The 288,358-nt window shown below is 42.2% G+C and overlaps 1 protein-coding gene and 1 pseudogene across 1 annotated transcript; both read right to left on the bottom strand.

The window, feature by feature from the left end:
* Positions 1 to 144,982: 144,982 nt before the first annotated feature.
* On the bottom strand, positions 144,983 to 287,555 carry LOC126237117 (NADP-dependent malic enzyme-like). Its single transcript, XM_049946933.1, has 13 exons — positions 287,451 to 287,555; positions 248,131 to 248,386; positions 169,061 to 169,219; positions 168,149 to 168,330; positions 167,843 to 168,023; positions 167,621 to 167,749; positions 167,058 to 167,240; positions 166,039 to 166,264; positions 163,902 to 164,044; positions 152,787 to 152,957; positions 147,124 to 147,247; positions 146,917 to 147,036; positions 144,983 to 145,225 (listed from the first exon to the last, which is right to left on the bottom strand). Exons 1-12 carry the CDS (start codon positions 287,477 to 287,479, stop codon positions 146,921 to 146,923), a joined length of 1,899 nt encoding a protein of 632 aa, XP_049802890.1. The 5' UTR covers positions 287,480 to 287,555; the 3' UTR covers positions 144,983 to 145,225; positions 146,917 to 146,920.
* On the bottom strand, positions 211,902 to 212,056 carry LOC126237622 (5.8S ribosomal RNA; annotated as a pseudogene).
* Positions 287,556 to 288,358: the final 803 nt, after the last annotated feature.

The raw sequence follows: 288,358 nt of genomic DNA, 5'->3' as shown, positions 1-288,358 counted from the left end.
AATTGTTACCCCAGCAGTGACACCACTATTGGGTATCAACCAAACGAACCAAGGGAACGTATCAACGGCAACCAAGATGTAGCAGTACCCATCAGGAGTATGGGGCAAGAGGCCGACGTAGTCAATAAAAAGCCTGGCCATCGGGAAATCACCCCTATATGATTGCAAATGCCCACTGCGGACCCTGAAATTGGGCTCAGCCGCTTTACATTCATGGCACTCCTCATCAAACGTCTAATATCCTTATATAACGTAGGACAAGTGAGAAATTCTCTAACCTTACTTAGGGTATGCCCAATCCCAAGGTGTACCCAACAGCACTATTGTGAAAGTAATGAAAACAGCCGACCCCAAGTCTCCAGTCTCCAGGAACACGAATCTTGGCTTGATATCACGCTTCCCCTGATGACAAAATATGTCTTTTTTAAGAACCTTTCCCACTCAGAATGTCCTGCTTATACTGTCCTGGTCTTATCTCTGCTTCAATCCTTCAAATAATTCGGGGACCTCTTTTAAAACTCCAGCAACGAGACGTGGGTATTCAACTCTCTGTTCCTTGCCATAACTGGTACCTTCTTGTTCAAAACATTCGACTCAACGAATGTGCGAACGTATTTTCCGTCTCCCTGATATGCCTCACGATAAAACGGACTGCTGAAATGTGCCCAGCACATTAGGCAATCCAGCCAGTTTTCCTGGGCCTAGCCAGCACCCAGCTCAATGCCTGATGGTCTGTTTAGAGACAAAACTCACGGTGCCCGAGATAAAACTTAAACTTTTCAAGCTCAAACATTACCGCCAAGGCCTCACACTCATGTACAGAGCACTTGCGCTCCGTAGCCGAAAGAAATATCGAAGCATAAGCAATGGGTCGTTACTCCCCCTGGTCTTCCTGAAGAAGAGTAGCAGCAATCCCGGAATTTGAGGCATCTGTCTGGACAATAAAAGGTCGACTGAATTCAGGTACCCCAAGAACCGGAGGGTTAGTCAAAGCTACCTTAATGGCCTCAATGACAACAGCTGCGATTCTCCTCATTTAAATGCCTGATCCTTCCTATGTAGCTGATTCAAGGGCGCCGCTAACTGGACAAATTTGAGAACGAACGTTCTAAAGAAATTCGCTATCTCTATGAATCGGCTGCTCCCTTAGGGGGAGGGAACTTTTATAGAGCCTTAAGCCTTAGTACTGTCCTGATCTATATGGACGCTCCCCCCCCCCCCCCCCTCCCCAGCCAGTTGAGACATGATGTCAAAGGCAGGAAATCACTATCGACGATCACTTCATCTAAATAATGATAGACAGATTTAAACTTTAAATCACTCAAGACGTTATCCAAAAGTATAGAAAGTACTGCCGCTTCTGTTGATAGGCAGAACGGAACGCGGTTAAATTAAAATAAATTCCAATCTGTACAAAATGCTGTAATCTATTTTGAACCCTCGGTCAATGGGATTTGATGATAGGCATGATTAGGCTCCAACACAGAAAAGAAGCGACCTCCAGAAAACCACGTAAAAAAGTGGTGCAAGTCAGGTAAAGGGACTGACTCAAGAACAAGCTTTTTATTTAATACCCGATAAACGACTATAGGTCGACCGACCGCCCAGTCTCTGGCTCTTGGGGATCAAAACGATAGCCAGGGCACAGGGGCAGGTACAAGGCCTGATCAATGAGCTGCCGCACGATCATCGTTCTAGGGGGCAACATTCGACAAGGAAACTCATCTGGAATCTCATCAGTAAGATGAATCCTATAATTGATCCTATTAGTGACGCCCAGTCTATCGGTTAATACTCCAGGAAATTTTTCAGGAACCCGTAACAAGGCCTGAGCTTTAGCATCCTCAAGATGGTCCACTTGAAATTTACAATCTCGGCTCATGACCGCATTAATCCCTCTTACAAGCATGCACTGACACAAATTGTTGCTGACGGCAAAGGATATAGAAAAGCTCTCTCTTCAAATAATTGAAAATTAGACCAGCATGCTGGATCCAATCACATCCAAAAACAATTTCCGCACGTAATTGTCTAGTGACCACATAGCGGGAAAGACATGAAAATCCTGTATAGAAACACTCGCTTTGTAAAGACCAACAAGAGGCAACAGCAGTCCATTGGCAGTACGACATCCCTTCCGGGCCAGTTTCAAGGTGGGAAGTTTGCAAATATTACGATTCTGAAGGAACCAATCATAATCCGCCAATGAAAGACTGCTCCTAGAATCGATTAAGGCGCATACCGGTCCATGATTGAGTTCAGCACACGCAAAAAAAAAAAAAAAAAAAAAAAAAAAAAAAAAAAAAAAAAAAAAATGGATCCCCTGAAGCAGTTACAAGCTTTAATAGGCGGTTTAACCCTCGAAACACATGCCACTGGACATCGGTTCATAAAATGACCAGGAACCCCGCAACGGAAACAGCGCTTGATTTGAAAACTCCTATCGTTTCCGGAGGTGGGCACGTCAGCGGATTCAACACAAGTGCCCACCACACCCTCCCGTCTTTCATCGGCAAAACACACATAAGCGATGTTCGGTACCAGTCTATCCACTTCGGCAAAGGTGGCTGGCTTCTTACAGAACGTTAGACGTGACCTGTCGTCTGGTTTAGCGCCTTCTAAGATGTTCTCAATAGCATCTTGTTCACTCGCACGCACCTCTAAGACACTAATAGCATTCCATATTGCATCGATATATTCCTGAAGAGTTTCATTCTAGCGCTGAACACGATGAAAATATCTATAAACCAACTGTTTTTAAATCTGAGGAGAAACTTTATTCCTAATGATGTCATTTGTTAAATCTTGCAGCATTCCTTGCCTAACCAAGACTTTCGCAATATCAGGTGTTAACTGCCCCCTGGCCAGAGGATATAGTAATCACAAAATCACAAAGTGGTCGTTCCAAATGCTTCGACCTATTTCTCTGAACGTGTTAATGTTTGTGACTGTTCTACTTTTCGTGTTAAATCTTCAACATCTAGCACCACCAAACCCTGTAGCAGGCACATAATGGCATTAGGCAGTTTAGCAATAGGTTCGGACACAAGTTCCGCTTCACAGTGTCTAAAGGATGAAATATTAGAACCTAACAGAGGAATGGGCTCACATGGTTCAACCTTGATGGCTTCCCCCTGCACTGCTCGGTATTAAGATCTAATTGCAACTCCGCGGCCGGATTCAAGAGTTTTTTTTTTAAAAGGACGCCATCCTCTTTAGAAATCTGTAACTGTTTCAAACCGCGGAGCCTATTTAGCAGATGGCTTATCTGCGCTTGGACCCTATTATCCTGAGTTCGGGGCGGATGGCTATCTTCTAAAATTTCAGTTGTATCACTCACTCGCAAAAGAGCACCAGAACAATAAGACAAGGCCAATTCTCTGCAAGTCTGTCCAAAACATTCCGTAACTGTGCGGTAAGCACAGCCACCGTGACATCGGTTGGCTGCGCTCGTATTTTCAGGTGATAAATCAACTGCTCTTTTTTAAAATAATTCAACCCGAGGCATCCACGTGCTTGCGTGAGATCAAATCCACCGTCTGCACCTTCCTGCAACATAATGACTAGGCGGAATCGCAACCACTCTACAAACCAAAACATTTGGCACTAGCTCTACAGGACAACTACACTCCTGGAAATTGAAATAAGAACACCGTGAATTCATTGTCCCAGGAAGGGGAAACTTTATTGACACATTCCTGGGCTCAGATACATCACATGATCACACTGACAGAACCACAGGCACATAGACACAGGCAACAGAGCATGCACAATGTCGGCACTAGTACAGTGTATATCCACCTTTCGCAGCAATGCAGGCTGCTATTCTCCCATGGAGACGATCGTAGAGATGCTGGATTTAGTCCTGTGGAACGGCTTGCCATGCCATTTCCACCTGGCGCCTCAGTTGGACCAGCGTTCGTGCTGGACGTGCAGACCGCGTGAGACGACGCTTCATCCAGTCCCAAACATGCTCAATGTGGGACAGATCCGGAGATCTTGCTGGCCAGGGTAGTTGACTTACACCTTCTAGAGCACGTTGGGTGGCACGGGATACATATTTACATCAAACGGAGTAGCAGAGGCAGAGGCATGCGGCGCAGCCGTGCTGGCTCATCCCGGGCTGTTGGCCCACCAACGCCACCGCCAGCTCGCTCACTTCCGTCTCGCCTCGGCCAGCCTGGCTGGCCCGTAGCTCGCGAGCCGCGGCTAGTACAGACCCGGGCCACAAGGCCATGATCACCCCTTGAAGGATCAAAAGTTACACCTAACCTACCCAAGTCTGTAGTATAATCTAACGCAGCTACAGCTATTATACTATAACATGTGCAGGCACACCTACAGTTGACGATTCATTCAAATATTTGACGAACAATATGTTCAAAAATACATTCAATATGTTTAATAGCCACCATAAAATATTTCACCTAGCTAGCAATAGCATGACACAGGAAACTATTCTTTCTTGTAAGCGCTCTGCATTAGATGTAGCCTTAAGAAAACGTGTATTCAACCACGACAACTAAGCGGAATGTAAAAGTAAACAGGTTTGGCGGCAGCTTCTCCAAACAATAGTATACATGTAGTATATAATACACGTTTTGTGCACTTATAACATGTACTCAGTGTCTCTGAAACAATACGTGCTGCACGACGGAAATTACTTTCTGCTGAGGCACTTCATTTTCATCTCAATGATACACGACTACTAGAGAACCATTGCTCTTTACGGCAGTCAATCCACTTGTAAATTAACACCATGATATCGTAGATATTAGGCAACACGTTACTAGGGATGAGAAAAGCCTTAAGGTTTGCAACTAAACATGCTAGTCCTAGCTGCTACTGAATAAGAATTTGATTATTAACGTGTCTTCATAACAATGTGTGCGGCGTTCGACTCTCAGTCAGCATAGACGTTTTCGTCACCTTATTTCTAGTTAAACGTGCACACATCTCGCTAATGGTAGATCAACATTGGACATTTCTCGTCTGTTCCTGGTTAGACAACGACGGCGGTAGGCGCCGGTTTGAATCCTGGTCAGGCAATACAACTCCAGTCGTCTTTTAAGGTTCCAACCTCACTGCTGGTGACAAACTGTGATATCTGCATTCTGATTTTACGTAATTATTCAACAATCAGATTAGGTGCTGGGTTTGCATCCTTGTTACCAGCATTACATGATGGCATTCCAATTTTAAACATGTGCATCCTTTGTTCCTAGACAATGCAACAATATACAACGTCTTTCGAGGTTAATTACCAAGAAGGTAACTGTCATGTTAGGGTTCCTGGTTTCGTACAAACATTATCGTCATTTACGTTCAAGTTGAGAATTGATAACTGATAACTTATATATTTCTAACAGCCGTGCACCACAATTTTCTAGAGGAATGGAAGGTTCCAAATGATTGGAAAAGAGCACAGGTAGCTCCAGTTTTCAAGAAGGGTCGTTGAGCAGATGTGCAAAACTATAGGCCTATATTTCTGACATTGATCTGTTGTAGAATTTTAGAACATGTGTTTTGCTTGCGTATCATGTCATTTCTGGAAACTCAGAATCTACTCTGTAGGAATCAACATGGATTCCGGAAACAGTGATCGTGTGTGACCCAAATCGCTTTATTTGTTCATGACACCCAGAAAATATTAGATACAGGCTCCCAGGCAGATGCCATTTTCCCTGACTTCCGGAAGGCGTTCGATACAGTTTCGCACTGTCGCCTGATAAACAAAGTAAGAGCCTACTGAATATCAGACCAACTGTGTGGCTGGATTGAAGAGTTTTTAGCAAACAGAACACAGCATATTGTTCTCAATGGAGAGACGTCTACAGACATTAAAGTAACCTCTGGCACGCCACAAGGAAGTGTTATGGGACTGTTGCTTTTCATAATAAATATAAATGACCTAGTAGATAGTGTCGGAAGTTCCATGCGGCTTTTTGCAGATAATGTTGTAGTATACAGAGAAGTTGCAGCATTAGAAAATTGCAACGAAATGCTGGAAGATCTTCAGTGGATAGGCACCTGATGCAGGTAGTGGCAACTGACCCTTAACATAGACAAATGTAATGTATTGCGAATACATAGAAAGAAGGATCCTTTATTGTATGATTATCTAATAGCGGAACACTGGTAGCAGTTACTTCTGTAAAATATCTGGGAGTATGCGTACGGAACGATTTGAAGTGGAATGATCATATAAAATTAATTGTTGGTACGGCAGGTGGCAGGTTGAGATTCATTGGGAGAGTCCTTAGAAAATGTAGTCCATCAACAAAAACGGTGGCTTACAAAACACTCATTCTACCTCTACTTGAGTATTGCTCATCAGTGTGGGATCCGTACCAGGTCGAGTTGACAGAGGAGATAGAGAAGATCCAAAGAAGAGCGGCGCATTTCATCACAGGGTTATTTGGTAAGCGTGATAGCATTACGGAGATGTTTAGCAAACTCAAGTGGCAGACTCCGCAAGAGAGGTGCTCTGCATCGTGGTGTAGCTTGCTGCCCAGGTTTCGAGAGGGTGAGTTTTTGGATGAGGTATCTAATGTATTGCTTCCCGCTACTTATGTCATGAATGTAAAATCAGAGAGATTTGAGCACGCATAGAGGCTTTCTGACAGTCGTTCTTCCCACGAACCATATGCGACTGGAACAGAAAAGGGAGGTAATGACAGTGGCACGTAAAGTGCCCTCTGCCACACACCGTTGGGTGACTTGCGGAGTATAAATGTAGATGTAGATGTAAACGTCAATATTTGACGTCTCTTTCTGCGTAGTGATCGAGTCTCGATAAGGCACAAAGCTTTGCCTGGTAATAATGGCTTTACGTTCTGGGTTTGCATCCGGATCCAGAACAAAGACGTTGGTCATGTCATTTAAAGTACAACTTTGTGTACAAGTAACTGTTGATGAGTAATGTGAACAATGATATTACTTGTGATTCGCTGTTAATGTTGGGATTTCCATAGAGTGCTTGCCGCCGTTAATCACGTTTTCTTTTAACTGCTTAGTATTACATAAAGTTGATGCGAAACCACTCCCCGCTGAATGTTGAATGAGGTTCAGCACGTGTTGGGTAAACCTTTTAGACAGCAAAGAACTTGTTTCCAATTGCCACACAACTTTATAAATCCATATACTGTCTCAAATATTTAATTGTGCCTAAGGATTACTGAACGATTTATGTGACAAAATTAGTTGTCCCATAACATTTGAAATGTCACTTATTGTAATTACTTTTAGTTTATAAACATTAAGGACTGTCTGATCTCTTCTGTACTTTCATGGTGTTACTTTACATCTGGATGGACTGTCATAAAGACCAGTGTTCTCTAGTAGCCTCTAGCGGTTCCCGTTGTGTATCTTATAATGACTGTACTGTGAAGGGTTGCAATGATGTGCAACACAGATATGCTATGTTGGTTGCATATATTCAGGTGCAGCCTACACATTGGAATTCAGGCTTGACCCACTATTTTTGCTGTCGAGTGTACCTCTAAGGCAATTTAAACTACCCAGAATATTAAAACTGTGTGGTTATCATCCATATCTAAGATGCTAAAAGTATAATGTGAACTAGAGTGCATTGCTGTACATCACATTAGCACCACATTTTACTAACAGAATACTTCAAGGATGTGGAAAATCTACTAAATAGACTGCATACACTATGCATACTGCTGTATGCATACTGACACCCACTACCTCAGTAGTGGCAATATGGGTGTTATGTGTATTTCTTCACTGCTGTAGAACAATTAAGTTACAACAGCAGAGCTACATACATGCCTTGCACTCAAAACCATCAATGGGGACTTGTTTAAGTATGACTAATATATTGGTTAAGACCTATGGAATAATATTGCTTGTAGGAAGTAATGCTAATTCAGTAATGTCCATATTTGACCATATGTGGAGAACAATATTCTAGATTGTGAAAATTATATTTCTGCAGCTAACAATTGTGGATAGTACAAATTTTGCCTTTTTTGGAGTCTGTATTAACAACTTCCACATAGTTTACAAGCAAATTATAGACAGACAGGACATGATTTATAATCTCTACTCGGACTTGGTTGTGTATCAGGGCACTTTATAGAAATCATAAAAGGTTCACTCCTGGTCTTGTGATTTAATTTATAAATTTAATTACAATTTAATGTATAAATTTAATTAATGATTTAATGTGTAAATTAACTGTATACACTCTATCTACAACTGGAGCCACTCTGCTTCAAACAGTCTTATTGCTGTAGACAGTAATATTGTCATTTCTCTGGTAATCTTTGTCTTGCACACAGGAGTCATGGTTGGACACTTGGTAGTCACAGTTCTCAATTTTGTTAAAAATACTGACAAAATCATCCAGATCCATAATGTAATAGTTTACATGAAGCTGTGTAATTCTATTTTCTAATTGCATATATAAAATCAGTGTAACATTAAAAAAGTAATATGGCAAATGAGTGTATGCACTGAATTATAATTTGTATGTTATGGATAGTTTGTATGTTAATGGAATTGGATATTTTTAAATGCAATAAATCCCAATAGAGCATTGATTCACCACAAGGTTAGCTGAGTATACATGTTGCCCTGGAATGCTCAAAATATGGATGTAGGCAACAAATTATAAATGATATGTAATGGAGCTGGATATTTTCCATGGTATAATTTCCTCAGCAACCTCAGGTCATTATTAAAGTGTGTAAGTTGCCTCTCACGTGCTGTTCCCAGGTCACAAAGTAGTTGTTAACAGGTGGTATGGAACTGTGTAGTGCAAACCTAAATGTCTCAACAGTAGTACTCTACAGGGAATAATATGATGCTTTTAAACCTGCGGAAGGCAGTTTACTTTGATAAATGATGGTAATGTGCAGACATATGTAACAATTCTAGATTTTGAAACTAAAATCATGATTTGTCAATGCTGGTCACTTTTTTTTAATGAAGTGCTAAAATCACAGTGCAATAAGAGTCATCATATGAATATGTGACCTAACTAGATATTATATATTGCAATACAGAATTTTGATGTGCAGTACCTCATTTTAACAATAACAAAAAAAATCTGCATCCATGGGCAATGATAGTTGTGACTGTATACCTCTAATGGAATGTAAACTATCCTGAATATCCAAAATGCCTACTTATGTTTTGTATCCCTCCCATCCAAAGTATGATTAAACTAATGCAAGCCTACATTTAGTAAACAGCTTCAAATCCACCAGCATGTGACAACATTCCATTAGCATTTACTGCAATTACAGATACCTTGCATCCCCTTTCATATGCAGATTTTTTCCATATTCTGTATGTAGAAAACATGCATATTATAGAAAGATATGTTACTAGAATATTTGTGTTCTTATTGGTTACCCTACCAGGTCTCTCCAAAATCTGATAGCAGTTCAGATCCTCTCATGTACCCATTAAATGTCTGCAAAGTGTTTGCAAGATCACTGCCTCTTTGTCTAAATGTCTGCAAAGAAAAAACTTCTATAAACACACAATGCTAACTGCCAAAGCCATGCATTATATACACTAAAACACAAGGAGCCTTGTGGAGGAGTATGTGGCAATGTTAGTTAACACATCATATATGAGTGTGTTGACTTTAGCTATCTTAAAAACAATTTAGGCTTAAAGATTATCACAAAATTTCATTTCTTGAGCACCTAACAAAGGTGACTCTCATTCTCACTTTCTCATATGTCAATAACACAGAGTACTGATCATCTGCAGGTGAGAGAGCTTTGTATATATTCCAAAGATCCAAGATGTAGCTAAAAGACTGAAACAATGTTTGAGAAACAGTCTTTAGTGAATTATAAGAACTTTGCCCAATTGCCCTGTTCTCTGTATGTGTTGGATGGTCGTTGAAGCCTTTATGACCTCACCATACAGGTTAAGACCAGTGTAGGGTTCAGAGTTACATCCACCCACATTACATCACACAGTAGTTTCTTATTTTAATGGTTTATAGATACATTTAGAAAAATCAGTATATGTAGGAAGTAACCACAATTTGTAACAGAAGCAGAGGGACTTTAATATAAGCTGTAGATATAAGAAGGAGACGACGTGTATGTGCATTTTAGTAGAGGATATACGTTATACAACAAAATATGCAGTGCATCAGTCAAATAAACTATGCGAGCACATGTTCTCCTGTAACATTACAGAACAATAAAGGAACAAGATGAAATCACATATGGCAGTGCAATGATGGATTAGGCATGGGTATTCTTCTCTAAGGAGCCTTCAGAACACTGCACCACTGTCAATGATTCCTGTGCAGGATTACAATCACCAAAAATGGTACAGATAGAATGGTGTTTCCCAGTTTGTATTGCTTTATTATGAAAGGATGCAGTGTTGCCTGTCAAGCTATGAAATAAGCATCACTTCAATTCACTCACATACCATACACACCACTAAATTTCTCGACTAGGTAGGTGTTTTTAGATGGGAAGTAACAGTATTTGTGAGGGTGTGAGATTTTCCATGATTTTGTAAGCAATAATCTGATGAATGTAGTTGCCTGGTAGGGAAACGACATATTGTAGTAACATATAAATGAATAAGCATGACAAGAATTAAAACTATCCATAATTGGGATCATAGTGTCTGTAGATTAGGTTTTGCTGCTGCTGCTGCTGCTGTTGTTGTTGATATTGTTGCTGACTGTCTAAGGAACTCCAGTTTGGCTCTGTGTGACACCGAATTTGGTCAAGCTGTGCCTGACACCATACTCAAGTGCAGCTAAGAGATGTCTGCATCACATGCTACTCCAAGGAATACCAATTACATGAACATCCAACAGATAAGAATGTTAATGGTATTAAGATTTCCTCATATGTTCATGTGAAGAGCCTGTCTGTAAAATGTGATGAGAGTGAATGGTTGTATGAAGAATGAAGATTAAATAGTCTCTTCTCCACATGCTGTTTGAAAAGGGTTTCACCAGAGGGAAGGTAAAGGCCAGCACAAGGGCTGTGGTATGGAAGGGAAACCCAACACCATCCACAGTTAAGAATTTTTAACAGGAAATTTATTTAACAACTGAAGAGCTTAATTTGATATACCAACCTTAACTAATTGCATGTATTTATGATAATGAAATCTTAAGGAGACTTTTTTTATCTCACTCAACTTAAACAATCTCAGATATGGGTATTTAAACTAATCATCTCTTTAAAAAAGGTAAAAATAATGATCACCTTAAATAAATAAAAATTTTCTTATAACCACTGTATCGTGAATAGTTTTAACAAAGCCAAAGGAGATCAGAATAACGGTATTTCAAGTAAGAAGTCTGTTTTACATATTTAGCAATTATTAATGCAATCAGCATCTTGAACTATTAGCATCTCTCTAAATTCATGCTAAAACTTAAATACTAACAAATACTGACATTAATAATATGATTAATGTTATAACATCTAAAGTACCAACACAAATAAGGCTGCCAGTCATTTCATTTCAGAAATAATTATTTCTCAAGAAACACAATGGGCTAAAATCATAGAACCAACTGGCTAGTAATATTTACAGGGTTTAAAACATAATTAAGTGAATTTTGAGCACTCAAAACAAATGTAAGAAAAAACTGCTAGCCACACACTTAAATACAGATTAGTTGCCAAAAGGCAAGCAAATTAAGCAAGGCACTTTAAAAGAAACCTTTAAACATAATAACTTTGACACAACTGTTACCTATATAACTTAGTCCATAATCCTAGGCCAAGGTGCCAACCCATTTGAACCACCATTAACAACTTGAATTGTATTCCCACCAACATGGAGGGAAAGGCAACCAATTACAAGACCCCAGGAGTAATACTCTAAAACAGACTAAGTGTATAATATTACTAAGGAGCAATAGTTAGCCACATCAAAAACTTATTCTGCTTAAAGGGGTGCTTCGCATATAGGCATTGACACAAGGTTAAACTCCATCATCTGATAAGAGTGAAACCTGAAAGTACCAAGTTACTACCAGTCTGCACTAATAATGTTCAATGTACGCACGTCAGAAAAGATTTACATCACCTCGGTTCCGGGAGTTTCGGAACCTGTACAGAAAATTGAAAGAGAGCATCATAAACATCATTTCCGCCATTTTCATTGCTCATGAAAACCACACATTGCGTGTTGTACCACCTACAGAGATGGTGGTCTAGATTGCTGTACACACCGGTACCTCTAATACACAGTTGCACGTCCTCTTGCATTCATGCATGCCTGTATCCATGATGGCATACTATTCACAAGTTCATCAACGGTGATTCGGCATAGGTCCATCAGAGTTGTGGGTGGGCGACGTCGTCCATCAACAACCCTTTTCAATCTTTCTAGGGCATGTTCGATAGGGTTCATGTCTGGAGAACATGGTGGCACTCTAGTCAAGCGATGTCGTTATGCTGAAGGAAGACATTCACAAGATGTGCACGATGGGCGAGTGAATTGTCGTCCATGAAAACGAATGCGTCGCCAATACGCTGCCGGTATAGTTGCACTATCAGTTGGAGGATGGCATTCACGTATCGTACAGCCATTATGGCGCCTTCCATGACCACCAGCAGTCTACATCAGCCCCACATAATACCACCATGATGCAGCAGGAAATCTCCACCTTGCTGCACTCGCTGGGCAATGCATCTAAGGCGTTCAGCCTGACCGGGTTGCCTCCAAACACGTCTTCGACAATTGTCTGGTTGAAGGCATATGCGACACTCATTGGTGAAGAGAATATGGTACCAATCCTGAACGGTCAATTTGGCATGTTGTTGGGTCCATCTGTACTGTGCTGCATAGTGTCGTGGTTGCAAAGATGGACCTCACCATGGATGTCGTGAGTGAAGCTGCTGATCATGCAACCTATTGCGCACATTTTGAGTCGTAACACGACGTGCTGTGGCTGCACTAAAAGCATTATTCGACATGGTGGCGTTGCTGTCAGGGTTCCTCCGAGTCATAAACCGTAGGTAGCGGTCATCCACTGCAGTAGTAGCCCTTGGGCGGCCTGAGCGAGGCATCTCATCGACAGTTCCTGTCTCTCTTTATCTCCCCCATGTCCGAACAATATCGCTTTCGTTCACTCCGAGACGCATTGACACTTCCCTCGTTGAGAGCCCTTCCTGGCACAAAGTAACAACGCAGACGCGACCTCACTGCGTTATTGACTGTACAGGCATGGTCGAACTACAGGCAACACGAGCTGTGTACCTCTGTCCTGGTTGAATAACTGGAACTGGTCGGCTGTCGGACCCCCTCCGTCTAATATGCACTGCTCATGCGTAGTTGTTTACACGTTTGGGCGGGTTTAGTGACATCTCTGAACAGTCAAAGGGACTTTGTCTATGATACAGTATCCACAGTCAACGTCTGTCTTCAGGAGTTCTGGGAAATGGGGTGGCGCAAAACATTTTTTGACTTGTGTATGTAATTACAGCAAGCATAACACAACAAGGAAGCGTGTACAGCTGTGAATCTTAACAGACTAGCCCATGTAATTCGGCTGATCAATCTATACCACAAAGTCACATGCAAACATATGCTTGAGCCTACTGCACTTGGGATACCTTTAACCAGCGTACACAGTTCCAAGCATTAAGCTCACTTCATGAGAAACATTCACAGTCAGCGTACACAGTGGTATCATATAGACACGAGGCCACCTCTCCACAGCTCCACGGACAGCAATCATAATCAACCAAGGCAGCAGCAGCCGTCTCACTAAGGGCTGATCTCAAATATAATTAGTGCAGCCTTCAAATTTTGTTTAACCTTTTCGTCAAAGGACGGCTGGGTATAGTATGATATTGTGGTGGAGTGGGTTATCACATTGTCAAAACAGAATTTTTTAAACTGTCAAGAGAGGAAGGCAGGTGTGTTGTTACTAACAAGGACACGGGGAGGCCCAAATACAGCAAAAAATACCTAACCGGTAGTGAATTGTTACCCCAGCAGTGACACCACTATTGGGTATCAACCAAACGAACCAAGGGAACGTATCAACGGCAACCAAGATGTAGCAGTACCCATCAGGAGTATGGGGCAAGAGGCCGACGTAGTCAATAAAAAGCCTGGCCATCGGGAAATCACCCCTATATGATTGCAAATGCCCACTGCGGACCCTGAAATTGGGCTCAGCCGCTTTACATTCATGGCACTCCTCATCAAACGTCTAATATCCTTATATAACGTAGGACAAGTGAGAAATTCTCTAACCTTACTTAGGGTATGCCCAATCCCAAGGTGTACCCAACAGCACTATTGTGAAAGTAATGAAAACAGCCGACCCCAAGTCTCCAGTCTCCAGGAACACGAATCTTGGCTTGATATCACGCTTCCCCTGATGACAAAATATGTCTTTTTTAAGAACCTTTCCCACTCAGAATGTCCTGCTTATACTGTCCTGGTCTTATCTCTGCTTCAATCCTTCAAATAATTCGGGGACCTCTTTTAAAACTCCAGCAACGAGACGTGGGTATTCAACTCTCTGTTCCTTGCCATAACTGGTACCTTCTTGTTCAAAACATTCGACTCAACGAATGTGCGAACGTATTTTCCGTCTCCCTGATATGCCTCACGATAAAACGGACTGCTGAAATGTGCCCAGCACATTAGGCAATCCAGCCAGTTTTCCTGGGCCTAGCCAGCACCCAGCTCAATGCCTGATGGTCTGTTTAGAGACAAAACTCACGGTGCCCGAGATAAAACTTAAACTTTTCAAGCTCAAACATTACCGCCAAGGCCTCACACTCATGTACAGAGCACTTGCGCTCCGTAGCCGAAAGAAATATCGAAGCATAAGCAATGGGTCGTTACTCCCCCTGGTCTTCCTGAAGAAGAGTAGCAGCAATCCCGGAATTTGAGGCATCTGTCTGGACAATAAAAGGTCGACTGAATTCAGGTACCCCAAGAACCGGAGGGTTAGTCAAAGCTACCTTAATGGCCTCAATGACAACAGCTGCGATTCTCCTCATTTAAATGCCTGATCCTTCCTATGTAGCTGATTCAAGGGCGCCGCTAACTGGACAAATTTGAGAACGAACGTTCTAAAGAAATTCGCTATCTCTATGAATCGGCTGCTCCCTTAGGGGGAGGGAACTTTTATAGAGCCTTAAGCCTTAGTACTGTCCTGATCTATATGGACGCTCCCCCCCCCCCCCCCCTCCCCAGCCAGTTGAGACATGATGTCAAAGGCAGGAAATCACTATCGACGATCACTTCATCTAAATAATGATAGACAGATTTAAACTTTAAATCACTCAAGACGTTATCCAAAAGTATAGAAAGTACTGCCGCTTCTGTTGATAGGCAGAACGGAACGCGGTTAAATTAAAATAAATTCCAATCTGTACAAAATGCTGTAATCTATTTTGAACCCTCGGTCAATGGGATTTGATGATAGGCATGATTAGGCTCCAACACAGAAAAGAAGCGACCTCCAGAAAACCACGTAAAAAAGTGGTGCAAGTCAGGTAAAGGGACTGACTCAAGAACAAGCTTTTTATTTAATACCCGATAAACGACTATAGGTCGACCGACCGCCCAGTCTCTGGCTCTTGGGGATCAAAACGATAGCCAGGGCACAGGGGCAGGTACAAGGCCTGATCAATGAGCTGCCGCACGATCATCGTTCTAGGGGGCAACATTCGACAAGGAAACTCATCTGGAATCTCATCAGTAAGATGAATCCTATAATTGATCCTATTAGTGACGCCCAGTCTATCGGTTAATACTCCAGGAAATTTTTCAGGAACCCATAACAAGGCCTGAGCTTTAGCATCCTCAAGATGGTCCACTTGAAATTTACAATCTCGGCTCATGACCGCATTAATCCCTCTTACAAGCATGCACTGACACAAATTGTTGCTGACGGCAAAGGATATAGAAAAGCTCTCTCTTCAAATAATTGAAAATTAGACCAGCATGCTGGATCCAATCACATCCAAAAACAATTTCCGCACGTAATTGTCTAGTGACCACATAGCGGGAAAGACATGAAAATCCTGTATAGAAACACTCGCTTTGTAAAGACCAACAAGAGGCAACAGCAGTCCATTGGCAGTACGACATCCCTTCCGGGCCAGTTTCAAGGTGGGAAGTTTGCAAATATTACGATTCTGAAGGAACCAATCATAATCCGCCAATGAAAGACTGCTCCTAGAATCGATTAAGGCGCATACCGGTCCATGATTGAGTTCAGCACACGCAAAAAAAAAAAAAAAAAAAAAAAAAATGGATCCCCTGAAGCAGTTACAAGCTTTAATAGGCGGTTTAACCCTCGAAACACATGCCACTGGACATCGGTTCATAAAATGACCAGGAACCCCGCAACGGAAACAGCGCTTGATTTGAAAACTCCTATCGTTTCCGGAGGTGGGCACGTCAGCGGATTCAACACAAGTGCCCACCACACCCTCCCGTCTTTCATCGGCAAAACACACATAAGCGATGTTCGGTACCAGTCTATCCACTTCGGCAAAGGTGGCTGGCTTCTTACAGAACGTTAGACGTGACCTGTCGTCTGGTTTAGCGCCTTCTAAGATGTTCTCAATAGCATCTTGTTCACTCGCACGCACCTCTAAGACACTAATAGCATTCCATATTGCATCGATATATTCCTGAAGAGTTTCATTCTAGCGCTGAACACGATGAAAATATCTATAAACCAACTGTTTTTAAATCTGAGGAGAAACTTTATTCCTAATGATGTCATTTGTTAAATCTTGCAGCATTCCTTGCCTAACCAAGACTTTCGCAATATCAGGTGTTAACTGCCCCCTGGCCAGAGGATATAGTAATCACAAAATCACAAAGTGGTCGTTCCAAATGCTTCGACCTATTTCTCTGAACGTGTTAATGTTTGTGACTGTTCTACTTTTCGTGTTAAATCTTCAACATCTAGCACCACCAAACCCTGTAGCAGGCACATAATGGCATTAGGCAGTTTAGCAATAGGTTCGGACACAAGTTCCGCTTCACAGTGTCTAAAGGATGAAATATTAGAACCTAACAGAGGAATGGGCTCACATGGTTCAACCTTGATGGCTTCCCCCTGCACTGCTCGGTATTAAGATCTAATTGCAACTCCGCGGCCGGATTCAAGAGTTTTTTTTTAAAAGGACGCCATCCTCTTTAGAAATCTGTAACTGTTTCAAACCGCGGAGCCTATTTAGCAGATGGCTTATCTGCGCTTGGACCCTATTATCCTGAGTTCGGGGCGGATGGCTATCTTCTAAAATTTCAGTTGTATCACTCACTCGCAAAAGAGCACCAGAACAATAAGACAAGGCCAATTCTCTGCAAGTCTGTCCAAAACATTCCGTAACTGTGCGGTAAGCACAGCCACCGTGACATCGGTTGGCTGCGCTCGTATTTTCAGGTGATAAATCAACTGCTCTTTTTTAAAATAATTCAACCCGAGGCATCCACGTGCTTGCGTGAGATCAAATCCACCGTCTGCACCTTCCTGCAACATAATGACTAGGCGGAATCGCAACCACTCTACAAACCAAAACATTTGGCACTAGCTCTACAGGACAACTACACTCCTGGAAATTGAAATAAGAACACCGTGAATTCATTGTCCCAGGAAGGGGAAACTTTATTGACACATTCCTGGGCTCAGATACATCACATGATCACACTGACAGAACCACAGGCACATAGACACAGGCAACAGAGCATGCACAATGTCGGCACTAGTACAGTGTATATCCACCTTTCGCAGCAATGCAGGCTGCTATTCTCCCATGGAGACGATCGTAGAGATGCTGGATTTAGTCCTGTGGAACGGCTTGCCATGCCATTTCCACCTGGCGCCTCAGTTGGACCAGCGTTCGTGCTGGACGTGCAGACCGCGTGAGACGACGCTTCATCCAGTCCCAAACATGCTCAATGTGGGACAGATCCGGAGATCTTGCTGGCCAGGGTAGTTGACTTACACCTTCTAGAGCACGTTGGGTGGCACGGGATACATGCGGACGTGCATTGTCCTGTTGGAACAGCAAGTTCCCTTGCCGGTCTAGGAATGGTAGAACGATGGGTTCGATGACGGTTTGGATGTACCGTGCACTATTCAGTGTCCCCTCGAGGATCACCAGTGGTGTACGGCCAGTGTAGGAGATCGCTCCTCACACCATGATGCCGGGTGTTGGCCCTGTGTGCCTCGGTCGTATGCAGTCCTGATTGTGGCGCTCACCTGCACGGCGCCAAACACGCATACGACCATCATTGGCACCAAGGCAGAAGCGACTCTCATCGCTGAAGACGACACGTCTCCATTCGTCCCTCCATTCACGCCTGTCGCGACACCACTGGAGGCGGGCTGCACGATGTTGGGGCGTGAGCGGAAGACGGCCTAACGGTGTGCGGGACCGTAGCCCAGCTTCATGGAGACGGTTGCGAATGGTCCTCGCCGATACCCCAGGAGCAACAGTGTCCCTAATTTGCTGGGAAGTGGCGGTGCGGTCCCCTACGGCACTGCGTAGGATCCTACGGTCTTGGCGTGCATCCGTGCGTCGCTGCGGTCCGGTCCCAGGTCGACGGGCACGTGCACCTTCCGCCGAACACTGGCGACAACATCGATGTACTGTGGAGACCTCACGCCCCACGTGTTGAGCAATTCGGCGGTACGTCCACCCGGCCTCCCGCATGCCCACTATAGGCCCTCGCTCAAAGTCCGTCAACTGCACATACGGTTCACGTCCACGCTGTCGCGGCATGCTACCAGTGTTAAAGACGGCGATGGAGCTCCGTATGCCACGGCAAACTGGCTGACACTGACGGCGGCGGTGCACAAATGCTGCGCAGCTAGCGCCATTCGACGGCCAACACCGTGGTTCCTGGTGTGTCCGCTGTGCCGTGCGTGTGATCATTGCTTGTACAGCCCTCTCGCAGTGTCCGGAGCAAGTATGGTGGGTCTAACACACCGGTGTCAATGTGTTCTTTTTTCCATTTCCAGGAGTGTATATAATACCAAAAAATGCTAACACAAATAACACTGTTAGTCACTTCATTGCGGAAACAATTACTTCTCAAGACACACTACTGGTTGAAATCGCAAAATCAACATTCAGTAACTGGCTAGTAACAATTCATAGCGATTGAATGACTTTCGTGCACTCGCACAGAGCGTAAGAAAATACTACCAGCCACACACTTAAATACAGTGGTGCTAGCTACACACGTAAATACTATTCAGCTGCCAAGTGGCAAGCAATTTAAGCGAGGCACTTTAACAGAAATCTGTAAACATGATAACTTTAAAACAACTATTATTTATGTAACTTAGTCCATAATCCAAGGTGCCAACCCACTCTCCTTTGTCACAGCAGTATTACAAATACGGTTAATGCATTGGGCAGTTCCCTTTCTCCATCAGCTGATTGGCCCAAACCATTTGGACCGCCACAAACAACTTAAATTGCTTACTCAACGACATGGAGGGTGAGGAGACTAATTACAAGACCGGAGGGGTAGTACACTAAAACAAACTAAGTTTATAAAATTACAAAGGAGCAGTAGTTCACACCGAAAAGTTATATTGTTTCAAGTGGCGCTTGGCATATAGGCATTGACACAAGTTTAAACTCCGTTATCTGACAAGAGTGAAACCTGAAAGCACCAAGTTACTCTCAGTCTGCACTAACAATGATCAATGTATGTAATTAGAGCAAGCACGACACAGCAAGGGAGCGTGTACAGTTGTGAATCTTAACAGACTAGCCCATGTAATTCGGCTGACCAAGCGATACCACAAAGTCACATGCAAAGGTATTCTTAAGCCTACTACACTTGTGACACCCTTAACCAGAGTACACAAGTCCAAGCCTTAAGCTCGATTCATGAGAAACATTCACAACCAGCTTGTGATCCAACTCGCCACTTTACGAACATTCGTTACACACAGATTTGTACGAAACATAGTAAGGCTCACAGTTTTCAATTGCTGGTACGGTCCCTTCAGGCAGTATACATAGTGGAATCAAATAGACATGAGGCCACCACTTCACAGATCCACGGACCATAATCATAGCCAACCAAGGCAGCAGTAGCCTACTCACTAATGGGTGGGGGGGGGGGGGGGGGGGGGTCTTCGCACCCCGTCCGGGCCCACAGAACTCCTCCAAACTCCCTCTCGCGACCGCCGACCGCAAACGTCTCCCCGTTCAGCCCCAACCCCGACCTCTCGAAATTCTCACAGACATCCTCTTTCCGAATGAAAGCGTCCCCTCTAATGGCCCATTGCTGTACTGTTCCTTCAGTGAAGTCTGTGTTGTTTACCGTAATACTCAAAGGCTGGTCGCAGATGATGCGGTTGGCTACAAGCAAAAGATAGCAATGCCAGTAGGCTGTAGCGAATTACAGAGGAAGGCAGATTTGTACAGAGACTGAATGCGAAGAAATATACCATAGTGTGAATGCAAAGGAGAAAAAAGTCCTGTGCTTTACGATTACACTGCTGGTGAAAACGGTAAGTATCGTAAAATACCTAGGTGTGACGTACTAAAGGGTGGGACCCGGGGGAAGGCTTTATGGAGTGTGTGTACAGTTTTATCTATTGTAAACAGTATAGGAAGCACAAGCGTGGATTAGGTAGCGATGGCTAAGATACCGTCATAACACTTCAAACACTTCACCTGTCAATCAATTATGTGTTTGTAGAATTACATTCATAAAAGAAATATGTTGCAAATAGGGTGACGCTTTGCTATACCTTGATACAATATTCCTGCCAAGTTACAATTTAAGTGTCATTTCAATACACACACACACACCACTAAATTTTCACCCATATGTTGAAATTTTGGTGTGTGTGTGTGTGTGTGTGTGTGTGTGTGTGTGTGTGTGTGTGTGTGTGTGTGTAGGGAGGGGGTGGTGTAGATGAGCAGTGTGCATACAAAATAGATACATGTTCATTGCAGTAATACACTAAGTCTATAAGAAGAAGATAGCAGTGTCGGCAGAGATCGACGACTGGTACAGAGGTTGGATGTCAGGCCGGCCGGAGTGGCCGAGCGGTTCTAGGTGCTTCAGTCTGGAACCGCGCGACCGCTATTGTCGCAGGTTCGGATCCTGCCTCGGGCGTGGATGTGTGTGATGTCCTTCGGTTAGTTAGGTTTAAGTCGTTCTAAGTTCTAGGGGACTGATGACCTCAGATGTTAAGTCCCATAGTGCTCAGAGCCATTTTTGTTGGATGTCAATAAATACACTCCTGGAAATGGAAAAAAGAACACATTGACACCGGTGTGTCAGACCCACCATACTTGCTCCGGACACTGCGAGAGGGCTGTACAAGCAATGATCACACGCACGGCACAGCGGACACACCAGGAACCGCGGTGTTGGCCGTCGAATGGCGCTAGCTGCGCAGCATTTATGCACCGCCGCCGTCAGTGTCAGCCAGTTTGCCGTGGCATACGGAGCTCCATCGCCGTCTTTAACACTGGTAGCATGCCGCGACAGCGTGGACGTGAACCGTATGTGCAGTTGACGGACTTTGAGCGAGGGCCTATAGTGGGCATGCGGGAGGCCGGGTGGACGTACCGCCGAATTGCTCAACACGTGGGGCGTGAGGTCTCCACAGTACATCGATGTTGTCGCCAGTGTTCGGCGGAAGGTGCACGTGCCCGTCGACCTGGGACCGGACCGCAGCGACGCACGGATGCACGCCAAGACCGTAGGATCCTACGCAGTGCCGTAGGGGACCGCACCGCCACTTCCCAGCAAATTAGGGACACTGTTGCTCCTGGGGTATCGGCGAGGACCATTCGCAACCGTCTCCATGAAGCTGGGCTACGGTCCCGCACACCGTTAGGCCGTCTTCCGCTCACGCCCCAACATCGTGCAGCCCGCCTCCAGTGGTGTCGCGACAGGCGTGAATGGAGGGACGAATGGAGACGTGTCGTCTTCAGCGATGAGAGTCGCTTCTGCCTTGGTGCCAATGATGGTCGTATGCGTGTTTGGCGCCGTGCAGGTGAGCGCCACAATCAGGACTGCATACGACCGAGGCACACAGGGCCAACACCCGGCATCATGGTGTGGGGAGCGATCTCCTACACTGGCCGTACACCACTGGTGATCCTCGAGGGGACACTGAATAGTGCACGGTACATCCAAACCGTCATCGAACCCATCGTTCTACCATTCCTAGACCGGCAAGGGAACTTGCTGTTCCAACAGGACAATGCACGTCCGCATGTATCCCGTGCCACCCAACGTGCTCTAGAAGGTGTAAGTCAACTACCCTGGCCAGCAGGTTCTCCGGATCTGTCCCACATTGAGCATGTTTGGGACTGGATGAAGCGTCGTCTCACGCGGTCTGCACGTCCAGCACGAACGCTGGTCCAACTGAGGCGCCAGGTGGGAATGGCATGGCAAGCCGTTCCACAGGACTACATCCAGCATCTCTACGATCGTCTCCATGGGAGAATAGCAGCCTGCATTGCTGCGAAAGGTGGATATACACTGTACTAGTGCCGACATTGTGCATGCTCTGTTGCCTGTGTCTATGTGCCTGTGGTTCTGTCAGTGTGATCATGTGATGTATCTGAGCCCAGGAATGTGTCAATAAAGTTTCCCCTTCCTGGGACAATGAATTCACGGTGTTCTTATTTCAATTTCCAGGAGTGTATATCACACCGCACACATCTAGATGAAGAAATACAGTACTCTTCCATTATACAATTGCTGGAAACAGCAATTGATGTAGAAAATACCTAGGAGTAGAGTTGTAAAACCACCGTAGGCTGTCGTAAATTACGAGAAGTGTAGACTATAGTTGTTTTGCTAGTAGCTTTGGTCAGATAAGGTCGTAGCCCCATTACCTGTATGTTAATTGTGTTGCATATCTGGCGGTGTTACCTCACAACGATCGCTTTCTTTATGTATGCACCAGTGTGTTACTAGATTCCCCCTAAAAACAGCAATCTGTGAACCATCTAAAAACAGAAAGTGGTGAACCATCTGAAACTGCGTAGCTGGGTAACGTATGGAACGTGTTTGTTCTACATAGTTAAACTTCTGTCTGTTACTTAAGAATAAACAGTATTTATAGTAAACCTGAAGTTTCCAATGTTTAATTGAGGTTTTATTCAAAAATTGTTGATTTGTAACATAAAATATAGAGATGGTGTACTGAAAAAAGAAAACAATAACGATTTATCATATAGAGCTAGAAAAAACTAGTTTCCTCATAAAAGAGTAAAATTAAAAAATGCTAAACAATAACGTGTCAAGCAACACTTCAATGAAGAGCGTTCTACTAAGTATTATTATTATTATTATTATTATTATTATTATTATTATGTGGTATTCTGCCTAGTGGCAGGTCCATGTCTTCGTACGGAGAATTTCTGATTCCGTTGTTCCCTGTCTTCAGCTTCTTCCTTCAGTCTGTTGTATCTCCTTCCATCTTTCACGTCGTCCAGATGTTGAATTATTCTTCTTCCTCGTCCTGCGTTTCCCCTGAGTTTCCCTTCGAAGACATCATGTATGAGTCCCTTGTGTCTATGTACATGTCCAATCCAGTTGGTCTTTCTCTGAAGAATTGTACGCAGGATACTTCTCTTCTCTCCTACTCTTCGCAGTACATCGTCATTTGTTATGCGATCTGTCCACTTGATCTTTTCCATTCTCCTCCAGCACCACTACTGAGTATAAAAATACAGTAATAATTATATGTGCATGCAAACTGTAATTGCATCAAAAGTAACTGCTTTTGTTACATAAGAGCCCAGAATTTACACGATCACCTAATTTTATTGCTTATAAAATGTAGCTCATATTCTGTAAAGATATAAAATACACAATGGACTAACACTGATTGAAGTACAGTTGTAACTATGTGTAAAACAAACAACCATACAAACAAAAAAAGAAAATCCATCGACTCGCATTTTCTCTCTTCGACATTCATTTACGTTTCTTTCTCTACTGATTCTACCAGTACTACAGATAATTCTACTACTTACTACATCATTTATGTAGTGTGCCACAACTACCTAGTTTGGTAGATCTCAACTCTGCCTAGGAATAAGCTTAAGGAGTGACCTAAATGGGATGAATACATAAAGCGAAAGAATGTCCTGGGCTAAGAGATACCTTAAGGAAAAGTAATACATCCAAGAAAGAGGTGGTTTAAAAAGCACAACTGATGACAAAATGGCATTACGTTTTTATTGGCACATAAAGCAGCTCCGTCAATATAAATGATCCAGTAGATAATGTCGGAAGCTGCATGAGAAGGCTAGGAATTTATCAGGTCAGTTTATTCAGTTAGAAAAATGCGTCAGTCATGATTGAAAAAAAAAGCGGCGTATATCTCACGAAAAGCTAATGGGTAGACTTAGAGAAACTGCGTTCAACGACGACTATAGTGCCATTGTATGCCTGATTTAGCGATAATAAAAAAATAAGAAAAACATTATGACGTGTCATAGGTGTACAAGCAATTATTTTTTCGTCTGTCAGTACGTGAGAGACAATCAATAGTACTGCTACGATGCAATCACATGCACTGCACACTGGCTTATAGAGAATGTATGTGTGATTTCTTGGGTACATACACAGCAGAAGAAATCCAATACTGTTCTTTTATGGTACTGGAGGAAACAACAAGAGCCATATAATATCTAGCAGTAACCGTCCAGATTGGCTTTAAGTAGAATGGCTACGTAAAACAATGGCAGGTGCCTGGCTGAGAGAAACTTTAAGGAAATGTGACCCGTCCACGAAAGAAGGGGGATACAAAACGCATGTTAGAGCGAGTTTTGAAAATCGCTAGTCAGTCTGGAACCCATACCAAATTGGTTTAATAAAATACACACATCAAAAATGTTTTGCGTCACCTCGTTTCTGTGAGTTCCGGAACCTGTACAGAAAATTGAAATAGAGATCAACATAAACATCATTTCCGAATTTTTATTGCTCATGAAAACCACACATTGCATGTTGTACCACCTTCAGAGGTGTGGTCCAGATTGCTGTACACATCGGTACTTCCAATACCCAGTAGCACGTCCCCTTGCATTCATGCATGCCTGTATTCGTCGTGGCGTACTATCCACAAGTTCATCAAGGCCCTGTTGGTCCAGATTGTCACGCTCCTCAACGGTGACTCGGCGTAGATCCCACACATTTGTTGGTGGGTCACGTCGTCCATAAACAGCCCTTTTTAATTTATCTACAGCGTGTTCGATAGGGTTCATGTCTGGAGAACATGTTGGCACACTAGTCGAGCGATGTCGTTATCCTGAAGAAAGTCATTCACAAGATGTGCACGATGGGGGCGCGAATTGTCGTCCATGAAGACGAATGTCTCGCCAATATGCTGCTAATATGGTTGCACTATCGGTCGGACGATGGCATTCACGTATCGTACAGCCGTTACGGCGTCTTCCATGACTACCAGCGGCCTATGTCGGCCCCACATAATGCCACCCGAAAACATCAGCGAACCTCCACTATTGTGATGTGATTCAACAAGGCATGAGTAGTGAAAACAAAAGACGGATAGAACTAACCATGAATGCCTGTGTGCGTTACACCTGCAACATTCGCCGATATGATCATGTTAGTGCTTCATACTCCGAGCTAGGGTGGCTGCGGCCGGACAAATTGCGTGACTACCACACTCTATGTCTACTTCACCGACTCCTCGTCGCGCAAGCACCCCAGTACCTTGCTTCAGAGATTAAAAACCTATCATGCCATCATAATCGAAACACGAGGTCACTCTTATTTTGTATCCTAACTGTGCCCACTCACAAAACAAAAACTTTTGCAAACTCCTTCTCAGTTGCCGCTGTCCGCCTCTGGAACAAACTGCCCCTTACCTTGCGCAAAATTCAATCTCCTGCTGCTTTTAAGAAGAAGTTGAAGCATTTCCTACTATCATCCTCATAACGTTCTCCACAAAATAAATGTACAAGGACAATCCTCTCATCTGTCAAATAGCAAAGCTAGCGTATCCTATCTTGCTCCTGAGATGCCTTCCTCTTCATCTATCTCTATTAGCCACGCAATCTTCTTTTCCTTTATATTTCCTTAATTATGTTTCATCATGTCTGTCTATTCTTCTCCTCCCTTCACCATGAGTCTCCCTCATACTCCCTGCTGCTAGCACTCCTATCTAAAATCTGTCTCTTCAATAATGTCTAATTATAACAGTACTTATGATCTACGAATATAAACTCTATATGTATGTATTTTTCCAGGTGTACCTTTCTAATTGTTTATTTCACTTTTTGTACTAGATGTAGTTTAACATGCCTGCTAAAACATATGAATGTAAAATAAGTAGAATGCCTGGTTAGACGTAAGAGAGGGCCTGATGGCCCTAATCTTGCCAGGTTAAATAAATCAATAAATAAACCTTCACCTTGCTGCACTCGCTGGACAGTGTGTCTAAGGCGTTCAGTCTGACCGGTATGCCTCCAAACACGTCTTCGACGATTGTCTGGTTGCACTCATCGGTGCAGAGAATGTGATGCCAATCCTGAGCGGTCCACTCTGCATGTTGTTGGGCCCATCTGTACCGCGCTGCATGGGTGTTGTGGTTGCAAAGATGGACCTCGCCATGGACGTCGGGAGTGATGTTGCGCATCATACGACCTATGGCGCACAGTTTGAGTCGTAACACGACGTCCTGTGGCTGCAAGGAAAGCGTCATCCAAAATGGTGGCGTTGCTGTCAGGGTTCCTCCGAGCCATAATCCGTAGGTAGCGGTCACCCACTGCAGTAGTAGCCCTTGGGCGGCCTGAGAGAGGCATATCATCGAAAGTTCCTCTCTTTATCTCCGAACAACATCGCTTTGGTTCAATCCGGAACGCCTGAACACTTCCCTCGTTGAGAGCCCTTCTTGGCACAAAGTAACAATGCGGACGCGATCTAACCGCGGTATTGACCGTCTAGGCATGGTTGAACTACAGACAACACGAGTCGTGTACTTCCTTCCTGGTGGAATGACTGGAATTGATCGGCTGTCGGACCCTCCTCCGTCTAATAGACGCTGCTCATGCATAATTGTTTACACCTTTGGGCGGGTTTAGTGACATCTGTGAACAGTCAAAGGGACTGTGTCTGTGATACAATATCCACAGTGATGCAAAACGGGTGTGATGCAAAACTTTTTTGATGTGTGTAGATACATAATATCCAACAAAGAGTGGACTAATGCAGTCGTTTCATAGAAGCGAGATGATAAACAAACTCCTGTGGCCGGTTCCAGTTTGAAAACAATCATTTTTATTGCTTATTCGGGTTCTGTGCTAAAAATACGTATAGTTTACTGGGAATGTTTGTTTTCTGTGGCTGCCGTCGACCCCGCCAACAGGGTGACTGATTTCGGTGGGCGTTTCCGTCCAACCACCGTAACTACCGCGTTGTCCGCTACACGGCTACCAGCGCAATACAGTCACAACCATTGCAATAAGGAAAAATGTCCATGAAATGACAGCGACAAGCTCGCCTGCCATGGACACTCACCGAACTCAAGCACCACAATGGTGAGAGACAAGGGACCTCACCCAAACCAAGTACCTCTGTGGTCAGAGGCATTAGGGCTCATCGAAATCAAGCATACGGATTGAAACAGAAAACTATTACATCCATTTCGTTGTTCAAGGGTCTCGCTAAATGAAATGTGGAATCAGATATGTCGGTTCCTAACTGCAAAAACAGATACACTTGATATTTATCGATTACAGTGCCATCTACCACAAATGGAAAACAATAGTTTGCGTAAACTGTACGTGTTTCTTGGCGTAGAATCCAAATAAACAATGAAATGAGGGGGCGGGGGCGCAAAACTGCTACGGTCATTAGCGTCCGGTGTATGACTTGGGGAAAGACAAAAAAAGAAAAAAAACAGCAGTAATGGGAGCGAAACTCAAAAAGTGGGGAAACTAAAAAACAGAAGGAAAGCTTAGAAAAGCACTATAGAAAGTGGGGGTTGTTTTCCCCAAAAAGAGCTTCAAATGACTGGCGTCATCTCAATGACACTAATAAACTCGAGGACGCAATCGGCTGAGCGCGTGTCATCTGCTAAAATGGAAGATATATCACGCGACAGCTGTAGACGGGCGCGTAGCGCAGTAAAATAGTGGCACTGACCTGGCCAAATAACTGACACCGATAATAAGTTCCAGACTATGCCTTAATTTATTATCTGTCACACCTTAAAACATGCGTAGAAGAAATGAAGCAGAAGCCTTGTCCCGAACGTCCCATAGCGCATCCGAAAATGAGAGTTTCTCCAGACAAACTTGCCCAATAATCACTGTAACTTTCGGGACATCATCACAGGAAAGGTAAAAATTCAGGCAACAACATGAGCTTTCCTCAGCACATAATTTTTCAAGATCCGAACCTTATGAAGTAACGAGATGTAACGACGCTCGTGTTCAAGGATCACTTCTTGAATAATGTCCGTAACTGACTCCCAGTTTAACCTAGCCATCTTCATCGGACAACGATCAATAACAACATCCAAAGATCGATGGCGGGCGACCACCACAGCCCATTTAGTCTCGACCGCTCCAGATCCCCGCAAATTGAGTAACCGACACTTCCGATCGTTAATCTGTGCCTCCATAAGACGACAAAATGCGTCCAACACGTCCTTGAGCATCGGTAGGTCGTCATGGGTACGAAGTAGTACCATAACGTCATGTCATAAGCGCAAACGATGAACCTTCCAAGCTCCTCCTAATAAAGTCCAGCCACCAAATCGAGCAGCTATGGAACGCAATAAGGGTTCGAGAAACTGCACGAATAACGACATCGATAGGGATTCCCCCGCATGACACCTTGACAGACTTCTATGGGGGGAGTAAGATGACCATTCACGTCGATAGACGCCTGAATACATGTAATTAAAGGAGTGAATATCCGTCGTGCAGCATCAACACTAGCAACAGAAAATCATGACTAACTCTGTCAAACGCATAATTACAAACATTAAGCCTGATCACGGAGAGATGTCGCGTCCTTTTGGGGATTAAAAGCAATTTTGTGATCACAAAAGAGGGCAAGATGTGTACCCTTTGCTCCACTCCATTCACCATAGATGTTACCGCATCTCCTAGCAGAGGCCAAAACCGAACATACAACTCTTTAGGAAGCCCGACCAAACCCGGCAACTTGCGGGAAGCAGAGCTAACTACAATGTCAGTTTTTTTGTTGTTGTGGTTTTAGGGCGCAAAACTGCTGCGATCATTAGCTCCCGGTCTGTGACTTAGGAAAAGGTAAAAAAAAAAAAAAAAAAAAAAAATACTGGAAACCAGCAGTAATGGGAGATAAACTCAAAAAAGTGGGGAAACTAAAAACAGAAGGAAAGCTTAAAAAACCACTATAGAATGGGGGTTGTTTGTCTCCAAAAAGAGCTTCAAATGACTGACGTCATCTCACTGGCACTAATGAACTCGAGAACGCGATCGGCTGTGCGCGTGTCATCTGCTAAAATGGAAGATATATCAGCCGACAGCTGTAGACGGGCGCGTAACGGAGTAAAATAGAGGCACTCAAGTGAAAGGTGTCTCACCGTCCACAGTTGAGAGCAGTGGGGACAAAGTGGGGGAGAATCGCCACTTAAAAGATGTCGATGGCTAAAAAGACCGTGCCCTATCCGGGGTCTAGTTAAAATTATCTCCTCCCGCCGACGAGTTCGGAAGGAAGAGGTCCAAGCACAGCTTTCACGTCCCGCAATTTATTATTGCGAAGTGTCGACCAATGTGCGTGCCATAAAAGAGCAACACGACGACGTGAAACAATCCGTAGATCGGCGAAAGGAATCAAGCGAATAGCAGGCTGAAGAAGAGAGTCTGCAGCCTTGGCCGCTATATCGGCCGCCTCATTTCCACAGATACCAACATGTCCTGGGATCCAGAGGAACGCCACAGAGACGCCCCCCAAGTGGAGCAAGTGGAGGCAGTCGTGAATCCGGTGGACCAGAGGGTGGACAGGGTAGAGAGCTTGGAGACTGAGGAGAGAGCTGAGCGAATCTGAGCAGATAACATACTGTATCCGCTGATGGCGACGGATGTATTGGACAGCCTGGAGAACAGCGTAAAGCTCTGCAGTAAAAACCGAACACTGGTCGGGAAGCCGAAATCGATTAGAGGTATCGCCATCAATATAGGCACTCCCAACACCAAACGATGTTTTTGGGCCATCAGTGTAAATAAATGTGGCATCCTTCATTTGTGCGCATAGAGCAGCAAATGCCCGACGATAAACAAGAGAAGGGGTACCTGCCTTGGGAAACTGACAAAGGTCACGGAGCAGGCAGATACCTCACCACGATGAGAAGCTGCCAAAAGCTCCTCCTGGAGAGTTGGCGCAACAACACTTTCAAGGAGGGAAGTAAAATCAGCAGACGGTATACCATCTGATGCAAACATTAAAAAAAACAACGTAGAATGCCCAGGGAGACAAAACACATCAATTAACATTTCTTGCAAGTAGACAGCAACACATCAAATAACGTTTCTTGTAAACACACAACATCAGCTTTGGATTTATAAATAAACTGCCGGGACTCAGAAATCAGTAATGGAGAGCCTGTCCTTTTAACATATATGGCACGAAACGTTCACGCCTGCATTAGGTAACATATGTAAGGCATGAAGATAGAACTAGAAAAGAATCTACGCATCTTTTCCTGCTCTCCACAACACCGGCAGACGTCGGAGACGAAGGCACAGGATTTGATTCCTCTCCACTGGAAGGTGCAGATTCCATATCTTGTTGTTTGCGGCGCGACGCAGCATGCACATGTTGAAAAGTTGTTGCAGTAACATCGTATCAGATTGAGGAAGGAATGACATTGCACTAGAACACTGGGAAGGCAGAACAGTGGACGATGTCTCTGTTAGATCATCGAAATCCACCGGAACACACGTTACTATGTGTGGGGGAGAAGAAGCAGATGCAACATTCAACATCAGCAAAACCAGCCTCGTCATCCCTGGCGAAACAAGAACCGCAATTAACTTCAGTAGTCAAAGCACCACTACTATAAGGAGCATCTTACACCACCACCTTCGCGGAGGGGTGAGATTTTGGAGGGGTGACTTCAAAGTCCCCACCGTCCTGAGTGCGCCGGCGTTTAAATTGTGCGCCGTAATGGCAGCAGGGGCTGCATCTGAACGTGCCGGTAACGACGGAAAGCCGCGCGGAGTAGGGGGTAATGTCTCCCGAACGTCCTCTAAAGATGTGGAATTACTGGAAGCAGACTGCGAAGACACCACTCCAGCAAATGTCAACGGTCGATGTTTTTCATGGGACGACTTTAAAACTATAACAAGGCGCCGACAACTCGATCTAAGATGGCCATTTTCATTACAAAGGAAGCAGGTGCCTTCTTGCACTGCATACGCAACATGAATCAGATAACCACACACATTCAGATATGAAGGTATTTTCTTTTGAACAAACATTTCTACTGCCGGGATAGAACATTGAGCAGACCAGCATTCCCGCCGAATACGCTGAACGACTCCATCAGGAAGCAACGCCGCCATAAGAAATAAATCGTCCACTTCGGATGGAAGATTGTAAACTCTAAAAAGAATATACTCGATGGCCGCATTTGAAAGGACTGGACTAACGGAATCAGCACGATGATCAAACATCTGAGAACCAACCCGAGAGAAGAGCTGCTCTACTTGCAAGGGATCTTGAAACTTCACAAAAAATGCATACAAGTCAGAATCAAAAGAAGCAGTATCTAGTTGATCAGATGTAACCCGAATCGTATTAACCACCTAATCGTAAATTTCTAGGGAACTCAGTTGAACATGACGCGTACTCTTGTCAAAACTGGAACGAGCGGTACCCCGACGAGGAATGCTCTTGGGAGACTCGACGGGCATTATGTCGCGGGCAGAGAACGCAGCCGCCAGTGTACAAACCAACAAGAAACTCCGCTTGGCAAGAACGATGCGACACCGGCCGACCTACACGTACATAAGACTGAGTACACACAAGTTGAGACACGAGGCGCTGCTATATAGGCGGAAGTACGAACAACCTGTTCGGTCGACACGCAAGGCGGAACTACCCGACTCAGTGAGCTATGACAGCAGCAGGGTGATTTTTTTTTTTTTTTGTTGCGGTTTTAGGGCGCACAATTACTGTGGTCAATAGCGCCCAGACTAAGTTATGAATGCACTGCGAGGCACAAGGTTAAAACAGCAACTAAAAGGGATAACACTATAAAAGGCACATTAACAGGCAATGTCCTTAGACAGGTTTGTCAAGTGGATAAAACGAAGAACACGAGCAGCTGTTCCTGGGTCATCCGACAGGTTTGTCAAGTGGATAAAACGAAGAACACGAGCAGCTGTTCCTGGGTCATCCGCTAAAATGGCAGGGTGATACACGTACATTTTTACATCCCGATGCGCTACACGATGTGACAAGTGTAGTCAGCTCTTCGTTTTTACCCATATGTTTTCAAAATACACCCAATGCGATTTTGATAGATAAATTGGATGAGGACTCACGTGCCGATCTTGGATGAGGAATCGCATGCCGACCTCCAAGTGCTGCATTTTTTCTTCACCCTGTATACCATACTTGTCAAAAGACTTTATCCCTAACGTACATGCAAAAAAAACTTTCACCCCCACAAGATCAATTACATATTGTCATCAGTTGCGGACTAGTAACCTATAAAGAGGAGCTACTAATTAGTTAATACCTGACAGCCTAAAAATTTTTCTTGGTTCTTCAAAAAGCGAATCTTGGTTCTTCAAAAAGCGAATCATAAGTACTGTATTTCGGCTTTAGAAACTAACGTAGCCTAGTTGGAACAAAAACGATATAGTACTTTTCCCGGGACTTCAGTTTTGTTTTGTTTTACGGCGCAAGAACAACAAGGGTCATACGTGCCCATGTTAAAATTGTAGAACACGAAGACAAAGAGAGGCATTAAAATCGACTACACGTCAATCCCAATCGACGGAAGAGAAGACAGCTAAAAACAGATACGTGGAGAAAGGTCTATAAAATACGCCATAGAGAAACGGAGGTCCAGAACTAAAAATTAAATGGCCTTCGCTTTATTGCTACTACAAAGTAGAATGCGGTCGACAGCCCGCGTGTCGTTCGCTGTGAATAGGACGGCCACTCCTAGCTTTATGATACGGCCTATTGGCACAGCTTATTGGTCCATTCCGCAATGCACCGAGCTTGCTGCCCCCAGACACTCAAGAATCCTGTCTACTCATGACTCAGTAGAGTGTCTACATTCCCGAATGTCTCATGACGCATCGATAAGTTCTCGAGTGGTTCGATACACGCTCTCGTTTCCCATCCTTGCTGGTTTTAAAATACTGACGGCGGTAGACAGAAGCATTGGGATGCTGTGATAAAACGTCCATCCCTAGTTCAGCAACTAACGAAAGCGGTCGCTGGCAGGCGAATACAATGTGGTTAACGTCTTCTTGCACTCCATTCTTATATTACGCGGAATCTACCCTCGCCATTCGGTATAAATGTTTAACACCTGAGAAGCAGAGGAGCATCAACCGGTTTTAGTGGGTGAACAACAGACACTTGGTAGGGATGCATGTGCAGATCCAGGTGGAGTATTCGTCCGCATGGTCGACATGATATCCATGTCTCTTGCGACAGGCGTCGGGTTGATTTGGTAGGGCTCTGAAGGATTTTCTGTTGAACCGCACCCACATGTTTTTTGACTTGCTCAAAACAGATCCTGTCTGACGCCATTTCCGGAGTAAGCGTTGCATGGCACTCTTTGCTGGCACTCTGACACTATTAAACTGACCACACCGTTTCCACACAACGAACACCCGCTGCTCCACTGCGAGTACCATCGTCCTCTTCGCACTTCTCGACTCGCACTAACACAACTCGTACTACGCTCTAAATCTGTGTGGATCACGTTTCTTTTAGGGCGCACAACTACAATGGTCATTAGCGCCCAGACTAAGTTATTAATGCACTGCGAGGCACGATGTTAAAACAGCAACTAAAAAGGACAACACTATAAAAGGCACAGTAACAGGCAAGGGATTGAAAGAAAACAGCATAATCAAATGTCCTTAGACAGGTTTGTCAAGTGGATAAAACGAGGAACGCGAGCAGCTGCTCCTGGGTCATCCACTAAAATGTCATCCAGAGTACATGGCAGCCCAAGATCAATGCGCAGTGTATTAAAATTCGGACAGGACGTTAATATGTGGCGTACCGTCAGCAATTGCCCACATGGGGAGAACGGCGACGGCGCAGCCGTCAGCAGATGGCGGGATCACGTGGCGGGCGTAAGCATAGTGTGCGTATCAAGGGTTGTGGTTATATGCCTACGTTCACGTCGAATCCCAGCCATTCGTCCATGCCACTTTTATATGCCCTACCCTATAGATTTGTTACCAGCAGATTCGAATATCACGCGGGAATTACGAGATGTTTCAGGAGCTCAAATGGGGAATCCTTGTAGTGAAGGCGACCTTTTTTTTCTGGAGGAACGCTATTGAGAAAATTTAGAGGACCGGCATTTAAAGCTGACTGCAGAACTATTCTACTACGGCCAACATACATTTCACGTAAGGACCATGACCACAATGACACGATACGAAAAATTAGGGTTCATATGCAGACCCGTTTTACCCTCGCTCTATAGTAGTGGTACAAGTTACCCTCCGTCACGTACCTTACGTTGGCTCGAGGAGTATATATGTACATATCGATGGAGGTCATCAGTCCCCTAGAAATTAGAACTACTTAAACCTAACTAACCTACGGACATCACACACACATCCATGCCCGAGGCAGGATTCGAACTGCGACCGTAGCGGTCGCGCGGTTCCAGACTGTAGTGCCTAGAACCACGCGGCCACTCCGGCCGGCCACCATGATTCGAACCGGCTTATGCCAAGTGGAGCGCCACCGCAAGGGCGTGCGTTGGTGACCACGTCTACGGAGGCAGGTGAACAGATAAGTAGTGTACACCACATTCTGATACGACGCCAGTTCCATAAATGAGTAGCATTTCTACCTTATTTTCGTTGCACATTTTACTCACACAAACCTTCAGCTAAGGACTGTTCACTCAATGACCGGTGTGCATTTTCCTGGTGTTTCCATTTGTTTAACGTCTATTCTAGCAAGCGGGCGAGTTTCATTACCCCAGGTACCCCCTGACTGTGTGGTACATTTCTCCCTTCTTTCCGTAGGTGCACATTTTACTCACACAAACCTTCAGCTGAAGACGGTTCACTCAATGATCGATGTGCATTTTCCTTGTTTCAAATGGCTCTGAGCACTATGCGACTTAACTTCTGAGGTCATCAGTCGCCTAGAACTAAAACTCAGAACGAACTACTTAATCAGAACTACTTAATCAGAACTACTTAATCAGAACTACTTAATCAGAACTACTTAATCAGTACTACTTAATCAGTACTACTTAAACAGAACTAACCTAAGGACATCACACACATCCCCACCCTAGGCAGGATTCGAACCTGCGGCCGCTCGGCTCCAGACTGTAGCGCCTAGAACCGCAGGCCGCTCCGGCCGGCCTCCTTGTGTTTCCATTAACGTCTATTACAGCAAGTGAACGAGTTACATTACCCCAGGTACCCCCTGACTGTGTAGTACATTCTCCGTGGATGAGTAACATTTGTGCCTTCCTTCCGTTAGCGCACATTTTACTCACAAACCTTCAGCTAAAGACGGTTCACTCAATGATCGGTGTGCATTTTCCTAAGTGAGCGAGTTACATTACCCTGCACAGTGTGGCAGTACAGGCGACTCGAAGTTAGTAAGTTGTTTTTAGTAACGTCATGTTTTCATGTTTTAGTTATGTTCCCTAGCAGCTTGATACTTTTTTGCTTCTGGACTGAAGGATACTTAAGGTAAGTGGGACAGCCTGTATAGCAATGGAGAAGACGAAGTCCACACATACTATTTTATTCAGACAATTCAAATTTCGATACACATAAAATTTGCAGAGACTGCCAGCCACTTCGGGCAGGTCGCTTCGGTCCGACTAGTCCTGGCGCACGTGCTCCTCCAGCCCGCCAGCCACCAGGTTGTCGTTCTCGACGTCCATGGGTTCCACGTCGTTCAGCACGACCTTCCTGATGCCGCGTCGCACGGATCCGTTGTCGGACAGCCCGTCCACACTGCTGCAGCGACGCCGGCGCCTCCTGCACGAGCGCGAGCGGCGCCTTCTGCGACGGCAGCAGACACTGCGGCGGCGACGGCGTCTGCACGACCTGCAGCGACAGTCCACGGTGAGAATCGTGTGTGCGCAATGGTTTGGGGAGCGCATGCCCCAAGTGGCGCATGCCCCAAGTGGCGCATGCCCCAAGTGGCGCATGCCCCAAGTGGCGCACACTGAATGTACGAAGTAGTAGTTTAAAATCCAGCCAAGAGGTACCTTCGCCTCCGTCTGACACAGCGACGCCTTCGCCTACTGCAACGCCGCCTCCTGCGCCTGCAGGATCGCCGCCGCCGCCTCCTACAGCTGCGACGCCGCCTCCTGCAGCTGCGACGCCGCCTCCTGCAGCTGCGGCGTCGCCTTCTGCAGCTGCGGCGTCGCCTTCTGCAGCTGCGGCGTCGCCTTCTGCAGCTGCGGCGTCGCCTCCTGGAGCACAGCTCCTTGCCTCCCTGGACCTTCACCACCCGGTACCGCCCTCCGCGGTAACTCAGCAGCCCAGCCTCGACACCTTTCTTCAGGATGAGCACCAGGCGCGACTTGTCGACCTGCGCAAACGGATCACCCACCGTTGCTAAATTTCCTGACGCTCCTACGTAATTTGTACACAAGTGACATCGGAGCAGCACCTTACCTCGGTCCGCGCGTGGGGGTCTACATTGAGACGGCTGAGGATCTGCTTAGCAGAGCAGCCACGAGTTTCGTGCAGCTCTCTGACGGCCTGCACGACCCTGGTGAGCAGGCGGCGGCGGCGAGGCGTCCCCGAGTTGTGCGTGGCGGCTGGCATCTTGCTAGGGCGGCGGGATGTTCAACTGCGCGGACCAGCACCGCGACCGCAGCGCGTCTCTACTGCCTGGAGGTAAGAAGCCTAATTGTTACCCAGCGACCATCGTGCTTTTCTTTTATGCTTTTCTAACAATGGAGACCGGCGTTTCCACAGCAATGATATATGACGTCATGGATTTTTGTGCCCTTCTGGCCCTCCTGTATTGTTGCAGACAGCCGTACAGGGTGTTTCACAATTCATGTTACACATTTCTAGAGGTTGTAGAAGGGACTTCGCAGGTCAACTTTTAAACAGGAACTCATGTCCGGAAACGACATACAACGACGCTACAGAGCGTCAGAGTTACAGGCACGCCGGCGCTTCTAAATGTATGTGTGTACGGGGCGGTTCCGTGGGGATGTTATAAAGTTTCTAGAAGATTGGAGAAGGATAAATGTATCAATTTGAGGTTAAGGTCCCTGTGTCGGAAATGAACGGGCAGTAGAATCCATGTAATGGTGCTGTTGTTGCTAAAATTGTAGGGTAGGCAACTTTCGGAGTATGCACCAATACAAGAAAAAATGTCCACAAAACACTGACTCTAAAATAAGAGCTACGAGCACTTGATCAATAAAGGAAATGTGTTTCAGACTAGCGAAGATGAACAAGTGTTCACGGCTCTTCAGGTATGCATTTTAGAGGTGATGTTTATTGGACAGTTTTCTTGTCATGGTCCACACTAACGCCTCCGAAAGTTGTGTGTCCTACATTCTTAGAAACAACAGTATTCCACTGTCAGAGGTATCAGAATGATATTTCGACTCGTTTGCTTCCGAATCAGACGCCCTTACCTCAAACTGATACCTTTAGCGGTCTCCGTCGTCCTCGAAAGTTTGTAACATCATCACAGAATCACTCCGTATGTACTGGTACCGCTGCCTACATCTTTGACACTCTGACGTTTCCGGACGTGGGTTCCTATGTAAAACTTGAGCTACTAAGTCCCCTCTACAAGCTCTAGAAGTGTGTAACATGAAATGAGAAGTACTTGTATATCCATACGATGATACGACTGCATAAAACTACAATGCACCACCCATGTCATAGGATGTTCGACTTGGGTGATTGCCTGCCCATCTAACATAAAGCTGTTACAGGTCTTCACAAATAGATGTTTTAGACTAATACTGAGAGCACCAAGGTGCTCTCTAATCAGAGACATACACGCCGAACTAAACACAGAAACGATACCGGACATCAAAAGAAGAAATACCAGGAGCTTAATTCAGAAAGTGGACACAACCGGGCCAACTAAGCGAAACCTTGAATATACGGGTACAGTCAGTCCAGAGATATGACACAGGATACGAGTACCTAGATCAATATTTGAAGACCATGTGTAGAAAACATAGAATAATAAAAACGCTCAGCTATCAGGGCAATCGGACGTGAGTCCAAGTACTGCTAAAGTTGGACGCTTGTTAAAGCTATCAACCAACAAAATGCGTACAACGAAGTCCGGCCTTCAAAGGATGCAGCACTTCTGGAGAGAGAGAGGGGAGGGGGGTGACCATTTTATTTTATTTCCTGCGCTTAACAGTTCATGTCATAATCGACCAAATCAGCAGAAAAACGGATTGTGTGTTTCAGAGAAGGCAGTCAGCAAGTCCTGAGGTTAGTGAAGACACAGAAACCAAAACGGCATTACAGGATGGCTAAAATTACATCGCCTGACAGAAAAAAGTGTATTACCCAGAAGGGGAAGAGGTAACGAAATGAAGCATCACCGGTGAGAGGGGATGTGATGGTATATGAGTGAATACAAAATCGAGTCACGATTATAAAGAAGCTGGAGTATGATCCTACTTACCAGTATGATGTCGCACCCTCCCCCCCCCCCTCCCACCCAGGCTTGGATCCATGGACTGATTTGGTTGGGAAGGGTGCCGGCTGCCATAAGGCCGTTGTATGCCCTCTTGAGGCAGGCTAGCCTACAAGAGAGCTTCGTCACAGCTTCAAGATAAGTCAAAACTTAGTAGACAAGCAAAAGCTGAACGAAGCGAAAATGAGCGTAAGGAAAGCAATGAGGGAAGCGTTCAGTGACTGTGAAAGTAAAATTTTGTCAACCATTCTGACCGAAAACCCTAAGAGATCTTACATAAAATCAGTGAGCGGTTCGAATTCAGAGACCATACTGGCATCGAAACGGAAGGTAATACAGAGAAGGTCGAAATACTGAATTCGGTCTTCCAGAATTGTTTCGCCGCAGAAGATCCTAATACGGTGCCTTCTTTCAATCACCGTACGAAATTCGAAATGGCAGATATTGAGATAACTGATAGCGGAATAGAAAAGCGACTGCAATCGCTTAGCAGTGGAAAGGCATCAGGGTCAGATGAGAAACCTGTGTAAATCTACAAAGATTATGCGAAATAACTTATTCTCCTTCTAGTAGCAGTTTATCATAGCTATCAGGGGCAACTAACTAGGTCATCCCCGTTTTGAAGAAGGTCGTAGGACAGATGAACATAATTAAAGCCTATATCGTTGATGTCAATCAATTGTAGATTTGTGGAACATGTTTTATATTCAAGAATTATGACGTTTTTAGAGAACGAAAATCTCGTCTGTAAAATTCAACGTGGACCCCGCGAACAGACATCTTGCGAATCTCGACTCGCTCTGTTCCTCCATGAGAGCCATCTCTGTAAGCAGCGGCGTTCAGGCTGATGCTGTGTTCCTTGACTTCAGGAAGTCACGTGATACCGACCCGCACTGCCTTTTAGCGAAACAAATACGAGATCATCAAGTATCAGACCAGATTTGCGACTGGATTCAAGACATCCCTGCAGATAGAACTCAACACGTCCCTGTCAACAGAACAAAATCTACAGACGTAAAAGTAATTTCCGGAGTACCCAAGGAACTGTGATAGCACCGTTACTGTTTACAATGTATATAAGTGATCAAATAGAAAGCGTCGGAAGCTCATGAAGACTGTCCACAGATGACGCGGTTGTCTGTAAGAAAGTAGCAACCCCAGAAGACAGTATCGATTTGCTAAATGGCCTACAGAGAAATGATGGATGGTACAGGCTCTGATAGTTGACCCTAAAAGTAAATAAATGTAACGTACTGAGCATACAAAGGAAAAGAAATTCACTGCTGTACGACTCCACTATTGAAGAGAAATTGCTGAAAGCAGCATCTACTGTAAAATATCTAGGAGTAACTATCCAGAGAGATCTAAATTGGGATGACAAAATAAAACAAATAGTAGGAAATGCAGGTGACAGTTCTAGATTCTTAGGAAGAATCTTAAGGAAATGTAACGTATCCATGGAAGAAGTGACTAACAAGGCGCTTGTTCGATCGATTCTTGAGCATTTTTATCACCGTGGAACCATACCAGGTTTCACTGATAGAAGAGATAGAGAAAATTCAACGAAGAACGGAACTTTTCATCGCGTGATCGTTTGGTCGGCGCGAGGGAGTTTCAGAAAGGCTCAACAAACTCCAGTAACAGACGCTGCGAAAGAGACGTTGTGCATCACGGAGAGGTTTAATGTTGAAACTCCGAGAGAGTACTTTCTGGGAAGAGTCAGACAACGTATCACTTCCGCCCAAATGTTGGTGTTGTTGTTGTTTTTGTTGTTGTGGTCTTCAGTCCTGAGTCTGGTTTGATGCAGCTCTCCATGCTACTCTATCCTGTGCAAGCTTCTTCATCTCCCAATACCTACTGCAACCTACATCCTTCTGAATCTGCTTAGTGTATTCATCTCTTGGTCTCCCTTTACGCTGCCCTCCAGTACTAAATTGGTGATCCCTTGATGCCTCAGAACATGTCCTACCAACCGATCCCTTCTTCTAGTCAAGTTGTGCCACAAACTCCTCTCATCCCCAATTTTATTCAGTACCTCCTCATTAGTTATGTGATCTACCCATCTAATCTTCAGCATTCTTCTGTAGCACCAAATTTCGAAAGCTTCTATTCTCTTCTTGTCTAAACTATTTATCGTCCATGTTTCACTTCCATACACTGACACTTAAATCTATACTCGATGTTAACAATTTTCCCTTCTTCAGAAAAGCTTTCCTTGTCATTGCCAGTCTACATTTTATATCCTCTCTACTTCGACAATCATCAATTATTTTGCTCCCCAAATAGCAAAATTCCTTTACTACTTTAAGTGCCTCATTTCCTAATCTAATTCCCTCAGCATTACCCGATTTAACTCGACTACATTCCATTATTCTCGTTTTGCTTTTGTTGATGTTCATCTTATACCATTTTTCAAGACACTGTCCATTCCGTTCAACTGCTCTTCCAAGTCCTTTGCTGTCTCTGACAGAATTACAATGTCATCGGCGAACCTCAAAGTTTTTATTTCTTCTCCATGCATTTTAATTCCTACTCCGAATTTTTGTTTTGTTTCCTTTACTGCTTGCTCAATATACAGATTGAATAACATTGGGGAGAGGCTACAACTCTGTCTCACTCCCTTCCCGACCACTGCTTCCCTTTCGTGCCCCTCGACTCTTATAAGTGCCATCTGGTTTCTGTACAAATTGTAAATAGCCTTTCGCTCTCTGCATTTGACTCCTGCCACCTTCAGAATTTGAAAGAGAGTATTCCATTCAACATTGTCAAAAGCTTTCTCTAAGTCTACAAATGCTATAAACTTAGGTTTGCCTTTTCTTAATCTAGCTTTTCTTAATCCGCCCAAATACATCTCGCGAAATGACCACTATGAGAAAATTCGAGAAAGTAGAGCTAATACAGAGGCTTACCGACAATCGTTCTTCCCACGAGCCATTCGAGAGTGGAGCAGGGAAGAGGTCTTGAGTCAGTGGTACCAGAAGTACCTTCCACCGCACACCGTCAGGTGACTTGCGGAGTATTGATGTCGAAGTAGAACTGTTGTAGCTCGTCCTTAATATCCAGACTGGCACTGGGATGGAGTTGGCGTCACAGCTGGTCCCACACAAGTCCTATCGGGGACAGATCTGGGGATCTTGCTGGCCATCACGCGGACAGTTCATGGAGGCGCGTGCTGCCTGCGGACGAGTACTGAGCCGTTGGAAAATAGCACCAAGAGTCTATTGTATGGGAGTTAAAACATGAAGAGCAGGATGTGCGTTGTGCTGTCACTGTTCCCCCAATTACTACCAGACTTGTAGTAATACCCGATGTCCGTCCATACCATTGCGACAGGAGTAACGGCGCTGTGTCTCTCCAAACATTGGAAGAATCGGACCTCTCCCAAGGCCGGTACCACACTCGTCGACGATGGTTATCCGGAATACTGCAGAACCGCGACTTATCGCTGAACACAATGTGACACTATTCCTCAACAGTCCATGCTGTTTGTGTTGTGGTGCTAACGGCAGCCTAGTCATGGGACGGTTAATCCCGAGAGCGGCTACTGGTAATCTCCGATCGATGTATGAGATAACACAGAATTTTACAGGGAATCCATTACTTGTTTCCGGATGGCAGACGAAGATGTAAGGAGGTTACGATGCGCTTGGTGATCCACGCTTGTGGTGGCCAGATTAGGCCGTTCGGAACCTTGACGACATCTTCTCAAGCAGTCCAACATCGGACCACTGTGACATCCTAATGCTCCATAAATCTGAATATTGCGCGATTCGACCAACCGACCAAATGAAGACCCACAATGAGGTCCATTTCAACCTCTGTCAGGTGCTGATAACGCTGTCTCATACGAGCCGTGGCACTTCACAGTGGTCACTCATGCCCCTAACATACCTTACTAGACCTGGTAACAGCGCTAAAACGAATAATACTAATGCATTCTGTCGGCCGTTCTATCCGTCGCAGAGAACTGCAATCTAATCATTTACATATCCGCTGATGACGTGTACGCGTGCGAAGTTATATTGATATTCAACCGTATCTTTTGGGTGCTTCACTTCTTTTGTCATGTAGTGTATAATGATTAGTGAGAGTGAACCTGGAATGCTCGGTTAAAAGCAACAGGCATATTACATAACAAGGTAAAATAATCAATTACACGATCCCCGTTTTCTAAGAGGCCATTCGGTAAGAGTTTCTAGAGCAACTAGTGTCCGTGGTCGCATACTGAATCTCTTTCGTCACGTTGCTAAGGTGATTAAGGAGCAGAATGCGTTTTACAGCCTGTGCTGTATCTGCTAAAACCTCGGATAGCTCAGATGACAAACGCATATTAAAGCATAAGGACATAGAAGGTGCAGCGCCGTCAACGGTTCTTTAGAGTGAGGCCACAGACATGCTGTATTGAAAGTGCCTAGAAGATTAAACCTGTGTGCCGGGCTGGGATTCGAACACAGAAATCTTCATTCCTAAAAATAGCTTCGGGCGTATCTCAGTGGAGTCCTATGGGTCCATCACGTTTCACATTATATATAAAGAACATGTTGGATAACGTCGAAAGTCCATAAGGTTCTTCGTGGGCGATGTTGTTGTATACAGAAAAATTAAACCTCTAGAAATTTGTTCCAAAATGCAGGAAGACCTGCTGAGGATCGACGCTTTTCATAGGGATTAGCAGTTGACCTCTAAAGTAAGCAAATGTCGCATATTAAGCATCAATAGACCGAAATACCCATTATTGTATGATTACACGATTGTAGAACATTCACTGGAAGCAAACTCATCCATAAAATACCTAGAAGTATGCGTGCGAGACGATTAAAACGAATACAGGTCATCCAAATGTCAGTATTCATTGGAAGAATCCTTGAGAACATTTGAATATTGTCCATCAGCCTGGGATCAGTTCCATATACGATTGATAGAGTCGATCCAAAGAAGAGCAGCGAGTTTCGTTACAAGGTGATTTAGAAAGTGTAAATCTGTGACGGAGATGCTCAGCCAACTCCAGTGGTAAACGCTACAAGAGAGGCGTTCTGCACCACGGTGTGGTTTACTGTTAAAATTTTTAGGACGTACGTCCCTAGAAGAATCAATTTATGGCTTGCCGTTTCCTACTTATACCTCGGAAAAGGAACATGAACGTAAAATTAGAGAGATTCAGCTCAAACGAAGGCTTAGCAACAATCGCTCTTCCAGCGAACCTTTCGCGACTGGAAAAGGAAGGAGAGAAATCGACAGTAGTACATCAGTTTTTTTTGTTTTTTTTTTTTTTTATTTTCGTATAAGATGGGACACCTCCATGCCAACACTGACGTGTTGACCAAACCAAAAGTTCTACTGTCACCTCGTATAAAAAGTTAGTTTTCGAATCAGGAGTCACAGGATGCGGGCTGTGATGTTTTCCATGTGTCTGGGTAGGATTACTCATTGACATGGTCCATCAGGAGACAGAAAGTGGACGGAAGCGATCGAAAGGTAGCGGTTTGTAAGGGCAGAGGGAAAAAAGTGCCAAGGCAAGCGCCAAGGGAAAAGACCTCTGCGACAGTAGGACGGGTAGTAAGGGCAGTAGCGGCTTGCTAGCTGCGACAATGCATGCAAGGTGAGGTTATGTTAGTGCGAGGTATCGTGCATCGTTACCTTTGTCGCTGCGGATGCTCGTTGTAGATGGGTCAATCCGAGCGCTTCAGCTGGGCTCCTGTAAATTCTCCTGGGCCTGCTGCAGCGACTTCGTCCCTGTAAGAGTCCGAGGTCGTCATACATTAGTGGGCGATCGGCCATAGATCAGCTCACAGTGTAGGGGGTGTGTGTGTGGCTGGTTTGATTGTTGTGTACAGTACGGCTTCCCTGCGACTGCCTGTTTTTTCTGTGGGTCGAGCATCTGGGATTGCCAGTAGTAGCTGTGTTGAAGGGGCTCGCAAGTACTGTTGTGTTAGAGCGCTATGGACCATAAATGTTTAGTTTCTTGCTAATAGTGTCTTTGGTCTATTATGTTTCCATCTATGATTGTGATCGTAGTTCCTCAGAGAAAGAATAAACGGGTTATACGAGTGTCTCGTGTTTCTGTACAGTCGTGTGGAGAGTTTTTGGAATACCTGCAAGAGGGTATCTAGCTGATATTCCCGGTGAAGATCCGCGGTGTGTGTGTAACGCAGAGCATCGCCTATGATTCTGAGTACTTTGCTCGGTATGAGCTGCAGACGGCGCATGCGTGTGGGCGCAGCGTAACCCCAGACGGGAGCAGCATATGTCATCAGAGGTCTAGTAAGTGTGGTGTACATGGACCTGGACACCCTCCTATTCAGTGTGCTACGCCTGTTAAGTTGTTTGAGCCTCGCATTTGCTTTGTTGGTCATGTGTTGAATGTGGTCCCCACAGGGTAGTTTCCGGTCCAGATACGCCGAGGTATCTGACCTTCTCACGGAAACGTATTGGGAGTGCATGTAGTGTTATTGGGTTGCAGTCTTGATGTTTGCGCTGTAGTTTCGGTCTTCTAGTGAACAGAACGGCTTCGCAATTGTCGACGTTTACTCTAACACGCCATTTCACCAACCAAGGCTCTGCCGCTCTGAGTGCAGTCTGTAGTCGTGAGTTAATGTTAGACGATTTCCAATCTTGCGCGAGGATGGCAGTTTAGTGTAGCTGGAAAGTCATTAATGTAGAGGTTAAACAGTATGGACCCTAGGATGCTTCTTTGGGGTACTCTAGCCTGAATACCATGTGGTGTTCATTGTTTGCCCTGCACATCGGTGTTGAAACTCCTGTCCGTGAGATATGAATGTATGAGACGTACGAGACCGTCGGGGAACCCTTCGTCTCTGAGTCTGCGTATGAAGCCGTTGTGCCACAGACGGTCGAAGGCCTTTTCAATGTCCAGGAACACTACCCTAGTTGCTTTGTTTGTGTTACATCCGTGTGTTATGTATTAAACGACGCGGATGAGTTGTATTGTCGAGTGGTAATTCCTGAAGCCGAATTGCTCCGGCCTCAGGGTGTCGTTTGTAATGCAGTGCCTAGTGAGTCGTTTTACTATTACCTTCTCAAGGATCTTGCTGAGCGCGCTCAGCATACTGATGAGTCGGTAATTTTGTGGGAGGGAGTGGTGTTTCCCCGGCTTCCTGAACATCAGGACCTTGGCCGTCTTCCAAAAGGCGGGGATGTGTTGGTGTTTAAGTATGGCATTCGTGATGTGTGTAAGGTATTCTACTGCTTAATCCGTATCTCCGCCACACACCGTAAGATGGTTTGCGGAGTGTAGATGATTTTTCACTCTGCAGCGGTATGTAAACTGTTTCGAAAGTTCTTCATTGATCAGATAAAAACTGGGTGCTGGATCAAGAATCGAGCACGGAACCTTCCCTTTAGCGGATAACGTTCCTGCAGATTGCAGTACCTAGACGCGACTCACGACCTGCCTTCACGGCTTTACTTCCGATAGCATCGCGCTGTGTTCTTTATCGTCTGCTACTACATGTAACCATCCCTAACAAAAGGAGGGGGGGGGGGCGTATTTAGCGCAGAGCTACATACAGTCCTGAAGGCAGTGGAGCATATGAAGCATGTTCAAAGTGCAAAGTCTCTCGTCCGCTTCGATTCCCTTAGTGCTCTACTGGCACTGCAGCAAATCTACACAGCGGGAAAAAAATGACGCAAAAGATAATGCAAACTCTTCTCTTTCTTCAACAAGAGTTAAACGTGTATGCCTCTCTAATATTTTCTTTAAGTTGTCCTCCACAGCTTTTATAAAAGACAATATTTACACATGTTGTTGTTGTTGTTGTTGTGGTCTTCAGTCCAGAGACTGGTTTGATGCAGCTCTCCATGCTACTCTATCCTGTGCAAGCTTCTTCATCTCTCAGTACCTACTGCAACCTACATCCTTCTGAATCTGCTTGGTGTATTCATCTCTTGGTCTCCCTCTACGATTTTTACCCTCCACGCTGCACTCCAATATTAAACTGGTGATCCCTTGGTACCTGAGAACACGTCCTACCAACCGATCCCTTCTTCTAGTCAAGTTGTGCCACAAACTCCTCTTCTCCCCAATTCTATTCAATACCTCCTCATTAGTTATGTGATCTACCCATCTAATCTTCAGCATTATTCTGTAGCACCACATTTCCAAAGCTTCTATTCTCTTCTTGTCTAAACTATTTATCGTCCATGTTTCACTTCCGTACATGGCTACAAATACTTTCAGAAACGACTTCCTGAAACTTAAATCAATACTCGATGTTAACAAATTCCTCTTCTTCAGAAACGCTTTCCTCGCCATTGCCAGTCTACATTTTATATCCTTTCTACTTCGACCATCATCAGTTATTTTGCTCCCCAAATAGCAAAACTCCTTTACTACTTTTAGTGTCTCATTACCTAATCTAATTCCCTCAGCATCACCCGATTTAATTCGACTACATTCCATTATCCTCGTATTGCTTTTGTTGATGTTCATCTCATACCCTCCTTTCAAGACACTGTCCATTCCATTCAAATGCTCTTCCAAGTCCTTTGCTCTCTCTGACAGAATTACAATGTCATCGGCGAACCTCAAAGTTTTTATTTCTTCTCCATGGATTTTAATACCTGCTCCGAATTTTTCTTTCGTTTCCTTTACTGCTTGCTCAATATACAGATTGAATAACATCAGGGAGAGGCTACAACCCTGTCTTACTCCCTTCCCAACAACTGCTTCCCTTTCATGTCCCTCGACTCTTATAACTGCCATCTGGTTTCTGTATAAATTGTAAATAGCCTTTCGCTCCCTGTATTTTACCCCTGCCACCTTCAGAATTTGAAAGAGAGTATTCCAGTCAACATTGTCAAAAGCTTTCTCTAAGTCTACAAATGCTAGAAACGTAGGTTTGCCTTTCCTTAATCTTTCTTCTAAGATAAGTCGTAGGGTCAGTATTACCTCATGTGTTCCAACATTTCTACGGAATCCAAACTGATCTTCCCCGAGGTCAGCTTCTACCAGTTTTTCCATTCGTCTGTAAAGAATTCGCGTTAGTATTTTGCAGCTGTGACTTATTAAACTGATAGTTCGGTAATTTTCACATCTGTCAACACCTGCTTTCTTTGGGTTTGGAATTATTACATTCTTCTTGAAGTCTGAGGGTATTTCGCCTGTCTCATACATCTTGCTCACCAGATGGTAGAGTTTTGTTAGGCCTGGCTCTCCCAAGGCTGTCAGTAGTTCTAATGGAATGTTGTCTACTCCCGAGGCCTTGTTTCGACTTAGATCTTTCAGTGTTCTGTCAAACTCTTCACGCAGTATCATATCTCCCATTTCATCTTCATCTACATCCTCTTCCATTTCCATAATATTGTCCTCAAGGACATCGCCCTTGTATAGACCCTCTATATACTCCTTCTACCTTTCTCCTTTCCCTTCTTTGCTTAGAACTGGGTTTCCATCTGAGCTCTTGATATTCATGCAAATGGTTCTCTTTTCTCCAAAGGTCTCTTTAATTTTCCTGTAGGCAGTATCTATCTTACCCCTATTGAGATAAGCCTCTACAGCCTTACATTTGTCCTCTAGCCATCCCTGCTTAGCCATTTTGCACTTCCTGTCGATCTCATTTTTGAGACATTTGTATTCCTTTTTGCCTGCTTTACTTACTGCATTTTTGTATTTTCTCCTTTCATCAATTAAATTCAGTATCTCTTCTGTTACCCAAGGATTTCTACTAGCCCTCATCTTTTTACCTATTTGATCCTCTGCTGCCTTCACTATTTCATTCCTCAAAGCTAACCATTCTTCTTCTACTGTATTTCTTTCCCCCATTCCTGTCAATTGTTCCCTTATGCTCTCCCTGAAACTCTGTACAACCTCTGGTTTAGTCAGTTTATCCAGGTCCCATCTCCTTAAATTCCCACATTTTTGCAGTTTCTTCAGTTTTAATCTACAGTTCATAACCAATAGATTGTGGTCAAAGTCCACATCTGCCCCTGGAAATGTCTTACAATTTAAAATCTGGTTCCTAAATCTCTGTCTTACCATTATATAATCTATCTGAAACCTTTTAGTATCTCCAGGGTTCTTCCATGTATACAACCTTCTTTCATGATTCTTGAACCAAGTGTTAGGTATGATTAAGTTATGCTCTGTGCAAAATTCTACCAGGCGGCTTCCTCTTTCATTTCTTAGCCCCAATCCATATTCACCTACTACGTTTCCTTCTCTTCCTTTTCCTACAGTCGAATTTCAGTCACACATGACTATTAAATTTCTTTTATCTCATCATACATTTCATCAATTTCTTCATCATCTGCAGAGCTAGTTGGCATATAAACTTGTACTACTGTAGTAGGCGTGGGCTTCGTGTCTACCTTGGCCACAATAATGCGTTCACTATGCTGTTTGTATTAGCTTACCCGCTCTCCTATTTTTTTATTCGTTATTAAACCTACTCCTGCATTACCCCTATTTGATTTTGTATTTATAACCCTGTATTCACCTGACCAAAAGTCTTGTTCCTCCTGCCACCGAACTTCACTAATTCCCACTATATCTAACTTTAACCTATCCATTTCCCTTTTTAAATTTTCTAACCTACCTGCCCGATAAAGTGATCTGACATTCCACGCTCCGATCCGTCGAACGCCAGTTCTCTTTCTCTTGATAACAACGTTCTCTTGAGTAGTCCCCGCCCGGAGATTCCAATGGGGGACTATTTTACCTCCGGAATATTTTACCCAAGAGGACGCCATCATCATTTAATGATACAGTAAAGCTGCATGCCCTCGGGAAAAATTGGGGCTGTAGTTTCCCCTTGCTTTCAGCCGTTCGCAGTACCACAACAGCAAGGCCGTTTTGGTTAGTGTTACAGTCTATCATCCTGACTGTTGCCCCTGCAACTACTGGAAAGGCTGCTGCCCCTCTTCAGGAACCACACGTTTGTCTGGCCTCTCAACATATGCCCCTCCGTCGTGGTTGCACCTACGGTACAGCTATCCGTATCTTTGAGGCACGCAAGCCTCCCCATCAGCGGCAAGGTCCGTGGTTCATGGGGGGGTGTTTACGTATAACCACCATAAAGCTGTTAAAATCATTACTGTTGTGCTGTTACTTCCAACACGTATGTTATCATCTGCAGACTTCAGAAATTTTTATTACTGCCTCCTTTCTGTCCGTAATCTCGAAGTATATTATACATAATCTCAGAGTATGTTATACACTATCTGACCTAAAGTATCCGAACGCTCCTATGGAATGCATAATTAAGCGTTAAATGTCACGAGAAGCGAACCCCCAGTATAGAAAAAGGAGGAGATTATTGTGCTACCAGCAGAGAAGCCCTAACAACAGAATAGGTTGATCAAGAGAACTCAATCACTTCGAACTTGGAACAGTCGTTGGAAGTCACCTGAGTAACAAAGCCATCGTATCCACCACTCTACACCTGCCAGAGTCGACTGATGGTGACGTAACTGTCGTGGGTCAACCATATATAAACCAAGACCAGATAGACCTAATCTACTGATGGACAGGCAAAGTCGAACATTGCGGAAGGTGGTTGTAATAAATGGCATGAAATCAGCGGAGGGAATCACTAGTGAGCTCCAAAGTGTTAGCAGCAGTCCAGCTAACACAATGGCTGTGCGTATGAAGTTAAAAAGGATGGGGTGCAACGGTCGGGCAGCTCCTCTGTAAGCCACACAGTTCTCTAGTCATCCCTAAACGATGCTTGAGATGACGTACAGAGCGACGCCGTTGAACGATGAGTTGCTAGAAACCAGTTCGTTGTAGTAGTTAATCGCGCTACACGCTGTGGCAATCCGATGGAAGGCTTTGGGTTTGGTGAATTCCTAGAGAACTTTAGGTGCCATTATGCGCAATACCAACAGTGAAGTACAGAGAAGATGATATTACGATAAGGAGGTATTTATCAGTCTAAGACTGTGATCGCCTTATTGTGTTTAAGAAAACGCTAGATGTGAAACGGCATGAATAAATTTTACAAACATGTGTATTGCGTTCACAGAGGGACAGTGCGGAAAAGGTGATTGTTTGCATCAGCCTGACAATGCAAATACATATTTAGAAATAGCTGCTAATCAAATTTTCACTGACATTAATATGTGGTTTAAAGCTAATTCACTGTCATTAAACTTTGAGAAGACCCACTATATGCAGTTCAGAACCTGTAACAGATTTCCTTCCAGCATATGTATAACATACGAAGATATGCAGATCGAAGAGGTTGACAGTCGATAATAAATTCAGTCGGGAAGGGCATACCACAGAATTACTTAAGTGCCTAAACAAGTCTGTATTTGCCGTGAGAATTATGTCAGATGTAGGATATATAAATATAAAAAAACTTATACTTTGCTTACTTTCATTCTATTATGTCATATGGGATCATATTCTGGGACACCTCATCAAACCGAGCAAAAGTTTTTAGGGTGCAAAAGCGTGTGATAAGAATCATTTGTAGTGTAAATTCAAGAACATCATGTAGAAACCTGTTCAAGGAATTTTGTATTCTAACCACTGCTTCTCAGTAGGCCTATATTTATTCCTTAATGAAATTTGTTGCAAGTAATACAGCTCTATTTCCAACCAACAGCTCAAGACATAGTATCAACAATCTACAATCTACATAAAGACCTAAAATCACTTACCGTGGTCCAAACAGGGTTGCAACATTCAGGAACACAAATTTTCAATAAATTGCCAGGAACCATTAAAAACTTGGTTTCAGATAAAGCACGGTTTAAACAGAGTTCGAAAGACTTTTTGATAGGCAACTCCTTCGACTCCATAGATGAATATCTTAACAGAGACTGTTAAGCCATCTTAAGTAGAAATATCTGTTAGATTTCAGCTTTGACGGCACTTGGTCACAACAGTCAAGATTAGGTATTTTGCGTATCATAAATTTATTAATAGTGCGTAACAGTGTTTCATTACGACAGCATGTTAATTCTCTAAATATTAGCTGTTCCAGTTTACCGCATTGTATTCACCTATTCTGATAATCTCCTGACAAATGATCAGGGTAGAAAGTATTATATTCAAATGGTTTATGTTTTTACGTTTTACTTTCTGACATGTTCCGCACCCACGAGGATTATGTGATTTTTTGGGTCTAAGGAACGAAAACTGAATCTATCTAATCTAATCTGTCGTAAAGCAGCATCTGTGAGACAATACTTTGTGGACAATAACGTTCTCGAAATTGACATGCCTGCCCAGCGCCCCGACCTGAAACTGACTGAACACCTTCGGAAAGAGTTAGAATGTCAGCTACGTTCGAGATCTCAATGTCCATCATCATTACTTTCCCTGGTTTCGGCTCTTGAAGAAAAACAGACACAGACATTCAGAAACCTCTTTGGAAGTGCCTCCAGCACAATTCAAGACGATGTAAAGGTGTACGGTGGACATATTCCGTATTAATGTCCACAGCATGTGTCCAGATACCTTTGATCAGATAGTGTATATCCATTTAAAACTGTGAAAGTGAGTGGGCGTGGTTTACGGCACGGCACTGTTTGGTCCAGACCACACACAGTTGTTCATACCGACCAAGTTACTGGCAAAAACATAAATGAGCACATAATTTTGAACAATCAAGTTTATTTCAGTCAATGTGCATATAAATTCTTTAATTCCTAGGAGTCAACAATTCTATAAAGCTCCTACAAGAGTTCTTCCGATTGAATTTTCCAGCTACGACTTACAGCCGTCCCTCAGACCTTTACTTTCACCAATATGCCTACTTCTATTGGCTATTGTTTGTAACAACAGCTTCACCTGGCTCTTGGCATGGGACTGCAAACATCTACACGTAGTTGCATTCTGTGATGTGTTTACCTAATGTCAAGTTGTATCCGCTGAGGACAGAAACTTATCCAGGAGACAGCGTTTACGTAATACTGTAACTAGAATCCTACAGTCTGAGCAAGAGATTCCTGCTGTGGTGAGCGGTATGTCATACGTAAATGTCTGATCGTATCACACACAATCTGCATTCATGAAACCTTTTGAATGCGAACGACTTGATGACATCACCCTTCTAAATACTGCAACAAATAAGTGGGATTGGGCACGATCGTATTTGTCCGGTGGGCAACAGCATAGGCAACGGCAGCTAACGCAAAATCCTCTGCACAAATCGAACTCGCATTGTCCTCTAGTAGGAGCATCATGGAAATGTTGACTCCCAGCACGCTTTGGCTCAGCCATAGGCTACTGATAATGACTATTCAGTTGAAACCAGTAAAGCCATGTGAGCATTGATTAAAATAAACCTTCTATACAGAGTTGTGTTCCAATGTAGAAGATGTCGTGCATGCTACCGGCCCAGTAACTACAACGTCTTTAGACCCAGTATAACTTACAGGATATCCATAAAAACCTGCAATCGTATAAAAAAATAAAAATATCATAATTTGGAAACTGTTGGAGGCAGAGAATCATGGTTTGTCGTTCAACGCAGCATCCGGAAGTCAGTTCGTCATCCATCACTCGAATCGCAGGAAGCTAGTCCAACTGTCCATACATAAGCGGTTACGCCACTTTTGCGTACGAAGTGCAAATGGTCCAACCACTGCAGCCAAACGATCGCCCTCTGCGGTATGCACTCGCGTGTTCCATGCTGGCCTCTATAGATGCTAACAAAGGCTACCTGAAAAAAATGCCTGTTTTCAGATGAAGCAACGTTCCGTATTTCAGGACACATGAATCGCCACAGAATTGGCATTCGTGACTTCACAAATCAACAAACATGTGAACACATCTTTGATAACTGGAAGCCTAATGTTTGGTGTGGCCCAATTAACGTAAGGGTGATGGGCTCATTTTTCTTTGTGGAGGAGACTGTAATGGGATGTGTTATACCAAACTGGAATTTCAACGTGTGGGATGTGCTGAATGACACATTTCCTGAGAAGTGGATGGGTTGTGATGGTCCCATCACATGACTCCGCCTTCGCTCAATGTCTCGCTGTTTGACTTGTTTTTGTAGGATTACTTCAAGAATCGCGTGTACGCAACACCAGTGAATGACATTGTTACCTTTGTGCACGAATCAATGAAGAAATCAGAACTGTTGATGCTGCAATGCTGACCTGTACGTGGGCAGAATCTGAATATCGTCTTGATATTCTATGAGATATGTATGGGACACTCACTAAAATTCTGACATAAGAAAGTAAATAAAAATAAACCCTTTGAGAGCTGTTAACCTTTTTGTACAACGGAAAGCACTATGCTCCAGTATTTTCCACGTTACGATTTTTTGAAATGTTAAAGGGACGTTGTGGACATTCCGTATTTCAAAATTATATACATGCGATATACACCGCTTTAAAATTCTAAAGTTTGTCAGATGATGACATGCTGTAGAAACTATTTGCAGACACAAAAATATTTTAACAGTTTTTGGTGGCTATGTATCAGAAATGGGAACCTGGGGAAATGAGCAAGCAGACCAAGGATACCACGACGCCAGCAGTGCACGTGATGTGACACGATGTGCCATTCCGCTGCGGGCTGTCATTTCACTCTTGGGTCAGACAGCTTTGCAACTCTGGGAACAGGAGAAGCTCGCTATGAAGGGCAATAAACTGCGGTCGTTGAAGCAAACTATCCGCTCGTGGTGTCCCTCATGTCAGTCACGCCGACTGTATGAAGTAACTGTAACTCAACCCCGAAAGGGGCACTATCCCCTAACTCATGAGTTCATAGTCCGACGAAAGGAACACTCGTTCCCCCCTCCCCTCTGAAACACCCTCTCCCCTCCAGTCCGACTCGTCATTAATGAGAAGCACGAAGCAAATTTAAGCTGATATGCACTCTCCATTTTAATTAATAAAGAAACGATTGGGTAAACATTTCAAACTTTTGTGTAGTGTCTGTATTCTTGTTAAAACTTTTAATCTGGACGTTTTAGTGTGTTGCAGCGTGGCGAGTTCATATTTCTATTCCAGCTATCAGCTATCCACAGTTATTTGCTGCACTATTTTAATTCATTCCACAGACTGTTTTGCTTTTCACCGTGAGTTTTACTACTTACAAACTACACTGTCCAGCCACATTAATTTGACCACCGCCTATCTTCGACGTCAACGTCTTGTAACTACCCACAGGTGGCAGGTACGGTAATAGCAATGAAGGGTATTCCAAGTGTGTCGGGGAAGGGGGGGTGAGGGGAGGGGGGACGCTGAAAAGAGTGCAATCTTTGTCGTAATGCGGAAACGGAGTGATTTATGTGAGGTCCAAAAGGACATGATCATTGATATTCAGGCCAAAGATGGAAGCATTTCCAAAACGTCTAAGTTTGTAAACAGTTCCCGTCCCGCTGTGGTTAAAGTACATCGTGCATGGCAAAATGGTTCTATACGAAACTGGCGCCGAGACAACTATGTTGCAAAAATGGTTCAAATGGCTCTGAGCACTTGACCTCTGAGGTCATCAGTCCCCTAGAACTTAGAACTACTTAAACCTAACTAACCTAAGGACATCACACACATCCATGCCCGAGGCAGGATTCGAACCTGCGACCGTAGCGGTCGCCCGGTTCCAGACTGTAGCGCCTAGAACCGCTCGGCCACTTCGGCCGGCAACTATGTTGCACCACGGACAACAGATTACAGGGGACGACAGCTGTGGAGATGTGTACGGGCGAATAGACGTGCAACTGTTGAGCAACTGACCGCCCAACCAAGGGGCTACCAACAGTGTCTCCTCAACAACCGTTCAGCGAAGGTTGTTGGGTACGGGCTTCCGCAGCAAGGCCCGATTCACGCACCCATGCTGAGTGCTGTTCATCGGCGACAAAGGTCGGAAGGGTCCCAGGCCAGAGAACTGAGCGTTATGGTCTGCGGAATGTCGTGGCGTTCTCTGAGTGATCTCGTCACTCTGGAGGACACACTGTATCAATACAACTTTGCATCTATCTTTCTGGACCTTGTCCATAACAACATTTAGTTTCTTTTCCCTCGTCACGATGGCATCCACCAGCAGATTAATGTAAGGTGTCACACAGCTCACAATGTAGATGCGTGGCTCGAAGAGCGCCAGGGTGTATTTACACTACTCTCTTGACCCCGATTTAGAACCAATCGCGAATGTCTGAGCCCACCTCGACCGGGCTGTTCACGGCACGGATCCACTACCGAGAAACTTGGCTCAGCTGCCGGCGACACTTGAGTCGGCATGGCCCCAAATCCCTGTCGGTACCTTCCAGAACCTCACTGATTGTCTTCCTGCATGTCTCGCAGCGGTCTACGCTGAAAAAGGTGGTTATTTTGTCATATGGTCACATTAAAATAACTGGCCAGTGTACATCAGTTTCGCCTCTCTCTCTCTCTCTCTCTCTCTCTCTCTCTCTCTCTCTGTCGGTGTGTGTTTGTTTGTGTGTGTGTGTGTGTGTGTGTGTGTGTGTGTGTCTTAGTGTGTGTGTGTGTATACATTTTCAGAGAATTTTTATGTATTATTTCTGATTGAAGTTTTACCATTCAGCCACTTTTAATCGCACTGTTCTCATATTAATCTTAGTGCAGGCGGTAAAGACCTTGCTGTCATGTGCCAAAACCATCGCATTACCATCTGACGAAAGGTGTACCCAGCGAGAGGTGGGGGGTAGGGTGCAGCTGCCGCCCATCACTCTTCACAATCAGAACGCGCATAGATAGGTACACTTTTTGTTCCATAGTGAGGAAATCCTCAAGGATAAACAACGAGTTAAGGCACAGCACACATATGCTAACGAAATGATCCTCAAAGATGTGAAATATTTAAAAAATAAGAAACACTTTCATTTAAAAATTAATACTAAACTTCTCAAAGACGTGTACATGTACGTACACTGAAGTGCACAAGGTAATTCTTAAGCCATTGCTGCTACGTATCTAAATGACTGCTGTGCAATTCACACTTCAGTGCTTGACAGAGGATTCATAGAACCACTTTCAGACTGTTCCACTCCACTGTTCCACTCGCAGACACCGCGTGGAAAAACTGAACAGCTAAATGTTTCCCTTATTTAATTACGATAGTCATTTCTCCCTATGTAGGTGGGAGTCAACTAAATGTCTCTGCATTCCGAGGAGAAATTTGGTGATACGAAGTGGAATCCAAAATTTTCGGACTGGTGGTGCCATCTGGAAAGAAGGACTAGTAGATCTTTGCACCGCTACGTGGCGATAGCTGCATATCTGATGAGTCGGTGTGCAGAGCGGCATTCAGCTGGGAGGACGTGTTGCGTGTCCACAGCGATTTCCGTAATACTCTGTGTTTGGTATGTGGCGATTTTACGATGGATCCGTTAACAGAAGAGCGCGTGTGTATCAAATTTTGTGCGAATATCGGGAAAAGTGGTACCGAGACCCTTGCAATGAGTCAACAAGTGTTTGGGGGACAAAGCAACAATCATCCCAGTGGAAGAGCCCGGGCTCTCCAAGACCCAAAACAGCGAGACAGGTGAAGAGCAAAGTGAAGAGCATGATCAACGTTTTTTGTTGTACCAAGGGAATTGTGCACAAAGGATTCGTCCCACCCAACCAAACAGTGAATTCCGCGTACTACTGTGACGTATTGCGGCGGCTCCGTGAAAACGTGCGGTGACGACGGCCCGAACTTTGGCGTCAAAAGAACTGGCTGCTGCATCACAACAACGCGCCCTGTCACACGTCCTTGCTCACCAGGACCTTTTTGCCATAAAGCAACATGGCGGTTGTACCCCACCCACTGTACTCGCCAGATTTGGCACCTTGGACTTCGCACTATTCCTAAAACTGAAACTCAAGTTGAAAGTTCGTCGGTTCGACACTCTGAAGAGGATTCAAGAAGCAACGCTGGCGGTGATAAACATCCTCAAAGAACAGGACTTCCAGAAAAAGTTTGACCAACGGCAGAAGCAGTGGGACCGGTGTGTACGTGCTGTTGGGAACTCCTTCGAGGGTGATGGCGACCATTAGTCCAAGGGTAAGGTTTTCAACAGATGGCAGCACCAGTCCCGAAAATTTTGGATAGCACCTCGTAGAAGTTTCGTGAAAACATCTCGCGTCAACGAGACTGCTGTTTTAATTACTGACACCCCCAACTCTCATATTAGTGGCACACTCTCCCCTGTTTCGCGATCATACGAACCGAGCAACCGCTCTCCGGAATTTTTCGATGTCCTTCATCAATCCAATGTGGCAAGAATCCCATACCGCTCAGCAGTACTCCAGAAGAGGGCAGACAATCATAGAGTAGGCAGTCTCTTTAGTAGGTCTGTTGCACCATCAAAATGTTCTGCCATTAAAATGCAGTCTTTCGTTCACCTTCCCCACAATCTTTTCTTCGTTACAACCCTAATTTCGTGTTATTTGGAATTCCATTAGGGCGCGACTTCGACGTAGCATTTTGTTCATGCTATTGCTCTTGCACCCGTAACGAACTTAACACACTTTACGAGTTGACTTTTTTTATAGTTGGATAAACGTAACACATCGCAAAATATTCATTTATTTTAATACATCCTGCTGTCTCTTTGCAAGCAAAACCGAGACTCGTTCATTGCTCTCCAATCCAGTGTACTCTTAAGTGATAGTGTAATCACTACAAAAAAAATTCCTCGTGCTGTGTTCCGCAACGTGCATCGCCTAAAACACCTCCTTCGTGAAACTATTTGTATGCCAGTGACTTGATGGTATCACCTTTCCGGAGGCTGCAATAGGGACAGAACTTGACAGGGATGGAGCGCAGTAGCACTTGTCGAGTATATAATAGGAAATATGACACATTATCGAGCACGTAAGACCTTAGCAATTCTTACCTTAACTTTGTGGGTGCCGAAATAGTTATTAGTAAATTTTGCTTAACATATCTATAGAAAGACAGGGAAGATATTTAATTCCTTCTCATCTTTGACTTGCACCTGTCTCTTATCTGCCAGTGGCCCCATCACAAGAAATGATATTTCGAGGTGAACATTTTTGTTTCATAAACGGACATGATCTGGATAGGTTACTGCTACAAAACACGTATCTTGTGGAAAGCAATATCGACGTTAAAACGATAACCATAAACGGAATAGAAAGTGACCGTTACGAGGGAAAGTCATGTGACCTCAAATTACTTCTGATGTACAACGCCATAAACGTCTTAGAAAACAACACACAATCACACACAGATCCAATTCAAAACCCAGGTTGCAGTGGTCGAAACTTTTAGGCATCTGATGATTTCATTATATTAAATTGCACTTGTCTTCAGTATTTGCATATTTAATAAAAGGATGCCCAATATCTTAAACTGAACTTGAGTGTGGCATTTACAAATTATACGCTGCCGGAGGGAAAGTTAGTGCACCATTTTAGAGATTTCCAGTTCACTCAAGATTTATTGTTGCAACAGTGCATATGCAGTAAATGAAGTGATTATTCTCATACCAATAGCACAAGTGGTTCTGAGGTACCAGGTGTAGATCCACGCTGAAACACCCATGCTAGTTTGTGGAGTAGCCTCTACAGGTGCCAGAGCAGCAGCTGACTCTGACATACACTCGATAGTACAGATGGTTAATACTGTCCTGGAATACGTTATGGCACGCCCGCTCCACCTGTTCACGTAGTTCTGTATAAATTGTTAGCTAACGAGACCCCTGAGTCACTTCTCGTCCCATAATATCCCACACGTTCTCGACTGGAGAAAGTCCGGAGATCATGCTCGCCAGGAAAGTTATAGCATGTCCTGCAGAGCACGTTGAGTTTCATGAGCAGTGTGTGGGCGAGCATTATCCTGTTGGAACAACACATCACTTTCCTGTTGTAAGAACGGCAAAAGAATTGGTCTAACAACATTCTGCACTTAGGCTACCGAGCCCTGGTTAGCGCCAGAAACACCAAATGTGAACGACTGTTGTAGCTTATTGCACCCCAGATCTTAAGGCCTGGGGTGAGGCCACTGTGTCTTGGACGAATGCACTCTGTGAGATAGATTTCACCAGGTCCACGTCGTATTTATTTATTTATTTATATCCCATAAATCCAATACTGCGAGGCATTCGCATGGATGTAGGACGTTTCAGAATTATTACAAATAATACAAAAGGAATACATAAAAGTACCTCTTGCAATAGGATATCTGGTAAAAGACAAAATACACATTAATAGGTATAGAAAAAATTACATTAAAAATATGGTAGATCTTAATAGCTAAATGAAAGACACAGTAATGTTAACAGTGATTGTGAGTATCATAATGCACAATAGCACATCAAATTAGTAAATGAAAAAAATCAATTACAGTTAACTCTACTGAAATATTCTTCTACCGAATAGAAGGAATTATCTAATAAATACTGTTTGAGCTGTTGTTTAAATTTGGGAAGCTCATGGATAAGTAATTTCAGTGATGGTGGGAGAGCATTGAACACCTTGCAGCTCATGAAATGGACTCCTTTTTGTACAATAGTAAGGTTTTTTGATTCATAATGGAGGTCCATCTTCCTCCTGGTATTGTGGGTATGGTATGAATCATTGGTTTTGTGCGATTGCCCATTTTTACCAATGAAACATAACAGGGAGTAGGTATATTGGCATGCAGTTGTCAGTATCCCTAATTTTCTGAAAAGGTTCCTACAAGAATCTCTAGGCTGGACTCCGCTCATTATCCTAATAATTCTCTTTTGGGTAATGAATATTTTTTTGGATAGTGGCTGATTACCCCAGAAAACTATGCCATACAGCAATAATGCATGGAAATTACTAAAATAAGCAGTTTTTTGTGGTGTCTCAGTCACATACAGTGGAAATAATACGAACAGCGAATGTTGCAGAGCTGAGTTTTTTGTGTAGATGCAAAATATGTCCAGATCATTTTAGACTGTTGTCAATGTGTACACCCAGAAACTTGGTTGACTCAACTTGTAACTCACTACCATTCAATGTAATACTTAATTGATCCTCAACGTTTTTCCTTACTTGGAAATGCACAAACTGGGTCTCATTAACATTTAGTGATAACCCATTATTTACAAACCAATTACATACTTCACTAAAGACAATATTGGCCGATTCCTCAAGATTGATGATGGGAGTTTTGTTGTTGAGGATAGAGATGTCATCAGCAAAAAGAGTAAAGTGAGTTTTAAAGCTAGTACGCAAGGGAAGGTCATTGATAAAGATGAGGAAGAGAAGGGGGCCAAGTACAGACCCCTGAGGAACACCACAGCCAATAGAGCCCCAGCTAGATGACACAGAGTACCCATCGGAGTCGTTCAACATGACCTTCTGCTTTCTTCCAGCTAGGTAGGATTTAATCCATGAGCCAACTAAGACACTTATACCATAATAATCATGATTAACACTATCGAAGGCGTTAGAAAGGTCACAGAAGACACCAACAGGAGATAATTTATTATTAATAGACTCTAAGATTTGATGGGTGAAGGAAAAAATAGCTTGTTCTGTTGATACACACTGTTGAAATCCGAACTGGCTACTGTTTAGTACTTTATAATGCGTGAGGTGTTCAATAAGTCTCTTCTGAACCAATTTCTCAAGACACGCAAGTGACCATTACTTGCATGTAGGCAGAATCTGTTTTCATTGCTGAAGAGCACAGTGAGCCATTTTATCTTCCAAGTGATCCACTGATAGCTCCAGTTAAGCCCTGCATGTTACGCGTGCATGTAGTCCCACTGCTAGCTACCAGTTTGCAACAGTTCATGTTGACATATGTGGGCTCACAAGCCCTCTTATCTGTGCTGTGGTAGGTGTACGATCTGCCACTGCTGCCCTTACAATACGATGATCCTGGAGGGGCGTCAGGGCTGCGTGGACATCCAGAGAGAATGCTCATGTGATAACTGATACCAGCAACGTTAAACGACTGACGCAGCACATCCATCTCGTCTGGCAATTCTCTGAAAGGACAATTCAGGATCTTAAATCGTGGTTGAAGGGAGACAAAGGAAACTGACAGGCATACTTGCATGAGACAGCTGAAGCACAATTACCTGGTGATAGTCGACATGCTGGCGACATAGCTGTAGGCATGCTCGAATTGGCTAGCGATGTCTCTCAGCAGTGTTTGCGGCAGCCTTGAGCTCAGGGGTCCGCCGCCCACATCTCCCTGAGGCTCTAGGTGGCAGTGGCAAGTGCGTGTCTTTTGGCAGTGACCAGACTTGGAAGTCCCTTGTTTGTAGCAGTGATGACCGGATGCCAAGTGTCCACTCTCATCTCTCACCAGAAAGTGTTCCCTTTGCGTCTCGACAGCAAGATCTCTTTATGTTCTCCAGAACTCATATGTTCCTGGGCGTGGTCACACACCCTGTAAGCCAGCTTATGTTCTTCTTCTGGCTAACCAAATAATTGCTCAGTATCCTTGTGAAATATTTTGTTTCTTCTTCTTCTGCCAACCCAGGCCTGTCCAGACTTACCTTCTCTTCCTTGGCCTTCCTACACTCCTTCTTCCAATGAGATTGTATTCCGTCACTTGTCGAGGGATTATCTGAAGTGACACGATACATGCTCTTCCAAATGCAGAAATCACTCGATTACTTTTTCATTTAATGGCTGTACTCCCATTTATTTCCTTAGTTATTAATTTCTTATTTTGTCATCTCTTGTGCAGCCTTTCACTGATTCAAGAAACTTTATTTTTGGTATTTCGAATTGTCTTAGGTCTTTTGATCTTGATGTACAACTTCCAGCTCCATATAGCGCTGTGGGTACCACCACGACTTTATAAAAATTTCATTTGTGTTTCTGTCTTCATTTTACCATTGAACATTCTTCTGGTCATGCCACACATAATTGTGTTGGATAGGTATTAATTTTCTTATTTACGTCTTTCTCTTTTTCAAAAGTTATTTCGTATTTTAGATACTGGAAGTGGCATACGTGTTCTCTACCTTGGTCCTTACAGGTATTTTCCCAAAAAGGGCATTGCTTTTGTTTTAGTTGCCAATATCTTCAGGTTTTAATTTAGGATTTTACTGTTTAATATATGTACCACTATTTGTAGTTTGTCTTCAGTGTCCTGTATGATTACCAGGTCATCGGCAGACAGTATTGAATTTAGAAATTCACCTATTCCAATTCTAATATCATGAGATATTCTGTCCTTCATCCATTCCCTGGCCTGGTCATTGATGTAGATTTGAACAACGTAAGTGACATACTACAGCCTTGCCTCACTCCCTAGTTTATTTCTGGTATTAGCTCTCTGCCAGTATCTATTCTTACTTTGAGGTTTTTTATGTAAGCTTTGGCCTGCTTTTATCATTGGAGATTTTTTCAGATATAAAAATGCAACCAGTCACTTTTTGAATTTGATACGATTTAATTTCTCTAATATTAACAAGTTGCCGAGCCACTGCAGGCTCATCTTCTGATGGTGTTACAAGAACATATTATCGTGGACCAAATGTAACTAAACCTATTGCTTCATGCTGGCAGAAATGATGGTAATTTAGTTACTGGCAAAGAAAAGTTTATGAAACGAAAATTTTGTTTGGTTTTGGATACTGCCCCGTGGAACCCATGACAAATCTGTTCTGATACTATACATTTTGGTTTTATCTTTAACACTTGATTTACCTGCCCTTAGTTTGAAACTTATTCACAGTAAGTGAACAAAAAAAGACTGGCTGCATATTTATACTCAAATAAATTGCCAATTTAAGTCACAGTTGCGGATCATCATCCATAATGGATATACTGAAATACTTTTATGAGGTGCTAGGGGAAACCTCTTTTCTCCATTTTTGACCAGAGCTTTTTTCTGTGAATGCAGTCAAATGCTTTTTCATAGTCAATAAAAGCTAGGTATGTTTCCAAACAACATCAACACTGTGGAAACATCATTGACACATGATCTTCTTTTACTGAAACCTGCTTGCTTTCTAATAAAACTGAACACAAGATTTTTCAAAGCCTTTCATTAATTGTTTTGCTGTAGATTTTATAAGAAGCATTTAGAAGACTGATTGCCCTGTAATTATTTGTGTTACTTCTGCCTCCTTCTTTAAACAGTGAAATAAGTTTAGCACATCTCCAGTCTTTCATCTGTACACCAACACTTGTTACAAGGATGCTGTGTTCTGAATTCTAGAAATTTTCTATCATATACACAACTGGCCACTAAAATTGCTACACCACAGAGATGATGTGCTACAGACGCAAAATTTAACCGACAGGAAGAAGATGCTGTGATATGCAAATGATTAGCTTTTCAGAGCATTCACACAAGGTTGGCGCCAGTGGCGACACCTACAACGTGCTGACATGAGTAAAGATTCCCACCGATTTCTCATACACAAACAGCAGTTGACTGGCATTGCCTGGTGAAACATTGTTGTGATGCCTCATGTAAGGAGGAGAAATGTGTACCATCACGCTTCTGACTTTGATAAAGAATGGATTGTAGCTTATCGTGATTGCGGTTTATCGTAACGCGACATTGCTGCTCGCGTTGGTCGAGATCCAATGACTGTTAGCAGAATATGGAATCAGTGGGTTCAGGAGGGTAATACGGAATGCTGTGCTGGATCCCAATGGCCTCATATCCTAGCAGTCAAGATCACAGGCATCTTATCCACATGGCTGTAACGGATCGTGCAGCCATGTCTTGATCCCTAAGTCAACAGATGGGGTGTTTGCAAGACAACAACCATCTGCACGAACAGTTCGATGACGTTTGCAGCAGCATGGACTATCGGCTTGGAGACCATGGCTGTGGTTACCCTTGACGCTGCATCACAGACAGGAGCACCTGCAGTGGTGTACTCAAGAACGAACCTGGGTGCACGAATGGCAAAACGTCATATTTTTGGATGAATCCAGGTTCTGTTTACAGCATCATGATGGTCGCATCTGTGTTTGGTGACATCATGGTGAACGCACATTGGAAGCGTGTATTCATCATCGCCATACTGGCGTATAACCCAATGTGATGGTATGGGGTGCCACTGGTTTCAAGTCTCGGTCATCTCTTGTTCACATTGACGGCACTTTGAGCAGTGGACATTACATTTCATATGTGTTACGACCCATGGCTCTACCCTTCATTAAATCCCTGTGAAACCCTACATTTGAGCAGGACAATGCATGACCGCATGTTACAGGTCCTTTACGGGCCTTTCTGGATACAGAAAATGTTCAACTGCTGCCCTGGCATTCTGATTAGGGCATTCTTAATTGCCAAATGTTAGTCCACATCCAGTGCTATTTATTTGCTGAGTGCTACTGCACATAACTACATTATTTGTAATACCATAGACAATTTGGCTTTCTAACTGTACAAACCATAGTATAGGATTTTGCTGACAGAACAGCAGTGGTATTACTGTGCTGCAGTTTATCATTGCACCAGCAGATGCATCTGTAACTGACACTGGAACTTGATCTACCATAATAGTAATACTGTAGAACCAGTAGGCTCTCGATGCATGGCATTGCTGGCAAGGAGCATGGAAGATGTGTAATGTGGTTGACCTGGCTGTGCTTCATGCGATGCGGCACAGTATGGAGTGCAAACATCTGTCGAATTTAATGCCTGTGACAATGATATATCACACTGGGGTCATCAACTGTTGGGGATTAGCTGTACTCATTTTATTAGCTTTAAATAACCCATAACACAAAATGGTATTGAAGTGACAGAGTGAATTAAGAAACAGAATAATGTTTCAGCAAAAACAAAGAGTACGCATAGATCATAGGCTGAGCCAAAAATGGTCTTGCACAGAACCTTCACTTGCATGTAGCAGTACACCATACTCACACATTGTTCACTAGCTTGCATACACTTCAAATAAATATAGGTAAAAAGACACAGATACACACAGTATTTCCATAAGAGCAAGCAAAAATGTAACAGATCTACTGAACAGTTTGAGGTAGGGGTTGGAGAAGCCAGCTTAAGGAGATATGGAAGTAAACTTGTCTATAGCTTTGTCTAGCATTAATGTTTTCCAGCTTATTTACAAACAACATGCATAAAAGTTTACATGTTCTGTGTTGTTTATTTACATGTACATTCCTTATTTCCTGCAAGGAAATGAGGAGGATGAGCCTCATTGCTATAAAGTCATGATGCAAGTTTAGTTTATTTTGCTTATCCATAAGGTGGCTCTGTTGTATCGTATTTACATTGTCCCATGACAGAATATGCTATGAATCAATGACAGACCCATTCCTTTCTCAGTTCTATTCAGAGAAGTACAGTACAACAAGATGGAGCAGTGCTGGTACAGTTCCACAGAACTCACTGACACCACCCTTGTGTATGAGGAAGTACATTGCAATGCTCTCACTGCTGAAAGGCTCCACAAACAAGAATTACGCCCGTATCACCCACAATTAGTCCATACAATGCCTGTGACTGATTTTGCAACAAGGATCACATTCTGTCAGCTATTGCTCCAATAATGGATTGGTCAATTAGATTTCATCCAAATCATGCTGTTTAGTGATGAGGCCTCATTTAATCATGATGGTATTGTGAACGGCAGGAATAGCCATGTGTGGGATGTAGAAAACCCTCACACTGTAGTTAAGTCACACAATAAAGTATATTTTCCTGTGAATATCTGACCGGCACTGTAGGGGACAATATAATTGGGCCATATCTTCCACCTGACAATCTTAATGGTCACCTACCCGAGTTCTTGGAGAATGTACCCTTGGCTGTTCATGAGGGGATGTGGATATGAGCTGATGGTGCACCACCTCACTTCTGTGTAGATGCCTGCAACCATCTCAGTGCTCTATACCCTGGTTGCTGGATTGGAAAGGCAGGTCCTATTCCATGGCCTTTGAGGTCACCTGACCTAACTCCCTTGATTATTTCCCATGGCGATATCTAAAGTCACTTGCGTATGAGACCCCAGTGGACACGGAAATGGAATTAGTTGCCAGAATTGTAGCTGCCTGTGATGTGATTTGAAACGCACCAGGGATGCATCAGAATCTTATTTGCCAATGTCATGCTTGCATTGAGGTTGATACCTGTCAATTTCAGTGCATTTTGTAAGATACAGTACGAATAGTACATTCATTGTGTCAATGATGGTATTTGCAGTTAACTGTAATTAATGTAAATAAAAAAAGGTCACAGTAAAGGGATATTATTCCTATCATCTCCTTAAGTTGGCTTCTCTGACCCCAGGTTCCCTGCCTCAAATTGTTCAATGGAGCATCCTCTACATCCCATTAAATTTTTGCACACTATTATTTACTCTGTTAGCCTTATCCTTGTATATGAATTAGAGATGAGAACTTGTTCATCTTTGGAAGCTATTTCACTGGAAATCAGCTCTTTCTGGAACCTGTCATTTTCATCCATTTGCATACCTTTTTTAGCTAATTGAGCATGCTACGTGGATTTTAGGTACATTTCCAGAAAGAGTTTCAACTACGCACAAATATTACCTCCACATGATAAATTCATTGATTACTTAATGCCGACAGGTGTTTAATTTCTTTATCTTAATGCATTCTGAGAAAGAATTACATTTGTGGGGTGACATGATGGGACACTGCCTGCAAGAGAGGAAGAGGGAGTCCATAGCAGGCAGAATGGAAAATGTATTACAGAATCAGTTTGTAACTTAGCATGGACCCCCCCCCCCTCCTCATCCCAGTCATTATTCATTTTAAAGAGAAGCTCATGGTTGTAGCAAGTAGGATGTCTTCATTTTCAGTTTATTTACAGAAAACAAAACATTCCACGTGGGAAAAATATATCTAAAAACAAAGATGATGTGACTTACCAAACGAAAGTGCTGGCACGTCGATAGACACACAAACAAACACAAACATACACACAAAATTCAAGCTTTCGCAACAAACTGTTGCCTCATCAGGAAAGAGGGAAGGAGAGGGAAAGACGAAATGATGTGGGTTTTAAGGGAGAGGGTAAGGAGTCATTCCAATCCCGGGAGCGGAAAGACTTACCTTAGGGGGAAAAAAGGACGGGTATACACTAGCACACACACACATATCCATCCACACATATACAGACACAAGCAGACATATTTAAAGACAAAGAGTTTGGGCAGAGATGTCAGTCGAGGCGGAAGTGCCACCACCCTCCTACCCTCTGGCTCCTATCCTTGCAACCACCCCGGTGTAAAACCTGTCCCATGCACCCTCTCACCACCACCTACTCCAGTCCTATAACCCGGAAGGTGTACACGATCAAAGGCAGAGCCACGTGTGAAAGCACCCATGTGATTTACCAACTGACCTGCCTACACTGTGATGCATTCTATGTGGGAATGACCAGCAACAAACTGTCCATTCGCATGAATGGACACAGGCAGACAGTGTTTGTTGGTACTGGGGATCACCCAGTGGCTAAACATGCCTTGGTGCACGGCCAGCACATCTTGGCACAGTGTTACACCATCCGGGTTATCTGGATACTTCCCACCAACACCAACATATCCGAACTCCTGAGATGGGAACTTGCTCTTCAATATATCCTCTCTTCCCGTTACCCACCAGGCCTCAATCTCCACTAATTTCAAGTTGCCGCCACTCATACCTGTCATTCAACAACATCTTTGCCTCTGCACTTCCGCCTCGACTGACATCTCTGCCCAAACTCTTTGTCTTTAAATATGTCTGCTTGTGTCTGTATATGTGTGGATGGATACGTGTGTGTGTGCGAGTGTATACCCGTCCTTTTTTCCCCCTAAGTTTAGTCTTTCCGCTCCCGGGATTGGAACGACTCCTTACCCTCTCCCTTAAAACCCACATCCTTTCGTCTTTCCCTCTCCTTCCCTCTTTCCTGATGAGGCAACAGTTTGTTGCGTAAGCTTGAATTTTGTGTGTATGTTTGTGTTTGTTTGTGTGTCTGTCGACCTGCCAGCACTTTCATTTGGTAAGTCACATCATCTTTGTTATATAGTTATAATAGAGGGAAACATTCCATGTAGGAAAAATATCTAAAAACAAAGATGATGTGACTTACCAAATGAAAGTGCTGGCAGGTCGGCAGACACACAAACGAACACAAACATGCACACAAAATTCAAGCTTTCGCAACAAACTGTTGCCTCATCAGGAAAGAGGGAAGGAGAGGGAAAGACGAAAGGATGTGGGTTTTAAGGGAGAGGGTAAGGAGTCATTCCAATCCCGGGAGCGGAAAGATTTACCTTAGGGGGAAAAAAGGACGGGTATACACTCGCACACACACACATATCCATGTGCGAGTGTATACCCGTCCTTTTTTCCCCCTAAGGTAAGTCTTTCCGCTCCCGGGATTGGAATGACTCCTTACCCTCTCCCTTAAAACCCACATCCTTTCGTCTTTCCCTCTCCTTCCCTCTTTCCTGATGAGGCAACAGTTTGTTGCGAAAGCTTGAATTTTGTGTGCATGTTTGTGTTCGTTTGTGTGTCTGTCGACCTGCCAGCAGTTTCATTTGGTAAGTCATATATATATATATATATAACTGGAAGTAAATTGTTATCTGTTAAAGTGACATTGACACTTTTCTTTTACTGTTTCCACAAGTGTATATTACTTACACATCAGTCCCATACTATCTGTGTGGGAAGAGAAAATTTACTTCAAAAACTACTTACTTCTGTCACAACAGCTGAGAGACTGCATGCTAAAACTAGAAACCTTATATCAGCAATGGTGGCAACTACATAAATATGCTGGGAAATTGTTGGAAGTTAATAGGTGAAAAGAAATAAGCATGTTTTAAATAAAATAAGTAAATAAATATAAAAAAAGAGAGAGAGACTTTGATGACATGTCATACATCATTGCTTTGAATATCTTTTCTGTTGAAAATCATAATCAGTTTTTGATCAGTCAACAGCTGAAATTGGCCCAAAGGTTCATGCATAGAATCATTCATCAGTTACCACTACTTAAGAAGGAGAACTGCTAGCAAAAGTAGACACCCATTAACAAACAGGAATGAAATGAATATGAAATTCAGCAGTTCAGTAAACTACATGTCAATGTAATTTAAATTTTACATACAGGTGTGTTTAGAAATATAATAAAAAAATTCTCTTGTTCAATACTAGTAATTTGTGAATATTGTGGCTGTTTAACTTGTTATGGTAAAGGGAAAGAAAAAGTTACTTATTATACTTATGCTAGATGGCTTTCTGGTTAAATCATTAGTTTCTGCAATAACAGCACAGAATATGACCACTGTTATTGATACAAGTGTTTTGATTGGGAATATTCTGGAAAAAGGTCTCTTGTAGATGTGAAATATACAGAGGATTATATTGATGGTTTTTGAAGTAGTTATGAATGCTCTTCTCAAAGAACCATCTGATGGAGTATCTTTCTATCAGGCAAGGTGGATGGTGAAAGCCATTTATGTATTGAAAAGGTGTATGTCCATTACAAAGTTGAATCTCAACCACAAGAAAAGACTGCAGTTTATGCAGTTTTGACATTATTGTGGTATAGGACCTGCAAATGTTTTATTTCATGGAGAGCTTATCACACATGTGTCACAGTTGTAGTACATACATTCAGGTGACTAGTTTTGAATTAACTGGTTCATTTTTAAGTCAGACCTACTGAGGCTGCACTGGAAGTACATAATCTTAATTATAGCCATCTAAAGTAGGCCTACTGCAACTGTGACAAATTTTTAATAATTTTTAATGAGACTACAGCTTCTTCTATTTGTATTTCCTTTACTATTACATACATCAAAGCATTATCCAGTGCCACTTCAGAAGACAAAGCACCATATTTAGATTTAAGAAGTCCTTAAAAACTTTCTTTATACTAGACGTATCAGGAGTTGGTAGTGACATCCCACCTGTGGCTTTATAAAGACTGATAAGCCATTTATGGTTCCTGACCTCTGTTCTGTTGCCTTAATCTTCTGAATTAAAAATGAGTATAGTCACTACACTGAATTGTGAAGCATAAAAATACATGTGTATTCAAGTAGGAATCAATCAAATCTCAAAAATCATGACTAATGGGACTGAACATTTATTTTTAACAAAATGAGAGTATATTTAAACAGATTTGATTTGAAAGACAAGTTTCTTGAGGCAGATTATTCTCAGTGACATGAAAACAATGATTGATAAACACTCTACACCTACTTACTAAACTACTCAAACACAGCCAAAAACCCATCCAGTTCAAGAAAAGGTTGCTTTCAGAACATATTTTGTTCAAGTTTAGTTATTATTTCACGTGTTTAGTAGATACATTGGTGTACAAAACAAACAAAACTTGCACACAAAGTTTCACAGCCAACTAACATAGCTCAATGAAACTTTGCCCAAACACTGAAAGAACTTCTCATAGTATAGTACACTCAAGAAGGCAACTGAAAGAAGTACACCATGAGATAAACAGAAATGACACATTTATGCAAAGACAATAGTTGCCCTGAAGTCACTGCAATTCATCATGATTCACTAGTCCTTACAAAAGGCAGGATACAGTTGTGTGATCACCACAGACAGCAGCACATGGTCTGCAACACACTCCGGTACTGGCCACAAGAGTGGTAAGGAGTTCTTGTGGTTGATCATCCATTTGTCCCCAAGCATGGTTGACAACCGCTGGATGGTTGTTCCTGCATGCAGTTGTAAAACCCAATGCTAATTCTCTTTCTTTCAGATTGTCTGTATCAACCCTGGCCTCACTATTAATGAATTTCTTGATACTACTTTAATTCAATATTTCTGTAATTCTTGACTTTACTAGGGAGCTGTGTTTATTGTATTTATCCATTATTTCTGTTTCTTTATCCTACTGGATAGTTACACAATTATTTGGTATGCTTTTTAAGCAAAAATATGTGTGTTCTAAAAAATTCATCATCCAGGTATTTCTAAATCCAACTTATACAAAATTGGATAAAAATAACTATTAATGTTAATACAAATTACATTTTACAATAATGCATGAAACTTAATCTTTCTAACATACAAGATTGTCACTGTAGAGATCAATGTAACCTCTGTGAAAATTATCTCTCTTGTATGAGAGTCTCTTTTTGTAATTTGATACCATGTGAAGCAGCCCATGTCTGGTTTCAGTTTAGTTCAATTGTAGGCATAGATAAGGAAAACAGTCACTGCTATGTAACTGATGTGGTTATAGCACAACTCAGTAAAGTTTTGTTTCATTTCTGTTTTGTGAAGTTATGTTGCATACTGAAGAATTGAATCCAATTTGTTGAACTATGTGATGAAAAGTATGGCAAGCATTATATTCAAGTATTGCATTCAAGAAATATGCTGAAATAAATCAGCACCAGTAAAAAATTTGTGTTCAGTCAATTACAAATCAAAATCTGAACCAATATTTTGAAAAGTGGATTAGCCTGGGAATTGGTTGTGGAGTGGCATGCTGGGTTGTTTATTAATGAGGATGGGTGAGCTGGCACACATTTATTTTCAAATGCCTTAATTAATTCTGTATATTTGTTGGTTATGAACTGTAGACTAAACCTGAAGAAACTGCAGAAAGGTAGGAATTTATGGGGATGGGACCTGGATAAACTGAAAGAACCAGAGGTTGTAGAGAGTTTCAGAGAGAGCATTAAGGAATGATTTAAAAGAATGGGGGAAAGAAATACAGTAGAAGAAGAAAGGATAGTTTTGAGAGATGAAATAGTGAGGGCAGCAGAGTATCAAGTAGGTATAAAGATGAGGACTAGTAGAAACCTTTGGGTAACAAAAGAGATCTTGAAGTTCCCTGATGAAAGGAGAAAATATGCAGTAAATGAAGCAGGCAAAAGAATACAAACGTCTCAAAAATGAGGTAGAAGGGAATTACAAAATGGCTAAGCAGGGATAGAGAATAAATGTAAGGATGTAGAGGCATATATCACTAGGAGTAAAATAGATACTGCTTACAGGAAAATTAAAGAGATCTTTGAAGAAAAGAGAACACCTTGTATGAATATCATAAGTCCTAAGCAAATAAGGGCAAGCAGAAAGGTGGAAGGAGTACATAGAAGATCTATACAAGGGCAATGTAGTGGAGGGCAATAATATGGAAATGGTATAGGATGTAGATGAAGATGAAATGGGAGATATAATACTGTGTGACAAGTGTGACAGAGCACTGAAAGACCTTAGTCGAAACAAGGCACCAGGAGTAGACAACATTCCATTAAAACTACTGATAGCCTTGGGAGCCTGCCATTACAAGACTACCATCTGGTGAACCAGATGTATGAGACAGGTGAAATACCCTCAGACTTCAAGAAGATTATAATAATTTTCATCCCAAAGAAAGCACGTGTTGACAGGTGCAAAAATTACCAAACTATCAGTTTAATAAGTCACAGCTACAAAATACTAACACGAATTCTTTAAAGATGAATGGGAAAAATGGGTAGAAGCTGACCTCGGGGAAGATCAGTTTGGATTCCATAGAAATGGAACACATGAGGCAATACTGACCCTACAACTTATCTTAGAAGATAGATTAAGGAAAGGCAAACCTATGTTTCTAGCATTTGCAGACTTAGAGAGGGTTTTTGACATTGTTGACTAGAATATTCCCTTTCTAATTCTTAAGGTGGCAGGGGTCAAATACAAGGAGCAAAAGGCTATTTACAATTTGTACAGAAACCAGATGGCAGATATAAGAGTCGAGGGGCACGAAAGGGAAGCAGTAGTTGGGAAGGGAGTGAGACAGGGTTGTAGCCTATCCCTGATGTTATTAATCTGTATATTGAGCAAGCAATAAAGGAAACAAAAGAAAAGTTCGGAGAAGGTACTAAAATCCATGGAGAAGAAATAAAAACTTTGAGGTTTGCCGATGACATTGTAATTCTGTCAGAGACAGCAAAGGACTTGGAAGAGCAGTTGGACGGAATGGACAGTGTCTTGAAAGGTGGGTATAAGATGAACATCAACAAAAGCAAAACGAGGATAATGGAATGTAGTCGAATTAAGTCAGGTGATGCTGAAGGAATTAGGTTAGGAAATGAGACACTTAAAGTAGTAGATGAGTTTTGCTATTTGGAGAGTAAAATAACTGACGATGGTCGAAGTAGAGAAGATATAAAATGTGGACTGGCAATGGCAAGAAAAGCATTTCTGAAGAAGAGAAATTTGTTAACATTGCGTATAGATTTAAGTGTCAGGAAGTCGTTTCTGAAAGTATTTGTATGGAATGTGGCCATGTATGGATGTGAAACATGGAAAATAAATAGTTTAGACAAGAAGAGAATAGAAACTTTCTGAATGTGGTGCTGCAACAGAATGCTGAAGATTAGAAGGATAGATCATTTAACTAATGAGGAGGTACTGAATAAAATTGGGGAAAAGAGTAATTTGTGGCACAACTTGACTATAAGAAGGGATTGGTTGGTAGGACATTTTCTGAGGTATCAAGGGATCACCAATTTAGTATTGGAGGGCAGCATGGAGGGTAAAAATCATAGAGGGAGACCAAGAGATGAATACACTAAGCAGATTTAGAAGGATGTAGGTTGCAGTAGGTACTTTGAGATGAAGAGGCTTGAACAGGATAGGGTAGCATGGAGAGCTGTATAAAACCAGTCTCTGGACTGGAGACCACAGCAACAACAACAATTAATTCTTCCAACTTAAATTTCAATAAAAACAAATCCTTCAGATGTGAAGCCAAGTAGGGACCTGATGGCCTTGGAGTGAGGTGGGCAACAGATTTGAGAACACTACCATAGAAGCACTCTTATTCTGAAACAGAGTTCTGGGTAAGCAACTTGATATCTTTTCATGCAGCAACACATCAGCTGACAACACTTAAAATCACACCAAAACATTCAGTTGAACATTGTCCTAAAACTTAATCAGAATGGCATCCAATAAACATTAAACATGATAGCAACATGCACAGTAGTTTAAAAACTAGCATTCACAATCAAGGAGTTCCATACTTATGATTTTTCCATGTGCCCAATTAGTAATAAAAGTTACTTGATGCTAGTAGTGGCCACTCTCCAGACCACACCCACACCTACTTAAGCTAAGACACTCATTTATTAACTTTACCAAGCTTAATCTCACTTAAAACTATGCCAGTAGGCACTTCTGGTAAAATGTGACTGAAGTAATTCACTAGCCATAGCTTAAACTAGATTTTCAATTTAGAATTGTGAATTGTGGTTTATTAGTCTCATAACATACATAATCTAAATCATTTGATTCAGGTACAGGAGACACGTCAAAATTTTGGTAAACTTTTACTATATACATACAACACCTGATTTTAACAAATGGTACCATACCAATAATACAATATAAAAATACACATTCAATAAAAAAACTAACAATTAATTACAACAACTGATTTTAACAAATGGTATCATAATAACAATACAATTTTGTTACACATACAATAAAAGACTAACAATTAATTACCCCTTGCTCAAATTATCATGTCATCCTCTATGAATTCTTCTACTGAATAGTAGCATTTATCCCACAGAATCTGCTGTAGCCTTATTTTTAGACTCTCTGGCTTCATATTAAATATATTTTTGCCCATTACCTTGTTATATATTGTCATCCCCATATACTGTGGAGTTCGTGCATATAATTGCAAATGGTGTGTGGGTAACATAAAATTATTTTTATTTCTTGTGTTGTATGTGTGGTTAAAATGATTTTCCTCAAATAATTTTTGTCTGCTGTGTACAAAGATTATAATTTCATAAATGTATATGGAGGGAACTGTTAGGATTTGCAGGTTCCGAAATAATGGGCGATGAGATTCTGTTTGTTTGTGCACTACACATGAATCTTATAATTTTCTTTTGCAGTTTCAGTATTAGAGAGATACACTACTTGAATTTCCCCAGAAAATGATACCATACCTAATGACAGTTTCAAAATAACTATGATATGCCATTTTTCGTGTACTCTTGTCAGTAGAGCAGACTTATCCCCCACATAACTAAACAGGCACTAGACCAATCAAATAACTTAAAAAGTACTAGTCTGATCAACACTAACAGTAAATCCCAGCATATGTCAGTAGCTTTAATAGTAACCTGCACTCTAGACCAATTTAACACCAAATAATTAGAACAATTCTCACTGTATGACTTTGCACATCACAGCTCAGTAGAGCCACTGAGACAAATAAAGGACTGCAACAATGAACACACATTCAGTTTTTCTAATGCCATACTAGGGCATAACTTAATAAATATGCACCTCTCTGTAAGATGAGCAGCATGGACCAGTATACCACATAACAAAACCATCAAGGACATAATTCTTTACAATTAGCTAAATCACACAACAGAAATCCCAATCTATATATTGATCAGGACATTTTGTCAAATTAACATAAATGCACAGACATGTGTTGAATACACAAACAATATTGAAACCCTGATGAGAATGCTCCAAGCAAACACAGAGCAACACAAGGCAACAATGCTATTAAGAACACCCACATCCATCCTACAACTGAACAATCAACAATATCATGACAAAATAATAAAACACAGTTGGTTATATTTAATACTCTGTGGAACAGAGCTGCCACAAATCATGTGTCATCGAACATCACCACAGACAGATCAACCTAACACACAGTATTAATTTAGGTACTCAAGCTTTGACAGAAAACATGAGACACTCTACTACTTCCTCTCAAATGATATGCAACACTTATTTCATTGTCAATAATTTCAGTACTTTTATCATTTCACTGAGTTACAGTGTAGGATCTGGTCCACTCGTCACTTGTAGGGTGTCTAAGGGATGCCGCATTCTCGGAATGCCATACAACAGTTCAAACAAATAACATTAGTAGTTTTATTTCTATAAAGCAGTTGACAATACTTAACTTTGAAGTTACATCATTGTCACAAGTAACATGCAAACAGTTAGATTCTTTGCTACAGTCAAAGTCCAAACAAGTAACTGATAAGGATCACAACCAGTTGTTCTTGTAGCACGCTCTGCAAATATGTTCCATTGAGGCAATCTGAGCCACCAAGACTGGCAGGAGCAGTGCTTATATTCACTTCTTGTAGGGCATGCTCTTGGTGTGGCGCGATCCAATTCTGCACACCATTGGCCGAGGTTCCCTCAGCACCTTCTCTGGTCTTGCATTCGTCGTATTCATTGTGGCGCTTGTGGTTTTGTGGTTACACCAGGACATTCCTCTCCCCCCCCCCCCCCCCCCCCTCAAAGCGATGGACTGTCATCGTGTATGGAGTGTGACCATGATGGGGGATGCAGGAGTGTAAGAGCCTTGATGGCCTGTAAGCTGTGGCTGCAGGGGATGTACTCCTTGACTGTTTATGACACGACCAAGATAATTCAACTCAGGTTTAAAAAATCATACTTTTCCAGTCTACACTTTAGTCCTGCATCAGGTAAGACATGAAACAAAGCACATAAATTTGCAATATGTTCTTCAAGTGTATGACCTGCTACTAAAATGTCATCCAAATAGTTTTAACAGCTGGCACTTGTGCAGTCAGCTGTTCCAAATACCACTGGAAAATGGTGGGTGTGGAAGCACTGCCAAAAGGCAAACAAAAATATTTAAACAAGCCCAAATAAGTGTTCAATACACACACTTTTTGAGATTCTTCATCGAGCGGTATTTGAAGATATGTATTGTGCAAATCAGTTTTTGAAAAGTAGTGTCCAGCACCTAATTTGTCCATGAGATCCTCTGGGCATGGGAATGGATAAGTATCAATGACAGTTCATGGGTTGACTGTAGATTTAAAGTCAACACAGAGGCAAATGCAACCTGAAGATCTGGGGAGCAAAACCAGTGGACTTGCCCATTGACTAGCTGACATGGGTGCAATAATTCCGCTATCTTGTAATTCTTTAAGTTCAGCAGTGACTTTGTCCCGTAATGCAATGGGAACAGGTCTGGCCTGGATAAATTTCGACTGAGCTTTGTCTTTCAGAGTAATATGTGCGACAAAATTGTTAGCTTTGCCTAAACCTTCAGAAAAGAGTGCCAGGAATTCTTTTAGAATGCTAGTGACACTGTCTTTTGTATTGAATGCAGACACTGACAACACTTTGTCCTGAATGCTAAAGCCAAACAAATCAAAAGAATCAAGACCAAAAATTTTCTCACACTGATGTGATTGTAGCACTGTAAAAGTCACTGTTTGTATATGCAAACAATACATAGCAGGCAAAGTACATGTTTCGAGAATGGGAATGTCTTGTCCATTATAAGCCATCAGTTGCATGCTAGTTTTAGAGAGGCATGGGGAGCCAAACAGTTCATATGTTTGACGATTTAGCAATGTGTCATTGGCACCTGTGTCCAACTGAAATTTCACACGTTTCCCATGAAACAAAAAGTTTGACTCACATATCACTGATTAAACTGCATGCTTGCTACTATCAGACTTGGAATATACTGCAATAATGACATGGGCCTTGTGACTAGATTTTTTTGAGTGGACTGAATTCTTACGTTTGTTCTATTGCAAACGTATGGATTGCACATGTCCTTTCCTACCACAAGCATAACACTGAGCTTGTCAGGAAGGACAGTCTTGGTGTTTGTGCCTTGAGTAACACCTAGGGCAAGATTTAATTCTGTTCGCCTGTGTAGCCACCTGTTTGATTTTGATTGATTTTAACAGGAGAGCTAAAACAGCTTAGGTCTAACCTGCCACTGCCCACACCGAAACTAGGTTTATTGTGTGGTACCACTCCCTGTATATCTAGTAAAGCCAACCAGTGCCCTTAAATAGTGCAAGGAGCCCCTCTACTAGTTTTTTGTTAGATACAATTTCTTCAGGTCTAGTTGTCCCGAAGATTCTGTATCTTTTACTCTCCAATGCCATGGATTCAAAGATTAGGTGTGATGCAGTTTCTTCACCCTCATCACTAATCCTACATTTAGGGTCCTCTTCCATTATACCCATTGTGTGTAGGTGTTTGTTAAAGTTTCCATGGCCGGTCATCAGTCCAGTCATGAGTTTGATCTCTTTCCTGTTCAATCCCAGGATTACAGAGCTGGTCCAATATCCTACATGCAGTTTCCTAAGCTAGTTCTGTAGTTATAATTTGATCATAGCCTTGGTGATTGTCAAGACAGGTTCTGGTCCAATAAATGGAGTTGTTGCCCCATCCTAGCCAATCTATCAGCTTGTTCATTGCCACAGATCCCTGAGTGGCCAAGGACCCACACTAGGTACACCCTATTGTTTCCCCCTAGCTCCACCAGACTCACATATCACTGATTAAACTGCATGCTTGCTACTATCAGACTTGGAATATACTGCAATAATGACATGGGCCTTGTGACTAGATTTTTTTGAGTGGACTGAATTCTTACGTTTGTTCTATTGCAAACGTATGGATTGCACATGTCCTTTCCTACCACAAGCATAACACTGAGCTTGTCAGGAAGGACAGTCTTGGTGTTTGTGCCTTGAGTAACACCTAGGGCAAGATTTAATTCTGTTCGCCTGTGTAGCCACCTGTTTGATTTTGATTGATTTTAACAGGAGAGCTAAAACAGCTTAGGTCTAACCTGCCACTGCCCACACCGAAACTAGGTTTATTGTGTGGTACCACTCCCTGTATATCTAGTAAAGCCAACCAGTGCCCTTAAATAGTGCAAGGAGCCCCTCTACTAGTTTTTTGTTAGATACAATTTCTTCAGGTCTAGTTGTCCCGAAGATTCTGTATCTTTTACTCTCCAATGCCATGGATTCAAAGATTAGGTGTGATGCAGTTTCTTCACCCTCATCACTAATCCTACATTTAGGGTCCTCTTCCATTATACCCATTGTGTGTAGGTGTTTGTTAAAGTTTCCATGGCCGGTCATCAGTCCAGTCATGAGTTTGATCTCTTTCCTGTTCAATCCCAGGATTACAGAGCTGGTCCAATATCCTACATGCAGTTTCCTAAGCTAGTTCTGTAGTTATAATTTGATCATAGCCTTGGTGATTGTCAAGACAGGTTCTGGTCCAATAAATGGAGTTGTTGCCCCATCCTAGCCAATCTATCAGCTTGTTCATTGCCACAGATCCCTGAGTGGCCAAGGACCCACACTAGGTACACCCTATTGTTTCCCCCTAGCTCCACCAGAGTCCTGTGGCAATCTTCAACAATCTTAGATCTTGTTGCAGGAGCTGCCAATGATTTCAGGGCTGCCTGGCTGTCTGAATAGATGTAGATGCTACATTCATCGTAGCACCTACTCATATTCTCCTCCATACACCCTGATTGCAGTAATTTTGGCTTGGAATTCAGAGAGGCTAGTTTCCCTAGAGAGATGTTGCTCTCCAGTCTTGGCTGAAACCTGTACAACACTGCCCCAATGCCTTGATCTGTTTTCGACCCATTGGTGAACCAAACGATGTCCCCCGTACGGTGTCAAACTGTTTTCTCCCACTGCTCCCTACTTCCAATTATTATATTGCAAGGCTTGTTGAAGCAGTTAGGAGTTATTATATAGTCAGCAGGCATTTCCCCAGCCATACCTATATTTACCACACTCACTATGTGAGTGCGTGATTCTGGATATCCAAATGAGACCCAGTTTTGGCCAGTTTTAAGTCTGTATGCCCCAGCTGCTGCCTCTATCTTAACCCAAAGGTGAAGTGGAGACACATCCAGCATGGCTTCCATTCCAGCGGTTGGTGTGCTGCTAATTCTGCCCATTATGGCTATGCAGGCTAATCTCTGCACCTTAGCAGCAACCCGCTGTTCTACCTTCTTCCACCACACTACAGCCCCATAGGAAATCCTAGGTATAACCACTGTCGGGTATATCCAGTGCATACCCCTGGGGCTTAGGCCCCAGTTTTTGCCACAAGACCTCCTACTACTCACTAAAGTGCTTTTTGCCTTTTAGCAGATACTCTTAATATGAAGGGTCCAAGTTAGCTTCTCATCCAAAGTTACCCCTAGATATTTCACTGTCCCCTTTACAGGTAGAGTTACATTGAAGAGCTTTAGATTCCAAATTGCATGCTGAATATGTCTCTTTGTAAATGGCACCACAACAGTCTTCTTAGGATTAACTCTCAGAGCCTGTTGAATGCACCATTTCTGCACAATGTCCAACTCTCCTTGTGCCATATTCCTGACTGTGTCAGTGAATTTGCCAAATATTACTATGACAAGGTCATCTGTGTATCCTTGGCAGAAGCACTGTCCAGAATTTAGTTCCTCAATGAGTTCATTCACAACTAGATTCCACAACAGAGGAGACAAAACTCCTCCTTGTGGGCAGCCTCTAGTGGTCTTAATTACCATCTTTTCATTCATCATGGTAGCCTCTACCTTCCTTCCACTAAGCATGGCTCTGGTCCACCTACATATAGTGGTCCCCAGGCCATGCACCTCTGCTGCCCTTCCCATGGAAATGAAGGTCGTGTTACTAAAGGCCTCCTCAATATCCAGGAAGATGCAGAGGGCTATTTCTTGGAAGTGAAGTGCTTTTTCCACCTTCCCGATGAGTTGGTGGAGAGCTGTCTCACATGATTTACCTGGTTGGTATGAATGTTGGTTCAGGTGTAGAGGGACCCTACATAGCCTCCTCTCCCCAACATATACATTAACCAGTTTTTCCAATGTTTTGAGAATGAAGGAGGACAGACTGATTGGTCTCATATCCTTGGCCTTGGTATGATCAATTACCCCTGGCTTTGGAACGAAGAAAACCTTCACTGCCCTCCAAACATTGGGAATGATTCCTACTGCTAAGCTAATGCTAAATAGCCTGCATAGGATTCTTATAACCTTTCCTCCTGCCTATTGCAGGAGAGTTGGAAAAATTCCATCTGGGCCAGGTGACTTGAATGGCTGGAATGTACCCATCACCCACTGGATTTTGTTGAAGGTCACACACTCCTTGGCCGATTCCCAGTCCTCTCTTCAAGTGTCTGAGAACCTTTGTCTCTCTGGGGTCACATACTGGTCTGTGTTATCCGGTAGAGTATATTGAGGAAAGTGAGTTTTGAGGAGCAATTCCAGGGTCTCATGTGCTGTCTTTGAATATTCCCCATCCTCCTTCCTCAGTGTTCCTCCTGGATTAGTTTGTACTCTAGTGAGAATCTTGTGAAGTCTGGCTTGTGCAGCTGTGCCTTCCACTTCCTCACAGAATGCCTTCCAGGATGCCTCCTTTGCATGTCTTATTGCTGCAAGATTGTAACTGACAAGGGCCTCACGATATTTAGCCCACTGTCCTTTACGTCTCACAATATTAAACAATCTCTGTACCTGTTTTCTTTGCATTTCCAGTTTGTTATTTCACCAAGGAACACTCCTATTTGTGCACTTCCTGGTGATTGTGCAGTTGTCCTGATATGAGGTCACTATGGCAGAGGTAACAGCCTCTGCTACTTCCTCAAATTCTACTGGCTTCCTTATCGTGGTTTTAATTTCCAATAATCCTAAGTCAAGGTCCCTCCTATATGTCTCCCAGTCTGTTTTCCTGGGATTTCTATAAGTCATGGTCTGTCTGATTCCCATTTCAACCTTGAATTTAATGTACACGTGGTCCAATGAGGATGACTCCAACACCACATGCCATTGTTTGACATAGCTACCCATCATCATGGAACCAAATGTTATGTCAATTACTTCTTCCCTTCTGCTATTCCTGAATGTAGGTTCATTGCCCCTATTCAGGACCTCTAAGTTGTTAGCTAAGAGGAATTCAAGAAGGTACCCACCTCTACTGTAGGTGTCCTTGCTTCCCCACACTGGGTTGTGGGCATTGGCGTCACACCCCACCAGCAGCAGTCTCCTCACCTCTAAGGGAGGGGGAAAACTGTCTCCGTAAGGGAGGTATGCTGAGGTCAAGACAATTTACCTCATGATACCTTCCTCGCATTGCTGCATTTTGATGGTCACTAAGTCCCTAGTGCAGAAATCCATCATTGGCATGAAAGAAATGCCATTTCTAACATAGATGCATGTTATGGAGTTTTTTAGATTCCTAGCATAGATCAGCTTACCTCCAGTGCCTCCGAGGGCCAATACACCCCCTTTGTATAAATAGGGTTCTTGTATCAGGGCCACGTCCACTTCCTGTCTCCCCAGGCAGCAGCTCAGGGCAGCAGAGGCCCCTTTACTGTGCTGCAGATTAATCTGCGGCACCTCCAGGCTTTCTCTTACTGCCATCTTTGAGAACCCTGACGGTGACCTGTGAGAATTCTAAAAACAGTTTCAGATCCTGCTCCCACATCGCTGTCAGGGACTTCTCACCAACCTCCACCACCAGGGTTTGTCCTTCTGGAGCATGACTCTTCAGTCTTCTGTCGGGACTTTTGGGTTCTGGGCCCCTATTTTCCCGAGCAGAGTCTTGGGAGAGACTTCCTAAAGGATCTTGGGTACGCATAATGACATCTTTGCAGTCTTCAAAAGCTCTGCTGTCATCTTGACCAGCAACTTCACATCTTCCCACAAGGATATCATGGACACCTTGTCCTTGAGTCGTTCTACTGTGTGCACCCCCTCACAGACAAAAATGAGTGCACCACGATCTAGATAGACCCTCCTAAAGTTGGGATCTGGGCCTGTGTCCCCAAGAATCTTTTCAAAGAGGGCCATCTGTACTAGTTCCTCCTGCTGAAAGGTAATGGCCACCAGTGGATAACCTTCCTGGATAACTGCCACCCTAAAAACCGAGACTGCAGTACTATAGGTCTGTTTCCCTATTTGTTGCCTCGGTTTTTTCTGGACTCACTTATCCAGGGAGGAGGGAGTCTTTGATTCCTCCCTTATCCACTTACTACCTGTCTTTGACATTGTGGGGGTCTGCGTGTCCCCTTCAACCTGAGACAGTTTTTTCTGGGGGTCTTGGGTTCTAGTCCCTTTACTTCCCTCCACTTGTGTTTAGGAAGCCATTCTTTTCCTTCCTTTTCCCTCTGTTCACTGAGTATCTTCCTCCTTTGGGCCCCAGACAAGCCTTTGATCTTGATCTGGTCTAGCTTCTCAATTACAGCTCCCACTTTTGGCTCAGGTCTAGACCCTGATTCAGTAGTGGAAGTGCCTTCCATCACTTCAGTCCTCGATGTTTGGGTATCTGAGGTCTCAATTTGCCCCTCAGTTTCTTTTTATTTTTCTGTAGCCGTGTCCATGTTGGTCCCACAAGATTTGGGGATCTAGAAGGTCCACACTACGAATACCCCATGTGGTGAAAGGCTAATTACTCAGGGAGATCACCCAGTATCCCTGAGGTTCTGTTTACGACACATCTTCCCATGTGCCACGCACCCCTCAGCACGAATCGCATCACGCCTTGGGTTGAGTCAGGGTATAGGGTAGGATTAGGTGTGGATAGGGAAGAAGGGACATTGTGGGATACTCTTAGTCTGATCCATTGGCTGAGGCCTTTGCGGCAGTAGGCCCTCTACCTTCGGCATAGCCCTCAGCTTCCCGTGGATACGCAAGCCTCTCCACCCATACAGACAGTGCTTCATCAAGGTGGTGTCCCCCGGAGAGGAGCCACCTGTTTAGTGAACAGCTTGTGTGGCATGGAAGATAGTTTACCTGGTGTGGCTAGCGCATGCTGCCAGTGTGGAATGGAGCGATCACAAACAAGAGAGTCAGCCTGGCAAATAGCTGACTGCTTAAATGCATGAGCCAACAAGGCACCAGTATCATACTGATCTAGTATTTGCACTACCTGCTGAAATGATGGCTTGAACTGTTTCAAAATTTGTTTTCTGATTTTGACATCAGGTACTTTGTACATAATCACATCTCAAAACATAATATCTGAATATAAAGCACAGCAAGCACATCTGATTTTGCATTACCTTGCATACACTGCAAATCTGTTACCCACTCACAATATGGTTATTCCAGAACATACAGAATCATATTTCAAACAGATACTACAAGAATCTCAGAACAACTGTTAATATACCAGGCAGATGAACTGTAAGCCACTAATCTTTCAAGTAGTTGGAGTACCAAAATACAGACAACATGTGTGTACCTAATCACCGCTCACATATCATAGTGGGACCACTCACAATGAAGCTATAACCAAATCCTGAACATGTGTTACATGTTAGACGAGGAACTCAAACACCAATCAAGCTCACTACAAACACCCTCTGACAACAACTTGTCAGTGACTGCAGCAGGTAACAAGCCCTAACCTGATGACAATAGAACATAATCAAGGGTATCCAGTATCTTCACATTACCCAGCACTGCAACAACAGAGAAAAACAATTCAACAACACTTCCAATTCCAGACACACATATAAATATCCTATTAGGAATAGCACATTATGCTGGAAACTACAGCAGGTAACCAAAAAAGTTTCACAAAAAGCACAGCACTGACCCACAGTGACTTCCGTGAATGATGAAGGCCACAGGACATCTGATGGTCCACAGTTCACATCCAGCAGCCAGCAGCCCGCCTCTCCCCACCACCACTCCACACCCATGCAGCGCCGCGTGTGGCATGATGTGGGGCAAGGGGTGGAGAGTGATCAGCATATAAAGGGGAGGAGATTAGTGGAGACGCTCAGTCTGCAGGTATTACCTGAAGATGACAGCAAGGAATGCTGTCAAAATATTGTGGTTTGGAAATGACTGCACCCGGCTGGAGACCCAGGAACAGTACAAACGGGTAATTCACCAGGAAAGCCTAAGATCACACATCAGATTCCTCCATGAGCTGGAGATGAACCAGAGACTCAAGAAGTTGGATAAGCTTCACGAATGGAAGGAGTGTCTACTGAGTTCTCTCGCCTTCCTGATGCAGTGCCATGACCACAGAATAATACCGACATTCGCGAGGATTACCCATCACGTAAACACAGCGACCACCCACCGGATCACAAGAAGAGCTAGTCTGGTGCTTGTAAAGGAAAGAATCCGGTACACCCGTCGGCGGCTAGACACAACATCTAAGGAATTACTCACACTCCACTTAGAGATGGCTTGTTTTCTCTAGCCCGATTCTTGGGAGTGGGTCAACTTGTCTCTTAGGCTCATGTGGACCTGTCTCGACACAGCGCCACTTCTAAACAAGTCTCCAAGTTCAAACTTCTGGCAGCCAGAGAACAACAGGCACAAGAAGTGCAATGATGAACTGTAATCAACTTCACCAGGAAGGAGATTGACAATGCAGCAAAATCAGTTCTGGAAAAGGGGCTAAATTTCGCACCAACATCGACTACTATACCCATTGCAGACTTCATCAGTGGTATAGAACAAGTAATTTCCACCTTTCCCAGCGAAAAAGTAGAAGAGATATATTGGGAAACACGCTGTGCGATTACACAGACCACTCTACCGAGGCCAAACATCATGAAAGCAGAAAGAGCTGCCATTTGAGAACTAAGGAATGATCCTAAAATAGTTATTTTACCCGCGGATAAAGGAAATGCAACTGTACTGCTTCCATTATCAGAGTACAATCACAAAATAAATGACCTATTCGAGGATCCAGCATACAGAAAACTGAAGTGAGACCTGATCAACAGAGTGAAAAAGAAGACTATTGAGATTCTACACCAGTGCCTCCCGAAGGAAATCGTCAAGAAGCTCCGACCTCAAGCTCCTGCACCCCCCAAGGTTCTATGGGTTACCAAAGGTACACAAAAAGGATGTTCCTTTGCTCCCTATTGTCAGCAACATAGGCACTCCAACATACCAGCTAGCCAAATATTTAATGGCGGAATTAAGCCCTCACATTGGGAAATGTCAGCATCACATCAGGAATTCTGTACATTTCATTCAACAGCTGCAGGAGCTGCACCTCCATAACGAGGACCTAATGGTGAGCTTTGAAGTGGTCTCACTTTTCACCAGAGTGCCGCTTGATGACTCTTTCAAGTTGATTAGGGAGGAATTCAACCCGACAATGACTAATCTTTTTGAATTTGTCCTCACATCAACATTCTTTCTCTTTGATGGAAACTATTGTGAACAAACGGATGGTGTTGCCATGGGGTGTCCCTTGTCACCAGTGGTAGTAAACTCGTTTATGGAGGACCTCGAAGAGAATGAAGAGAAAGCACTGGAAACTGCAGCACTGAAGCCTATGTGCTTTTACAGATATGTTGAAGACACATTTGTGATATGGCCACATGGAAGAGAAAAACTTCAAGAGTTTCTCCAACATCTGAATTCTCTGCATCCTAACATCAAATTCACCATGGAGGTGGAAGAGAATGGTGAACTCCCATTTCTAGACGTCCTAGTCAAGCGCAAAGCATGTGGCACCTTGGTACACAGTGTATACAGGAAAGAAACCCACACTGATCTGTATCTCCATGCTACCAGCTGCCATCATCCTTCACAGCATGAGGGTGTACTGCAAACACTGGTACACAGGGCATGCACAATATCGGATGAGGAAAGCCTACAAGGAGAACTTAAACACCTTAAGGACGTTTTCAAGAAGAACGGATAAAATGAGAGTCAAATTCAATGTGCTTTCAGGCAGAATGCACAAGCCCAATTAAAAACTAGTCCTAGATGTGGACACACACCAAATGAACACAACATGTATTCCTAATCACTAATCACATGTCTTTTGCTAAACCATTCCCAGTGGAGTCGATGCCTTTCAGAACACAAGATTCTAGATTGATCAGTAACACAAACACACACTGCATTCACCACAAACCATGAGAATGTCAGCTCTTACTATAGATAGAAGAAGATAACAATTCTGTCCCATGCATTTGACATTCAATAAATGATAAATCACTATCAAACAACAGGGCAACATACAGGAAGCACTTCAGCTACGTGGAAGAATACTAAGCAGTAAGCAATTCCACTGTACTAACCATGATAGCTCCATGGAAAGCTGACACAGCGACCTCTAAATACATGACTTCACATCTCAGCAATGCAAGGACAAAAAGCTGTCACCACAAGGACAAGATGCAGCTGATAACGCTAGTCAGTTCTGCACTACTCCATGCCAGTTGAGAGAAGACCAGGTCTCTGACGTTGCATGTCTCAGGTTGTGAATACAGCCACCAGCAAGTATCACTTCAACAACATTGCTGTACATGGCAGGTGGAATGATTTCAAAAACACCAGAGGGCAGGACCACATGGCACCAACAGTTTTGATAAATGAAATTTTGCTCCTAAACCATTAAAGACATCAAAATAAAAGGTAAGTAGTAATGAGTATTTTTTATAACTACCTTTCAACTAACTATTTACATTCTGCAAAATTGTGATGATATCACTTAAATGCAAGTTGCATACCATTTACCATTATTTCCAGTAACACCATTGTGGTTGTATTTGGTATGCATGCTAGGGTTGTTTGGTTTTTGACTAAAATATTAATAAATATTCTGTTTTTCAGCAATTTTATATTTGAATTTCAAAATTTACAAAAGTATGGATGATAACTGGAATAGAGCATTGCGATTGAAAACTGAAAATTTCTGAACAATCATAGGAGGGACGTTACACCACATTGTAGAAAACAATCAGAGATCTGAACTGGAGCTTGTGGAGATAAGTATTATGTTTATATTATTAGGTACAGTGAAATACTATTTAAAAGTACTTTTTGAGCATGTAAAATTACAAATTAAGTATCTCATCACGAAGAAAACTCAAATAATAAAAGATCTTGACAACAGTGGGGTGGAAGAATATGCATTAAATCAGTGTATGAGTGGTTCAGAAGAGGTGAGAAATCCTGTGTATGCATAACTGTTAAAAGCTATGTCTAGTCAAATTAGGGAATACTGTTATACTTTCTTTTTTGAGAATAATACTAAATTCAGTGAACAGTTTAAGGAGAAAACTGGCAAAACAATTTCACATTTTGAAAATAGAGAAAACCACTTACATCAATGAATAATTTAGGACATTTAGAGAGGGAAACAGTGAAAGTCTTGGCTAAACAGAAAGCCATTTTAAAATGTATAGTAAAAAAAAATCTCTGATTTCAAAATGTGTCTTGAATCTGTAGTTGACAATTCAATAGTCAATAAAAATATTAGTAATCGTAGTAAAAACCATTTTGTTATTGTTGAAAGAGAAAATTTAATGGTAAAATCAATTATAGGCCAATCGTTGTACAAAATGAATTCAAATACTAACAACCCACTGGAAACAAACAATGCTAATATTGACAGTATTATACCAAATGTAGACACCTTTGCAGCTCAAAATCTTGAAGTGTTAGAAAAATATAAGAAGGGAGCTTCAAAGGAGATATATTTAAATAACTGTGAGAACTTAGCAGACTATTACATTGAAAGTGTTAGAAATAATTATGAGCACTGTTTCATGATGTCTCGATGTGGTTTTGATATACTTGTGCCTAATTTAATTGAGTCCTCAGAGGATTGTGTTTTCTGTATTCAGTATAAGCATGGCACAGTCAGGGATCTAGCCACTGCAGTATTTCTTCCAAATTTTCATACTCTCATACTTCTTTCCTGATGAGGCAACAGTTTGTTGCGAAAGCTTGAATTTTGTGTGTATGTGTGTGTCTTTTTGTGTGTCTATCGACCTGCCAGCACTTTCGTTCGGTAAGTCACATCATCTGTGTTTTTAGATATATTTTTCCCACGTGGAATGTTTCCATCTATTATATTCAATCATTAATTCTATTGTCTGTTTAATGAGAAAATTTAATGGGATATTTTTCTTTTTAAAAGGAAAAAGAAGAGATTGTTTGCATGTCAATCATCTGCAGCAAGTACAGAAATATTAGTTTTGTAAATAAAATGCCTCTTCTTGCTGCTATGCAATTTATCCCTTCAGACATATGTCGCCTTTCACTTTAAAGCATCTTCAGTGGAATAGTTTTCTCACATTTTTGGTTGAAATTGTGTTTCCTCTCATCTGGTCACATACTACATGCTAGAGGTCAAACTATAACTTCACTCATGAAACATCAGGATTAGACATAAAGTGAACTTACAGGAGTTATGAATTTAAAACACACTTTTTGATCAAATCTCTACAACTGGTAACAGAAGACCAATAGTGCTCCACAGCAATAAGGGCAAACAGTATGAAAATTGTGAAGAAAAAAAAATTCAGAACATGAAAATGTGCTTATGTTCTGTAAGTGAAGCAACAGTGCACCCTCCAGCAATAGTGAACACACTAGGCTACACCACCTTTGCTCATGCTTGTCCTTGTTGACATAGTGATGCCTGTACTATTTTTTGCTGCAGTATTTGTAATGTGTCTTCATATGCTTGGAGAAATACAGGTTAGATAAATCTTCTGTTTGTTGTGTTAACTTGTTTGCTAATGATTTCTGCTCCTGTCCAGCTTTCCTACAATGACAGGTGTCACACCACTCTGCAGCCCACCTCTCCTTACCACTGTGTACAAAGTACGCAAGAACACAGATCTTTTTGAAATATTATTTCGTTGTAATGTTATGACAGACAAGACTAGATTATTATGTTATATTGGTGTGGATTTACTTCTTATCTCTTCTGGGCTCTACATGACAAGCTCACTGGAGTGGAAAGATGGCACCGTGGGGTAAATTCATAAGTGAAAACTGCACCAGGAAAAACGAACTTAAAAGTGAAAATGACTGCAAGATTTGTGACAAGAAAGCATTAAAGGGTATCCAGTGTAGCAACTGCCACCATTGGTTTCATGAGAAATGTTCCAAAGTAAGCATAAAATTTGGAACTGATGATTATTCATGGTCTTGTCTTATGGGCATTAGTGATACTGCTCTTAAGAATAAAAGTGCACTTTTGGAAAAGAAAATACATTTCTCTCCATCACTAGAAGATCACAATAAAGAATCTGATGCAAACAAATCAAACTTGTTAATTCACCATACAAATCATAGGTCATCAAAAGAAGACAGCCATAAACACCAGGAAACTGAGAAAGACATCTCAGCATCATGTAATAACAGTTATTCTAAGGAATATGCTAAATGTACATCAAAAAATAGCTCAGCAGTGGAAAACTGGCTACAATAGAAGAAAGTGAAAGTATGTGGCAACAGTCATGCACGAAACATTCTGGAATTATTGACAAAGAATGTGAATGACAGTGTTCAAGTTTCTGGCATCGTAAAACCTGGAGCAAATTTAAATAGCGTAACTGTGAGTATTAATGAAGAATGTTCTGATTTCACAAGGACTAACTGTGCTCTGCTCATAGGGGGTGCTAATAACATCTACAGGAGTGAAGCTAGTGCCTTTATTAAGAAGCTGTTTAATGGCTGCAGTTCCTGCATATAACCAATGTCAACATAACAAAATTGCCACAAATGTATGACTTACTAGATTGGTTGTGCATTAACAAAGAAATTAGACATACTAATTTGAAGATGAAAAACTTCTGTACCAAGTTTGTGAATATTAAGGTGATAGACATTAGTAGCTATGAAAGAAACTGTTTCACATAGAATGGAATACATCTCTACAAATACAGCATAAGGATGCTAGCTTCTAACATAAGCTATGCTCTTGAAGAGATCTCTCTCATTAACAAAAGTATAAATAAGTCTGTTATTGTGCTGGGTGATCCTTCACAGCGAAACTAACAGAGTGGATGAATTCCCATGGAATTTGGTCCACAAGAAACAAAATAATGGAATAAATTTAGAATTAAAGACCCACCCAGGTGCCACATTTGATGACCAATTAAAATGCTTCTCTGATTTAGTTCTTAATAATTTCATAATGCATCTTAACATAGGTGGTCTATCAGTAGGAATGATGAATAAATTGTATGAACTAGAAGTAATTCTGAGGAACACAAGTTCCATAAAAGTTATATGCTTAAAGGAGCACTGGCTTAAAAGTGAAATATAAACTTGATAAACTCACTTTCAGGTTACAATTTAGCAGCAAGTTTTTATAGAAAAAATGGTTTTGGATGATCGAGCTTTCTAGTAGAAGAATCACTAAGCCTTGAAGTCAGGCAGACTTTTAATAACTTGAATGAGGAACTATTATTGAAAGCTGATGCATTGAACTATTGGAATATGGCATATTAATTATTACCATATATCATATCACTGACTATTCCATTACATGTGCATTTTTAGACAAATTTGAAACCTTGCTGTGTAGGTTGCAGGTAGAACAGTTATGTAAAAAGCTCATAATTTATGCTGACTTCAACACAAATATAAGAGCTGAAGACAGATATGCTGTTTCTCTGAAGGACATGTTATCTACAAATGGCTTAACATTAAACTTTAGTGAGTACACTAGAATAACAGCATCTTCTGCTACATGTATAAGATAATATAGTGAGCAGCATCAACTATGGTGCTACAGAAAAGTTCATCTTAGAATTAGGTATATCTGACCATTCAGCCCTTTTGTATCTAATTGCCAAATTTAGATAAAACTGTAACAGTGAAACAGGTCAGGAACTTCAGCCAACACAATGTGAATACATTTGTACTAAATGAAACGTACTGGTCGTTCAGCAAGTGGTACTCAGTAAACACAAACTACAATGCTTTGGTATCAGAATTCATGAGTGTTTCCAATGAATGCTTCCCCTTCATAACAGCACATGACAAAAACTGTAAAGAAACCATGGATAACTGAAGGCACAGGATCTCTAGTATTAGAAAGAGGAAACTGCACATGGAAGCAAAGAACAACCATGATGCAGAGTTTGTCAGCTATGTAAACAAATACAAAAGAATATTTGGTAGAGTAGTTAAACAGACAAAACAAATGGCAAACACTAAATACATACCAGGTGCCACAAATAAATCAAAAGCTGTATGGCAGATTGTCAAGACTGAAAAAAAAAAAAAAAGTTTTAATCATTAATTACAAATAGATGGGGAAATGATTACAAACTCCAGACATATCTGCGAAGAATTCAAGAGGTATTTCATAAATTCTAACAAAATTTATGACCTCCCTCCTCCACACATAAGTCCCAATATACTGCGGCACAGATCAGTAGAATTCAGATTCACTCATGTATCATGCTATGAAGTGGCTAACATTATAAAATACCTAAAAAATCTCAAATCTGAGGGCTGGGATGAAGTTCCAACAAAAATAATACAGGCAGGATGTGATAATATTGCACCCTAATGCTGTCACATAATAAATCAGTCATTTGATGAGGACTGCTTTCCGGCCAGGCTGAAGTATGCAGAAGTTCGACCTACACACAAAAAGGGCAGACAAGAGGAGACAGGGAATTTTCACCCAGTATCAATACTACCAATTATTTCTAAAATATTTGAGCGAGTAGTGTGTAACCAACTAGAAAAATATAACGAAAACCATAAAGTTATTCTTAATAATCAGTATGAATTTAGGAAGGACTGAAGCACTGTGCATGCTATTAATGAACTAATCTCTAAAATAAGCAAATGCCTCAATAGCATGGAGACTGTATCTGGTATCTTCTATGACCTCAGTAAGACATTTGGTTTGGTAAACCATAAGCAGCCGCTCTTCAGATTAGCGTCTTATGGCTTCCATGAAAAATCTTTAAAACGGTTCATGTCTTATCTCAAAAATAGTTATACAACATAAGGGCAAGAAAGCTTGCTGTAGTTGGAAGGAAATAGAAGCAGGTGTACCACAGGGGCCCATACTAGGCCCATTACTATTCCTGGATTATACACTCCTGGAAATGGAAAAAAGAACACATTGACACCGGTGTGTCAGACCCACCATACTTGCTCCAGACACTGCGAGAGGGCTGTACAAGCAATGATCACACGCACGGCACAGCGGACACACCAGGAACCGCGGTGTTGGCCGTCGAATGGCGCTAGCTGCGCAGCATTTGTGCACCACCGCCGTCAGTGTCAGCCAGTTTCCCGTGGCATACGGAGCTCCATCGCAGTCTTTAACACTGGTAGCATGCCGCAACAGCGTGGACGTGAACCGTATGTGCAGTTGACGGACTTTGAGCGAGGGCGTATAGTGGGCATGCGGGAGGCCGGGTGGACGTACCGCCGAATTGCTCAACACGTGGAGCGTGAGGTCTCCACAGTACATCGATGTTGTCGCCAGTGGTCGGCGGAAGGTGCATGTGCCCGTCGACCTGGGACCGGACCGCAGCGACGCACGGATGCACGCCAAGACCGTAGGATCCTACGCAGTGCCGTAAGGGACCGCACCGCCACTTCCCAGCAAATTAGGGACACTGTTGCTCCTGGGGTATCGGCGAGGACCATTCGCAACCGTCTCCATGAAGCTGGGCTACGGTCCCGCACACTGTTAGGCCGTCTTCCGCTCACGCCCCAACATCGTGCAGCCCGCCTCCAGTGGTGTCGCGACACGCGTGAATGGAGGGACGAATGGAGACGTGTCGTCTTCAGCGATGAGAGTTGCTTCTGCCTTGGTGCCAATGATGGTCGTATGCGTGTTTGGCGCCGTGCAGGTGAGCGCCACAATCAGGACTGCATACGACCGAGGCACACAGGGCCAACACCCGGCATCATGGTGTGGGGAGCGATCTCCTACACTGGCCGTACACCACTGGTGATCGTCGAGGGGACACTGAATAGTGCACGGTACATCCAAACCATCATCGAACCCATCGTTCTACCATTCCTAGACCGGCAAGGGAACTTGCTGTTCCAACAGGACAATGCACGTCTGCATGTATCCCGTGCCACCCAACGTGCTCTAGAAGGTGTAAGTCAACTACCCTGGCCAGCAAGATCTCCGGATCTGTCCCCCATTGAGCATGTTTGGGACTGGATGAAGCGTCGTCTCACGCGGTCTGCACGTCCAGCACGAACGCTGGTTCAACTGAGGCGCCAGGTGGAAATGGCATGGCAAGCCGTTCCACAGGACTACATCCAGCATCTCTACGATCGTCTCCATGGGAGAATAGCAGCCTGCATTGCTGCGAAAGGTGGATATACACTGTACTAGTGTCGACATTGTGCATGCTCTGTTGCCTGTGTCTATGTGCCTGTGGTTCTGTCAGTGTGATCATGTGATGTATCTGACCCCAGGAATGTGTCAATAAAGTTTCCCCTTCCTGGGACAATGAATTCACGGTGTTCTTATTTCAATTTCCAGGAGTGTATAAATGACATGCCAGTAAGCTAATTTCAGATACGATTGTGTATGCAGATGACTCAACAGCAGTAGTTTGCTGTAAAAACACTGAAGAATTAGATCAGAAAACGAAACAGACACTTTGAGAATTAGAAAATTGAAAAAATAATAATGCTGTGAAACTAAACCTAACAAAAACACAAATTGTATACTTCAGGACCGAAGAAACTATTGAATATGTAACACAGTTAAGTTAGGAAGCAGAGAACTGATAACTGCAGGATCTGTTCAATTCCTGGGAGTGACCATAAACAAAAACTTGTCATGGACTGACCATGTGGATTGCTTACTGAAGTGGTTAAATGGTTTTGTTTATGCAATGTGGGTTCTAAGTAAAGTAACTGTGACTTAGCTGTTAGGAAAATTGTGTACCATGCATATTTTATATCAGTTGTAAGATATGGCATCATTATTTGGAGAATTGAGAAAGGAAGGCTCCTCAGAGTGTACAAGCAACAAAACAAAAAATATCAGAGCTATGACTGTAACAAACAATAGACAATCATGCAAACCTTTATTTGCAAGCCTTGTCTGACTGACAATTCCTTCCAAGTTTATATATGAAACACTTCTCTTTGAGTTAAAAAAACCCACATGTTTTTGCGGGAAATTCATTCACATATGGAAACAAGGAGCAAACAAGTTTACATGTTACCTTGCCACAGACTAACATTTTTTGAAAATACTCCATATTACATGGCTTTGAAGCATTCAAAGTTGAAGGACTGCAAGCTATACTCCATATGGCAAGAGAAGAAGCACATGCTTATGAAACAAGGAGCAAACAAGTTTACATGTTACCTTGCCCCAGACTAGCATTTTTTGAAAATACTCCATATTACATGGCTTTGAAGCATTCAAAGTTGAAGGACTGCATGCTATACTCCATATGGCAAGAGAAGAGCTCTGACAGTTGACATGGTCTTGGCGCATGTGCTTCAGCATCCAAGATGTCCAGTCAGATTGTGAGCTTTCATTTATGTTACTGTTGCAACGCCCCGTGTTGCCGTAGTGCTGCTTTCAGTCAGTTATGCCACATGCTACATTCAGGTTCATATGTACACATGTGCATTCCACTACTTCTGTGAGTTTCTTGCCATGTGTATAAGTGGAAAAGTGTGTATAAGTGGAAAATGCCTGCCTGTAGTGCAGAGAAGAGGGCTTTTGGGAAAGGAGCTATGCTGAAATCCCAAGCATGCAAATTTATATACAGACTGCATGTTTGATTTAAAAAGGAAAGGGACAATGGTGGGCCTATGATATATCTGTGAGTAAAATGTTTCCAGAATGACATTTTCACTCTGCAGCAAAGTGTGCCCTGATATGAAACTTCCTGGAAAATTAAAACTGTGTGCCGGGCCGAGACTCGAACTCAGGACCTTTGCTTTCGCGGGCAAGTGCTCTACCAAAATGTTTGTTAGAGTGTCAGAAGCAATGAACATCTCTACAGTGACAGTGAAGAAAGCCACAAATGATAAAGAGGCTGTCAATTCAGCTGCAAGCCCTGTTATTGCAATGCCTGGAAAGTCAAGAAGAGATCATGTCTTGTGAGTGAAACAGACCACTTTGACGAAAGTGCTATCAGGCAACACATATAAGCTTACTACAGCAGGAAGGAGTATCCAACACTTAAAAAGTTGATGGCATTACTGTTGGACAATGGTTTGTTCACAAGCAGAATGACAAGTCTCTCCATTGTTTCAAAGAAAAAAAAAATTGGCTTCCATTGGAAAAAGTTCTCAGGGCGAAAGCTATTAATGGAATGCGGAGACATTGTAACATGGAGATGTTGTTTCCTGCATGAGTTGCTAGCAGTGAATCTGGAAAATGTAATCTCGATTGACAAAACATGGGTTAACATGTGTCATGCACATTCTGTTGCATGGGCAGATGACATGCACCATGGAACTATGAGTATGCCAACTGGTAGACTAATTATAGTTCATGCTTGCTCTATGAATGGTTTTGTGCCCAGTGCTATGATGATATTTCAGTAAAAACACTGTTAACTACCATGAGGAGATGAATGCAGATACATTCAAAGACTGGTTCATTACTCATTAGCTACCAAACGTCAGACGATGAGGACACCAGCAGCAAAGGTACGGAAGACTATGTGGCTGTGATGAGAGATGACCCATCAGATGACAATGATCTTGGGGTTTCTGTTCTCCCACACGAAAAATAGAGGTAACATCCTTATTCAATATTTTACACATAACATTTGTGCAATTTGCTTTACCTTGTTAATATTGAAAATCTGATTGTGTGTAATTTTTGTTCTGGCTGGAACTGAAGTCATGGTAATTTTTTTAATGATGTTACTGCCATTTGATGGTAATATTTTTTGTTTTAGTGTTATACTATCCAAAGTTCGGTCATAAGTCATTTTCAAGTACAGTAACTTATATGACAAACTATATCAGACTGGTATGAAATACAGAGAAATCTAAACCATATAACAATAAAATAAAAATTGTTGCAGTCAAATGGCTGCATCATCATTAAAGAAAATATTTATGTGTGTGTTTGTGTAAGGTGACAAACACTGGTAGTGCATGTGAAAAAATATTCCATCAAGGAACACATCGATCAGCAGAATGCTGCCCCTACAGGAATGCTGTAGTAAATGATGCAGTATTGTCAGATTCTGAAGGAGCCGAGTGTTGCTGCGGGCCGAAGGGTAGGACGGGAACGTCTGTCACCTTGCTCCCCACGCCACTGGCTTGTTGCCCATCCCTGTTGAATGTCAGAGCTCTTCTCTTGATGTATGGAGTATAGAACCCACAAGTGCAAACATTGAAAAATATTTAAAAAGAAAATGCTACTACAGTGTGGAATGATTTTATAAACGAGAAAGACAAGTAGGAGATATTACATTTGTTTTGTTTTCTATCTTTTATACATTATGTTCTATGTGTATGCTTATGCTCCCTTTTAATGGAGGTATGTGTTCTTTTTATATGTGTCCATACTTATAAACTATGTATCTAAATATCTAGATGCATAGTATGTACTACTTTTATGAAAGTATGTGCTCTTTGAAGCAATTCCATATTTATAAACTAGAGAAACAAACATGAAAAAGAATGATTATAAACCTCTGTGGAAATTTTAAGAAACCGAAAGAAATCTAACATGTAATTATCTCATTAGCTCATGTTGTTTAGCTGTTACAGAAATGAGGCTGTACACTTAAGTAGCAAAGAATTATTCATTGTCAAGTCATCAATGTTTCAATGAAATGATTGTATATAACATGTCATGTGACAATAAAGATTCTATTTTATTCCATTCTATTCACTGATTCATGATTTATCACATATATTATTACTATATGTGTTTTATATTTATGAATGAAATGATTACACTTCAACCTAATACTGCATTCTATAATCAAGATATTATATTGAAACTACTATAATGCCAAGCTATACGCATTATGAAAAATTTGTAAATGGCCATGAATTTTCATCTGACGAAACAACATTCAAGCAAAAGAAATCTGTTAATACTCCAAACAGCCAGTCTGATTCCCTGTAAAAACGAATGTTGTCTAACTAATACAAATATGATGTTTCATCCTCAGTTGGATATATGATGATTACACTATGAATACTTGCAAATGTAAAATCACTCGTGTGTGTGTGTGTGTGTGAGTGTGTGTGTGTGTGTGTGTGTGTGTGTGTGTGTGTGTGTTATACACACACATAATACCATGGTAATGTATACGGAGCTAGTTTGGAGGTTGGTTATAGAGCTGAGTAATTTGAGATGTGGAAGAGAAATATTTACACACACACTTAATTTATTTAACACTGCAGAATTGTAAATTACAAATGATACACATTTGTAACTTATAATACCACTGTCATTCTTTGTGAGTGATAAAGTTGCCTCTCAAGTGAAACCTAATCAAGAATGATATAATTTATGTCTATGCATCTAAAGAAAGAAAAAGAACAAACTTAGCTCTGGAAGTATAGTTGTGAAGATCAGAACTTCTTATTTCACTGAAAGAAATCAGATACCTGTGTTTCAAATTATGTGCATAGAGACATTCTACTCAGTCATAGATGATCTATAGCTATTGGTACACTCTGAAAAATTTTGTGTGCACACATATAGAATATTGTTGTTGACACTGAAATGCACAGGGTGTCCAACATAAAACCAGTATGCCTCACATACTGGTTAATCATCTCTAGTAGAATTTTTGTGAAGTGGCATCACTGTCTCAAAAGTTGAGTACATTGTATTTTATTGGAAAGTTGAGTACAGCTGTGAGTTTGTGCACAACTTGTTGTGAGAAGCTCATGTTGTAACAGCTTGTTACAGAAATGAGGCTGTTTGTATTAGAACAGTGAACTGATATTGTGGAGTGTTACATAAAGACAGGCTGCATCAAGGAATGTAAAGAAATGTTTCAACAAAAGTATCCTGGTAGGAAACTCCCCATGACCATCACTAATTGAGATCCATTCAAAACGTGCAGAGGAATAGGTGACCATCATTAAGGACCCCTGAAACTGCAGACTGAATTCGCAAGGACATTATGAGCAGACCCCACAAGTCAGTAAGGAGTTTATCACAGCAGGTTGGAGCATCTCATTCATTATGTCATCGTGTGCTGAAAGATATGAAATTAAAAGCCTATCATGTGAGTGTGGCGCAAGAGTTGAAATCTGAGGATCAGGAAAAAAAATAGTTAATTTTTGTAATTGGCTCTTAACATCAACTGCTAATGATTACTTGGTCCCCTCTCTTTACTTCATGTCAGATGAGGCCTCATTTCATTTGTCGGATTATGTAAATGCCCAGAATTTCGGATACTAGTCGCAGCACAACCCACATATTCTGCACAAAGAATCTCTTCATTCAGAGAAGATAGGTGTTTAGTGTATGTTGTCCATCATGTGCATTATTGGTCCCATATTTTTCAATTGCGCCTTAAACAATACCAGATATTAGAGATCTTTGACTCTTTCTATGCACAACAATTAATAGATGCAGAGAAGCTGTATTGAGTATTCCAACAAGCTGGAGAAACTGCTCACACATCCAACCAAAGTATGCCACACATTGTGTTGGTTCTTTATGTATTGGTTTTTATATATTATGAAAAGTTGGAGTTTGTGTTATTGATCCTGCTTCACAACTGGAAAATTATTTATGTCAGTGACTCATTTGTGTTACTTCTCGCAGTCAGTTTGCTGACACAGTGTTTTTATATTAAAAGGCACCACCAACAAACAAAATTCCAGATATATAGCTGTAATAGCTATTAAAATTTATTTTTGTTAATTACTGTTTACTTTTGTATGCAAAGCCAAGGAGATTATCACAATTTCATTAAGTGGGGATCCAAAAAATGTACTGAACTCAGTTTACTCAAATATGATTCAATAGTGGAAATATTGACTACTTTTATTGTTTTAAAGGAAGAACTGCTAATCAAGAGAAATCACCTACATTTACATTTATTTTTACTTGTCAAAATTACTGAATACTAAGATTTTTATTATGATTCTGGGCCATTACCATTTAGAAAAATGGTGCTGGCCTCTGCACCAGTGTTCCCCTATAAAATTTGCATAAAGAATTTAAATCTACCTCTTCATGAATATAGAAGCTGGCAAAGGTAAAGGTTAGTGACACTTTTAAGTAATATCTGGTTATAATTAGGCTAAATAGTACACATTTACATGTTTTCACACAAAATGGCTTCTTACACTACAAAGAAACAAAAGGGAAGTGAGAGATCTTTTTGTAAAAAGAAACAGAGGTTGCAATTACATTCACAGATCATATTAAATGATTACTTAGTCTTTGTTATTTTTCTGAGATAATATTTATGTTTCTTTACAACATCAGTTTTGGTATATTTGCAAAGTTATTCAGTGTCATTTTTATCACGTTATGTGGTGTACCACTACATGGGCCCCCTAGTGAGGGTGTACACAAATATTTCTAATGGTGGGCCTCATTCCCTACCAGACCTGATCGCTTCACATGCTTTTTTAAGTCTTCAGTCACACTTGTCACTGAGACTCGTACAAGTGTAGTTTCAAACTATTCACATTATTAAGTTAGCAGAACTTTGACTTACATCTACAGTATTTGTTTGCAATGTGTTTTCAGCTTCACAATTATTTTTGTCAGAGCATGTCCATAACATGTTTGTCACTTGAGGTTCAAGTCCATAACAAATTATACTAGTTTCACATATAAGGCAAAAGTCTTTGTCAGTTTAGCAATACTGGTGAAAGTTTTGATGTTTATGATGTTTTAGCAAATCAAGTTCATCTGATTTTACATTCATGAGCAAAATGTTCCATATTTTCTGAGTTAGTTACATAAAGTGTTCATGCAGTTTGATACTGAGAAAATACATGTTAGCATTCACATGGCTGTTGCAAAGTTTTTTTTACAAACATTATACACCAATGTTAGTTGAAGAAAATTCATCAATCATCACAACAGCTGTTGCAACAGTGTGGGTGAGTATTCAGCACAGGGCAGCAGCAGAAGCGGGAACAAGACACCTGGAAAGCAGGTTCGATGACCAGTGCTTGACGTCAGCAGAGGCAGCGGACAAATGAGTGCCACCCAGGGCCAATCAGCTGAGCGGTCCAGAACTTCTACAAACCCTCTTGCCACTGGTGCAACACGAAAAATTAACCCACCGCAGATGAGATTTCTCACCAGTAGTACTATAAAATACACTGGCTGTAAGGGAAACATTATTAGGCCATACACTCCACAGTCACACGTGTGTCTGTAGTCTGGTACCAAGCGCCACGGGTTTTAAATCCATGCCAGATGGCATGGACCTTGATTACCACTAGAGATCTCTCCAGCCATTGCACCATAAGTTGTGGCTGTGCACGCGCTCCTGGCCCACGTATAATGTGAGGGCGCCACGGTGGAGCACGTGGTCCCAGCGGCCAATAGCGACATACTCCATCATGTATTTAAGTGCCTGCCTCTTGTTCAGCAGGCAGTCTCATATTCACATTAGTCTGTCAACATCTCACCTACAGAGAGCATGTTTACATTGCTTTGCTTCCGTGTACGAGTGGACGTTGTGGATTTGTGAGGTTTCACTTGTGACCCCATTGCTATTTGCGTGTTGTCGTTTGTTAGGTCTTGCTCGGTCATCCATCGTTGTTCATGTCTGTCCCTCTCCATTTGTTTTGCTTGTTCATGGGCCACTCCCATTTGGTCCCATTGCTCTTTCGTCCTCGGCAACCCAGTCACCGGAACAGTCGCTGTTACAACATTTTGGCGATGAGGTAAACAGTGGTAGCTGTTAGCATGAAGGTGAAGTTGGTCTGTCTTTTGGAGCAACAGCAGCAGCAGCAGCTCCAGTTAGACATCTTACAACAGTCGCTGTGGCTGCTAACAGAATACACTCCTGGAAATGGAAAAAAGAACACATTGACACCGGTGTGTCAGACCCACCATACTTGCTCCGGACACTGCGAGAGGGCTGTACAAGCAATGATCACACGCACGGCACAGCGGACACACCAGGAACTGCGGTGTTGGCCGTCGAATGGCGCTAGCTGCGCAGCATTTGTGCACCGCCGCCGTCAGTGTCAGCCAGTTTGCCGTGGCATACGGAGCTCCATCGCAGTCTTTAACACTGGTAGCATGCCGCGACAGCGTGGACGTGAACCGTATGTGCAGTTGACGGACTTTGAGCGAGGGCGTATAGTGGGCATGCGGGAGGCCAGGTGGACGTTCCGCCGAATTGCTCAACACGTGGGGCGTGAGGTCTCCACAGTACATCGATGTTGTCGCCAGTGGTCAGCGGAAGGTGCACGTGCCCGTCGACCTGGGACCGGACCGCAGCGACGCACGGATGCACGCCAAGACCGTAGGATCCTACACAGTGCCGTAGGGGACCGCACCGCCACTTCCCAGCAAATTAGGGACACTGTTGCTCCTGGGGTATCAGCGAGGACCATTCGCAACCGTCTCCATAAAGCTGGGCTACGGTCCCGCACACCGTTAGGCCGTCTTCCGCTCACGCCCCAACATTGTGCAGCCCGCCTCCAGTGGTGTCGCGACACGCGTGAATGGAGGGACGAATGGAGACGTGTCGTCTTCAGCGATGAGAGTCGCTTCTGCCTTGGTGCCAATGATGGTCGTATGCGTGTTTGGCACCGTGCAGGTGAGCGCCACAATCAGGACTGCATACGACCGAGGCACACAGGGCCAACACCCGGCATCATGGTGTGGGGAGCGATCTCCTACACTGGCCGTACACCACTGGTGATCGTCGAGGGGACACTGAATAGTGCACGGTACATCCAAACCATCATCGAACCCATCGTTCTACCATTCCTAGACCGGCAAGGGAACTTGCTGTTCCAACAGGACAATGCACGTCTGCATGTATCCCGTGCCACCCAACGTGCTCTAGAAGGTGTAAGTCAACTACCCTGGCCAGCAAGATCTCCGGATCTGTCCCCCATTGAGCATGTTTGGGACTGGATGAAGCGTCGTCTCACGCGGTCTGCACGTCCAGCACGAACGCTGGTCCAACTGAGGCGCCAGGTGGAAATGGCATGGCAAGCCGTTCCACAGGACTACATCCAGCATCTCTACGATTGTCTCCATGGGAGAATAGCAGCCTGCATTGCTGCGAAAGGTGGATATACACTGTACTAGTGTCGACATTGTGCATGCTCTGTTGCCTGTGTCTATGTGCCTGTGGTTCTGTCAGTGTGATCATGTGATGTATCTGACCCCAGGAATGTGTCAATAAAGTTTCCCCTTCCTGGGACAATGAATTCACGGTGTTCTTATTTCAATTTCCAGGAGTGTATTTTTGGCCTGAATGCATTTCAGCAGTTTGGCTTTCCAATTTCCAGTGAAGTTAAGGTCGTTTCAACGGCTGTACCTTTTCAGGAATTGGATGATCTGTACTCTGCTTTTGCGTCATCGTTTGCAATGGATCATGGATTTGCTTTCGATTTTCAGGCACATATCACACTTTGGCCAGATGCCAGCCTTGTTTTTTCTGGGCCTGACCATTTCTGATGGCCTTACAGCAGTCAAGCAGGAACTTGATTGGCTCCAGGCCGCTGGTGTTCTGGAACCTGTGACATACAGTGCATGGGCGACACCACTGGTGGTCATACAGAAACCCAATGTGTCCCTTCGCCTGTGTGGGAACTTCAGCACTACTGTCAATGTTCAGTTCCTCATAGACACTTACCCCATTCCCCAACAGGAAGACCTTCTCGCCAAGCTTGCCAGAATAGGGTACTTTTCCAGGATCGACCTGGCTGAGGCGCACCCCCCAGTTACCCTTGGATGCCGATTCCCAGGACATTTTGGTTATCAATACGCCTTTCGGATTATACAAGCGCCTTCCATTTGGTGTTCCTTTGGCGCCGGCCATTTTCCAGCGGTTCTTGGAGCAGCTTATGCAGCCTATCCCTGCCTACGTAAATTATCTGGATGACATCTTGGTCACTGGGCGTTCTCTCCAGGAACATTTGCAATACCTCAGCGCCTTATTTCATGCTCTGCAGTCTGCAGGTTCACGCTGTCAGCTGGACAAGTGTTGTTTTTTTCAACCAGAAATGGAATACTTAGACCACTGGTTTAGCAAATATGGCATTCGCCCTTTGGGTCATTATGTCGTGGCAATTGAGGCCCTTCCTTGTCCCAAGGACTTATCTGACCCAGGTCTTTTTGGGCAAGGTTACTTATTACTTAAAGTTCTTACCCCAGGCTGTGTCCGTTGCTCAACCCCTCAATCACTTGCATCGCAAAGGGGTGTCTTTTGGTTGGACTCCTGCCTGTGGCCAAGCTTTCCTCCACTTAAAGGCGATGCTGAAGTCTGCCCCTTGCCTTACTCCCTTCTTTCTGGTCCGCCCCTTGGCTGTGGCAGCTGATGCGTTGTCATACGGCATTGGGGCCATCCTCGTGCATCAGAATGCCAATGGCTCTGAACAGCCCATCGCTTATGCATCTAAGACATTGACCCCCAGCACAACAGAACTACTCCCAGATTGAAAAAGTGGTCCTGGCGATCGTATTCGCCATCCAAAAATTTCACACCTATCTCTTTGGGGAAAAGTTCACCCTCCTGACGGACCATAAACACTTAGTTACGCTTTTCGGACGCCACTCTCACCTTGCAGAGTGGATGGCTCAACGTCTCCAGTGCTGGGCGCTATTTTTACGAAATTGCACTTACACCATCCACATGCTGCCCACCATGCTAACATGGACGCTTTGTCATGTCTCCCAGCAGGCCCCGATCCTGTGTTTGACCAACAGGAGGTCCTCTGCTCTCACATTGATTCCGCCCACTGGGATGCACTGGATGGTCTGCCCCTTATGGCTCCTCACACTGCTGCAGCTTCCCCCCACGACCCTATCTTGTGGCAGGTTCTCTGCTACATGGTACACGGGTGGCCCTCCTATATTACTCATTGGTTGCAGACCAATTTCAGCCCCTGGCGCCACCTGTCCCACAGGCTCTCCATGGTTGATGATGTCCTTCTGTTGGCCACTGAGTCGGGTGCCCAGCGAGTGGTCATCCCTCCGGATTTGCGGCATCAGGTGCTCAGTTTGTTACACTGCGGGCACCAGCGTATGTCCCGCATGAAAGTTTTGGCTCGCCAGCACGTGCATTGGCCCAGCACCGATGGAGATATTGACAGCCTGGTCCATGGGTGCACTGTAGGGCGCGTCACCAGGCAAGCCCCCCCCCCCCCCCCCCCCTCAGTCGTTAACACCCTGGCCTGTGCCTTGCCGGCCCTGGGATTGCATCCATCTCGATTTTTCGGACTCGTTTTTGGGGTCCAGGTGGTTACTTATTTTTGATGCCTACTTCAAATACCCATATGTCATCCACATGGTGTCCAGCACTACGGAGGCCACACTCACAGCACTGGCCCAGGTTCTCACCATAGAGGGCCTGCCTCACATATTGGTCTTAGATAATGGCCCACAATTCACAGCATCCTCCTTCCATGACTTCTGTCAGGCCAACGGTATCAAACATACCTGTAGCCCACCTTTCCACCCTTCCTCAAATGGTGCAGTGGAGAGGCTTGTCCACACATGTAAACAACAGTTGAAGAAGGTGGTCGACACTTCTCCAACCATGTTGGCCCTCACCCTGTTTCTGAATACCTATCGCACCACACCAATTGACAGCCACAGTCCATTGGAGCTCCTCCATGAGCAGCAGCCATGGACCCTGCTCCATTTGCTGGTGCCATCCCCCTACTGTCCCCACTACTTGCCCCTTTCAGTGTTATGCCCCCCGGGACGGCCATGTGGGCCTTCGTGTACAGGAGCAAGGGGGTTGGGTGCCCACCACAGTTGTCGCAGTCCATGGGCGGCATGTGATGTCAGTGCAAACGTCAAAAGAGTTGGAGCACCACCATCATAACCAGCTCCGCCCACGTGCCCCCACAGGACTCCCACTGCAGCCTCCTCCTCCGCTACCTCCTTTGGGTACAGACGTAGTCCTCAAGTCACCACCACTGCCCCCTGTGGCTGCCTCCCTGTGGGCCTGCTGCTGGTCCTCCCCCCCCCCCCCCCCAGGTGGATTGGAAGCTCCCTCCACCACCCTGGCCTCTGGGTCTGCCCTCATGGACACCTCGGACGTCCCTTTCTCCCTGCCACCAGCGGTTGACGAGCCAGAGTCTTCTTCCATCTGCCAACTGCCTCAGCACCGTCCAGGGCATTTCTGTCCCTACACGCAAATTTCATGGGAGAGGGATTAAATACTGAGCACCGTGGCTTTTTTACCCGCACCAGATGGCATGGACATTGATTACCACTAGAGGTCTCTCCAGCCATCGCGCCGTAAGCCGTGGCTGCGTGCACGCTCCTGGCCCATGTATAATGGAGGACACCATGTTGGAGCATGTGGTCCCAGCAGCCAATAGCGACATTCCGTATCATGTATTTAAGCACCTGCCACTCGCTCAGCAGGCAGTCTGATATTCTCATTAGTCTATCTACATCTTGCCTACAGACAGCGTGTTTACATTATTTTATTTCTGTGTACGAGTGGACGTTGTGGATTTGTGAGGTTTCGCTTGTGACCCTGTTGGTATTTGCATATTGTCACTCATTAGGTCTTGCTCAGTCATCTGTCATTGTTCGTGTCCATCCTTCTCCATTTGTTTTGTTTGGTCATGGGCCGCTCCCATTTGGTCCTGCCACACTTTTGTTCTCGGCAACCCCGCGACCATTCTGGTCATGTTTACAACATGTAGAATGCTGGTTGAGAACAGACAGTGACAATCCTTCACTTGGGATTTTAGCTTTTTCAGATCACTCTTTTACTTCAACGTAAGTAGTGATTCATAATACACGTGTTCACTATGATTTTCATGTACGTCACTCTGTTGGATGTCTGTGCAAGGTTTATCATTGTGACACTTTCACGCTGTTCCACTAATACTTGTGCCAGTGAAAGTGTTCAGTTGTGATTTTAGCTCATGGTTGGCTGCTTCTTAACCAATCAGTTTGAACTACGATGTTTAGGTTTGCTGTCTTGAAGTAGACACCACTGTTTCTTGCTGTGCCCAGTTCAGGAAACTATAACAATCATATAGCACTTTACTTATTGCAGTTCAGCCATATGTGATGGGCATTTGCCTTTACTTTATTGCTGCTGTTCTTTGGTACAGTTTATCAATGTTTGAGTAGCTATAACACATACAGTCTGCTTCACTCTTACTTTGTTTAAAGTTCATACCGTGTGAGTAGCTATTTTCCTCATATCACTATCTGAACCCCCAGAAGAGTACTACCCATTGAAAGCACATTGAGCACATTTTGATCCTTTTCATTACAAGTACATACATAAATACACATACAATTGATATTACATTTTTTGTTGGCTTTACCGACAGTAATATGCTTTGTCTATTACAAAATTATTATGTTCTTTGCCAAATCCTCTTATTCATGAAGTGTCAGCCATTTGGCCATTCTGATATTGGAAGTTCAGTAAATTTTGTGCATAATATTATCACTCAACATAGAATCATTTGCTTAACATAGATTGTGCGCTTGCAGCTGCCTAGCGTGTGAGAGTGCAGCCACAAGTACTTCTATCTGGTATTCACACTAAATATATCAAGCTGTACTGTTGTTGAAATGAGAAATACAAATGATCATGTCCAGAGAATGGGTATTATTAAAATTTTAATGGGACAAATTTTCAGGTGCATGCTCTGTGCTCAGTGTTAGTAGGTTATTTATGGATACGTACATCCAATTCATTTGCTAATATGTTAGTTCATGTACATACATGATGCACACATTCAATTCAACTCATTCAAGAATACACATACTTACACACTAAACAAGACAAGAAAATTTATGCACAAAAATGAACAAAGCACACATAAATCACAAAAATACATATTCAAACTAACCTAAATTTGTTCAAAGTATGCTTGCTTATCAAGTACAAATCTATTTTCAATTTTCACTGACCAGGGGATAGAATAGGTTGAGTGGCAGAAAATATTGTGTGCTCAGACTTGCATATTGTACTCATACCCTGTGATTATACCGGATCTTCCGGTAGATACATTGGCAGATTGGTTAAGCAACTGAGTCAGTCCACTTTGTTGTTGGTCATTCGAATATGTGGATTAAGCTACCTTTTAGACAATATTTTGCTTTATGTTCCGTGACCCTTTGCACCCAGGCACCTTCCGTATAATTTTCATTCTCTACTGAGAGATTGTTCACCTCCATTAATGTGGGACTGTCAGGGAGCACAACACTAATGTGCCAACAACAGTTCATGTATGCATAAGGTATCCTGATTAACACAAATTTGATCTGTTTATCATGGTATATTAATGTGCAGATGCCCCGTGCCAGGTCATTCTCGCCTTCATTTCACAGAGAATCTAAACCCAGGATACAGGGTATGGCAAGATTTTAACCACCAGGAATGAGCTTGTAAATGCTTCTTTTTCCAGTGTTAGCTCTACCTGCACCTGGTTTATTATTAACTGCTCTTTCCCTCATAGGGCTCCTACCACTCTACAGTTTTCCACTGGTAAAATTGGCAGCTTCCTGATCTTGTCCACACAGCAGAAAAATTGTTCACCTATCATGGATGTGCTGACACTGGTGCCCAGAATCACTGTTATTAAAATATCATTAATTTTAGCCTGAAAGGCAGCCTGAATTAATTCCATATCATTCATACTTCACTGTCATGGATCAGATATTAGTTCAATCTTTACATGCTGGTCATCATTGTACCTCAGCACACACACATTTACATTCCACATGCCCTCCACTCCCCCACTGACAACCAACTGGACAGGGCCTACAGCATGTTTTTCTGTGAGAAGTTGTTGTTACCCCCTCCTTCACCACTCCTTTTATGGTTGTATTGCTCACTGATATGTTTAGTCAGTGAATAAGTAGATCATGAATATTGTTTCTGTTGTGTCGATTCCCTAAGGTCTCGACACAATGAGTGGCTAGGTGCACGCGAAACTAACGCAGACGGGCGTAAATTCTGAAACAGGAGACTGGATGAAAACTATAAAGAAAAGAAGAGAGATTTTAATATACTTAACTTTAATGTAGTCTTGTTCTTGTTGAAATACATCTCTTGCATAGTAGTAAGCAATTAGCAATGATACACATGGCGCCTTGCTAGGTAGTAGCGATGGACTAGCTGAAGGCTATTTAATCTGTCTCTCGGCAAATGAGAGGAAGACGAGATACGTCTTGTCGCAAGCTATGTCGTCCGTACAACTGGGGCGAGGTCATGTCCGTGTCTTGTGACCTGCCCTGTGGTGGCGCTACGTTTGCAAATACACAGTGGCGACACGCGGGTCCGACATGTACTACAGGACCGCGGCCGATTTAAGTTACCACCTAGCAAGTGTGGTGTCTAGCGGTGACACCACATTCCTCCCCCGCAAATCGGCGAACGGTCGTGAGATAAGGCTTCCGCCCGCCGTGGGGAGGACCCCATGTTGACGTATGCGATGAGGTGGGGAGCCTAACAACAGGCGAGGCTGTGCCACCCGCACCCGGCCATTCGGTCCGAGGGGAGCTAGGAAACGCCTGCAAACCTAGTCCAGGGTGCACGTCAACATGAGGTGTATGCGCACGGAATGAGACAGAAGGGTCGACCTCCATGTGGTCGGAGCACCCGACGGGCGAAGACGACATCTGGTCCGGAGCGGGCAAGAGGTCCATGGCGGAGGACAGCTGGTCACGGGAAGCGAGCGGCGGCGCGTGACCCAGGGAGGCGCCAGGCGGTTGCAGCGACGCGTCCACTGCGGGCGGTGCCGGCGGCGGCTGCGGCGGCGGCGCGACGCCATGGGGCAAAATGGAAGGCAGCGTCGGTAACACCTGGGGATGAGGCGAGCCAGTAGATGGGTCCCCAGGGCGCTGACCTGACGGCTCCGTCGCTGAAAGCAGACGGGGAGCGGCAGAACCCAGGCGACGACAGAGGCGCAGCTGATTGAGATGCCGACGCACCTCACCAGAGGCCCCCAAAACCAAATACATCGCGCGGCCGAGGCAGCGAAGAATGCGCCCTGCGAGCCAACGCTGTGAACCGCGATAGTTGCGATAATAGACAACGTCGCCAGGAGCAAAAGCAGGAGTCTGCCGCCGCACAGGAACCTGATGTGGCGGATGCAGCAAAGACATCAAAGTTCGATGAGAACGACCATGAAGCAACTCAGCCGGCGAGCGACCATCGCGAGGCTGAGAGCGATATGAAGACAAAAAGAGCAACAAAGCGTCCTCCCGAGAATGCGACTCTTTCAACTTCAACATCTGTGACTTGAAAGTCCGGACCAATCGTTCAGCGGCACCGTTTGACTGAGGCGAAAACGGCGCGGACGTCAGATGTTGAATACCATTGGCCTTGCAGAATGACTGAAATTCTGCGGACATGAATTGTGGGCCATTGTCGGAAACAATAGTCTGCGGAAGACCTTCAATGCAAAAGATAGCAGACAAGGCTCGGATTGTGGCAGAAGACGTCGTGGAAGACATCCGGACAACAAAAGGAAAATTACTGAAAGCATCGACCACAACCAACCATCGAGCATTCCAGAATGGACCAGCAAAATCGATGTGCAAGCGTTGCCAAGGGGAAGTGGCTTTCGGCCATGCAAAGAATTTCCGCGGCGGTGCGGATTGTTGTTCTGCACACGCCACGCAAGAGGAGCACATATTCGTAATCGCAGCATCGATTCCGAACCAAGTACAGTGCTGACGAGCAAGTTGTTTCGTGCGCACTATACCCCAATGTCCTTGGTGAAGAAGCTTTAAGACAGAGGACTGTAACGAACGTGGGACCACGACTCGGGATTGATCATTATCGGAACGCAACAACAAAACACCACGTCGTACAAAAAGTCTCTCCTTGTGAGCAAAAAAACGGCGAACCAAAGGATCCTCGATCCGTGACTTTGACAAGGGCCATTGCGTAGCAACAAAACGCAAAACGGAAGCAAGGACAGGGTCAGCAGCTGTGGCAGTAGCTACACGACGAAAATCAATCGGAAACGATGCGACCACGTCATCGGCTTCCGAATCAATGAACATGCAAGCAAGGTCGGAAGAATCGAATGCTTTATCCTCAGCAACAGGCAAACGGGACAACGCATCAGCGTTTCCGTGCTTAGCAGTGGACCGATACAAGATATCGTAGCGGTACTGCGAGAGAAAAAGTGACCAGCGAATGAATTTCTGCGCTGTACGTGGAGGTACAGGCTTGTTCGGATGAAAAAGCGATGTCAAAGGCTTGTGGTCCGTGATGATGGTAAAGTGACGACCATACAAGAAATCGTGAAACTTTGTTACACCAAACACAAGAGCCAAAGCTTCCTTCTCTATTTGTGAATAATTGCTTTGCGCAGATGAGAGCAATTTGGACGCAAAGGCAATAGGGCGATCATGCGAGCCATCCTTGTGCGCAAGCACAGCACCGATCCCGAAATCCGATGCATCTACCATCAACAAAAGGGGTTTTCGGGGATCGAATGGCGTAAGGCAAGTATTGGAAAGTAACGCCGATTTCAACTGGCGAAAGGCGCGTTCGCATTCCGTCGGCCAGACGAACGGAACACCTTTACGGCGTAAGCGATGAAGCGGAGCTGAAATGGAAGAAGCATTGCGCACAAACTTTGAATAATAATTTACCTTACCCAGCACACTCTGTAGCTGTGTTAAGTTCTGCGGTGACGGCAAGTCCTGAATGGCACGAAGGTGCTCTGGACTCGGATGTACACCTTGGGCATTTATGACATGCCCCAGGTACGGTAAGTCACGAGCAAAAAACACACATTTGTCCTTCCTCAAGCGAAGACCATTCTGACGCAAGACCTGAAATAAGGTCCGGAGATTCTGCAAATGTTCGGCTTCTGTCTTTCCTGAGATCACAATATCGTCCAGATAGTTCGCAGCAGTAGGGACCGACGCACAAATAGTTTGTAAATATTGCTGAAACAAAGCAGGGGCGGATGCACACCCGAATGGCAGTCTTTTGAAGCGATACAAGCCAAGATGCGTGTTAACCACTAAGACGCGCTGGGAGTCTTCGTCCACAGGTATCTGCAAGGACGCATCTGCTAGGTCCAATTTTGAAAAATATTTTCCCGGGCACAGTTTGTCAAAAAGATCTTCCGGGCGGGGCAAAGGAAAAGGAGCAGTCACAAGTTGTGGATTCACAGTGGCCTTGAAGTCCACACAAAGTCTCAGTTTACCGGAAGGTTTTGGCAAAATTACTAAGGGTGAGGCCCAGAGAGAAGCCTGCACACGTTCAGTTACACCTTGAGATTCTAACTCGGCCAATGTTCTTGCGACCTCATCACGCAATGCGTGGGGAACATTGCGCGCTCTGAAAAATTTCGGTTGCGCGTTTCCTTTCAGTTCCAAATGCGCTTCATAGTTCTTAGCGCAACCAAGGCCCGGTGCAAAAATGTCTGCAAATTCTTCACAAAGACTAGAAACACTGGCGGAAGGCACAGTCTGATTCACGGATAGGACCTGATTTACAATAGACAAATTAAACAATTGAAACAAATCTAATCCAAACAAGTTCACTGCACTAGAGGAACGAAGAACATAAAATGACACAAGTTGCGTCTGTCCCTTGTATGTTGCAATAAGGCTGCACTGTCCTAACACAGGTATGTGCTGTCCTGAGTAACTAGTTAACGTAACATTTGCGGCACGCAATGGCGGGGCGCCCAGTTGCTTGTACGTGTCGTGATTGAGCAAGGAAACTGCAGCTCCGGTATCGAGCTGGAATGGTATCACTTTTCCTGCAAAGTCTAAGTCCACAAAAAGTTTATTGTCTTGTTGACGACAAGAGCGACTGTCTCGTGCAATTTGAACTGATACAGGTCCAGAAGCACTTGCAACTTTACGGGATTTCCGGCGACGTCGACGCACACTTTGGGTGGGACGAACACAGTCACTGTTAGCTAAAGTGTCACTGGACGGGTGGGAATGAACTACATTAATGTCCATGGGCGAAGGTCCACGAGCCTGATTGTCCTGGGTGCGATTCCGGCGCGAAGCAAAGGGCCTGGAATTTGTGTGATTGTCTGATCTTAACTTTTTCCGGCAAACACTTTGTACATGTCCTTTCTTGTGACAGTAAAAGCAAATAGCTTGGCGTGACGGGCAATTTTCACGCGAATGTCTAGTTGCACACCGCGGGCAAGATTTCACTGCATTTGCTTGCTTACGCGGCGCACGTGGTTGCAAGCTAGGCGGCCGCAGCGAAGTCGGGCGCGAGGGCCGCTTAGCGTCCCGTGCAGCGGGCCGGGCGGGCCGAGTAATGTGACACACTGCTGGCGAAGTTTCAAATGATGCCTGAGCAAAGTCAAGTGTGTCTTGCCTGTCCAAAATGTCTATCACCTGTTGCAGGGAGGGATTAACTAGCTTCAAAATCTGTTCCCGTATGCGAACATCAGAAACGTTCTGTGCAATTGCATCACGCACCATAGTATCTGAATATGGGAGGCCACATTCACAGGCAAACGCACAGTCTCTAGTAAGTCCTTGCAAAGTTGCTACCCACTCCCTATTAGTCTGACCGGCGGTACGTTTTGTACGAAAAAACGTATACCGTTTTGCAACAACATTAACTGTTTCTTTGAAATAGGCATCTAAAGCCGACAAAATTTCCTCGTAGGTCAGAGTTGCTACGTCGCGGCGGGGAAACAATTTCACTATCACCCGGTAGGTAGACACACCGACACAAGAAAGCAAAAACGGCTGCCGCTCTTTACCTTGAATTCCATAAGCAGTGAGGTGGAAGTTGAACTGATCGGCCCACTCAGTCCAGCTTTCGGTTGTGGCCTCGAAGGGCCTAAATGGCGGTGCGACAGCGTTGTGTGGCTGCGGTAGCGAAGAAGCGGCTGCCGCCGCATCGGTTTGCAGCGCACGTTGACCCTGGACGAGCTGTCCAAGGGCTTCCAATAACGCCTGCGTCTGCTGATTCTGCAAGCGAAAAAATTCGGACAGTACATCTGGAGAATGCGGCGAAGCCATGACACAAACAAATTAGAGCAAGTATAACACAAAGACTGCAACGTGGGCGCGGCACCACACCTCGTCGCCAAAATATTGTTGTGTCGATTCCCTAAGGTCTCGACACAATGAGTGGCTAGGTGCACGCGAAACTAACGCAGACGGGCGTAAATTCTGAAACAGGAGACTGGATGAAAACTATAAAGAAAAGAAGAGAGATTTTAATATACTTAACTTTAATGTAGTCTTGTTCTTGTTGAAATACATCTCTTGCATAGTAGTAAGCAATTAGCAATGATACACATGGCGCCTTGCTAGGTAGTAGCGATGGACTAGCTGAAGGCTATTTAATCTGTCTCTCGGCAAATGAGAGGAAGACGAGATACGTCTTGTCGCAAGCTATGTCGTCCGTACAACTGGGGCGAGGTCATGTCCGTGTCTTGTGACCTGCCCTGTGGTGGCGCTACGTTTGCAAATACACAGTGGCGACACGCGGGTCCGACATGTACTACAGGACCGCGGCCGATTTAAGTTACCACCTAGCAAGTGTGGTGTCTAGCGGTGACACCACAGTTTCCTTCTGCGTGGTTAGGATGCCAATTACTATGACTCAGTTGCTGGTTATGCCCCACCTGCCTTTTATTGTTGTTGTTGTTGTGGTGGTGGTGGTGGTGGTCTTCAGTCCTGAGACTGGTTTGATGCACCTCTCCATGCTACTCTATCCTGGCAAACTTCTTCGTATCCCAGTACCTACTGCAGCCTACATCCTTCTGAATCTGCTTAGTGTATTCATCTCTTGGTGTCTCTCTACGATTTTTACCCTCCATGCTGCCCTCCAATACTAAATTTGTGATCCCTCGATGTCTCAAAACATGTCCTACCAACCGATCACTTTTTCTAGGCAAGTTGTGCCACAAGCTCCTCTTCTCCCCAATTCTATTCAATGCCTCCTCATTAGTTATGCGATCTACACATCTAATCTTCAGCATTCTTCTAGCACCACATTTCGAAAGCTTCTATTCTCTTCTTGTCTAAACTATTTATTTTCCATGTTTCACTTCCATACATGGCTCCACTCCATACAAATACTTTCAGAAACGACTTCCTGACATTTAAATCTATACTCGATGTTAACAAATTTTTCTTCTTCAGAAACGCTTTCCTTGCCATTGCCAGTCTATATTTTATATCCTCTCTACTTCGATATCCTCTCTACTTCGACCATCATCAGTTATTTTATTCCCCAAATAGCAAAACTCATTTACTACTTTAAGTGTCTCATTTCCTAATCTAATTCCCTCAGCATCACCTGACTTGATTCGACTACATTCCATTATCCTCGTTTTGCTTTTGTTGATGTTCATCTTATAACCTCCTTTCAAGACACCATCCATTCCGTTCAACTGCTCTTCCAAGTCCTTTGCTGTCTCTGACAGAATTACAATGTCATCGGCAAACCTCAAAGTTTTTATTTCTTCTCCATGGGCTTTAATTCCTACTCCAAATTTTTCTTTTGTTTCCTTTACTGCTTGCTCAATATACAGATTGAATAACATCGGGGAGAGGCTACAAACCTGTCTCACTCTATTCCCAACCACTGCTTCCCTTTCATGCCCCTCAACTCTTATAACTGCCATCTGGTTTCTGTACAAATTGTAAATAGCCTTTCACTCCTGTATTTTACCCCTGCCACCTTCAGAATTTGAAAGAGAGTCGTCCAATCAAAGCTTTCTCTAAGTCTACAAACGCTAGAAATGTAGGTTTGCCTTTCCTTAATCTTTCTTCTAAGATAAGTCATAGGGTCAGTATTGCCTCATGTGTTCCAACATTTCTATGGAATCCAAACTGATCTTCCCTGAGGTCAGCTTCTATCAGTTTTTCCATTTGTCTGTAAAGAATTCGCATTAGTATTTTGCAGCTGTGACTTATTAAACTGATAGTTTGGTAATTTTCACATCTGTCAACACCTGCTTTCTTTGGGATTGGAATTATTATATTCTTCTTGAAGTCTGAGGGTAGTTTGCCTGTCTCATACATCTTGCTCACCAGATGGTAGAGTTTTGTCAGGACGGGCTCTCCCCAGGCTGTCAGTAGTTCTAATGGAATGTTGTCTACTCCCGGGGCCTTGTTTCAATTTAGGTCTTTCAGTGCTCTTTCAAACTCTTCACTCAGTATCATATCTCCCATTTCATCTTCATCTACATCCTCTTCCAATTCCATAATATTGTCCTCAAGTACATCACTCTTGTGTAGACCCTCTATATACTCCTTCCACCTTTCTGCTTTCCCTTCTTTGCTTAGAACTGGGTTTCCATCAAAGTTCTTGATATTCATGCAAGTCATTCTCTTTTCTCCAAAGGTCTCTTTAATTTTCCTGTAGGCAGTATCTAGCTTACCCCTAGTGAGATAAGCCTCTACATCCTTACATTTGTCCTCTAGCCATCCCTGCTTAGCCATTTTGCACTTCCTGTCGATCTCATTTTTGAGACGTTTGTATTCCTTTTTGCCTGCTTCACTTACTGCATTTCTGTATTTTTTCCTTTCATCAATTAAATTCAGTATCTCTTCTGTTACCCAAGGATTTCTATTAGCCCTCATATTTTTACCTATTTCATCCTCTGCTGCCTTCACTATTTCATCCCTCAAAGCTACCCATTCTTCTTCTACTGTATTTCTTTCCCCCGTTCCTGCCAGTTGTTCCCTTATGCTCTCCCTGAAACTCTGTAGAACCTCTGGTTTAGTCAGTTTATCCAGGTCCCAGCTCCTTAAATTCCCACATTTTTGCAGTTTCTTCAGTTTTAATCTACAGTTCACAACCAATAGATTGTGGTCAGAGTCCACATCTGCCCCTGGAAATGTCTTGCAATTTAAAACGTGGTTCCTAAATCTCTGTCTTACCATTATATAATCAATCTGATACCTTTTAGTATCTCCAGGGCTCTTCCATGTATACAACCTTCTTTCACGATTCTTGAACCAAGTGTTAGCTATGATTAAGTTATGCTCTGCGCAAAATTCTACAAGGCGGCTTCCTCTTTCATTTCTTAGCCCCAATCCATATTCACCTGCTATGTTTCCTTCTCTCCCTTTTCCTACTCTTGAATTCCAGTCACCCATGACTATTCAATTTTTGTCTCCCTTCACTACCTGAATAATTTCTTTTATCTCATCATACATTTCATCAATTTCTTCATCATCTGCAGAGCTAGTTGGCATATAAACTTGTACTACTGTAGTAGGCATGGGCTTTGTGTCTATCTTGGCCACTATAATACATTCACTATGCTATTTGTAGTAGCTTACCCACACTCCTATTTTTTTATTCATTATTAAACCTACTCCTGCATTACCCATATTTGATTTTGTGTTTATAACCCTGTATTCTCCTGACCAATAGTCTTGTCCCTCCTGCCACCGAGCTTCACTAATTCCCACTATATCTAATTTTAACCTATCCATTTCCCTTTTTAAATTTTCTAACCTACCTGCCCGATTAAGGGATCTGACACTCCACACTCCGATCCGTAGAACGCCAGTTTTCTTTCTCCTGATAACGACGTCCTCCTGAGTAGTCCCCGCCCGGATATCCAAATGGGGGACTATTTTACCTCCAGAATATTTTACCCAAGAGGACGCCATCATCATTTAATCATACAGTTAAGCTGCATGCCCTCGGGAAAAATTACGGCTGTAGTTTCCCCTTGCTTTCAGCCGTTCGCAGTACCAGAACAGCAAGGCCATTTTGGTTAGTGTTACAAGACCAGATCAGTCAATCATCCAGACTGTTGCCCCTGCAACTACTGAAAATACTGCTGCCCCTCTTCAGGAACCACACGTTTGTCTGGCCTCTCAACAGATACCCCTCCGTTGTGGTTGCACCTATGGTACAGCTATCTGTATCATTGAGGCATGCAAGCCTCCTGACCAATGGCAAGGTCCATGGTTCATGGTTTATTGTATGCTTCACTATTTGAAAAGTCATTATTCTCTGTGAATCCCTTATTTCTGGGGCTGCTACTATTTGACTTCCATGATTTACTGTTGTTATGATTGCTCCCCGCATTGTCATATTCATTTTGATGTGCATCTTCTTGGATTAAACCCAAGGATCTAGTGTTGACATAAATTGTTCTAAGTCTGTGTCTGGGATATGCATGAACTTTTCTCGAATTGCAATGGGTTGTTTTACTTTAACAATTCTCAGTACATCTCTTGCCAACATCAGTTCATCCAATTAGTGCATCTTATTAACATATCTCTCAAAATACTTTCTTAAATTCCCCTGGTGGGGGTTGAATAGTTCAAGGTTGTAGATATGTTTTCTTAAATGTTCTTGTACCAATCAGGACCAGAACCTTGCAAGAAATTTGTTTTCAAAATCAGAAAAAGACGTGCACTGTTCAGCTGTTTCTAGTGCCCACAGTGCTGCATCTTCTGTTATAAAGGATGTGACAAATTGAATCTTTTGCCTCTATGTCCATGAGAGAGGCACCAACAATGCCCATGAAAGTCAGTGGAGTCTGGCTTGGCTGACTCTCACAGACAAATATCTCATCATGGCATATATTAAGTAGAAAGTTGCTGTATTGCCTCATGTGTTGCTCTCCAGCAACATGTGATGTGATGGGTGGGTCAATTTGCAACCTGCCCACAGTCTCAGAGATGTGCTTGTCAGTGCGTTTGTCCAAGTTTTGTGTGATTTCATCAACTGTCTGGCTAATAACCTTTTCTTGTCCTTTGAGCACAACATGGGTATTGTCTAGCTTATTTATTCCATTGAGTTCATTGATTTTTTCTGGAACATCTGTTTTGTTCTACAAGTTCCAAAACTTGTTGTTTTATCAGATTCATCTCTTGCGATAGATGTGAGATGATAGCCTCATCCTGTTGTTCTAAAAGGCCATTTAATTTCTGAACAAGAAGGGGATCATGTTCTTTCTCTCTTTTCTCCCTAGCCAAGGCTTCAGCCTTCTCTCTTTCTTCAAGAGCTTTAGCTTGTACTCTTTCCTTTTCATTATGTTCATTATTTTCTGATTGTAACACTTCTTTTACCTGATGTAAAAGTGTTTGTTTGTGTTGTACACATTCTTGTCTGTCTTTTTCCTCATGTTGTCTGTCCTGGATATCTAATTGTGCTAACAACATCGCAAGAAAATCAGGACTAGGACCTGCTGCTACTGATGCACCATCAGCTGATGCTGTGATATTAGTCTTTGTTTCTGGCCTAATCTCATGAACATGTGTGCTCACTTGAGCTTGTTCAGTATTTTCAGTAAAATCATGAGATGTTGGTCCCAGTTCTGGTTCCTTTTGGGAAATTTGCAAATGGGTATTCTCTGATGGGTCAGTTATATGGAGGTCGTGGACATTATTATTCACTTCATCTCAGAGAGAGCCTCACTCTCAGTACGTTTCTGTCTACATGGCCTACCCATGCTTATTCAGTGACAATATACACAAGAAATAATATAACAAATAACTTAAGTGAAATTGTGTCACAAAAAAGGAAAAGAAAAGAAAATTAGAAATTTATTCTTAAATGCAATTTCTTTTACTTGTGTAAGCCTATCATTAACTAAAATTCTTTCAGATTGGTGCAAAATTTGACTCTGTACATGAAGTGAGCTAGTACATCTATACAGAACTTTCTGCAATTGCAGTGCAAGTTTTACCTATACTGAATTGTTTATTATCAAAAGCACTGCAAAATTGTCTTGTGATCTATGCTCTGAAGGTACCTTTGTGAACGTTTTACATAAAATTGCTTTACACTAAATCTGGTAAGCAAATTCGTATGAAATGTGCACTGCACTCAAATTGAACACCATCATTCACTGCTTTTAGTGAATGAATCATTTTGACTTCACTGCAAAAATATGCAAATGTAAATTCACTAAAATATGTAGACAACTGAAAATTTTTCACTGTGCAAAGTGCCTGGCCTCTTGCTCATTTATGTCTTGTCATCCACCAGCCAGCATCTCTTGTATCTGCACTCCTACCTTTTGTAGTTTTTGGTTTATTGTTCTGGTTATTTGTATTTTTCTCAAAGCTGCAGCCCAAGGATCATTTCCTGCGGCCACTTCTCACATATGCATAGGTTTCTTGTAGGATTTTGATAGTAGTGGTACATGAAACAGTTTATTTTTACCATGTTAAAATATGTACCATCTGGAATTTCCATATACACAAAATATACATTTACATCTATGTTTTAGTTTGAGATTCTGAATTTAACCAAAACCTATATCTGTTTCCACATCTGTTTGAAGATATTTATGTAAGTGGTTTAAGTTGCATGCTTTGGGTTCCAGTGGTGGAGGTGCTTTATGTACCTCCACAACTGGTATATTTATGTAAATCAGTGGTTCATGCCCCATGTTTTGGCTGCCATTGTGGTGGTTCTTTATATATTGGTTTTTATATACTATGAAAAGTTGGAGTTAATGTTATTGTGCCTGCTTCACAACTGGAAAATTATTTATGTCAGTGACTCAGATATGGCACTTCTCACAGATAGTTTGCCCTACATGGTGTTTTTATATTAAAAGACACCACCAGCAAACAAAATTCCAGATATGTAGCTGTAAATGCTTTTAAAATTGATTGCTGTTAATTATTTTTTACTTTTGTAAAAATGCAAGGCTAAGAAGATTCTCACAATTTCGTTAAGCGGGCATCATAAAAATTTACTGAACTCAGTTTAATCAAATGTGATTCAGTATTGGAAATATTGAATACTTTTGTTGTTTCAAAGGAAGAACCACAAATCAAGAGAAATCTCCTATATTTACATTTATTTATACTTGTCAAAATTAGTGAATACTAAAATATTTCTTATGGCTCTGGGCCGTTATCACTTAGAACAATGATGCTGACCTCTGCACCAATGTTCCCCTATAAAATTTGCATAAAGAATTTAAATATACCAGTTTATGAATATAGGAGCTGGTACAGCCAAACATTAGCAACACTTTTACATAACATTTGGTTATATTTAGGCTAAATATCACATGAAACTTACACATTTTTGTTCCTCGTCACAAAATGGCTTTTCACACTGTGAAGAAACAAAAGAGAAGAGAGAGATCTTTTTGCAAAAAGAAACAGACATTGCAATTATATTCACAGATCATATTAATTGATTTCAGCATTTTTGTTATGCATCTGAGATAATATTTGTATTTCATTACTACACAGCTTTGGTATATTTGTGGAGTTATTCAGTATCTATAATTTTTATCCTGTTATGTGGCGTACTGCCACATCATCACCAATGTGTTCCCTGAAGACTGGCTTGTTAGTAGTAACCTCTGGCTCCCAAGGTCTCCTGACTTAATATTACATGGTTTTTATTTATGGGGTACACTAAAAAGCAAAGTGTATGTTGACAATCTTTGCACAATAGATGATGTTAAATGGAACATTACTAGCAAAATTAACATCACACCTGCATAATTACAGCGTGTTACTGGTAGCATCATCACACAAAGTCAGCAATATCTGGATTCCCATGACAACCATTTCCAGCATCTCTTACAAGCAAATAGCTACATTTCCTTTTAACATTACTGTTACCTATTCTTTTTTAGTTAGTTCATTGTTACTTGAATCTCAGATGTGAGGCATACCAGTTTTATGTGAGGCACCCTTCATTATACATACATACTATTCTTAGGCAATGTATTCTTAAAAATATCTCTATGACTGATTAAAAACCTGTTCAACTAATATTTTTACTACCTGTAAACACGTTTTATAAGAAATGTTCAGTAACATTAATACTCTGATGCTTATGATCACACAACTATACAATTTAGTTATGGAGTGAATACTGAGATTTATATGCTTATAAGAAATCACGAAATATACTATTTGAATATTTTGATTGTCACTGCAATTAATGCCCATTTTATAAGTGTTACACCCACTACTACACTATTAGTTTGCAATTCAAATGAGAATGTATTTATGCTTAATGATGACAGATTGTGACATACATGTTACACAATAAGAACAAATATCTATATGAATACATGGTGGTACATCAGCTGGAATGATTATCTTTATCTGAAAAGGAGTCAGCCTTGTTATTTCTGGTCTTCTTAACTCCTCATGTCTTAATAGTTAAAAATAATGATTTTATTTTACAAAATACAATTGACTATACTATCATACAGTTACACAAATACTCATGTTAGTGTTGACTGTCAAATTCATTACACATCCATCTTGAATGAAGTCTGTCAACCTGCAGATGGATTTATATCAAGGATTTTGTGAAGGTTTTTTTCTTATTAGTTCTCACCAGCGGTCACTTATTCTAATGTAAAACAACAAAACAAGGAAATGTGAAGTATATTAAATGTTAATACAACAGTTTTATTGCACTCGTGAAGATATACAGAGGAAAGGAGAGAAGTTTTGATATGACAAATGAGCTACACATTTGTGAAAGGAGAACTAATACATCATATTTTACTATATATACTGTAAGTCGCTCTGTTTTCTTTGAAAAATTGCCTCTAAGATTCAGGTACATCTTATACTCGAAATTAATATAAAATTTTCAACATTTGATTTAAAATTCTCACCAGTCTTAAAAATGGGAATATATTCTATGCTGTGGGAAGCCTATCTCTATCTGGCAACATTGTATTCAATTCGCAGCAGCAATGCACCATTGTGACAAACATGAGTGGCAGGGACTCATTAGCTTGCTAACACTGTCTCCCTCCCACCCAGCCATAACAAACCCAGAACACTGTCTATCCTTGATGTGTCATTGCAGTCTATGCTGTTAGTGGATTTGAATTGAAAATTATTTCTATTATTGGCAACAGCACAATATTTTTGTCAGTAGGTAGTTATTTAATGGAAAAAAATAAAGAATATTTGATGTGAGCTATAAACTGAAAGCATTAGCCTATGCAGAAGAACATGGAAACAGAGCAGCTGAATGGCATTTTGGCCCTCCACCAAGAGAAAAAAACATTTGCGATTGGCAGGCTAGTAAATAAGAAATGAGAAAAATGAGGAAGACTAAACATGCAAATAGAGGATTGGATGCAAATTGGCCAAAACTAGAAGATGACACATTCAAACTGATTCAAGGGTGCTGTCAAAATTACACTGGAATTAATACATAAATGATTAAAATTACACTCATAAGCTAGTGCTACTGTGGAACTTCACCAACTTTAGGGGTGGAGTTGGTTGGTGCTACAGGTTTATGAAGTGCAATGGACTTATCCTGTGAACCAAAACCAAAATATTTCAGAAAATGCTACAAGAGTATGAAGAGAAAATATTATCTCACCATCACCTTTTATACAACATCAAAAGAAAACCAGTTAGGAACTAAGCCAAATAGCAAATATGGATGAAACTCCTCTGACATTGGTTGTGCTGAATAAGAGAACTGTTGCCAGGAAAGGTGGTAAAACTGTAATCATAAAAACAAGAGGACATGAAAAGATTAATTACACTGTTGTCCTTTCATGTTGTGCTGATGGTACTAAAGTTAAACCCCTACAATCAACAAGTCTGTCAGTGCATACAACAGTCATGGTCTAGAGTGAGAGAAGACATTATTTTTAAACATTTCAAGAAGTGCGGCATAAGTAATGCTCTCAATAGCAGTGAAGACTATCTTATATATGAAGAGGACAATGATTACAATGAAGAGGAAGAATAAGAAGAAGAAGAAAGTTCATATGATGATTTTCAGGGATTTTAAAGACCAGCTTGGTTTTATAAGCTAAGAATTTTTGCTTGCCATTGCAATCCAGTAATAAAAATGGTTATTTTTCTGAAAATTACTAAAAGGTTAAGACATACCTTATAGTCATTAGTGTCTTATAGTCCATAAAGTACTAAGTTTATACATGGTGAAATATGTTTGAATTTTACTCTGTTTTATACGTGTACACCCATAAATGCTGTTCACACCTTTTTGAGATGATGAAATGATTATGAAATATGATATTCCTGGTGACAGTTTTGATGTGGAAGATGTTACCATGTCACTGATAAGAAATTCTGATAACACAGAAAATACTAATGTAAGTTTACTCACAATATTACATTTTACTTACTTCAGGAAAAATTTACAGACCACCAGAACTGCATTTAGTTGGTATTACATTTCATGATAACCTAATTTTTTAAACTTTGGCTCTGCATTACCTATACCCATCCCCATCACTAGAAAAAAATACTCTAGTTGTTAACAATGTATATATGATACCATTTTGACTCAAACTTTTAAGATTTTCTATCTTGCATTGATTGTTAGCTTCATGTAGTTATATTCTGGCTGAGCTATTGGTGATAGTGATTGTGTGTTGTTTCAGAGAAAGACAAAACATTTTGAAAAGACTCAAGGAGTAATGAAATGCCCACTGATAGCTTGTTGAATATGAATTCCCACTTTACTAGTCATTCTATGGAGAAGAGAAGCTACTTGGAGAAAACACACTTGTAAAACAAAATAATCTTTAATAATTTATGTAAAGTCAATGTGTATATATTTATTTAAATTTTTCTGTTTGCTTAGTACTTTTATGTTATGTGCTCAGTGATAAAAATCATTGCCAATTTGTAACACAAATAGATGCAGGTATCAAAATTATTGTGTAGCATACTCTTGTTCTGGTGCATGCATACTAGAGCAAAGTCTCACCCATAATTCTTATGTGCAATACTTTGAGGGTGCATTGACGAAGTAACACAAACATGACTTATTGAGTCTAAGTAAATTCTTATCATTCAGAACAACCTAGGATCAAAATTGATTTTTTATGTGGACCAAATTACAGAGAAGGAAATTGTAGCATGAAGGTATTTTGTGAAAAGAAGTTAAGAAAATTAGTTGATTTAGATTGACCTTTTGATGGTATTACACAAACAGATGCATGCATTGAAAAGGAGATTATCAGGGAAGGTGCAGTGAGTTTTAATTTATGCACCTGGCAACTGTATAGAACAGTTTCTAAAGTATGTGGACAAACTGAGTGGAGCACTGCAGAAAAATGAAAGGCATAATTTTTGGATACAGTTTTTTTGCATTGGGGTTAGAATCAAAATCATAAAGGGGGAGAAAATGGGAGAAGGGATACAGGCAGTTTTAGAAATAACTGTCAGGGAGGAGGTAACAGAGAAGAATTTCAATGTAATGACAGGAACAGAAAATAGGAGTAGACCATGGGAAGGGAACAACAGATCACATGAAATCACAAGACAGGCTAATAAGGGAACTGTTCAGGAAAACTGAGGGTCATTCCATTGCAAGCCTGTCAGTCTGGTGTGAGAAACATCAACCAAACTCAAGTTAACAACCCCAGAAAAAGCTTTCATGAGAGGAGAAATTCAGGATCCCACAGACAGAATGATAGGGAAGCAAACAAGATGAACAGATACTGTTTTGATATGGAGTTTTGGAAGACAATGAATGTTGATGGAAGAGGACACAGGAAAAATAAGTAGAACTGGGCACATAACACACAAACTTTTATTATAAACCAAGTTATGAAGTTTGGAGAGGTGAAATAGTATCTAATAATAATTTTGATGAATAATGGAGTAAAAATGAAAAGTGAACCTGTTATTTCTAGGTTGATGCTGATGATTCTTACAGTCATGTAGTTGAAGGGGTAGAAATGGTTAGTTGTAATGAAAACAATGAAGATGTCATTTCAGTTTGTTGCAGTGTGAGTACTGAAGAAATTGTTTCAGATAGTAGTAATTGGAACCAGTAAAGATGTAGTTGATGACAGTGAAAAAGAAATGGGTAGTGAGATAGATTTCTGTAATGAATTAGATGGTATGATTTATGTGGAAGTTATGGAGAATGCTTTAGAGGGTGTGATTCAGTTAATAGATTAAATGTAATTGTTGAAGTCAGGACATTGATAGGGAAGTACATGAAAACCAGATTTTTCCAGTTGGTATCAGTAAATCACTCAACACTTATCATAGTGAGAATGGATGAGCCAAATGCCACATTACTGAGGCTGGAATTTTGCCTGAAAGTGATAAAATCCTATCCATAGCAAAGTTCCAAGTTCTAAAGACAAAAAAGCAATTAAAGTCACTTTTTGGATTTAGCTGGCTTCTACCACAAATAACAACATGTGGGTACGGGACAATGCATTTGAGGAATCTTTTGATGAAATAAAGAAACATTGCTTTATCAGCAAAATCCCTAACATTTTGTCTCGTGACAAAGTAATGATACAGGGTGGCAGCCCATTTTTTTCAGGAGAAAATTTTAAATGGGAAAGAAGAATATGATTCACTATATTTTGCCAGCCAAACCCTATAAAAATATGAAAGAATTTACATGGGAAAAAAGAGCAACTTTTGGCTATTCACTAGGCTTTTCAGAAACTATCTACTGAGTCACAAAATTATTGTCTATATTGATCATAAAGCTTTAAGTGACTTACAGGAGAGCAAACTGTATAACAGCAAGATTGTAAGATGGGTGCTTTTTCTACAGCAACTTGATTACACATGTAAATACATAAAGGGGAAGGAAAATCTTATTGCACATGCTCTGTCTAGGTAATTAGCTGGTGGGGGCACAAATGTGAAGACAGTAGTGGGGATTGTGAAGGGATTTCAAAATTATGATTTTGAAGGGAGTCAAAGAAGATAAAGAAATCAGGAATATCTTAATGAAAGGAAAGCACGAATGAAATGCGAGAGAAGGGAAAGACAAGGAAGAAGCTGGTGATGTGAGCTGCAGTCATGTGGTGGACCATTCCAGCAACAATACCATGGAATACAAAGCATAGGAAGAAGTTGGGAGTCCTTTGAAAAATAGCAGGACAATAATTGCTAGTAACAGACATAACCAAGATACACCGATAAACAAATGAATACACCACTGGATGTTGTTACCCATAGCCTGGGTTCAGCTCAAATTGTTGACCTTCACGTAACTGTAATGTGCGCATGGTGCTGATAGTGGATGGATGACTGTAATGATTGTAACTGAGGTGTCGTCAAAGGTGTTCAATGAGCATCAGAGATCAGTTCAAAGTGAGGCTCATCACTGAAGACAACTCTCCTCCAGCCAATTAGATTCCAGACCCAAGACATGCCTGAAAATGCCCCAGACAGCAATGGGACTCCAACTTGATTGTTTCCAGCATATGGCCCAACAGCCAGGAGTGATGGTCTGGGGTGCCATTTCATTCCATAGCAAGATCCCTTTGGTTTCCATCCACAGCACTCTTACAGCACAGCAGTACATCAACAATATTCTATGTTCTATTTCATTTCCCTTCATGGCAAGCCACCCTGGGCTTGCATTTCCGAAATATAATGGCCACCCGCCCACAGTGACAGTCTCTACTGCTAATCTTCATGCTTTGCAAAGCCTACCTTGGCCAGCAAGGTCACCAGATCTCTCTCCCCATTTGAGAATGTTTGGAGCATTATGGTCAGGGCCCTCCAGCCAGCCCAGGATTTGGACTATCCAACATGCCAATTGGTCAGATCAATCAGTCCCAATGCTTGCATAAGGGCAAGAAGTGGACCAGTGCTTTATTGACTCACTCAATTTGTGAAGCTCTTATTTTTAATTTTTCTGGAATGGTAATTTGTTTATCTGTGAATGTACATCACATCTACCGATTTCCATCCCACTGAAATAATTCCTTGGTGGTGTGTCTTCTTCTTCTTCTTCTTCTTCTTCTTCCTCTTTTACCTTGCAGTATAATAGTTCAGCTCATGTGATGGATAAGAGTTGCAGGTATATGATAGTGTTTTGTGATACAACATTTTTCTTAACTAGGCCAGAAACTGTAAGGTACGGATTATCACATATTTTACTGTTTTCATTCTTTTACCATGATGTTTTGTTTATATTTAATGAACTAGACTTAACCAAAGACCCATTAATTGCACTTGTGTTATTACTGAAGATGTGAATGTCTTAGTTCAAACTCTTCTGCAAAGCTTTGAATTGTGGGCATAATTTATTCGTAGAAGTCAATAACAGACAGATTATGGTTGATATTTTCTGGTAAGTGTGTGATCCAGTAACAGTGTGTTACTTATTTGATAACACTGTCCTTTCAACAGAGCTTTAAAGAACCCCTTACATCCTTACTCATTCAGTATTGGTTGAAGTGTTCTGTCATTAATTTATCAGGAAAATGTAATAACAGCATCAAACAACTATTAGGTGCAGCCATATGAATTTCTTATGCTGAATTGGTAATGGTTTCATGTCTCTCCATTTCTTATGCTGAATTGGTAATGGTTTCATGTCTCTCCACAAGTTGCTTTTGTGGTTGGATATTTTCTCTGACATAAGATATCTTTCATGACGTTAGATACCACAAGAAGAAAATCTGAATTATAGAAATGTTGATATGCAGTAAGGGCAGCTATTTCATTACTCTCACTATTTATTTCACAATATGGGTAAATATTGTCTGAAAGTTTGCTGTCTTTTTCTTTCCAGTGAATTCGTACAAATGATGTAAAAAAAGTAAAAACATGTAGCTTTGGACTCTTCTAATTATCATGCCATAAGAAACAGATGTGAAAGAATTCTCTCTTGCTTTTTTTTTCCTTTAGTGTGCAAAAACAAATGGGGTCATATGTGCCCAAGCTAAAACTATAGAACACGAGGAGTGAGAGGAGTTAAAAAACGACTATATGTCAGTCACAGTTGACATAATAGAAGAAAGCTAAAAACAGGCACATGGAAAAAGGGCTAGAGAAGGCCAAAAAAGACGCCATACAGAAACAGAGGTCCAAAACTAAAAATTAAATGGCCTTCATCATATTGCTTTGGTGGATAAAAAGTAAGACGCGTCATTGGCTAAAACAGCCAATAACTCAGACAACAAACACAAACGGTAACATAAAAGGAAGAAGCCTCTTTGCACACAATATTGCATATGCTCATGGAACAGTATTTATTGGCTTAATCTTTATTCCAAAATATGTGGAGTTATTTCAAATTGCAAAAGATGAATATGTGCAGTTTTAGAAAATAAAAAACTTGTTGGTAAATTTGGTCTTCCATTTTTAATTAACCAGAATGGTAGATAGTTTCCCAGCTTCTGTGACATAGTAACCAGGTGCCATCACTGCAGTGCAAGAATTCAGTCAGTCCCATAACCTGTGTCATGAAGTGAGCAATCATTGAGACATGGGGCAGAGCTGCATACAAAGTGAGCATTGGGTATCCTGCATTTACTGGATCAATGACCCACTTGGTCTGTCTGATGCCAAGTCCTTGCCTGGTTTTTATGCTGATATTGCCAAATGGTCAGATTTTTCAGCCGTTTTATCTACAGTGGCCCATTATTTTTGCTGCTGACTTTACATACATTTGTATATAGTTAAACCTTTATTATTTTCCACTTTTGCCTAAATGTACGAACAACTTGTATTTTCTGTGTTAAACTTGGGCCCACATTTATTTTGCACTAGGACACATGTATATGCATTGATAGAAATTATTTATCGATTATCAGGGTGTTTAAGTGGAAAAGGAAAAAAAAAAATCCCGGATTCTTTCCAGATTTCCCGGTTAAAAATACAGTTTCTCCCAGGTGAAAACATTTTTTCTGTGTTAAGTGACAGTATATTTTCCCTCAGAACTGCAAAACTTATCAATCCTTTGAACTGTTATGGTTTTATACACAGGCTTAGAATTTCCTGGCACTTTAGAAAACAAAACTCAGGGAAAAATACATGTTTTGGAAATACCTTTCATGTGCAGCAAAATGTACACTGCGTATTTTCATATTATGAAGGTATACATTGGAATTCCACCGAACACCACATGTTACTTTCCAAATCATAGAAATCAAAATTGCGATGCGCTTTTGTAAGCCAGTCATAGCTTATGTCATGTGATTTCGCCAGCAGATGACAGCGGATATTCGGAGCATAGGACACGTGATGTAGTCAGCCAACAGCAACGTCACTGTTAAGGTGCATGAACACACAAACAGGGAAAGTTAATAGTTTAAATTAATATGCATAGTGTTGCTACAAGAAAAGCGAAGCTTTCACATATAAAATTGGTCTCTAAGGTTAATAAGCTGCAAGAGAAGCTGAGCTTTCGCATATAATGTTGATCTTTTTTGTGCATGTTACACTTTAAGATATATCACACAGTAAAATTTTTAATAATGACATAAATGTCTGATCTTCACGGTTCAAAATTCTTTTAAATGGCTTGTCATCAAAAAGCTGATTTCTAAATGAGAGTCGAACGATCTGTGATTTAAGAAATTCATGGTACATTCTCGCACATAGTTCAACTTACATAAAAGGATATTTACTTTAAAAGTAATGCTTTTCAAACAACCATTCACAATATTTTCTCGTGTTCTGTTAGAAATAGGTTCATTTAAGCAGTTGCCAGAGAGCGCCAGGTAACAGGTGCCACCGCGCTTCCGCAGCTACCATGATGTAGGAAGCCTGTATGTATGTACATGTAAAACATTGAAAGATCATACGTTATATCATAAAAGAAACAAGACATCAGAGGATACTCCAAGAGCATTGAAATTTCATGAACTATACTAAAATGTGCACATTTAAAGTGCATATTTAAAGTGCACATTCATATGTCCAGATTCCCCATGAAGTAAACCTCATCCTGATATTAAGCTTTTCAGTGTGGATATCGGGACGTAAATTTTCTTGGAGCACCAGTGGTGTATTGTATCATGTTTGGTTCTTTATTATGGCATAGTGCCTATGTGCTAGAAGATGAAAACGTGCTCTTGAAATGCTGCGAACAGTTGAAACTAGCCAGGACTGCGGAATTAAACATTTCATTTCAAATACATTGACTGCCTCTGTGGAAAAGGTTAATAAAAGTCAAATTTCTTTAGCAAACAGACAAAAATAACTTCATTGTTCTGCAAGGTGATTAATGCTTGACTGTCAGAAAGGTGGAAATAAAATAAAATCTGAAACTAAAAACATATGTTAGCCTTCCGTAATTATGTGAATGTATTTTAATTCACTTGATAGCTCCCAGGCACAGATATCCATTTTGTTTTCATTTGACATGAGAGTAAATGAAGGGAAAACAGCAAAATCACTAAATGTAATCATGGGTCACATGGAGACTATCCACTATAACTCTGCTCTGCACATCAGCCCTGGATCTACGATATTTGCTAACCAGGCCAATACTAAAAAAAAAATTGAATTTTCAAAAATATGTTCATCTTTTACCACACATATTTCTGAAAAATCTGAAACATAAAACATATGTGTTCAAGGAAATATAAGATATGTTATTTGGTCTTAAGTGTGCCAAGCTGCAGTGCCACATCTCTTCGTGCAGCATCCTTCTATTGCACATCACTGTATTTCGCTCCATGGAATTTAAATGTGTATATTTTTTAATGGATGTCATCAAACTATATTCAGGACAGTGGAAACTGAAATGTCCTGTAGTGCCTCTCATGCTCCCAGTCGGCTGGTTTGACAGCCTGTCCCTCTTAAAAAAATAAATCTCGCAATTAATAGCGGATGGGATTATTTGTGATCAGGAGAACAAGAACTCTTCAGAAATTTGCACTCTTTACTGCCTATAAGCTAATAACTTGCTGTTTTGTGTGACATAAAATTAAATATAGGATACATAAAACCAATAAAGACAAGAGACAAGCAAGAAAGTACACATATGTTCAGTCCTTAACTCCTAGCATTTTCTCTCTCTAATCTTGCTAGAGCTTTACATGGCATGCTTTCCTTTCTGCAAAAGACTCTATTACCTCATCAAATTTCGTCAAACTTTTTGCTACATGAAAAATTGAAATGTTGTTATCTAATACTGAAAAAGCTGTTAATACAAATGATACCAAGACTGGTGTGGTTTCTTGATCTGATTACATCTATTTTGTCACTGTCTGCTAGATAAAACAAAGTAGACCTTTCTAATACTGCAGCAGTTTTGTAACACACACCAAATAAATGAGACTGTTTTGGTACGAATGGTCATTTTTATAACACAACAGAATATAATTCATGAAGTAGTAATATCAAATGCCTGTTTGGCCTACTACAAGCAAAAACCTTTATGTTAGGAATTAGTTTCCATTTCATTCACTCACACCAGTTTCTCAAGCATGAGATCGAAAAGTAGTATTATGAAATTTTAATATAAATTTGGAATCATCTTATTCTTCCATAATTTGGGTAATGTCCCCATTTCTTCTCCTTCCTCGTTCTAACAAACAGTCTTGTCATCACCACTTCTGTAGCTATTCCTGCTATTGTCAAAATCACCCTGCCAGAATCACAGGTTTAGTTATCTCACAATTATTCTCCAGTTAGGCATTGCTACACGTTTGTACAACATTTTTTCCATGTTACTTCCAGAATAGAACTTAATCAGCTGCTAGCCAGGGACTGTACAACTGGTTCTTATTGGTGTAGCGATCTGGCCAAAAAGTTTCTGTCAAAATTTCATTTTCTTGGATACACAGAGAAGATAATATGTAATCTTTCTCACCTGTTATTGCAGTTACTCATTTATTTCCATTCTGGTAGTCTGAATCTATGGATTTTGCTAGTAATTATAACAACACTGATCATTCGCAAACCCAATCAATGACATAATCAGACAGCGATTGGCATTCATCCATTCAGCTTTACTCTGCTCATTTCGTACAGCCCCGACCCCTTTTGTCTGTGGAAAGTTTATTTCTAGGTGTGATGAGGATTCTCCTGACAGACATCATGTACACTATGCACCCATTCAAAAATCAACTTATGGTTCATTCAGAAATCAACTTAAAATGTGTTAAAAAATGTTCACAAACCAGCAGGGATGCATTTCAAAATCATATGAATGATTGATAGACCAACGTGCACTGGATGCTAGGTGCTTTGTGAAAGATGTTTTTTTTTCCTCAAGAATATGAATTTGGTGCACCCTTTTCCTGGTAGCATCTAAGCTGCTTGCAGCGACTGCTTGCACAGCCAACAGCCACATTCCTGTAGCCGGAAGCGGGAGAATCTAGTACTCAAATGCAACTCAACTGCGCATGCACATGAGCCCGCTCATAACTGCTAAGACGAATCTAAAGCCTAGTTTACACAATGACATTGGGTTGCACCACTCATTACGTGGAGTGTGTTGCACACAAATGGTTTCATATCTGTCTGTCGACACAGTGAAACCAGTATACACTTCAGTTTCGTTATCTTGTGGGTGCCTGGGTCGTGTCTGAAATGAAAGTTTTGGCAGGTGCATGTCATATGAGTTGTGATGGAGTTGAAACTTGTTGCATAAGAAAAAAAATAAGAAACGTGTTTCAATTCGTGACTGGATGAAGAAAAGATGTCAGCTCGATTGCTCAGCATTCTTGCTGAAATAATTTGCAATGGAAGATCCAAGAAGTTCTTTTAATTATCTTAGCATGTCACCAAAACTCTTCATGTTTCTTCTAAATAGAGTTAATTTTGCCATAAGGAATAAAGGTACTGTAATGCATGAAGCACTTTGCCAGAACTAAAATTACGTATCACATTGTGTGCATTAAATTGAGAATACTTGACATGCTGTAAGATACAGATTTACTTGGCAATGACACTTTTTCATCAACACCAATAATTATTAACATTAACAGTAATAATTATTAACATTAACAGCAGTAATTATTCAAACAGGCCGCATTAAGAAGAGAATGGTTTTGGAGACTACTGTCTTGGAAATAGATCTGTACAGTGGCAATATTTCAAAATTCAAACATATGTGAATGGAGAGCACTTCTGTCACATTTTAAATAGATGAATATTGAATACAAAATGCAGCTTCTTGATTTGTCTAGCCTTCCCTCCTGTCAGAGTTGGCCAACTCAAACAATGAGATTTTAGTCTTGTAGACGAGAGCATTTCCACAGCTAGAATTACATTTGTTTGTATTTTTCTTAATTCAGTTTTATAAATGCTTCTAATTGAATAAATTTTGCCCTGCAGCTCAGATATGTTCAAACTTTCTCTGTTCTGATTGCACGTGAAGGTCTCATGAGCAGCAATATATTACTTATTTTTGATTTCAGCATCACTGAAATCCCACAAACACCTATGCAAAGCATAGATATCCAAAAAGTGAACATTGTTCTCCATTCCTCACTGCATATTTCAATTTGTTTACACTCTAAAAACACCCGCAACCTCAAACCTTGTGCAACTAGTGTTGCCAAAGTTGGAATACGCCGAAAGGCTTTAGTTTCACCAATGAGTTGCACAAACGCGCGGCATGCATGCGCAGTGGCCGGTAGCGCAGTTGCCTGCAACCTAGTGTCATCATGTAAACTAGGCTTAATGTAAACAGTTTTGACTTCATGCTCATCGGAGGCAATTTGTTTTTATGAAGCTCTGCATAGTCTTTCTAAAGCCTTTGACACATTTTGCTGTTGGTAGACGCTTGCATGATCACTGTGTGTCATTGCTGTATATGGTGCATTTCCTTTGAATTTTAAGTTATTTTCATTTTTTTCTCTCTTTTTATGTTTTATTGTTGAAGTATTATTCTGCACTAGCAGGATACAGTAATATCCTTTGTTAGAGTATTGGTTCTTACCAGTCAAAATTACAAAAATTTAACAGAAAACTAATACAATGAAAAATTCCCAGAATTCTAAAAAATTCCTGGATTTTTCCCAGTTTTCTCCCAGATGAAAAAATTCCCAGGTTTTTTCCGGATCTCCTGGTTTTCCTGGGTTGTATACACCCTGATTATACTTATTTATCACTTATATCACAGGTATTTTGATTATTACATTTCTTGTCACTAATTAGCTATACTGGTAGCAATTTGACTAATAGCTTTTCTCACTGATTATCTGGATTCCTACTTATTTATCATGTACACAACTAAATACTGCTTAATTACATTGTTAAGTAACTGTTAATTTCACTTATGTGTGTTTTACTGTGCTACACTGTGTTGTCTCAGGCACATATGTGTTCTGCAATTCACGTGTAAGTACCAGTTTTCTCTCTTTTAGTTGACTTGGCACCCACAATACTGTATTACCAGCACATTTTGTATGGTCTTTGTAGATATTAACTCAGTTTTTTTCACCAATGAATAATTCATAATTTTTACTCCATAGCATCAACTATTTAAAGAGTTTTTTTTTCTCTGATGGAACATTTTTACAGTAGGCTCATGTGTCACATTTCAGATATTTCATGGTGATATTGTCACTTAATCTAGTCCTATGTGTTATGGAATAATCCTTGGTAGCTGCACAGTTTTGCTGGATCACCATCTGAAAGTGCTGTAGCAGGGCTTATCCTTAAACTGAGTAGCCAGAAGTTTCGTTTTAAAAGTTAAAAAATTGGACATTCACCACTCTTTTTTAATCATGTCTTTAGGATCCTACTGGTGATGATCAGGCCTCTTACAGTTACACACACACACACACACACACACACACACACACACACACACACACACACACACACACACACACACACACACACACACACACACACACACACACAGAGAGAGAGAGAGAGAGAGAGAGAGAGAGAGAGAGAGATAGGAGTTAGCACGGACAACGGACATATTCAGAGTGTAATAGTTCTTATTTCTTCAAAAAGTCAAAACCACACAGTACACATGAAGTGATCAAAAGTTGCTTCACATGCAGTTAAATAGAAAACGTCACAAAAGTCTCCTAAGGCTGGGATAAAGAACAGAATACCTGTATCAGATGAAGGCTAAGAGTAAAATGAACAGAATGGACATACTGACTGAGAACTAAATGCTTACTGACAGAAAATGGCACAAGCTTTGGGCTTGTGAAGACCAACGTCAAATTATAATAGTTTAAAAATTCTATAGTTTAAAATATTCATCTTTTATTGGTCACTGATTTTGTCATTATATTTTGCTTACACGAGGGGTGATTGAAAAGTTTCTAGCTCGAGATGGTTACCGTAATGTCTTGCACAAACACCACGACCTACTTTTATGGTGACCCTTTGTGGGTATGTAAGTCAATTTTTGCGGCTCCAGCTTTGTTAGTTTTGCTTCTAAAATGTGTTGTATACCATAGTTTAAACAAAATGACGAATATCTAGAGTATCAAGAACCTTGCTGTGACTGAATATCTTCATTTGAAGGGAATGGTGCCCAAGGAAATTGTAGAGGACATGCAGAATGCACTTAAGGCCAGTGCTTCATCTTATGTAACAACAAAAAACTGAGGTTCTGACTTCAAATGTGGAAGAACAAGTGTGGAAGATGCACCAAGGAGTGGAAGACTTGTCAGCATTGCCAATGATGAAACAGTGACTGCAATTCACGATACAATTTTGCAGATTGTCGAACAACATCGCAGCACATTGAAGTCACATTTAGAATCTCCCATGGGCATGCTCATGACATTGTTGTGGATATTTTGGGAATGTAGAAAGTTTCATCTTGGTGGGTTCTGAAAGACCTGAACACAGATTGGGGACGGGAACATGTGCAGTGTTGCGAAGAAATGGTCTGCAATTTGAAGTGGATGAAGATGGCTTTCTTGCAAGGTATGTGACAACGAACAATACATGGGTTCACCACTTTGACCCTGAGACAAAACAACAGTCACAACAATGGAAACATTCTTCATCCCCTACCCCAAAAAAATTAGGAGTGCAAAAATCAGCAGTCAGTGCACTGGTGCACAAAGCCCTCTCAACACTGGAAAAACTGCATGACTGCGAGTTAGAATTGTTCCGTCATCTGCCATATTCTCCAGATTTGGCTCCATCAGTTGTTTCTCTTTCCCCAAACCTAAATAGAGAACTCAAAGGACAATAATTTGACAATGATGATGCAGTGATTGATGCTGTGAACACTTGATTGGACTCGAAATTGAAGACTTTTTATTTGAATGGATTGCAGAAGTTATCGGAATGTGCCTGCAAGTGTATTAGTGTACATGGGTATTACAAAGTGTACAACTCTGCTTCCACTGTTTGCCGATAGGTGGCAACAACGGTAAGTAGCAGTCGAAAGAAACAGATCGCAGACATCAGACAGTTAGCTTAGACGTCGGTCAATATAACCACATTCAAACTTTAGTCGATTTGTGTCTGCAACATAAGGTTGTTCTTGATTGAGAATGTCATTGTACGAGCCTAATTCTCATCTTTTGCAGGAGGTGTTACTGTTTCATTTCAGTATGAAGAAAACAGCAGCTGAGTCTCATTGAATGCTCTCAAGTATGTATGGTAAGGATGCTATTAGTGAAAGAACATGTTGTGAGTGGTTTCAACGCTTCCAGAATGGTGATTTTAATGTCATTGACCGGCTCAGTGGTGGAAGAGAGAATGTTTTCAAAGATGCAAAATTGGAGACATTGCTGAGTGAAGACTCACATCAAACTCAAGAAGAATTGGCACAATTAGTGGGAGTAACACAGCAAGCCATTTCAAAATGTCTCAAGGCTATGGGCACGATTCAGAAAGAAGGAACATGGGTCCCAAGTGAGCTGAAACCAAGAGACATTGAATGGCGTTTGTGTGTTTGTGAACAGTTGCTTAAGAGGCAAAAACAGAAGGGATTTCTGCATTGCATTATGACCGGGGATGAAAAATGGGTGCAATACAATAACTCTAAACACAAAAAATCATGGGGATATCCCGGTTTTGCTTCCACATCGACGACCAAACTGAATATTCACGGCTCCAAGATCATGCTCTGCATTTGGTGGGACCAGCTCTGTGTCATGTACTATGAGGTGTTAAAACCAAGTGAAACAATCGCAGGTGCCCTTTATCGAACACAATTAATGTGTTTGAGAAGAGCATTAAAACACAAACAGCTGCAATACAGCGAGAGGCACAAAAAGTGATTTTGCAGCATGACAACACTCAACCCCACATTGCAAAAGAGGTCAAAACGTACTTGGAAACATTAAAATGGGAGTCCTACCCCACCCACTGTATTCTCCAAACATAGCCCCCTCTGACTATCACCTGTTTAGATCAATGGCGCATGGCCTGGCTGACCAACACTTCCGATCTCATGAAGAAGTCATAAATTGGATTGATTTGTGGATCGCTTCAAACGATGGACAATTTTTTCAAAGCAGGATTTGTACACTGCCCGAAAGATGGGAGAAAGTAGTGGCCAGTGATAGAAAATACTATGAATGATACATGTGTAACCAATTTGTTTCACTAAAGCCTTAAATGTTGGGGAAAAATGGCGGAAGCAAAGTTGTGCACCTTGTATATTGAAAACTAAATTGGTATTATGAAATTTCTGTCATTCTGTGCTAGGCTAGCAACTTTCTGACCCTCCCTCATATATTACTTCTCATAAGCAATATCTATTAAAGCATGCACTACTAGTTTATTCCTATGGAATGGGAATCCCGTGTTTATGACCAAAGGATCCATCTTTTATGTTACAATGTTATAAAAAATTTAGTAAGTATTAATTAAGAACCCTTGGTTATTAATATAGGTGCCAAGAATTCACAAAAATCAGGCACCAAAAGTATGTCAGCAGTCAAAAGTATATCAACAGATCCTGGAAATACACAATAGTTCAGCTATAACTGGCTCTGAAAGTTTGGACCAGGTGCAATCTTTAATTAATAATACCTTTCAAACTAATTAAGTTTGGGTTAACGAACACTTTACTGAAAAGGGGAAAAATAGTTCTTTCATTTGAAAGTGGTCTTTCCTCCTGAAATTATCTCTTAGCTCTAAAAATTTTTCCTAAGGGTAGATGAACAAATTTTTTTAATTGCAGCAACTTTTTATTGCCATCATTTCTGATAAAACTAATTAGCTCATTGCAATTAGAACAACAATCTGGATGATCTGAATAATAAAGTTTTGTTTGTACCATTTTGATAATTTGTACGATATGTACTTCATGTAGGAACTGTAGCATCGGAATTTTGAAAAGAAAATTAGTGACAATTTTATATAGACCTTAATACATGAAACAGGGGTGTACACAAAGTAGGATGAAGGGGGTCAACCTACTCTGTCACAACATGATAAATAAATTACTCTTCAGGGACAAAGTAAAATGGGACACTTTGCAGTGATAATTTCTCTACATACACTTCGGACATGATGCTGAGGAAAGGAGAGCAGAGAGAAGGTAAGAAAACAGAAGAAGAATGAGAAGAGGAAGAGCATACTAGAGGGAACCAAAAGTATTGTAAAAAAAGGGTTGTGTTGTATATCTGTTATACATATTCTTTTTCTTTGTTAATTGCAGCCTAAGGAAAATCATGGCCAGTTTCTTTTGTAGTGGTTCAACAGTTAACAATTTCTGGTACTATTTTAATATATCATTACATATTTTTGCATTTTACATAACAAGTGCCAAGTAACTGTTTTCTAGTTTGTAACACACTTTGTTTTACTCAGTGCATGTTGTGGCAGAATCTTGCACCTACATATGATGAGCAATACTCTGGATGGCTACCGGTATGTATTGTAGCAAAATGGGCTGACACATTCTATATCTAACAAAAATGGAATAGGTGACATAGGAATACTCGATACTCAAGTCTTGTATTGTACAAACTCACTGTGAACACCCATTGACTTTCTTTAAAAATGTAATTGAGACTTTCAACCGATTTGCTTGGTATCTCACTTTAGGTAATGCTGTACCACACAGCCAGTTTAATTAAGAATTTAATTGACTACAAAAACAGTCTAGTAATGGTCAAAATACAAGAACTCCTAGACTCAAAGGCATCACAATTTTGCTCTGTGTAAGTTATTAGTTATATGAAAAGAATTTAACACAAGAATACTTAAAAGATTTTAGCATCTTTTGACTCACTATTATTTTGTAGTATTTTGATTATTAATAAATAACATTCCTAATTATGTCAATTTTATGTAATTCTGCATAACATAATGAATGCTTTAGTAAAATTATTAGCAAGATCAGAACTTCGCAACAAGACAGAACCCTGTCCTCTGTGAAATTATATAAGGAATCGGGTAGAAGCCATGAAAAACTTGAAAAACTCAAACTTTCAGCATACTTTTGTGATGCCAACTCTACTCAACTTGAGTGTATAAAAATTAGTTTTCTGAGTACACAAAACAGTTTGAAATAATGTAGCTGACACCAAATTTTTATTAAAGCGTAATAATCAAAAGTGTTCTGACAAGCAGGAACATCCAGGCATCAAAAGTTTAGAATAGTGGAATGCACAGTTACATCTGCTAATGAATGAACAGCAACTTAAAAGATATGTAAAATGTATTCAAAAGTTGCATTTCAACAGGAATATGTTAACAAGGACACAAGAGAATAATAGCTATATCATGGATACAAATTCAGTAGCTACACTCAAGGTTGCAATTCAATAGTGAAATGTTGTTAGCGAACAAGAAAATTATATTTATGGCTGATTGGTTTACAATTACAGTACTACTACAGAATTTTAATTTGTGGTAACAATAAATCAATACCAGTGGTGTACTGGAGCCAAGCTCGCGGGCGCAGACTATATGTACCTGGCGCGCCAACGTCCGAGGGCTTCTCCGCGGTCATTTCCGGTGCGGTTCTCCTCTTGCTACCTGCGACGGTCGTTCGCTGCAGTACGGGAAGCCAGGATCTGTTGACCTTAAGGCTTTCCTCTTTCTTGTTCAAACTGTTCACGTGTTTTAGTAATTCTACAGCTTCTCTGAACAAGCGCGTGTGATAGTGCTTCTCTACAGCCAGAACTTCCGTGTCGGCGAATTTTATTACGTGGTCGGTCTCATTGAGTGCATGCTCTGCCACGGCTGATTTATCCACCTGCCCCAACCTACAATGTTGCTTATGCTCGTTGATCCTGGTGTTGATGGATCGTCCAGTCATTCCGACAAACTTTTCCGCATGTGCATGGTATACGGTATATTCCCGACATTGCAAGTGGGTCTCTTTTCTCCTTCGCCGATCTAAGACACTCTTTGATCTTCCTTGTCGGTTTGAAGATCGTCTTTACGCCATGTTTGCGCAATATACGGCTGATTCTGTCCGTCACTCTGGGAATATATGGCAGAAAGGCCGTACCCGACATTTCTTTTTCTGGTTCCTTACTTCGCCGAGTGTTTGGCTCTGTTACACTTCTAATATAATTTTTGGAGTACCCATTGCTCCTCAGGACAGTTTCCAGGTGTTGCATTTCTCGTTTGAGGTGTTGCAGCTCACATATTCATCCCGCTCTCGTTACGAAGTACTAATCATGCCTCTTTTCTGGCTCGGGTGGTGGTTTGACAGTTTGTGCAGGTATCTGTCCGTGTGTGTCGGTTTTCGATACACGCTGTGTCCCAGGTTTTCGCCATCCCTTGTGACCAGCACATCTAGAAATGGCAGTTTCTTGTCCTTTTCTACTTCCATGGTAAATGTTATGTTGGCATGGAGGCTGTTCAAGTGTCTTAGGAAGTCACCGAGCTGTTCTTCACCACGAAAGTATCATCGACGTACCTGTACCACACCTTAGGTTTGCAAGTCGCCAAGTCCAGTGCCTGTGCTTCGAATTGTTCCATGAAGAAGTTGGCCACCACTGGACTGAGAGGACTACCCATGGCCACGCCTTCCAGCTGATCATAGAAATCTCCATTCCACGTGAAATAGCTCGTGGTGAGACATGCATGGAAGAGCTTTCTGATGTCCTGCGGGAAAATGGAACCGATGTGCTCCAGAGAGTCACTGAGTGGCACTTTCGTAAATAACAAAACAACATCAAAGCTGACCAAGATGTCGTTTGGTGCAAGTTTCAGTTTCTTCAGCTTCTCAATGAAATGTCCTGAGTCCTTAATGTATGTGTCGGTCTTCCCCACGTGTGGCTGTAGCAGAGAGGCCAAGTTTTTTGCCAGTTTATGTGTCGGTGATCCAGGAGTGCTAACAATCGGTCTCAGTGGAACGTTGTTCTTATGGATCTTGGGTAATCCATATAGCCGAGGTGGTAGGGCTTCTGTGTTGCGCAGGTTTCTCTGTATGTCCGCCGGCAGAGAAGACGCCTTGATTAATCGATTCGTATTCCGTGTGATACGCTGCGTCGGATCTGCACTTAGTTTTCGGTACGTCATCGGATCTAATAGGTCTCGGATCTTTTGCTCATAATCTTCGGTCTTCATTACGACGGTCGCATTCCCCTTATCGGCAGGCAGTACCAATATACTCTTGTCGGCGTTGAGATTCTTAATGGCTTGTACCTCTTCTTTCTTCAGGTTGCAAGCTGGTGGTTTTGCTCGGCGCAAATGGAGGGTGAAGCTTTGACAATGCCAGCCACTCGCGCTGGCGAAACGTCAGAAAAATCATTAGATGAACGTCGGCCGAAGAACCCGAGACAGAAGCCAATAGGCAGTTTGTCAACAAGTGGCCACGAAAGCCTTAACAATTTTGTAATAAATCAATAAATGAGGGTCAAATCAGAAGGGGTGGGGGGAGGAGAAGATGGGCAGAGTTTGGGTGGAAATGATACAGCAAATCAGAAGGATGAAATGGACAGAGCAAGGGGTTAGCAAGAGATGGAGAGAGAGAGAAATGGGTGAGGAGAAGAGAGACAGAGAGAGAGGGGGGAAGAATATGATGGACAGAGAGGATGGAGGAGGAGTGATGGACAGAGAGAGGACATAGAGGTGATTGACAGAGAGAGGAAGGAGGAGGAGATGAACAAAGAAAGTGGCTGGGGGAGTTGGACAGAGACAGGAAGTGAGATTGGATGTATATCCAATTCCTGTACATGTTAAAAATGTGCACTCCCTCATTCCTTTCTTTTCCATTCAAGCAGACTGAGCCACAACAAAGGAAGAATGGTTACAGCTACCTATTAAATAAATTGACAGTGTACTGAGCAGACAGCATTTATTTACTGTTTACATCTAAGGCAGTGTACTGAAAAACCAATATTTGTGATAACTAACTACTGTGGGCTGTGAAAGTTTTGGGGGGCCCCACATAAAAGTTTTTCTAGGAGCCCATGAAATCTATAGGTGGCCCTAATGGCAACAAATGTGACTTGTTACTGAGTAAAGAGCCTGCACAGGAGTAATTAACATTTACATTTCAAATAACTGTAAATTTATTACTGTGTATATTTCTGAATTTTGTCCTTCTTCTCTGTTTTATTTTTGTACATCTGATGATGACCTTTAACAGCTGAAACTAGTCATCATAACCTAAACCATGTAGCAACTAAAACTGAAAGAAACAACACATTTTACCTTTCATAGTTTTTCTAACTTTATCAAAATGGTTTAAATCAATATCTTAAGTAAACGGTCATGACTGCATATAGTCGCCTAGTTTTCTGGGATTTCTTGCCTTTGATGACCATCAATGGTGTTAAGTTAGTGTTATTAAGACCAATCCCTGTGTAATTGTAACGCCACTACTTATGAACCAGAGTCTAGGAGGATATTTTGATTAATGCATAAATAGGAGAAGATATTAAGGTCATGATGACTCAGTCTTTTGTTGCTACACTACACTTTCTAAAGTAGAATTCATTTTAGCCATTTAGCATGTTCTGTAGATCCTATAAAAAAAATTTGAATTTTCATGAATGTGAAATGGGTCCTGGGATGTGTTAATGAAAGATAATCAACTCTTAGAAATTTAATCTGCACCCGGCATCAACAGCAATTTGTCAATACATCACTTAATACTCTTTGTACTCATGCCAGCAAAATCTACTGTAGCAAATTAGCAGGAAAGAAGTTATAGTTGGATCCCAAGGAACTTCAAATAATGTGTTTCATTTTGCATATGAGCATTAATGTGTACTTCTTGTCCTAGAAGCTCATTTTTTGTTTGTTTTAAATTGCACAATATGAGTTTTTGTGAGATTAAGACAAATTGTTTGCTGTGAATCATTTTGTGTTTCATTTATGTTATATTTTTAATTTACATTATTATTAGAAGGAATGCAAATAACACTTAAAAGTGTTTACCATCATATAAGGCTATGCGATCACATCAAAATTGTGGTGATGATCATAATTAAAGATGACTGTGATGGAAAATCAGCTAATAAACTTGCACTACAAGTCAGCTTTACTGGACAAAGTATATAAAGGGCTTACAGTAAATAACCATCACTGCATACAACAATTTTGACACTAGCCTAGAACTCTTTCAATATTCTATACTGTGCATGCTCAGATTTGAAAAGAGCATGAAAAAGTTACTGACTCTGCACAAGGAATTGTCTCGGCATTTGTACAACAGGATCTAAGTAAGCCACTAAAAATAAAGATTGAAATACAATCCATTGTTCTCTAAGAGTTTAGTGAAGGTAAAATCTTCTAGGTTGTTAGGCTGCAATACGATCTTCTTCAGTTTCTTCTTAAACACTCAGGATACCAGTAGAGATGAGCTGGGTGTTCAGATAACCCAAAACACCAAAAGATCTTGAAGAAGATCCCAGCAGAGGAGTCAAAACATTGCCTGTGCAAGAAGAAAGTGAAGAGGATCATGATGGTGACCTTACAGCGTAGAAGAATTTTCCTGCAATGACAGGGATCATCAAAGACTGCAGACTTACCTATTAATTTTGTGATTGTGTATGTCTTGAACCAACTCACCTCGTATTTGTTGCCAAAAAATGTAATTTTCACTTACAGCTTTAAGTCAATACTGATAAGAAATGAGGGGAATTGTTTAGGTTGCTTTGAAAACAATATTTTTAACGAAAGTATTTACATTTATTGTATATGAACACAAATATTCACAATAATATATATTCTGTAACACCTGTACACAGATAAACAGACAATTTAATCAAAAAAGACAATATTTTACACATTAAAAATAAATAAACACAAAAGACAATTTTACAACAAATGTTCCTGTATCCCCTTTGCTCCTTATCTCCATTTCATTGATGGAATGAGTCAGTGAAGTAGGAAACTGACTTCATATAAGCCTGAAATTAGAAAACAAGGTATAAAAATAGCTACAAAAAGTCACAGACTTGAGAAATATGCAAATTCGTAATTTCCTCATTAAGTACGAAATGTTTTATAGATGCATCCACAAATGAAGCTTAACATCTAATTGTAGTGTCAGACCTACTCTGTAGTGGCAACACAATAATCTCTTCCCTAAACACAACTATTAAAAAAAGACATTAGGGTTTCCACTAGAGTTTAAGGAAAGAAAAGGAAAGGAAAGGATGAAGATGGAAAATATGATAAATAAGACAAAAAGAATAAAGAACAAGCTGCTGATTACCTGACCAATGTGCACGGCATTCTGATCATGTCAAAAATTTAAAGTAGCTATCTGTACATCTTTTTTATAATGAATTACCTCAATTAAGGAAACATGAATCAGCAGAAACATTGAAGAAGTGCAGAATCACTATATTCATGTCTAGAGCAAAACTAATTTGAGAAATACAAAGTGTGGTACAACTATAATGTTGTTCAGGCTATCACTTCAGGGGAAGGGTACTTTCTGATGTTTACAAATCAATTTATTTCTCATTAGGCAGATGGAAAGATCAATAGTGTGTCAAGTTACATGAAATTTTCCCAATTTTTACACGTGCTCACACACGCTTATGTGTGTGTTCCTCTTAGTAGTATTCAGGTGCATTTTTTTATGTTTTGGCAGATATTTGCAATTTCAGTTTTGCCATGTATAGCTGGAGTCAGACCAAACAAATGATGCTCATCATGTCTTTCATGTGAAGCTTAGTGACAATGGAAAATGTTTGTTTCCCCACTACAAACAAAATTATTTTTAAAAAGGAATTTTACATGCCCTTGTGATAGAGCAGTCCCAAATTACTCTAGTGTGATATTCATTTTACTGATCTGTATTATCAGGGACAGTAAAACACACAGAATAACCAGTACTCCAGCAGCATCTGACTAACACTACTGCATGGCAGTAGCAACTTGCATGGACCAGTACAGTGCTGTTGCTGATTCTTTGTGTTTTACTGTTAATATGCACTGATAAAACTAATATCACACAAGACAAATTCGGGATGCCTCTTATAAAAGGGCATGTAAAATTGCACTTAAAAAATCACTTTGTTTGCAATGGGAAACAAACCGACACTTTCCATTGACACTGAGTTTCTCAAGAACAATGTGATAAGCAGTATTTGTTCGGTTGATTCCAGCTATCACTGCAAAAATGAAATTGCAAATATCCATTGAAACACCAGACAAAATGAGGCTGATGACTTATTTTGTGTCCCCCATGAACATATGCTGGATATAAGGCCAACACCAATGCTTTGTACAGCATCTTATCCTGCCAGTGTAATTATAGGCATCACTGAAAATCTTAGTATGACAATCCACACATTTATGGTATCTCCAGTCTAATTTTTTTTTATTTTTTTTAATTTATTTATTTATTTTTTTCTGTACATAAACTAATGTTGCTCAAGGGAAAAGTGTACAAGTGAGTTTGCCTGACACACAGTGGAAATGCTAAACACTTCCAGATATGTTAGAGTACATTAGGGGAAGAAGATAATGAAATACATTACACAATCTTAAAAATGAAATATTTGTCCAGGGTGTTCCCATTACTTTGTCTAATTTCTATATCCATCTCTCAGAAAGAATAAAATAAATAATAATATGTTAGACTTACCATTTCATAATTTAGGCCAATCATACACTACAGGAATGGAAGATTTATAGTAGTAGTCGTACAGCTGAGCTCTGATGAATTTTTCCAAGTTTTCAGGTCGTGGTAGAGTTGATGCCACTCCTAAAAGCAGGGGAAGTGCAATCAAAATTTTCAAATGTAAAACTACACAAATTTTACAGTAAGAAAAAATTAGAGCGTTATGTTTACCTGTTTCATAAGCATACTCTGCTACTTTGACAGCAATTTCAACTGAACACTTCTGTATACTTGATAAAGGTGGGTAAAGGCTTCCTTTCTCCAAATCGTCTTCACTGACCAAATCAGAAAGTGCCTGAAATAAGTCCAGCCATTAGTGTGTATCAGCACAAAAGGTATCAATACTGATCAAGCAAAGATTTAAAAAATACCAAAACTTTAATGAAAGAAAAAAAAAATTGATAAGGAGATGATGTGAATATGTATGCATGCATGCATGCATGCATGCATGCATGCATGTATGTATGTATTGAACTGGGGACCTAGAAACAATGGAGAAGCTCCATCCTCACCACACCCCTCAGTCGTACACAACCCCACAACTGGCTAGAGCAGTCCACTCACCCCACTGCCGCCCCACACCGGTACCTTTTACAGTACCAAGTTTTACAGTACCGAGTTTTCCTGTTACAGGCATTTGCATCACCGATGAGTAGTTTTCGAATTCCAGCTTGCCCTGTTTTCATCTGCGTTGTGACTTAGCAGATGTTGTTTTTCTGCTTTCCCTGTATGTGGTGTAAATCTTCAATATGCTGCCTCTTTAAATACAAAGCACTGTAGCTACCTTCATTATGGAAAAACCCGCCATATGAGCATCAACAACTTGCCCACATTTGAATTCTCTTGGCTACGACATAATGCACTCTCAACTATACAGAACACTGTTCTGACCATGACACACACTTGCAATGTCTTGAGGACATTTCACAGATGGTGTTTGTGGTCGAATACAACAGCACAGTCTGAAGGCCTGGCACACATTTCTTGCAGTGTTTTCATATTTTTGTCCAACCCCTGTAAATTTTGTCCCATACAGCCACAGTGAAGAGATCCTAATTGATGTAAAACATACTCATAAAACAAGAATGCATAAAGTAACAACAAAAATATTGTTGATTCTGATACAGATTTGATGGGCTGGTGACAACTATATAGCTCTCAAGGTGATCCTTTGAGAATAAAACTAGTTGCATGCAAATAAATGAACAAATGGGACAGAAGAACAAATGATATATTACAAAACAACAACATATTAATGTGCATTTCTTGAATCCCAAATGAAATGGTTCTCAAATTTGGAATTTGTCAATAATCGTAAATATACACTCCTGGAAATTGAAATAAGAACACCGTGAATTCATTGTCCCAGGAAGGGGAAACTTTATTGACACATTCCTGGGGTCAGATACATCACATGATCACACTGACAGAACCACAGGCACATAGACACAGGCAACAGAGCATGCACAATGTCGGCACTAGTACAGTGTATATCCACCTTTCGCAGCAATGCAGGCTGCTATTCTCCCATGGAGACGATCGTAGAGATGCTGGATGTAGTCCTGTGGAACGGCTTGCCATGCCATTTCCAGCTGGCGCCTCAGTTGGACCAGCGTTCGTGCTGGACGTGCAGACCGCGTGAGACGACGCTTCATCCAGTCCCAAACATGCTCAATGGGGGACAGATCCGGAGATCTTGCTGGCCAGGGTAGTTGACTTACACCTTCTAGAGCACGTTGGGTGGCACGGGATACATGCGGACGTGCATTGTCCTGTTGGAACAGCAAGTTCCCTTGCCGGTCTAGGAATGGTAGAACGATGGGTTCGATGACGGTTTGGATGTACCGTGCACTATTCAGTGTCCCCTCGACGATCACCAGTGGTGTACGGCCAGTGTAGGAGATCGCTCCCCACACCATGATGCCGGGTGTTGGCCCTGTGTGCCTCGGTCGTATGCAGTCCTGATTGTGGCGCTCACCTGCATGGCGCCAAACACGCATATGACCATCATTGGCACCAAGGCAGAAGCGACTCTCATCGCTGAAGACGACACGTCTCCATTCGTCCCTCCATTCACGCCTGTCGCGACACCACTGGAGGCGGGCTGCACGATGTTGGGGCGTGAGCGGAAGACGGCCTAACGGTGTGCGGGACCGTAGCCCAGCTTCATGGAGACGGTTGCGAATGGTCCTCGCCGATACCCCAGGAGCAACAGTGTCCCTAATTTGCTGGGAAGTGGCGGTGCGGTCCCCTACGGCACTGCGTAGGATCCTACGGTCTTGGCGTGCATCCGTGCGTCGCTGCGGTCCAGTCCCAGGTCGGCGGGCACGTGCACCTTCCGCCGACCACTGGCGACAACATCGATGTACTGTGGAGACCTCACGCCCCACGTGTTGAGCAATTCGGCGGTACGTCCACCCGGCCTCCCGCATGCCCACTATACGCCCTCGCTCAAAGTCCGTCAACTGCACATACGGTTCACGTCCACGCTGTCGCGGCATGCTACCAGTGTTAAAGACTGCGATGGAGCTCCGTATGCCACGGCAAACTGGCTGACACTGACGGCGGCGGTGCACAAATGCTGCGCAGCTAGCGCCATTCGACGGCCATCACCGCGGTTCCTGGTGTGTCCGCTGTGCCGTGCGTGTGATCATTGCTTGTACAGCCCTCTCACAGTGTCCAGAGCAAGTATGGTGGGTCTGACACACCGGTGTCAATGTGTTCTCTTTTCCATTTCCAGGAGTGTATTTTCATTTAAAAGTCAATACCAAACTTGTCACTAATATGCAAATGTATGGACGCTGGCAGAATGGGAGAAGATAGCGTATGGGCAAGAATAGTCAAGTCAATCCTCGAATACAACTTAATTACAATATCAGACAACCTCTCTTTTTCGAACCCCATTCTGCAATCAAATGGAGTCTTACAGGGTGACCCAATGAGCCCTTTGCTGTACATTCTTGCCACTGAAGAAGTACTCCGAATTGGAGAAAATGAAGAAGATGTGTATGTATATGCATACGCTGACGACATAGCCGTAGGATCAACAGATATACAGAAGCTGCAGAGAATCATTGAGAAAATAGACAGATGGTGCAGTGAACACAAACTACACATAAACATAACAAAGACAGAAATGGTAATTTTCAGAAAAGGAGGCAAAACACCCAAGAATGCGGAAATCAGTATCAGAGGACAAAAAATAAAAATCTCATCAGACTTTAAATACCTAGGAGTGACATTGCAACCAACAGCCAAATGCTTCACAAAACATACAACAGAACGCGCAGCCCAAGCAATAATAGCAATACAGGACATCAAAAACATCCGCCTACTCAGTCTAGAATCAGCCATGAAATTATTCAACACAAAAATCTTACCAATCCTGGCCTATGGGATGGAGGTTATATGGGACCACCTGACAGAAAAAAATCTGGAAACACTAGAAAAGGTAAAATCGACCTATCTAAAAAGAGCACTAGGTCTCTCAAAGACAACAAGATCTAGACTAGTGTACCTGCTAGCGAGAGAGACATTCCTAATTGAAGACATCAGACTTCGATATATGATGCCACACACCAGGGCTTCCAGAAAGCAACTGAAGATCATGGAGGACAAACGAGAAAAAATATGGCCGGAGTTTTATGGCACCGAAGCAATGACGAACCGCTCATGGACAGCACCAAACTTCGAACAGCGACATGTCGTAACTAGACTTTCTATTCACGGCTTTCATCATCTAATCTGCAAAAACAAAACTTATCACGACCCAACCGCAACATGTGTATGTGAACTGTGTAACGAAGCCTGTGAACGATATCACATAGAACTGTGCAGTAAAAGAGTGAAATCGATAAATGAATATGCAAAAATGTAAAATGTAAATGTAAAATGTTAAGCAAAGTAACTGTATATGGCTATTTGGCTGCAATTTTATTAAATTAAAATGTATGGACGCTGAAGAGCATAAAATAATTAAAATTTTATAGAACTAAGCTTGAATCCAGTTCTAACCAGTACCTTCATCTTGATTTTCAAACTTAAAATCAATATGCAGAGGTGTCTCTGTGGATTTTGGGCACTAAGAAAAAGTTGTTAGTAGATTGAAGCTTTGAATCTGTTTACAAGATGTGCCCAGATATCTTTGCCCCAAGTTCCAATCAGATGTTGAAATGCCAGTTTATTAAGAGTTTTAAGCCCGAAGTTTTCATTGAAACATGAAAACTAACAGTGTAGCATGTTATGAATCAATGAAGAGTTCTAGAGACTGCTTAAAAAATTAAATAATCATAATCAATGTTTAGACTTTCAAAAAGCTTACCACTTCACTGTTGCCTCAAATTAGGGGCACCAATGAGATAGTAATGCCTCTGTAGCTTGCAAATTAATACCAAATCAAGAACTCTGTACATTAAGCAAAGGTCAATGTAATACTCTCTACTTTACCATTTGCTCAAAACCAAATACACTAAATGGCCAAAAGTGCAGTGCACACACTATGGAACATCAGGGTATGTATGTATGGGAGGTTTATAACACTGCATCAACAACACAGATAGGTCTCCTGTCATAAAAATTGAATGGAGAGAATAAGCTAACTCCAGGAGCCACGAACTTTAAGAACAAGTTACATGGACCTAGATGGTCACTGAATTACTGTGAAGGGGAAACACTACGGGAACACTAAATGAACACTAATTGAAATAGGAAGGGACTACAGAACTCTAAAGTGTATTGAGTAACCTGATGATTAGATATTTGCCAAGTACTGCAGAGGACTTTATTTCAGTTCAGATACAGATGGAAACATGAATTAGTTTTCATGATGATAGTGCTGCCCAGAAGCCTATGAACACAATAAGGAATGTGATATAGCTTTCAGTGGTGAAATTAATTCCACTGTTTTTCTGTAAAGCAGCAAAGTAGAATTTATGGAGTGATGAAACACAGAGCATGACGCAGCTTTTGTGTGGTTAAGTGAGGACCTTGGAGATGTAACACAAACTATATGCCAGGGTATCAGGAGGAGGAGGAGGAGGAGGAGATTAATGTTCAACATCCTGTCGACACCAAGGTCATTAGAGATGGAGCACAAGACTGGATTAGGGAAGAAAATCTGCCATGCCCTTTCAAAGGAACCATCCCGGCATTTGCCTCAAGCACCTTACAGAAATCATGGAAAACTGCCAGTGTATTACAGCAATAGTGAAGTATGAACCAATTAGGCAGTCCTTGCCGGTATGGGTAAGGACAATTCGTTTTTATCAATGGAAAAGCAAAACAGCTGTTTGTAAAAACATTATAGGCGGTCACATTGTTCTGAAAATGTGCAATAGCTTGTAATCAGACATGCAAGTTTCATTGTGATGATGATTCCACAAACAGTGGACGGGCAATTCCAAAAATCATATGGCCATTTGCCCAATCCGCATCCTCAACCCCAACAAAAAAAATCTTAATTGTTTGAGAACTGGCTGTGTGACGGATAAATTCACTAAAAACTCAAATAATCACTATTCAGATTTCTTCAGTAAAAATGAAAATAAATTACATAGTCACTATATCAGGACTCAGTCCAAAGATTTTTCCCAAAATTGATGATAGTAAAAGGCTGCCCTAACCTGTATTAGTTACATTTCTAGTATGTCAGGAACAAACAGTCTTCTGTGGAAACACTCACTCAATAATGCAACCTATTTGATGCAATCCATTTATGTTAAGCATTATTCCTATGACTTATATTAACCATTAATATACACACTGAAGAAGTTTTTCTCTAGAGACAGAGACAATTCTGATTCTGATCAGGACATTACATGCAAAATATACTATACCTTTGCTGAAATGAGGAAAACTTCTTCACTTATGGTACGAATGCCAGCACAGATAACACCTAGTGCAACTCCAGGGAAAATGTATGAATTGTTACCCTGGCCAGGGTAAAATGTTTTTCCTTTGTAAGTCACTGGATCAAATGGTGACCCACTGGCAAATACTGCTTTACCCTAAATTAAATAAATTGATAAGTGGCTTGCAGAACATATATAAACTTGGGAATACTATCATTTTAAATGCACATTTATGTCTACCAAATACACATTCCACAATTTTTATTCTAATCAAAGTATGTAGTCTCATGCATTATTTGCTCTTATATTAACTTCACCAAAAAGTGAGTCCCACATCTGATTTTTATGTACTAACTCACATAATGGAAAATCCAGTATGGAATAATGACAATTTTATGAAAAAATAGACTGCTACTCACCATATAGTGGAGGTACTGAGTCACAGACAGGCACAATGTCTTCTTCTGAGTTAGATAACGTACACACACCCATCCACACAAATGCAATTCACACGCACATGACTGTTGTCTCTGACTTCCAAGGGCAGACTCTGATCTCAGCAGCCAAAGAAAGTGTTAATGTGTATGAACTGCATTTCTGTCAATGTCAGTGTTTAAGTTATTTAATTTTGGAGGTCTTTTGGCTGAAAGCTTAGTATTTAGTAGCAAGAAACAGGTAGAAGGGGTAAAAACAAGAGAGTAGATGACCATGGCTGGCCGACCACGAGAATAAAAAGGAAAAGCCAGTCACTCTGTGGCACATTTAAACATCCACCCTAAAAGCATTAGAGTGGAGAACACAAAGAACATGTGCTGAAACTTACACAGAATGGTAAAACCCACTGTCACATATAAGAAGCAAAACTAAATTAGCTGATGAGGTGTTGTGAGCTAAAATTAATGGCAATGAGTCCGGTAACTGAAGAGTCTGTCACAGGGCAGCCAAAGGACAGCTCACCACGATCTGGGCCACTATCAGCTGGGCGCCGCACCGACACTGAGGTGGGTCATCACTGTGCAGGAGGCAGCCACATGTCACCCATGCATGGCCAATGCGTAGTCAGCAGAGAACCACAGAGTCCGTGCGAGAGGCCTGTATGGCACGCAGTTTCTTCTGCATGCTGAGGTTATGCCATTTCATCTCCCAAAGCCACAAAACCTTGTGGCCTAGTACCGAATGCACGTCAGTTGCTGGGAAGCTGATCTCCATAAGTGGTTTTTGCATAGCCTGTTTGGCCAGCAAGCTCGTTGCCTTGGATTCCATGACCTGGATCCAGACAAACAACTGGACCAGTCCAGGGCATAGATGGACTCCTGGATGGTCGCTACCAAAGGATGACAAGGGTAGCACCGGTCGATAGCTTGTAGACTCCAGGAGTCAGTATACACAAGAAACAACTCCTGAGGGCATGAACGGATGGATGTGCTCAAGAGGACGAGATATAGCCACCAGCTACGCAGTGTAAACACTGCAGCCATCGGGCAACGAATGCTGTTCAGTATGTCCTCTATGGACATACATGAAGCTGATGTGACCATCAGCCAATGAGCCGTCCACGTAAACCATTTCATGGCCTCAGTACATGTCAAGAATCAAGAGGAAGTGGCAGCAGAGTGCCACAGGGTTAACTGAGTCCTTAGGGCCATGTGAAAGGTCCAGGCAAAGTCGTGTCCTAGGTGTACAATATGGAGGTGTAGGTGAATGGACCTTAAAGTATAGGTGGTAAAGGCATGGACTCCAGTTCGGAAAGAAGGGAACGGACATGAACTGCAATTGGAAGACCTGACCTGGGCTGCCAATGTGGAAGATGAACTGTTGTGGGTGTGGGTGGGAAAAGGAGATGGTGATTCGGATGCACAAGAGAACTACAAATGTGTGCAATGTAACTGGCCAGAAGTTGTGCATGCCTGACCTGCAATGGAGGGACTCCGGCCTCCTCAAGTCGCTGGTCACCAGACTCTTCCTGAAAGCTCCTGTCACTAGGTGAACACCACAGTGGCGCATTGGATGAGTAAACGCAACACTAAGGGCACCACTGAACCATAAACCAGACTCCCATAGTCAAGGCAGGATTGGACAAGGGCTCTGAAGAGCTGCAGCAGTGTAGAGCGATCTGCACCCCAGTTGGTGTTGCTCAGGCAGTGAAGAGCATTGAGGTTCTGCCAGCACTTCCACTTAAGATGACAAAGGTGAGAAAGCCAAGACAATCGGGTGTTGAAAACCACTCCTAAGAACTGATGTCTCCACTAAAGTGAGTGGATCGTCATTAAAGTAAAGTTCTGGTTTTGGACAAACAGAATGATGCTGACAGAAGTGCATAATACACAACTTTGTGGCCAAAAACTGGAAACCATGGGCTAGAGCCCAAGACTGAACCTTGTGGATGGCTCCCTGTAGGTGGCGCTCAGCAACACCAGTACTGGTGTAGCAGTATGAGACGCAGAAGTCATCTGCATACAGAGAAGGTGAGACGGACAGCCCTACAGTTGCTGCTAGACCATTAATGGCCACTAAAAATACAGAGACACACAATACAGAGCCCTACAAGACCCCATTCTCCTGGATATGAGGGGGAACTATGGGAAGCACCAACTTGGACACGGAAAGTACGAAGCGACAGGAAATTTTGGATAAAAATTGGGATAGGGCCTCCGAGACCCCACTTGTATAATGTGGCCAGGATATGATGTCATTGGGTGGTTTCATACACGTTTTGTAAATAAAAAAGAGATGGCAACCAGGTGTCGGCATCTGGAAAAGGCTGTTTGGATGGCAGACTCTAGGGACACAAGATTATCAGTGGTAGAGCGACCCTGGCAGAAGCCACCCTGACATGGGGCCAGAAGGCCACGTGACTCCAGCACCCAACCCAACCGCTGACACACTACACATTCTTGCAGCTTACAAAGAACGTTAGTGAAGCTGATGGGCCGATAGCTATCCACATCAAGCAGGTTTTTACCAGGTTTGAGCACTGGAATGATGGTGCTCTCCCGCCATTGCAAAGAAAAAGATGCCATCGCACCAGATATGGTTGAAGATAACAAGGAGATGTCGCTTGTAGTCAGATGAGAGATGTTTAATCATCCAACTGTGGATCCAATCTGGCCCAGGAGATGTGTCGTGGCAATGTGCAAGGGCACTGAGGAGCTCCCACTCTGTAAATGGGGTGTTATAGAATTGACTGTGGTGTGCAGTGAATGAGAAGACTTTCCCTTCCAGCCATTGTTTGAGAGTGCAAAAGGCTGGGGGTAATTCTCCGACACAGAGGCTCAAGCATAGTGCTCAGCAAAGTACTCGGCAATCGCATTTGTGTCGGTAGATAACAGGCCATTTTTGTTAACACCGGGGGCACCTGTTGGGGTCTGGTACCCGAAAACATGTTTGATCTTTGCCCAGACCTGGGAAAGTTATGTATGGCACATAATGGTCAAGCCATATCCCTCCCAACACTCCTGCTTCCACCGTTTAGTAAGTTGGCGAACGCGGGCACAGAGCCATTTAGAGGCTATGAGGTGCTCCATGGAAGGGTGCCACTATAGAGCTCACCGACACTCCTTAATTGCTTCAGCAACTTCCGGCTACCACCAAGGGATTGCCTTTTGACAGGGGCACACTAAAGAGTGAGGGATCGTGTTTTCTGCCACAGAAGCAATTGTTGTAGTCACCTGCTCAACCGTCACATTGATGTTTCTGTGTGGGGGAGATTCAGCAGTGACAGCAGAGGTGAAAGTTTCCCAGTCCACCTTGTTTAAAGCCCATCTGGGCAGGCGTCCATGGGCCTGATGCCAGAGCAGTGACAGGAAGATGGGGACATGGTCACTGCCATACAGGTCATCATGTGCTCTCCAGTGGATAGATGGGGGAAGTCCTGGGCTGCAAATTGATAAATCAATGGCAGACTAACTACCATGTACCACACTAAAATTTGTGACAGCCACAGTATTTAAAAGGCAGAGGTCGAACTGAGACAGTAAAGTTTCGACATCTATGCCTCTGCCAGTAAGCACAGTGCCACCCCAAAAGCGGTTGTGAGCATTAAATTCTACCAAAAGGAGGAAAGGTTTTGGGAGTTGGTCAATCAGTGCAGTTAATACATTCAGGGATGCTGCATCATCCAGAGGAGGATATACATTGCAGACCGTTATTTCCTGTGTTGTCCTTATTCTGAAAGCCACAGCTTCAAAGGGGTTTGAAGGGGCACAATTTCACTGAAGACTGAGTTTAGGACATAAACGTGAACTCCACCTGACACTCAATTATAGTCACTATGGTTCCTCTTGTATCACTTGTAGCCACAGACAGCAGGTGTCTGCATTGCTGGGAACCAGGTTTCCTGGAGGGTAATGGAGAAAGCAGGTGTAAAGCTTAACAGTTGCTGTAGATCAGCCAGGTGGTGGAAAAAACCACCGCAATTCCACTAAAGGATGATGTCATTGTGAGACTGGGAAGGCACGGAACATTCTATGAGGTAGTTTATGCCTCAGGCTCACCTGCTGCCTCCAAATTTTTGCCTGAGCAGTCTAAATCCATTGTGTTTGAGGGTTCAGCAAGATCTAGGTCCTCAGAGGATACCAGAACCTCCACCTCATCTGCAAATGCAGAGCTTGTAGGTAGCAGTAATGTGGGTTACACCACAATTCCATTGGTCTTGGGGACCTTCTTTTTGGATTTCTCTCACTGCTCCTTGGGTTTCCCTGCCTGGGAGGACTTCACTGATACAGTCTTTGCGATTGAGAATGAGCATGAAGCCCTACGACCAGCTGCTTTTGGGCTCTGGTGGGTGTCATCTTTCCCACTAGCAGAAACCTGGGAAGGGAGTGACCCAAGGGACCAAGGGACCCCTTCTTAGCAAGAGGAGCCGAAGAAGACTTACACTTCTCCAACTCAGAAGTGGGGACTGATATCCCCGATGATGGGGGGGGGGGGGGGGAGGGTGCACCAGAGGTAGGTGGTGCAGGAACAACAGAGAGGGAAGTGCCCCCCCCCCCACCCCCACCATCAAGAGGGCAGGTGTAGTCTTTCAGTTCTGAGAGGCGACAGGAATGTGAGTAACTGATGGGGTGACAACTGTTCTCATAGCGATGGCATAAGAGGAGGTCATAACCACAGGATGTAGGTGCTCAAATTTACTCTTAGCCTCAGTGTAGGTCAGTCGGTCCAGGGTCTTATATTCCATGATTTTCCTCTCTTTCTCTAAAATCCTGCAGTCTTTTGAGCACAGTGAATGGTGCTCTCTGCAGTTGACACAGATGGGATGTGGGGCACATGGAGTATTGGGATGTGATGGACATCTACAATCTCGACATGTGATGCTGGAAATATTGCGGAAAAACATATGGCTGAACTTCCAGTGCTTAAAGCACCACATAGGGGGAGGGATATATGGCTTGACATCACAGTGGTAGACCATCACCTTGACCTCCTCAGATAATATGTCACCCTCGAAATTCGAGATGAAGGCACCAGTGGCAACCGATTAACCCTCGGACCCTGATGGACATGCCAGATGAAATTCACACCTCGCCACTCTAAACAGGTGCACAGCTTGTCATCAGACTGCAAAATAAGGTCCCTGTGAAATATGATATCATGGACTATATTTAAGCTCTTATGGGGTATGATGGTAACAGAAACATCCCCCAACTTGTCACAAGCGAGTAATGCTGGGCAGAGGATGCTGTTTTTATCAAGACTGACCCAGAGCGCATTTTGGACAAGCCCTTCACTTGCCCAAACTTGTCCTCCAAATGCTCCACAAAAAACTGAGGCTTCATGAACATAAAAGCTTCCCAATCAACTCTCATACATACAAAGTACCAGGGCGAATAAGCTTCACTGCCATCCTTAGCCTGGTGTTCCTCCCATGGTGTGGCCAGGGAGGGGAATGATTTGGGGTCATATTTCTTAGCACTGAAGTTAGACTTTGCTTGCTTAGAGACTACTGGCAGCAGACCACCAGCAAGAGATGATATACTACACTTCATGGAGTGTCATCCACCCCAATGCCGCCAACTCCGACCAGGGGCCCTCCCCACAGGCACCACCCAGCCTCAGCAAAGGCCACCTGGCAGGATGGCCATTTCTGGGAGTCCCGATGCCCCAGGGAGATGGGCATCTACTCCATGGCATACGTGGGAAGTTAGCAGCACAGGCATCAGCAGAGCTATCACTGTGTTGTCAGGGGGCTACAACCAACAGGGTACATGATGGTCCCACCACAACGGACTGGCTACCGTGCTGGATATGTGGTGGTAAGAAGTCGATGGTCATTGTCGGTGCAGAAAGTGACACTGCATAGTGCATGGTGGAAGGTGGCCTCGCCCAAGAGATGGAGAATGAGTGGAACTACAATGCAACGATGAGAATATGGGCTAAAGGTCTCAATGCACGATGGACACGATGCACCATGTAAGGTGCCCTTCCCCAACTGGCTTGCTCTTCAGGAAAATTTAGAAAGATGGAGGTCAAACCTGATGGGGGACCATCACATAAAGGCTGAAACGTGTGAGACTCCTTTTGGTCACCTCTTATGACAGGTTGAAATACCTCGGACCTATTCTAACCCCAGGGCCCGTGGGGGGGAATGTACTGAGTATCATGTTATTAGGCATTATTTAATATTATTTGGAACAACTGAATATTATGCATGTATTGATGTTAAACATGCTTTGTCATTAACAAAAGTTTGAGTATCAATAATTTGAAGTAACATATTTAAGATTTATATTCAGTAAAAATGAAACTATGAAATTTGAAAAATTAATAACTCAGTTCTTTTCAACCATAATTTACAAAGTTCCAGAAAGTCAGCATGGAAAATTCACGACTCTTTCATAAAGGACCTTTGTAGTTCAAGATGTTAACCTATTAGAATCATTAAAGAATTTCAGCAGGATCCAGATAGCATAAATCAGGGAATCTGTGGTGAACATACTTTAATAACAATGTTAATCATCATCAAATTATGAGAAGTATCATTTCCTGCTCTAAAAATTCTACAATTACCTATACTCATCAAGAAAATTGCAATCTACAACTCGGAAATTAAATTTTTACATATTATTTGGCAGTAGAAATGTTACACAATGTTTATGCTTCCAAGTTCATATTATACTCAATGTTCTCCCAGCCAATTAACGGAAATTTATTTTCTGCTATGTTGGGATTTACACAGCCATATTACAAGCTACAAGCATGTTTCTTTGTAAAAAAATTTGGACACTCAAGAACAGAAGAACAAAATTCCACAATTTGGAATATATTTTCTCAATGGGTTATCTTCAATACAAGAACAGTAGTCAATAACTTATTTGCAATCAAAAATAAGCTCATAACAACCCTTAATAACTACTCACATTACAAAATTAAGCATTTACAATGAAATGAACTTGAGGAGGTGCAATGGTACTACACACATCTAAGAGAGGAATGGCAAGAAGTCATTTCTAGGTTTCCTGATTTAGTTTTCCTACATCACTTCATGTGAGTGTCATAATGATTCCATCAATAAAGTTAGTGGTGACTTCTCCTTATTACGGTCCAAATAATTTGGTGCTCACCTGTATCCACCCCATTATCACCAGGACATTATTTCTAAACTTTTTCCAATCTTACAGTCAGATTTTTTTCTCTTTTTACAACACTGTATGAAAACTTTTGATTGGTTGATTGGGAAGGTAAGGGCCCAAGCAACAAGGTCATCAGTCCCTCAATCCAAGCATGTTGCTTCCAGTAGTAGAGATGTCCACCAAGAACATTTTCTGATCTAATAGGGAGATTCATAACAGTAAAAGGTGCAAGGCTAAAAACATAATGTATACCTTTTCAACTGTCAATAATAGGAGCAAAATGAGTGAAATATGAAATCAGTGATTGGGTATCCTCAGGGCTCTGTATGCAACAGGAAACGTCCCATCCACAGCTGTCCTACCCATGATACATTAGAATCAAGAGTGACAACTGTTCAATGAAGTGCGACACCCAGTTGAGGAATCTGCAGCCTACATGGTCACAGAACTGTGTGAGCCTCTGATTCAGACCCTCTAATTGGCTCTGTACCAGAGGTCCACAATCGGTCCAGTCGACTATGCTGCAAATTTTCAGCTCTGCTTTCACCTTGCAAGCAAGATTGGCAGCCTTTATCACCTCTGTTAGCTGCTCGAAAACAGAGAGAATCTCTTCTGATCCAAAATGGCACACATCATTGGTACCGACTTGAGCCACCACCTGCTGCTGGCTGCACCCTGTGCTCTTCATGGCATCCAGAAGGACCCGTTCCACATCTGGAATGACTCCACCCAGTATGCACACGGAGTGCACAATGGCTTCCTTCCCATTCTTTGCAGTGATGTCCTTAAGGAACCCCATAACGTGCCTAACATTGGAGCTTCCAACTACCAACAATCCCACCCTCTGTGGTTGCCCGGCTCTTGCAGGCTGAGAGGTTTCCTCTGAAACAGGACAGGCTCAGTGACAGTGTCAGCCACAGACAGCACCTGGAACCTGTTTGTCAGACCAACCAGGGAGGCCTCATGTGTGGCCCCCTGGGAAGTCTTTCGCCACCTGCTGTGCCCCAGGGCGACCTTCCACTCGACTACAGGTGAATGGTCAATCTCAGTACAAGCAGTAAGTGAGCTGGACATCTGTTGGATCCCCATGGCCGGCCCACAACAGTGGTGCCCATCCACTGCAGCATCAAGCTGTGTAACCGAAGCCATCACAGCCTGGAGCTGAGAGCGATGTGTTACCAACTCTGCTCACATCTGGGCACAACAATCACAGTCCCTATCCATACTAAAAACAGTGGAAAACTTTACTACCCAGATAACTGGACTATCGGCAACTGCTGCAGAATTCTAGTGCAGACGCTGACAAAAATGCAGGAACTCTGTCTAATAAATTAGTTTAATATGCAGAGATTCAAATACCATACAAAGAGGTAATTCTCCACAGGGGGTGGTGTGTGTTGAAGCCCCAAGCAGAAAAAAATGGGGTGACGAGGCGGGCGGGAGGGGAAGGGGGGTAGGATTGTTTGGATTAATGTAGTCAATTCAAAGTATGTAAATGGCCTGCCTGGAGGCAGGTAAATGTTGCAATTCATAATCACTGAAGTCCATTGCACCTGCACCCTGCTGTCTCCAATGAGGTATGAAGGGGAATTCACTCACTGACACCATCTGTCTGAACCAAACTACAGACCCCTGCCGTTGCCTTCTCAGGACCAGCACAATTCTTATGGACTGCATGATAACCATGGAGCATTGAAGAATGGCCATCAGTTAAATGTGGTTCTTTGAGAGCAATGCAAACTGCAAAAGAAGATTAAATAAGGTATTGAAGTTCTGGTGGGTGGAAGTAGCACCATTACTATTCCACTAAACGATCACATGATTGGTGGTCAGAGTAGATCTGAATGGGTCAGGAGGACTGGGCATGGTGCAGAATCACTGTCTGTCATCAGGACTGCACGAGTGGATGATCTAATGCTGGTGCCTCCGGGGACACTGGAAGAGTCCTGTTCCAATTATTCTGCTTCTTCTTCTTTTCCTTCATAACGTTTAGTGGGCAAAGTTCATTTAAGAAGCTATCAACATTGAGCACTGGGACAGAAAAAGAGTGGACAGCCCTGGGACCCATAAGTCATGGCTCCTTCAGCCATAATTTGGTGTCTAGCCTCCAGTCCAAGGGTTGAGCCTCCAGTCCAAGGGTTGCTTGGAAAGGGACCCAAGAGGGAGCCCCGTCACCAGTGGACACTGAAGATGGAGAATGCCTTTGAAGCTGGGTGTGGGAAGTGGTTCCTGAAGAAGGTACCACAGGAACTGTGGAAGAGGAGGGTGGTGGGAGATATTGTTTGGGGAAGTTTGAGATAGGAGGCCATGTTTATGAGGTTAGTATAATTTATAGTCATATCCATGAGACATGGGCATTCCTTTTTCTTCCATGTCTCTGTATATGTCAGATGCTCAATAGATTTGTATTGCTGGATCTTCTGTCATTTCTTGAAAACTGGGCAAACTGATGAATGTGGAGGGCGATGTTCCACACAGTTGACACACAATGGTTGATGTCCAAAACAACTACGTTGGGTGATCATCCACAGCTGCCCTGTTTTGGGTCCACTATGAAGTGGAATGACATATGCCCAAACCTATGAAGTACCTCATAGATGATGGGACATACAGTTTCGCATTACACCTGTACACTTTCCCTGGAAGGACATTCCCTTCAAAAGCTCAGCTTGAGGCACCAGTATCAGTGCAATTATCCTTACGTCCTTTCCTTACATGTCTGATGAAATAAGCACTTCACTACTAGAGATTAGTCCACAGCTCCTCATCTGTTTGGAGTGTGAAATCTCTGTGGAAGATGATTTCATGGATTACGTTCAAAGTTTTGAGTAGGGCAATAGCCACATATTTCATCTAGATCATCACATGCCTGAAGAGCTGTAGTCTGGGCAGCAGTACATACCAAGTACAGGTTAAAGAGTTTCACTCCCGGAGATGTGGCTTGTCCATCTTCCCACATATAACCAGGTAAGGGAACATTGTGTGGTCATATCTCTTTGCACTGCCATGATCTTTCCTATCTGAAAAGACTGCAGGGGCCTTATTGCCATCAGTGGAAGAAAGTTTAATTTGCTTGGTATCACCAACTCCAAATGGGGCAAGAGTTACTTGACCAGAAACCTATGCCCAGGGCCCCAGTACTTCAGCCGTGGTGTATCGTCATTGGCTTGCATGGGGAGTTTCCTGCTCATTCACCAACAGTGCAATCCCTGCTTGGTCAGCAGCCTACCATTGTGCATGCCCATTTTCAAAATGGCACAACCAAGTTCATAGTTGAAAACCAAACAAGTTTGACATGTCACTCATGTTTGCCTATGGCATAATATGATCTGCCATAATATTTTGCTCACATGTGTTATAGTACACAAAAATGCAGCTCACATTAGTGTGTTACCCTATTCCCCCTTCCCCCACTTCTCTCCAATGATGTACCTTAAGGTAAATTTTGATATCGCCTTTTTGCCATCGTTGTTTTAATAAAGTAAACATTCTTTCCCTCTTTATCACATTGATAACAAGGAACACTTACATCTGTATTTATATATGCTGCCTCAGCAGTACATTCAGCCTTTGTAGTTGGATTGCTCAAAGCAAATATAATTGGATGCTCTGAAAATTCTGTCAAACTTTTCAGCAGCTCTGGGGTGAATACTCCTCCAACAGCAGCAGCACCTTTGAAATTAAATCAATTACAAAGTTATTAATTTCCTCACAAATTAAAAACAAATATTGGTACTTAATTTTAGTGGAATAAGTTATGAGAAATGGATGGAAAATATGAAATGTAATGACTGTAAATTGTCCATTCTGAAAAACTAATCTGCTACTTTTGTTAATCAATCAGACAAAGTTGTAGATGCATTCTTCTATTTTTGAAGTATGAACTTTCACATTCCTATGAAGGATCAAACAGAAACTGAGGGTCATGAGATAAGATGTTACCTAATTATGAGAATTAGATAAAGTAAATTTCAAGGAAGAAAGGCACTTGAAAACATTAACATTAACTTTGTGCCTACCATATACTTTTAATACTAAAACCACATTATTTCTATCTTCCTTGATCTTTTCTAAATGTTGTAACATTAATGCTAGAACATTCTGCTCCAGTATTGAGGTTGAAATATTACAGATGACAACGGAACAATTAAAGGCAAGATAATGCAGTGCAAAAACCCAAAAACTGTCATGGCAACTGACAATGGCCACGAAAGCCTATAAATATCCATTTACATCTGTACTCTGCAAACCACTGAAGTGCACAGCAAAGGTTTACATCCCACTATATAAATCATTATGGTTTTCCCAATGTCATTCACATATGGAACATGAGAAGAATGATTGTTTAAAAGCCTCCATGTGTGCTGCAGTTAATCTAATCTTGTCCTCGTGATCTCTATGGAGGTGATACAGAGGGGTTATAGTATATCCCTTGAAACATCATTTAAAGCCAGTTCTTGAAACTTGCTATGTAGCCTTTCTCAGGATTGTTCACACTTATCTTCAAAACCCAGCCACTTCAGTGTCTCCGTGATGCTCTCCCATGGATTGAATACAACTGTGACCATTCACACTGCCCTTCTACATATACATTCAATATCCCTGTTAGTCCTATTTTATTATGGGTTCCACAGACTTGAGTAATATTATAGGATGTGTAACATGAGTGATTTGTGAGCAATGTTTTTTGAAGACTAATTATGTTTCTGCAGTGTTCTACCAATAAACCGAAGCCTACCACCTGCTTTTCCCATAACAGGCTATGTGATCAGTCTGCTTCATATGCCTACAAAGAGTTAAACCCCAGAATTTGTACAAGTTGACAGATTCCAAATGTAACTCATTGACACTACAGTCATGGGATACAAGTTGGGGTTTTTTTTTTTTTTTTTGGATACAAGTTGGTTTTTTTTTTTTTTTTTTTTTTTTTGTGAAGTGCACAATTTTAAATTTCTGAACATTTAAAGAACATTGCCAATCTCTGCACCACTTTGAAATCTTATCAATATCTGATTGCATATTTATGTCACTTCTTTCAGACAATATTTCAGTATAGATAACTGCAACATCTGCAAAAAGTCTGAGTTCACTGATAACACAGTCTGCTAGGTCATTAATATACATCATAACATCAAGAGTCCCAACAAATTTCCCTGAGTCACACCCGAAGTTACTTCTATATCTGTTGATGACTCCCATCTTCCCTACCGGAAAGTCATCAGTCCAATAACAAATGTCATTCAATACCCAACACAATCACACTTTTGACAGTAAGCATAGGTGTGGCACTGATCCAAATGATTTTAGGAAATAAAGAAATACTGCATCTGTCTGACTGCCTTGATCCAAAGCTTTCAGTATATCATGTGAGAAAAGTGTGAGTTGGGTGAGCTGTCAACCATAGCTGTCTACTTCACCATTTGTGGCCACTTGCATGCAGAATCTATTTCCACTAAAATTGAAATTGTTAACCTTAAAAAAAATTTTAAGTCACATATATATTTAATAACAGTATGCAGTTCCTTGTCAACAATGAATGTGAAAAATTACCTGAAGAGTAAGGAGACAGCTTTACTGATAAATGTCTTTTGTACTAACTAAATATCAAGCCATACAAAATATTGAAGTACCTTTCAAGGCCCAGAATGTTTAAAGACAATAGTTACCTATGAGAACAGTAGGACGTATTGTTTTGACTATATCTTCCAGATTTTTGATGGGCTGATGATTCTTTGCATACTCCACTTTGTGTCCTGTAACTCCGCCTTCTGGCCTGTCTTTCACAATCAGACCTTTGGAGTCCACCATCCAGATTCTGTCTCTTGCATCTTGGAGTGATGTTCCTTCCTTCTGCATTGCCATCACACAGAGCCCAGCTATTCCAAGAGAGGCCTACGGAAATAATTCTTTAACTGTGTAAGGTTTCAGTGGTGACAATTTTTAAAACTATTTTTGCACTTGTGTTGATGTAAAAATAGAATAGTTAAGATTTTCATGCCCACTAAAAAATAATTTGATTACAATTTAGATGTAGCTTAGTTCTGGAGTATTAGTACTATTTCTCCATGTTACATATCCCATGTTAGAGAACATCAAAGATGGCATCCCTGGAAGTTCTGTTCTTGGTTTACTTTTGTTTTTACTACATGTCAATGATCTAGAAAGAATATTACAGTTCTTCTAAAAAACTGTAATATTTGTTTGTTGATTTATCTCAAAAATGTCTGAACATGAAGCTTTAAATAATTTAGGAGTAAAGGAGACCACTCACTGAAAAGTGGCAGCGCTGAATCAACAACAGGAACACACAAAACAGAGGAAAACTTGCTAGCCTTCAGAATTAATCCTTTCTTGAGCCACAGTACAAACAAACCAACACATACAAACCTCATTCACATAGAAACCTCGTTAACTCATTTTGCTGTCTATGACTCAGCATTTTGCTATTTGGTGAGTGGTCTTCTTTATTCCTAAACAATTTATGTTCTATTAGAACTTTTCTACTATGTTTACATGAATCTTTATGTAATAATACAACAAAACAATACAGATCTTAGAAGTTTTTATAGAGGTCAAACTTAAGAATTTCTTAAAATTGATCAAGTTTTGAAAATAAAGACTGCTAAATGTACATTTTTAATTATGTTTCTTAATGTGTAAAAATTATGAACATATGTCAATTTACCTCACCAGCACCCTGGAATAATATGGTGTGATCAGAAAGACGTGTCTTTGTGACCCGAAGTGAAGCCAGCAAACCTGCCACTGCCACAGATGCTGTCCCTTGGATGTCGTCATTGAATGTGCAATATCTGTCTCTGTACTTTTCAAGGAAGCGGAAAGCATTGCTGTTTGCAAAGTCTTCAAACTGCAACAACATAAGGAAAAACTTAATGTTGAGAGAGGAAAATGTTTGACATAATTATAATGAGTCCATCCAAATGGTATTATATAATCAGTAAAATTATAATGTAACAGTAGTTTTGAAGATTCTGTGTCTTAAACTATTCTTCAACAGTAGGTTTATCTATTGAGGCATGGGCAGGGGCAAAATTTTTAGTTTGTACAGAACTGTACTATAACCTGAACTTTACTACAATGCAAAATTATATTAAAAACAAACGTTTTGGTAGCAGGAAACTGCAATTTATCACATTAGTGTGCAAAAGTAATTTAGTATGATCTATTTCAAATTTTATCATAAAAATTGTTACTAAAAGTAATATACTTGAAGGACTACCAAATTACCTGTATAAGTGTGTTTTGACCATATCGCTTCACAACAGCTTGCATGAATTCATCTACAAAGTCATCATATTCTTTCCCTGTGATTCTTTTATGCCTCAGGCCAATGTAGAGAGGATCATCAAGAAGTTTCTGAAATAGTCATCACAGTAAACACACAAAAGTTGCACACAAAACATAAGAGCAAGAATCCTGAGTCAGTCACTTGCATATTATTAGACATACCTGTGTATTGGTCCCAACATCCAGTGTAATTGGCAAGCATTGGTGAGGTTTAATACCAGCTAGTGCAGTATAAAGTGCCAGCTTGCCTACTGGAATACCCATTCCATAAGCTCCTAAGTCACCCAGACCCAAAATTCTCTCCCCATCAGTAACTACAATGGCTCTGACATCAGACTCAGGCCTGAGGAATGAATAAAACAATCTATATAGCTTAACATAAATCAAACAAAATATTCAATTGAAGAAAGATATGTTTGCTAGTATAGATAAACCAGTTCACATAATAAGTAATGTGTGTGCTCTTACCAGTTCTTCAGAATTTCATAGACATGTCCTTTATCATGAATAGTAATAAATAAACCACGTGGCCTCCTGTATATGAGACCATAATTCTGGCAGGCTAGGCCTACAGTTGGTGTGTATACTATTGGCATCATTGTTTGCACATTTTCTGATAAGAACCGGTAAAACAGTTTCTCATTTCGGTCCTGTTGAGATATCAAAAACAATTATTTGTTACATACTTGGTCCAGTTTAACAAATTTATAAATATGTGCCATATAACAATGACACTTGTTATCATGCAGTTAATACAAATGATGGTTAACTGATAACTATGATACAGGACACTGGACAATGCACAATATAAGGGATTTTTTTTTCAAATTATGTAACATTATTTTACTTATACCAGTAGTATCTGGCCTCTTCTGATTTCAATCTCTTCTTCTTGAGTTTTGCATAAATAAAAAATAAAAATAATTTAAAAATTTGAAAGGAAACTCAGAAACATGAGTTCTCGTAAATAGTTCTGTTTGTTCCCGTTATACAGAAAGTACTTTAAGAATAATGGATGTAAAGGTAATTTATTAGACTTGATAACCTAATGGGATATCCTTTAGAGATTTTAGAATGTTTCATGCCAACTGAAACATACAGCTGAATACAAGCATCATCCTAAAACAATTTCGAAACAGGACCCATCACAAGCAGTAACGCACTGTATCCTTTGATATTAGGTATATTAAAATATTATTCAAGTGGTATCATGACATGTGCCACAGAAAGGAAAATAACTATGGCCTTAATTCAAGAAATATCTCACATGAGATCACTTTGCTGGACAGCTAAAGTACAGAATTGTATCTTAGATTGTATAAATGTGTTTTTCCTACATCTGATTGGTATATAACTCAGTTTTTGTGAATCTTCACTCACCTGGAGTCCCATGAGGTAAATATACTTGTTCAGATCATCTGGGTAACGTTGTACATTAAGCATACACAGCTCCATTTGCTCTTCCTGAGTTTTAATTCTCGGGGGTAGAAGTCCATGAATCCCTAACTGTTGTCTTTCTTGTAGGGTAAAGGCCATGCCCTGCAAAGAAAAAGAGAAAAAAATTGCTTTGGGTTTCTCCCTTATCTAGTATGTCACTCCTTACTGTGGGTTCCAATCCATTGATTGTTTAGTTTGCTATTTTCCACATTTTCCTCTTTTCACTTAATTATTACACAAATAAAGCAATGAACTTATGGTCCCAAATTATTTCAAAATATGTCTGATAATGTCCATGCATGTGTTTATTTAGCGATTATGTTTGTTTATTCTACATTCGTTCTCTTTAGAGATCAGTTAGATCACTGTCACATCTCCCATACTGCCGCTCATATCCATCACTGAGAAGTAGGCTTGGATTTCAGGGTTTCTGATTAGGCCAGACCACGAAATTTCAATTCCAAATTGTTTGTGGTTACGATTGTGATGTCCATATTGCTGTTATCGGCAACAAATTTCAGATACAGGTGGTAAAAGAATTTTCTACCGATCATCTAGGTTAGTGATGATGAATTATTACCAATCAAGCAAGCAAAGAAAACATGTGGCCTGTGAAGGAGATAAAACGATGCAGGCAGGGGAAGTAAAGTGCTCAGTATTGTAAATTGTCTTTATGTACTGCAAAACACACTAGAATTTCAACAGACTTAATTATATATACCCTACAGCCTACAGAATTTAACCCTGTGTATGGTGTTCAAATAGAAGAACTACTCTAAGTAATTCAGCTGCCAATGTAAACGCTCAGTTGTATTGTTGTCTGAGATATTCTCTTCGGCATCAGGTGACCATATTGAAAAGGTTTCCTTTATTCACATCTACTGGGCATCTTCCCTTTGTGAAATGGAAGGGTTGTCTCTTAAGTGTAATTGTCACTTGGGTAACTGATAAGCAGTTTGGAGTGTAGTGATTATGATAGAAAGAAAGGACAATATATATGACCTGTCTGCCGTCGAGTTACGGAAAAAAAGACTGTGCTAGCAATTTACCAGCATGCTCTATGGACGTCAACATTTTTAAACTAGCGTCAACAACGTTCAGAAACACTAATTTGTTAGGTTTCTTCATACACGAATATATGGAAAAGTTCGTCACATTATCTCGGAGGACTGCTAAGACTGTTGGGTGCCCACTTTGCTAGAACACAGCCTTGACCATTCATATAAATGAAAGCGGAAGATCATTAACTGACAAGTGAAAATTATTCTTTCCTGGCCTCCATTTGTTGGTAGAAGTACATAACAATGAACAATTGCACCATAACAAAAATTATTTGTTTCATATTTTCTTTATTACCAACTATTGAAGGTGATCTTTACCACCGGCGACTGGAAGGTGGTAGAATAACGTTAAACACGGTAGGTGCGAGACGTGCGTGGAGACACGGACAACATTCGCGGTAAACAGTGCAATGACGTTACACGGAACTGAGAAAGCGTGAAACGCTGAGCGGCGTAAGCTACGTGCTGCTGTCAGCGTACTCACGCCCGCTGTTTTAGCATTCGGGGCAACTAGCATGCTGTATCGTTTCTTCATACTCAAAGACATCTCCACTTGACTGTGAGAAACCTTTCTTCATTTGAACAGTACCGGCACGCGATTGACAAGATCTCAATCAAACCGACACCAAACTTGTGAAATTCTGTGTGTTACGTGTGAATCGATGGTGGAAACCTTCAAAACGATTACCGGTAGTTATGACAGGCAAATTCCCTTCCAAAAGGAAATTGGCAAGTCCACTGCACTGCACGTTGATTCGTGAAATATAGGTTTCCGTAACACACTAAAGCCTAGTTTACACGACGACATTGGGTTGCGCCATTAGTTGCGTGGAATGAGTCGCACGCTAATGGTTTCATATTTGACTGCAGACACGGCGAAACCAGTATACACTTCAGTTTCGTCGTTTTGTGGGTTCCTGAATCGTGTCTGGAATGAAAGTTTTGGCAGCTGCAAGTCGCACGTGTGATGGAGTTGAAACTTGTTGCGTGGAATCGCTGCATAATAAAACATTAAGAAACGTGTTTCGATTCGTGACTGAATGAAGAAAAGACGTCAGCTCGGTTGCTCAGCATCCTTGCTGAAATAATTTATAACGTTAGACCCAAGAAGTTATTTTAATTGTCTTAGAATGTCACCAGAACTATAGTTAATTATGCGATAAGGAATAAAGATATTGTAATGCATGAAGCACTGTCGCCAGAACTGAAATTACATATCACATTCCATGCATTACAATCGAGAACACTCGGCATGGTATAAGATGCCATTTTAGTTGGTCACGACGCTTTTTCATCAACACCAATAATTATTAACAGTTATAATATTAACATTAACAGCAGTAATTATTCGAAGCAGGCCGCATTAAGAAGAGAATGGTTTGCAAACTACTCTCTTGAAGATGGATCTGCACAGTGGCAATATTTCAAAATTCTAACATATGTGAATGGGGAGCACTGCAGCGACGTTTTGAGTAGATGAATATCTAATGAAGAATGCAGCTTCTTCAATTTGTATAGCCCCTCCTCCTGTCAACAATATTCCTTAACAAAGAGTTGTCCAACTCGAACGACGGGATTTTAGTCTTGTAGACGAGAGCATTGCCACAGCTAGAATTACACTTGTTTGTAATTTTCTTAATTCGGTTGTGTATATGCTCCTAACTCAATAAATTTGGCCCTGCAGATGAGATATGTTATTATCGCACATGACTGTCTCAGCGGCAGCAATATGTTGCTTATTTTTGTAATCAGCATCATTGAAATCCCACAAACACCAATGCAAAGCATAGATATCTAAAAATATATATTTCAATTTATCTACACACTACGAATACACATAACATCAAAACCCATGCAACTAGTGTCGCCAAAATTTGAACACGCCGAGTTGAGCAAACGCGCGGCGCGCATGCGCAGTGTCCGGCAGCGCAGTTGCATGCAATCTAGTGTCGTGTAAAGTAGGCTTAAGTCTCACAAGAAACTGTCACAACAAGTGCTACCAAAACAACTGTACGTCAGAGAACTAATGGAAACCAACAAAAGATGTTGAGAAGTCCCTTCATGTGAACAACTGTAGATATCTTTATCCCCTAGTATCAGTTGACTTGTGTTAAAACACTACTTAACTTTAACTGGTGGCGTTGACGCGGCGCAGTCTCTCGGCACGAGTAAGTTTCGTCAATCGTCATGTTGATGTCACTGACTGTACCAGGAGTCTGCCAACCATTGGGAAACTTATTGGATGTTTTTTTCTGCTCTTCAGTTTGCATTTTTAACCTATGTCTGGTATTTTGCTGTCTGGTAGTGTTTCTCTGTGACCACATTTTTCCTTATACTCAAGCAGCCAGACACTGTGGTCATGTGTGTGTGAGTTGGGTTTGCGTAAGTGTGTGTATGTTGTCTATTTTCGACGAAGGCATTGTTGGCCGAAAACTGGCTTTCTGACAATCTTTTTGTTGTGCCTATCTGACACTCAGCATCTCGACTATATGATGAGTAGCAACTATCCTTTTCATAACATTTTTACATTCCATCCTGGATTGTCCATTGATCAATAACGCAATTCAGTACTTTAGCGTTATAAGGAAGGATGCTATTTCATACACGTAAAGAAGATCTCGAAGCAGCCTCAGAACTAGTGTCGCCAATTCCTAAACTGGAAATCACAATCTTAACAAAAAAGGATTTGAAATAAAATATAGGTCACAAAAATAATACTAACGTAGGGTAATAAACACAGACAATTAATGATCGTACACTAAACCTCTACTTGTCTTTGTGTATTACCTCACAGCTGATCCTGAGCTGCTTTGCTTACACTGTGACAAGTTTAATCAAAGTCATCAACCCGGTGGACGAGTGGGCCTAGTTTGCGACAGGAGCACCACCCCATCCTGTCCTGCTCCCCCCCCCCCCCCCCCCCAAGGGCGGAAATTGCAGTCTCACAGGAGGAGATAAGGAGGAATGTTTGGAGCAAAGGAAAGAATGAATTGACTTCAATGAGTCCTCCTTCGAAGGTAACACAATTAAAAGAACATATCTCGAAAGTGAACAAACAGTCAACACTAGGGCAAAGTCGCACAGGGCCCGTAGCTCTAATTAACAGTAGGGCCCCTATTCAGGAATACGTATTTTAAAAAATCATATTACTGTACTTTCACATAAAATAAGCTTATAACTTTGGACAGAACAAAATATCTCGACACTCAATAGGACTATGCTACATAGGAAAGCGTCGCGAATCACCGATTTGGAGAACATGTTTTAGATTGTACTGAGCTATGGAAACTGGAAACTTTCCACTGCAACACTCGTCGGGATGGAACGAATAGAAACAGGCGTATCAGAATGTACTTAACATTAAAAATTGCTTATGTAAACTTGACAGAAATGCGGCACACTGTCGTAACTTTAAATCACTCAAAGGAATACAAAAAAGGGTCACAGGAATGACGCTATGTGTGCTAGCTTGTCGCTAACCTTAATTCAAACGGATTATCATTATACAATTGTTTCGCTTAGTGGTCCACCTAGTTTGATGTGAAAGTATATCAACAAAAAAATTTTAGGCCAGATTTTAGCAGCTCCATTTGTGATAAGTAAAACCAGTTAAATAAAGTAGAATTTTGGTCAATACAGTGAAGGTAGTTTTAGTGCAGTATCACTAAATCTGTCAGAAAATTTTTTTGGGGAATGCGATGTTGAATGCCACAGAAAGCATCTAAAACTGATAATGCGTATTTTGACGAGGTAGCTTTAATAATCACGATTGAAAGTCCACTATTTTCTGCTATGGAAAATCATTGCTTGACAAATTTCACGGTTATACGACGTCGTCAAAAGCAGAACACACAAATACTGAAAACACCTGGAACAAACGTTACGAAAATTGGTTGCCTGAAAGACGCCTCTGGTAAGTAAATGTATCAGTGTTATCCAGTCGAGGTTTATCAGGAAGCTTGAGCAGTATAGCAATCTGATTGTTACGCCTGTGCTATTAACCACAGTATTTAGACCAGGAAAGTTCATAGCCAAGGACATCGAGACAATGCAACGCCTGGTGGAAAAGATATCATCAGCATTCTCACGCTGCTTACTGGCGTTTATAAATAATTCATCTGGGATCAATACTAAGCCCTAGAATGATGGGACTGCAACGCCAGAGAGAAATGGATATTCAGCACATTCCTGCAGAAATAACTTCCCACTATTTGCAAACTCTATATCTACAAAGAAAGTAGAACAGGGAGTATCTCCTATAGTTCTAAACGTTTATTAAAAACGCGCGATTTATAGGTATTCTAGACATGGCAGCTGATGACAAAAATAAAAGTTCCGGTTCATGCAATTAATATCCTATAAATGAAGATACTTCTCCTTACTCCAAAAAAAAAAGCCCTGTTAAGGCTGTGAAACTACTTCGTATGTGATAAAAATGTTATGAAGAAAGGTCATTCTAAAAATTTGTAAGGAGAAGCACGTAATTTTTAGGGAAACAGAACAGCGATTTTATACAGGAAACATAGTACAAGCATTGTAAATGTCAGAGAGCCAGTACTGGAAAAGGAAAGTGAATCATGACGACCTTTTTTGTTACCTTTCCCAGACGGTACTTCTTCTTATTCTGACGAAACGGGTGTGTGCTGTACAAACCTCTTTATTTGTATGAGAAAATGGAAGAGTATACTGCATAATTTACATGCAAAATATACAGTACAAAATATACAAGTTAGTTAGTTAATCGTCGAATATTTCAATCCAAGCCAGTTCCAGACTAAGAAGACTTAGCAACGTCGACGTCAGATTCTCCTCCATAACGGCTAACAGGTATGAGGTGAACAACTGTTGAAAGGAGAGGCGACGTAACGGGCCATACAAGAATCACAAAAAACTAAAAGGCAAAAACTCTTAAGTATTTACAGACACTGGACTGTGTGAGTGCGTCAACGAACTAATAAATCGCGCTTCTCAAGATAGATGACTCACTATAGCCTCATAGTGTTACGTAAAAATAACATTTCAATTAATAATGCATTATTTCCTTTTATGTATAAATGTTTGCCTTTTAAGATCGTCCATGTCCTTACTATTATTATTTTTTAATTTGCTGTAAGACCTCCCATAAGTCAAGGCATCGAATCATAGTTGTGCTTCACAGGAACAGTGTACCAAGCTCATTTCATATAGATCTACTGTTAGCTGAAAAATAATCTGCAGCATACGTTCAGATCAGTTTCTACGTTATCCCAACCTACACGCATGCAGTCTATTACAAGGTAGTCCAATGGGCAAGAACCAATGGAGGCTTCGATGCAACGAAAAGTAACTGATGAGGCATCTTCATGTTGAAATATGGACCCGGGTGTGTGCTGAAGACAGGCTTTACAATACTTGAAACAATTTTTAAAACGTAGGCACTGATTTAAAAAATACCAGTGTATCATAATTCGAGGCATGAATCTATTTCGACATTCCACATGTGTGCCAAAGCGTAACTTATGTTGCTATAGCATGGTATGTTTCTTCGTTTACCACACATTCAAGACTTATAGTCTATGCGGAACTTGCCCGATAGTCTCTCCTTACAGAAAATGCCAATAAATGGTCGATTCGTATCCTAGCGGACTGGTGGTCTATATTTGAGAAACTAAATTCTTTCCATTTCGAGTTTTAACGTATAGAAAAATCGCGTGTACCTGTGGTTTTCTACAACAGAATGATCGAAATCATTGTTCCTCTTTGTGTTACAGAAGAATTGTGCGTGTCTATATTAGCCTACTGATTTACTAGAAGATTATACGATAAGCGTTCATCGTGGGATTAGATACAGCAGATGTGTTCTTGATGATATTTGATTACGAAAAGTTGGTTATCATTCTACTCCTTCAACGTTAGACGAGTGAAGCGTGAACACTACACTTCTGTTCCGGACATAATTCTAGCAAATATGGATGTCAATTTGACCCTGAATCTGTTCAAGTTGGCATGGTCACTTTGAATTCAGCCAAAGAAGCACTGCGTTTAAAGCTGAGGATGTCACTAGGATTTCCTTTAAGTCTTCTACATTAAAAATTTCAACCGCGGCATTTAACGCAAAGAAGAATGGGAAGAATAGCAGAGAGTCTCGCCGGCATTGAGTGCACTACAACTCAGAGCACTAGCTGGCACGCATCGTTATAGAGAAAACCACTTGCGCGAAGTGATTCAGCGAAAATATTTGTAATAGAAGTCCGCTGACTTAATAACTTGATCAACCCCCTCAGTGAAAGGATGAAATAGCGTTGTTTGCCCATCTCGCTATCGAACAGTATTTGCATAAGTTATCAAGTAGCGAGAGTTCACCCACCCCGATATTAATTGTTTCCGTTCCGACAGAATATGTTAGAATTTTGGGCGTATCCAGTGAATTGGATGGGGGGGAGGGGGGGGTGGAGGAGAGGAGAGATGAGGCATTAGGTGTGTCAACTACCTTCTGCCCCCTCCCCCTAGGAAAAAAAATTACCTAAATTACCTACACATAATCAACTCACATTCTGCTCCGCCGAATACACAGCTGTATCAATTCAGTATCATTTAATGGCTACTGACTGTAGTAAATACCCTCAGAGCCATTTTCGTGAAATCGGAGTTGTACTTCTCCATTCAGCGCAAAACACACAGCAATGTTTTACGTTTTCTTTTCTTTTTGTAAGTATGATCTTCCTTTAATTGAGAAAAAGATGTGTACCGTAACACATTACAATCGAGTATTCACCCTCACCTAGTACCTTTGACGTGTCAGCTACTCAAAAACCGAAAAGCCTTAATTTACAGAGAAGTATGTTAAGGATACATCAATCCAGTCCAACAGCAAGCGGTTGTACGACAAGATCCAGAACAAAGGAATGACACCCGAAAAGTGCTAACACTGCAAAAATTGATTGACATGCAAACAAACTGCTTATGCTTTGAGATGCTACTAAGTCTGCACGACACATATGTAGGCCGTATGGTCTCCCACTATAATAGTAGTGACCATACAGCATTTCGAAGGTGTATGACGACGCATCCACACAGAATGTGTGTTGTGCATTCGTTGTCCCCAGGAAGATGGAAACAGAAAACGTGTAGCCTTCTGTTGTTTGTTCATGTCTTCAGTAGTAACACCAGATGGGGCAGAACTAAGATTTATTTCGGGTCGACATGGTGTGTAATCTACCTCGATGTTCAGGGACTGGACAAAAATCTGAAAACACCTCGAGAAACACATGTTTGAACATAAATTCAGATGCTAGCCAAGATGCAGGTTGCGCTGTTGTCTCTGGCCACGAACGGCACCACTGGAATGCCCATAATGCGCTACGAGTGTCAGTTGTGGTCAGAACAGTGTTCTGTGTCGTTATGAGTGAATTCTAACGTGGGCAAATTGTTGCTGCTGCTATGGCGGGTACTTCCGTAACAAGGTGGCCGAAATGTGTGGTGCTTCAAGATCCGAGATTTACACAGCATACAGCGAAAGCTAAGTCACAACGTGTGTCGAGTGATCGTGACAGACGGTTATTAAAGTAGACTGCGACGAGAAGTAAGAGGACAACAGCTGTTAAAGTCGCTGCAGAGCCGAGTGTCGCACTCGCGAGCTCTGTCAGCACCAAAACAACAGTAAAGGGGCTCCGCAAGCTGAAAATTGCAGCTTTAACTAGAATTCCAAAACACGCTTCAGTGATGCAGTTCCCCGTAACAGGAAACGTGACGCCGAAGCCATAAAACCTGGACTATGAAGCAATGTAAGAAAGTCCTTTGTTCGGATGAGTCTTGTTGCGTATTGTTTTCAACATGCGGCCGAGTTTACGTCCTAAGAGTGAAAAATTGCGAGGGTTTTGTGACGATTTAAGCAACCATATCGTTGTATTTCATGATTGCTCTGCTGGAGCGCGTTACTGCCAGGGATTATGTGACCATTTTAGCTGATCAGGTCCATCCCATGGGACAATGTTCGTTCCCCAGCGGTGATTCTGCGTCCCAAGATGACAAGGTGCCTGTTTACACCGCTCGCATCGTCCAGGATTGTATTTGTGAACACGAGGATGAATTGTCGCATCTCCCCTGGCTACCACACTCACCAGGTCTCAGTATTATTCAGCCTATGTGGTATACTGTGGAGAGAAGAACGTTTGACCGCTATCCACCTCCGCCATCGTTACCTGTCTTTACCACTATTTTGCAGAAAGAATGGTAGGATACCTCTGTTAACCATACAGAACCTGATTTAACCACTCCGCCACGACTGGAAGCTGTTTTGAATCTCAACAGGATTTTCTAAACCGTATTGGGCCTGCTAATGTGTTGTGCCTGTGGTGCTTCCGTCTTTTGTCGAATTCCTGTATATGTTAACGAACAGAATTCACGCAATTGGATCGCAGATTATTCACATCTGCTACAGGAGTACCCTCCGCATGCAAAAAGTCAGTGTTTATAATCCTTCCAATCCGTATGTGGCATACAGCAAACCAGTGTTTAACAGTACTGGTTAAAAACAGACTTAGTTGCAATTTTAGTTTTTTTATTTTTCAACCACGCGTTTCGCCTTATTTAGGCATCTTCAGGTTATCTTTTCTAAATGGACGCGAGAGGCAACGCGTTCTCGTTCACAGGCGCGAGTAACAGTAAGATGGGGGGCCTGTGAACGGGAAGACTGTTTTTAACCAATAATGTTAATAATGACAGGTAAGTGAATCTCTATCACATTCTTTCATGGCCTAATGGGCAGAGTGAACTACATAAATAATTATAAACACTACACATGAAGGCCAGCTATGGTACACTTTGTTTCAGTAGGACAATACTACGGCGCAAATAGTCAGTAACACTATGACTTTCTTTGTCAAACCAATTATTGTGCTCGACTTCACAGCTTCTACTAGAGTTAGCGCATCCAAACATCATTTATTAAAATTTTATGGCGTATAGAAACGACTCCGGTGGAACATACAGCTTCAAACCGACCACAACGTAAATTAGCTCATCTTCTTGAACACTTTGTAAAAATGTACACCAGATTAAATATTTGTAGATAGCCAAAATTTTAAAGAAGTCCCATATAATGAGGTATGGAGGGATGAATTAGATCGAAATACTTTTTTAGTACATTTTGCTATCGCTTTTAGCAGACTTCGGAATCGATACATCACTGTTGCTATTACCTTACGTTACATTTAGCTAGAAGGTTTTCCTTGTCTCCGTCGCGTGTAAACTCGTAATAAGAGATTACCATTCTCTCTGCGCACCCTGTCTCTCTCTTTGTAGGTTGAGTGAAAAGAGACGTATAACACTGCAATTTCAGACATCACTGTTTGTGACCTAGCCCCTTTCGTACTGCCCCTATATCATCTGAACATTTCACGTGATAAATTGATTGTCATCTGGGACATGTTTCGACTCTCATTGACAGCAGCAGTGTACATTCAAAAACACAAGGCTACCAGTTTTCGAAAACAGTATGGAATTTTTGTAACTATCCCAAAACACAGCAGCCAGTATCCAGAATGTGGGGGGAGAGATAAAGAAGGAAATAAGACCATTAAGAGAAATGTGTGCGAGTTGCCGAGGTCTTAAAGAATGAAAGAAGGGAGCAAGCAATGAAGGAGGATTTGATTTTAGCGTCCCGTCGACGACTGGATAATTAGGGTCAGGCAAAAGTTTGGAACCATTTCGCCATTTGCCTAAACGGTTTACGGAAACCATGCGAAGAACTGGGCTTGTTTTAATCTCTCGGAAATTTCACCATAAGTGTTATTCCGTGCGATATTTTATACACCCTCCCGTTTCCCAAGGTGTACATAGTTAAATTGTGAAATATATGGTACTTAAACGAAAAGCAATTATACAAAGCGCATCAAAACCACGTTTCTGAGGTATGACATTTACTTTATTGTGTTTAGAATATACCTGTTATGTTTCTATTAGAGGATCACTGATGCCCATATATTCTACGAGTCTAGCTACTGGTTAAATTCATAGTCGTTGACGCTTTCCCATGGTTCTCTCAATCACAATATCAGCAATTCTCATTTGACCAGAATGTGGAACCAATGCGAAACTGTGGAACACATTCAGAATTCGCTTGAAGTTTACGTCCTTTGTGCCACGTCCTCTTCAAAAGTTTATATAGAATTTTTCTTTGCGGAGACAACTGTGACTGTTTCCATGTACTTGGACATGCTGCAGAAGTGTGTTATGTTGCAAATGGGACAGTGGAGACTTCACTTTGCAACAAGACTGTGCTCCACCACGCTTTCTTCCGGACGATCGTGATTACATAAACGCCGAACTGTTCCAGCATTGCGTTGGACGTGTTGCCCATAATGACTCTTCTTCAAAAAAATGGTTCAAATGGCTCTGAGCACTATGGGACTTAACATCTGTGGTCATCAGTCCCCTAGAACTTAGAACTACTTAAACCTAACTAACCTAAGGACATCACACACATCCATGCCCGAGGCAGGATTCGAACCTGCGACCGTAGCGGTCACGCGGTTCCAGACTGAAGCGCCTTTAACCGCACGGCCACACCGGCCGGCTGACTCTTCTTCAGTGGCGCCAACGTTCACCTACTTAACTCCATGTGGTTCCTTTTTACCGGGTTATGTTAAAAATCGTGTGCTCCCGCCTCCACTGTCAATTTGAGATAGTTGCAAGAAAGAAAATTAATTTGGTCAATGATATCCAAGTGTTGAGACTTTTATGGCAAGAGTTTGACTACTGTACTGATTTTTGTCGCGTCACAAATGGTGCCCCATATTGAGCCGCTGTAAAGTGAGGACCCATCTGTTACTTCTGTCTTTAGTGATCACGACTAGCTAGGCTAGTGTATCGGATCCACACAGTTGTAATCTTCCTTCTCTACTTAACACGAAATATGGAACTCCGTTGCTGTGATGCAGACTTAATCTGCTGAAAAATCGTGATACGCCAGTTATCAGTAGTTCCAAGCGGCGCCCTTCCCTGCAAATATCAATGGTTATGTAGCCGCTCAGACATCCTAGTTGAGTAGATCTGTGTTCGAATCTCTAGAATTCACCTCCGTGCGATTCGAACCAGTGAGCCATATGAATAGTGCGAGACCGCCCTCCAAGATCCAACACCTGACTTGAAATCTACTTCAATGGTCCAAAGCTTCATCTCACCCTCTTTTCTCACAGCTAGTTATCGTCAAGCTGAGCTACCAAATATCTTGACAGCACAGGCGACACATTCCTTCTCTGAAAGTAAAGTCCAGTAACTGTATGGAATAATCGCTTAGACTTGACGGGGCTTTTAATTACTGCGCTGCAAAAACAAAGACGAGCCGGTTCTGATATGGAAGTCAGAGCAATGTGACCTCTGAGCAAATCTGTCTACGTATATCTAGTTTGTAGGCGGCTGCCGGCCGCGGTGGTCTAGCGGTTCTAGGCGCTCAGTCCGGAACCGCGCGACTGCTACGGTCGCAGGTTCGAATCCTGCCTCGGGCATGGATGTGCGTGATGTCCTTAGGTTAGTTAGGTTTAAGTAGTTCTAAGTTCTGGGGGACTGATTACCACAGATGTTAAGTCCCATAGTGCTCAGAGCCATTTGAACCATTTGTAGGCGGCTGTCTAGACTCAATTTGCGGTCTTTCTGCGGATCTGAACACATTATAAACATTTTATTTCTACGCTCAACATGCCTTTTCAGCCGAGGTTACAAATACAAGACAGTGCGGTGGTTCTTGATCCGGAGGGCCAGAGTGAGGGGACGCTTTGCCCAAGGTGCTGGACTCTCTTTCAGGTGGCCTGGGGTTCAGTTCCCCGCCCAGGCATACATCTTTAAGTTCTCCAAGATTTCTATAAACGGAGTAAGGCAAATCCCGAGATGTTCCTTTCTAAGGGACACCGCCGTTTTATTTCTCCATCCCGAATTTCGAGCTTGTGACTCGTCTCAAATGACCTCGCCGTTGATGAAACCTTAACCCTATGGTGCACACGTGCACTGCAGTAGACAGCTGTTAATGGTCGCTTCTTTGGCGTTTTCAATCAGTTCTGAAGCTGTCCACTGCAGCGCACATGTGCACCATTGGGTTAAACGTCAATCTTCCTTCCTTCCTTCCTTCCTTCCTTCCGTCCGTCCATCAGGTATGTGATAAGCGTCCAGGTGACAGAAGAAATTTTCGTCGTCAATAAGTCGCCGGCTGGAGGAATAAAATTATTGACTGTCAATTGTCTGTCAGTGTCTTAGAATAAATCCCAAATCCCTACACCGTGTCTCGTGGAATGAAGGAACATAGAGCTGTCGAATACGATTTGGCAGAGAATGATGATCTGGAGAGCGATCATATGATGTACATCATTTTTTATTTGGTTGTCTTGATCGCAAAGTTCTTTGAACGGAAGTAGTTTTGAAACATATTATCTTCGCACGATTATGACTTGTTGCAGTGTAGTAGAATGGGAGCTTTTGAAGATAGGTATCGTATAGCCGAAACCGGTACTTCTGTTAAAACACTTTGCGACCAGGATGAATAAAAAGCGATACGTAACAGTGCTGTTAATGATCCGTTTGTAGGTGGCGGACTTGGATCTAGAACTTAAAACCGTTTGAGCTATTCAAAAAGAAAAGGCTATACCCAGACACGTTGTTTCTCTGTTACTCTTTCATTGTCCTCAACAATAAAATCGTGACCTGCTCTCTACACGCTTAGTCCCAGACCCCTACAAGAGATACAACACTCCTGCCTCGTAAAAAAAATCGGGCGAGGTGGCGCAGTGGTTAGCAGACTGGACTCGCATTCGGGAGGACAAATGTTCAAATATGTGTGCAATCTTATGGGCCTTAACTGCTAAGGTCATCAGTCCCTAAGCTTACACACTACCTAACCTAAATTATCCTAAGGACAAACACACACATCCAAGCCCGAGGGAGGACTCGAACCTCCGCCGGGACCAGCCACACAGTCCATGATTGCAGCGCCCTAGACCGCTCGGCTAATCCCGCGTGGCTTCGGGAGGACGACGGTTCAATCCAGCGTCCGGCCATCCTGATTTAGGTTTTCCGTGATTTCCCTAGATCACTTCAGGCAAATGCCGGAATGGTTCCTTTGAAATGGCACGGCCGATTTCCTTCCCCATCCATCCCTAATCCGAGCTTGTGCCCCGTCTCTAATGACCTGGTTGTCGACGGGACGTTAAACACTAATATCCTCCTCCTCCTCGTAAAAGAAAGTTTCCAAGGCTGTGCAAACATAGAAAGCTTCTGCTATTCAAGGAGTTGAATCGCTAGGTGTCATACCATAAAAACATGCCACGTAGTAGGCCTATGCTTAAAATTTACGGTACATCATAAGATAGTAGAAGATTATCATAGGTCTTCGAAAGTATTTTACTGGAAGCAGTGAGCACCAAATATAACTTGAAAATTCGTCGACAGGAGATGAATACTGACGCTATGCATTAAGTTATGGAGCATGTACAAGCAACACATATATAACAGAGATGCTAAAGTCCAAGCAATAATTGAACGTAATCCCGCCAGATGGGTAGATACAAAATGTTAACAGACGTTCGGTAATATTACCCAACACAGCGAACTGAAGACCAAGTTAGGAAGGCAGCACAATTGTGTTTACGCCAGAGAAACGGTGGAAGAATAGAGTACACTCCAGCACTCATGCAAGTGGAGCGCTCATAAGCTGCACGTCCATACGCCGAACGCTCTGCGTAACACAACAATAACATTGACCGGTGCATTAGCGTAACAGCATTTCTCGCTCACTGTATCAACATTTATTCACAGTATTATGTGTGTAAATCCATGTTTCGTCTACATAAACTACTAGCCGCTTTAACACTCATGCAACATTTTTTCGTAATCTAATGTAGTCTGCATTTGCTGAAAATATGTTGTTTCGTTCGCAGGTTACTCCTTTATTCTGGCACTTTTTAAAACCATACACCGCAAACAAAACAATGTTTAGGATTCTGTACCTCTCTCTGTAAAATACGGAACCCTTATAGCATAACTTTGTTGTCCGTCCTTCTGTGCATCTGTTAAAAACTTTTTTATAAGGTCTACGGTCCCTTGGCGGTGTGAAAATATACGCTTCTAAGTCAATGCAATCAAAAGATACGGCCATTTATGTCGCAAGTATTGATACTTGAAAACTGACTCGTCGAAACCTACAGATGAACTATGTGTACACATAATTAAGTTTGTACTGAACCCTCGGAGCCCAAGTTCTACTCGCACTTGTCCGATTTTTTATCAGTTGCTTCCTTTGATGTCCAGATTTGTCCGACAGAAGCTGTGAAATTTTCGCAAAGGTGTTTTTCTTTATACAGCCCTTGAATTTATGCCTAATAAACACAATTAACCACACTGTCAATGTATTATTTATTGTGTATAATTTGCTCCTTCTTTGTGGTTGATAATTGAGTCCCATTCCGCTCACCGTTGCGTCCCTCCTGCCGTAATTTGCACGCGACTGAGTTACTGTACTTAAAAATTTCACGTGCGTGTCCCATCTTTCTTGTCAGCACTGTCACTATTTCCTTTTTATCGTCAATAAATTTAACGGCGGTAATTGAAAGCCGATGACCGGGAAGGCAACTTCCGCGACGACTTTCCGCGCTTTCGCTGCGGCATATCGAAACGCGCTACTCTGAACTGGCAGTCGGCGGTGCCTAGTCACGTTGCAGCAGGGTGTGCTGTGACTAGTCCAGTAGTACAGATGTTGCTCACCACGCTGTCCCAGGCGGCGAGGCACTCCGGCAGGTGTCGGGTCCTCCGCAGCCATGGCGCGGGCCGCGGCTGCAGCTCCCACCAGTCGCCGCACATGGTCTGCAGCGTACTGCCCGACACTCGCCAGTGGCCACTAGCCGCCACAAACCCAAATATCGACCCACTTTCACGGCGGGACACGGCTAATCCACAATTCAGCGGTAACCGACCGCCGCACGCTAGGCCCTACTACACCCGGAAGACGCTGCGGCGTGTTGGAAACGGGGGCGAGCCCTCGTGAATGGCACGCCACGCGCTGGCAACCGAACAGCAGCGCACCAGCCAACGCCATATCAAATAGTCCGTTCAACAGAAAAATCATAAATACCAGATGGAGAAGTATGAAACTGGAATTTCCCTATACATGGGGTGCTAGCCATCAGTGTAGGGCCCGTGAGATAGCGCTTGCAGCGCCATCTGCCTCCTGTAGCGGCTGACGACGAATGTCAACACACAGTCACCTAAATTCCATACATCGCTGTCTGTCATACCCGTAAACATGTCGAGTTTTGTGCCTACGAGCTAAGATTTGCGGACAGAATTGGTTTTCTATTATCATTTGAAGAAAACTGCTGCAGAATCGCATCGAATGCTTGTCAAAGCTTTCGACGAACATGGTGTTGGGAAAACACTGTGTTTGGAGTCGTTCAAAAAATTCAAAAGTGGAGATTTTGACGTGAGAAACGACGAACGCGGGAAACCACCGAAAAAGTTCGAAGAAACGAATTGCAGACCTTATTAGATGAAGATGATACTCAGCCTCAGCAGGAACTCGCGGAACAATTGAATGAGACGCAGAAAGCCGTTTCTCTTCTGTTGAAAGCTATGAGAAAGGTGCAGAAAGTGGGAAAATGAGTTCCGCATGGGCTGAATTAAAGACAGCAAGCAAATCGAAAGACCACTTGTGAAATTCTGCTCGCCAGATACGAAAGAAAGTCGTTTCTCCATCAAATAGTGACAGGCGACGAAAAATGGATATATTTTGAGAATCCTAAGCGTCGTAAACCATGGTTGAATCCAGGCAAAACATCGACATCCGCTGAAAGACCAAATCGCTTTGGAGAAAAGACAATGCTCTGTGTTTGGTGGGATCAAAATGGCTCTGAGCACTATGGGACTTAACATCTATGGTCATCAGTCCCCTAGAACTTAGAACTACGTAAACCTAACTAACCTAAGGACATCACACAACACCCAGTCATCACGAGGCAGAGAAAATCCCTAACCCCGCCGGGAATCGAACCCGGGAACCCGGGCGTGGGAAGCGAGAACGCTACCGCACGACCTTGGTGGCATCAGAAGTGTGTCATGTATGAAGAGCAGCCAAAACCTCGCTATCAACACAAATAATCGATTTAAATCGAGCTTTACGTGAAAGAGATCAGAATATGGAAAAAAGCAACACAAAGTCATATTGCTCCATGATAACGCCCATCACACAGTGCGAAACATGTCATGGAAACGATCGAAGCGTTCAGTTGGGAAATAATAGGGTATGCGGTTTGTTCTCCAGACTTGGCTCCGTCCGATTATCATCTATTTGCATCACTGGGACACGATCTCGCTGAACAACGCTTCAGTTCGTTTGAAAATGTACGAAAATGGCTCGCTGACTGGTTCGCTTCAAAACAAGAACTGTTTTTTGGGCGTGGCATTCATAACCTGTCGGAGAGGTGGGAGAAATGTACAGATAGCAATGGGGATTATTTTGAATAAAATATTGCTTATCAGTTTCAAACAACTGGAGGAGGGGACCAAACAGGAGGTCATCGGTCCCAGCTCTGTCATCCCTCACCATTTGTCAGAGACTTGAAGCAGCTGGACTAGGGAATTACTGTCCCACGCGTCGGCTAATATTAACACCACGGTACAAACGGCTGCGTGTGGAGTGCTGCCGTTACTAGGAATCATGGACTGCTGATTAATGGCGTCTTGTTGAGTTCAATGATGAAATTTTGGTTCTGCAGTTCTCTGGATGACCAGTGTCGACGAGTATGGCGGAGACCTGTGGAAAGGTTACATTATTCTAATATGTTACTCATGGTGCGTGCAGCTATCGTGTGTGACTTCAGGCCACGGCTGGTAGTGACGGAGGCAACTCTGGCGTCACAATGGTACATAATTGACGCTCAGTGTCCGTATGTCTTACTTTTCATTCGACAGTGTCGTAGTGACATTTTGAACAGGAGAATTATCGTCCACATATGGTATGTGTGTCTATGAACTGCCTGCGTCATGCTAAGGTACTACCGTGGCCACCAAGATCCCCAGATCTGTCCCCGACATAATATGTGAGATACTAGCTCGGACGTCAACTCAGTCCCAGTGCCAGAGTCCTGGAGATCAGGATCATTTGTAACAGTTGTGGGTGAGCTTGCCTCAGGACAATATACACTGAATCGCCAAAGAAACTGGTACAGGCATGCGTATTCAAATACAGAGATATGTAAACAGGCAGAATACGGTTCTGCGGTCAGCAATGCCTATGTAAGACAGCAAGTGTCCGGCGCATTTGTCAGATCAGTTACTGCTACTACAATGGCAAGTTATCAAGATTTAAGCGACTTTATTATTTGTTATAGCCGGGGCACAAGAGATGGGATACAGCATCTCCGAGGTAGCGATGAAGTGGGGATTTTCCCGTACGAGCATTTGACGCGTGTACCGTGACTATCAAGAATTCGGTAAAACATCAAATCTTGGACATCGCTGCAGCCGGAAAAAGATCCTGCAAGAATGAGACCGACGACGACTGAAGTGAATCGTTCAACATGACAGAAGTGCAACCCTTCCACAAATTGCTCCAGGTGTCAGTGCTGTGCCACCAACAATTGTCAGCGTGCGAACCATTTAACGAATCATCATCGACACGGGCTTTCGGATCCGAAGGCTCACTCGTGTACCCTTGATGACAGCACGACACAAAGCTTTAGGCCTCGCCTGTGCCCGTCAGCACCGACATTGGACTGTTGATGACTGGAAATATGTTGCCTGGTCGGACGAATCTTGTTTGAATTTGAATCGAGTGGATGGACGTGTACGGGTATGGAGACAGCCTCATGAATCCATGGATCCTGCATGTCAGCAGGGGCCTGTTCAGCTGGTGGAGGCTCTGTAATGGTGTGGGTCGTGTGCAGTTAGAGTGACATGGAACCCACGATACGTCTAGATGCGACTCTGACAGGTGACACGCACCTAAGCATCCTGTCTAATCACCGGTATCGATCCACGTTCATTGTGCATTCCGACGAACTAGGGCAATTCCAGCAGGGCAGTGCGACACCTCCGTCCAGAATTGCTACAGAGTGGCACCAGGAGCACTGAGTTTAAACACTTTCGCTGACCACCAAACTCACGAGACATGAACGTTATGGAGCATATGTAAGACCCCTTGCAACGTGCTGTTCAGAAGAGATCTCCACTCCCCTCGTACTCTTACAGATTTTTGGACAGCCCTACAGGATTCGTGGTGTCAATTACCTCTAGCACTGCTTCAGCATTAGTCGAGTTCACGCCAAGTCACGCTGCGGCACTTCTGCGTGCTCGTGGGGGCCCTATACGATATTAGGCAGGTTTACCAGTTTCTTTGGCTCTTCAGTGTATAATGATTTCATGGGACTCTTCCCATCCGAAAGTCTATGCATCCAGGCCAGAGCAGGTGCAACATCATACTGATGAGTGGTTTCATACTCCAAGTTCTTTGTAAATTTGGCTCGATTTTGTAATCACTGCAATAACATAACATGCGCTCCCAATCTTGCAGTTTCATTTCGTTTCCTTTTCCCCTTCTGTGTGCTTCACTGCTTCAGGCAGTGTAAAATGCACATTGTCACACACTCTCATAACAACATGATTGGAAGATTAATCAACTTTATAAAATTATCTTACCTGTTCTCCCATAGATGATTATTTTCGTTGAGCACCTTCTCCAATCCAATTACAGTACCATAACTCAGCTTCTAGCTTAAAAAAAAAATACTGTCCTATATTTCAATTCGTGAGCCACGAAAGTCTCCACGCCGTCTGGATCGCTATTTTAATACTCGGCGGTCATCAGCGGATTCTGATAATATTGAAGCTACTTATCAGCAGGGTCAGAACCCAGTCGGGATCGCCAAAACCAGTACTATCCTGTTTGGCTGCAGCTTGCTTAAGATAACCTCGTTCTATCAGTGTTTGGTTATGGGAAACATTTAAACAACTTATCGCAATTTTGGCTCCACTACTACTTCGCAAATCTACGCAATATTACGCAAAATTACATCACTAGTCGATGTTTCGAGAAAAGAAATGCTGTTAGGAGGACTCCTATGCCAACTATTGGCAGCAGCGCTCTAGTTTCAGATGCAAAACTAAAGCACTGATATTCCATTGAATGTTCAGTAAAACTAAGAATGAAAATAGATTATTTTCGGTGATGCAATGATCATCTAGCATGTTATGCTTACATGACAGTGAAACGTTTCTAGAAAGTATTTTAATTTTAGATAAACTTTTTTTAATTCTAGGTGACAGGATTCTTCTTCTTATAAAACATCATCTTATTTCCTTTTCGACACATTTCAGTAAATCTGTGCCATCATCGGAGGTTTCTTATTTATTTTCCTAGTTTATTCAAGAACTATTTAATTTGTAGAATTTTCATTAAATGGCTGGATAACCTGTTATGGTTTGTTTTCTTATACTAATGTACATTTACCTCACGTAGATGACGTTATAGAACACTAGACTTTTTATCCAAAGGTGGCTAATCCGAAAGTCACGCTTGGGGATTTACAAGCAATGATTTTTCGTCAATTTCGGATTATTTTACTTACTTTAGCAAAAAAATCCTCATTTTCAAAAAACAACAAAATACTTAACTAAAAATCTTAAACATGGCAGCGAAACAGCAACTGTGTAAATCGGAAAAGGTGAAAAACCAGCCAACCAGCTGCAATACAAAGGTTTATTAATCCTTGAAATGGGTTTCAATATTTCTAGAAATATCTTCAGGAGTGGGCCCTATTTTTAAAATTTCAAAATTAATGTCCATGTTCTTATAATATTTTAAAAACAGAGCCCACTCCTTCTGAAGAATATATTTTTGAAATATCGAAACCTAGGCCAAGTGCTAATAAACCTTAGTTTTGCAGCTGGTTGGCTGATGTTTCAACGTCTTCGAATACTTAACTGTGTCTTGTCTTGCATTTGCTGAATAAGGCAATTAAAAATCAAGTACCAGTTGAAATACAGACGATTCTGCATGGTACAAATTATGGACAAAGTACCAAATTAGGAGCTTAAAAAGTATCTCCTGCTCAATTAAGTCACATTTTGACATAGGAAAAATGTCGTATCTTTCACAAAACAAAAATAGTAATCTCATATTTCATGCAGAAGCATGAATCTACCTCATCGCAGACGAACGTAATAACAAATGTGTCGCCTTAAACGTCGTCTCAGATTCCGGGTTCATAACTTGGATAAGAGGATCCTGTTTCATAATGTGCGATTGCAACATCTGACAACGTACGTGAGTCATTGTCAGCGCTCCGCAACCAAGATCATTCATACACGCTAATGTTAGACTGTACTACCAGGAGACAACTAGTTCCATTCTCTTAATGGAAGTAATTAGCGGGACCAGTATTTTGGTGGCAAGAGGACGAAAGCTGGAGTGTGTTTAGTGATCATCGGACCATGCGTCAGTGTCAGTCTGCCTTCCCGCATAAATTCGTCGGATGAGAACTTTGAAGTCTAATCATAGTGAACTTCAGAACTCATCTTCGGTCAACAAAATAATTCACTCGACACTCTCCAAGAAGATGCGCAAGACCTCGATGTTTCTTGCTTTTCGGGAATATCCATGGAAAAGGAGCGCAATGTAAAAACAAAGACTAGTCAAAAGGCATCTACACACGTAGGTATTCTGTGGGAAAAGTTACAGTAACTCAGACTGGTTTTGTAGATGTTTTAATGTCACATTAAGAGCGAAGACATCAGTAAGAGATTCTTGCTGAAGCTGTTGGCCAGAACAAATTACCCGTTGCATTTTTTTAGAACTTAAATTCAAGTAAATAACAGAAATCCTGATGTAGGATTCAGATTACTGTTGTTGGATAGAGGGTACTCAGATATAGTAGATGCACTTGATCGCCAGTTTGGATTCTTTCTGTTGTCAGGAGAAAGATGATGCAAACAACTCTGGCATCAGATAATTCCAGTGTAGTACGAAGAAAAGCGTAAATGTTGAGATTATGGTTCCAGGGCAAAGCTACAAACAAATAATAGAAAACTATGATCAAAGCTGATACAAATGGGAAGTCAGGCCGATGAACTGATATATCTGTGAACAATTACGCAATTAAATTAAACAGAAGGTGCTAATTTATGCGGCAAGTAGGTGTGCATTAAAAACGCTATTCAAAGCAGGCGGACGCCTTGAAAGGCTTAACGAATTAGCGTCTATTATCATGATCAGTATTGCCAATTAGAAAGGCTATTCTTTGCAGCACCACTCTCGTTGTTTACTCCTCTTTGTCAACAACGCAAGGTCTTAATGACATTCGCGAATATGAGCTGCAAAAGATGAGATTACGGATGTTATGATCAGCAGTATTCTGTAAATATCCGATGCGAGAAGAAAGAAAAGAATTATCCACTCAGGCTATCCACAAAGTGGTTCAAGAAAACTGCGCTTCTGGAACAAAATTCTTTTCTGAGATTCGAACGCTAAAAAAAGAAAAAGTAGATGTTAGTGGAAAGGTAGATTATTTTCAGGAATTTTAGAAAAGTCTTCGATAAAGTACGATACTCAAGCTGCTTATGACTATACGAAGTATTATGGATGTGTGATTGACAATGCTTCAATGATATTCCCGAGTACACAACCATGAGTGGCATATGTTCACCAGAAATGTTAGGAGCATGTCAAGTAATCGTAAAAAGACCACCCATATGGCTGATGTATCAGTTTATGCAGTACGTTGAGACTGTTCGCTTGTCAAGACTGTTTACCAAAGGTAAATAATATTAGGGAACTCCTGAATGACACACGTAAGACTCCCTGTTGACATAAATAATGCTCCTGGGCTCTTTGACTTCCACCAGACAGGTTTGATTATCTTGGTTATCAATGCGTAGTAGGGGGAAGGCGTAAAACCACTTTTAGAGAGGCAAATAGAAAACTTCCGGTGATAAAGAAAATTCTGGGATAAAGAAAAATACTTAGAAGACTTTCGTGTGAGCCGGTCTTAGCGATCTTCGAGCGTTACGGATCGTCTAAACTAGAATTTTGAGATATTCATAAACTTGCTGTTAATGAATTTTAACTTAATGCCAGTCCCCAAGGAATATTCCTGATGAAACTGTGATAAGAAATAGAGCTTCGTCACGGAAAAGTGATCAGAAAAATTTCGAGACCATGCTGTAAACATGTATTGTTTTTATCGTATACTGCGCCTAATAACCAGAATAGAAGGGAATTGTTCTAACAGACAATTCTCCCTCTCTTGGTCTGTGAGTGTAACGGAAAAACTCACGAGAACTCCTTCACCATGTACTTTCTTTGTTGCTGTGAACACATTTTTGCGCTAGTATGGTATCGTTCCAAAAATCAGATCTCTGAAATTTAAGTATTGCTACGACCACCATTTTTCTCTTTTACAGATTTAGACTGTGACAGCAATATAAGGGAATATTATGAATTTTTATATACTACTCACATGAAGCAGTATTATTCGGACAGCAGTGCATGTTGGTGTCTATGATGTTATGACATTTAGGTGATTAAAACGAGCTACGATGATTGACGCATTTAGACGTTCAAAGAAGAGCGGATCGACATAAATGACATTTTGAGATGGAAGCTCCATCTTTTCTGTCCACTTTTTGTAGTTATCATGCTACCTTCGTGAAATTTTAGAAGTAAAAATAGCTGAACGTGTAACGTGTGGGTGTCACTTGAAAAGAAAATTACGGAAATGAAGTTAACTGGGTATGATGAAAAGTTTAATTGAAGGAAGTTTAAGCTACGAATACAAACATGTAAATTGTCTTCGAATGCGACGAATAGCAACATGTGGCAACAACATAAACTTTTCTTTTGGTAGGCAAACGACACTAAATTACAGTTGAAATCATGAAAGGGCCACATAGTATCCTGTGAAACCACGTCTGTATAATGTATCGCTTTAACTGCGTGGTTATCTTGCAGTTCGAGTTACAGATATGATGTCTCCAGCCATGCGAATGTAGCGGTGAGGCCCTGTACCGGGAATAGAGTGACTCAGAGGAGCCTCGGATAACACAGCAAACAAACATCACAAAATTTCACGAATTACCCTCGCTGGTAAGTACTGACAACTGGAACCCATTATCAAGACGGCCGCTGTGAGCGATTTCTGAGCACCATATGGTTAAAAGCGATTACTTGCTTAATAAATCCTTTCCGCGATAAGCGCGGTGAGAGAGGAGGCTGGCTGAGGGGGGAAATAAAGCTTTTAAGGGAACAAAACTTTCAGAAATGCAGTTACAAAATGTAATTAGAAAAGCTTCTGTGCTGTGACAATGTAATTAACTGCAATTTACGTCTTAGAACTAAAAGCAGCATGTACGCGGTGATTAGATTAGATTAATACTAGTTCCATGGATCATGAATACGATATTTCGTAATGATGTGGAACGAGTCAAATTTTCCAATACATGACATAATTAAGTTAATTTAACAACATACTTAAGTTAATATAACAACTTTATTTTTTTGTGTTTTTTATTTATTTTTATTTTTTATTTTTCAAATATTTTTGGTTTTTTTTCTTAATTTATATCTAAAAATTCCTCTATGGAGTAGAAGGAGTTGTCATTCAGAAATTCTTTGAATTTCTTCTTAAATACTTGTTGGTTATCTGTCAGACTTTTGATACTATTTGGTAAGTGACCAAAGACTTTAGTGCCAGTATAATTCACCCCTTTCTGTGCCAAAGTTAGATTTAATCTTGAATAGTGAAGATCATCCTTTCTCCTAGTATTGTAGTTATGCACACTATTACTTTTGAATTGGGTTTGGTTGTTAATAACAAATTTCATAAGAGAGTATATATACTGAGAAGCTACTGTGAATATCCCTAGATCCTTAAATAAATGTCTGCAGGATGATCTTGGGTGGACTCCAGCTATTATTCTGATTACACGCTTTTGTGCAATAAATACTTTATTCCTCAGTGATGAATTACCCCAAAATATGATGCCATATGAAAGCAATGAGTGAAAATAGGCGTAGTAAGCTAATTTACTAAGATGTTTATCACCAAAATTTGCAATGACACTTATTGCATAAGTAGCTGAACTCAAACGTTTCAGCAGATCATCAATGTGTTTCTTCCAATTTAATCTCTCATCAATGGACACACCTAAAAATTTGGAATATTCTACCTTAGCTATATGCTTCTGATTAAGGTCTATATTTATTAATGGCGTCATACCATTCACTGTACGGAACTGTATGTACTGTGTCTTATCAAAATTCAGTGAGAGTCCATTTAACAAGGAACCACTTAGTAACTTTCTGAAAGACAGTATTGACAATTTCATCAATTAATTCTTGTTTGTCAGGTGTGATTACTATACTTGTATCATCAGCAAAGAGAACTAACTTTGCCTCTTCATGAATATAGAATGGTAAGTCATTAATATATATTAAGAACAACAAAGGACCCAAGACTGACCTTTGTGGAACCCCATTCTTGATAGTTCCCCAGTTTGAGGAATGTGCTGATCTTTGCACGTTATGAGAACTACATACTTCAACTTTCTGCACTCTTCCAGTTAGGTACGAATTAAACCATTTGTGCACTGTCCCACTCATGCCACAATACTTGAGCTTGTCTAGCAGAATTTCATGATTTACACAATCAAAAGCCTTTGAGAAATCACAAAAAATCCCAATGGGTGGTGTTCGGTTATTCAGATCATTCAAAATTTGATTGGTGAAAGCATATATGGCATTTTCTGTTGAAAAACCTTTCTGGAAACCAAACTGACATTTTGTTAGTACTTTATTTTTACAGATATGTGAAGCTACTCTTGAATACATTACTTTCTCAAAAATTTTGGATAAAGCTGTTAGAAGGGAGATTGGACGGTAATTGTTGACATCAGATCTATCCCCCTTTTTATGCAAAGGTATAACAATAGCATATTTCAGTCTATCAGGGAAAATGCCCTGTTCCAGAGAGCTATTACACAGGTGGCTGAGAATCTTACTTATCTGTTGAGAACAAGCTTTTAGTGAAGGAGAGGGGGAAGGGGAGGGTGAGGTTTAACGACGACATTTTTGCTGGACCACGCACGGAGTTGAATTAGAGGTTACATTTCGTCGAATTCCCAAAATCGAACTTTTAAGTTTTAGCTGATAAAAAAAAGAAATGGAAGACAAAGAAAAAAAAAGAAAGACTCCCTAACCTGTAAGGGGCAAGTTTGTTAAGGTACACATAATAAGAACTCAACAAGTACCCTAAGGACTATGTACTAAAACATGTTAATTTCCGGCACTCTAAGAATATGCACTCACAGAAGAGCACAGTAACATAACACGACACATTTCAGCATATCTACTAGTCCGTTCTCACCGAAAGAGCAAAACTGTCCGTATTCTTGAAACTTAACTCTAATTTCTAACCAGAACACGGAATGAAAGCACTATAATTTACTACACTCTTCCTTGCTTTTTCTTGCACAATCAGACAGCCTCTCAATATCTTCGTAGAGCTCCGGGTTAGGTCGCCTTCTGAATTCCCCATCTTCTACACGGCCTAGGACCTCTCTGAGTATTCTCCTCTCTCTGACTTCCAATTTCTCCATCGGACCTCTCCGGCTCATGGAAAGACATTTTCTGGCATACAGGGCTTTGGTTGTAAGACTGATGTGTAATTGCTTTTTTTGTGCAAGTGAAAGACTGAGTCCATGACCACATCTCCTGGGTATAATAGCAAATTATGTCTATCAAATTTTATTATCATTAAATTATTAGCGGTATTTTTATTACTAGGAAGCAGGTATCACTTTAATTTTTATAGGCCTATCAAACTATTTCTGTTTGTTAATGACTTAAGCAGGCATGCGCGAACGGAAGTCGCGTATTGGGCAGATACTTCTTGAAAGACGTTAAACATCTAACGAAACGAGGTCTGCAAAAATTTTATATGAGAGGAGCTGGATGAAGCACTTTTTTTTCAGTTACTAACATTGTTTTAGTGAAGGATTTTACGGGGCTCTTTTCGTCTGATCTACCTGGCGACACGAGTTGAACCATTCAGTCACCTGATTTCAGCCCATGTGATTTTTTTTTCCTCACGTGCCTTTTTTCCCCTCTCTGGGGCTTAAAAGTCACTCTGGAACAAATGAACTAAGGGAAGCAATACGAGAACTTTTTTCCATTCCGCTGGCGATGACCCGCAAAATCACGGAATATTTCCATAATATTTTCCAATAGTGAGTTATGAATATTGAGGTGTTACTGAGGGCCAGTTGCCTTTAAAAATGATCATAAAACTTGATTGTGTATATTCTTTTTAGCCGGCCGCTGTGGCCGAGCTATTCTTGGCGTTTCAGTCCGGAACCGCGCTGCTGCTACGGTCGCAGGTTCGAATCCTGCCTCGGGCATGGATGTGTGTGATGTCCTTAGGTTAGACAGATTTAAGTAGTTATTAGGTCTAGGGGACTGATTCCCTCAGATGTTAAGTCCCATAGTGCTTAGAGCCATTTGAACCATATTCTTTTTGTCAATAACAGGTTTAGTGTTTCCTTACTCCCCCTTTCTTATTAACTTTGAAACTGAGGGCCGACTCAAGTATAATACAAACTATTGTGCAAAACTTAAGCAAGAAAGTACCTTCGGCAAGACGTGCCACCGCCAAGGAACACAGCTCGATGAAAGCTGGATCATAAACAGAGGGAAATGCTACAGTATAGTACAGCAGTTAAGTGAAAGAAATACGCGGTGTGACGATCAAATATTACACTTTTATTCAAAGACAATAATTACACTGAATGGTGGTCTCCTCGACGTTACAAAAAGGGGGGGGGGGGGCGCTAGTTCTTAAATAGGGTTTGTGATCACTGCGGACGACAGTGCATGCTCTGCAACGTACTTCCATCTGGCGACACGGTTAGAATCGAGTTGTTCTGTTAGGCCATTCCATTCCTCCACTAGCGCTGGATGGCCATTGGTGCGTGTGGACGTGCTGCAAAACGTTTCCCCAACGCATCCCAACGCGCTCGGTCCGTTTGAGTAGGGGACACGGGCAGACCAGTCCATTCGCCGAACATCCTCTCGTTCCAAGAGCTCCTTCACCTGCGATGTTAGATGCCGCCACACACTGTCATCCATAAAAGTGAAGTCAAGGCTGAATTGTTACAATACGTTGACCGATGAGTGTACTGTGTTCAAAAATTTGGAGGTCAGTACGGCCGTACAAAGTTATGCCGTCTTGCAATACATAACACGTGGATCAGCAAAACGATTATGTTCGACAATTTTCTTGGATGCATTACGTGTTCCCCCCTCTCGCCAGTTGAAGGCATGTCCAGAATCGTTACTCAGACAATCTGCTCTCATTCGAGAAGAGCACGCGATCCCAGTCGGTATGCTCTTGGCACCATTGCAAACGGTGCCGCCGACGCGCGGGTGTCAACGGAACAAAGCGTACTGATCGTCCGGTAAGAAGACCACCCCCATGCCGCTGTGGAGCGTGCCTTGTTGTCCTGCTGAATGTGGTTGCAGCTGCACCCGCTGTCTAACATCGGTCCCTTCTTGTCTGCTGCTGTAGCTCATCGTGCTCGATCGCCTCCTCTCCTTCTAGCAGTGCTGCCTGTGTTTCGGAACGCTCCCCATGGTCGTGAAACAAAGCTGTGACCAATACGAAACTCCTGAGCTTCACCCGTCACACTTCGTCCTCCTTGCAATTTTCCTATGATTCTTCGTGTTGTCTCCACACCACCACAGTGCACGGTAACTGCTCGCTGATTGACACACACTGGCTTTTAGCAGTTCCTTCAAATGCTCGTGTTGAGAGGCCAGCCGCATTTGGCAAAGTACTCTCATTGACTTCACGCCATACGAAGTTCAGCGTCCTGTGGTCTACCGGAAGACATCTGGCAACATGCTCCCACACTTTCATTCACTTCCATCGAGTAATTAAAATTTACGTCGCTTTAACTATCTTGTATCTTGTACCTGAAGTTTAGCAGAGCAGTGTATGTGAACTAATTGCATTATGCTGATGACATTGTGCTGTTTGATTCTAATACAAATGATGATCTTGTTACTGCTGCTGCTGCTGCTGTTACTGCGCTTTCAGCCGGAAGACTGGTTTCAAGTAGCTCTCCATGACGATCTATCATGTGCAACTCTCTTTACTTCTGCCTAACTATTGCCACTCACATTTTTCTGATCCTGTTTAGTGCAGTCAAATCTTATTCCTCCTATTCAATTTTTACCCTCCCCCATACTTCTCTATGTAATTAAATGAATAATCCTTGATGCATCACCATGTGTTCTGTCAACCTATCTATCTTTTAATCGAGTCTAGCGTAAAGAACAGCTTTAATACAGTTAATGACAGACTTTAGTCGAGTACGTGTATTATTTAAAATGAAATCGACGTGGGCGACTCTTATAACAGGCAAATGTGTGCCAAATGAACCAATGAAAGTTATTTGATGGATTCTAAGACATAAGAAAAGACCGGGAAGACGGCATAATGGTGATCAACAGAATAGAAATAAATTCGTAGAAGCCGTAACTTGCATGGAACTGTGCGTGAATAATAGAATCGGAAACAGGACGGCACACCGAGTCCTACAGTTTCCAAGAGTTTGCTAGCCTCAAAGTGAAGACTGACAATTTGACCGACGTAGGTAGCGGCAGACAACAAAATACTGAAAAGCTTCTAACGCAAGTGTGAAGCAATGGCTCGACTGCATAACAGTACTTTTTTACAAGGGACGTCAGCTCACAGTTACTGCTGTGCAGCACACTCCCTTCGTCAACGGTACAGCCAACACTGGTGAATTCTCAAACATTGAATTCATAAGGATAGTTATAAAGGTCTACTGTGAATGGGTCAACAGGCCATATTCCTGTTATTTCTGCACAGGAAATTCGTCTGAGAGAGATTAATGTCGCTGCGTGTGACTGTGGTGTCGCCAGCCCAGGCTCAGGCGTATTATCGATTGCATGGGCCGCGGGGCGCAGGGGGAATCCCCTCTGGCCGTGACGTGACGTCACGTCCCTGCCCTGCCCTGCCTCTGTCAACTTGCTCTCGGCGGAGCAATTCGGCTAAGAGCGTCGTATCTCAAAGAGCGCTCTCTCGCACTATTTTTGGCGACCGTTTCGTGCTAAATGTCTAAAAATACGTAGCCGTTGAACAGCGCGGTATTGTCAGCGGCACCTAATGAGATCGTTAATCGAAACTGCACCGAATGCAGTAACAGAAAGATTTTCTGTATCTTGGTAGCAGCCACTACTGCTCCCTCCGCTGATCTCTGGTTGCTGTGGAACTTTGTCGCTTCGGTGGACGTGAACTAAATTAATTTTTAGATCAGAAATTGATTGTTCGAGTTACGTAGTGAGTGAAACGACAGTTAGCGAGAAGGGTGAGACGGACCGCGAGATAAGATCGCCACGCCGGATGGCGACTACTTGTTCTGTACACCGGCCAGCATGGCTGTGGTTCTTAGGCAGTTTCCCTACAGTCATTAGGCCGAAACTAGGCAGTTCTCCCTTCACAGCCTTAGAAATGAAGCATTTCCCCAGTTAAATATGAATGCAAAAGAAACAACGTCAATACATCCACAGCAAGTTGACGCATACGACATTGCTCTCCATGAACCAAAACGATGTCTTATCACAACAATCATCCCGCAACACAGTTGGCGCCAGTTCCAGTATGAGCGCTGACTGCTAACGGGCGTCAGCCCTTCAACGAAAGCAGGACTACAGAAGACAAGAATAAAGCTTTCTGGTATTTTACTTTAAGGTAAAATTGAGATTCAGAGATTAAAATGTTTACAAACTACCTAAATTCATTTAACCTTACTTGTACGTGAAACGTAAATCTATCAGATTGGAGAAATGAATGAAACTATTTCACTTTATTTCAAACCACAGTGCAAGGCATTTCATCTGACTCAATTTCGGCAGCTTAGTTATTGATTTCGCGTCTTACTGACGCGATAGGCAGAACTTGACTCTCTGAAAAGGTTGAGAATGTCAGTGTGAATCGAAACCAGGACCTTCGCGTCAGTAGCCACCGACAGTAAACATTACGTTACGAAGACGCTAATACTGCAGTTAACCTGGATGCTGGATAACACCACCTCGTTATCAAGCAACATTCCATCTTCGGTAATGCCTACGGTTCAGTGGAACACTTTATAAACGCCTTTGTGAACGGATCCTTTCCTTATCTCACTTCTGATTCGTATCATATTGGTGGCACTAAAATCTTTGCATTACAAATTCTTACAACAGGAATTCTCCAACTGCAGCTGACGAAGGAAGTAAGTCGTATTATTTACATTTTAAACGAATAATCTGGAGCATTTGTTATCCAGGTAAAAATCCATATGTGCCTTGAACGCTCCATTAATTTTGTTATGAATTCGTTTCTAGGTTTTAGCGAAAACAAAGTTGCATGAAATACAGAAGCGACAGTGAAAGGAAGTCCTTGAGAAGTACATACATCAAAAAAAGTTCTGCATCACCTCGGTTCTGAGAGTTCCGGAAACTGTACAGAAAATTGGAATACAGATCAACATAAACATCATTTCCGCCCTTTTTATTGCTCATGAAAACCACACATTGCATGTTGTACCACTCTACAGCGAGACATTTAGATGTGGTGGTCCAGATTGGTGTACACACCGGTACCGCTAATACCCAATAGCACGTCCTCTTGAATTAACGCATGCCTGTATTCGTCGTGGCATACTATTCACAAGTTCATCACGGCACTGTTGGTCCAGATTGTCCTACTGCTCAACGGCGATTCGGCATAGATCCCTCAGGGTGGTTGGTGGGTCACATCGTCCATGAACAGCCCTTTTCAATCCGTCCCAGCCATGTTCGATAGGGTTCACGTCTGGAGAACATGCTGGCCACTCTAGTCGAGCGATGTCGTTATCTTGAAGGAAGACATTCACAAGATGTGCACGATGGGGGCGTGAATTGTCGTCCATGAAGACTAATGCCTCACCAATATGCTGCCGATTGGTTGCACTATCGGTCGGAGGATGGCATTCACGTATCCTACAGCCGTTACGTCGCCTTCCATGACCACCAGCGACTTACGCCGGCCCCACATAATGCCACCCCAGCCCGCAGCTCGTGGTCGTGCGGTAGCGTTCTCGCTTCCCACGCCCGGGTTCCCGGGTTCGATTCCCGGCGGGGTCAGGGATTTTCTCTGCCTCGTGATGGCTGGGTGTTGTGTGATATCCTTAGGTTAGTTAGGTTTAAGTAGTTCTAAGTTCTAGGGGACTGATGACCATAGATGTTGAGTCCCATAGTGCTCAGAGCCATTTGAACCATTTTGAATGCCACCCCAGGACAGTAGGAAACCACCACCTTGCTGCACTCGCTGTAGGGAACCTCCACCTTGTTGCACTCACTGGACAGTATGTCTAAGGCGTTCAGCCTGACTGGGTTGCCTCTAAACACGTTTCCGACGTTTTTGTGGTTGAAGGCATATGCGACACTCATCGGTGAAGAGAACGTGATGCCAACCCCGCGCGGTCCATTCGGCATGTTGTTGGGCCCATCTGCACCGCGCTGCATGGTGTCGTGGTTGCAAAGATGGAACTCACCATGGAGTGAAGTTGTGCACCATGCAGCCTACTGCGCACAGTTTGAGTCGTAACACGACGTCGTGTGGCTGCACGAAAAGCACTATTCAAGATGGTGGCGTTGCTGTCAGGGTTCCTCCGAGCCATAATCCGTAGGTAGCGGTCATCCACTGCAGTACTAGCCCTTGGGTGGTCTGAGCGAGGCATGTCATCGACAGGTCCTGTCTATATCTCCTCCATGTCCGAACATCGCCGCTTTGGTTCACTCCGAGACGCCTGGACACTTCCGTTGTTGAGGGCCCTTCCTGGCACAAAGTAACTATGAAGAAGCGGTCAAACCGCGGTATTGACCATCTAGGCACGGTAGAACTACAGGTAACACGAGCCGTGTGCCGCCTTCCTGGTGGAACGACTGTAACTGATCGGCTGTCGGGTCCCCTCCGTCTGATAGGCGCTGCTCTTGCATGGTTAGTTACATCTTTGGGCGGGTTGAGTGACATATCTGAACAGTCAAAGGGACTGTGCCTGTGATTCATTATCCACAGTCGACGTCTGTCTTCAGGAGTTCTGGGAACCGGAGTGATGCAAAACTTTTTTTGATGTGTGTACTTACTTCAACATTTCTCCCTACTGTGTAAGGTTTGCAGGTAATAATTTCGTATCCTGTAAATACATTGTGAAGTATGTTGAAGTGGAATTGCCTAGTGAATACAATTTTAATAACAAGCAGCTGTCAATGGCGAATATAAGCGACAGCTGATACGTTAAATAAATATTAAGACGTGTAAGGGAGTGTATTTGACGCCAACAGAATCTTCAGGTAACGTGATCAATTCTTTCAAAACACGAACTTAGACTCAGTCACAACTGATCAGATTCACGTAAGAGGGCTGTGATTTTCCATGATTCTTTTTTTTTGTAGAAGCTCGATGCCTTCTCGCGCAGCAGTGAGAATGTCCAAGAGCTTCTTCATGCCACCCGCAGTCGTTAATCTGATGTATACCAGTATACGCTAATTAATCATCACGTATCATAATTATATCTATCTTTCTTCTTCTTCTTCTTCTTCTTCTTCTTCTTCTTCTTCTTCTTCTTCTTCTTCTTATGTGAATATCATAATCATTATTATTACTATTAGAAAATTGTTTGTTGCATTATTCGTCTTTCCTTCCCCCTTAAAATTAAGATATTAAGAAGCAATTTTTGACTAATCATTCATTTTATTTAATGTAGTCACAAGCGTAAGGCTAGAAATATGGCTCAAAGAAGATAGATTTCTATATAAAGCATTCTCGGACTTTTTGACGCTGCAAGAAGTCTGAGAACTTTGTGCTATTTTCTTCAATTGGTTCTCGTAAGAAACAAAATTCCTTCGATGTGTGTACGAAAATGTGATTCAGTGAGCTGAGTCATAATCTAAACTTTGAAACTAACAGCAGAACTTTTTGTTCTTCAGGGCCAGATATCGCCGTACTTAACACTTTCAGAGCATTTACCCATTCCTCTGTAGCATACTGGATGTAACACAGCAATTTTGCGTCAAATATTATCCCAAAACAAAGTTTTTCATCACGTTACGAAAGGCGACTTTCTGAGAGTGTTCTTGTTCCTTATAGAGCTGGCCTTCATCGCATAAAATGAGCAGTATCAACATCATCTAGTTCATATATTTGATCAGCAGCAGCGACAAATTTTGATGAAGATTAATGTGGTTCGCGTACATGTCAACTTAAGAAGGAGAAGGAGGTAGTATACGTAATTTGCTAGTCAAAGGTGTGAAATTGATTAGAAAGGGACTGCTATAAAAGAGAGACAGATGGGATTTTGGAAAGGCAGGAGTTCGCAGCAGCATCACAAAACTTCAACTTGTTACGGTTTACAAAGACTTGCTTTCGGTAATAATTTATTCCGTTATACGCTAATTTGCTATGCCACACATGAAACTACACATCAGCATCCCTCGATGCGTTAGGCATAGTGGAAATCCTTTTGCTTTACTCCACTTTGCAATAGCAATGAAAAATTATTTCCGACAAATTGCTATTTCACTTTCTATTTTTCAGTAATCTAGGTAATTTTGCATTTGGGTAGTTATATAAGCTTCGTGAATAACATTGCCTAAAACAGCAAACAGTAGAAGCACAGTGGGCTACATCAGTCAACTCTGGAGCTTACAGCTGTTTCCATATCACAGCGCTAGTCTAATGCACTGTAGGCTGGTGCTAGTGGTGAGCGCCGAGACCCTCTTAAAGAAGCGGAAGGGCTATTCATGAGAAGACTCTTGACCCTCCGGTAGAAGAGCAATAAATAGCTCTCCTCACAAAAGCAAAGACATCGGGTGTTCGTTACTGGGGCAGCTCACGCAGTAACTACGTTGAGTGCTCGTTAATGTCTTCATTTAATACACTTTTGTTTACTGTAAACGGCCCAGTCTCCATCTGTCAAGTTACACAAGTTCCTTTTTTTTATTTTGCTATTGAGTACATTCAGTTAACAGAATCATCTGAAAGCAGAGCTATTAGCCTGTTGTGAACCCTGAAAAGCTATACTTCTTGCCCTGGCATAGTAAGAATACGTTTCCTGTCTGTATATGTAAATTATCGAAGAACAGCGGAGATCGAAAATTGTAGAGAGAGAAAATATGGGGAGCAAAAATGGAGGTAAGAATGACTAAACTAAATATTTCGTTTTTCTCCTTTACTTGTGACTCAGTGGTCTCCAAACAGGCCAAATTCAAGTTGCACGCAAAAATCTAAAAGTGCTTTGAATGAAGCTACCACAAGCAGAGTTGATAGAGGAAAATGAAAGATTTAGTGATGCTTCACTAAATGCTGTCACAAACCATTTCTAAGTGTACACCACTTTGGAAGCAATTTTCCTTTCCTCTGTCGTATATTGCGTGTAACGTGGCTTTTTGTCTAATTTTAGTCCAAATAAAACGTCTCGTGTGGAGAAGAGAATTCACTCCCTGAGAGCGTCCTCGTTTCTCATAGACCTGAGCTTCGTCACACAAAATGCAAAGTTGCAACGTCCATTAGTGTGCTTCTCTCATGTCCTCTACTTTTCAGTCAGACATAACTTTCAGTAGGCTAGATTAATTTCTGTCTGTGGCGCTACGCTGGTCACGTTCTCTGATCTACTCATAAGGCAATGGGCAGTTCGAGTAATTCTAGAACATCAAAAATCTAAATATGACAATACATAAGTGATAGTAACGATAAACTCCGTCTCTCGGCTTAACGTCACCTGATTTTGTTATACAAGACATAATTCTGTTCATAGTTTCATCTTCTGGACTGAGTTGACTGCTGAAAATCCCAACTCCAATACCAATGCGACTGGCTGCGTATATGTGAACGACCTGTAGATGAAGATATGTTTTGAAATGTGTTTTAGCCAAAAAGCTGCAATAAAGACAGGAGAAGGGTTTTATTATTAACTGTCGGTTAGCCAAGAAAAGCCACTACAACTATTATAAAAGCAGGTGGATTAACGGTGGTAACAATCTGATTCCTAATGAGTTCCAGATAAAGCTCCAACATCTGGTATTAGTACTCTACTGCCAAGGAAGTTCACGAAACATTCCCTATTAGCAGCAAGTCGTAACTTTTGTTTATCCAACGATTTTGTTTAATCACTATATAACTGGAGGCACTCGATCCCTCTTGCAGTGGGTTGCAGTTCGGATCGGTGGTGGTGTCCTGATACAAAGGGTGCTTACAGAGGACGAAGAAAGTCTCCAGGCGTCTCGTCGACTACCCCCCCCCCCTCCCCGCCGCAGATAAATGAAGTATCAATGATAAAATTGCACACACATTTTTCGCCACACAACATCTGTATAGTTTCTTACATTTTCGGCAAAGCGAAGTACAGCCTCAACTCACGATTTATGCCGTAACGGTTCAGTGAGCACTATACGATAGTGAGGGTTCTTTTCTGGCCAACAAGATCAAATGACCGCACCCATGTTACGTACATCTCTCACGCTGTTAGAGACGAATGTTCCCGCAATGCACACTGCATCTAAGTCCGTTAGTTGGGATCAGCTAATTGTGGTCATGTTTAGCAACGCTTCCACTGCTGAAGTCTCCACAATAAGTCGCTACCATCGGGACTAAAGGAAGTGCTAGTTATTATTTGGTCGTAAGTGTACGTAGCTTGCAGTAGCGAGCAAGAGACAAATGGCCATGTATCAATGAAAACAAGAGCTTTAGTGCTGCTTGTTTGATACAGAACCAAATTCGCCTGGCAAGTGTCATCCGACGACTCGTGGCCTCGTGCTGGGCGTGCTGACGCGTTATGTTTGTGTTAGCGATTCACGTTGCGTCGGCCGCTAAAGTGTACACTTGTCAACAGGCGCGACACCCACAGCGTGACGTCGAATAAACACCCTGACAAGCACTGCGGCGGCCGAGTGGATTAGCGCAAAAACTGTGCCTAAGGCTCGACACCGCAGAGCACATTACTGTATTGTAGAGATGACTCAGCGGATACTGCTCTTAGGTCATTCTGCTAATGGCGCAAATGTCTTAATTTACTCTCTTCCTGGGCTTACGTTTCAGTGGGGCGGGTGCTGTAACCAACTCCGTCGGATGGTCAAGAATATATCACCCAATACCAACATTATTTTTCATAGGAAATTTCTGAAGCTGTTAATATTTCGAGTCCCGTGTTCACAGAATGTCAATTAGTCACAGTATACACTATTCGTCTGAAATAGTACTTAGAGAATAAATGTGGGGGACAGATGGGGGAGGGGGAGAGGGAGAGAGAGGGAGAGAGAGGGAGAGAGAGAGAGAGAGAGAGAGAGAGAGAGAGAGAGAAGTGGGTTGGGAGGATTCGGAATTAGCGCTGGTTAATTAGTTGCCGAAGTAATAACAAATATAAAAGTCTAAGATGATATAATTTCTCATCTTATGTATAAAAAACAGCAGAGTGTGATTTAGGGTAAAGAAGACTGAACTAAAAGGGAGAATAGCCAACGAATTGCAGGACTCCCCCGCCCCCTTCCCCACGAAAATGTAATAGCAGATATCCACAGAACAGGAACAAAATTCTGGAACGATTGAACCCTAAATCTGCCTCTGCAACGAAAGCTACTAATCGAAACTGTAGTGGTGGGAATCGAACCATAGATAACCGCTTTGAATCCTGTTGGCGAAAGAAATTTTTCATCGGTATTATGTGACGTCTTAGGAGAGACGTGGAGGTGGCATATAGACATGACCCCAAATATCGAATCAGTGCCCTGAATTCTATTTCCAAAACTCTGCGCATCATCTCATCGAGTGCGTGTACGCCATACTATTCGTAGGGATCTGTGTAGCTCCTACGGGGCCTGAAGCTTTTAGATTCCCCTTGACGTTACACGAGGGAAGCAGACTATGTGCTGGAACCTGACTCCGCCCTGTCCTTTCCAGTATTTCCATACTTACCGAGAGAAATACGATCACAACAAAGCGCTGCAATGGTCATCGCGGTCACCCACACGACATGGATATATATATGGCACACTACACTGGAGAAAGGTTAGGAATCCCACGGCTGCACTTCAGTGTATCACAGGAACGCACTTCAAAATGTTTCAATAGATTCATTGTAGGCAATGTACGAGCGGCGTTCAATAAGTGCTGCAACACTTTTTTTTTTAGCAGGTTAGTTTTATTCACGATTCCAATACGCCATATTATTCCCCATTCTTTTGGCTACGAAACCATGTTTTTCAGCATAAGCTCCGTTCAATGCAATGGCCTTACGCCACCGTACTGGGAGACCCTGATGGTATCACTCTACTGGTCGACGTGGAATCTACATCTTGTTGCACAATCACCCACCCATCTTCAACTTGCTGCCTCCCGTGGAGTGCATCCTTCGTTGGCCAAACAGGTGGAGATCTGGGCTGTGGCGCGAACGAGGAAGAACAATCGAATGAAGTTCTGTGATTTCATCTCGGGAGTGCAGACTTCTGAGGGGTCTTGCGTTGTGTTGAAGAAGAAGTAGTTCGTTTGCATCAACTCTAATGAGAACGTCCGCACGTTCCAACATTGCAGGAGTCACAGCTGTGTGCGGCCGACCCTCAAGCGGGAAATCGGGCGGGTTTGCGAGATCTTGTTGCGATGATGACTGACGCCTTGTCGAATCACTCACCGTGCTTTTGTTCACTATAGGTCTCCGTAGACATTCTGCAAGCACCTATGAAAAACTGCGATGCTCTGGTTTCCCGCCAAAAGAAACTCAAAGACACCTATGCTTGGAACACACCTCCGTTACAGACGCCATTTTGAAAGCAGGGTCTAGCGCCGCCACCTAGCGGAACCTTTTGGAACTATAAGGGCCAAAGACCGAATGTTCCAGAATGTCCCATAACAAATTCCGCATTTTTTCAACCGAAAGTAGCCGAGTAAAAAAACGTTATGCATGTGCTTTTGTTCGATGGACTTTATTTCATCCGTACATTTTGTATTCATGGTTGCTTCAGGTACAAGTGCTTGTACTCTTAGTGAATACTCTAACCCTGACTTAATTCTTAATTTAGCAGGGACTCTCTCTCTCTCTCTCTCTCTCTCTCTCTCTCTCTCTCTCTCTCTCTTACAACTGAGCGATTACGGTGGCAAATGCGAGGGTAAAAATGCTATCTATAGAAATCCTTCCGCACATCTCAAACGTCACAGTGAGTGTACTGCATATGTATATAAACACCAGACAACTTCTTCAGGCTTCCAAACATTTCAGTATAATAGGATTTTCAGCTTTCTGCAGTCAAGGGTGTCCTGTAAGAAACACACTGATCAAGACCAACCTGCTCTATTCTAGGACAAGAAAGCGGTATACGGTTTTATCTCACGTCTTCCGGTCAAAGCCTTTGCTAGCCGTTTCTTTGGCCCTGAATCGCGGAGTAAAAGTGCTTGTCGTCTTCCGATGTCAGCTGCAAGTGAAAGGAACAACTCCCACAGCCTTCGTCCTTAAAGAGTCTGTCCCCAAGGCATACATTCTGCAGCTATAAAGAAGTATGTGTCATGCACTACTAAATACCGTTCACTTACTGCCACAACCATGCAATAACTATATAAAAATTAGAATGTAAATTATCTTTCCATTTTAATTTTGCCAAGTATATCTCTACTCGCAGAATAACGTTTTAGCATTTAGTACATAACGTTTTTGTGGCGCGTCTTTCGTGGATTCAATAGGAGAAAAGCATACACCAAGAATAATACGGTCTATGCCAATTTTAGCACACGAATACTATGCTATTTTAGTTTTGCATTTGATCTGAGGCTCAAAGCAGTTTGCCTGTATGCTAGATATTAGACATTCCGACAATATACGTCCCGCTAACAACTGTACACCCAGCGTCGTCTCTGACAGTCAGAAACATCGAGATTAGACAATGAGAGCTAGAGAAATGGGCTCTTCACATAGAAATCTCTTTAGTTTTCAGAAAGATTCTCGACTTACATTTCTTTGGAGGAAAATAAAAGCTGGTACTAACAAACTTCATGGAAAGAAAATAGTTCGGTGGTAAGAAGTCTTTGTGCATGGAAGTACAAGCTTACACACAGAAAACACGCACACAGCCCTAACCACTCAACTTCACGTAAACCCTTAGCGCATTTCGAAGTCAGACGGGCACAGCCCAATGGTACTTCGTACACTACCAAAACACCCACAGCCTCGTCGTCGCGTGGAGGCCTCATATCGTTGTATGTATGGACCTTACACATATTCTTTGGCGGTGGCAGGGATAACTTAATGCCTACAGGCAAGGCTGAGCTACCACAACTCTACTTTTCTTAGAACACAATTGGTCCACTGTTCCTCTGCCGTCGGCATAAAACAGGTCTGGTACATTAACTCCTTGCAGATGAACATAACCACTGTATGAAACATCATTGGGACATGCAACTGCGCCGGCCGAGCGGTTCTAGGCGATACAGTCTGGAACCGCGCGACCGCTACGGTCGCAGATTCGAATCCTGCTTCGGGCATGGATTTGTGTGATGTCCTTAGGTTAGTTAGGTTTAAGTAGTTCTAAGTTCTAGGGGACTGATGACCTCAGACGTTAAGTCCCATAGTGCTCAGAGCCATTTGAACATGTAACTGCAAGCCGTCAACTTCCTTTAATAACCATTCCAGACCACAGCATTGCTATTTCTCAGAAACAAGACTGACTGACAAAAGAAAGCTAAAACCACGTCGTAAAGCATAACAGATCGCAGTGTGCCGGAGAGAAATAACAATTTCTCGTCTTCAATGTTTTGAAACAAGTATCTGCGATTTCAGAACTTTTCTATATGCATGTCTATGACACAGCTTTATGTCACACAAGCTCCACCTTATTCTGTAAGCCCTTCGACATCCTGTGCAAGAAATACGCTCTCAGTTCTTGATTATGCATAATTTTTCCATCACTATTGCAGTTTGTATAAACGTCTAGAAATTATCAACGGTTTCTTGCAAGCTGAAATCTGATTTCAGTAAGAAGCAAATAAACGAAATTGAGGAACTCTGAATAACACCTGGCGTCAGTCAATTTTCTTAGGCACGTAGCGAGACAGGAGAAGGCTGGACGTCGTTGCCATAGTGAATCCATTGTCTTGTCTTTTTTTCTGAGCTGCTGGTGATGTCACAATGGAGGGCAGATAATATCAGTGGGCACCAGCTTCAGAACATACATCTTGTTTACCTATTTCGCTGCCACACCGTAGAAATAAATACATGTGTCGAAGCCGATACCAGAACTATTCCCTCCGCTGCTACAGTAAGGCAGCAATGTTTTCTTCAGAAACAGATTCACCGATAAAAATGGCAACATTGATACTATTGATACAGGCCCACACAAACACCAAAGCAGGGCATGACTTGTATGCCTGAAACCTCTAGTTAGTCAAAATCCCAGTATTGGCGTAGGAAAGTGAAAAATGTAGAGGTACAGGAAAAGAAAAAATTGTGTTCTAACAAAATTTGCTACACTTAATGAAATTCAAAGTTTTAGTGTAATGATACGATAAGAATGCAACGCACTGTATTAATTATTATAGATGTTTGCAAATCACGTCCCGTTGTTTCCGACACATATGAGGCACTGTTCACGCCAACTTAGAAATCGGCTACGTCGCATTAATTAAGATACTGGCCACATATTCTGAAGGACTCCTTCCCGGTCAGATATACTTAAGTATGTTCAAGTTTTTAGCTCTTGTAGATTTAGAGCAGGCTTGTGAGAATTTTGACATGAAGTAGGAGGGATAAAATACAGGGAATCCTGATTGCAGTTCTAATACACGAAGGATATGAAAGGGAAACAGTAGTTGAGAAGAGAGTAAGATGGGATTGTAGCCTGTCACCGATTTTATTCACTCTGTACACTGAGCAAACAATGAGGGAAACCAAGGAGAAATTTGGAAACTAAATTAAAGCTCAAGGAGAGAGAGTCACAGACGGCAAACAGTCAGGAACATCAGTTAGATGGACTGGATTGGTGTCCTGAGTAGATCTTTTAAGATGAACATCAACAAAAGTAAAACAAGGTTAATGTAATGTAGTAGAATTAAAGCAAGTGATACTTATAGAATTACAATTAGAAAATCAGACATTAAAAGTAGGTTTGTTATTTTCGCAGCGAAATAACTGAAGATCAGAGGACATAAAATGCAGGCTGGCGACTGCAGGAAAAGCGTTTCTGAAAAACTTAAGTTTATTAATGCCGACTAAAAATTTAGGTGAAATTTCAATGGATTACAAACATCAGCTGTGTACAGGATGTTGATAGAAATCAACAGGGAGAGTTTATAATTTGTACCCGACCGGGATTCGAGCTCGGGAATTCCTGCTTACTAGACAGACGCTCTAAGCCCTTTTTTTTCATTGTTGATCTCATTTTGTTCGTTGATCCGTTCACTCATTACTTTTTATTACAGAGGGAAGCTAACCCCCTGAACGAACACGCTGAGCTACCATGCCGGCTTCTTGTTTTTTTAATTTTTTTTTAATTTTTGCATCGTTGGTATGCGAACCGCCGGACGATGAGCGCGCATCGCACGTTTAAGGAGACGCGACCTGCCCCACAGGCTGCCACGACACTCCCAGGTCTCCGAAGGGGGGCAAACGCTGCGCGCTTCAGTATACGTAGCCGGCCCTCAGCCAGACGTGACCCGGGAACGGAGTCCCTGGATCGCAATGTGCGTTCGAAACCTCGGTGTTCATGTGTCCTGCAGTTCACGTGTCGACGCGCAATTTGCTGCGTTCTTCATCGACCCACGAGCCGAGTTATCCACCGTCCTGGGTGAAAGCCCTAAGCCACAGAGGACACAGGAATTATGGCGGCTGCGCGGACTTATCCCAAGCAAGGCCCCGCAGAAGACCCACATTCTCAACATCCTCCAGCCACTACGAAAGTAGTGCTCATTGAGCTTAATGGGCAGGGAGCACTACTTTCGTAGTGGCTGGAGGAAGTTGAGAATGTGGGTCTTCTGCGGGGCCTTGCTTAGGACAAGTCCGCGCAGCCGCCCTAATTCCTGTGTCCTCTGTTGAGGTTAGAGCGCCTGCCTAGTAAGAAGGAGATCCCGAGTTCGAATCCCAGTCGGACACACATTTTCAACTCTCCTCGTTTATTTCTAGCAACGTTCCGTACACAGCTGACGTTTGTAATTCATTGACATTTCATTCTTCACGGCTGTCAAGAGACTTGTCAGAAAGAACAGACACCATACACTTGTAAAAACTTAGGTGTTAGGAACACTTTTCTAAAAGTATTTTTTTGGAGTGTATCCTTGTACGGAAATGAAACGTAGGCGACAGAGTTCAGACAGGTAGAAAATAAAAGCTTTGGAAATCTACATCTATACTCCGCAAGCCACCTTACGGTGTGTGCGGAGGGTACTTTGTGTACTCTTGTCACTTTGCCCTTTTTCTGTTCTTGTCATTTATGATTCGCGGGAAGAAAGTTTTCTAGTAAGGCTTGTGTGGGCTCGAATCTCTCCGATTTTATCTTGATGATCTTTTCTCGAGATATACGTAGGTGGAATTGTTGGTTGAAGTCTTGCAGCACCTGCCACTGGAGTTGGCTGAGCATCTACGTGACGTTTTCGCACTTGAACCTTTAACGAAACGGGCTACTCTTCTTTGGATCTTCTTTCCTCTTTCAGTCCTATCTGGTACGCAACTCATATTGACGAGCAGTATTCCAATTTCTTTGAGGATTCTTCCGAAGAAGAATCTCAGTCTACAATCTGCCTCACCTGCGATTAATATTCCTACATATACTACAGAATTAACTGTTTCCAGTGATTGTTCTGTAATCGTATAATCTTCAAATAATGAGTCTTTCTGTCTATGCATAAGCAATACATTGCACTTCTTTATACTCTTGGCCAATATAGTAATTATATACCTTTCATACTCTAACACTAGTGGCAGATGAAGGCTTCAAGAAATCATTCAAAAAAATTCATCAAAACATTCATCGCAGCTGCGGATCCTATCGCATTGAAAATTATCTAACACTAATATTCGGTAGTAGTTAAATACTTCTTTTGGATAATATCACTGCTGTGTAATGTAGGAGATCAAAGAATAAAGGGACGTGTCAGCTTTATTTATCGTAGTGACTAGAGACGAACATTGATAACCTGTGATAATCACAAATCAGGACATGCGCGCTATACCAGACATGTCAAACAGGATCTGCACTATCGCGTGTTAATCAGCTTATCGCCATCAGGCGGCTGTGCATCTCGTTACTCAGGTGCCAATAACCCTGACTTATGGCAGGCCAGAACAATGGCGAGCAGCTACTTATATCCGTGCAGTAACTACTCAATAAACCACTAGCTGTAGCTCATGCATACTGCCTGTGGGGATATTGTCAGAGACCTTTTTGCTTAATTAAAAAAAAAAAAAAGAATGTCCTGAAAATATACCACAGAATCACTATAGGGAGATAAACTTGAGTCTATTGTCAATAGGACTTTAAACCGAAATCAAGAATGAAAATGAGATCTTTTAAGCAAGTAAGTCGCATAATTCCTCGAAGAATAATTTAATGTTCATCGCTTAAACAGACAGCGAAAGCTAATAGTTGTCTACTACTACGGATGCTGAGAGACACCGCTTTCGTCTGATGTTGCTCTGAACCCAAGCATCCACGTCCAGTGTGGTAAAGATCGTGTAAAACGAAACAAGTGGTTGTAACCCCTCAGTAAGACTTGCCGTGCCATCTCCGGCTGTCCGAGACCGGCGGCTTTAGAAAAGGGATGCACCTGCTTGAGATAAGGTGTAAACCACCGATTCGAAAACAAAAGGTTTCCACCTCCGAACACATTCACTATACAGTCCTCAACCCGCCCGCCAACGCATCTAGTCAAGGAACTCCTTTATGCAAGATCCTGCTGAGGCAGCCCAGCAGACCAGATCAGAACTAAGGCGAGCAACAATATTAGCTGCTACACTGGATGGCGCCTTCTGAAGAACTACCACCCTTACAGGACGAGAGAATTTCGAAATGGATATCACTGAAAAGATTCCACAGACGAGTGGCTAGACATAAAAAATGAAAGATCAAGCAAAAAAAGCAACAAACAATGATTGATCTTATGAACTGTCAATTATCTCTGACAACATGATCATTTGACGATCTGTTGTTAGCAACGCTACATACAACTGACCGCCAGATGCTGGTCGAAAATTATACAAGGTGGTCAGAAACAGTCTGAAAAGCTAGTAAGCGTGATGCAGGATAGGTTATACTGAGAAACAAGATTTAAGAAAAAAAAAATCGATACGTTGCGCCGGCTCCGAAGTTAGCCGATCAGGTCACTGCGCGCAAAAATTCAAGCATAAGCAGGCACTAAAATGCGGCAATGCACAGACATCAATGGTTCTACGAGTTACCACTTGTTCAGATGCTCATTAACAGTTAAAATGTGCTTTCTTCGGAAGTGTTAAATTTAAGTTAGGAGACACTGTCTCTGGCAGGTCGTGTGAATGTGCGCGTGTAACTAGCTGATTGGCTAACTTCAATGCTAATTAAATAGGAAACGGCGCAAAGTATCATTTATTTTTCTTAACAACTGTGTTTCAGCACAACCTACCCTGCACCGCCCTTACAAGCTTTTCAGACTGTTTCTGGCGACCCTGTGTATGCTGTTATGTCTTTATGTTACTCTTTTCTTCTAATGGAACATATTTCATCTTTATACTGCCTATACCACGTAGTTCCAATTTCTTTTTATGTTATGTTTGTCCATCCTTTGTACGACGCTTTTCAGGCGAATGAAAAAATTAAAAGTAAAATTGGTGAGAGTAGTTTGAACACAAAGGAGGACTCTGAAAATACAACACGAAATACGTTATTCAAATGACTGCATTACGAAATTCACGTTTCCCCCTCTCCTACTTCATCATCAGCAGAACCACAATATTTCTAATCCTAAAGTGCGTTTCACAATACCTACATCTACATACGGAAGCTGCACTGTGGTGTGTGGCGGAGGGTACTTGGTGTTCCGCTATTTTCTCTTCCCTTTCCTGTTAGATTTCACGAATGGTGGGAAGAATGATTGTAAACGTGCTCCAATTTCTCTTTCTATCGATGTAGTCATTTCGCGAGACGTATTGGAGAGAAAGTAACATATTATACACTTTTCTTGGACGTACTCTCCCGGAATGTCAGTAGTGGACCTCCCCGTGATACAAAACGCCTGTCTTGTAGCGCTCTCGTTTTGAATAAACCATCCCAAGACGAAACACTCCATTCTTCGTTGAATTTTCACTACCTCTTTTATTAATCCAATTTGGTGGGCGAATTACATTTTACATAAGATTCTTCCACTAAATCTAAAATCTGCTTTCTTCATTATTTGTTTTATGGAGTCCTTCCATTTTAGATCAGTCCGGGTGGTTACCCTACGTATTTTACGGCAGTAATTGTTTCCAGTGATTTGTTGCCAATTGTGTAATACTGTGGTATCTCACAACGTCGTATTGTGACGCCCTGCTTCCAATTGCAGCTGCCGCATATCTTCGAATATTTTATTCGCTTTTCACTATTTACACTTTATCTGGATGGAGACAGCTGCATAAACACAGCTATTCAGAAATGCTAGTAGGCTACAATTGTGTCCGATGCTTCGGCCTTTAAACGGTACTCCACAAACACTAATTACCAAAAGCATAAATTGTCGAGTATGGTAGCAGCCATTCCGACAACTGACATACGAGTACGAATTGAAGGAAATGATGACAGCTCTAGACATTGTTTGATAACGCTTAAGTGGAGGTTTTTAGTGTATGACAATGAAAAACCAGCGAAGGGAAAAAAAAACAGCAATTAATTTGTATGTAAATGGACGTTAAAGTTTGGCGATCTACAACACTGTAATCAATTGCAAGGTAACTACCTCTGTCAGCAAATAGCAATACTGCTGTGCAGTTGGTGCAGTGGATAGCGTTTTGGGTTAACATGCAGGAGGTCGAGGGTTAGATTCTGGGTCGAGGATTATTTGTTTTTATTTACTATAAAAATAGTCTGTGTGGTACGATGTCTGGCGTCTTCATTGTCATACGGTTATTGCAGTGGGTTTCCAACAAAACGTTTGCTGTTACTTACTACGAATACATGGAAATACACTCCTGGAAATGGAAAAAAGAACACATTGACACCGGTGTGTCAGACCCACCATACTTGCTCCGGACACTGCGAGAGGGCTGTACAAGCAATGATCACACGCACGGCACAGCGGACACACCAGGAACCGCGGTGTTGGCCGTCGAATGGCGCTAGCTGCGCAGCATTTGTGCACCGCCGCCGTCAGTGTCAGCCAGTTTGCCGTGGCATACGGAGCTCCATCGCAGTCTTTAACACTGGTAGCATGCCGCGACAGCGTGGACGTGAACCGTATGTGCAGTTGACGGACTTTGAGCGAGGGCGTATAGTGGGCATGCGGGAGGCCGGGTGGACGTACCGCCGAATTGCTCAACACGTGGGGCGTGAGGTCTCCACAGTACATCGATGTTGTCGCCAGTGGTCGGCGGAAGGTGCACGTGCCCGTCGACCTGGGACCGGACCGCAGCGACGCACGGATGCACGCCAAGACCGTAGGATCCTACGCAGTGCCGTAGGGGACCGCACCGCCACTTCCCAGCAAATTAGGGACACTGTTGCTCCTGGGGTATCGGCGAGGACCATTCGCAACCGTCTCCATGAAGCTGGGCTACGGTCCCGCACACCGTTAGGCCGTCTTCCGCTCACGCCCCAACATCGTGCAGCCCGCCTCCAGTGGTGTCGCGACAGGCGTGAATGGAGGGACGAATGGAGACGTGTCGTCTTCAGCGATGAGAGTCGCTTCTGCCTTGGTGCCAATGATGGTCGTATGCGTGTTTGGCGCCGTGCAGGTGAGAGCCACAATCAGGACTGCATACGACCGAGGCACACAGGGCCAACACCCGGCATCATGGTGTGGGGAGCGATCTCCTACACTGGCCGTACACCACTGGTGATCGTCGAGGGGACACTGAATAGTGCACGGTACATCCAAACCGTCATCGAACCCATCGTTCTACCATTCCTAGACCGGCAAGGGAACTTGCTGTTCCAACAGGACAATGCACGTCCGCATGTATCCCGTGCCACCCAACGTGCTCTAGAAGGTGTAAGTCAACTACCCTGGCCAGCAAGATCTCCGGATCTGTCCCCCATTGAACATGTTTGGGACTGGATGAAGCGTCGTCTCACGCGGTCTGCACGTCCAGCACGAACGCTAGTCCAACTGAGGCGCCAGGTGGAAGTGGCATGGCAAGCCGTTCCACAGGACTACATCCAGCATCTCTACGATCGTCTCCATGGGAGAATAGCAGCCTGCATTGCTGCGAAAGGTGGATATACACTGTACTAGTGCCGACATTGTGCATGCTCTGTTGCCTGTGTCTATGTGCCTGTGGTTCTGTCAGTGTGATCATGTGATGTATCTGACCCCAGGAATGTGTCAATAAAGTTTCCCCTTCCTGGGACAATGAATTCACGGTGTTCTTATTTCAATTTCCAGGAGTGTATAATCGTTTTCAGCGGTCAGCTTTTAAAGAAGCCTTCTGCACTTCGTGAACGCGAATTGTTTCGCAAAATTGCGTCTACTGGATTCCAAACTTTTTTCGTGTGTACCCTCCCCCAATGGTCCCATCGATTGATACGAACTATTATTCTTGCCACGTCCAGGTCAATTACATTTCGTTAGTGGCTTACGTCACCAGTAGGGCCAGCAGCATGCTTTGCAAATGATTTCGATGGGACCATCTGGGGAGGGTACATAGAAAACAGGTCTGGAATATTATATATATGCGTATTAAATAAGAACCACAAAAGACGTAACTGCAACCTCCTGTCACTATTAAAAGTGCAAAATTTATTTTTGATAAATCTAGTACCAACAGCGGCTGGATGTCCCTGATCACAAGTCCAGCAACTTGCAAACAAAACCTATTGTGGAAGTTGTACTTTATAAGTCTTAGTTACCGCTGAGCACTCTAGTGCATGGTTTTAAACAGTGTTCCACGGAAGTGAATAAGTGCTCCGCGGAACACTGTAAAATGGCGGTTTTTTAAATTTTATTATGATCTCTGTGTTATTAGTTATGATATAAAAATTGGAGTAATCACTGAATAAAACAAGTTTTTATTATTCTTTTAAATGAATTAATTTTATTAACCTTCAAAGTAAACATGGTGTTCCATCGAAGTAGCACCATTCTTAAAGTGTTCCGTCAGAGGAAAAGTTTGGGAACTCTGCACTGGAGAAGTACATGGACCGCACCGTGCTGCACCCTGCTAGCATTGAGTAAACAGACTGGATTCACGGTCGCGCCTGCAGAATCTCATTAAAACGCTGTTTCTCTCCTGCTCTGCAGTTACCAGATAAACAACAGCCCGGCTCTCTCGCAATCTCGCTAAAGTTGTTTCTGTTCAGACCCGGGCGGAACGGTTGCATTAGTACGAAAGCTCCAAAGATACTGTTTCAATGCTGGTCAAGTATTCCGTTGTCTTTCTCCCCTAACAAAACAATAACTGGCTGCAGCGTTTCCAACGGATGTTGATTAAAGAACAACAACGATATGACTGACTCAGTGTGGAGACAAACTATGCAAGACGGTACAGAGGAGAAGAAGAATTCACTACGTCTCCATAATTATTACTGCGTTTAGTAAAAAATAGCAGGAATGTCTGCTGAACCATGTCATGAGCTGAAATGACTATCTTTTCAATACTGGTGATTTGAAGAAAACTGTCGCTGATGTATTAAAAGTATTATGTTTTAAAAAGTGCTTTTGCCGCTTCTCTTTTTTTTTAATAAAATGGACTAAGAACAGTGCCCTGCCTTCTACGCAAGGAACCATTATTAAGCTACCAGTAACCATCAAACAAGATATTGAGAACATCCACAATTAAATATTGAGCATCTTTTTCCCAATGAAATAACATTTGGCTGATCTTACTACGAACGTAAGTTGAGTTAACAGGTCAACAGGATTAGCCTCCAATATCCTCTTGCCTTCTGCAAACGTTTGGACAACCCAAATAAGTTATTTTAAGTCTTAAAGCTGTGTAACTTCAAAATAACCGTCAACCGATTCACTTAGTATTTTATCTCTCTCTAATATTGGAGGTTAATTCCGTGAGTCGTATGTTCTAGTGTTATTAGCTCCACAACAAGAAAAGTTGTTCCCACAGATGACAAAAAGCCCATTTATTTGCATGCAATTATGAATACACACTGTCAGTACGTTCATATTACATACCGATTTGTCAGATACCGTGAGACCTAAGTACGGGCTTACGGAAATTAAAGGCGTGAGGTACTGGCGGTTATGAAAATAACTATCTGATACAGACAACCGGTGATTACAATAATTGGACATGATGAATAACTGGTTATTTATTTCGGTGAAGTTATTTCTTGCCACCACAACAACTCAATAATGCCACACGTAATCATGATTAGTTGCGTCTACGTCGTTGCATTAAATATAGCTTAGAGTGGTCTGAAAGTAGTGACAGTAGGGGAAGACGGGAAACTAAGTTCACCCATTTATTATTTCAAAAGTAATCGCCGTAACTACTAATACATTTATCCTACTGCGAGACGAAACAGTAAATGCCTCCACAGAAAAATGTTTGCGGTTGTCTGCGGTACCATGACTGTACCAAGCTTCTACTTACTTTTTTCCATCTCTCTCGCTTTCATTCGACAGCCCCTTAGATAATGCCGAAGTAAGTGACAGCAGCGCCCTTTTTGAGAGCTAATTTACATCTCCATGACTAACAGGCGAGGAGAGAAGTAGTCATGCAAACTCTCTCAAAGAAACTAATAAATCACAGAACTTCTGTTCATCCATTGTGTTATTTTCTGTAAATCCTGACGTATGATATTCACCATACACCGCTGAACTATAACTGCTATATCGATACAAACAGGCTAAAAGGTAATTTACTGGTAAAAATGTGTGAATCACTTATCTGTAGGTAGTTATTTATCATTAATTTTTCCGAATTTCCGTCGAGTTTTAAAAAATTTTAAGGACCTTAACAACTCAATTATGGAAATGATGCTAGAGAATCTCCTTTATTCAAAGAAACTAATCACTCGCCTTTATCGACAGCGTTTCGACGGCTAGCACTAATTCAGGAAGACAACAGATCTTATCGTTGTACAAATTCAAACTAAATCAGCGTCAGTGACGATTTCTAAGTAGTCCATTGTATCACAGTAGTTCCTAAGAAACATGTCGCATAAGTGATCCTGTCGGTAGGTGAATTACGTATATTGTACGTAAAATGCACCCAGGCAGTGAATAACCGGAAGATGCTTAGCTCTATCTCTCAGTTTCTGGGTACGTATATCAAACTTTAAAGTCTTGGAATTTTCATGTCCGATACCCAGACTAACATGGTACCTGGTATCCAAATCACCATGCTGACCTGTCCCAGCGTCTTAGTACGTGAACTTCCCATGCCTATATTCGCATGCGCTGAAGTAAATGTTTGGAAGCCCTACGTTGGTCATCTCTTATCTCTATCAACTGTGTCTGTTGCGAAATCTTGATAATGTGCTCTCGTGACACAGGACAAAATTTCTGCTTTATCGCAACCCTTAAGAAGCACCTCGGCCAAACGCGTAATATCGACCTTCCAGTACGCTACACCTATTATGCAAGGTGCTTCCACAAGTAATCATAAAAATGTTGTAGTACATAGACCTTTACATGGAAATCCGTGTAATAAAACGTAGTTTAATATATTTTTTCTTTTTTATCTAGTATGCAACTGTCTAAACGGCAAATCTTATAATCGCGCAGACCTAAATATCTATCAAAAACACTAGACTTTTAGGACATCTTTCTCCAAATAGACGCCATCTACATGTCAGATAAAACAAGTCCTCTCACGGAAAAGTGAATTGAAAGATTACTTTCTTTTATTTTTCTTTCTTTCGCTCATGCCTTTATCCCGCAGTTGCGCAGGGTCAGCATGGTTAGATACGGATTTGGCAAGGTTAATGTTAAGGGGTGGCCAGATGCCCTTCCTGCCGCCACCCTGTACACCCCCCCCCCCCCCCCCCCCCCAGGATGGAATAAGTGTACCTCAGCTGTCTGCGTCTAGTGTAATTCATGGAAGAGTTCAGATGTCTGTAAGTCTTGTAACTGAGGCGGGACATGGAGACCAGCCCAGTATTCACCTAGGAAGCAGCGTATTAGCGCTCTCGGCTAACCTGGCGGGTGAAATGAAAGATCACTGTTGTGTAATAATTTTCTGTGCAGTTCCCAGTCTTTCTAACTTAGAGAAATACCACTAAGTGTAGTTTTGAAGAACGCCGTTTCTGTTAAAATATTAACAGGCGCATGCTCCTCGGTGTTATGAGACTTATTTTGCTGGAACACTGCTCTATTTAAAAGACGCCGGAATCCAGCAACGACGTATAAGTTGTATGAATCTTGTCCTTCCGTTCGAAAACGGAGACTTCTGTTTATGTTTTTGGTTTGCATTAAGAACATATCTTTGTAAACGACACTGTTGTCCAGCTTTTAGTTATAAGTTGCTATGGATGTCACTTTCCGCTGGAAACGGTCCGGATCGAATCCTGGATCGTAATTTGGTGTTTTTAACTTGTATAACAATTTTACCTTTGTACTTCACCTTCTTATGTCTATACTTCGAATTCTGTTTATTGTTCTGCAGTGGACATTGCAATACAGTGGAAATTGTCAACATAGCACTTTTGTGACTACTGTTGGCTGTATGGTCTTTGCTGCCCAAAACCAAAGATAAACAGAAAAATAGAAAAAAAGCACCATCCAGTAATACTAACAGCCTAGAGACATCATGCTCTCGTTGCACCTTGGGGCATTCATACGTGAGTAGCAGAGAAAATGAGAAGCTAGCGACAAAGAAGCGTCGTCCCCGATGAATAAATGTCACGGCAGCGCTCCCTGCTGTGTGGTGGATCGTGGAGGAAGGCAATGGCTTCCGTGTAGTTGTACTGCCTATAGAGGCGTGACGACCCCACCGCACGCGACGTTTAGTCGATAGTCCTTCCGCCCACGTACAGTGGCTAGCTACCACTGTACCGCGTGTCGCGCGTTCCGGCATTAGCCCCGCACAGCCAAGTACGACAGTCCTCTACGAAAGAGGTGCCGACTGCGGGATAGTTGTTATTAATGTGTCACTTGTACAAAAATAACTAATAAGCAGCTAGACATCGGTAAATATTTGTTCAAATGGCTCTGAGCACTAAGGGACTTAGCTTCTGAGATCATCAGTCCCCTAGACTTAGAACTACTTAAACCTAACGACATCACACACATCCATGCCCGAGGCAGGATTTGAACCTGCGACCGTAGCAGCAGCGCGGTTCCAGACTGAAGTGCCTAGAACCGCTCGGCCACTCTGGCCGGCGGTAAATATTACTGGAAGCCAAAAATAAGAATAATATACATCGATGGAAATTAAAAGTTTTACATCATGAACACCTTGATCGATTCCTACCAAAACTCCGGTCGTTCCATGCCTATGCGATATTGTGGGTACAATTTGATCTTTATTCGAGAATATTTCCAGTTTTCTTTTCAGTCCAAAAATGTCAGGTGGAGAATGGCTTCGGTACATGGCGATCATTGGGTGTGTCTTACGTTACTTGTGCTCTTCAGGTACCCAGAGCACCCGCACACGCAATTTACCGCCATCTTTCGTGGTTTGAAGAAGATGGAATCATTGGTATGGGGGACACGGGAGGATTTTATCGACAGATTACAGTGACAGTTGGCTGTAGTGCAATGACTTCGAGACGAGTGGTGGAGAGATGGACTCAGGACGACAGTGTGGCAAGAATAGTAGACGCGGGTCCTTCCGGAAGCACTACACCACGGAAAGATTGTAGAACTGCTCGACTGGCTCTGACGGATGGCAGCGGCTGAACCCTGGGCACGGGTCACAGGCAGAGTGTCAGTAACAACCGTAGGGAAGATATAACTGGAAGCTGTGTTGAGATGTAGAGGCGGTCAAATGGGATGCCAAAGTGTCTGTAGACGACCTGGTGTGAGGATACAGCTAGCAGCAATTTCTGAGATCAATCTCCCTCCAACTCCGTAATCATGGTGTGGAGAGCTACTGGTTAAGACGACAAGAACTATTTGTTAACGTAGACGAGAGGGTGAATCCCTGAATGGTAAACCCTGTTATACCCTTCATGACTAGGGCGTCAGATCAAATATTCTAGAAGATAATGCAGGAACCCACAACGTAGTTCACAACGCAAACGCCTTCAAGAATGTGTAGGTCCTCGACTACCCTACCCAGTTCCCTGACTTGTCACCCATACAGCAGGCCTGGGAAGCGTTGGGAAAACGTACATACTCTAAGAAAGAAAAAAAGATGCGAGGTAGGACTCCAACCACGGTCTCAGCTTCAGGCAGTAGAGACCACGAACGTCACAGCACAGAAGTGGTGGAAAAGCAAAATTTTGCGCGTCATATGATTTAAGTCGTGGAGTAGAAACCAGACACTTTGCGAGACATCAAACGCTTATTTTGCAGTACTATAGGTAATACTCTCCGATGTTAACAGCTCCCAATCAGTTTTCAATTGCTTTCATCTACACTCATCGTTTAACAAGCTATTTCTGAACCGAAACGTCTCCTGCCAGCAGAACCCAATTCGATGTATCCTACTTGACTATCATTCGACGTACTTGTCTAATATTAAATTGATATGCTACGTTTCGTACAGCCTTCTACATTGCGAAAGACAGACGTAATTTTCTACTCGTTCCAGTGAACGCAGACAAAAGACTGAAGCGAGATCTGTTGAATCCATTAAATTATTTTAGACGCTTGAGCCTTTGAGTATTTCATTTTCTATTCTCACGGAAATTAATACTTTAATTGATATTCGCGCGCTTGTTGTGGTATCTGTTTGTCCACATCAGTAAGGCAAAATGCGTTGGAAATATTTTTTTTTTCTATTCTTCCCCAAGGTGTTTTTTTTTTTGTTTTTTGTTTTTTTTTTTTAAATTTCGCACGGATCGGCGAGCAGAAATTTCCTCGCGCATCGTTAACTATATTGTTGGGAACTACACTTCTACTGACGAATAAATATTATCGACAACACATCCACTATGGAACTATCTATATAGGAAAGCACACTTAAGTTCAGAGAGAGCGCCAGTATTGCTGATCCAAGGCCTATACATAGATCAGTAGTCAGGGCTCACAGTACTATGTTGTCATTAATTGCTGGCTGATGTGGCATTTAATTTGCTCTCTTTTTTTTAGTTTTGTTCCTGACCATCTATTATCCCATGTGATGGAGTCAGAAGGCCGAAATTACAACGTAAATAGCCGTCAACATTTGTGTGTGCTGCTGCATCTCTGATACCTAATAGAGCACTTTTCCAACCATTTTTGCGGTACAGTGTCAGACCGTTTCTGAGCTCTGTATGATACCCCAGATTACCAAAAGCTATTATTCTAAGAGACTCACCAAAGGAAACCTCACACAATGACATTTTTTTACATCGAGAATCATATCCTGGTCGGGAAATGTATTACCTATGAAATCACTTTGTGCATTAAGATTTTTCCTCTTCTGGTGTTATCTTACGTATTTCTTAAATGAGCATGTACATGTTAAACTTCAGGAAAAGATCTTTTGTTGATAGCCGTCGACAGACCTACGTTTCATCGATTGTGAGGTGTTTAACTGCGACAGGTCATTGGTGAATACTAGATACCAGAACTTTGCGTTACGCTTCTCTAACGTTCAAAAAACCCTTATTTTTAATAAAACCACATTTAAATATCACCAATAACTGCTAATGAAAAAAACTTTTATTTAGAACCACTTTCGATATTCCGGTGATTATCAGGTGTCAGCAGGTACGGTAGCGTTCTTACTGTCACGTCAAAATGTAATATGAAACATGCTGTTACCTCACTGTAACTACCGTCAACAGTAAAATCATTAACGAAGTCAACAGGAAGTTGCATTAATATAGTTAACTAAATACCTTCTTTCTGAATCAGTTGCATTACAGTAATGGGGTACGCGACCAAAACCCGTGCGCATACGAACCTTGGAATCCGTAATATTGGGGTCTGTGAAACAGGAACGTACGTGCAGATCGACCTCGCGGTTGTTTTATATGATTGCCTTAGGCTAATGCACAGGCGCTGTATGGTGCGCTGTCACTCGGGTGTAATGGCGTTCAGAATCAATTTCCTGTCATACGAATGTAGGTTTCCAGTTGTGTCTCAGAATCTCTCTACCACGGAAGGATAGATCATCCCTTTACTAACTTAACGTTCAATGTTTTCCATGGCCTAGTTTTATTTGGATAGTGCTGCGTCTAATGACGTACTTCCACGAAAAACTTTGCAGTTAACAGTAGAAAACTCTACTTTCAGACTAACAATGATGGGCACTTCGTTCAACAGAAGTACAAGCCCTGACAGGTTTTAATTTTTTACGCAGGTTGGGGCAGAATTTAATTTATTGCACAGGTAAGTGTAATATGTGGGATGAAAATTAGAGACATGTATGTTATCCTAGTACGTAGTAAATATGCAACAACTGCGTGACAGTCTAAAGTTTGTTATTAAATTCTTGTAGACAATTTCTCTGATTCGCGTTGTAATAAATATGCAAAGGAATTAGTGAACTTAATGCTTGTTGAATATTTCTATTTGCACGCAACCCAAAACTGCAGCAAGTTGGACACGAAAGCAAGTAGCTCTTTTACACGACTGAGCGCTATAGCCGCGTTCCACAAAAGCAAGAACAGTTTTAAAAATGTAATGCTGACACACTGGACAGGCAAAGCTACATTTATTGGTATCAGAGCCTAGTCGTAATCTTGCAATGAAAACTGAAAGTGTTTAGCTGCATTGTACACGCTATCTGATCTGAACGAGGTAGACTGTTGGGGCGGACAACGGAGACAATAGCGGCCCCGAGCTGAGAGGAAGCGGTGATTGCCGACACCAGCCAACTGTGGTCGTCACATGCCCAGGAAACAATACAAGTCCGTTCTGGACTTCGACACTTCCCTCTGTGACGATCATGCACTCCGACATCGAGCGACGATATTTTTCTCACGTTTTTTCAACTCATGTGGAGAACTCTTCCGCGCTTGTTTTTGGCTCTAGAGCCCAGACAATTCAGTGAAGGGTACTGCTATATTTGAGATTTGAGTAATATCGCTAAAAAAAAAGAAAAAAAAAGCGTTCATAGCAATCGAGTCCAAGGAATGAATGGTGAAATTACTAATAGTGAATAGTGGACGTCTCGTTCAGGACGAGGACAAGAGGCTACGATAAACGGCATTATCATCTTCATTGCACCAGTTATGGCAGATGACGCTGAAACTACAGAAGCCTTTCCTTGAACTGCAAAAGAAACCTACGACAACAGCTAGCACTCTGTTTACCAACATTTACTCAGCATACGAGCATCCTATCTATGTTTGTTCAAATACTGCGAGGTTCCCGTTGTTTACGACATGCTGACAGAGGGTACGGGTTCTTCGGTCGATCCTTAAGTTACTTGGCAAGGGTGTGGACGAATCAAAGTACGCTAATTCAGTCCACAAGTTTAACAAGCTAGAGTGTTTTCTCAAGGGTTTGGCTTTCAGTTTATACGAGGTCATTAGGGTCATTAATCTACCGTGTGTACAACCATGTTGAACATTTCTAACGTTCTCTTAAAGGAATAGTTCTTATGTCCTTTTTATGCTCCTCTCGTGTCTTTACATTGTCTACTATATCACTTAGAATCTTATAAGACGGAGGGACGATCTAGTCTATATATTTCTCTACGTAGTGGCCACACCTTTAGAGTTGACGATCCCGCTAAAGAGTGCAACTATAAACAAAGTTACGCAGATGTCGAACTGAACCAATAATTTGGTTTCTCTGCGAAAACAGCAATAGATTAACTGCGAAACTTTGACTCCTCCCGCCAAAAATATGTAGCAACAGGGGACGTCAGCACGTGCAAGAGAGCAAGTTCTCCAACATACTTGTAAAGCAGTTAAAGTAGTGTGCGAGGAAGTTAAAGGAAACTTCACAACAGAAACCCATTATGTCGCTGACTGTCTTATAGCGGCAATCCGTTCTCCGAATCAGGGAATCAGTGCCCACTCCACACTCAGTGCTTTTCGCGTCGTCGTTCTTCCCGAGAAACGATACCCACCATCAAATAGACAATCAGCGCTCCACTGCCCAGCAATCTTAGTGCGTGCTGCAAGAGGAAGAAAGAGGACATTTCGGATGTCAACAGGGCATATATGTCAGTCTGTTGGACAAACGTAATTTTATAAGAAATGCGCTACTGAAGACCAAATGCTTTATACTTACGTACAACTCTCCAACGCTTCTGGGAATACTTTTTGTTTTAATTGATGAAAGCTAAATTGGAGAACAAAGAAGAAACGAAAGCGGAATACGCGCAAGAATTTAAGCTGCAGACGTAATTTTATTTAGGAGTGCTCGCGTCAACGCAAAGCGCTAGACGCAGAAGCTATGAAGTAAGAGAAGCGCCTGCTACAACCGAATGTTCTAATGGGACTAGAAACATGGAAACAGTAATATAAATTACTGTTTGAGTAGTAAGCTATGCGCTCGAGGCTCGTTCACTTATCTAAAGCTTCTGTGGAAACTGATGCAATACCAGCTTTCGAAAACTGTTTATAACTTACGACCTTTAAGTCTAAAGCATAAAGAAATTGAGCTTGACGAGCAAGTAAGTAAGAGGGCGTGCTGAAAATTAACACATCCGAATGTATATGAAAACTCAAACCTTTTTAAATAAAACAAACTTTATTAACGTTCCTCATCTTTATTCTACCTGTCTACATATTTGTTTCTCAACGTAGTCACCCTGGCGAGAAACACATTTCTCCCGACGAGAGACCAGTTTATTGATATCGCCACTGCAGAAGGTTTGACTTTTGTTGACGGAGCCACAACCTCACCTGTGTTTGCTCGGCTTCATCACTATCAAAGTGACGTCCTCGTAGGAACTCGGACGGTGCCAATCGAGACTGTATGGAGGATTGTCGATGACAGTGAACCCAAGTGTCTGATTGCTGCAGATGTCGCAGAGTTCGTGCGTGGTCTGGCATGGTCATGCTGAAGGAGATTGCAGCACGCTGTTTCTCAGTCACCGATATAGTTACGTTACACACCGCCACGTTATACGCAACAGTTCGGAGCCCTCTAGCATCAGAGTGCTGCAAATATGTAGACATGTGTCATAAAAATGTAGAATTTTAATAACTTTTCTTCAATTTAAGACAGCGTTAAGAGTTTTCCCAAAAAAAAAAAAATTCGGAAGCGTTAATTTTCAAAACGCCCTCTTAAAATGGAATAATAAAAATAGTAAGATTTCCTGCGACTCAAAAGATTTTTTTAGTAAATGAAACAGTCATAATCCTAAAGTAGTTTTAAAAACTATGTATTTTTTCCCGCTTGGTCCTGTTTCGTGCGATACATGCCTTTGCCATTCATGGACAAAAAGTGACAGTTTAGCAGGCAGTACAATGAATTTAACAGATTAAAATGGAGTGTAAGCCGTGGTGTAGCGTGAAATTTTACTTCACACCGCGTTATTCTATAGATGAAACAAGTATTAAAAAGCAGCGGAATATTTGGAACAGTCGGGGGATCGAAGCGCGTATTTCAATGTTTTTGTCTAAGATAACTACAAAGCCACAGGATTTACCAGTAGAGAACTGAAATCGATGATCCATGGACGTAAATACAAAAGGTCACAAAATAACTTGAATTCAGGAGAGTAACTGTCTGGATGCAAGATTATAGGGCCCTAATTTGACCAGGATAAAAATAAAGAACAACTAAATAAATAAATAATAAATTAAAATTCGGCATGCATCATCATCTATCACCCACATATAGATTAAGGTTTCTGAAAAATGAATTGGAGGGCACTTACAACAAAGTTTTACGTTCAATGGAATTACGAACTACTATTTTTTTCGAAACACACACACACACACACACACACACACACACACACACACACACACACACACACACAGAGAGAGAGAGAGAGAGAGAGAGAGAGAGAGAGAGAGAGAGACTTCCCCGGTTTGAGAACCAGCTCAGTAGGTATAAGGGAAGACTTTTGGCGTGATATTTTGGAGAAACGACTCCAGTATATTTTAAAAGACATCATTGCCGCCTTTGGCACACAACTGTTTATTCACAAGATTCACGAAACGTTAACCCAACCATTTGCTGTAAATGATAAAGGCAAAAATGTGGATGGAAGAGAGGAAAGAAATTTGGGTATGGCATCATTGTTGTAGGGTAAGGAGGAAAGAAAAGAAACACGAACGAAAAAACATATCTTGGAAAAAAAATTACTGGCGGGTAGCAGTAAGTGTGTGTCTTGACAGCAACCGTCCACTTAGTATCAATAACGGCGACAGTTAATCGACTTAGTACTTGTCACATTAGCCGGCCGCGGTGGTCTAGCGGTTCTAGGCGCTCAGTCAGGAACCGCGCGACCGCTACGGTCGCAGGTTCGAATCCTGCCTCGGGCATGGATGTGTGTGATGTCCTTAGGTTAGTTAGGTTTAAGTAGTTCTAAGTTCTAGGGGACTTATGACCACAGATGTTGAGTCCCATAGTGCTCAGAGCCATTTGAACCATTTGAACTTGTCACATTGATAGTTCAATTTACAGAACTGTGATGACATTTCAGAAAAGGCCGTAAGTACGTCTTAATTTGTTTGATAAAGCTGCCCAGTACGTTGTGTGATTCAGAACATCCGCACTTTCGGCTTAAAAGTAAGCTGTCATTAATTGCCGGACTAAAGTGATAACTGTTTGGACTCTTAAGGTTAATTTTTTGTTACGCGTCTTAGTGAATGTTGGGGCATGCAGAAGACTATCATCCAACTCATTTGAAGTGCAGGCAACCGGTATGTTTGCGTGAGCAGCTACCGGCTCAGGCAGGTCATCCACAGCCGTTTGTCACCGAGTATCACGCAACCGGATGACGGAACATCCTAATGTTACTCAACATCAAAGGCTCTGAAGGAAGTGGGAGCCTCGCACCGTTTGCCTCAAGACAGAGGAAAACAAGCACGACAGCAATGGCGTGTGCTGTGACGGCGAACCTTGACGCAAGAGAATTCCGAGCCGTGAAGAAACTCCACGTCACGTCCTATGCAGACAGGCGGTCGGGAACGGAACCTGGAGCTACAGAAAGGAAGCGTTCTGAATACTGGTGACGTTTCATCACATTAACTGGTAATCAAACTATTCATACCTTCTACATCTCATTTTTTACTTCATATGTAACAGTGGAGAGGGGTATAGTTTACTGCAGAAAGTTTGTCATATTTCTTCCAAGAAGAAATAACTATCTTGCGAGAAATGAACAATTCTGAAATCGCCCACACCCAACTTGCACGGATCACTCACTCAACTATTTACATAGGAACAAGGAAAAGAATGTTAAGTCTTTGCGACGTCATCACAAGTGTCAAAGTTGTAGCACTAATAAGTAGGACAAGGATATGGAAAAGGAACTGGCCGTAGCTTTGGCGAAAGCATTCACATCTACTAATGAACCAGAAAATAAAGAAGTCACGGAGAACAGACGAACGGACAGAGCTACTAAGTAACAGATATTCAAAGAACTCTTAAATATCGATTCCGAATCCGTGTCATTTTCGGTCACCTCTGTTTTCCCCAAGTATTTCGTTTCCCACGTGGTTTTGCTCCCGCCGCAAGAGTATATGGCCACCGAAATATACAGCGTTACAAAGAGTTATTTAACGCATCTCTTGACAAAAAAAATATTGTTCTCTCTCTGTGCATCATTTTTCATTTTGTCCAATAGCCAAGCATTGATGAAATGAAGACAGAAATACTGATAATTTTCGCACTTGAAACGCCTATAACAAGGGTAAAATGGCTGAAACATAATGGGGCAGGAATTACAAGAATCGCCTTGGAGGGAAATGTGTGACCTTTAAGGAGAACTTTGATAAGCGCTGGCAGGAGCAGAGACTAGAATGTAGCAAGTTTCTTTCATATACACTTACAGACAAGTTTCATTTTAGTTAAGAAAGTTGTGTAAGGAAAGTTTCATTATAATCGCATAAAATATTTTCATTAAGAAATAATGTGTATTATATTTGTCTGTGGACTTTACAGTTGTTAAGAGGAAATTATTCTGCTTTCGATGTTGATTTTCGAGTTGATCTGTACACTGTAACAATACGAGCTGAAGAATTCTAAACACCCACGAACTTTTAAATATCCCAAAATCGGATTATGCCCTCTATGTGTAATAACGGCGACTTCCAGATAAAATACTACGCTATAACTTCATGTTGAAAAGGAACTGGACCACATTTAGATGTGAAGTCGTCACCAACAAAATTCTGATGAATACAGCAGATGCGTTTTCTCGCCAAACGTTTGACACTGGTGTATTAACCAGATCCGAGTATTTCTGTAACAATGTTGCCAGTGTTAAAACCATATTTCTCCGTGAGTGCATTATGCAACACATTAACAGGCAATAGAACTTAGATACCTATACACAAAAATAATTCAAATATATTTTTAAGTATCTTGTCTGGTGAACGGTAAAACAGACAACGATAAGACTAACAATGCGCATTTTCTTCCACTATAGAATGTAGTCACTACCTACTCTTGGTACGTCACGAACTAAAACTTATTCTAGTACACGACAAATAACGTATTAAGGTCTATCCTGGGGAGGGTGTAGATGACGGTTACGTTGGAATCTTGTACAAGAACAAATCATAACTGCACGGCTTTTAACTACACAGAACAAATGAGCACAAGAGACGAAAAATGACTCACTTCCCAGGAGATGTCATGCTGACACCGTCTAACATCGCCTATTGCCTTGAAAATGAATTGGCTCTGAGCACTTAACATCTGAGGTCATCAGTCCCCTAGAACTTACAACTAATTAAACCTAACTAACCTAAGAACATCACACACACATCCATGCCCGAGGCAGGATTCGAACCTGCGACCGTAGCAGTCGCGCGGTTCCGCACTGAAGCGCCTAGAACCGCTCGGTCACCACGGCCGGCCTTGAAAATGAATTCAAATTGGCGATGTACATAGGCCATAATTTTTTTTTCAGGTATGCGATACCCTGCAGAAGCACTCACTGACAAACAGATTACGAAGAGCTACCGAATTACAACTATGATGAGTGCTATTCCAAGTAAAGATTAAGATGGCGTGATTTAACAAGGCACGGAAATGAGTTAGGGCGCCTGAGAGCTCGTCAAACCCATGCAAGCGGCTCTGTACCACGACTTTCGCGTCATCTTGGAAGCCGGATGTACCCAAGGCACACTCCATACGAAGATATAGAAGAGACGGTAACACTTCACCGCCAAGGCTCTTGAAATTACGATCCTAGTTAATATTCACTAACCTGCACGAGGGGTCCGAATCAAGGTACGAAAAACATAGCCAAAATGCAAGCTAAAACAAGAAAAAGGTGAAGGAATTATCCGAATGGGACGGAAATTGGTAGAGGTGATATACATGTACAGACAAATAAATAATTACAATTAAAAAAACTGATTAATTTATTTAACAGAAAGAGCTTCACAAATTGAGCGAGTCAATGACTCGCCGGTTCAACTCTAGCCTTTATGTAAGCAGTTATTCGGCTTGGCATTGTTCAAATGTGTGTGAAATCTTATGGGACTTAACTGCTAAGGTCATCAGTCCCTAAGCACTACTTAACCTAATTATCCTAAGGGCAAACACACACACCCATGCCCGAGAGAGGACTCGGACCTCCACCGGGACCAGCCGCACAGTTAATGACTGTAGCGCCTAGACCGCTCGGCTAATCCCGCGCGGCAGCTTGGCATTGATTGATGAAGCTGTTGGATGTCGTCCTGAGGTACATCGTGCCAAATTCTGTGCAACAGACGCGTTACGTCGTCAAAATCCGTAGAGGGTTGTGGGGCCCTCCCCATGATGAGCTAAACGTTTGCAATTGGGCAGAGATCCGGTGACCTTGCTGGCCAAGATAGGGATTAGCAAGGACAAAGACAAACAGCAGAAATTCTCGCCATGTGGGGGCCGGCATTATCTTGCTGAAATGTAAGCCCAGGATGGCTTGCCACGATGGGCAACCAAACGTAACGTAGAGTATCGTCGACGTACCGCTGTCCTGTAAGCGTGCAGCAGATGATAACCAAAGGCGTCCTGTTATGAAAAGAAATGGCACTCCAGACTATCACTCGTGGTTGTCAAGCCGTATGGCAGGAAACAATCAGGTTGGTACCCCACCGCTGTCCAGGGCCTTTCCAGACACGTCTTCCCTGGTCAAAGAGGCCCAGTTCGAAGTGGAACTTATCACTGAAGACAGTTATTCTTCATTTGATGAGATTCCAAGCCGAGAACTTGTCTGGGGACACCCCAGGCAGCGGTAGGATACCAGCTTGACTGTCGCTCGCCATACGCCTGACAACCAGGAGCGATCCCCGATTTCTTGTCTTCATACTTCCAAACCTTACCATGGCCAGCAAGGTCGCCTGATTCCTCTCCAGTTGCGAACGTTTGGAATATTAGGAGCAGGGCACTCCAACCAGATCGGGATTTTGACGATCTAACGTGTCAGTTGAACAGAGCTTCTCATGATAGCCCTTAGAAGAATACCCAACATTTCTGTGAATGAATGCCAAACTGAGTGACTGCTTGGCTAAGGGCCAGACGTAGACCAACGCGTTATTCACTTGCTCAATTTGTGAAGCTCCTTCCCTTGAACAAATCATCCAATTTTTTGGAAACATAATTATTTGCTTCGCCTGTGCATGTACATCACATCTACCGGTGTCAGTTCTATTCGAATAATTCCTTCGTGCTCCATCGTCTTTTTGTCTTAGAGTGTATCACAAAGTCATCTCTAACTTAAACTACATCCCACCCCCCCGACACACACACACACACACACACATACACACATACACACACACACAGCCACACACACACACACACACACATACACACATACACACACACACAGCCACACACACACACAGCCACACACAGCCACACACAGCCACACACACACACACACACACACACACACACACACAGCCACACACACACACACACACACAGCCACACACACACACACACACACAGCCACACAGCCACACAGCCACACACACAGCCACACAGCCACACAGCCACACAGCCACACAGCCACACAGCCACACAGCCACACAGCCACACAGCCACACAGCCACACAGCCACACAGCCACACAGCCACACAGCCACACAGCCACACAGCCACACAGCCACACAGCCACACAGCCACACAGCCACACAGCCACACAGCCTTACTGCCATGACTTACGAGCTACGGAGTGTCACATGAGCGCATGATTCAAGTTCTACACCGTCACCGGTCCTCTAAAGAGAATAGTATGATCATTGAAGGGCCCTACACGCGCTCCAACTGACCGACGGACAAATTAAACGTGTGTAGGGGGTTTGGCCAGCTGACTGACCGTCTTTTCTTGTCGAGCTGTCGGTTGGGTATGACCACGCGACAGCCGACCTCCCACCATTTTACCCAATAAATTTCGCGGTTTTGTAGCACTTTAGAGCCAACTGCCCGACAAAAGTTCGTCTTTTTCCAGTGCGTGCGGGATTGAACGCTGTTCTAACATACCTGACAGAGTACGAGTCGGACAAAACTTTAATGACAGTTTCAGTAGAAATTTAAAGGCTGCACATGTTTTTGTAGCACGTCGTGTGAGGAGTGTACCAATAGAGATGCAAGAAATGAAACACTCGTTTCATTTTCTAAAGAATCCTGGTTTCATGTGACACACACACACACACACACACACACACACACACACAGAGAGAGAGAGATAGAGAGAGAGAGAGAGAGAGAGAGAGAGAGAGAGAAAGGCATATATTTTATGAAAAAAGACCGTCGACTTTCTGTATTTCGGTTTTTAGGTTTCATTTCCGATATTTAATACAAATGAAATCTAAAAACTGAAGTACAATTAGATTAGATATAAATTCCGTTTTCGATACGTATCAAAAATAAAACTAGAAAACTGAAATGCAGATAGTCAATGAACTTTTTTTTTAATGAAAAATGCTCGATTCATTGTTAGAAGTGTTCAAAAAATTCCCGCCTACACCCAAACCACCTACTTTGAAGAGCAAAGGTAAGAATTTCTTCACAGTTCTTTCAGTTGCTGAATGTTTAATTTTTTATGCTTTATTTGTTGTATTTATGAGATTATGAGCGCCACGTTCATTTGTAGTCTTTCTTCCTCTAATTGGAAATGAATTAGTTGAACTGTAAGCTTTATTCTAGATACACAAATAAATTAATAACGTTTACGTGAATATCTTATTTATTTTGTTGTACCTTTATATGTTTTCTTAGCAACTATAAATTGCGTTGCAGGTTTCTGGTGTCAACTTAGACAACAACTGTGGGGATACAATTGCATTGAATTTGTTTTCTTCGTAACATTTGCCAGTGGCTAGAAACCGTAATGTACCTGAGAGCTTCTCCTCGCAACTTACAGCCTCTCTCATGACTGCACCGTATTCTTTTTCGTTAAGAATTGTTTGATGATGTTCAGTAGCTCCGAAAAGCATCTTTCATTCGTTCTTAGGTAAATACGTAACTCATCGGCTCCCACCGCTACAACTAAGAGAGCGGCGGTGAATTGCTTTCTTTGCATCAGCCACTTGGCCGTAGTTTCCTTTCGGCTTTTTTGGCCATGTTACCTCCAAGGGCGCTAAGGCAAATCCCCATTGTTTCTGTATAAAACCAAGCGGCATCTCGACGAACGTAACCCCATAAACTTCCTATAAACGATTCGCTACCCACAAAACAGGGTGGCGTTGTAATAGCTGAGTGCAGTATGTCGAGACGTGACTAGGGTGCCACGAAATGGAACGGTCACTCGCTGAGCAGACAAATCAGTGCGCTTTTAGGGCCCTATAATGGCGCGACTAACAATTTGTCTACTGAGCTTATAAAACGGAATATGAAGCAGAATCTTTACATTTGTATTGTATGCTAACTGGGGACCTAGAAACGACGGAGAGGCTCCGTCCCCACCGCAGCCGCAGTGGTCCACAATCCCACGACGACTACCGCAGTCCACTTCACTCCTCCGCCGTCCCACACCGAACCCAGGGTTATTGTGTGGTTCGGCCGCCGGTGGACCCCCCCTGGGAACGTCTCACACCAGACGAGTGTATCCCTGTGTGTGCGTGGTAGAGTAATGGTGGTGTACGCGTACGTGCAGAAATTGTTTGCGCAGCAGTCGCCGACATAGTGTAGCTGAGGTGGAATAAGGGGAACCAGCTCGCATTCGCCAAGGCAGATGGAAAACCGCCTAAAAACCATCCACAGACTCGCCGGCTCACCGGACCTCGACCCAAGTCCGCCGGGCGGATTCGTGCCAGGGACCAGGCGCTCCTTTCCACTCCGGAAAGCCGTGCGTTAGACCGCTCGGCTAACCGGGCGGGCATCTTTACATTTAGTATTACTGCTCTCTCCAGAGAACAGAACGTTGATCAGAGTGGCCCTGATAAACTGCATGCTTAGCGTACCCAGTATTCACTGATGTTCTTCCAGCCTTATACTTCGCTAGGCCGAGCGACAATATTAACTCCATCGCTCTCTCTTCTTGAGGCAGTAAATTATCTTGGTATGACTCGTCATTTTTCAAAGTAAACTATCTGCAGAGCAGCCACACTGAAGGCGCGGTGCGAACAGCTGATAGGCTGGCAGCACGTGCGTAATCGCACATCTCCGGCGAGAGGAAGCAGCCCCGCCGCGCCCTCTTCGCAGGGCACACCGCCGCCGCACACGAACTCGCCAAAATGCGAGCGCACGTCACGGCCGGGCGTAGCGCAGCTCTGAAATAGCGACCCCCACCGCCACCGCCACCGCTGCCAGATCGCGCCGTCAATGTGAACGCCCACCCCGCCCATAAAATTCCGCACGCTGCCCGCATTGAGCAGCTGGCCTTTTCTGTAGCTGTTTTTCACTAATTCAGATGAATTCTGTGGTTCTTCATCCACACTAACTTCGAATTTTTCGAGTGAGTGTTACCACTCTAACGACAAAAAAACAAAAATCTTTTAGTCTTAATTTACGTAACGGAGATCACTTATACGTATTAAGTATAGCACTAGATGTCCAGTTATTAAATACATTGTGGCGTACGCGTAGTGAAAAACTAATTTATCTACATTTGCAAATCGCTTATTTTCTGTTTCCAAAAAACTGTTAAGATCTGGGTTGGTGTAAGTGGAAGCAAATCGGGGTAGAGATTTTTCGCATTGCTATGGGTCTTCGACTGCATTTTCTCAAATCGACGTCGTCTATGGCTCAGGTTAGTGATAAGTTGTTCGCGTGTGATAGTAGGCTACTCTTGTTCTTTATACGTCTATACATCTCACAACTTTCACCACCACTAATTCCGTTTTACATGTCTTAAAGGCTGTTCTTTACAAAAGAATAGAGTTAATTATTATTGCATAAATGACTCCTGTCTATCTACTTTGACAAAAACCTTACACATTCATCAGAGGAAAAAATTATTTAATCTCACACTCGTTGAGAAATTTTTGGCGTCTTTGGAGGGAAACAAAGTAACCGCTATCGTATAAAAAATAAAAAGACCACAGCTGCTGGATGATTTGAGAGGGATGAGGGAATTCCGGTTGTGTAAAAGACAGGAAGAAGCGGAAAAGAAGGTCCTCAAATCAGCTAAATTCGATTAGCTCTCCTGCTTAACTAACCTTCCATATAAACTTTAACGTGAATGACAAGCGACTGACGCCGTACCATTCGGTTCAGAGCTTTTTCGCCTTAATTACTGTCTACACAGGTAAAGAATTTTCTTCACTGTAATTTGGGGATTACTGAAGAATGGGATACAAACCGTGGGCTTTGACCAATGACCTCAAAAGTTACCAGAGATGATGTATTGCACAGAGAAAACAGATGGTAGACATGTAGTACGTACATTAATATTTCGAACATAATGTTAAGTATATCGCTTCTTTGAATCCTAGTATCCTATTCTTCAGTTGACTTGATTTATCTATTCCTATGAATATGGAAGACTTGAGTAGGGTTCGTCAGTTGCAGTACGAATACAAATTTTACAGCTGTCGCTTTTTTTCGCCTTCGCTAGCACTAGTATCCTATTCTTCAGTTCATCGATATGGGTCAACTGAATATGGGATACAAATTTCATGTGTGTGTATTTTTTCGCCTTCGCGTAGTTCATTTGAGTTACAGGATGCCAATGTTAAGTACGTCGACTTTTTCGTTTTCGCTAGCATTGGTGTCCTATTATTCAGCTGAGTTATACGTATAGGTCAACTGAAGTATGGGATAAAAAATTTACGTATGTCGGTCTTTCCGCCTTCGCTAGTACTAGTATCAGCTGAAGAATAGCATGTCTGTAGTAGACGAAGAAAGCAACACTTGTAAAAGTTCTATGCTGTACTTCAGTTGACCTACATATATCAGCTGAAGAATAGGATACTAGTGCTAGCGAAAGCGGAAAAGCCGACATACGTTAAATTTATGGCCTATACTGCTGTTAACCTATACAGATCAACTGAAGTTTGGGTTTCAACTCATATGTCAACTGAGGTATTCCACGCTAACGTTACCTCTGTCACTTTATTCTTTTACTTTCTTTCTTGTAAAAATGGTTCAAATGGCTCTGAGCACTATGGGACTTAACTTCTGAGGTCATCAGTCCCCTAGAACTTAGAACTACTTACACCTAACTAACCTACGGACATCACACACATCCATGCCCGAGGCAGGATTCGAACCTGCTACCGTAGCGGTCGCGCGGTTCCAGACTGAAGCGCCTAGAACCGCTCGGCCACAGCGGCCGGCTACTTTCTTTCTTGCACCAGTATCCCATTCCTCAGTTGAGCTGATAAATCCATACCTACAAACTAAAATCGAAAAGCAAAAATTTTTCCAGAATGAAAAAATTTATCCAAAATACACGAAACTCACTAAGTGAAAATAAATACCGAATGAATTGGAACGAACAAATTATTTGAATTAATACAAGCGCCAAAAATCTTACGCAGTATCTAGCCCTGTCCTTTAAAAACACATTCATTTGTATCAGTTTACAATGGTGACGTCTCGCCACAAAAGATAACCGATTTATTACCTATGGCTCGAAAATAAAGACATTAATGACTATGAGTAAACTATGATGTCATTGATCGAAGACAAAGGGTTGTATCCCCTTCTTCAGTGAAATTCGATTAGCTTTCCTGCTTAACTAACCTTCCATATAAACTGTAAGATGAATGAAAAGAAACTGATGTATCATTCGGTTCAGCGCTTTTTCGCCTTAATTTCTGTCCACACAGGTAAAGAATTTTCTTTACTGTAATTGACTAGATATGTGAGGAGAGATTTACCAACAGTTCATTGTTCGTCGGTGTTCTTCATAGAATATTGTGAACTGAGAACTTTTTTACAGTGAATGTTCGTAAAACTTCGTTAGTAATAACAGGCTACTTTAACAAGAAGGAAAATCGTTAGTTACATGTAATACAGAGGCTGAGACCGAGAAAGAAAAGAAGAGAAGCCAAGAATCACTTTTCTGATGTTGGCCCAATTTCTGGAATGATGGGTAGTCTCATATGATAACATAGCATCTAATGAGAGAAAGTCTTCTTTGTAATGCTCAAGACGAAACAGATCTCCAAAGTCCTGATGTGTACTGCATTCTGTGCGAATTTGGTAAACTGTTCGAACAATCGAGGAGTTGTGCAAGGGTCATATAAGCGAAACACTCGACTCTAACAACCAATCAAATAAGCTCTCGCCGAAATGAAGTACGATTAGGTCGGTATTATGGTGCCAATGCCAAGTTTCTGGGGTAGTGTAATTGAAGCGATTATGGAACTAAAGACGTCAGAAAAACAAACAAATCTGGACAGAGGTTTCAATTTAAACAAGAACGAGTGACAATCAAAGGGCGCAGCGGGCACCGGGAGTCGAACTCTGTTATAAATAGCGGTGCGACTGGAGTCCACTCAGCGAGTACGAATTAACACAGTTCGCAGCAGCTGAAGAAGGCGACGCCTGGGTTTATCGTCAACATATCGCGCTTAGAAATAAAATTAAAAAAGAACTCGGCTGAACACGCAAAAGCCTACAACTCCAGAGAGCGCAACAGCACTGTCGCAGTCACAAAACCAATCGGCGGCAGCATTCCGACTGTGACTTCCAGGATTCCGAGCGGTCTCTTCTCGGAATTCTGTTTGGGTACGTGCTCTCACAACATGACGCTGCCTTTCCGCGAAAGCTGACTTGCAGGACCTGGCGTAACGTCGCCTAGTCATGCTGCTCCTTCCGCCGCAATCCCCGACGGGAACCTGGGATTTCCTTGAACTTTCTTTGTTTTAAGCTTTGCTGAAATCAGCAGTCTGCATAAATCTCGATTCGACATGAAGTGGATTTAAAGAATGCGGTGCATCTGAGACTGGATTAAATACGAGCTTCCGAGGCGCTGCATTTGAAGTATTCCCGCTCGTGTGTCAGAAACGTTAACACCAAGTAAACAGTATCATCCGGAAAAGTCCTGCGCTGTCATGGTGGAGGAAAGTGAACGGTGAGTTTTCATGACGAGGTGTTCTGGGAAGCTGATGAAAGAAGGATGTTCCCGGCCACCCAAGCTACTGAGGCTTTCTCACATAATTTGCTACATCCTACGTGACATGCCAATACGCCGACGACTCGAATTATTCAGTCGATATCAAATACAATAAAGACATATTGAAGTATTAGACTAGGGGAACCCGACAGTAACGTCGTCTCTGCGACATTCAACATTAGTTTGTCATTTGCTATCTCAATGTGTACTTCAGAGTCGTGCAAAAGACATGTTAAGGTTAGAATGACTTATTTATTCGTAAATATTTTTTTTTCAGTTTACGGTAAAAATTACCAGTCAGATACCGGGAGAGATACATGTCCGGTATCGTTTCGCGAGCGTAGTCGCTGTCGGAAACATACGCGATATTTATCGAAGTGCATTAGACACTCGCGAATGCCTAAGTTCCAATCGGTTAATTTTGATTTTTCTGACTAGTATCGACCAGGATAACCAACAACTATACACAATGACATGTTAAGGGCGGAAGTGGAGACAAATCCCTGTCAAGACAATCGAGGAACTGCTAAACTCTCTCAACCAACATTAGTCAACCATCCAAGAGATTCGTAAAGACAAGAAAGGCTAAGTGATCCAGCACATCAACTTATTCCTTCAGCGGCACAATACAGAAGAGATTTTTGTCCGCTTGATCGCTGGAGGTGAAAAATAGGTTCTCTGTGATAATCCAAAACGCAGTGGCTCTCTCCGAATGAAGCGCTACGAAGTACAATTAAGCCAGTTTTACGCCCCAAAAAGGCGCTTTTGTGTGTTTGGTGGAGAGTTCCGGCGGTCGTTCATTTTGAAGTGCTGAAACTAGGACAAACTGTGAATGCAAACGTTTACTGTGAACAATTGGATAGAGTAGATTAATCTTTAATTGAAAAGCGCCGAGCGATCGTCAACAGGAAAGCCCTATTCTGCAACACGACAATGCAAGAACGCACTGAGCAAGGGGAATCCTGGAAAAAAATTAATTAACTGGGGCGGGAGGTACTGCCTCACTCATCATACTTGCCCGATATCGCGCCATCGGATTTCCGTTTTTACCGATCACTACAGCATTTTATAAGGGGCACAAAATTTCAAAATGTGGACTATGTCGAAAATTACATCTCCAAATATTTTGCTCGAAAACTAATTGACTTTTATCGGTCCGGCCTCAAAAGTTTGCACAGTAGATGGTAAATTATTGTTGATAACGAAAATGATTACATCATTGATTAACAAATAAATACTTGTTAACAATTTATGTTTGAATTTAATGTGAAAAGATACTAATTTCCATTCCCACCTAACACGAACGTCTAGCGTATTCTTACGTTCGGTTTAGAATTTCTGAGTGGAGTGTGCATCTGTCTGACAACAAGTGGAGGAACAGGTAGTAATTTTCTTTGTTTTTTTATCTTTTATGGAATACTTGAGGATAAACCACGAGAAACCTTATTCAGAACTCTTCTAAACGAGAACCTGCCCCTCCGGGAGTCGTTATTTGGATTAAAAATGTCCTTTCAGTTCGCCTTTTTCACAACTGCACAATTTCGGCTGTGCAGCCATTTCAAAGTGATACAAACCGTTAAAGAGCTATATGTGAGCTACACTCAAGATTTACGTTGACTGTACGTCGTTAAGACATTAATACAGCTTGATTTAATGGTCGGTATTTATATGCTTGGTGATTTTTGTTGTATGGGCTTTATATAATTGGTCAAACTATGCTTCTGCTACCTTACCTTGTTTGAAAATACTAACTGCACCTCTATATCCTCTAATGATGTTTCCAGCATAACGAGACGAAAAACGTTAGGCGGAGAAGCTTACCTTAGACCGAGGCATAATGGTGGTGGTGGTTGTTGATTCGGGGGAAGGGATCGAACAGTGAGGACATCGGACCCATCGGATTAGGGAAGGAAGTCGGCTGCGCCCTTTCAAAGGAACCATCCCGGCATTTGACAGAAGCTATTTAGGCAAATCACGGAAAATCTAAATCAGGATGGCGGGACGCGGGTTTGAACCGTCCTCCTCCCGAATGCGAATCCAGTGTGCTAACCTCTTCCCCACCTCGGTCAGCAGCATAATGCTCATACAACAAAAACCATCAAGGATATTAATAATTAAGCCCTTAATCAGGATGAATTAATGAATATCCAAATCGAGTTTTTCATATTATAAACCAACAGCCAACTCATTGCATGTCGCGAACTGGTAGGGAAGATGTATCTCAGAATAACGTATAAAACTACACCGAAAGTACCGAGGTGCTGCCGCCAACAAAACAGCTGTTCAGACCTCTTTTGGAGCAGGAGGAGTGCGTAACCAAATTACTGTCCGGCATCTGGCTAGTGCTAACTAAACGTATTTGCTCCGATTAGATACACCTGTGAGAATGGCCATGACCTTCGTTCAGGAACCGCTCCAACCACTCTGTTGCAAAGGAAGAAAACAGCGGAGATTTCCGCTCGCGACAATGTTGTTCTCACGGTCACGAGTCCACTCATTAACTCCTGCCGCAAGACCCATTAGTTTATCAATGTAAGACGCTTCGACACGAAGTGGAAATCAGTCCGGGTCTTGATTAAGGACGACATGGACATTCGCTACACGTATAGCTGGAGCAGGGAGTCCTAAAGCATGTTTTCACACGGATCGACTTGTAACCGAGCTCTCGTATATTCTCTAAATGTTCAGTAATCTGACCATCAGTCCGTCACAGCTATTATGCAATAGTTGAGACATTAGAACACCGGAAAAACTGTCTCACAAACGTAGACTTACTCCACAATAAGGAAATGAGAACATTGCAACAACACGTCCATTAATTTTGTAAGTTTCAAGAAGTGCCTCTTCTAAACCCTTAACTAATCACTGTTAAGCTCTGTATTTGCGACTTCTTGTATACCTTACAAAACACTTATGCGTTTGGAGAAGGCTGGTAGGACGCAAAGTAATATCCAGATTTTCCTCACAGAAATGCGCAAGTAACGAACGTGATGTAACGTACTTCACCGAATCGTGTTCCTCACTCCAGATGCGCAGAGGAGGTCTCTATAGCTTATCACAGTTCAACAAGCTAATTCATTTTTTGCGGACAAAGTGCACACCACCTAAGGCGTTATCGACCGTCTGCTCGTCGTCGTGACGACTCAGAAAAATCGTGACGTGAAGTTGTATTACTGCGAACTGTCTTATCGTTTCGAGGTGGGCGACGCTTTTCGGTAGTAAAAAACACCTGCGGTGAGACGGACGATGAATAACTTCTTACCTTCACAAGAATCTTTCTTCAAAGTTAAGACATCGTCAATAAGCGGCGATTAGGCTTACAACAAGATGCGAAAACCATTCACAACAGAATTACATTGCTTTCCACCCTGAAAAGTGAGGCTTCAGTTCTCGTTGCGTTGTGATTAAGGGAAACCACAGCAACCTAAATTATGTTTTCCTCGTGGGAATTCGAACTGCGTTCCTCCCAAGTTCGTTTCTAGTTATCTCAACCGCTACTCGTCGGCTAGGGTACTGTAGTTAATTTCAACTGTCCTTTGTCAAAACTACGTAATAGAACAACGTTTTAATGGGGCATACTTAGAATGTAAAGAAAGTAACTGAAATCGTCTACATCATTATCTAAAATTTAGACTTAATTAAACTTTTTGCTTTATGTTCTCTGATTTTTTGTGTTGTTATGATTGTGCTCTGTATGCTTGCTTAACAAGATGCTTATTTGTTACAAGAAGCGTTTATATTTTGTCGCAACTTTATACGAGGAAACGGTGGTCTAATACTGGAATAACTCCTTCTGAACAGACTTCGGAAGGCCCAACGGTATCGGCCGATCGCCATGTCATCCTCACTGATAGGTGTCAGCTGATGCGGAAATGAAGGCGTGGTCAGCACACTGCTCTCGCGGCCATAGTCAGTTTTCGTGACCGGAACCGCTTCTTCTCAGTCAAGTAGATCCTCAATGGGCCTCCCAAGGGCAGTATGCACCCTACTTGCCAACAGGCCGGAACGGTCATCCATGCAAGTGGTGGCCTAGTGCGAAAGCGCTTAACTTCGGTGATCTGATGGAAACCGGTGTTACCACTGCAGTAACACTGGAATTAAGTAAAATAGTTTCAAAGTTTAGTTTCCTCTCGCACTACCATGTCCTATCTGACCTAAAGCTTAGCATCTAAGCATACCGAAACCATTCACTGTTGTTAAAGATGCAACAATACCGTTACCTGACTATCTGTCATGAAGTATATAATAAACATAACCGCCACTCACAGACTAGGCCTAGGCCTGTTCCGACTAGCCGACTGCTGCCTACAAGGCAGTACGAGGAGCGACCTGTGATCGTGGGACGTGTGATCACTATGTCGCCAATCCCTCCAGCCGTTACTGTCACCAGATTGAATATGATACTGTCGCTGTCTCTTTATTCAAACAGCTCCTCATTTGGCGTACCGGACTACCCTACCACAGAAAAAAAATTGAGGAAGTACCGGGAATCGAACTCGGGCCCCTTCCTAACGAAAAGCGTCGACGCTAACCCTTTTCTCCCCTATTTGTTTCTTCGTTGTCTTTCTTCTTCAAGGAGATCGGCTCTATGCGGACGTCGCAAGGCGTCTCTCAACATCTAGAGATGAAAACTTTACTCAGTTTTTTAAAATGTTTTTATTATGGAGGGTGGCTAGCCCCTGACCAAAAATGCTGAGCTACCGTGCCGGCTGCCATTCGGTTAAGGAGGCGGTTAATTTTTTTAATGGTTCAAGTGCGATGGGTATTTTGGATTACTTAATAGGAAACCCAGTAGCGTCAGGCTATAGCAGCCCGTCTTATTGTGACAGATTGTAACCTGTCTTATGTGCAACTGAGTGATCATAGAATTTGGTAGAGGCGATTAAAGAATTTGTTTAACTCAGAAATTTGAAAACATAATACAATAAACAGAACCTTATGGGAAGAACATATTCTACTTTTTTTTTAATGTAGATAAAAAGTGACGCAATTTGTAGATCCATATTTTGCACATCTACATTTGAACTGGTCGGTGGAAAGAAGGTGCTAACCCTCAGTTTAGCGTGAAATTACTTGATTACGGTATTTCTGCATTTTCGAATGCAACACAAGCTTTTAACAAGCAGCTCCATTAGTGCCGCTAGAAATAACTATCTACGATGCAAATTGTTTTGTCTTACATATTTATATCCTTGCCTCTGAATATAACCAACATATAACCTGCAGTAACACAAAATTACTCTTGTGGATTAGCACTTTTTTCCTGTGGTCCCTTTGTCTGACCGAATAGTACTGAATGAGGACGGCGCACAATTACCAGGAACATCAAAAAACTGAAGTGAGTGAGGAAATCAGTCGAATGTTTCAGTTTTTGCAGGATGTGAGTATTGCTTCAGTTTTTATTACTTATTGACGAAGAAAGTGCGCTCAGATTGAGCTTTCAGTAAAGGCCCAAAAATGCTCTGTGAAGCCGCTTCTTAGAAACGATGTAACCGTTTTCCCACTGCTGACAAACAGCTAAAGTTCATTTAAGTTGGTAGGTATGTCTAAAAACGTTACGCTGCCAAAGCAAATACAGGAAATATGCTCGGAGTTATGATAGCCCTGCAGCACAATGGTTATCATGCGATAAGGCAAAGTAGGTACAAAGAATTGGAAACTATAATACAGGAAATCACCTTGGCGAAGCGAAAGAGAACACGAAATATTAAAGTCAACAATTCTATATGGCCCAAATCCTTACGCGTATGTGGGTGCGGACTTTCCAGTAGCTAAATGTCGACATTTCGGCTTGCAGCGCCCAAGGCCGCGGGTTCGAAGTCGAACGAGGCCGGCCGGTTCTTTGACAGCAGCTCGCCGGCTGCTGCCCCGCCTACTTTTCACAAGTGCGTGCGAGAAAACAGCTGACCAGACGCCTTTAAAAGCATTCCTAGCTGCAGGAAGAACAGGAAAATGCAGCGAATTGATGCCGTGAGAAATCCGATGTCAATATTACGATGTAATGAACGCAAAAAGTCGAAAACGGGCAATTTTTATTCTTAATCAATAAGTTATCACTACCGATTTTCAACCTTGAGATACAAATCTCCCGTGATGTCGGTCGGGAACAGAGAATGTGCCATATACAATAACAACTGAGTTATATTTACCTAACTGTCATATACAATAACAACTGAGTTATATTTAGCTAACTGTAAATTACTGACAATGCTACATTACATTTGAAACACTATACACTCACGCGGGAACCTATTTACTGGAAATACTCGTTTAATTCAACGACAAAATAGCACCTGGCTAGAAAGCGAACATGCATGCTGCATTTAGCTTTTCCGTTGTCTCTCGAGTAGCAGCTTAATGTAGCATCAAACATTTTTCGGAAATGTATTTCGGGTAAAGTATGTGACTAAGCATAGCTTAAGGCGCTGCAAAGTCACTTCGAAACGACCCAAGGATGAAACAAAATCTTTATTACTTTCTTGGACACACCACATATCGATGACCCTTGAGAAAGGTACAGGAAGCTTCCAGTTGAACAAAACAAGCCAAGAAAATTCCCGAGTTAGGTTGCAAGAGCTATCCTGCAAAAGCTCCAATTATTCGAGCAGCTGTTAAAAGATGTGTCATTTCCAAGGTAGGCACATAGGTTTTTAATAGCAAATCGAAACAGGGAAATGAGTCATAAATTGAATGAGAAATTCAGTCCGTTGTCCTGCGACAGGCGTATCATCTTAGTCAATGTAGATTTCTAAGCACAGTTTCATTTTCAGCACTCCATCCGGGCGTTAGTTGGCATTCACTGCGATGTCAACGCGATGGAAAGCCTGTCAGAGAGTGGGCTACCTTACACAGGACATCGCAATGTACTTCTTTCGTCATTTTATTTACTTTGCAGGTGTACTGTTTGTCAGTCAACTATTTTTGACTTCTGTCAATGATCAGTCAAAACCTGTCGACAAATTCATGCGTCTCACGTTCTCATTACTGTTTACAGTGCGACAATTGTAAGATTAAATGTCCCCTCGTCTTGCAGGCTAGCATCTGAGCAGGGAAAACTTTTTGCGCGACGTACCTTATTCAGCTGAGGGTTTCGCAGATGGTCGAGCCCTCTGGTGAGCGAGGGGCAAGCGGCGCTGCCGCTCTCGTTGGCCGCCCACTGGCCCATCTTGTCCCTGTGCAGGTCGGACATGGTGGATGATGCTGCTGCTTCTGCTGCCGGCTCCGTAGCTGTGGACGTCTCCTTGCTGCTGCCGTCGCCGCGTTTGCACGAACACGCCTTTCCTTCTGGCTGGCCGCTCTCGACGGCAGTACCGCCATTATAACTCATCCTGTTGGAGGGGGAAAAAGCGGCCGTCAGTGACGTCACACAAAGCGTGCGCTTTGGAGGCAGAGGCGGTGGCGCCGCGCGGCGGCGACCGGCGCTACTGCCAGGCGATCAGCTGAGCGGCAGACGCTACCAAAGCTGGCTCTGGGTCAGCTGCCGTGGATCTCGACCTACATCAACGGGTTGGGGGATCCCTGTCCTTGTAGCTCAGATGTCAGCTGCTCTCATGGCTGCGCGCTTCTTACTTGTGAGCATCTGCAACTGCACTGCACGCATTGTGATGAACCGTATTCAATAATAAGACGAATATTTCCCTGGAACGCCCTTCCTTCTATCATTAAATACTTCACACCCTTTCTCAGGATAAATCTAACCATTTTCCTCTTCCAGATAATGAAATAATTGTTGATATATACCTGAGACCTGCGAAATACCCTCAGACTTCAAGAAGAATATAATAAGTCCAATCCCAAAGAAAGCAGGTGTTGACAGACGTGAAAATTACCGAACTATCAGTTTAATAAGTCACGGCAGCAAAATACTAACGCGAATTCTTTACAGACGAATGAAAAAACTGGTAGAAGCCGACCTCGGGGTAGATCAGTTTGGATTCCGTAGAAATGTTGGAACACGTGAGGCAATACTGACCCTACGACTTCTTAGAAGAAAGATTAAGGAAAGCCAAACCTACGTTTCTAGCATTTGTAGACTTAGAGAAATCTTTTGACAATGTTGACTGAAATACTCTGTTTCAAATTCTGAAGATGACAGGGGTAAAATACAGGGAGCGACAGGCTATTTACAACTTGTACAGAAACCAGATGGCAGTTATAAGAGTTGAGGGGCATGAAGGGGAAGCTGTGGTTGGGAAGGGAGTGAGACAGGGTTGTAGCCTATCCCCGATGTTATTCAATCTGTATATTGAGCAAGCAGTAAAGGAAACAAAAAACTTCGGAGTAGGTATTAAAATCCATGGAGAAAAAATAAAAACTTTGAGGTTCGCCGATGACATTGTAATTCTGTCAGAGACAGTAAAGGACTTGGAAGAGCAGTTGAATGGAATGGACAGTGTCGTGAAAGGAAGGTATAAAATGAACATCAACAAAAGCAAAACGAGGATAGTGGGATGTAGTCGAATTAAATCGGGGGATGCTGAGGGCATTAGATTAGGAAATGAGACACTTAAAGTAGTAAAGGAGTTTTTCTATTTGTGCAGCAAAATAATTGGTGATGGTCGAAGTAGAGAGGATATAAACTGTAGAATGGCAATGGCAAGGAAAGCGTTTCTGAAGAAGAGAAATTTGTTAACATCGAGTATAGATTTAAGTGTCAGGAAGTCGTTTCTGAAAGTATTTGTATGGAGTGTAGCCATGTATGGAAGTGAAACATGGACGGTAAGTAGTTTGAACAAGAAGAGAATAGAAGATTTCGAAATGTGTTGCTATAGAAGAATGCTGAAGATTAGATGGGTAGATCACATAACTAATGAGGAGGTATTGAATAGAATTGGGGAGAAGAGGAGTTTGTGGCACAACTTGACTAGAAGAAGGGATCGGTTGGTAGGACATGTTCTGAGGCATCGAGGGATCACCAATTTAGTATTGGAGGGCAGCGTGGAGGGTAAAAACGTAGAGGGATGTTGTGTCGATTCCCTAAGGTCTCGACACAATGAGTGGCTAGGTGCACGCGAAACTAACGCAGACGGGCGTAAATTCTGAAACAGGAGACTGGATGAAAAACTATAAAGAAAAGAAGAGAGATTGTCATCTACTTAACTTTTAATGATGTTCTTGTTGAAATACATCTCTTGCATAGTAGTAAGCAATTAGCAATGATACACATGGCGCCTTGCTAGGTAGTAGCGATGGACTAGCTGAAGGCTATTTAATCTGTCTCTCGGCAAATGAGAGGAAGACGTGATACGTCTTGTCGCAAGCTATGTCGTCCGTACAACTGGGGCGAGGTCAAGTCCGTGTCTTGTGACCTGCCATGTGGTGGCGCTAGGTTTGCGATTACATAGTGGCGACACGCGGGTCCGACATGTACTACAGGACCGCGGCCGATTTAAGTTACCACCTAGCAAGTGTGGTGTCTAGCAGTGACACCACAGGGAGACCAAGAGATGAATACACTAGGCAGATTCAGAAGGATGTAGGCTGCAGTACGTACTGGGAGATGAAGCAGCTTGCACAGGATAGAGTAGCATGGAGAGCTGCATCAAAACAGTCTCAGGACTGAAGACCACAACAACAACATATTTCTGTCATCAACTGTAAGCTATCCAACCCGCCCCAGTCCAAATGAAGGTTCTAAACCAGCTATTTACTGCCTACCTGAAACCCTTCTCATCTCTTACTCTCTACCTTTCAACAGTCAGCTACTTCCCTCAGATGTATTATACACTTACTTTTTCAAAGAATATTCTCTCCATTACGGTTCCACTAAGGTGGCGCAGTGATAAGATACTGGACATTCAGTTGGGAGGAAGACGGAGACGGTTCAAATTCGAATTTGGCCTTCCAGTTTTCCATTGTTTCGCTGACTCAAAGTAAATGGCAGGATAGTTCCCCTGATAATGGTACATCTGATTTCCTTTCCCCTTTGTGCTCGGTCTCTAAACCGAAATCATCATTGCCGAAAGGGGATCTGAATCCTGCTTCTCCAGACTTCGAGTCCAGTGCCACTTGGCTCGCTAAGGCAGCGGGTGGAGGACGGGTGGAGGGTCGGGGGTGGGTCAGAATATTTTGTTCTATATACTTACTTAGCCCGTCGTCCAGCACAAAGACAGTGCCCAGGTATTAAATTACAACTGAAGAATTTCATCATCTGTTGACATAGCTCACCGTTGAGGTTTATTCTTGTACACAGCTGACACTCATTTGTTAAAATGAACGAGAAGCTGTTATGTACCATTTGGAGGGATAGGAAATGTTGATAAATTAAATACCGGGTGATCAAAAAGTCAGTATAAATTTGAAAACTGAATAAATCACGGAATAATGTATATAGAGAGGTACAAATTGACACACATGCTTGGAATGACATGGGGTTTTATTAGAACCAAAAAAATACAAACGTTCAAAAAATGTCCGACAGATGGCGCTTCATCGTATCAGAATAGCAATAATTAGCAAAACAAAAAAAGGTTCAAATGGCTCTGAGCACTATGGGACTTAACTTGTGTGGTCATCAGTCCCCTAGAACTTAGAACTACTTAAACCTAACTAACCTAAAGACATCACACACATCCATGCCCGACGCAGGATTCGAATCTGTGACTGTAGCGGTCGCGCGGTTCCAGACTGTAGCGCCTAGAACCGCTCGGGTACCCCGGCCGGCAATTAGCATAACAAAGTAAGACAAAGCAAAGATGATGTTCTTTACAGGAAATGCTTAATATGTCCACCATCATTCCTCAACAATAGCTGTAGTCGAGGAATAATATTGTGAACAGTACTGTAAAGCATGTCCGGAGCTATGGTGAGGCATTGGCGTCGGATGTTGTCTTTCAGCATCGCTAGAGATGTCGGTCGATCATGGTACACTTGTGACTTCAGGTAACGCGAAAGCCAATAATCGCACGGACTGACGTCTGGGAGCCTGGGAGGCCAAGCATGACGAAAGTGGCGGCTGAGCACACGATCATCACCAAACGACGAGCGCAAGAGATCTTTCACGCGTCTAGCAATATGGGGTGTTTTTTTTTTTAGTTCTAATAAAACCCCATGTCATTCCAAGCATGTGTGTCAATTTTTACCTATCTACATTACTTCGGGGTTTATTAAGTTTTCAAATTTATACTGACTTTTTGATCTCCCGGTATATGATAAAGCGAACATCTCTTACTGTACGGAGAAAAAACTAAAAATGTCTTGAAGAAAGTAAAATAAATATTCTATTTAGCACAGAAAATGACCAAAACAAGTTGCATTAAAAGTATGTAAAAAGCAAGCAAGCCAAACGCAAACGTTTTCTCTGATAGTGGATGTTTATTGATATCAAACATTGAAATCTAATAAATGTCACAAGTTATAATATTGTTTGGTCAATGTTCAAAGTATTCGTGATAACAGGTTCAACGTAATACATATCAGACATACAACACACACACACACACACACACACAGACACACACACACACTGGATTATCTCAGGTATGTAAATAGTACGCTATCCACTGGAAGCCACCTGTGGTAGCGCGAATGCCTCCTCTTTTATATTTTTGACATTAGGAACACGATTACAAGTCATAATTTTGTCTAAACGAGCATGTAGTACAACTTGTAACAAAAGCGACTCTTACGATAAGTTCCCCATTGCGGTTGCTAATTTCAAAGTATTTGTCTTCTCACTTTCTTCCACGGAAGCACAACTTTTGAGAAAAACACCCAAATGATAACAAAAAGAATTAATAAAAGCACTGTCTCACATGTCTAGAAAACAAGATTGCGAACAAGGTTATCTTTTGTTTGTAGGAAAACGAATCACATATACTGACAAAAGATATTTCTTGAAAACTGCACGAACGTATACAGAATAACGAAAGGGTCGAACACAGGCAATGTTTTACATCTCCCAGATAAAGACTGAGCAGGTAATGTATTCTTAGAAACATAATTCTGCATTTTTGAACTATATGAAATTCGGTATCAATCTTTCCTTTATTCTTTCGTATTTCTTCTGTCGAAAGGAGAATTACACAAACTTTGGAAAGTTACAACTATATATTCAATTTTTTGTTAATTTTGAGTGCTTCAGAAGCACTAGACGTCACAATGAATTATCTTTCCTCTAAACCTTTCTTTTTCTTAATTTATTCTACGTGTAAAGTTAAATTATTGGTATCATTTACCAATATTCAATACCGAGCGTGATAATAAGAAAATCTCGATGTGAATGGGGTGTTGAGCACTAAGTCCCGTCCTTCCAGCTTTAGGAAATACTGTAGATTAAGCGATAAGTCTGGAATAAAGAGAGTAACCATTGTACGGGGTTTCTTCAGAGAAATGCCACATTTTTTGAAGTAGTTTAAAAATAGCAATTTTTTGTTTTTTTTTTTTTTTCAGATCTAACTTGCCGGTTGATTTCAGAAGGACCCAAAGTTGCTGCCCAATTTTTGTCAAAGTTTGGAGCGTGTTCATTGTTTCATTGTTGCCCGTCCAAGTGTCTGGCGTTAGTTCAAGAGCAGGCACACATTGTGGTTTGGCACGCAGAGCTTAAATCCATGGCAAACCATTTTGGTGCTGTTTGGAGCAAAGTAGCACCAGATGCCAAGAGGATAAAAACGTGACGTAAGCAGTTTCTGGACGCTGAGAGCGGTCTGAAGCGGCATGCAGGGGTTCAGCGTGTCTCTGAAGAACAAGTTGAGAATGTTCGCCAAGCTTTCCAACGACGTCCACGCAAATCAATTTGTTAAGCTTCGCAGGAACTTCAGATACCACGTGCAGCTACTCATGAGGTCTTCAAAAAGCGGTTGCGTCTCTGTTCACACAAGGTTCAGATTATGCAGGGCGTAAAGCCCGAAGACAAGCAACAGAGATATGGATTTGAATGTGAAACGCTTAACCGAATCGACCGGAATGCTGCTTCCTTGACAAGTTTAATGCTTCCTGGCGAAGCCACGTTCCATGACTCAACTGCGAATAAGCATAACGTTCACACCTGGAGTTCACTGAATCCATACAGTTTCACGGAAATTGTGCGAGATCGCCCGAGTGTAAACATTTGGTGCAGCCTCATGTGCGGCAAGATAACTGTATTGTTTTTCTTTCCTGAGGTGATTTTCACAGAAACGACGTACTTATATATGTTGGAAATGTTTGCTTTCCCCAAGTCGAAGACCTGCAACCAAATCTTTGCTTTCAACGAGTTGGTGCTCCACCTCACTGGTGGTCGGATGGTCGAAAAACTCTGAATCGAACATTTCTAGGACTCTGGATTAGAAGACATGGAACCGTAAACTGGCCTCCGGTTCTCCTGACATCACACCATTGGATTTTTTTATCTCTGGGGCAAGGTGAATGACAGGGTGCTCGCCACTACAGTACGAGACTTTCAACAACTCTGTATTCGGATTACGGAAGTCATCGGTTTCATCCCTCCTGATATGTTGAAGCTGACCCGGATGGAAATTGAGAGCAAACTAAACATTCTTCGCGTCATCGCACTAGCTCACCTTGAAGTGTTCTGATTTCGCGTCATAATTTTTTTGAACTCTTAACTTGACATATATCTTACTTTTGAGATAGAAACAAATTTATTTCATTTAATTTGGTGTTGGGAGCAAATTGAAAGAAGGGTAATTCCATGTATACTCCCAGTATTATTACCGAACGAGGTGGCACACATCTTGGAATTCGACTTACATTTGAGAGGGCAGCAATTTAAATCCATGTCCTTCCTTCCAGATTTAGGTTTTGTATGGGTTCCCGGAATCGAGTAACATAAACGCCGTGATAGATGCTTTGAAAATAAAAACAGATTGTTTCACTGCTCATCCTATGTTACATTAGGTCTCTGTTCCGTCATTGACGGGTAGTTAATATGTAATCCCCTTTCGTTTTTGCCTTTGCAACGTTATTGCTTTATTTCCAGAGATATTCGTTGCCTCTGTCTAAACTTGTGAAGTGTGTCGTATATGTGACTGTACTGGTTGGTCACTGCGAAGCATACTATGCCTATGTCACTGAGGAAGAGTACTGAAATGACATTTCTTGTCTTAACCACTGCAATATTTCGCTTTCTTTCCAATAATGAATCGCCGTAGACGCTGAAATGAGGACTAGTGGAGCATTTGGAATTTAATACAGAACGTTGTAATGCAGAGACACCATTTCTGCTTCCTTCGCCACCACAATTCACGAGGGTAAAACCTGTCCTCAACAATCTATAGGTTGGTGTGTCACTCACTTGATATAATCGCGCGGTCTACTAGGTGCAGAAGTATGAAACCGGACTTCCACTATAGATGGTGCTAGTCGTCAGTATGGGGCCCGAGAGACCACGTCTGCAGCGCCATCTGCTTCCTGTAGCGGCTGACGACAAATGTTAACACACAGTAAACCAAGTTCCACACATCGGTATCTGTTTCAAATCCGTAAACATGTCGAGTTTTGTGCTTATGAACAGCTATTGGTTTTCTGTTATCATTTGAATTTGCGTACACCATTGGTTTTCTGTTATCATTTGTAGAAAACTGCTGCAGAATCCCATCGAATGCTTGTCGAAACTTTCAAAGAACATGCTCTTGGGAAAACACAGTGTTTCGAGTGGTTCAAAAAATTGAGAAGTGGTGATTTTGACGTGAGAAACGAAGAGCGCGGGAAACCACCGAAAAAGTTCTAAGACAACGAATTGCAGGCATTATTGGAGGAAGGTGGTACTCAAACTCAGCAGGAACTCGCGCAACAATTGAATGAGACGCAGAAATCCGTTTCTCTTCGGTTGGAGCTATGGGAAAGGTGCAGAAAGAGAGAAAAATGGGTTCCGCATGAACTGAATGAAAGACAGCAAGCAAATCGAAAGGCCACTTGTGAAATGCTGCTCGCCAGATACAAAAGAAGGTCGTTTCTCTATCGAATAGTGACAGGTGATGAAAAATGGATATATTTTGAGAATCATAACTAAGCGTCGTAAATCATGGGTGAATTCAGGCAAACCATCGATATCGCTTTGGAAAGAAGACAATGTTCTGTGTTTGATGGGATCAGAAGGTGTCATCTATTATGAGCTGCTAAAACCTAGTGAAACCGTTAACACTGATCAAAACCAACAGCAAATGATCGATTTAAATCTAGCATTACGTGAAAAACGACCGGAATATGGAAAAAGTCAACACAAAGTCGTATTGCTCCATGATAACGCCACATCACACACAGCAACATGGGTCATGTAAACCATCGAAGCGTTCAGTTGGGAAATACTAGGGCGTGCGGCTGATTCTCCAGACTTGCCTCCGTCAGACAATCATCTCTTTGCATCACTGAAACACAATCTCACTGGAAAACGCTTCAGTTTGTATGAAAATGCGCGATAATGGCTCACTGACTGGTTCGCTTTAAAAGAAGTTTATTTTTTTATTTTATTTGGCGTGGCATTCATAGCCTGCCGGAGATGTGGGAGAAATGTATAAATAGCACTGGAGATTATTTTGAAATAATATTGTTTATCAGTTTCAAAAAACAGACGTGTAGTTATTGCAACAAATATCTGGTTTCATGTTTCTACACCTGGCAGCTGCAAGGACATTGCTTGGGAGTGTTTGTCTTTGAAGGGAATTCTAGCAGTCAACTTTGTTACTCCTCTCGCTGTTCGAAATAACAAAATTTCGAGAAAATGTTCAAATGTGTGTGAATTCCTAAGGGACCAAACTGCTGAGATCATCGGTCCCTAGACTTACACACTACTTAAACTAACTTATGCTAAGAGCAACACACACACCCATGCCCGAGGCAGGACTCAATCTCCGACGGGAGGGGCCACGCAGTCCGTGACGTGACGCCTCTAACCACGCGGCCACTCCGTGCGGCAAAATTTCGAGACAAGTGAACAGCTTCGACGGTTTCTTTCGGCTCGAGAGATAAGTATAATTGACAAAATTTATCTTGTTTTGTGCAGTCACAAGCGCGAGCGTTATACAAAGAAGCCACTACAATAAAGCAGGGATTTAGGCGCACTTAGAGAATCCGACTCCTTGCTAAATTTACATTCTCTGTTGAAGGACGGAAAATTCCTGGCACGCAGACGCCCTTAGCTCTAAAACAGATTTATTACGCTGTCGTAACTTCCATGCGACGCGACTGGGAGGCTCTTCGGAGCGCTCCGGGTAGGGTGATGTGCATATCGATTTGGAATTCAGTGTCTAGGCTTACCAACTTCCGTGAACCGTGGAAACTCGCTACATTAATAGCTTCTGCCCCATTACACGATTTCATTATCGATTTCTAATACATCTACTATGTGTCTCTCATCATTATGTATTCCTGTTTTCTTCCTTTATTCGCATCCGCTAACCTTACCATAATGAATGTTAATAAGACTGAAATTTCTTAAATTACATGTATTTATTACTATATCTATTACCACTCTCATTCTTCTTCTTCTTTTACTACGTATTATTGTTAATTATTGGCCCACTCATTTGTGCATGATACTTGCATAATGATAATGGTTTCACCAATAATTTAACTCTAAATTAACCAACTTCTCCAAGAGCACGACGAGCTATTCTGCAGATCTTCAGTAAAACTCTCTTTTGTAGTTGCTGTCAGAGTGATGGACGCAAAAGTCCGATTACAACGGATTGTTTAATCCGTTATTATCCTACGGAGCCACAACATTGTGAAATTTTCGTTTTGTACTACATGAGGAGGATGGTATCTGTCGTATGGAGGAAAGCTTTTCTTTAATAGCTACCTCTGTTCCAGCTTTTTCGGCGACCTCACCATGCCTTTCCTAATATTCTGCTATTATTATTGTCATTATGTACTGTTCATGTACTATCCATATTGTAACGTTGACTCATTAAATATGTTTGCTGATCTAGCCAGGTGAAATAAATGCAGAAATAAATAAACATACCACGTATTGCTTCAGTGCCGTGAATTTCACTACCCTAAACCATTTGTACCTATCTATAGATGTCGTAAGACAAAGTAAATGACTGTGCTGCAAACTGCATTCGCGACCGCGCTTCATTTACGCGTATTATTAACAGTCCCAGTTGTCGCAGCTTGCGCGTCAGAGGTGTTAACCGAGTTGATGCAATTCCGGATTGTGTTAACTGCAACTGTCTCGAGTATAGTGCGCAGTGTGGTGTAGTGTCATGTTTTTGTTTTTGTTCTTAATGATGGTGATAATGACGACGACGAGGACGATGACGACGACGATGATGATGATGATGATGATGATGACGAGAGAAGGGAGAGGGTAAATCTCGGTGCCAAGCGAAGCCTTTTTCTCTCGATTAACAATAACACAGTCGTCAATTTTAACATCCCATTCACAGTGTTTTATACTTCACTCTATGAGACCACAAAGAGCAGAAAGAAAGAATAACAAAGTAAAACCTACATCAGCCATCAAATGTTCAGGATCGGCTGTATGAAGCGTCGCTTGGTTTTGACTCTAGTCTCCAAGCGATAATTCAGTGCCTCCGTTCCGTCATGAGGGTTTCGCTCCGTGTGGGAATCGTCTTAGGTTTGAAGCCATAATACGCTAATGATGGTGATTTCTTCACCGGATTAACGTGTTGAGATAGACAGAATCTCTGAAGGAAAGGAACTATGTACCGGTATATTTTTCACCTTCTAACTTGCTTTGTTTCCTGCTCATCCTTAACAAACAAGTCAAAGTTACGATGCGCAAGTAGTGAGTACATCATCCAAAATTTTTCGCCTAACACATCATCAACCCGGTGTTGGCAGGTGCTGAAAATCACTATAGTTACTACAAAACAGATACCGACAAAAATCGCTGAAAGGATTACAGTTAATTTAATGTTCCACTAATATATCTTCCAGAAAATTCTGAATAGTATCGGGACATTTTGATCCTAGTTTCTTCATTTATTCATAAGAGGAGAAGAGTTTATATCGGTACCAGGTGTCACCCTGACCCTTCGCTTTCCACTTTACGAAAAACAAAGACACTGTAACGAAACGCTTGTTAATAACGGGGTAAATAGAACCAATACATACTAGACATTTTCAGAACGTCCATCTGTCAAAACAGCAACACTCTAAATGCAACAACGAACGCACATCCAGACGGAAGGTCCCAATTCGAAATAGCAGCTGAATATGCCATTGGAAGTCTTCAGTCGACAATGGCATGCGAATTGACTTTTTTCATTTCTGAAAGTATCATCATCAACAGGGCGTCAGTGTACAGAATGAAACTACTTAGTTGTCAGCTGGACATCAATATACCGGACTAGCGTTACTACAAAAAAAAAAGACTGTCCTAAATTTTTTGAATTTATGTGTCGCCATCTGACTATAATAATTTTTCTTTTATAATTGCGTAGGCTTCTGCGGCCAGAGTCAGTCAACATAAAAGTTTTCTGGGTATGGTACCGCGTCATAATGTAAAAAACTACTGCTGCTGGAGAAAAACCAACGTTTCGGCCACGGTTTCAGCGGCCTTCTAGACCCAAACGAAGGCCGCTGCAACCGTGGCCGAAACGTTTGTTTTTCTCCAGCAGCAGTAGTTTTTTACATTATGACGCGGTACCATACCCAGAAAACTTTTATGTCGATATTTTCTTTTATTGTTATACGATCTAGGTTTCGGCCTTAGGCCATTTACAAGTACAAAAACAGGAATAAACGAAAGAGCATAAATCATAAAAGCAATAATTACGGTAATCATGAAAAATAATGTACACACATCAAAAAAAGTTTTGCATCACCTCGGTTCCGAGAGTTCCGAAACCTGTACAGAAAACTGGAATAGAGATCAACATAAATATCATTTCCACCCTTTTTTTTTTTTTTTTGCTCATGAAAACCACACATTGCATGTTTACCACCATACAGCGAGTCCTTCAGAGATGGTGATCCAGATTGCTGTACACCGGTACCTCTAATACCCAGTAGCAAGTCCTCTTGCATTGATGCATGCATGTTTTCGTTGTGGCACACTATGCACTAGTTCAAGGCATTGTTGGTCCACGTTGTCTCCACTTCTCAACGGCGATTCGGCGTAGATCCCTCAGAGTGGCTGGTAGGTCACGTCGTTCTTAAACAGCCCTTTTCAATCTGTCCCAGCCATGTACGATAGGGTTCATACCTGGAGAACATGCAGGCCACTCTAGTCGAGCGATGTTGTTATCCTGAAGAAAGTCATTCACAAGATGTGCACGATGGGGGCGCGAATTGTCGTCCATGAAGGCGAATGCCTCACCAATATGCTGCCGATATTGTTGCACTATCGGTCGGAGGATGGCATTCATGTATCGTACAGCCGTTACGGTGCCTTCCATGACCACCAGCGGCGTACATCGGCCCCACACAATGCCAACTCAAAACATCAGGGAACCTCCACCTTGCTGCACTCACTGAACAGTGTGTCTAAGCGTTCAGAATGACTGGGTTGCCTCCAAACACGTCTCCGACGATTGTCTGGTTGAAGGCATATGCGACACTTATCGGTGAAGAGAACGTGATGCCAATCCCGAGCGGTCCATTCGGCATGTTGTTGGGCCCATCTGTACCGCGCTGCATGGTGTCGTGGTTGCAAAGATGGACCTCGCCACGGACGTCGGGAGTGAAGTTGTGCATCATGCAGCCTATTGCGCACAGTTCGAGTCGTACCACGACATCCTTGTTGCTGCACGAAAAGCATTATTCAACGTGGTGGCGTTGCTGTCAGGGTTCCTCTGAGCCATAGTCCGTAGGTAGCGGTCATCCACTGCAGTAGTAGCCCTTGGGCTGTCTGAGCGAGGCATGTTATCGACAGTTCCTGTCTCTATGTATCTCCTCCATGTCCGAAAAACATCCCTTCGGTTCAATCCGAGACGCCTGGGCACTTCCCTTGTTGAGAGCCCTTCCTGGCACAAAGTAACAATGCGGATGCCATCGAACCGCGGTTTTGGCTGTCTAGGCATGGTTTCAGTACAGACAACACGAGCCGTGTATCTCCTTCCTGGTGGAATGACTGGAACTGATCGGCTGTCTCACCCCCTCCGTCTAATAAGCGCTGCTCATGTTTGGTTGTTTACATCATTGGGTGGGTTTAGTGACATCTCTGAACAGTCACAGGGGCTGTATCTGGCCGGCCGGGGTGGCCGAGCGGTTCTAGTCGCTACAGTCTGGAGCCGAGCGACCGCTATGGTCGCAGGTTAGAATCCTGTCTCGAGCATGGATGTGTGTGATGTCCTTAGGTTAGTTAGGCTTAATTAGTTCTAAGTTATAGGTGACTGATGACCTCAGACGTTAAGTCGCATAGTGCTCAGAGCCATTTGAACCATTTTTGACTGTATCTGTGATACAATATCCACTGTCAACGTCTATCTTCAGGAGTTCTGGGAACCGGGGTGATGCAAAACTTTTTTTTTATGTGTGTGTAAATACCATGAGTCTTTACCTTATTTACATATCAAACGACATCATACTGGTATGAAATTCAAGTCGTTTTTGGAAAAGCATATCCGGTCATATAGTCCAGATCTGTCATTATTAAAAGTGAGATTATCTCCAGAACGCCTAAATATATTGCAGACTTTCATTTTTGGATGCTACTGCACAGCTCTTATCTGAAACTGCCACCCACGCAATTGTGTCTGAACAACAACTTATATGGAGATAGATCCAACGATCTTCCAAATATGACCTGAGAGACTTCACAGCCTGCACAACGCAGTCTGTGGTGTCTTAGGGAACCAAGTAGTTGAACTGCTTATTTTGCGTGATAAATACGTTATGTTTGCATACAGTGGTACATAACAGTGTTTACAGTTTATGACATGGAGGTTCACTATTAAATTTCATATGTAAACATCATAAAGCGTCTTATCGTAATATATTTGAAACAAACATGGAGTTTCTACATTGTAATAAAATTAATTATGTGCAACATGGTGCACTATTTAGGCGAGAAGTAGTATGTTTCGTTACAAATTGCAACAGCAGTACGTAAATGGTCCCAAAAGTCCGTCACACCAAAACAATTAACCAAGAAAGCCACTTATGGTTGGGAGGTGAAGTAATATGGATGCAACTGTGGAGCCAAAGCTTTTGGATCATATAAGAATAAAATAAAAATTTTGACAGTCAAACGGCAGCGGCACCATTCAAAAAGTTTGCCATGACTGCGGCCTCAACCAAAATAAAAATCTAAAAATTTTCTTATTGTTGTTGGAAATTTGTGGTAAGGTCTAATGGGGCCAAACTGCTGAGGTCTTCGGTACCTAAGGTGACACACTTAATCTAACTTTAACTTACGCTAAGGACAACAAACACACCCATTCCCGTGGGAGGACTCGAACCTCTTAGGGGGGGGGGGGGGGGGGGGGAGCCACGTGGACCGTGACAAGACGCCCGAGACCACTCGGCTATCCCGCGCGGCTTTCTTGTTGTTGCTGTGGTCGCTAGTCCATCCTATGCGTCTCCGCATTACTCCTGCAACCTACTTTCATTTGAATCTGCTTAATATAGTCAGATCTTGGTCTCTCACGACAATTTTTACCCTTCACACTTCCATCCATTACCAATTTGACGTTTTCTAGTAACTAATACCCATTTTTAATCAAGTTGTTCCATAAACGTTGTAAGGGAAACAAATAGCGTGTAGCAGCTTGTTTTTTTTTCCTAGTGCTATCCAGTTCTCACATTCTATCTCGTTTTACCTTTTTGGGTAGATCAAGAACGTCCAGATGCTCTCCCACCTCCTGAACAACAGCGATCATCACCTCAGCCCAGTTATAGCGGCTGCACGTGAAATCATCACTAGAATTGGAAAAGAGTACAATCCTTACGAACAGACTGTAGTAACGCACAAAAACGAAGCTCTCCCACCTAGTCTCCCGGTACACAATCGTTTATATGTCATAAGAAACTACGAAGTTTTCGTTCGCTATGGTCATCATCACCACCACCACTGTTGTGTCGTCCGAAGAGTGAGCTGCCAAAGCAAGGTTTGGCACCTCGCAACGCAACCTCAAGAAAGGATAGTCGCTGCAAGCCTTATCGACGAATGTGCGACAACGGCGTAGCAACGCCCAGAACGTTTCGCTACGCCACCGCAATGAATCTTCTGCTCACGGCTGAGCACACTACCGTTTAGCCCATTCCGTAAGACGACAGCATCGTCTTCTAGTAGACTAGCTGTGTGATCAGTTTATGAGGCAGACAATGACGTGAAAGTTATTGTTAAGTGTACTCTGAGAGACCGTAATTTGTCTGTATCAAGTGATACGTTTGCTCAGAAACAGTTGTAATTGCTCGTGACATTCCGGTCGAAAAGGATTATACAAAGTAATGTAATTCTTCTTATCTACATTGTAATAAAGTGAACTAATATTTTATGTGGTATAGTATCCACTCGGTCTCCTCCCGAAGCAAACCAAATACTCCACTGCTGGACCGGCGAGTGTATTTTCGTCCGGTTCAACAAGAATCATCATCGACAACAACTACAACTACAAATAGAAATATAACTACTACATCAATACAGCAGCAACAACAGCTACTACTACTACTACTACTATTACTACTATACTAATACTACAGGGTGGTGCAAAATAGGTGTTACAAAGCGCTTGCCTAGTGTGGTTTAATCGTATACTGTATATGATTCTCCTTGCAACTATCAACGATTTCTCAGTTCACGTTTCAGAACGGAAGCACTATCATCGGAAGACTGTTTATCGTAAAGAAAGACATTTTATGCAAATTCTGGGCATAACTTATGAGACATACATTCAACAGTACATTTGTTCCAAAAACAGCACCATCCTGAATGACCTTTTCTCAGTGAGATTACAGTACAGAACGGAAGTCTAATTCTGATAACAAAATTTGGAAATCCTCTGATACTGCCGGCCGGGGTGGTCTGGTGGTTCTAGGCGCTACAGTCTTGAACCGCGCGACCGTTACGGTCGCAGGTTCGAATCCTGCCTTGGGCATGGATGTGTGTGATGACCTTAGGTTAGTTAGGTTTAAGTAGTTCTAAGTTCTAGGGGGATGATGACCTTAGAAGTTAAGTCCAATAGTGCTCAGAGCCATTTGAACCATTTGCACCTCTGATACTCATTCTGCGCAATGTTTCCCCTGTTTTCTGTAGCTTGATAAAACCTTTTGAAAACACCTTACTCCAGGAAGGGCCACTCATTGCGACCAACCTCAGTTGTAACACTGGAGAATGTGGAACGAGTGAGAACCCTATTCATTCTGGAGTCCATTACATCAACAGGACATGCAGCTTAGCGACTTAAGGTGTCAAGACGATCTCTCCAGTGAATAATGAAAGAGATACTTAACCTTTTCCCTTAGAAAATTCAACAGTGCCAACCTTTGAAGCACATGAATGTGAAGCGGTGATATTCATTAGCAAATGAGATGACTGAAGGTTTTGAAAACGGAACAGTCGATAAGGATCAGATAAGTTTAGTGGTGAGGCACACTTGTGTCGCCATGGGTACGTCAACAGACACAACTGGCGTCATTGTGGTACTGCGAATTTACACGTTCAAGCTCTTGCTCCACTTAATACACTAAAAGTCACTCTGGTGCGTTACTGAACCCATTTTTATTGAGGGACTTGTCACAGCAGACAAATACAGACAGTTACTGGAACACGAATTTGTACCGTCTCACAGTGGGCCAGATAGCTTCAAAACCTGGATATTACAGAAAAATGGATATAAAATTCCAGAAAACTGTGTTTTTCATATAGATTCTTTAGGTCGCTGATTAGGAATCCCACGTTGGAATTACAAAACTCAAAATGACAGATCCAATTTGGAGGATCAAAAATTATTAATTTATAGGATTCGAGCAAAACGTCGGGTGCAAAGTATACTGAGGTCGCTGATAACGAACAAAAAGTTGAAATTTCCGTATTGAAGCGTTTTGTTTGATATTTTACGTTTTCAGTTGAAATCATTGTCAATTCGTCGCTTCTCTCATTATTGCTTTCAAAAGGGACACTGTCGGGTTGTGCACTGGGAGACGGTTCGAGAAGCACATCTTTTACCTCAGATGGCATCTGTTTATCTTGAATGGATTCGAAGATGCCAGAAGCCGATGGAATACGACATGTATCGTTTTCTCACGGGAATATTTTCGTGTAAAATCTACTCGATAAGGGCGGGTATCCTTATTCCGAGCTTCCTCCGCATCTTCGGATAGCCGACCAATAGGTAACGGATTAGCTTCGATTACGGCATATCCGTGCTTCAAAACTATGTGGACTGATGTTGGCATTAGAATATTATGCCACCAGTTGGCACCCGAGTTTCAAGAAATATACACTTTTTTCAGAGATTTTGAGAGATATGTTTTAGTTCTAGAGTTCTCTGACAAAATTTGAATAGTTCTCCAGCATTTCACGAAAAAAAGCAACATTACTCACGGAAATTTTAATCTTGTAAAAAACGCGTTTGCTAATTTGCGGGAAAAGAATTGTGATCACAATTCCGAATAGCTCACCAAGAATTTTACAGAAAACGCTAATGACTTTTCTGTGCAGGTAATAGTTGGTAACTACAACAGTGAGGGATACATATTTACGTGTGGCACTGTCGCAAAGAAAATTTTGTAGCCAACAATTTCGGGTAATTTCGGTAGAAGTTTAGTGTAAAGTCGATATACGTCATTACACTAGTTAAAAATGTCATAAACGTACCTTTTTAATGCTATCCATCTTATTTTATCCTGAAAACTAGCTAAGATCACTGACATATGTTGAACAAGCGACATAAACAATATCTGAAAAATTTGTTGTTGTCCGATTCACTGTTTACCGGCACGGCAGCATCACGTGGACTTGAGACTAGAATGACACCGTAGCAAATGATTCAAATGGCTCTGAGCACTATGGGACTTAACATCTGAGGTCATCAGTCCCCTAGAACTTAGATCTACTTAAACCTAACTATCCTAAGGACATCACACACATCCAGGTCCAAGGCAGGATTATAACCTGTGACCGTAGCAGCAGAGCGGTTCCTGACTGAAGCGCCTAGAACCGCTCGGCCGCATCGGCCGGCGACACCGCAGCATTGGGTGAGTATGCACTAGTGCAATCTGCAGAAGATTTCTCGGGGCTAAATTCGTAACGCGCACTTTTTTCCTATTCTGTCTAGGTTTTGAAGCGAGTTGGCCCATTGAGCGCCTGCAGGGCGTCAACGAATGCTCCGAATAGACTTGTTTATGCAAGATTGGGCACGTCCATACCGTACTGCGGACGTCTTCGATTTCCTTTAGGCGAAGTTTACAGATCGGATCGTTGCCCTGGGCAATTTAGCATTTACTATGCGTGGTGTGGAATGGCTCCCTTTTAGTCTCGATCTCGACCCGTGTGATTATTTCTTATGGGGTTACCTAATGGACAGAGTCTTCAAAGATGCACCTGCAACACTCCAGGATCTTCGTAATGCAGTTACCATAGAGATTCGTGCAGGCGAAAATGTCGTTCTTCAGTCATCACGGAATTCAGTTCAAGGCTCTACACGCTCATTGCTGCAGAAGGAAAGCAATGAAAACCTTCAGTATTACATTTCAGGTTGCCTGCTATAGCATTAATATGATAATTAGAATCTGTCTCCCCTTATTATGTCGTAGTATACTAAAACTTTGTCTAGCCTACTTTGCACCACCCTACATCTGACATAGTGCTGCACAGGGGCTGCTTCTAGAGTCTAGACCAATGGTCGTCAAACATGCGTTCCGAATCAAGCATGCGTATGGACCGCAGTTCTTAGTCGTATTTACTACTCAGTAACAAACAAACGTTTTTGCAGACAGAGTAATATTTTAGGATGCGTTTGATTTTAATTGACGATGGTGAATCCAGCCATAAGGTCAGTAAGATTTGCCGCACATCTCAGGGACAGACGGCAAGTAACATTACCACTGCGGGGTTAGATGATCTAAGGAGGGGAACGTTTTGTTGTGTCTCTCTCAGTACTGACAACAAACGGGTGTGTGTTCCTCATACCGATCGGCTGCTATGGTGTAAATTTCGAACGGAAGTAACATGGATTCGTTAATACCCATTACAGAGATTCTGCCGGCCGTTGTGGTCGAGCGGTTCTAGGCGCTTGTCCCGAAGCACGCGGCTGCTACGGTCGCAGCTTCGAATCCTGCCTCAGGCATCGATGTGTGTGATGTCCTTAAGTTAGTTAGGTTTAAGTACTTATAAGTCTAGGGGACTGATGACCTCAGATGTTAAGTTCCATAGTGCTTAGAGCCATTTGAACCAATTTTTAGAGATAGTCGTTTTCAAATGCGGTACATGTTTGTAGCAAGGAACATTAAATTAAATTAAGGCTGTTGTAATACAACGCAATGAGTGGAATAAAAATGGCATTAAAAAGTTAGAGAACATTTGTGATCGTGTTCTATATTGCATTATGCATCCAAGCGGAAGTACAATTACTGTTGTGAATCAATTAATCCTGGCTCACACAGACAGTACAACAAAACTTTGTCAGGTAATTAAAGTGTCCCAACATTGGGGTCGTTGAAGGTGGCAGCAATCTGAAACAGAGAACAGTCGACACGAAGTGTCACAAATGGTGTCGATTTTAAACGATCAGTACTTGGTGGCCAGCGTCCACACTATAGCTAGTCTCTTGCAAGGCTCATAACATAGTAATTTAGGTAGGTTACCAATAAATAATAAGATCGGTAAGTGTGCGGCCCGAGGTGCCGCCCACAACGTCAGTACTGGACTTTGAGCAAGAAAGTTTGACGACCACTGCTCTAGACTTTTCCATCGATAGCGATATTCAGTTTCACACAGCCAGTCCTACAACTAATCGAATTTAAAAATTTAAAAAGTTGTCATAATCTAATAATTAAGAGGTACAATCTTACGTCAAACGTTTAGCGCAATAACTCAAGTATTACAGTTATAAGCTGTGTATATGTTGAGGCAGCGGCAGAGGGACTCCTGACGCACATATTACCAGACTTCATTCATCTATTATTAGAAAATAAGAGCACTTAGCGATTTTTAACAAACCTTACGCATAATTTCAAACCTTTACATAATTTTTTTTTTTTTGTCGCTGGCAACCCCCACAAAATGAAGAAAGGAAAAAGTTATTCCCTCACTGCATTTTCGCTATTTATGCAGTCAAACTTCAGTGTCAGGCATTAGCTTTAATTTTTTATTTCCTTACTAATAAGTCTATTTGCAACACATTTTGCAGACAATATCCACATACACCACCGGACGTGCCTGCAAAATTATACAGGGTGGTCCATTGATAGTGACCGGGCCAAATATCTCACGAAATAAGCATCAAACGAAAAAACTACAAAGAACGAAAGTCGTCTAGCTTGAAGGGGGAAACCAGATGCCGCTATAGTTGGCTCGCTAGATGGCGCTGCCATAGTTCAAACGGATATCAACTGCGTGTTTTAAAATAGGAACCCCCATTTTTTATTACATAGTCGTGTAGTACGTAAAGAAATACGAATGTTTTAGTTGGACCACTTTTTTCGCTTTGTGATAGATGGCGCTGTAACAGCCACAAACGTATAAGTACGTGGTATCACGTAACATTCCGCCAGTGTGGACGGTATTTGCTTCCTGATACATTACCCGTGTTAAAATGGACCGTCTACCAATTGCGGAAAACGTCGATATCGTGTTGATGTATGGCTATTGTGATCAAAATGCCCAACGGGCGTGTGCTATGTATGCTGCTCGGTATCCTGGACGACATCATCCAAGTGTCCGCACCGTTCGCCGGATGGTTACCTTATTTAAGGAAACAGGAAGTGTTCAAATTCAAATGGCTCTGAGCACTATGGGACTCAACTGCTGAGGTCATTTGTCCCCTAGAACCTAGAACTAGTTAAACCTAACTAACCTAAGGACATCACACACATCCATGCCCGAGGCAGGATTCGAACCTGCGACCGTAACGGTCTCGCGGCTCCAGACTGCAGCGCCAGAACCGCGCGGCCACTTCGGCCGGCAGGAAGTGTTCAGCCACATTTGAAACGTCAACTACGACCTGTAACAAATGATGATGCCCAAGTAGGTGTTTTAGCTGCTGTAGCGGCTAATCTGCACATCAGTAGCAGACAAATCGCTCGAGACTCGGGAATCTCTCGGGAATCTCAAAAACGTCGGTGTTGAGAATGCCACATCAACATCGATTGCACCAGTACCATATTTCTATGCACCAGGAATTGCATGGCGACGACTTTGAATGTCGTGTACAGTTTTGCCACTGGGCACAAGAGAAATTACGGGACCCGCATCTCTCGCATGTCTCGCATGTCTCGCTTCCCACGCCCGGGTTCCCGGGTTCGATTCCCGGCGGGGTCAGGAATTTTCTCTGTCTCGTGATGGCTGGGTGTTGTGTGCTGTCCTTAGGTTAGTTAGGTTTAAGTAGTTCTAAGCTCTAGGGGACTGATGACCATAGATGTTAAGTCCCATAGTGCTCAGAGCCATTTGAACCATTCTTTAGAAATTACGGGACGATGACAGATTTTTTGCACGCGTTCTATTTAGCGACGAAGCGTCATTCACCAACAGCGGTAACGTAAACCGGTATAATATGCACTATTGGGCAACGGAAAATCCACGATGGCTGCCACAAGTGGAACATCAGCGACCTTCATGGGTAAATGTATGGTGCGGCATTATGGGAGGAAGGATAATTGGCCCCCATTTTATCGATGTCAATCTAAATGGTGCAGTGTATGCTGTTTTCCTACGTACAGTTCTACCGATGTTACTACAAGATGTTTCACTGCATGACAGAATGGCGACGTCCTTCCAACATGATGGATGTCCGGCACATATCTCGCGTGCGGTTGATGCGGTATTGAATAGCATATTTCGTGACAGGTGAATTGGTCGTCGAAGTACCAAACCATAACCCGAAGGTTCACCGGATCTGACGTCCCCGGATTTCTTTCTGTGGCGAAAGTTCAAGGATTTTTGCTAGCGTGATCCACCGACTACGCCTGACAACATACGTTAGCGCATTGCCAATTCATGTGCGAACATTACGGAAGGCGAACTACTCGCTGTTGAGAGGAAGTCATTACACGTATTGCCTATTGCGTTGAGGTTGGCGGACATAATTTGAGCATTTATGGCATTAATGTGGTATTTACAGGTAATCACGCTGTAACAGCATGCGTTCTCAGAGTCTTCACAAAGGTACATGGATCACGTTAGAACAACCGAAATAAAATGTTCAAACGTACCTACGTCCTGTATTTTAATTTAAAAAACCTACCTGTTACCAACTGTTCGTCTAAAATTGTGAGCCATATGTTTGTGACTATTACAGCGCCAATTATTTTGCGAGTATTTTTCTACATGATAAATTATTATGATTCTTAGTGTTCTGAATAATCCGTTGTCTTGGTGGATCGTAGACGCAGTTGTTATTGACAGTGTTTGAGCACGGAAGGCATAATACGGAAAAATCTAACATCATCAGAAGTAAGCAATCACTACCCGAACTTTGTGGGTAAACACATAGAGAAAGCCACGGGCCTAAGGGAAGGAAGAGAGGTAAGTCCTGTCGAGAATAAGGTCATTAGATATACTGCAGAAGCTCGATTAGAGATTGGACAAAGAAGGAAACAGGCCCAGTCATTTTCAAATGTATCATCACGGTATTTGACATCAGCGACTTCGTTCACAGAAAATTGAAATCTAAATATGTGGTGGAGGGGTTAAGGAGGAGAGGGGCGACTGAACCACTGTCCTCACAAATGCGAGCCCAGTTGTCCTACCACTGCACCACCTCACTAAATCATGGACGAATGAGTTATCGAGGCAAAGACGTTTCAGAAAAGATGATTGATTTCGTTGTGTATATTAGCAGCTGTTCTTGACCTTCGTTACACGTTCAATTTATTGCTATGAGTTGCTATCATTTTTAGCACTTCTTTAAAAAATATTACAAATATGGCAACGGATAATTCAATGTCAGTTCAATGCACCATTACACCCGACTCACCCAGATGTCTTTCAAATTTGATGCGTCTAATAATCCAGTGCCATGTGCACAGTTTGCACTGTTGTACGACAAGGGTAAAGAAATTCACCGATCCGTAATTTTTGGAAATTGTGTGAAATTTAAAAACGTCTGTCTCGACATAATTGATTATAATTCTAGTTACCATCCAGATACAGGAATAAAACTTATATACACTCCTGGAAATTGAAATAAGAACACCGTGAATTCATTGTCCCAGGAAGGGGAAACTTTATTGACACATTCCTGGGGTCAGATACATCACATGATCACACTGACAGAACCACAGGCACATAGACACAGGCAACAGAGCATGCACAATGTCGGCACTAGTACAGTGTATATCCACCTTTCGCAGCAATGCAGGCTGCTATTCTCCCATGGAGACGATCGTAGAGATGCTGGATGTAGTCCTGTGGAACGGCTTGCCATGCCATTTCCACCTGGCGCCTCAGTTGGACCAGCGTTCGTGCTGGTCGTGCAGACCGCGTGAGACGACGCTTCATCCAGTCCCAAACATGCTCAACGGGGGACAGATCCGGAGATCTTGCTGGCCAGGGTAGTTGACTTACACCTTCTAGAGCACGTTGGGTGGCACGGGATACATGCGGACGTGCATTGTCCTGTTGGAACAGCAAGTTCCCTTGCCGGTCTAGGAATGGTAGAACGATGGGTTCGATGACGGTTTGGATGTACCGTGCACTATTCAGTGTCCCCTCGACGATCACCAGTGGTGTACGGCCAGTGTAGGAGATCGCTCCCCACACCATGATGCTGGGTGTTGGCCCTGTGTGCCTCGGTCGTATGCAGTCCTGATTGTGGCGCTCACCTGCACGGCGCCAAACACGCATACGACCATCATTGGCACCAAGGCAGAAGCGACTCTCATCGCTGAAGACGACACGTCTCCATTCGTCCCTCCATTCACGCCTGTCGCGACACCACTGGAGGCGGGCTGCACGATGTTGGGGCGTGAGCGGAAGACGGCCTAACGGTGTGCGGGACCGTAGCCCAGCTTCATGGAGACGGTTGCGAATGGTCCTCGCCGATACCCCAGGAGCAACAGTGTCCCTAATTTGCTGGGAAGTGGCGGTGCGGTCCCCTACGGCACTGCGTAGGATCCTACGGTCTTGGCGTGCATCCGTGCGTCGCTGCGGTCCGGTCCCAGGTCGACGGGCACGTGCACCTTCCGCCGACCACTGGCGACAACATCGATGTACTGTGGAGACCTCACGCCCCACGTGTTGAGCAATTCGGCGGTACGTCCACCCGGCCTCCCGCATGCCCACTATACGCCCTCGCTCAAAGTCCGTCAACTGCACATACGGTTCACGTCCACGCTGTCGCGGCATGCTACCAGTGTTAACGACTGCGATGGAGCTCCGTATGCCACGGCAAACTGGCTGACACTGACGGCGGCGGTGCACAAATGCTGCGCAGCTAGCGCCATTCGACGGCCAACACCGCGGTTCCTGGTGTGTCCGCTGTGCCGTGCGTGTGATCATTGCTTGTACAGCCCTCTCGTAGTGTCCGGAGCAAGTATGGTGGGTCTGACACACCGGTGTCAATGTGTTCTTTTTTCCATTTCCAGGAGTGTAATTGGAAATCTGATTAGTAGAGCTTTACACTGATACGGAACATGGCGTGTTTGTAAGTATTTTCAAATCTATTTCATTGACCTTGATCTTTCACCCTGAGTATCTCAAAACACCCGCCTTCAATTTTTTTTAAAAAAATATAGTTTTGACCGATTATGTTACTATAAAGATGGTAAATATCAAGGTGGCGCACCAAAGGCATTATTCCCATTCATTTATTTCGTCTACATCACTACAACTACAAAATGTGGTAAGCAGCTATGTATTCTGTTTTCGAACAGCAGCCAGTAGTAGTCACACTGTCATTCTGACCAACTGGTGAAAATTTGTTGCTGTGGACAGCCAGTATGAGATACCTTTATTTCTGCTAGTTGTCATTAGCTTGTTTCATGGGTGTGCCTCGTTGAGTCAAATTGCAGTGTCCGTGTGCTGTATACTACTCTTTAGTAGTAGTTTGTAAAAAACTGATTTCAAATTAAAATTGTATTGCTACAACCCTTGTAAGAAGAAGGTCATGCAGGAGTACAGATGAATGTGAGGAATGTTCAGTAGTGGTGGAAAAATTTGCAGCAATGTAGAAGTCCAATATGACAAATCATGTCTACTTCTACAGGTGTTGCTCAGCTGTGCTAGGTACTTCCACAGAAGATGTAAGTGAAAATGAAATAGCATCTGATCTGACACTGGAGTCTTTAATACTAGCCTTCACAATTTAGGACAGTCTCCCGTGATGAAAAAGATGCTTTAGCGTGAGAAAAAGTTTCCAAAGCAAAATTTGAAGGAGGTTGTCTCAGAGTTAGAGTGTACTTACGTGGCAAAACAACAAAAAGAAGAGTGTGAAAAAAATGGAGAAAGAGTAATCATAACCCACCCCAAAAGAGAAGTTTCACAATTCAGACAGTATCTATGACGAAGAATATAGTTTGAGCGTAATTCCAAAGAGGTGGAGAGCAAGGAAAATTTAGAGTGCGTGGTACAGGTAGCAAAATAGCTCGTAGTAGCAGAGAGACAAATCCAAAGCCAGTAAAGACACTGTATGAAAAAACAGTCCAACGAGTACGTGATTTCTACTGTGATGATAGTGAGAGCCGTGTCACGCCAGGAAGAAAACTCTATTAGACTGTGAAAGAAAAGTATGTAAGCAGAAGCAGCTAAAGCTGCGCAGTTTTAAGGGGGGTAGGACGTCAAACGGGCCGACTTCGAGAAGGAGAGGCACCACAGGACATTTTAATTTGCACTGTCTATACTTTTACAAATAAATTCATAAAACTTTGTCAGCATGACCAGGAAGGATTCAGGATTCACACTAATAGCAGTGGAAGTTCCAAAACTACGAAAAAATAATATTTTTTAAATGTGAAATTTCATGATTTTTTTTCACTTACTGTTGGCTGCATTTGTTGCTATAGGTACACTTTTCTTCATAAGTAAGAGAGATTCTTCGATTAATTTTGCACAACTTACAAATCATACTTACAGGTGTATGAAACTCTAGAATTTATTTAATCTATGGAAAAATGAATGGGCTGTTACGTTTTAAACTTTGTGTTTAGAGAAAACTCGAATTTTATAGTTAATTATATCAATTTTTACCACAGTTTTCAACAGATTTGGGAAATTCTAGAGTTTCATACACCTGTAAGTATGGTTTGTATGGTGTGCAAAATTCATCGAAGAATCTCTCTTACTTATGAAGAAAAGTGTATCTACAGCAACAAATGCAACCAATACCAAGTGAAAAAATGATGAAATTTCACATGTAAAAAAATTTGTTTTGTTATGTTTTTGAACTTCCTCTGCTATGAGTGTGAATCCTGAATCCTTCCTGGTCATGCTAACAAAGTTTTATGAATTTATTTGTAAAAGTATAGACAGTGTAAATTAAAATGTCCTGTGGTGCCTCTCCTGCTCCAAGTCGGCCCGTTTCACGTCCTACCCCCCTTAACGAACTGGATGCATATTTCAAAGATATATATCCAGATGAAAATATTAAGAGTGTCAAAATTTTGTGAGTTGCAACAAAAGCAAAGTGTTCTTTTCAATGCCAGTGTGGTTGATGTTGACTGAGTGTGTGTCGCACATCAGAATTTAAGTTAATGGTTGAAGGATGTAAACTGAAGGAACTAACAAAGTGCGAAGAACACACACTATCGTCATAGAAACACTGTGTAACATTTGTTACATGCAATCTCGCACTTTCAGTATATTACTTCGTTGCATGCCTGTAATGTCCAGGGCTGACAAGACTGGCTGATTATGTGTTTAAGTGTTTGGTACGAATAGTACTGACGACATTACATATATATGTGTAGCTTAACTGCAGGCAGGGTAGTTCTAGAGACTATAACAGCATCAACAGCTGTTTTCGATGACGTGTTTGCATCGAGTTTACAACAGCTCCTACCACACTTATTTATCACCTAGCAGATGTCACAGTGCTTTAAAATCGCTAAAGAAGATCTCAAAGTAAATAAACATCTTACTGTTTGTGATTTTGCAGAGAATTACTCCTCCACCATGTAAGGTAAAGTACAGCGATTCCACTGGAATAATTCACAGGCTACAATTCAGCCGTTTGTAGCCGACTACAGAGACACGAAAAATAATGAAATAGGCGATGCGTTATTTGTGGAAATGTTCTTCTCATCATGGTACAGTGTGTATGTATTTTTTTCCCAGAAAAATTTAATGAGTTTCTGAAAATTCGAACTCCAAAGCACATTCATTACTTTTCGGATGTATGTGCTGCCCAATACCAGAACAGAAAAAATATAATGAATCGATCCTAGTGTCAGGAAGATTTTGACGTTACAGCAGAATGACATTTTTTTGCGCATGGTAAAGGACCTTGTGATAGGGCTGCGGCGACTTGCCAGCCTCAAGCGATTGCCTGAAAATCATATTTTGACAGCTCGACAGTTGTTTCAGTGGTACAAATAACATATTCCCTCATGTGTCTTTCACTACACATCGGCTCCCATCACTGTGAAGACATTACCTAGATAAAGCAGCGTTTCAAAGAATACTAGGACGACTTCAGTTACCCATAAGATTCATTGATAATACGAATTAACAAATGTGTAGTAAACACATAGACATATTCCACTTCTTTAGTGAGCTGAATAGACAAGGAATGCTGCGGTGAATAACGGATATCTTGCCTCTACGTACGGCAGTCATTGGTGGATTGCATGTCTTACAAACTTATGAAGAAATTCATGAAGTACAGGCCAGATTCTTGCATCCGCATGCACCATCTCCATCACTTGCGCTTCCTGTCGAACCAGACCCTTGTGTTATAAGAAAATGTCTCACAAGACTAGATCAAGTGTCACCAACAGCAAAGCCATACACTCTGCCTGCATCAGACCTGGTGAACGTTAACAATTTAATTGGAGACTTATGACATAAGTTGTAAATACTTTTTGTTGCCTTTTCATTGAAGCTACGCTGTAAATGGTTCATAATACGACTAGAATGATATAAATCATATTTTTGTACAAGACTGCTTATGAATTGCACTTTTAGATAAATTGTTTTCCACATTTTTGTGCGACCTTCCGCATTTTGATAGTGTACTGACGCTGACAAAACAATTTTTTGGACACGATGCCTTTGGTATGCCATCTTGATATTTATCCTATTTGTACAGAGATACTCAAAAAATGCGGTGTATTTAAAAAGAACTGAATGAGGGATATTTTCAGATATTCAAGGTCAAAAGTGAGGTCAATAACGTTGTGTGTGAAAATTCTTAGCTTCTAAATTATGTAAATTCCATACAATTTCCAAACTTAGTTAGTCCGTAAATTTCCTGACAATTGTCATATGACTCTAAAAACTGGTAGTTTTCCTGATCTTATCTGGCTCATTGGATGCACAAAAATTTGAATGAAATCTGAAATAATCAGATTTAAACTGTTATTTTCTTGAAATACCCCAACAGAGACAGAAATTTTATCGTCTTGTTGAAAATGGGAACCTGATACAATTATTCCTTCTCGAAGTCTAGAAGTACTGCCCGAGTCCAATTCTCGCACCACTGCAAAAATGAGTATCAATGGCGTTGATAAACAGCTGAAATTGATACAATTTAACAAAATCCGGGGCCCTGTGGAATCCCTGTCGAACTCTGCAAAGAATTTGCGCCTGAGTTAACCCCTCTTTTAACTGTAATGTATCGTCTGTAAGAGGAGGGGGGGGGGGGGGTGCTGGCAAAATTCTACAAAGCTACCATACCTTTGACGTCCATCTGTTGCAGAATCTTAAAATGTTCTGAGCTCAAACATAAGGAAGTAGTTTGAATCTACTTCATTCCACACAGCATGGATTACGGATTCATCACCTACGCGAAACCCAACATAGGCTCTTCTCGCACGACATCCTGAAAGCAATAGATCAAGGAAGTCACGTAGGTGCAATATTTCTAGTTTTCGTAAAAGCTTTGACCTACTGCCAACCGAATGCTTGTTAACGAAAGTGCGATTATATTTGGAATTAACTAAAATTTGTGACTAGGTAGAGCACTTCTTCGTAAGGAGGACGCAAAAGGTAATATTGGGTGGAAAGTCATCGGCCGCTACAGAGTAATTTCGGGTGTACCATATTGTTTATAAACGACCTTAGAGACAATATTGATAGTAAACTCAGAATTTTTACATGTGCTACAGTTATCTGTAATGAAGTACTACTTAAAAAAACTGCATAATCATGCAGGCATATCTTGATAAGATTTCAAACTGCTGAAAAGATTGGCGACTTCTTTAAATATTCAAAAATATAACATTTGCACTTCTCAGAACGAAGAAAAACTTAGAGTTTACGACTTCAGTATCAGTGAGTTAGAAACGGAATACATCATTTCATACAAATATCGGGGAGTAACAAACTGTAGAAATATGAAATGGAATGATCATGTTGACTCAGCAATAGCTAAAGCAGAAGAAGACTTCGATTTACTGTTAGGATACTGGGTAAACTCAATCAGTATACGAAGAAGATTGCTTACAAACCACTCGTGAGACTCATTATATTGTTGAGACGTGTGCGACCCGTAAAAATAGGACAATGAGGGGCCACTGACGTATACAACGAAGGACATTATGTGTTGTCACAGGTGTGTTTGGCCCATGGCACAGAGTCGCGGGATGTTGCAAAATCTGAACTGGCATCCGCTTGTAGATAGACACCGACTATCCCGCAAAGCGCTACTCATAATGTTTCAAGGACCAGCATCACGGGATGAATCTAGAAGTCTACACTCCTCCTATGTATCGCAAGATTAGGCTAATTATAGTGGGCACATAGCCGTTTAGCGGTTATCCTTCTTGCGCCCCATACGCAGACGAAGTCCTAATAATTAGTACAACTGAAAGTACTCTTTGTCATTCACTTCGCATTGGTTTTGCAGAGAATGGTTGTAGATCTAGATACGTCAACACTTAGAGACTTCTGCACTTCATTCTTATAGCACAGTGTCTGGTTCCGTGATCCGACTAACGCAGGGGCTGGTGATCTTTATGGAGCATTCAATGAGAACTCTAGGACACTGTAAAACTGTAATGATCGCTTACTAAATTATATGGTCTTAAAGACGCTCTTAAAGTGTTATTCGGTAGAGACATGGTGTAATATGCAATCAAAGGAACTGTAATGTAACGGGATACTGAAATGAACTTCTGCTCTACGCTCAGGAGACAAAAGTCATGGGGTAGCAATATGCACATATACAGCTGATTGTAGGATCGCGTACACAAGGTGTAAAAGGGCAGTGCATTGGCGGAGCTGTTATTTGTACTCGGGTGACTCATGTGAAAAAGTTTCCGACGTGATATGGTCGTACGACGGGAATTAACATACTAGCTGGAGTTAGCGGCATGGGATTTTCCATTTCGGAAATCATTAGGGCATTCAATATTCCGAGACCTGCAGTATCAAAAGTGTGGTGAGAATACAAAAATTCAGGCATTACCTCTCACACAGAGGACTCAGTGATCGATGCACTTAATAACCAAAAGCAGCTGCGTTTGCGTAAAGTTGTCAGTGCTAACAGACAAGCAACACTGCGTGAAATAATCGCAGAAGTCACCGTGTGACGTAGCAAGAACGTATCCGTTAGGACAGTGCGGCGAAATTTGCCGTTATTGGGCTACGGCAGAAGACGACTGACGCGAGTGCCTTTGCTAACAGCACTACATCGACTGCACCGCCTCTCCTGGGCTCATGACCATAGCGGTTGGCCCCGAGACAACTGGAAAACCATGGCCTGGTCAGATAAGTCCCAACTTCAGTTGGTGAGCTGATGGTACGGTTCGAGTGTGGCGCAGACTCCATGAAGCCACGGACCCAAGTTGCCAACAAGACACTGTGCAGGCTGGTCGTGGCCGTAATGGTGTGGGCTATGTTTACATGGAATAGACTGGGTCCTCTGATGCTACTGAACCGATCATTAACTGTAAATGGTTACGTTCGGCTACTTGGGGACTATGTGCAGCCATTCATGCTCTTCACGTTCCAAAACAACGATGGAATTTTAATGGGTGAAAATGCGTCATGTCACTGGGCCAAAATTGTTCCCGACTGATTTGAATAACATTCTGACAATTCGAGCGAATGATATGCCTACACAGATCGCCAGAAATTTATCCCATCGAACATTGTAGTACATTATCGAAAGATCAGTTCGTGCACAAAATCCTGCACCGGCAACACTTTCGCAGTTATGAACGACTAAAAAGGCATGTGCATGGCTCAGTATTTCTAAAAGGACTGCCAACGACTTGTTGAGCCCACACCACGTCGATTTGCTGCACTACGCCGGGCAAGTTCAGGTCCGACACCATATTAGGAGATATACCATGACCTTTGTCACCGTTTTGTAACAAACGAGGGAGTTCTGCTTTGCAGCACGTAAATGCTAGTAGTTTTCTGCTTGAAGCCCAAAATAAATCTACCTAATTTGAACGAACATACCTACAAAGAAATGTCTTGGATTTAGTTAGTTACCAAATGATTAATGACAAGTTTTCAAAGATTATTAAAAAGCGTTTGGTTTTATCTGCAATGCCGTATAGCAATAGTTAGCAATACTATTCGAATGTGCCAGAGCACGTGATTATTATAAACCAATTCAGTGCTATAATTAGATGAAAACTACTATCTCGTAACCAAGAAAAATACCTGGACACGGTTAGTACAACATCCCCTGCCTTACTTAACCAGTGATCACGAAGAGCGATAGTATCTGTGCTACAGAGTATATATCGCAAACCAGGCATAACTACCGAAACAGGCTAAATACCGGCTCAATTATGCAAATTATGTCTCAGCACTAATAATTGTAAATGTGTGTGTGTTTGTGTGTGTGTGTGTGTGTGTGTGTTTGTGTGTGGCTGTGACCGATTTTTAGTGGTGAGATACGACTTAGAACATAAAATTTTCATTGTTTATATATAAAATTCAGACAAAGCTACACTGTAGAAAATGGTAAAAGGGGTAATAAATATAATTATCTAAAAAAGTTTATTAATTTCACTAGTACCCATTGTAGCAAGAAATAACTAAAAGGTTATTTTTGTTGCTTAATTGTAAAATGTATATCAGACCCTGAGCAGTGTCCAAAGAGTAAAGCGTTAATTTTGCTATTAATGTAAACCAATGTTATATTTAATACTTTGAATTGGCAGCTTGTAGCCACACATACACAGAAATCCTGGATACGTAACCTGTAGAGTGATTCTTCCACATTATTTAGAAAGAAACTATGCAAATTATTCATGGGTTATGGAATTACTTACTCTCTACCTTCACAAAATAGGACGAACTACGAATTACTTTCAGAAAAAGGCGAAGAACATCTACATTTCACCTGATGTATGTCTAATTTAACATTAGTTGCCAAAATTTCCGACGTATCTTTCACAATTACCGAAAATAATAACAAAAATCGTAATCTACCGCAAAAAAATGAGGGTTCGGTAATACGTACATCATCTTGTATTTGTCTCCCTCCATGTATACGAAGCTTATACGAAACTTTTAAAATATTTGACTGCTGCTCTTACGCAAAAAACTCTGAATGGACTGCTGCTGTCCCACGAAAAACTCCGAATGATAACTGTCAGTGGTAACTATGTACCGTAATTATCTTTGGAATGGATCTAAAAGTGATACACATTCTTTGATAACGCCAATGTGTCTGTCGTCACTGCTATTCTGTGCAACAGCTACACAGAAATGCTGTTCATGTCTCGTTCTCCAGTGTTCCGTGGGTATTAAAGAAAACAGCATAATGTGCGCAGACAGCGGGCGCTTGTGTCACAAATTATGAAAATGTGTTTATAGCGTACGAGTAATTTATGTCACAGACGTTAAACGCCTTTTTCAGGGTTAAGTGAATAAATAGAATTCTTTGATGTTCCCTGTTTGTGGATGTCATTATCGTCGCTGTCGAAAGGAATTTAAGCCCTAATCTCTCTTCCTTGCACGTTGTTATGACCGCCAAAAAGATATGCCTGTGCTGTACCATAACACAATAAGCTGCTTCCAGATTCGTTAATGTCTCGTTTTAGAGTTTGTATGGTCATAAGTATACGCTTTTTTAATTTCAGTTTAATGTCTCGCCAGTAGCTACACTGAACAATGGTATTAACTTGTCGCAAATCTGTGAGCTGCTAGACTTGCGAACTCGATATTGTGTTCTAGTCACAGCGAGAATTAGATGCGAACGAATGTGTGTCTTCGAGTAACACCCTACTTCGTTAAATAGTACGCGTTCACATTCAACATAATAACCAGAAAAGACGATGTACTCGCTTACACAAAAGAGTATCCAATCAAGCCTTTTTGCTGGACAACCAAGTGAACGAATAAATAAGAAAAGCAAAACACGGACAATATTAACGTCATGGAACTCCGCGCCGCAGCAAGGAGAAGGGATTTCACAGCGCTCCGGGCGGCCAGTGTGTGAACCCTGTTGACATCTGCCAAACGACCAGCTGATCATCTGACGTCTGCAGTGGCAGTCGCTTGTTGTCGCTGTGACCTAATTAACGTGTGTCACTAAAGATGTACTACTTATTAGGACGTTGTTTGAGACGGCCCTGTTATTATTGAGAATTTGTTTTGACAACAAAATTCATTTTTAATGGCTTAAGACAAAAAATTCCCTTTAGAGGTAGGCAGCCATCTCTCGTGATCTCTCAGGTTCTCTTTGCGTGACTGCATAGTGGCACACTTTCGGATCATCGACCGAGATATGGATTATGTGCAGTATTCAACGACGGGCCAAGTGGACTTTTTTGGGCTCTTCGAGCAGCGTTTTTATGCATACTCGTCACCTGGACTTAAACCACAATAACAGAGCGCCGAACACCTGAAGCCGGCCGCTGTGACCGAGCGGCTATAGGCGCTTCAGTCCGGAACCACGCTGCTGTTACAGTCGTAGGTTCGAATCCTGCTTCGGGCATGGACGTGTGTGATGTCCTTAGGTTAGTTAGGTTTAAGTAGTTCTAGGTCTAGGGGACTGATGACCTCAGATGTTAAGTCCCATAGTGCTTAGAGCTATTTGAACCATTTGAAGAAGAAGAAGACGAGTGCGTCGGTCGTCGAAATATTATGCATAAAAACGGAACCAACCGTTTGGTTGAAAGAGCACCATTAACCATCTTTTGTTCAGGACTCAATGACAAACAAGAAAATCTTTATGGTTAATTTTGCTATACACTGTTCTGCAAAACTTAAGGTAGATCTAACATAATAATAATGCGGGAACATGTTACCATATGTCACCCAGTCGTGCAAAGAAAGCTGAACGTCCAAATGGCGTGAGTTCAGCGAGACTATAGCGCCAGTAACACGAGGCAGTTGAAGCAACGGGAAAAGACAGTGTGTGTCAATCAGCGAGTACTTATGATGAGCTATAGTAGTGTTCCTCATTGGAACATGGCCAGGAGACAACAGTTGGATGACTTCATATGGGTAAAAATCATTGGAAAACTGGAATGGGGACTTAGTGTGACGAATGTAGCCCAGGAGTTCAATATTGCTCACAGATTTGTTTTACGTGCATAGGGGGCGTTATGAATCACAGGCAGTGCTGTCCGACGAAGAGCAGATGATAGACCACGGTCAGGTACAGCAACAGCTGACCGTTAAATTGTGCAACAGGAAAAAAAAGGTAACCGCCTCAAACAGCAGGTGCAATTGCAACCGCACCTAACAGGACTGCAAGGCACACAATCTCGCGCTCCACAGTGGCACGGCGACTGCGTTGGGATGGTATCGTAGCCCGGCAACCAGGACGGTCCGCTGACACAGGAACATCGGCGCCACTGTTTGCGATGGTGCCAAGAGCTGTAGGTGGACCAATGAGAAGTGGGGTCGCGTACTCTTTTCGGATGAGAGCAGTTGCAGTGTGAGTAGTAATTCTGGACGTGCCCTCATACAGAGGGAGTGGGAACATGTAATGCCCCAAGGGACATTGCCTAAAATCATCGTTTTGGTGGTACATGTGTTATTGGCCTGGGGAGACACAGTGTTGCATGGGAGTACTGGGCTCCAATTCTTTGAACACGGTTCATTCGCCAGTCAGTTGTTGTGATGCTTTTCTCCTACCCCATGTGCGTTTCTCCAGGGATGCATTCGGCCTTGACTTAATTTTTATGGTTGACAACGCGCGATTGCACCGAACAGCGCAGGTGACAGAGCTCTTGGAACGAGAGGATATTAGTTGAATAGAATAGTCTGTCCGTTCCTCCGGCTTAAATCGCATCGAGCACTTGCGGATGCGTTGGAGAGATGTATTGCAGCACGTTCAATGCATCAACGACTATAGTCCAGTTATCAGTCGTGCTGGTGGAGGAATGAAACGGCCTACCACAAGAACTCATTACAAGGCATTTCGCCAGCATTGGAGCACGTTGTGCAATATGCATTGCTGTCCGTGGTGATCACACGCCTTGTTAAGAACCATATACCGTGTTTTGTAATGTCCAGAGAACCATAATAAATGGTGGTGCCTTCAGTTTAATTACCTTCTTTGAATAAAAGTGTCATACATGTTGTTCGTCTCATTGCGTTTTTCTTCTACACTGTACTGTAGCCGTTCTTTGTATGTAGGGTCCAGGTTTCATCGAGCTACGTTACTTGGCAGTGACTCATCATGTGAAAATAATCTTTTTGTTAGGTTTTTTTTTAGGTGTGATTCCTTCCAGTAGTCATAATCTTCTGATAATTTTTCCAACCGTTAAGATTTCCTTGTAGTTACAATGCACCACTAAAAATTATATTACTAGGCACTGCAAAAATGTGTGTAGTTTGACTACAAATCTTGGTTAACCATAGAACCAAATAATTCCATCACTATTAGTGATTAATATTTGGGACAGTTCCATCAAATTATATTTTCCTTGCCTCTGGAAAGCTGCGACGACTTCAGGCAAACGCAGGAGATTCATCTGCAAATTTTTCTACAACTGTAGAATACGTAGGATTTGATTCACGCAGATAAAGTATGCGGAAGGAGGTATTTATATTGAAAGCCCACCTATTTATTCAGAGGTAAAGTTACAGCTCACTAGAATGCGTAGTAGTAGCGCCTCGAATTATGTGTATTGCTTCTTTCTCGTATGGTGTTGTTGTTGTTGTGGTCTTCAGTCCTGAGTCTGGTTTGATGCAGCTCTCCATGCTACCCTATCCTGTGCAAGTTTCTTCATCTCCCAGTACCTACTGCAATCTACATCCTTCTGAATCTGCTTAGTGTATTCATCTCTTGGTCTGCCTCTACGATTTTTACCCTCCACCCTGCCCTCCAATGCTAAATTTGTGATCCCTCGATGCCTCAGAACATGTCCTACCAACCGGTCCCTTCTTCTCGTCAAGTTGTGCCACGAACTCCTCTTCTCCCCAATTCTATTCAATACCTCCTCATTAGTTATGTGATCTACCCATCTAATCTTCAGCATTCTTCTGTAGCACCACATTTCGAAAGCTTCTATTCTCTTCCTGTCCAAACTATTTATCGTCCATGTTTCACTTCCAGACATGGCTACACTCCATAAATACTTTCAGAAACGACTTCCTGACACTTAAATCTATACTCGATGTTAACAAATTTCTCTTCTTCAAAAACTCTTTCCTTACCATTGCCAGTCTACATTTTATATCTTCTCTAATTCGACCATCATCAGTTATTTCGCTCCCCAAATAGCAAAACTCCTTTACTACTTTAAGTGTCTCATTTCCTAATCTAATTCCCTCGGCATCACCTGACTTTATTCTCAAACTGAAATACGGCAATCCCATCTCCATCAGACAAAAAATTGGTTCAAATGGCTCTGAGCACTATGGGACTTAACTGCTGAGGTCATCAGTCCCTTAGAACTTAGAATTACTTAAACCTAACTGACCTAAGGACATCATACACATCCATGCCCGAGGTAGGATTCGAACCTGCGACCGTAGCGGTCGCGCGGTTCCAGACTGTAGCGCCTAGAACCGCTCGGCCACACAGGCCGGCCATCAGACAAAATCAGAAGGCAGAACCAGCAATACGACTTCTGTAAGATAGTATCCTACGCGAAAGAGATCATTATAAAATAGCAGTATCTCCTACGAAACTAAACGGAAAGATTAATTTCGTTGATTGTTGAGGTATGTATACCACAATTTCACAATTTCCAACCTGTGCTTATCATTCATCTTCAGTTTTTGTATTATATAATCAAATTTACTTTTACATTTCAGAATGAAATACGGTCTTCAGCTGCACAGTTATTTTTATTCTGCTTTACAGTTTCGACAGATTAATCTGTCATCTTCAGAGGCGCACAAAATTTGGCATAATATAGATCATAATAGCCTGCCCACACATTTATGTAATTTATAAGAAGTGTATTACATGTACTGTAAATTAGCAATCTGTGGCTATAATTATCACATGTAATACGGACGATTTTGGACATGTCATGCCATTGTACATCTGCTAAACCAATAATAAGTAAGTTATTGTAATACGCTTTTTATACTTTTCATAAATATATGGCCAAGTTCTTATGATTTATATTACCTCAAATTTTGTAGACTTCTGAAGATGACAGATAAATCTACCTAAACAGGTAAAACAAAATAAAAATAACTGTGTAAAAATTGGTTCAAATGGCTCTGAGCACTATGGGACTTAACTTCTAAGGTCATCAGTCCCCTAGAACTTAGAACTACTTAAACCTAACTAACTTAAGGACATCACACACATCCATGCCCGAGGCAGGATTCGAACCTGCGACCGTAGCGGTCGCGCGGTTCCAGACTGTAGCGCCTAGAACCGCTTGGCCACACCCGGCCGGTAATGACTGTGCAGCTGACGACTGAATTTTATTCTGATATATCTACCATACTACAGTTCCTGAGAGAATAACAACTATATATGAAATCATATGAAGGGTAAGTCAGGAGGAAAGGTACATGCTTCGAGGGGTGACAGTATTAGTGTTCTGAAAGAAAAACCTTCATATGGGCGTATGCCCTATTCCGAATGATTTCCGAGACTGAACACATTTAATATCACTTTTATACGTTTTTCTTGAATGCGTCTAAAATCGCACTGTACAGCGAAAACGTATCCCAGTACAAAATTAAACTACATTAAATTTCCTACAAAAAGGTCCTATTCATTTTTTCTCTAGGACTAATAGTCTGCCCGAAGAGAGCGCGAGAATACTGAAAATCTCGCGCGACGCACTCGCTCTGTAGCGTAGGTAGTTCTTGTTGGCCAATTTGAGGCAGCTTCCCGACGTGATAGGCCACAAGTTTTCTGTGTGAAACTGTTGGTCTCCACGTCCTCTAGACCACTGTGGTACGTTGTAACCAATGACAATGATTGAATAATATCTCGGAAGCATTCGGAATAGGGCATCTGCACAAATGAAGCCTTTGGTCAGAATCACTAATACTATCACCCCTCAAAGGATGTACCTTTCCACCTGCCATCATGTATGCACTTTTATCAGGTCAGAAGGCCCTTTGTTAAACGGAAGTTTTCATTAATTTCATACTATCTCTGTCGACTCACGTGCTTGATAGAGAGGTATTATGTCAATTGATACACGGACTTATTAGCTGCTTAAATGTCGAACAGTTGCTGGAGGCAAAATGAATAAATAAATACATAAATCTTAAGATTAACCATAGTCAAGACTTCCCTACTTATCGCTCATCCTGATTTGTTCCAGTTTTATGCGAAGGAGAAGTTCAACGTCTCGTCTACAAAGAGATCATTAGAGACGGAGCACGAGCTCGGGTTAGGGAACGATGGAGAAGGAAAACGGCCGTGCCCATTCGAAGGAACCATGCTGGCATTTCCCTTAAGCGATTTAGGGAAATCACGGAAATCCTAAATCAGGATGGCCAGACGGGGGTTTAAACTGTCGTCCTCGCGAATGCGAGTCCTTTACGCAAAGCACTGCGCTACCCCGCTCAGTACTTTTATGCGGACAAACTTGGTTATCAAGGTGAAAGACGATGAGTTCCTAGTGAGGTGCACACATACATTTATAATGTTCTAGAGTGTGTCATTACGCATATTACAATAGACAGTTCTGGATCAAATTCTTCTTTGTGGGATACTGCAATGTGGAACAAAAGAATGAAAACTTTTCGATCACTATTGCAAGGTTTTCATCACGATGAAGATGTGTAATGATTGGAATGTCCTACACAATGATGCAGTCAGATACACAGAAGAATTTTATCAGGGCGCGGAAATTTATAAACATGTATCGAAGACAACTTACTGAAAGACTGCTCCGAGCTTCTCCAACATGTCTGCGCGTGGTGCAAGCCTGGGGTAGACGGACTGGCGCTAGCGGATCGTGACACGGCTGTATATAGTGCGACCGCAGCAGGCTGACCGGGGATTATCAGGCGACGTGTCCCGGGTCAAGGGAACGCGTGCTGCAGCTCTCTCGGCCGGGACGCGAGCGTGAAGACCACGCAGGGTCCACCAGGTCTATAGCGAGCCCCAGGTCGTCGCGTCGCGCTGCGCACTTTACGGTCGATGCAATATTCTCGGACCACTACTTCTTCACTTTTGCTACTCAGCTCATTTCTTATCAGTGGTCGTGGCACGGAGGTTTAAAATTTCGTCATGTCCTGTACTTGTGTATCTCAGTCTGTATCCGTTATACACTCAGTAAGCTAACTCAATGTCGACAACACCACTCCAGCTATTGTACACGCAGTACAGTGTGTTCAAATGAGACCTCCCAGATTTCCAGATGCCGGTAGAAAAAGAGAGAGAGAGAGAGAAGCTGTGAAAGATACATAATTGTGGTTTGGGGTATGTAAAGCAAATTAATTTTTTTTCAGGCGCAAAATAATTATCAGCAGTGACTATATCTCAAGATAGAGGCTATTGCGTGGTGTAGTATGCCGAAACGAAATCACCCATTGCTGTCCAAAGAAATTTCCCAGGTAAATTTCAAAGGGGGTTACCAGATGTAAAGACGATTAAGGCTTGGTATATGGGGATGAACAAAAATATGAAAACACAAAAATCACAACACGTTACTATGCGTAGTACCGTTGGCATTCAAAACAGCTTCCACTGGTCTTGGGATGGATATGTATGCGATCTATACGGTATTCAAGGGAATCTAACACCACAAAGGCTCCGATGACTCCGGTAGTCAGGGGAGATGAA

Source organism: Schistocerca nitens, chromosome 2 (genome assembly GCF_023898315.1).
Source record: "Schistocerca nitens isolate TAMUIC-IGC-003100 chromosome 2, iqSchNite1.1, whole genome shotgun sequence".
Taxonomy (NCBI): domain Eukaryota; kingdom Metazoa; phylum Arthropoda; class Insecta; order Orthoptera; family Acrididae; genus Schistocerca; species Schistocerca nitens.
Note: the sequence above shows the minus strand (reverse complement) of the source record. Positions and strands in the feature narration are given on the sequence as shown.

Bases quoted from the DNA above. Each gene is read 5' to 3' on its own strand.
- LOC126237117 (XM_049946933.1), bottom strand. From the start codon at position 287,479: ATGTTGGAGAAGCTCGGAGCAGTCTTTCA. The intron at 167,241-167,620 runs GTAATTTGGTAG...ATGTTGTTGCAG, and splicing joins GTCAAAACACACTTATACAG to TTTGAAGACTTTGCAAACAG. The intron at 166,265-167,057 runs GTAAATTGACAT...TTATTTCCGTAG, and splicing joins TATTCCAGGGTGCTGGTGAG to GCCTCTCTTGGAATAGCTGG.